This window comes from Muscardinus avellanarius (genome assembly GCF_963383645.1).
Source record: "Muscardinus avellanarius genome assembly, chromosome: 1".
NCBI classification, from domain to species: Eukaryota; Metazoa; Chordata; class Mammalia; order Rodentia; family Gliridae; genus Muscardinus; species Muscardinus avellanarius.
This window is the reverse complement of record NC_137786.1, coordinates 54,955,628-55,243,985: the sequence shown is the minus strand read 5'-3', so window position 1 is coordinate 55,243,985 and position 288,358 is coordinate 54,955,628. Positions and strand designations below refer to the sequence as shown.

Sequence of the window (288,358 nt, the reverse complement as noted above, 5' to 3'; positions counted from 1 at the left end):
CTGGGGGTGGGGGGAGAGTATCTAAGCCATCCTGGGGCTCCAAGGGTGCCCTAGGGAGGCTGCCTCTAAGCTAGTTCTGGAAGACAAGTGGCAAAGAGCCAGGAAGAGGACTGGGCTGTTCCAAGCAGGGAGAGAGCCTGTGCAAAGATGTGGAGGTGAGGTTTAGAATGGAGAAGATGAAAGCAATTGCCTCAAAGCTCCTGTTTCTAACACTCTGGCTTTGAATGCCAAATCTCACACAAATAGCAGCTGTATTTGCTAGGGGCAGCTGCTCAAAGGCAAACTTATAGTCCATTCTATCTATCTTCCTGGGGATGGACTGGGACCTCTTGGTGAGGGAGCACATGGTTGCTGCCCTTTTGGGGATACTGCAGCCCCAGCCTCCACACTGGCACTATCTTGAACAAGTACATCAAAACTAGCTTGGCAGTGGGTATGCTGACACATTCCTTATATTTAGGAGACTGAGACAGGAGGATAACAGGTTTGAAGCCAGCCTCAGCAATGTAGCAAGACTATCAGCAACCTAGTAAGACCCTGCTTCAAAGCAAAAATAAAAGATGTACTTCAGAGGCAGAATGCCCCTGGGTTCAATCCCTAGAACTACAAAATAGATGATTAGATAGATAGATAGATGAGATAGATAGATAGATAGATAGATAGATAGAATGCCCCCCCCCCGGTTCAACTCTAGTATCACAAATAAATAAATAAACCTAGAGCTGGGTTGCTGGTAAAGCACCATCTAGATTCCAACACTGGTTGTTTTGCCACACACATATAAAAACATAATTCTTTCCTTTTCCTTTTTTTTTTAAACAGGTGTGTGCCACCACCCCTGCCTTGTTCATTCTCTTTAATGGCCTGTTAAAAAGCTGTTTTACAAGTCCCAGGAACTCTTTGAATTGCCACGAACCAGCATGAATGATCCATCAGGTTGGAGAAGCTAGATCCAACAAAGGACCAGAGAATAGGAAATAAACCAGATCCACACATCCTCTTTCATTTAGGGTTCACTGGAGACTATGAGTGCTACATTCCATGGTTTCTGACAATTAAAATCTTTTCCCCTACACAAATTCTAATGCTTATGTCCTCTTTGCCCTAAAGAATTTTCTACCTAATAAAAACATGGTTCTTTTCCATTCAAACTGATAAACTTTTTAAAATTTCTTGGTTCAAGAATTAGAACCAAAGCCAGGCGTGGTGGCGCACACTTGTAATCCCAGCATTCAGGAGGCTGAGACTGGAGGATCTCGGTTCACGGACAGCCTCAGCTACTTAGTGAGGCCCTCCGCAACTTAGTGAGACCCTGTTTCAAAATAAAGAATAAAAATAAATAGGGCAGGGGGTGTAGCTCGGAGGTCAAATGCCTCTGGGTTCCATCCCCAAACCCACAAAAAAAAATAATAATAATAATTAGAACCAAAATTGAACTGAAATATTTGATAACCATGCAATGTTTCAATGGACAGTATCTTTCAAATTCACTCAAAGACAGCCAGGAGTGGTGGCACACACTTGTAATCCCAGTACTTGGAAGGCTGAGACAATAGGATCTCAGGTTTGCAGCCAGCTTCAGCTACTTAGTGAGGCTCTCCACAATTTAGCAAGATACTGTTTCAAAACAAGGGATAAAAACTAGGGCTGGGATTTAGCTCTGAGGTAGGATATCCCTGGGTTCAATCCCCCATTTCAAAAAAAAAAATTCACTCAAAGTAATAAAGTATACATTGTCTGTAAAATCCTTTAAAACCATAGAAAATAAAGTAAGAAAACAGAGTGATAGTCTAGAGGACCAACCAAAGCACTTCATACGCTTGAATAGCAGCAGTGATTGGACACAAGACATTATCGAAGGCTGTTGTTTGTCATAAATAAGCATGAGGAAAACTCACTTGGCTTCAGAAACTTATTCTGTCACAAGAGAACAGATATAACAATACCAATATTTTTAAATCACCTGTTTTAAAACACCTGTCTTTACTCATCTGCCTACTGCTTTCAGACATCTGATAGGATAAATTGGAGGAAGTGGATCCAATAATATCATCGGTAACCTACAAAAAATTTCTATAGTCCCATATTCTCTGAGTTACAGCTGTGTTTTATTTATGACTCCTGTCAGAAATGCCTTGGGCTTTTGCTCTTCAATTCCCAAGCAGTTTATTTCCCCAAAATTGTGCCCGTGTTTTATAGCAAAATCCACAGCAATAAAGCAAGAAATCAGAAAAATCAGCATTGGATATCAACAGTTTAACATTCTCTGCTCCCTGGGAAAATCCAGAGACAATCAAAGAAAGCATCTCCATGACCTTGCAGTCGGGCAAATGACTGTGATCTGAATTAGAATAGCCTCCTCTTCAATAATACATTACAGACTCCCTACACTTAGGCATCCTCAGGGTTTCTCAGTGGGAGCCAGGATTATTCCAGCACACACCTTGCTTTTCTCATCCATCCACACATTGATGATCTCTTTAAAGCACACAATAGAAGGCACACACCTGCATCACACCCACATTTTTCCAGGAGTGCTCAGATGGATGCCTAAGCCAGTACATTCTAAAGAGCTAAACGGAAGGGCTAACTAAAATTCTTGGGGAGAGAGGGTGAATGTGTCACTGCTCACATTCAAGATTCATCTTGTTAGATATTAAGTGAGAATGCCAACAAAAGCCAACTCACAAGGGTCAACTATAAAGGCCTGGAAGACAAGGAGGCTGCCACAGCACACGGTGCCAAAAAGAGACCAGCCAGGACCCTTGGCATTAGGGGAGAATGAGTCCCAGACCATCGAGGTTCCCATATTCAAGCAAGTTTCTATTGGAGAATTCCCCAGTAAAAGGCAAATAGAAATGCAGTGTGCCTCCTTCAGACCCAACGAAGGAGCTTCAAAGCGAGACTGAAATGTCAATGCTCATTGCTAGGAGTCCTGCTGGGGACCTCGCCAGAACCCAGTGCCCCCATCCTGCCCAGAGAAAACATACACACACACTTTGCCTTCAGCTTCCTCTTGAGCTGAATGACTCACACACAGCAGGAAACATTCCAATCTGCCCCTCAGTCAGATGGCGAGTCAGTAGAGTTCATGATAACAAACATAAGGGCTACGATGCACACAGCATCAAGTGGACACCAGCCACTGGCTCCATGTGCTCTACAGGTGATCTCATCTTATTGCCACTTCAACTACATAGACTCTCATTAGCCCCTGTTTCACTGATAAGAAGTTTGAGTTGAATGAATTAGACACTTCGGCAAGTGTCTGCCCAAATTACAGTCATTTCTCATCACTTCAAACTCTCCCATCTTTGCCCCATAATCCACAGAGGTGATTTCACAGGAATCATGTTGGCACCACAGATTCTGTCGTCCAGCCATTCAAGAGCTCAAACTTGAACCAAGGGCTAGAGAGATGGAAAGTTGCTGCTGAGTCTCAGCAGCAGAGACTGAAAAGAGGAGCCACAAACTCCCGCTGCTGCCGTCCAGGCAGTCCATGGAGCCCAGGAGAGATCCTCCAGCCAGCTCCCTCCTCCCAAAGGTGAAATCGCTCCTCCCTGGGACTCCAGGACTGAGAACATGTCTACCACAGGAAGAGCTCCCGCCCTCCAGCCTGTCACTTGCCCCAGCAGGAGCCAAGGCGGAGCCCCAGGACTCTGCATATTATGGCAAGACCCCACACACGCTCTCCCCCCATTACTTACACCCTGGATATCACCCTTTGCCTTGTGACTATCAGATCTTTTATCTCTGCTACATCAGCCACCACAAGAAACCAGGGCTCCAAAGCATCCACGTATCCCCTTTTCTGACCCTTTTTCCTATCATTCCACACCCCAAACTTTGGAAGTCCTGCCGCTGGATCCGTTTGGTCCCTTTAGGTTTTTGACAAAATTACCTTCACTTACTCTGTGCCTCCTCTGGGCCTATTTCCTTCACCTCTTGATTCAACTAGAACCTAAGTGCTACTTCTCTTGCAGCTCCTTTAAGGATGAACATTCTCTCCCATTGAGTGTGTGTGTGTGTGTGTGTGTGTGTGTGTGTGTGTGTGCACGCGCGCGTGCGCACGCATGCCTGCGCGCACTGGGGATTGAACCCAGGAGCATTCCACCTTCAAGCTACACCCTTAGCGCTTTCTATTTTGAAACAGGGTCTTGCTAGGTTACTGAGGGTCTTGCTAAGTTGCTGAGGCTGACCTTGAATCTGCAATTCTCCTGTTTCAGCCCCCAAGTACTGAGATTACAGGCCTATGCCATCATGCCTGACTCCCTCAGATCTTTTAAACAACTGGAATGGAGATGGGACGGCTCTCCCCTATTCCTTGATGCCATTTCTAGACCTTTCTTCTTCCCTAAACCCCCTCCTCCAAGTTTGTTATCTAATGCTATCACATTGTTCCTACTCAGCAGTCCTCCTGTGGCAGTCAACACTGAGCCCCCTACCTAGCATCTCTCCTCTCACTCCTCTAAGATTCTGGGGTCCTAAGATCTTATTCTCCACCCCTCCTTAACTACTCATTCCCATGGCACATCCTCGACCTTGGATTGCCAATACTATGTTTCAGTCAGCATTCTCACCACTGTGACCCAAAACACCTGACGACCACAACATAGAGGAAGATTTATTTGCTTATGGTTCTGAAGATTTCAGTCCCAGTATATATAGTCTATTTACACTGGCTGCCAAGCAGGCACCGGGGCTACAGGTCCTCAGGATATGATGGCAGGAATCAGAGAGAGCAAGGAGAAGTGGTGAGAATCACACGTAGTCCCCAAGGCCGTACCCCTGCAGACCCACCTCTATCCATACCCTGCTTTCAGAGGCCACACTCTCAGGGACTCACCTCCAAGCATGGCCACATCCAGAGCATGAGATCCAAGGGATGCTTTACTTTCAAACAATAATACTAGCATCCTTCTATAACATCAACATCAAGCATCTCAACTCACATATTAAACTATGCACTCAATATTCCCATTTGTCTAAAGGGCATCTCAAACTTCACACAGCCAATATTATATTCCCATCTTTTCCTCAAAGAATTTTCTGCTCCAATTGCTGACTTCTCGTCTCAGGTAAGGGCAACCTCAGCCTTCCAGATGTGTGGACCAAAAACCCAAAGACATATAGCCTGTCAAAAAAATTCTGTAGAAGCCGGGCGTGGTGGTGCATGCTTGTAATCCCAGTACTTGGGGGGCTGAGACTGGAGGATCCAGGATTGTGGCCAGCTTCTGCTACTTAATGAGGTCCTCTGCAACTTAGTGAGACCCTGTTTCAAAATAAAGAATAAAAAATAGGGCTGGGGGTGTAGCTTGGATGTAGAATGCCCCTGGGTTCCATCCCCAGTACCGTAAAAAAAAAAAAAAAATCCTGAAATCCTGTTGGATCTACCTTTAAAATATATGCAGCACTCAACCACATCTTACCCACTCAGCTCTACCACGCTGATGTGAACTGCCATCACTTCCCATCTGAACTACTGCAGTAGCCTCCAGCCTAGTCACTCCGCTTCTCCCCTCCCAACCTCCCCACAGGCCCAGTTCTTCTCCACACAGCACTCAAGAGAATTCTTTAAAATACATCTGATTATGTCCCTTGGCTTTTTGTCACATTAAAGTAAAACCCAGCCAGATGTGATGGCGCATGCTTGTAATCACAGCGCTTGGGAGGCTGAGACAGGAGGATCGCACAGGTTCGAAGCCAGCCTCAGCTTCTTAGTGAGGCTCTCAGCAACTTAGTGAGACCCTGTTTCCAAATAAAGTATAAAAAAGGTCTGGGAGTATAGCCTGGAGGTAGAAAAGCCCCTGGGTCCTGCCCCAATACCACACACACTCAAAAAAAGTAAAACCCAGCTAGGCTCAGAGGCATAATTTGTAATTTCAGTACTTGGGAGGCTGAGACAGAAGGATCGCAGGTTTGTGGCCAGCCTCAGCAACACAGTAAGGCCCTCCACAACTTAGTGAGACTCTGTCTCAAAATAAAAATGGCTAGGGGGTAGCTCAAAGGTAGAATGTCCTGGGTTCAATCACCAACAACACACACAAAAATTAAAAACCAACATATTTACAATAACTTGCAAAAGCATCTGATTGCTGCGGCACTTCTTGGGCCTCCCTCCATTATATCCTCTTGATTCTGCTCCTCTGGCCTCCTGGTTTCCCCTTCAAGATGCTGGATGTGCATTTGCCTCTGATTCTTGGTCTTCTCTCAAATCAGATGTTCTTCCTTCCAGATTTCCACTACCTTCCTTCCAGTGTTTGCTCAGATATCGCCCTCTCCTGAGGCCTCCCTGGTCACCCTACTTAACATTATAGCCACCGCACGCCCTCTCTGCCTGCCTTGAAGTCGCCTGTATGTCTTTCTTGAGTGATTTCTCATCCTGACACTTCCCGTCATCTCTGTTCTATAAGCTTTGTCTTCTGCACCTGCCTCCATCTGGTGACAGTCTACCACCACCACACAGGAGTGAGTCTTGACTACTCACTGATGTGCCTTCAATCCTCAGAATGTGTGTGCCAGGCAGACAATAAATCGTTTTCATTAATGAGTGAATAAATAACAACAACATAGTCATGGGCAGATAAAGCAATTCCCCTGAGGTCCCAGCACTGGTCACTGGCCCCCACACACATTTCTCTAAGCTGCACTTTGCACCACCAGGCTTCTCTACTCACATAATCTCATGCTTGGGGTAGTTCACAAATACACACAATCAGAGGCTGCAAGTCCTCTACTGATGTGTTTGTTGTGCCTTTATTGGAAAGATGAAGGGGGGAAAGAAGCCAGTTTGGAATTGTTTATAGCAGAGAAAACATTATAAGAAGCCAGATGGAGCCAGGTGTGGTGGCACAGGCCTATAATTCCAGCATTTAGGAGTCTAAGGAGGATCGCAGGTTTAAGGACAGCCTCAGCAACAGACTGAGACTCAGCAACCTAGAGACCCTGTTTCAAAACAAAAAATAAAAATAAAAAAGGACTGAGGATGTATCTTAGAGGGAGAATTCCCTGGATGCAATCCTCTGTACCAAGCCGGGCATGGTGGCACACACTTATAATCTCCATGCTTGGGAGGTTGAGACAGGAGGATCGCGTGGGTTGGAAGCCAGCCTCAGCTACTTAGTGAGGCTCTCAGCAACTTAGTGAGACCCTGTTTCCAAGTAAAATATAAAACATATCTGGGAGTATACCCCGGAGGTAGAAAGCCCCTGGGTTTCTACCAAAACAATAAAAAATAAAAAAAATAACAATCTCCTGTACCACAGAAAAAAAAATTAGCCATATGGTAAATAGGTCATGTTTTGCAGGCCACTTGTCCTCAATTACTGAACCTTGATGTAACACAAAAGGGGCCACAGATGACCCAGGCATGGCTGTCCTTGTTCCAGAAAACTGTCTTCACAAAAACAAAGGCAACAGACTGGATTTGAATTATGGTCCATAACAGATGGAGCCCAGATTTAAATCTATAAAAATGTGGTTACCTGTGACCCTGGGCAAATTACCTAGCCATTTTGAAATTGATTCTCATCTGCCAAAAGGGATGAAGAATCCTTATCCGGTAGGGCCATGAGGAGGTAAAAGTCAGAAGATATGTATAGTGCCATGAGGAGGTAAAAGTCAGATGAGGGTAAGCACTCATTTGTACCTAGTATTGCTCAACAGTGGTGGCTATAGTCGAGTGGTTCCTGGAAGTTCCTAGACTGCATATCCCTGGGAGCAGGCTTTTTTTTTTTTTTTTTAATCGTAGCATTTAGTTCTGGCCAGGAGATGTCACTATTGAGCATTTTTGAAGGACATATGAAAGGACACAAGGCTTTCCATAAGCCTGCTAAACTTCTGAACTGAGAAGCACAGATGTGTTTAAAAAGAGCTATGGAAGCGTTAAAATACAGAGGCTTGAGAACACTGGCCGTGGGATTATGATGATAGCAATACTGGGGAAATTTAGCCAATCGGGTTTCCTCTAGTCCTCATTGCTCTCAAGTAGATATTTCACACCATGTCCTGCTTTTCCATCCTGACCTCCTGGGAGCCGTGCACACACCATGGAGGTCGTAGGCAAGGCTGCAGCTCCCTGACTCCCTGGGAACCCTGGTTATGCCTGTACCCAGCTTCCTTCAAGGAATCTACAAAGCCCAGTTTGGTGGCTTTTCTGATGGTGGCCTGCTAAGACTCATTTTGCCAGTTTGGAGGCTGCAGAGGCAGCTGAGGTTTCCCGAGTCCCAGCCAGTGGCATCCCCCTTGCTGGGCTGATTCTGCAGTGTTGTCTTGGGAGGGGCTCAAACCTCCTTCTCTGGCCTGCCCAACAAAATACGCTCAAGCCTGTGTGTTCAGACTAGCCAGAGACATCCCTGCAATCCACAACCCAGATGAACATAGATTAGGCTGGCCAGCTCAGATCAGGATTCTTCTCCGGTCTAAAAAAGACTCAAGATACAACCCCTTACTGGCTGCATTAAACTGAAAAGCTTGCTGTTTCCAACCAAGTGGTGTGTGGAGACAAGACAGAGGGTGAAACCGGTTTAATCAGAGGCAGAGTGAGCCAGTGCTTTTCTATCACAGCTGGAGAGACTACAGCAGGGCAGCCCTGGTCTCTACCACCAGGGGGCACTCCTGCGGGGATCGGCCCTGCTTGGCACCCTGACTAGAGCCAGGAAGATGATAGATCTGGCTCCCCTTAAGCCCCTGAGGTTTCCAAAAACTTCCACATGCCTGTGGAAGAAGGTGAAGTGCAGTTAAAAAATTGAAATCCGCCAGGCATGGTGGCGCACGCTTGTAATCCCCGCACTTGGGAGGCAGAGACAGGAGGATCAAGCAGGTTCGAAGCCAGCAACGCGCGCTGGCTTAGGAGACCCTGTTTCCAAAATAAAAATGTAAAAATAGGTCTGGGAGTGTAGCCCGGAGGTAGAAGGGCTTCCAGGAACCCCAGTACCACCAAAAAAAAAAAAAAAAAGAAAGAAAGAAAATTGAGATCCATATTGAAAAGGAAAAGCTTGTTCTCCTTACTCCCCAGTGCTTCCCTTGTGACACCAAACACGTGAGGTCTATCACATACCTGCCAGTTCTCCAGATCTCCACCCGCAGATTGGGTGTTCCAGGAGTTCAGTTCTGTTTCTAACCACCTGGAGGGTGGGCCATCCCACAGGGTCAGGGTTCAGTCCGACAGGTCTGCTCCCCGCCTCAGGCAGCAATCAAGAGGAGAGGTCCCCAGGTCACCCACACTGCTGACACACCTGGTTTGCAGGTTGGGAGATTCCCCAACACCCTCCTTGTGTACAGTACTTTGCTGTAAGAGCTCACAGCGCTTGAGGAAACTAGTTTATTAGGTTATAATAAGGAACACGATTCAGTGTACAGGTGAACATCTGGATAAAGAGGTACACGGGTGAGGTCAGGAACAGTCTCTTGCCCAGGATCTTCTGCCCCTGTGGAGCTGGGGCACACCACCCTCTTGACATGGATACAGTCCCCAACCTGGAAGCCTTGGTGTGTGTGTGAGTGTGTGTGTGTGTGTGTGTGTGTGTGTGTGTGTGTGTGTGCGTGTGTGTGTGTACGGGCATACATGTAGCACTTGGGCTTAAACCCAGAGGCCACTTTGCCTCCATGCTATAGCCTCCAGCCCTTTTTATTTCTATTTGAAAACAGGGTCTTACTAAGTGCTGAAGTTGGCCTTGAACCTGCAATCCTCCTGTTTCAGTCCCCCTAGTACTGGGATCACAGGCATGGGCCCCCATGCCCGGGCTCCAACCTGGAAGCTGTCTCAACCCTGTACTTTTGGGAAGGAGGCTTCATCATGTAGGCATAATCAATTATTAACTCAGTCTCCAGCACCTCTCTCCTTCCCAGAGGCCTGAAAGGTCCTAGCTTCTCAACATGGTTTTGTCTTGCTGGTGACCAGCCCCCATTCGGGAGCCCACCAAGAATCTTCCTAGAACAAAAAGATGAGCCTATCACCTGGGAAATTCCAAAAGATTAAGGGCTCTGTGTCAGGAAGAAGAATCAAAGGTAAATTTTAGAACAAAAGATGCTCTATTCAAGAGATTATAAAGGTTTTAAGAGTTCTGCATCAGAGCTGGGATGTGGTGGTGTTAGCCTGTAATCCCAGGATTTAGGATGCTGAGAAAGACTGCAGGTCTGAGGCCACCGTGCAGTAACTTAGTGAGACCCTGATTAAAAGAAAAAATATAAAGGACTGGGATTCTACTTGGGAGATTGAGACAGGAGGATCACAGGTTCACAGATATCCTCACCAACTTAGATCATCTGTATTTAGTGAAATCCTGTTTCAAAATAAAAAATAAAATAGAGATGAGGATATGGTTCAGAGATAGAATATCCCTGGGTTCAATCCCCAGTGCCACAAAGTAAGAAAACAAAATAAGAGTTCTAGGTCAGGAACTGAGAGACAAATCTCAGTATTTCACATATATAGAAGGCAATGTAATTTTACATTTTAAAATAGGTTTTAAGCCAGGCGTAGTGATGCACACTTGTAATCCCAGCATTCGGGAGGCCGAGACAGGAGGATCATGGTTCGACAACATCCTCAGCTACTCAGTGGGGCCCTTTGCAACTCAGTGAGACCCTGTTTCAAATAAAGAATAAAAAATAGGGCTAAGGTTGTAGCTGGGAGGTAAAATGCCCCTGTTTTCCATCTCCAGTACCGCAAAAAAAAAAAAAAAAAAAAAAAAGGTTTTATATAGTGTACTTGTCTAAAACGTCTAATTAGTCAAAGAAAAAGATCTGATATTACATGTCAAATTTGTGAGTAGTGTTTACTTCCCATAGGAAATGGGCAGAAAGGGAAGCCTCCCCTTTTTCTTTATAACATGCAGTACTGGGTGAATTTTTAAAAGTAAACATGGACGTCTTTTGTAGTTTAAAAAAAAAATCACTGGGAATTGGGGGGGGGGGGGTCCTCTTTCATCACAGCTGTTAGCCAAGTGGAAACAGCCAGGTGTGCAAAATGGTTATGCTGCGATCTGCTCCAGGAACTTCCTATTCGAACACAAGCACATGAATATTCTACAAGTTTCCTTCTGTCATTTCTGAAAAAAAGTACATTGGTGATATCTGAGTGGCAAAGTAGGCCTATTCTTCGGATCAGCTAATGTTAAACCTGAGTGAACATCAGAGTCACTGGGGGAGCTTGTTGAAACAGATTGCTCTCCCCTCTCTGCAGCTTCTGTTAAATTACACCTGGAGTCAGGCCCAAGAAGTTTCATTTCTAGTAAGTTCCAGGGACTGCTGTTGCTGCTGATGGATGGACCATACTGCGAGACCCTCTGCTCTAGACCCTTCTACTCAACCTGTGGGCCCAAGACCAGCAGCCGGAGCATCTTCCCGGAGCTTGTTTGAAATGCACTCTTGGAGTAGTGCTTGGAGAAAGCTCACCAAGCACTTTGTACATATATGTCTCTCTCCCTCTGAACTTCTTTATGATGTAAGACTACAATGCACTGATTAAGGTACATTTATAACAAAAGAAAGAAAGAAATGCATTCTTGGGCTTTCCCCCAGACTCCTGAAGCAGACCCTGCCTCCTAACAAGCCCACACGCATGTGGCGGTCAGAGGACGGTGACTGGACCTCAGCGCCCTTAGCTCCAGCACCATGAGAGGCGCCTCAAGCACAAAGCCTTCCAAGGCGCCTGCTAAAGCCCAGGGCCCACAGTGCTGAGGCAAGACAGCGCCCAGGCCTTGGAGTAAAGGGAAGGAGGAGATTCTGACCATGATAAGAGAGACCTACAGCCTCCAAGTGCCACACAGCAAGGAACCATCTTCTCTCTTTATGCACATTTCCACAGCATCACTGAGCCGTGTCTTCCCAACCACACAGAGAGGCAGGGGGCTGGACCCAAGCTGGGTGGAGACCAGCTCCAGGCTGAAGACCCCACACCTCAGGTCTTCCACTTCTGCAAGACCCCCTCAGAGATGAGCAGTCTGCAAAGATATTGCTGAAGCAGAATGAAACCCAGTTAAGCGGAAAGCTCCCTGAACATGTCTGAGACAGAAGCACGGCTTCTGCCAGAAACTTTTATCCCAGAGCCCGTGGGATGAGGTGTATCATGCAGGTGATTTCACTCTCAGGGCGTCATAGTGGTCAGTCTAGCTGTGTCCACCCAGCATCCTCAAGTACATACCATGTTCCTCTGCATCCCTGCCCAGGCTTGCCCCTCGGCCCTCTTCTGCCAGAGAAATCACCCAGCATTTGGAGGCCCACAGAACTCTGCAGGATATGACCACATCGAAATGTGAGCTCTTTGCCTAAAGATGAACCAGAAGAAGAAGGAAATTACCAACAAGCAAAAAGAGTTTCAGCTAAATAGGTAGGCTGCTTCCCTCTTCCAGTCTACACAGAGATGCTTCTGCGTGACTCATTGGGATCAGTGCCATCCCTCAGAGGCACAGAATGGTGTCCACTGGTCTCCAACACAGTGTCCAGAACTGGAGAGCTCAGTGAACATCTGGACAAAAACAAACTTAAAATTAAGAAAAAAAAATGAAACAAAACTAATTCTTGCCAGTCATGGTGCCACATGTTTGTAATCCCAGCATTTGGGAGGCTAAGAAAGGAGAATCACATTTCATGGACAGTCTCAACTACTTAGCAAAGCCCTTTGCAACTCATTGAGACCATGTTTCAAAAATGAAAAGACTTGAAAAAATTAAATTAGAATTTCCGGGAAGATGGCGACCGAGAAAAGCGGGGCTTAAGAGCCCTGCTAACAACCAATCTCCATTACCACAAAACCAGCGCCTTTCATAGCCAGAAAACACCATCACCAGAAAAACAAAAAAACCACCAGGCTCCAGAGAGAAAGCGGACTGAGAACAGAGCTCAGGGCCACAGAGGAGACACACGCGCCCGAGGACGCGGCAGCAGCGCCATACTGCCGGCGGCAGCAGCGAACTCATTGGACGGCTACAGCAAGCCGAGGTGAGCCGCTGCGGAACAGCCAGGCGGGATCTTTCGGCGCAGAGAGGATTTAAAGCTCCCAGTGGCTGAGCTCAGCACACGCTGCAGGGATTCAGAGTGGAAATCAAAACCAGAGAAGAAAAAATACGCCAGCCTCATGGCCGAGGGCGTGGCTGCGGCACCATATTGCCACCGGCGGCAGCAGCAGTGAATTCGCCGAATCCAGTACAGCTACATCTGCGTACTCAAGAACAGTGAGTCAAATTGCGGGCCACAGAGGAGAAATCCCAGTACTGTACCTCACTGTACCCAGTGAGAGAGTGGTGGTGGCAGAGATATCACACCATAGGAGAACGTGCAACCTGGCACCCCCCACAGTCTAAAGCAGCCTCTATGGACTCTCTGGGTCGGAGACTCTGTGATACAACCCAGTAAAGGAGTAGTGGGGTCTGAGATACTACTGACTCGAGATCCAGAACACCTTAAGCGAAGTCATAGTGACCCAAGGGAAGAACCCAGAGAAGGCACAAGTATCCGAAATCATGGGAAAGAGGAATAATACTGGAGCAATGGATACCGCCCACAACCCCACAACATCAGAACCTGATAAAACAGAAAATCAGAGATTTCTAGAAGATCAAATCAGGAAAATAACTGTAGAAATAATAGAGGTGCTTCGAAAAGAACTCAGAGAGAGCCAAAAAGAGATAAAGGATGCAATTAATGAAGTAAAGGCCTCAATTCAAAGCACAAACAACCGATTAGATCACATGGAGAACAGAATCTCCCTCCTAGAAGATGATCATTCCAAAAATGAACGCATAGTTTCTAATCTAGAAAAAAATATCCAACAGCAGGAATCTGACATTGAAGAAATATGGGCCCATTTTAAGAGAGCTAACCTAAGAATAATTGGAATAGAGGAGGGAAAAGAAAGTGAAGCCAAAGGGATCAACAATCTCTTCAAGGAAGTAATAGCAGAAAATTTTCCAAACATAGAGCAAGAGGTTGATACACAGGTCCAGGAAACTTATAGAACTCCCTTTAGACAGGATGGGAGAAGAGGATCCCCACGCCACATAATTGTCAAAATGACCAATGTGGAAGCCAAGCAGAGAATCTTAAAGGCAACAAAAACAAAGGGCCAAGTGACATTCAGAGGCAAACCAATTAGAATCACTCCAGACTTCCCAAACCAAGTCATGAGAGCCAGAAGGGCTTGGAGTAACATATTCCAAACTCTGAAAGAAAACAACTTCCAGCCAAAAATTTCCTATCCAGCAAAACTTTCTATCAAATTAGATGGAGAAATAAGAAGCTTCCATGACAAACAGAAACTGAAGGAATTTATGTCTTCAAAACCAGCACTAGAGAAAATACTCAAAGAGATTAACTACAAAGAAGAAATAGGTAACACACACCAGAACCAGAGAAACAAGATTTTCCATCCAACAGACAACTAAGATTGGTTATCTGTGGAGATTCATTATTTATGTTAGTCTTTTACCTATCTCTAAATTGTATTGTTTGCCTTTATTGTTGTTAATTTTTAGGATTTCTAGTTGGGATATTAATATACCTTCAGATATAGCATTTGGAAATATTTTATCCAATTCTATTAGTAACTTTGAACTCTGTTTACATTGTCTTTGGATATACAATATATTTTTTTTATTTTTTAGGGAGTTTGTATATTCTTCTGTTGCCTGTGCCATTGAAATCATATCCAAGAAATCACTGCCAATTTCAATGTTGTGAGGTTTTATGACCCAGATTTTCTTCTAAAAGTTTATAGTCTTAAGATTTATATTTAGGTCTTTTATCTATTTTGAGTTAATACTTGTATGTGGGATTAGGTAAGGGTCCAATTTTATTCTTTTCCATGTAATTATTATTTTTTCAACAATATTTAGTTAAAATAATATTATTTCCACCACCAAATATTCGTGGAAACCTTGTCAAAAATAACTTGACAATATAGGGAAGAATTTAGCTCTAGGCTTGTATTTAACTCCAATGGTTTATATATCTGCCTTTAGAACAGTACTACACTGTTTCAATTATTGTAGCTTTATATGGTTTGAAATCAGAAAATATATATCTGCTAGCTTTGTTCTTCTTCAAGATCGTTTTGGGTATCTAGAATTCATATTCCATATTAGGATAGATTTTTTCTGAAAAATAAATATATAAATATATGATAGTTTCACCAAAAAAACAGAAAAAAATATTCTCTGGTAAGAAAGAAAGCAAAAAGAAATATTGAAATGTTATCTTTAAATCATCAAAAGCTTGGCATCAGACAAATGAAACTGTTATGTGAGATTATCATTTTTAATTTTGGTTATTGCTATAATACTAGATGTCAACCACTAAGCCAAGCATGGGAGGGAGGGATGGGGAGAGAATGGGGTGGGGATCGGGTGGGGGCTGACTGGGCGATGTGTGCATGTATGTCTACAAAAGTTTGTATCCCACTATGATGTATGAATACAGTGCACCAGTAAAATAAAAAAAAAATTAAATTAAAAATGAAAAGACTTGCTGGGCGTGGTGGCACACGCTTGTAATCCCTGCGCTTGGGAGGCAGAGACAGGAGGATCACACAGGTTCGAAGCCAGCTGTGCTGGCTTAGGAGACCCTGTTTCCAAATAAAAAAAAAATATTTAAAAAAAAGTAGGTCTGGGAGTGTAGCCCAGAAGTAGAAGGGTTTCCAGGAACCCCAGTACCACCACCAAAAAAAAATGAAAAGACTACAAAATAGGGTTGGGGGTGTAGCTCAGAGGTAGAATGCCCCCTGGGTTCCATCCCCAGTATGGGAAGGAAGGAAGGAAGGAAGGAAGGAAGGAAGGAAGGAAGGAAAAAAGGAAGGAAGGAGAGAGTGAGAAAAAAATAAAAGATAAATGAAGCTCAGAGATGCTAATGAATTCACACAATGCCCCATAGCCAGTCACTGAGTGAGCCCACAGTTTAATCATTAGTCTTTACCACCTTCCAATTTTATGGCCTAATGAGGCATTTCCCTTAAGAAAGAAACAGGAAGGCACAGGGAGGGGAAAGAGACCCAAAGACCTCAAAATATCGGAGGGACCACATCTCTGTGTAAAGGTAACAATCAGTACGCATTCTTCTGGTGCGGCTTGTTCTGGGGAGTGCTGAGACCCAGATGGCTCAGATATTGTTTTGGTAAACAGAGAGGCAGTCCTTCCCCCCAGTGAAAGGGGAAACAAGGGTATCTCAGCTCCAGACCAGCTTGTCAAGGCTGCTGCAGCAGAAACACTTCATGCGGTCATGACCAAGCATAAGTGCTGACGGCTTTGATGTCTGAGAACCACTGGGTCGTCATCTCAGAATGGCAGCACAAGGAGACTTTCTGCTTCTCTGTCCTGCTATATAGGAGGTTGTTCATTGCCAGGATGACAGATTGCCTTGTGTCGCACACATGCGCGTATGCACAAGCAGGTAATGCTTCAAAGCAGCCCAGTTTCCCTTGAACAGCCAGAGGTAAAGCAGCTTAAAGAGCCCTGCTTACATAGGGAATTCTGAAATGGAGAGGGAAGCTTAGTTTTATTATTGAACCAAAAGACGACATAAAATGTGCTGTAAACCATGCGTGGTGATGCACTCCTGTAATCCCAGTACTTGGGAGGCTGAACCAGGAGGACTGCAGATTCCAGGACAGCCTCAGCAATGTAGCAAGACTTTCAGCAACCTATAAAGACCCTGTTTTTCTAAACAAAAATTATAAGAAAGGGATGGGAGTTCGGCTCAGAGGTAAATCCCCAGTACCACACACACACACACACACACACACACACACACACACACACAAGCTGCAAACATAGCCACCTGTTCACAAGAAGAATCTCTTCTGTAAATGCTGACCCTCAAGACTTGAAATCAAAAACAATCACTGGGGGAAAGTCAGTGTCGCTCAGTTATGAAAGCGTCCAAATCCATAAGACAAGAGGAATAGGAAGAGCAGCATGTGGAAGTGATTGGAAAGTCAGCTCAAGCCAGGCATGGACACAGCTGTGATCCCAGTACTTGGGAGGCTGAGACAGAAAGTTTAAGGCCAGCCTCAGCAACTTAACGAGACCATTTTAAAATAAGAAATAAAAAGGGCTGGGGGTGTAGTTCAGAGGTAGAACATAGAGCACCACTGGGTTCAATCCTTAGTACCAGAAAAAGAAAAAGAGAAAAGTCAGCTCAATATTTAAAAATGGCCTCAAAGCAAAGGACATACAGCATAATAATCATAAACTGACTCAGATATCCTGAGACAAAATAGAGCTAAGGACATTGGAACTATGAGCTGATTTATAAGTGGTCATAATGACAAATGTTCATTTACTGAAGTTCTACTATGTCTCCAATAAGATAAGTATTCCCATTGCTGCAGACAATGGATCCTAAAACTGGAAGAGGTTGTGTAAACTGCTGCAGCTGGTGCCATAGATAATACCAGGTCTGGACCGCAGATGAGCTGAGGCCAAAGCCTGGAGTGGATTTTGACCAGGAGGTGGCTACAATTGTTTAAGACGACAAATTGGCCGGGCGTGGTGGCGCACGCTTGTAATCCCTGCACTTGGGAGGCGGAGACAGGAGGATCACGCAGGTTCAAAGCCAGCCGCGCTGGCTTAAGAGACTCTTTCCAAAAATAAAAAGTATAAAATAGGTCTGGGAGTGTAGCCCAGAGGTAGAAGGGCTTCCAGGAACCCCAGTTCCACCAAAAAAAAAAAAAAAAAAAAAAGACGACAAGTTGGAGAATACCATTCAACTGGAAGTGTTCATAGAGGGTTGGGGTAAGCACTGCTGGTGGCCTGTTCAATATCCACTCCCCTTTTCCTCTTTCCTATCCAAACCTCAATTATGTAAGATATTCAGCCAGCCAACTTCTAATTCCCAAATAGATCCCTCTAAGATAACCCTTGTGTTATGGTGAAACTGTTATGGTGCCCCTGTTGGGCTCCAAAACTGTAACAGTAAGATGTAGCCGCGGGTTCTTGTTCTTAGCTATTTGTAGAAAACAACTGCCAGAACTCCTCTTTGCTGTAAGCTTAAGCAATTTTATTATTACAAAGATGGAAAGAAAGGATAGGTTAAGAAAGCCCTATATCAGAGATCGTATAAGGGAGTAACTTGAAAATAAGTTACTGGAGTTTTGGATACAGAATAATTTTTATAGATACATGGACTCATCCAATAATTTTCTAACCTAGGTGTAAGTTTGCCCATTAACTCCTTGTGCAGGCCCTTTTTTATGATTATAGGGATTTCTTGCTTGGCAAAAAAAAAACCTTCTTCCTGCCTTACTGCAGGTGTAAGCCTAGGTTTCTTTGTTAGGACCAGAATGATTAACAAAGTAAGGGGCCACATGGTATCTGCTCCCCTTTGACTGAGGTCTGTACCCTCCTCCCGCACTCTGTACTCTCCTCTCACACTTTTTGAGGAATTCTTAGCTTCTCTGCTAGATGTCATTTATTATGTAAACCTGTTTTTAGAATATGAAGGCCCTAGGTCCCAAGTCTTCAATCTACTTGCTAATTACTTTTAGTAAGGGGATTCTGCATTATAACAGCTGCCTGAGTGCTTGGCAGTAACCAGGCCCTGACTGCTTTTTTTTTTTTTTCTGGTGGTACTGGGGTTCCTGGAAGCCCTTCTACCTCCGGGCTACACTCCCAGACCTATTTTATACTTTTTATTTGGAAACAGGGTCTCTTAAGCCAGCACAGCTGGCTTCAAACCTGCGCAATCCTCCTGTCTCCGCCTCCCAAGCGGGGATTACAAGCGTGCGCCACCACCCCCGGCCCCTGACTGCTTTTTACATTTTGAAACCAATTTTCAATACATTACTACCAAATTCATTTTCCAATACATTAATACCAAAGTCATTTTCCAATACCGACACATTAATACAAAAGCTATTTTCAAATACATTGTGAAGCCATTTCCCAATACTGGTACACTTTGATTGACATTCTCCTGGCCACAGGTAAACACAGGTCCTTAAACAACCGGGCTACACTGAAGGGAGGAATGTATGTCCAATGCATGGTAGCCACACATCTCTTTCCCCTGAACAGAACAAAAACTTCTCTTGCTCTCTGGCCACTGGCAGCCATTGTGTGACCATGAGGACAGCTCCCTGCAGACAAAGGCAACACTCAATAGACAATGCTGTCCTAAGATGAGAAAACTGGTTCTGGGGCGGGGGAGGGGGGGGGTTGGAGTTGCTGGCTGAACTGCATTCAGAAACTCAGAAACTGTGGTACTCTATTTCTTGTTATGTAAATAAAATGTGTCATTATTTCTAAGTGATTTGGGGTCAAGTTTCTGTCACTGGCTTATAAGTGTGTCCTAAAAGATTTTGGTTCCATGTCCCACTATTCTTTTTAATAGCCTACCAAGTCCTATGTTTCATAATTAGAGACTTACTTCTTTGAATGTTTATTTTCCCTAATATATAACAGGTTTAAAAAAAAACTATATAATCTTGGAACTGGGTGGGTAGCACACACCTGTACTTGGGAGGCTGAGACAGGAGAATCACAAGTTTGAGGTAACTTAGCAAGGCCCTGTTTCAAAGTTAAAAGGGCTAGAGGTATAGTTCACAAGTAGTACCACCCTGGGTTCAATCTCCCATACCACACATACCAAGAAAAAAAAACATATATATATATATAATCTTGAAAAGGAGATTGTTTTTCTTTTATTGCACTGAAGAAAACATAGAAAAGAAAATATTAACACATTTAATTACACAAAAATGAAATTTTTAATCTATAAATTCTATAAAAAAGTTAGAGAGAAATAATGAATTAATGTCCTTTATATCTAAAAAGTTCTGCAAAATGAATACCCCAAGAGAAAAATATGCAAAGGTTATGAATAAGCAACAGTCCCTAGGTAGGTTTTTGGGGGTTTATTTTTGCAGTACCAAGGATGGAACCCAGGGGCATTGTACCTCTGAGCTACATCCCAGTCCTATTTTTTAGTTTTTGTTTTTTTTTAAACAGAGTCTCACTGAGTTGTGAAGGGCCTTGCTAAGTAGCTGAGACTGTCATGAGCCGCGATCCTTGGATCTCTGCCTCCCGAATGCTGGGATTATAAACGTGCACCACCATGCCCGGCCCTAAGTAGGTTTCTTAATGTTCAATTTGACCAGGAATTAAAGGAACACAAGTTAAAATACACTGTGTTCATTTAGCAAACCGTATTCCCCTCCCCCTTGAAAGGCCATGTTGGCTCAGCTCCCCTCATTCTCTATGCATCTGGCCTCAGCTGGCACACTACCACCCTCAGTATCTCCTTGTTTGACCAGATACTTGACTGGTCAGTATTTCTCCTTGTTTTCCAAACCATTGTTCCATCAGGCTGGGGAAAGTATCATCTATCCTTGAACTTTTGGCTAGCTCAGCTGCTAACACAGACAAACTTCACAGGGCTTCAGTTATCGTGCCATCTGGTGCCGTACTGTTTGGGATGCAGGTCTAACATTGATCCCTTTTTATAATGCATAACTTTTCCTTTTCTTCTAAGAGCACATCTAAAGCTATCTATTTTCCCAGATTATTTTGTTAGTAGAAACTAACTGCTTAACTATTTTCTATATGGCATCTAGGGTGTGGTTGACAACCCTCTGTTGATTGTAATATATATCACTCATCCAATTTACCCTTTAATTAGTAGTGGACCATCAAAGTAATATTGGTGTAAACCATGTAGCAACCTGGGTTTTAGCCTTAAATTTGTTGGGACTGCCCTTTGAAATCCCAATTAAATCAATAATATATGAGGGCCTAATGACTCACTTGGGGTTTGAAATGCCAGGGTAAAAGGGAATGCCAGTTGTTCTAGAGTGCAATTTCCACTCCAATTGACTGGTAAATTCCTGAGTAATGGTCCTCCACAGTATCAGCAGACATTTGCTCCAGCAACTGCTAATGCAGACTCATTATCTAGCTTCTCAAAGGACCAGCATTCACCACAGCCAGTAACATTGTCCCAAAACATTGACTGGCCCTCCCACCCTGAGGGGCATGAGATAGTATTTGGGGTTGAAGGCTTGACAGTTCAGGGGGCTCTTGCTCTGGACCCTGAGCCACTGGGAACAGGAGGGATAGGGTCTTAAAGACTCATTGCCCCATGCTAGATTGTCCTGGAAGAGGGCTATCATACATCTCATGTCCATTGGGTCTGAGGTCCATCTGAGTGGAAAGGGGCCTGCCTGCTGCACAAGTGGAAATGTCACTTTCATTTAAGGTGCTGGCAGAATTTCTGATCTCTTTTGACCAGGCATTTGATTCCCCATATCCTGTCTTAACTTCTATCTCTGGTGTAAATCTTTTATTTCCATTATAGTGGCTTCAGCCAAGGGGATGACATTAGCAGCTGAGGTTGAATTATTAACTAGTCTGACAGCATGTCGTCCCCTGGGATTATTTCCTGACCTATTCATCTGGAGACCAGACCAACAGTTAATGGAAAAGTCTGACTTTCCTGGCTTTCCAGTTAGCAAGAGTGGATTATACGGTAAATTAGCACTGGTGTCAAGAGAAACACCTCCAGGCCTGTTTTTTTTTTTTTTTCTTTTAACTCCTTTGGAATTGGAGCAGCTCTTTATGTGGGGCTGTCCACCCTCCAACTGGGGTGGTCTCCTAGGACTTGCCCCAAGTAGAGCAAGGTAATTGCTCTGGATTGTTCTGCTTTGCTATCCAGATTAGTTCTGGGCAGAGATACAGGACTTGACGTGCATCAATTGTTATAGTTAGGGGATTTTTCTTTTGTAGGTACATTAATAGTTAATTGAGCTAAATAAGGTCTACCCCATACCTGGAAACATAACAATCAAAAACCAGAATGCACTTAGAGTCTTTTTATAGTTAACTTGAGAGGGTCTGGGTGTTGAGAAATGGCGTATTGTCCTTTCTAAATAGGAGCTCAGTTAGATCCCTTTAACACATGTGTACTGAGTCCAAACTCTTTCCACAGTGTGAACAGCTGTCTCGATTGTAAGCAGCACCTGATATGGTCCTTCCCAGGTTGGCTTGAGCTTATCCTCCTAGCAGGTCTATTATTAGGATGCTGTCACCGGATTGATGAGACTGCACTGGAAATGCAAGAGGTGGGGTTTGGTCTAACAATCCTTGTACCCTAAGAGGGGACAAGGAAAGGAGAGACCTGACACATAATTTCTGAGAAATTGGTCTTCAGACTTCATGGTTGGTATGGTCTAACCTGGGCCCAAGTAAGGGAGCCCATACAGGATTTCATATAGTGACAGGACAATATCCTTACAGGGAAAGTTCTAACTCTAAAGAGGGCAATTATCCTTGGAAGTCTGGTTTCTAAGGCCAACTTAGTTATTTTTTTTTTTTTTTAGGATTTGGTTAATTTTTCTACTTTACCAGAAGACAAGGGATGCCAGGGTGTGTGGTATTCCCATTTAATCCCCAGAGCCCTTACTAGACTCCTGATAATCGCAGCAGTAAAATGACTTTCACTATCTTAATCTATGTTTTCAACTAATCCAAAGCAGTAGATTATGGTTTCTAATAATACCCTAATGACATTGTTAGCCATGGCACTCAGAACTGGGACTGCCTCTACCTAGTTGGTAAAGTGACCAGCTATTACCAATAAGTATTTAAGTAGCCTCACATTGGCATTCTCATGTAGTCACTTGGATAATTTAGAAAGGCCTGATTCCTGGTTTTCTCCTGCCTGCTAGTTTTTCCATTAAGCCCCACTTATTTACCTTTCTGCAGGTAATGCAGCCCTTGTTTACTTGCTTAGCTATGTGTAAGTGCCCATGCATCCACAGCCCCTCGGGACTGCATTGCACATGGCCTGTGGACCCCAGTGACTTCTCTGGTGTAACTGGGCTAATATTTCCCTCATAATGAATTTAGAAAGCATTTCCTTTCCATCTGGTAACAACCATTTTCCATTAGAAGTTTTTGATGCTCCCAAATTGATCAGTTGTTCCTCCTCCTGGAGAATGAACACTGGGGTAGCAGGAGGAGGAGGGATAATAGGGGTAAGATGGAAAATTGAGGCACCTGGATGCAAGGCTGCTTCCTTAGCAACAGTGTCTGCCAGTCTATTTTTCTGAGCTTCTCTGGAATAGCCACATTGATGCCCAGAAGCATGTACTATAGCTATTTCTTCAGCTAACATTAAGCTGTCTAGTATCTGGATAATTAATTCCTTGTGTATGAGGTCCTGTCTCTTACTATTGATGAGATATCTTTTGGTCCAAATTTTCCAAAGGTATGCACTACTCCAAAAGCATATTTTGAGTCTATGTAGATGGTTCCTTCTTTCCCTTTTAGATGCTTTCAAGCTTGGTTTAGAGCAAACAATTCACAGGCAGGTCTGAGCTCATGGCCCACTGGGAAGTCTTCCTGCTTCTATGACACTGGATTGCTCCCATCTGTGACTGAGTGTCCTTATGTCTCCTCCCCTGGAGTATTCTGGAGGGGCCATCTACAGAGTCTAGCACCCATGGAGAAAGGGGTTTCCCTGAGGTCAGGTCTGAATTTGGTCTGGTAATCTATGAGATCCAGATAATGATGATCAAAGGGTTCTCAGACTCCACCTTTTATCATAAATGCAGCTGGGTTAAGGCTATCATTGGTAGTGAGGGTCAGATCATCCTTTTCTAATAGGATTGCTTCATATTTCAGTATTCAGGAATCTGTCAGCCATCTATCCACCTTCTGGTTTAGAATTGCTCTGACTTGATTTGGCATATCCACAACTAAACTTCCACCAGAGGTCAGTTTTCTACCCTCCTCTGTGAGTAGGCCAGTGGCTACTACCAATTGAATGCATTTCAGCCAGCCTCTGGTAACAGGGTCCAAGAGTTTGGATAAATAGGCTACGGGCTGTCTCTTTCTCCCATGCTCTTGGGTTTACAGCCCTAATGTAAACCTTTATCCACATTAAAGTAGAGATGGAATGGTTTCTCTAGAAATGGCCAGGCCAAATACAGAGGCAGTGATCAAGGCCTGCTTGAGAACCTCAACTAAATGTATTTCCTCTGTCTTCCAAAGGAGGGGGTCAGGTTTTTCATCTAAAAGTTTAAAATGTAATTTATTCGTTTTGAGAGTGGATGAGTCAACCCATAGTCTACAATACCTGAAAAAAATCTAAAAATTTTCTTAATTCCCTCTTGGTACCTGAAAGAGGTATGGGAGTAATCCCTCAGACCCTCTTTGGACTCAACCTCCTTTTTCACTCACTGACTAAATGTCCTCAAATATTTGATTCCCTGAATTACAGGAGCAGGTAAATAGTCAAGGGCCCCAACCGCCATTTCTGCCCTTGTTCACATTCAGTTCTGCCCTCACTGGGAAAAAGATTACAGGTCCAGCAGAGAGCATAATCTATTTCTTCTTGAGTACTAGGACTTTTATCATTGACACATTGCCAATAATAATTAGCAAACTCAGTCTTCACTGGAACCAAATTTTAGGCAGAATACTGATTGTTTGAGGATGGGTTCTTGTATCAAAATAAAACAACAACATTTTATCATCTGGTGTTTCTTGTTTCCTGTTGTCTGGAGATTCTCTTCCCAATATTGGAGAATACACCCCAAGGGGCTATCTCAAGAAATTTTATCTAATACTTCTCCCTCCCTGGGAGCCTTTTCACTCAATGAAGAGGTTTTATTTCCCATCTTGCTTGGCTTGCATAGTTGTTAAACTGCAAATAGATACTTGGCTGAGACCTAGTCTCCCCCTGCTGGAGGCTTCTAATATTCCTCCCCAGATGCACTTTGTCTTTCTCTGTTTCCCTGGCGGGATATATATCCACAGTAGGTGCTTCTCGTTGGGCCAGTTAAAGCCCCTAACCATTTCTCCCCCACCCCCGGAAAAGAACCCTTATGCTGTGTGAAGTGCCAAGAATATACCAGAATGATAGATTTAGACTTCATATCCACTAAGTCTCATTCAGGCATATACATAGCCTTTACTTCGCACCTCGGCCTTCCTCAGTGTGTAATGACACTAGATGCCTGACTGTGTTAACTGAGGCCTAGTCACCTTCTGCTGGGATTTCTAGTATTCCTTCCCCAATGTGCTTTATCTTTCTCTGACCGACCCCTTGTAGGAAATATAACCACTTTAGGTGCTTCTCGGTGGGCAGTTAAAGCTCCTTAGCCAGCTCCCCCCTCTCTCTTCTAGAGGCCTTATGCCATACAAAGATATACCAGAACAACAGATTCAGACTATCAGACTATACACTCACTCATTCAAGCTCATATGCACTTAACCCCCAAAATGCCCTGACCACCCTTGTTTCTCCCTGAAGCATTCAGACTTTAGTCCATGCATGGATTACAGGTCACCACATTGTCTGCTAAGACTGTCCCTGTGGTACCTTGTAATTTTTTCCTGAAGGTCTGTTGCCTGTTCCAGAGATTGTGGGTCCATTTTCCCCCAAGGCTACCACAACAGGGCAGTAGGACACATCTCCCTTAAGAAAAAAGAATCCTCACCACCCTGGAGGGACACTGCACCCCACATTGAGTGCCAAATTTGTTAGAAATAACTTTTCACATCTTTAAAAAAAAAAAAAAGGTATGTGGGGGATATTCAAAATGACGACTGTGGGATGCAGCACATCTCAGTAGCTGAAACAAAGTTCAACTACCGAGAAGTCAGCATCTTGACAAACAAGATAAATAAAGCTCACAAACCAAAACAGACACAGGAACCATGGCAGAAGAAATCCAGTACTCTGAACTGTAATTTCCACTGCAAAAAGCCCGAGTGTATGGCTGACCTGCTGCAGGCTCTGGCCCAGCCTCTGGCGCCATCTCAGCTACTGGCCCATACCACAAGTTCTGGCTTTGGCTGACTCTGGTGCTGCAGCCCCAAGAAATCCAGAAAAATAATGCAAGAACTTGAAGTGCAGAAAGTGGCAACAGAGTCCCAACAACTTAAGCAACCAGCACCATGCTTCAGGGACACAGAAACATATCCAAAAGCCCTTGTGCTCATCAGAGGCGGCCCCCACAGTGGTGCAGCAAGCCCTCCAGAGACCCAGCAGCAGGACAACTAGGTAACCGCTTGCATTACTCAGTATTCAGCGGAGGTGGAAGACTGCCCAGAGTAGCTGCAGTACCCCGGTGAGCTAAGGCCAGGCAGCCCGTCCTGGAAGTAGTCCAGTTAGAACTGGACAGAGCAATAGTAGTAAAAACAGCATAGTATTGGCACAACAACAGGCATACAGACCAGTGAAACAGAATAGAAGATACAAAAACAAATGCACACACTCATAGTCAATTGATCTTTGACAAAGGGGCCAAACTCATACTCTGGAGAAAAGAGCCTTTTCATCAAATGGTGCTGGGAGAACTGGCTATCCATTTGTAGAAAGATGGAACTAAATCCTTACCTCTCACTGTGCACAGGAATCAACTTGAGATGGATCAAAGACTTGGAAATTAGACCTGAGACTGTGAAGCTATTAGAAGAGGGCATAGGCTCAATACTCCAACATATAGGCACAGGCAGTAACTTTCTCAACAAGACCTCCAAAGTGCAGGAAATTAAAGCAAAAATTAACAAATGGGATGGCATCAAAGTAAAAAGTTTCTGTTCATCAAAGAAAGCCATCAAGAACCTAAAGAGGAAGCCTACAGAATGGGAGATCTTTACCAGCCACCACTCTGATAGAGGGCTATTATCCAGAACATACAAAGATCCCAAAAGACTCTACACTAGCAAAACAAATAACCCAATCAAGAAATGGGCAACTGAATTGAATAGACACTTCACAAAAGAAGAGATACAAATGGCCAATAGATATATGAAAAAAATGTTCAACATTATTAGCCATTAGGGAGATGCAAATCAAAACTATGCTGAGATTCCATCTAACCCCAATCAGAGTGGCAAGTATAAAAAAGTCAAATAACAATAAATGCTGGTGAGGATTTGGGGGAAAAGGAACTCTTTCACTGTTGGTGGGTATGCAAACTAGTTCAGTCACTATGGAGATCAGTGTGGAGATTCCTTAGAAAACTGGAATGGATCCACCATATAATCCAAGCACAGTCTAAATGTATGCCATTTTCAATATGATTCACATAAAAATTTTTACAAATGTCCCTGAGTTCCATCCACAGTACCAAAAAAAAAAAAAAGGAAAAGAAGGCAGAAAGAAGAAACAAATGAAAATCCCCCCCAAAACAATAGCAAATTTAAAAACTCACTGAGGTGTCTTAATATCAGAGTGGAGGCAACAGAGGGAATAGCACCCTTGAAAACAGATTAGCAAACGTGAAGCAATTTGAGCAACAGAGAAGAGAAAGACCATAAAGACTGAACCTATAGGTTCCTTCAGAGACCTGTGAGGCAAAGCCAGAAGGTCTTGTATTTGTATCAGCAGAGTCCCAGATGGAGAGAAAAAAGAGTGGTGCTAAAAAGTTTTGATGAAGTAATAGCTAAAAACTCCCTGAATTTGGTGGAAGATACAAACTAATACAAGAAGCTCAGCAACTGCAGCAGGATAAATTCAGAGATCTGTGCCAGTATTGGGAAGCATCATTGGTACTAATATCAAAATGTATGGATTTCAAATGCTTTGACATTAATTTTAAAATATAGAAAGTAGTGAGAGCTTGCGTGTTGCACAGGGACTCGAGCAGAGAATTCGGAGTTCCCGGAACAGAGGTAGCCCAGGGCTTTTGCATTCTACAGACAAGTTTTACATAATAACTTCTAGGACAAGCTAAAATTTTCCCAAGGATGTGGGAGGATGCCACCAGCCTTCAAGAGATCCCTGACCTGGATAATCAATTAACACATCTTGGGGCATAACAAAAGGCTTGGGTCTATACTGAAGACAAGGTGGGCCTAAAGGAAGAAATCATCACAGAGCCACACACAGCATAATGAAACTACTGAAAACTAAAGGCAAAGGGGAAAACCTTGTATATCATAAAGGAAAATGATTCACTACATACAAGGAACAACAATTTAAATAACTGAAAATTTCTTCTTAGGGATGCTGGAGGTTAGAAGAGGAACAAAATTACTCAAGTGCTAAAATAAAAGAACTATCAGATTTCTATATCCAGGAAAATATTCCTCAAGTCCAAAGCAGTTAACATTCTTGAATAAAGGAAAACTAAGAGAATTCATATGTAACAGACCCACTCTAAAAGAACTGTTACAGAAGCTTTTTCAGACAGTATAGAAATGTTAGAAGGAAACTTCAGTCATTAAAACAAAAGAAAAGAAAACAGAAGTGGTAAAAATATAGATCATATTGTCAGGAGTCAGCACAATAATTTTTGTGGGTTCTTGGCTTCCATGGTTAAAAAAAAAAAAATCTCAACATGAGCCAGTCAAAGACAAAGGCAGAGGTTTAATTCAAGAAAAGTAAAGATGCACATTCAGGAGAAATATGGGCCATTTCAAGAGCAGGAGAGCAACTGCAGAGAGAGGTGGAGAGAGGTAAAGAGTGGCCATGAGCCCCTCAGAGCTAATTTATCCTTTTTATAGGGGCCACTAAAGAGGGGATGGCCAGGGGCACAGGGTGGGAAATAAGGCAGTATGGGATGGTGGGCTCCTCCTTTGGAAGTTTTAGGGTAACTTCCAGGACGTGGAGGTAGTGGAGGCAAAAATAGGTGGAGATTTCCCTGAGATAGGACTCCCCAGGAGCAGAGAAATCGGGGCTGCCAGTGTGTCGGGCTCTTCAACAAAAAGGTATGACTTTTTCCAGGATCTCTTCCTTGAGACCAAAGGAAATGTGACAAAAGGTGAAGCACTCTCAAGTTTAATCACCTCAGGAATTTCTGATATAGAACCAGTCCATTATGATTTAAAAGTATGGGCCTAACTTTTCTTCAGAATAAACAAACTGTTAAAACAAAATTATGAAATTTTTCAGATTTTAAAACCATATTTTCCTTTTCTCCCCAATCTATCTCCCCCCCACCCCCGGTGGTACTGGAGTTCCTGGAAACCCTTCTACCTCTGGCTACACTCCTAGACCTATTTTATATTTTTTATTTGGAAACAGGGTCTCTTAAGCCAGCGCAGTTGGCTTCGAACCTGCACAATCCTCCTGTCTCTGCCTCCCAAGCGCGGGGATTACAAGCATGTGCCACCATGCCCGACACAATCTATCTTCTTTCTACCTAATTTTTTTTTATTTTTTATTGGTGCATTATATTCATACATGATATTGGGGTAAAAACTTGTGTGTACATACATGTACACATCACTGATTTAACCCCTACCCAATTCCCACACCATTCCCTCCCCGTCCATCCTTCCCTTGCTTGGCTTAGTGGTTGACTTCAATATGTTTAAGTACATTGTGTGTTTTAGAGATTTTCCTCTTCCCCCCTCCTTTCTCCTCCTTTAGGTTGCCTTGTTTGCTTCTCTATAGGATTTCTTTTTTATCTAGAGTTCCTCCTATGACCCATTTCTCCCTAACTCTCACATATCAGGGAAAGTATCTGATTTCCTATTTTTTGTGACTGACTAATCTCACTTAACATAATGTCCTCCAGTTCCATCCATTTCTCTGAAAATGATGTAATTGAGTTTTTTTTAATGGCTGAGTAAAATTCCATTGTGTACATATCCCACAGTTTTGTAATCCATTCATCTGTTGATGGACATCTTGGCTGGTTCCACAGTTTGGCTATGGTGAATTGTGCAGCTATGAACATAGATACACATGCATTAGTTTGATAGTTTGGTTTCCTTTCTTTTGGGTAGATACCCAGAAGTGGTATTGCTGGATCAAATTCTTTCTACCTAAATTTTTATTTCTTCTCTTCTACCTTATATTAATAAGTCATTATTCTCCTTTTTAGTTCTCTAAAATATCTTCCTCAGTTGAAAACAAAAGTGACCACATTGTCTGATGGCAGCTTGTTATCTATAATCTATAAGATAACTGTAGCATAAAAGAGGAGGGTCCTTAAAACAAGCAATAGTCAGGTGTGGTGGTGCAGGCCTGTAATCCCAGTTCTTGGAGGCTGAAACAGGAAGATTGCAGGTTTGAAACCAGCCTCACCATCTTAGACTCTCAGCAACCTAACAAAACCCTGTTCAAAATAAAAAGGGATGGGGCTGTAGCTCAGAGGTAGAAGGCCCCTGGGGTTCAATCTCCAGGATCACACACACAAGTAACCAGTAATATTAATAAGAGTATCAACCACCTATTAAGTATCTTCTTCCTATCAGATATTGTGCCAAGTTCAGGTGTTATTTTTAATTCTTACAAAACTGTGAGGTACCAAGTATTGTGTGAATATATGCCACTGTCAACACAATCCACATTATGATGGGAAGACTACAGTGCACCAATAAAAAAAAAAGATCACTATTAAAAAGAACTGTGAGGTAAATATTTCCCCTCTTGACAAGAGGAAACAGGTGCTACAGCATCTCATGCAGATCTTGAGAAAGCAATGGCGTAGATCCCCCATGAAGTATGTCTAGCATTCCTTTCTTCAAAAATTTATTTTATGATTATTTGGATCAATATGTATAATTGGAATTTTATGTATAAGCATTATAACTAAAATTGATGGGCAGAGGCTTGTGAGAGACTCAGGCAGCAAAGATTTTTTTCCCCCAAGGATAAAGTTTGGGCCAAAGATTAAGTTCAAACTGACCTTAGTTTGGGCCAATATATGATTAAGTTTAAGCTGGCCTTGTGATGAGACAAAGCATACTTTCTATAATTATTTAAATGTCTGGCACCCTGCCCTGAAGCCTGTAAAACTTTCTGTCCTTGAAAATCCTGGAATGATCTTATCAATGTGCTTCTACTTTAATCTTCGAATTCTACAATTGACAAAATCAGGCTGGTTGGATTTGAAGTTGATTTCAATCCATAAGCCAGGAATAAGTGAAGGGCAATAAAATGTTTGGGAACTGATAGGTCTTGGCTATAGCGCTTCAGCTTGGATTCCAAATAGCATGGGAGGGAAAGCAGCGATGGTTGGAAGCATTTTGTGCAAGCCATGGCTATTCTTTTTTTTTTTTTTTTTTGCGGGTCTGGGGATGGAACCCAGGGACATCTGACCTCCGAGCTATACCCCCTGCCCAATTTTCTTATTTTTATTTTGAAACAGGGTCTCACTGAGTTGCAGAGGGCCTCACTAAGTAGCTGAGGCCGTCCGCGAACCACGATCCTCTGGTCTCAGCCTCCCAAATGCTGGGATTACAAGCATGCGCCACCACACCCGGCTGCCACGGCTATTCTTGATTGGTCCCGAGATCGGAATGAAACAATTTCTGTTTCTGAGCATGGATGCATTGGTGCGACTCCACTGCTGAATAGTTGTTGTGATTTTTGTTCTGCAGCACATTTCAAGTTCAAAGTAAAATAGATATATCTTAGTAATACATGATTGAGAAAAATCCATTTCTGTGATAAATGGTGTGCTTCCCATCCTGTCTCAGGCCAGTGTTGGCAGCCCCATCTGAGCACAGCACATCCATCCCAGGAGGCTCAGCTGTCTCTCAGCATCAGTGCTTGTTCTTACAGGTGTTCTAGGCCCAGCTGTAATGTGCAGGGGAAGAATCAACATCTAATAATTCCATTGTAATATCTGAGGGCACTTCTCATGGAAGAGGCCCACTCAAGGCATTGGGCCTTGAAAGAGAACTGGAATTCAAACTTGGAGACCTGGGATTGGAAAAGATGGGGCTGCAGAGGGCACTCTGAGCTAAGGCAAGAGCTGGAAAAAGGGCTGAGTAGTGGGGTCAGAGTTTGACTGGAGCTCAAAGACAGTATATGATCAAAAGCGGGAAAGGGACATGGGCTGGAAAGACTGATGGGCCTTGCAGTAGTTAGCACTCTTTCTTTGGAAGTGACTAAAACCCAACTCAAATTAAGTGAATCCAAAAACAGGTGAGGAATCATTATCTGTCATAATGGAGATGTCCAGGGATGGTGCCCACCTCCTCGGGCATTTTAGATCCAAGTGCTAAAACTTCTCTCAACTTCTCTCTCTCCCTCTCCCTTGGCTCTACCAACTGATGGTTTCTGGCCCGTCTCTGACTCTCTCCCTCTGCAGGCCAACCTCCTGCGGGTGACCTGGTACATCTTGGGATGGCGTGGGGGGGCTGGAACACAGGAAATGAGCTCAGCCATTTTCCTGGCATGCCACACCCAATCAGTCGGGAGCTTCACTTTGAGAGCCATGGGCAGGTTTTACTTAGGGTGGTGGCATGAGCAGCCTGGAGTTTAGAAAGCCCACTGTGCACAGTGGTGAGACAGGAAGGAGGCAGGGGAGAGCCAAGGAATAAGCCAGAGAGAAGCAATGAGGACCCGAAGCCGGGCAGGAGTGGGCGGCGTGGAGGGCATCTCAGGGTGAGGACTGCTCTTAACAGCAGGACGTGGGGGTAGTGGGGGCACAAATAGGGCAACTGGACACCGTGTTCTGATCTGAGCTGCAGCAGGACAGTGATATGGTTCACTGAGACGTGGGCTGTGGGAGGAGGAGAGCTTTCTCAAGGTCACGTCTAAAGTTCTAGGGGAAGAGAGATACTGAGAATTGAGACCAGGGATCATCTACCACTGAGATACATCCCCAGACCTTTTTATTTTTTTAAGACAGGGTCTCACTAAGTTGCCCAGGCTGGCCACAAACTCTCAATGCTCTTGCCTCAGCTTCCTGAATAGTTTAGATTACAGGTGTTCACTACAGTGCCCGGTATGTTCTAGGGCTTTATCACCATAAAGCAGCTGTTGACTTTTCCTCCCTCCTGCCTGTTAGGCTAATCATACCTACTTAGCGTCTGCCATTCAGTAATTCTCTCACACTCACCAATACCAGGAAGACCAGTTCAGTGGCAAGGTGTTCTGCCAATCTCCACCTCTGCCCTCTTGAGCTCCTCAGAAATGCCCATCTTGTCCTCTGTAGAGCATCCTTCAGTTTTCCCAAGGTAGGTTCTCTGGCCTCACTCAATAAGTCCATTGTAAAATTCCTCTTCCCTATCACAGCTCAAAGAGTTCTGCTTTCTACCTCATTAACAGAGGGCCATTCCTGTGTCCTTGTCTCAGAGAGCAGTCCTGCTAAATGTTAGCATGGTCCTGGGTGTCTTTGCTAGGAGGGCTCCCATGTCAATCAATTCTCCCTGGCCCCAACTCCAAATTCTCAAGGTCCACTGCCACACTTGGCTCCCAGAACTCATGTACTATTAGAACTCACAATTTTCTCAATGGACTATTTCACTTGTGCACATCTGTGCTTCGAGCTGACTGATTTGGGTATGGAGATAAATCTTGGAGGGTTCAGACCTAAAGGAGGACAAATGCCTCCTTACAAGGCTCTGCCTTCCTGAGAGTGTGGCAGGTCCTCTCAGAACCCCATGGTTCCAAGCAAAAAGGTATCTACTACCTTTTTGCTTGTGCTCAGCAATTCCAACCTCCAGTACTGTCTTCAGATTGCTAAGGGAGGCTTTAGAATTTAGCCAGTGTGTGTCAGCATCTCTCCAGCTTCTGGTTCACCATTTCCCCTCCCTCTCTTGCTCCCCAGGCCTTATCCCCTCCTCCCCAGTCAAGAGCAAGGAGGGAACTAGCTCCCGGCCACTGCTTTGTGGGGCTGGGGCTGGAGAACAGGGACCCCCAAGAGTCCTGCTTCAAACTCACCACAGGGGAAAGCTGGGCTCTGTGGAACCAGAGAGCACACTCAGTCATTTTAAAAGCTTGTTATTTTTGAGGCCCCCAAGGTCCAGAAATAAATTCAGAAAGAAAATGAAAAAAAAAAAAAAAAAAAAAAGAACAAGACAGATAGCAGGAGCACAGCTTCCACTAATAATGGCTGTCAGCTGAAACCAATTTGGACAGCTCGGCTCAGTCTCAGCTCATGAACTTCACTTTACCCCAGAAGAGCCTTTCAGCTCAGTGCTCACGCATACGCATGTGTACACACACACACACACACACCACAGAAGGCAGGATTAGGTCTCAGAGCTATTGGGCACAAAAGCAGCAAAAGAAATTTGCCTTGTTTTATTTAAGTGATAATCTCTGTGTTTTCATGTGTGGTACTATGATTTATAATAAGATATGTTTGGTCTTTGTCCAGTTTTATAACACTGAGCTCCTAAAACCTCTTGAATCTCTGGAATGACAAGTATTTGGGGGGAATGTTAGTGAGAACTGGTGACTGGGAGCTCCTGGGGGGTCTCAGATGCCAGGGAACCAACGCTTGATTGGAGGTCTAGAACTTTCAGCCCACCTGCTGGAAGGGGAGAGAGGTGGAGCTTGACTGGATTGCTGTGAATGTCCACCTTCTGTGAGGGTGACAAAATATCCGGGATAATCAACTTACCAGAAGGAAAGGTTTGACTCGCAGTTGCAAATCCATGGTCAGTTGCTCTGTAGCACTGGTGCCTGTTGTGAGGCAGAACACCACAGCAGGGAGGGTGAGGTCGAGACAGAGAAGCAAAAGCCAGAGGAAGAGCCCACGGTGCTAACATCTCTTTCAAGGGCTCGTTCCCAGCAACCAAACGTCCTCCCACTCAGGCCTACCTATTAAAGGTTCCACCAACTCCCAGTACTAACCATCCCCTGGAGATCAAGCCCTCAACACCTGTGCCTACCATAGCAATCACCTATAACCGTGATTCAATCAACCATGTCCACAGAATGAGGCCCCATAAAAACTCAAAAAGACCCAGCAAACTTCTGGGTTGCTGAGCACGTGGAAGAAGGTATGCCCAGAGCAGACATGGAGGCTCCTAGCGCTCCCCCAGGTCCCACCCTGTGCATTTCCTCCCTTGAAAGTTCATCTCTGTCTCTTTGGCATCCTTTATAATAAGCCAGGTGTGGTGGTGCACCCCATCATGTGGGAGGCTGAGACAGGAGGATCGTGCTTCGCGGACAGCCTCAGCTAGTTAGTGAGGCCCTTTGCAATTCAGTGAGACCCTGTTTTAAAATAAAGGATAAAAAATAGGTTTGAGGTGCCAGGCATGGTGGCGCACGCTTGTAATCCCCACGCTTGGGAGGCTGAGACAGGAGGATTGTACAGGTTCAAAGCCAGCCTCAGCTACTTAGTGAGGCTCTCAAATAAAATATAAAATAGGTCTTGGAGTACAGCCCGGAGGTAGAAAGCCCCTGGGTTCCAACCCCAGTACCACACACACACACACACACACACACACACACACACACACACACACACACACACACACAAATAGGCTTGAGGTGCAGCTCGGAGGTAGAAGGCCCCTGGGTTCCATCTCCAGTACCACAAAATAAAAAAATCATAATAAGCCAGTAAATATAAGTGAAGCAGCACCTTCCTAAGTTGAGATACTCTAGAAAATGGCTGCACCTGAGGAGGGGGTCAAGAGAATACCCAATTAAACCTGTTTGGTCAGAAGCACAGGTCATAACTGAAGGTTTTGCATGGGCACCCGAAGTGAAGAGCAGTCTTGTAGACCTGAGCCCTTACTTAGCCTGTGAGATCTGAGTCTCAACTTCAGGTAGATGATACCAGATATTTATTTATTTATTTATTTATTTATTTATTTATTTATTTATTTATTTATTTATTTTAGTGGTACTGGGGATTTATTTTAGTGGTACAGGGGCATTCTACCTCTGAGCTATACTCCCAATCCTTTATTTATTTATTTATTTATTTATTGCAGGTCTGGGGATGGAACCCAGGGTCATTCGACCTCCGAGCCACAGCCCCAGCACTATTTTTTATTCTTTATTTTTTGAAACCGAGTCTCATTTGCCAAAGACCATCTCCGGCCAATTCAGGGTTTCTTGAAGGTGGTGAGGAGTCGGCGACTTGAGGGAATGAGAGACAGCCTTTCTTGGAGGCGTGACTCTGCCATACAGAGTTGATGCTTTATTTTTATATGCTTTTAGCTGGGTGTGGTGGCTCACGCTTGTAATCCCCACGCTTGGGAGGCGGAGACAGGAGGATCGCGCAGGTTTGAAGCCAGCCGTGCTGGCTTAAGAGACCCTGTTTCAAAAATATAAAATGGGTCTGGGAGTGTACCCCGGAGGTAGGAGGGCTTCCAGGAACCCTAGTACCACCAAAATAATAATAATAATAATAATAATAATAATAATAAATATTTTATATGCTTTTACACGGAAATATTTATTATTAACAACTTTTGACAAAACACATTCTCAATACATCTGGATATAAACATTTAGAAAAACATGTTTTTAGTACACCTAGGTACATTTTGCGCTTTATCTGAAACAATTCAACCTGCCTTGATGAGCTCATATCCCAATACCCGAAGTTATCCAAATTAACGTCATACAAATCATTCTGGTTACCTAGCCACAAACATCAATTTTATTCTAATTATTAACCTAACTAACAATGGAGCTCTGCAAAGCATGTTCAAACCTAAAGCTAAACTGAAAGTATAGGCAACAAGGGGCTTTTTCCATTAAAAGGAACACAAATATTTTAAAAGATCTTTAAGGGGCACAAAACATTTTACTTTTATACTTTATATTTTAAATACTAAATATACAATTTATTTTCTTGAATTATTATGATCTTTGGTCAGAAACACCAGAAAGGGGAGGCTCTGCCTAGACCATTTCTCCTTCACACATAATAAACTTTAACTAAGCTTATCCTTAACTACTAAATTCTAAACTTACTGTTTCTACTTCTAAACTTAGCTGCTAATTTTATCTCTTATTTTTTACTACAAGTATTCATAACTTATTTTGATCCAACCACCAAATTTATACTAAACTTATTCTATTTCTCTAACATACAAAGCATACATCTAATTTTCTATAATACCTATTAAGTTGTTTACCAAGAGAACTCTTTTGTGCTTTAGTGAGCAGGTACCAAGAAGGTCCCTGCCTGCCCAACCCTCTGTAGGAACAGCAGAGTCCTGACATCAAGCCATTTCCCAGTAATATTAATTCTGTGCTTTCCAATCATTATACACTTCTGTACAGGAAAGTGGAGGATGGTTGGATGTGGAAAAGTATTCTGATTAGTGCTAGCCCCCTGAGGGGGATACCACAGTCGACCCCCTAACTTATAAGCAACATATGGAGGGCCTTGCACAATAGGTATAATTTGCCTAAAGTTAACTTTTTCCTTTCGTAACTAAAACCTTAAATGAGTTAGGTGTTGTAAGCAGAGGAGCAAAAAGCTCTTTTCTATGTAGCTTCTTAAAAGTTCTACCATAATCATATTCTTCTTAGCGCTATCCCCAATACAAATCTTGGGGCATTTTCTAGTCATATTCACATCGATTTTCAGATTATTATAAAACATCAATCCTCAATCAAAGCAATATTCAAATTTCATTAATATTATCATTATTATAACTAAAATCAAGAGAGGAATAATGGCTTCAGTTTTGCCAGAGTCTTCCAGCCCTGCGTAATTCTCTTCCCAGCTGCAACCCTCATACAGCAGGAATGGCGCTGCCTCCGCCACTCACTGAGTTGCAGGGGGCCTCACTAAGTAGCTGAGGCTGTCCACGAACCACGATTCTCAGGTCTTATTTTTTATTTTGAAATGGGGTCTTGCTGAGTTGCTAGGGCTGGTCTCAAACCTACGGTCATCCTGTCTCAGCCTCTCAAGTACTGGGATTACAGGTGTGCACTGCGACGCCAGCTGATAGTAGAATTAAAGTGGATTTGAGGACACCCAGTGGGGTCTTGCTGGAGAACTGGTTATTAAGGGTAATCCCCCATGCAGTTTGGTGACCACAGGTGAAGGATTGGGTGCTGAGTGTGACAGCATAGTGGAAGCAAAGAGTGTTCCTGCTACTGTGTGCAGATGTTTTCAACTTAATACGTCAAATACTAAAATACTTATCTACAGCTACTCCCTCCCCAACGAGAACCCTTTGCCTGCCCCAGATTTACCACTCATTTATTGGTACCATCCTCAACCCAATTGCTAACGCCCAAATGCTAAGTATCGTCCTGAATTCTTTCACCCTCTGCACTGATCTATCAGTATCCTAACAGGCTACCTTCAAAAGGTAACTAAAAATATGCTACTCACTACCCTCCTTTTTATTATCCAGTCATGTGTATCAGCCTCTCGGTGCTAGGAAGTGTGTGCAAGGAATTTCTCAGCTTTACGGTTGGGTCACAAAAGTTTGGAAGCCACTTGCTGCTCATCAGGTTGTGGCCCACACACATCTTCATTTGGTCCTCACCCCTTTTTTCCTTCAGTCTCTGGAAAGTGTTGAGTTCTACTGCAGCTTGGAGTCTTAGTACTTGGTGTTAAGTCCACCTGGGTCATTCTTCTTCCTCTTTCCCATGGCTGGTTTATCATCATCCTTTATTGGTTTAACTGTCATTATCCTCACAGAGATCTCCTCTGGCCACATTATGGAAACCTTGTTCTCTTCGGGTCTCCATCACTACATGCTATGGTCCGAGTGTTTGCTCCCTCCTCCAATTCCTGTGTTGAAACCTAGTCCACACTGCAGTAGGATGAAGAGGTGGAGCAATTCTGAGGTGACTAGGTCTGGAGGATGGAGCCCTTAGGATTGGGATTAGTGCCCTTAGCAAAAAGGCCAGAGAGCTGGTCAGCTCCCTCCCGCATCGGGGTACTCCTGGGAGGTGCAGTGTATTAGAAAATGAGCCCTCACCAGACACTGAATCTGATGAGGCCTTGGACGCTCAGCCTTTATGCCTGTGTGCAATAAACTTCTGTTTATAAGTTACCCAGACTACGGTATTTTGTTCTATCAGTTCAAACTAGCTTAATAAGACATTACACATACCTCTTTTTTCCTAATGACTATGAGCTGACTTGTTTATCATCAGTTTTTCCATGAGAGTGTAAGTTTTCTGACAGGAATGTTTTGCACATGTGATTGTTGGATAATCAGCTAAGGCTGGGGAGGTTCACACCTGATTTAGCCAGTCTGAAAAAGCAGCAAGAGCTGAGGGCAGGTGGATGGAGATGGGGGTGAGACTCCTTTATTCAGCAGTGAGACCTCTGCATAGGACTTCCACGTGGTGGACTGTCTTGGGTCCAGTTTATATATCAAAGCAGAACAAAAATGGCAACTGGCCGGGGCGTAGTTACATAAGACAGCATGACGTCGTCTATGATGTGCTTAGCCATTTTCACACAACCCTGACTTTTGCCTGTGGAGCCGAGAAGCCTAACTGACCCCGTGCTGACTGCACGACGATGGTGCCCTGCATCCTACTTGCACTTAAAGAGCCCACAGTAAATGACGGTAACTGGTGAGTGCCTGTGGCATTTTGTGCTCACAGAAGTAGTGAGGCTGCATACTACCACGGGGGGATTGTGTCCTCCAAAAAAGATGGTTACACCTTGACCCTGTTACCAATGAGTATAACCTTAGTTGGAAAGTCACTGCAGATGTAATTGAGGTCACACATAAATTGGATGGTCTAGTGTTATTCAAAGGAGATATGGGGGTACATATGCACAGAGACAGCGTTGCCACATAGGCAGATTGATATTCTGCACCTACAAGTCCAGGAACGCCAAGGGCTGCAGCCAACACTGAGGCTAAGAGGGGTGAGGCACCGATTCTGTCTGTCCTGGTGCCTTCTCCCAGGGCCCTGATCTCTCCAGGATTTCATACTTCTAATTAGAACCACAAAAGAGTGCAGTTCTCTTGTTTTAAACCCTTTTGGTGCTTTGTTCCGACAGTCCTATTATCTGCCACAATAAGATAAAAATTAAATATTTCTAAAATGGAATTTAGGTCATGTGTGGTGGAACACACTTGTAATCCTGGCATTGGGGAAGCTGAGATAGGAGGATCACGGTTCACAGACAGCCTCAGCTACTTAGTGAGGCCCTTTGCAACTCAGTGAGACCCTGTTTCAAAATAAAGAATAAAAAATAGGACTGGGATGTAGCTCGAATGTAGAATGCCCTTGGGTTCCATCCTCCTTACTGCAAAAATAAAATAATAAAATGGAATTTAGCTCTAAAGTTTATGGATTTTATAAACAAGAATTAGTAAAATAGTGAGATTAAGCACAATAAAGAACTTGGAGGACCTGAAACATCTAAAGGTCATCTTATTCTTTGAAGGTAAAATACAACCAAAACTTTCATATTTCATCTGAACCAATGTCACCCCAACCCTTGGAACAAATACATAAGACGCTTGACTCATCAAGCAATTCAACTGCTCATTAAACTTTTGCCACCTAATCTGGTAGAACAGAAAAATCACATTAGAGTAATGTTAAAAAATGTTTTCATTGTTTATTTTAGTATCTATATTTTTTAAAGTCTGATAATGAAGTTACATCAGCCTTTTAGGACATCTTTGAACATAAATTGCATTAACAAGGATATCTCAGTTGATTCATCAAGAGTAATAGAATTATTACTGCCAGAAGCCATGATTTCCTTAGAAATGAAGACTGTATTTTTCCAAATACTACAAATAATGTTGTTTGAAAGCCCTGTAATCATTGAGTCAGAAAACTTACATTCTTCCCTTTTTTTTTTTTTCCTTCTTTTTGTGGTACTGGAGATAGAACCCAGGGCATTCTATCTCTGAGCTATACTTCCAGCTGGATTACAAGCGTGCGCCACCACGCCCGGCTTGTATTTTAATTTTTATTTTGAAGCCAGGTCTCACTAAGTTGCTGAGGCTGTCCTTGAACTTGCAGTCGTCCTGTCTCAAACTCTAAACTCTAAAGTGTGCACCACACCTAGCTAAGTACTTTTTTTTTTTTTTTGCAGGTCTGAGGATGGAACCCAGAGGCATTTGACCTCCGAGCTACACCCCCTGCCCAAGTTTTTATTCTTTATTTTGAAACAGGGCCTCACTGAGTTGCAGAGGGCCTCACTAAGTAGCTGAGGCTGTCCGTGAACAGCAATCCTCTTGTCTCAGCCTCCCAAATGTTGGGATTACAAGTGTGCGCCACCACGCCCGGCTAGAACTTACATTCATATCTGCATTTTTGAGATGGTTGTAATGCAAACAGCATTGTGAAAGAAAGCCTATTCAAATTTTAATTTTTTTTTTTTTTTTTTTTTGGTGGTACTGGGGTTCCTGGAAGCCCTTCTACCTCCGGGCTACACTCCCAGACCTATTTTTACATTTTCATTTTGGAAACAGGGTCTCCTAAGCCAGCGCGCGCGCGCAGCTGGCTTCAAACCTGCGCGATCCTCCTGTCTCCGCCTCCCAAGTGCGGGGATTACAAGCGTGCGCCACCACGCCCGGCTCAAATTTTAATTTATAAAAGTAGTAGTTAGATGGGTATGGCGACACAGGCTTATAATCCTAGTACTTGGGAGGCTGAGACAGGAGGATTGCAGATTGGAGGATTGCCTCAGTAAGACTCTCAACAACTGAGACCTCGTTTCAAACTAAAAAATTCAATAGGGCTTGGGGTGTGGCTCAAAGGTAGACCTCTCCTGGGTTCAATCCCCAGTACCAGGAAAAAAAAAAGTGGTAGTTAAATATTGGAAAGGAAATTGCTAATGTTTGAGTACTGGACCATGTACAGAGCCTGGCCTGCAATCACCACATGCAGACTCCGGCTTCTCCTGTGGGAAGGCCTTCTGGGCAGTGGTCCAACATTACAACACATAGGCACAGATAAAAACGTTCTCAACAAGACCCCAAAGGCACAACAAACTAAAAGGTGAATCAATACGTGGGACTGCATGAAACTGAAGAGCTTATGTACAGCAAAGGAAACTGTCAAGAACCTCAATCGAGAGCCAACTGAAGGGAGATTTTCACCACCTACTCCTCCGATAGAGGTCTAATATCTAGAATATACAGGGAACTCAAGAAACTCAACACTAAAAAAAAAATCATCCAGTAACAAAATGGGCAAGCGAACTAAACAGACACTTCACAAAAGAAGAAATTCAAATGGCCAATAAATGCATGAAAAAATGCTCAACATCATTGGCAATCAGAGAGATACAAATCAAAACTACCCTGAGATTTCACCTTACCCCAACTAGAATGGCAATCATTCAAAACACAAACAATAACAAATGCTGGCAAGGATGTGGAGAAGTGGGAACTCTAAAACATTGTTGGTGGGATTGCAAATTAGTACAACCACTTTGGAAAACAGTATAGAGAATCTTCAGAAGAATGGGAACAAATCTACCATTCGATCCAGCAATACCACTTCTGGGTATCTACCCAAAAGGAAGGACACCAAACTACCAAACTAATGCATGTATATCTATGTTCATAGCTGCACAATTCACCACAGCCAAACTATGGAACCAGCCAAGATGTCCATCAAAAGATGAATGGAAGCCAGGCGTGGTGGCGCACGCTTGTAATCCCCACACTTGGTAGGCAGAGATAGGAAGTTCGCACAGGTTCAAAGCCAGCCTCACTGGCTTAAGAGACCCTGTTTCCAAATTTAAAAAAAATATAAAAAATAGGTCTGAGGGTGTAACCCGGAAGTAGATGGGTTTCTAGAAATTCCAGCCCCACAAAATAAAAAAAAAAAGATGGATTACAAAACTGTGAGATATTTACACAAAGGAATTTTACTCAGCCATTAATAAAAAAAAATTGCAGCATTTACAGGGAAATGGATGGATCTTGAGGACATTATGCTAAGTGAGATTAGTCAGTCACAAAAAGTAAGGAATCAGATGCTTTCCCTAACATTTGAAAGCTAAGGTGAAAGGGGTCATAGTAGGAAATCCAGGTGAAAAAGAAGATCCTATTGAGGAGCAAATAAGGCAACCTAACTGTGGGGATGGGACGGGGGTGGGGGGGGTTGGGGGGGGTGGGGGGAGGATACTCTTTAAAGCGCACAATGTACTAATTCATATCATAGTCAATCACTAAGCCAAGCATGAGAGGGAAAGATAGGGAGGGAGTGGGGTGGGGGCTGGCTGGGGGCTGGCTGGGTGATGTGCGCATTTATGTCTAAACAAGTGTTTTGCTTCATCATGATGTATAAATATAATGCACCAATAAAAAATTAAAAATAAAAAATGGGCAATTGAACTGAATAAACATATCTCAAAAAATACAAACAGCTACCAGATATATAAACAAATGTACATCATTAGCAAACATGGAAATGCGAATCAAACTACTCTGAGATAGTTTTATGGCTGCCTACTTTCTGCATGGAGACTTACAGGCTGAAATAAATGAGGGGGACCCAGGCCAAACCCAGCCTCAGTTGGGAGTCCACTAAAACCAAGGTGGACAGAAGTCATAGGACAGAGTATGGAGAAAAGAATAGCGTAGAAGCCAGGCATGGTGGTGCCCAGCTGTAATCCCAGCTGCTCAGGAGGCTGAGACAGGTGCATCATAAGTTCATAGTCTGCCTGGAAACTTAGCAAGATCCTATTTCAAAACAAAAACGGGCTAGCCGAGCATGACGGTGCATGCTTATAATCCCAGTACTTAGGAGGCTGAGACAAGGATCGCAGGTTTGTGGCCAGTTTCAGCTACTTAGTGAGACCATCTCAAAATAAAGAAAAAAAAAAATAGAGCTGGGGTTGTAGCTTGGAGGTAAAATGTCTCTGGGTTCAACCCCCAGTACCACATAAAAATAAAGAAAAATAAAATAAAAAAGGGCTGGAGATAGAGCTCAGTGGTAGAATGCCCCTGGGTTCCATCCTAAGTAGAGAGAGAGAAAATGGAGAAGAAAAAACCAAAAAGCTTTACAGAGAAAGACTAACTCTTTAACTGAAGAATTATCAGCATATGCATGGCTTTTGAATTTATATCATGTACATCAAGGAATTTCCCTTTTTTCCCCTCAAGTCGCCTTATTTGCTCATCTATAGTTTCTCCTTCTTTGTCTAGAGTTCCTCCTTTGACCCATTTTCTCCCTAGCTTCCACATTTTAGGGAGAACATCTGATTTTTTACTTTTTGTAACTGGCTAATCTCACTTACCATAATGTTCTTCAGTTCCATCCATTTCCCTGTAAATGACATAATTTTATTCTTCCTTATGGCTGAATAAAATTCCATTGTATACATATCCCATAGTTTTGTAATCCATTCATCTGTTGATGGACATCTTGGTTGGTTCCAGAGTTTGGCAATGGTGAATTGTGCAACTATCAGCATTTAAACTGTGAGGGAGAAGGGAGCAAATTAAGCCCAAAATAATCCAAAGGAAAAAGCAAAAATCAGTTAAGTAAAAAAATGAACAAAATCTGTTTGAGAAAAATCACTAAATTGATGGGCCTTCTGCTAGATAGATCCAGATAAAAAGAAAAGACACAGTTAACAGTATTAAGAACAAGAGATCACTATAGCTCTTTCACATTAAAATACAAGGGAATGTTATGAACTTCACACCAATTCAACAACTCAGATAAAATTAATAAATCCCATTAAAACACAATACCAAAGCTCATTTAAGAATAACTGATACAACTAGCCCTAACTCCATTCCTGTTGCTGAATCTATAGTATAAAAAGAGAAATTCATTGGGAAATTTTACGTAATAATTTGACACAAATGCATTCAGAGAATTAAAGATAACCATATATTTTCAACTAAAATCTATTAAGTTAGCATGAGCATTTTATCAAAATGAGAAAAACTGGAGACCAATTTAAAGTTTAATCAAGTAGCAACATATGCTGAAATATGAAAAGGGCCTATGGTTGGAAGACCAATTGTTAGGATACGCACCCCAGTCATGCCAAAGATGGCGCCTCTCCGGCTCCTCTTCCAGATTGTGCTGATTACCTCATAGCTTGCCAAAGGGGCCACGGGATGCCCAACAATCAGTCCCCTGATAACACACCCACTGGGGTATGAGCCACCCAATCAGTAAACGCCCCATACTTTGTGCGATCTTCCGCTATGAGCGGAAGCTCCCTCCTCCCAGCTGCCTGATATAAAAGGGAGCTGGGCTGTCTTAATAAAGCTTTTGCTTGCTTGCTTGCTTATCTCCGACGGCAGGCCTTGGGTCTTTCCTGCGCCAACCCCCCTTCATTGGTCCCGAAGACCCCCGATCCCCTTCACCAATTAGACTATAAAAATAAACAGAGAAAAATGATTTAATTCTATTTATTTATTTGTTGTACTGGGCACTGAAACCAAGGGCATTCTACCCCTGAGCTACACCCCCAGCTCTATTCTTTAAGTCTCACTAAATTGTAGAGGGCCTCATAAGTTGCTGAGGCTGGCTTTGAACCTGCAATCCTCCTGTCTCAGCCTTCCAAGTACTGGGATTGCAAGCATGTGCCACCATGCCCGGCTTCCCCAGCCATTTTATTTTTTTACTTAAAAGTGGGGTCTCAGCCGGGCATGGTGGCACACGTTTGTAATCCCCGCGCTTGGGAGGCTGAGACAGGAGGATCGCACAGGTTCAAAGCCAGCCTCAGCTACTTACTGAGGCTCTCAGCAACTTAGTGAGACCCTATTTCCAAATAAAATATAAAAAAATAGGTCTGGGAGTATACCCCGGAGGTAGAAAGCTACTGGGTTGCACCCCAATACCACCTAAATAAATAAATAAATAAAGTGGGGTCTCACAAAGTTATCACATGCTGGCTTTGAACCTGTGATCCTCCAGTCTCAAACTGCCAAGTACTAAGACCATAGGCATGTACCATTGTGTCTGGCCTGGGACTTACTTCTAATACTATAATTACCTTTCCACTAGAGTGACCGTTTCATAAAATTTCAAACATGAGCCAGGCGTGGTGGCACACGCTTGTAATCCCCGCGCTTGGGAGGCAGAGACAGGAGGATTGCGCAGGTTCGAAGCCAGCCGCACGCGCTGGCTTAGGAGACCATGTTTCCAAATTTAAAAAATGTAAAAATAGGTCTGGGAGTGTAGCCCAGAAGTAGAAGGGCTTCCAAGAACCCCAGTACCACCAAAAAAAAAAAAAAAAAAATTCAAACATGACTAAGGGCACATACAAGATATTGAAGAGGAAATGCAGAATTGGAATGATGTAGCAAAGGTGACTGAGGATAGAATCAAGTCAGAAATTAATGGTGGTAATGAGGAACTAGAAAAATGATATTGCTGGTGAAAACCAATCAATCGAGACATACACTTGGGATTGCAAATCATATGCTCTGTTTGGAACAGAATGAGTGCATGATGCTAGTATATCACCAATATTGTAAAAGCTAATATTCGATTCTTTTGTCAGATAATTGGAAATTTAATCCTGGAGCTCAGCAGAGTGGAGGTCATGCATACATAACTGATTCCATTCTCACCACCTCTAGTCGTCCATCATATGGTGGCTAATATGACAATAGCATACTTTTTAAGACAACTCATTTTCAGTAAAGATTGTTTTTCTAAAGAAAAATTATAATTAAAAAAATACACAATTAGACTTAACTATAACCTTGTAATCTTTCAAAGATAGTACAACATGATTTCATACAGAAATCTGTCAAAAACAGCTGCTATAGCTGGGTGTAGTGGCACACGCTTGTAATGCCAATACTTAGGAGGCTGAAACAAAGATGGTAGGTTCTCGGCCAGCCTCAGCTACTTAGTGAGGCCCTGCACAACTTAGTGGGATCTGGTCTCAAAATAAAGAATAAAAATTAAGGCTGGGATTGTAGCTCAGCAGTAGAATGCCCCTAGCTTCAATCCCCAGTACTGAAAAAAGGAAAAAAAAAAAAAAATGGTACCCCTCTGAGGAAGTCCTGTGGAAGACACATACAGCAAAGTCTGAACCCACTAATGGCCAGGATACACTTTACAGGCCTCTCCTCTCCCAACCCTGCACAACAATTTACCACATTTGGAAACCAAAATGGTTCCGTTGGTTTTAATCACAACTATAGCTAGGTGGCCAACATAGAAAAATCAGTATGTATACCTCACCTCTGGGACAACTAATCAATAAAGTCACACAGGATTCTAAATCTACATTATATGACAGGTAGTTTGTTTTTAAAGTGGCACTTCTAACTAATGGGCTATCTCACTTAAATGACCACCCTTAGTGTAATACACTTCATTCACCCAATGGAGACCTATACCTATGAAAAGTAGAAGGAATTTCATCTGCTGTTAAAAGACACGGTGACAAATTTCATTGCACAAATACCCTATGAAGAAGCTGTCTGTGAGCAAAGGGGAGATTTAAGAGAACAGCTATCATGAAAATATACAAAATGTCTAATATGAAAACTTTGACTAGAATTAATGTCACATATGACTATTTCCTCAATATACAAAATCCATCGGTTTTGGTTGTAATTTTGAACCCTGGAAGAGCCTATAACCTTTCAATTATAAATACAAGCTGTGAATATAAATGTCCTTAGTAATAGGAGAAATTACTACTCAACAGTGGCAAGATTTTAAGATTTTCATTTTATTAAAAAATATAGCAACATAATAGCAGTATCACTTGGTAAATCTTTACTAGTACCGTTTAAAATTATCATACATAAATACAGGTAACCTATGCAGCATTCTTATGTTTACATTTTAAACCCTTCCCTTGATAATCTATAGCACTGTCCTACTAATCAAGTTAGGAGGGTAATTATTAAGTTGGTATATACAACTACACAGCATATTCTAATAAAATCTTTCAAGGAAATCATGAGTCTCTAAGCTATTCTCTAATACACTTTACCAATACCCTTAAAACTAGTAGAAATAAATATCTTCTAATTCTTTATAATTTTTGTAAATTTGAATTTACATAGCTCAGAAATTATCTAGCAAACACAAACTAAGAATAGAAAAAACTATTACTCCATTCTAATCCTGGAAAAATAAAAAATTTAGAGGTAAAATATGTGAAGTCTCCGCAAAATGGGAAGTTTTCCAAATTAAAATACTAGCTAAAGCCGGGCTTGGTGGCTCACGCTTCTAATCCCTGCATCAGAAGGCTGAGACCTGAGGATTGCCGTTTGTGGACAGCCTCAGCTACTTAGCGAGGCCCTGTGCAACTCAGACCCAATTTCAAAATAAAAAAATTTTTAAAAAAGGGCAGGGATTATAGCTCAGAGGTCAAATGCCCCTGGGTTCCATCCCCAGACCCATAATTAATAATAATAATAATAATAATAATAGCAGCTAGATATAAATTTAAAAGTCAAGGCTGGGCATGGTGGCACACACTTGTAATCCCAGCTCTTGGGAGGCTGAGACAGGAGGATCACACAGGTTCAAAGCCAGCCTCAGCTACTTAAGTGAGGCTCTCAGGAACTTAGTGAGACCCTGTTTCCAAATAAAGTATAAAATAGGTCTGGGAGTATAGCCCGGAGGTAGAAAAGACCCTGGGTTCCACCCCAAGTACCACCACCAAAAAAAAAAAAAAAAAAAAAAAAAAAGTCGGGCAACATATTAAAAACTTACTTTAAAAATACTAAGAAATGGTACATCAGGGACTTGGGGTTGAGCTCAGTGGTAGAGCACTTGCCTAGCATTTACTAGGTACTGGGTTTGATCCTAAAGAAAATGCTATATTAGATATTAACTAATAATTATAATAAATTGCTATAACCTATAAAGATGCCTTAACCCCTTAAGTTCCCATGTCTTTAATTCTGTGAATATTTCAACAAAATTAACAGATGTTAAAATAAGAGATAATCTTATATATTCTTTACATATTTCACATATATTTGAAATATATGCATTATTTCTAATGCTCTTATCATTTACCTATTACTTTTCTCAGAAGAAAAGGTCAGTAAAACAGTAATTATGTCAGTTACCATAAGTGCTTTTTGTTGCTCAATGTAAGTTTTTATAGGTGCTCCACATCTGGGATACTGAGACAAAATGTGTTAAACTGCAACAGAAAGAGATTCATTAGATAACCAAATCTGTTCTGACTCAATATGGACTGAACACCATAAGTGGCCTAAGCTTCTATTTTTAAAATAACACATCTTAGCCGGGCATAGTGGCACACGCTTGTAATCCCAGCATTCGGCAGGCTGAGACCTGAAGAATCGTGGTTCGTGGACAGCCTCAGCTACTTAGTGAGGCCCTCTGCAACTCAGTGAGACCTGGTTTCAAAATAAAGAAGAAAAAATAGGGCAGGGGTTGTAGTTTGGAGGTCAAATGCCCCTGGGTTCCATCCCCAGACCTGCAAAAATAAATAAATAAAATAACACATCACTCACTCTTCAGGCAAAATCACCCATAAAATAGGCTAAAACAACAACACCTCATTCATAAACCAATATTAAGTAGGAAAGTCAGTTTTATTTTAAAAGATTACTTTATTATGTTTATACTAGACTTCTGTTTCCAGAAATATAATTTAGCCCTTTTTAGAGCACTAGGTTTTAAATCTGAAAACCGTTTAAGTGACTGTTACATTAGTAAATAAACATAAGATACAACCATATAGGCAGTGGAAATAAAAATATATAAACACCAGGAACACATGATCACTGCACTTTCACTTTGTAAGAGTGGCTCAATTTCATAAAATCAAATGTTATTTTTAATGAAATATAGAAAATGACTAGCTGAAAGGTTAAGTCATTCAATGCATCCCTCCAAAAAAATTACTTTAATTGCTAATTCAACTAATTATGATTAAGTAAAATCATACTCCGTATTTATTGTACAAAGTAGACTGAAAACCTAACTTTTAAAGGCCTATTACTATACTTTATAATACTTTAATGTGAATAATCTCTTCAGTTGAGAACAAATTTAGATCAGAATTTCTTTCCTTTTCTTGTGGTACTAGGGACTACCGTCAGGGCATTTTACCTCCAAACTCTACCCCAGCCCTTTTTAAAATTTTATTTTGAAACAGGTTATTGCTAAATCGCTGAGGCTGGCTTCAACCCTGCAATCCTTCAATCTCTCAAATACTGGTATTACAAGCATGTGCCGCTGTGTACAGATGTTTAAAAAAATAAAACCTTTAAATTTAGCAACATATACGTAAGGAATGACTAAAGATCCTAAAAATGACTAAAATACACACACACACACAGAGACACACACACACACGAACCCCCTTCTGGCTATACTTTTTTTTTTTAATGGTATTGAGGGTGGAACCTAGGGGCTTTTCAACCTCCAGGCTATATTCCCAGATCTATTTTATATTTTATTTGGAAACGGTGTCTCACTAAGTTGCTGAGAGCCTCACTAAGCAGCTGAGGCTGGCTTTGAACCTGTGCAATCCTGTCTCAGCCTCCCAAGCACAGGGATTACAAGCGTGCGCCACCATGCCCAGCTTCCAATCTTTGTTTGTAATTAAGCTTTTCAAATTTTAAGCTTCTGACACTTTTTGTGTAAGTAGTACCAGAAATTGAAACAAGGGGCATACTGCCACTAAGCTACACCCCCAGGCTTTTTAATTTTTATTTTGAAACAGTCTCACTAAGTTGCCCAGGCTGGCCTCAAACTCTGGATCCTCCTGCTCAGCCTCCTGCTAAGATTTAGGCATGTACCACTGTGGCTGGTTGCTTCTGATATTTAATGAGGATCAATAGCAGACACTAAACCTTTTCACAAAATGAACCATTTTTTGGTGGTACTGGGGGTGGAACCCAGAGGCTTTCTACCTCCGGGCTATACTCCCAGACCTATTTTCTATTTTATTTGGAAACAGGGTCTCACTAAGTTGCTGAGAGCCTCATCAAGTAGCTGAGGCTGGCTTCGAGCCCGTGCGATCCTCCTGTCTCAGCCTCCCAAGCGCAGGGATTACAGGCATGCACCACCACAACCGGCTAAAATGAACTATTTCTTAACAGGCGCAAAGTCACAGGCTGACCTGATTATAAGCAAAATTAGGTGAAAATAGTAACTGAGGAGTAAAGTGTAGAAGCTAAAGATCTGTAAGTTTTTGCATGTGGAACTTTTTGGTGAGCTTATCAAGAGCTTTATAATGTTACCAGTTCAATGTGCACTGCTGTAAAGCAAGAACAAGAGTACCAAAAGAATTTATCAGTATACTCTGTAGAATCAAGCTAACACAAGAATCACAGAGGTGGCAGGAAGTGGTGGCCCACGCTTGTAATCCCAGCATTCAGGAGGCAGAGACCGGAGGATCGCGGTTCGTGGATAGCCTCAGCTACTCAAGTGAGGCCCTTCACAACTCAGTGAGACCCTGCTTCAAAAAAAAATTTTTTTAAAAGACTAAAAAACTAGGGCGTAGCTCAGAGGTACAAGCCCCTGGGTTCCAACCCTGTACTCAAAAAAAAAAAAAAAAAAAAAAAAAAAAAAATCACAGAAGGTATCAAGTGTAAAAGGACTATCTTCTTGGCCTTACCTTAAATTTTCCTGATCTCTACTTGGGATTAAAAGGAATAGTCTTAGAGGAAAACATAATATACCTTGAAAGAAAAATGATAAACAAATGGAAGTATATCAGCTCTACGTTAACAAGAGGGCCTACACACACACACCTCTAGACCTAGAAATCTTTGCTTCCATGTAAGAAAATGTCAAATCCCACGTAATTAATTTCCACAACTTTTTTTTATCACTACTCATTCTCAGATTTACAAATCAGTTTTTCAAAATCACTATTATTTTAAAGCCGCATATCCATCATTGAGAAAAAATAGCAGAAAATTAAATATTAATTAGCAACACTAAAAAATATTTAATAGATCTAGAGAACAAGAAAACACTTAAACTTCAAGTGACTGCTTCAGAGACCACACACACATGCACTCTTTATGCCAAAACATCTCTATGCCAGCCTAAACAGAAGCAGGATGAAAACTAAGATTTTTTTGAAATACATAAACAAATAAATTCCTCTAAAATACTTAGCTTTATTAAAGAAATGGTACTAAAAATAACAAAGATTCAAACAACATTTGCTCTATTCTACTTACATATCATAAATAAGACAGCTGTTGATGCAAGACACACTCTTTCAGTCTTTCCATATATACCCAGGCATTCTTGTATCAGAATAAGCTGCTTACCAGCCAACCGTATGTGGTTGAATGATTAAAATGACCACCTATACTTTACATAGTAAAGCATTTTCCAAAATTTTAATGTACACAGTGACAAAAAAACACAGTAATTATGAACACATGAAGATGATTAAGCAGCTTCATAATCAAACCAGGCTTCATTAACTTGCAAAAGGAGCAACTGTTTTCAATCTCCACCAAATACTTAAGTTTCAACAGTATTAACAATAAAAGAAAAGTCAATCTGAAACCAAGTAACCAACATGCTACTCAGCTTTTAAAATCTATAAAAGTAACTCTTCCCATGAGGTAAGGCAACTGAGTCATTTGATTGTATTAGATTGCATTAAAGTAATTATACTTGATTTTTTAAAATAACATGCTAATTAAAAATATTTTTGGAAAGGTAACAATGAAGAGAGTTCAGAAACTACATGTTAATAGTTTTTTTTGGGGGGGCGGGAATTAGTAATGATGTCATTTTACTACTAGCAAACTTTCTGCAACAAGTGAGTCTAAGAATGATGGATGACCTATATCTTAAACTCAAGTAAACTTGAACATACAACAAATAACCTCCTGGATACTCCTAGTCCTCGAACCTTTAAGTATAGTTTTTGCACAATATTTGTGAGAAATGATTGAGAGGTAATAAGGCCATTCAACTAAAACAGCTCCTTAGATTTGAGGAAAATAAGAGTATGTTTTTATGTTTAGTTATCACAGTATAAAACTGATGGTCCCAAAACTGCATTGCTGTTTTAAACTCTAAAGTCAGTCTTGAAAACAGGACTTCCTTCTTATATTAGGTGAACTAAGTAAGCTCTTCTGACATAGCACTTGCACGCTCTCTATGTGTGTGAATAGAATATCTAGATTCCATATGAATTGAGAATGACTACCACATATAAAATTCTAGAAAACAGTATATACCACATTGTAGAAGGCACTAAAGCTTCAGCTTGTGCTCCCATTGCCCATTTTGAAAACCCAGTTTCCTTTTCATAAGGGCATTTGCCACCTACAGCTGACAAGACACACTGCAATATTATTCATAATAAGCTTGGAAATGTCAAGAAAGTTAAAAAAAGAAATGCTTACTTTGTGGGTAGACCCAATGATTCTAAACACCGAATACTAATACATTATTATTAGTATTTCAACACAGATGTTCTTCCTTTTGAAAGAGAACAGTAGCATGCATTGTCAGTTGTTTTTTAATCCACTTATTTAAGCAATTTTAATCTGTAAAACTATTTTAAAGAAAAACTGCTGTCCTAAACAGTGAGCAAAAGAAAACACAACAGTGAGAATTTAACACAATCACTGTAAATCCTGTGAAGTAAATGTTAAAACTTCTTACATACTTTGCACTTACAAGGGTAGGTATATTTTTGCACCAATTTCAAGCACATCATCAAACTGTATATATTGAAATTCTTCTTAAAAAGAGTAAAACAATACAAAATTCAGTAACTAGCATTTTTTTTAAAGAGCCTCCAATGTTTACCTCCAGTCTTTAGGGATAGTACAAATTGGGATCTTTGATGTTCAATCTATTTGCAATGGTTCTTGGCAAACACTAACAAACCACATGACAAGTGTGTCAGCCACCATGAAAATGCAAAGATTTTTAGAAGATGAGGAGTTTGGGTAACATCTGGTACTTTCACTGTCCATGCTTTATTTTCTTACTCAGTAACAAGATGTCCACAATGCCGCCTAACAACTGGAAAAGCCGTTAGCGCCTATCTTTATGCTGGGCTAGATTTCTTCCCTGTGTACACCTTGTTGAGAGAAAAGCTTTGGATTTTATTCCAGCGTTGAGTGTAGAGGTTCATTAGTCAGTCCTATACCGCTTCTGTTTTGGTAGAGAGGTTTTCTTCATTTGGCTGACAATTCCCATTCTGCTGTACTTTGTTTTCCTCAGTCCTTGGTGCATCCTTATCATCTACTTCTTTAACTACGCTTGAATCAGGTTCTTTACTGTGCTCTTTCTCCTACAATGAATAGGAAGGTATATACTTACTATTTCCTTCAAGGTTTGCCTCCTACTATGGCTCAATGACTTAATTTCATTGTTTGTGAATAAAACTGAATTTTTCCATTACTTTTTCATTAAGAAGATTATCACACCATTATCAATTTGCTTTATATTTATCATAAAAGCAAAATCATAAAACCCATGTAGCCAGGTGTGATGGCACAGGCTTGTAATCCCCGCGGCTTGGGAGGCGGAGACAGGAGGATCGTGCAGGTTCGAAGCCAGCTGTGCTGGCTTAAGAGACCCTGTTTCCAAAATAAAAAAAAAAAAAAGGTATGAAAATAGGTCTGGGAGTGTAGCCCAGAGGTAGAAGGGCTTCCAGGAACACCAGTACCACCAAAAAAATAAAAAAATTTAGAAAATAAAAAAATTAGCCGGGTGTGGTGGCGCATGCTTATAATCCCCGCGCTTGGGAGGCTGAGACAGGAGGATCACATGGGTTCGAAGCCAGCCTCATCTACTTAGTGAGGCTCTCAGCAACTTAGTGAGACCCTGTATCCAAATAATACATAAAAAAGGTCTGGGAGTATAGCCCGGAGGTAGAAAGCCTCTGGGTTCCACCCCCAGTACCACCAAAAATTTAAAAAATAAATAAATAAATAAAATTTAAAAATTAAAAAATTAAAACCCATGTAAATTAAATTAAAATAGATGAATAAAAGTCTAAGAAAACATGTTTCCAACAGATATAAAAAAATAGGATGTATCTGCTGAAATAGTGAAATAGCTTCCAGAATGCCATCAAGTAGCAAAGGTACAGAAATGTAGAAAAGTCATTATTCCTCTAAGAAAAAGACTATTCCAGCACAATCCAAATTCTGCTTTCAGCTTAAAAGTAAATGAGACCAGAGTGCCTGCACATAGTATATGCTCAGTAAATGTTTCGGGTGATTATGATAAACTTCTAGCAGTATGAACTATACAATCAAAGTTCCAGAACTTACAATTTCCAACAGAAATATACTTTAACAGGATAGTTAAGGAAATCAACACAATTCACAAGTACTTAAAATATTTATGCAAGAAAAAGCTTACTTGGAAGAATTTAGTTTTTCATAACAGCATAATTCAATAAGCCTAATTTTAACTATATATTACAAAGCCAACAAACAGGAAATGGTATCAAATGTACTGAGGAAAATGGCATCAGGCAGACTTTCTTCTTTTTTTTTTTTTTTTTTTTGGGGTAGTACTAGGGATTGAACCCAGGGGCATTAGACCCTGGTTTCAATGATTTTTTATTTTGAAACAGGGTTTTGCTAAGTTGCTAAGGCTGGCCTCGAAACTGTGATCCAGCTGTCTCAATGTCCCAAGTATTGGGATTACAGTATACCACCACGACCAGCTTAGACAAATATTTTAACAGTAAATGTGTTGAATACATTTACTACCTGTAGATTTTTAAAAATGTTTATCGTATGCCATTTTCAGATTCTCTGAAATAAGGACTGTAACTATAAACATTTTAACTGGCTCTGTCTTCAAATTTTAATTTTAAAAATTATTAACTTAACAAATATTTTTAAATATCAACAAGACACACTTTTGTCCCCAAGAAACATTCATTCAGCCAGGCATGGTGGTGCACATTTGTAATTCCAGAATTCGGGAGACAGAGACCAGAAGATTGGAGTTCACGGAGAGCCTCAGTTACTTAGTGAAGCCCTGTTTCAAAATAAATAAAAAAACAGGGCAGGGGGTATAGCTCGGAGGTCAAATGCCCCTGGGTTCCATCCGCAAAAAAAAAAAAAAAAAAAAAAAAAAAATTCACTCTAGGTCAGGCACTTTGGTGCACAGCCATAAACCCAGGTACTAGAGAGGCTGAAGCAGGAAAATCACAAGTCTGAAGCCAGCCTGGGTAATTTAAGTGAGATCCTGCCTCAAAATAAAAAATAAAAAGGTCTGGGCTAGGTGTAGCTCAAATCTAGGTTCAATCCCCAGGACTGGAGAAAGAGAGGGGGTTTGGGGGAGGGGGGGGGAGAAGAGGAACATTTAGTTATATTAAAAATGCCCAGACATCAAATAATCACTGCTTACTTTAACTGAAGTACTGTTCTTCTCCAGCTTCTCCTTCCCATCTCTATCATTAGAACTCTTTCTTGTGGAAGTTGAACGCTCTCTCTCTTTTCGTTCACCAATGTGGTCTCTTTCTTTTTCTCTCTTTTTATCTTTCTTAATTCGGCTGTAAGAATATTGATGAGTCAGCTAATATTCAAAAATTTAGAAACACACCATATTCTTTATCCTTACCTAACATAAGGTTCTAAAACAATGTACTGTAAATAAACATATTAGTTAAGTTGGCTTGATGAAATAACAAAAAAATAAGTCCCATAACTCACCCCATAACCCAGAAGTTTTTTTTAGAGAGAACCAAGTTATTTTTGTAGCAGCTACCATAAAATACAATTTGGAATTGTCAAATTATTACTTTTGAAATATATCTACTAAAATAAGAATAAAACAAAGCCAAATACAATCAGCTCATACCTGTATGTTCCTTATCCATGAATTCAACCAATTGCTGATTAAAAATGTGTGTGAACTGGGCGTGGTGGCACATGCTTGTAACCCCAGCATTCAGGAGGCTGAGATAGGAGATCGCGGTTCGGGGACAGCATCAGCTAGTACTTAGTGAGGCCCTTTGCAACTCAGTGAAATCGTTTCAAAACAAAGAAAAAAAAAAAATAGGGCTAGTTCAAAGGTAGAATGTCACTGGGTTCCATCCCCAGTACTGCAAAAAAAAATGTGTGTGTGTGTGTGTGTGTGTGTGTGTGTATGTAAAGAGCCCTGTATCCATACTAAAAATATAAACCTTTATTATCATTTTTGGGGAGGCTGCTGAGCAAAAAAAAAAAAAAAAAAAACTGAGTCAAAACCCCAGCCCCTATAGACTTTTGTCATTAATTCCCTAAATAACACAGTATAACATTTGTTTATAAAGCACTTATATATTATCAAGTATTATAAGTAATCTAGAGATTATTTAAAGTTTATAAAAGTAGCGCCAGGCACGGTGGCACACACTTGTAATCCCCGCACTTGGGAGGTGGAGACAGGATGATTGCGCAGGCTCAAAGCCAGCCTTGCTGGCTTAAGAGACCCTGTTTCCAAATAAAAAAATATATAAAATAGGTCTGGGAGTATAGCCTGGAGGTAGAAAGGTTTCCAGGAACCCCAGTGCCACACACACACAAAAAAAGTTTATAAAAGTATGTGCATGTCATATGTAAATCCTAGACCATTTTATGTTACAGCTGAACATTCATAGGCTTTGGTATCTACAGGGAGCCCTGGATCCAAGCCCCATGAATATCGAAGAGAGATTGTATAGTGTTCCCCTATACACATTTCCAAAGCAATATATGAATAAGCAGAAAAAATAAAAAGAATAAAGAACCAGAAGCCGCTCCCAGGTAGGACTGAATGATTACCAGTGAAACGCGGGAGCTTCAAATAACCCGCTATGCCACTTGCCCTCCTCATCACCATTAGAAAGGACCCACAAGACCAAAAGTTAAGCAGACCATGGAATGAACAAATAAAACTTAAAAAAAAAAAAAAAACATACCCCTAGGATTTAGGAGAAAATGATGCATCTTATATCAGAAGCATAACAGAAGCTTTGAGCAAAATAGCTCTAAAATGAAATTCTAATCATCTTTCTCTGATGAATAATTTAAAAACAGATACAAAGACCAGTAAATAAGTAAAGGCATCTATGAAACATACCCAAGTGCATATGGAAATTTAGAACAGCAAAGACAGCATTTCAAGTTACCAGGAAAAATTGTTCTTTTATAATAAAGGGTTTTCGGACAAATGAGTCATCATAGAGAAGTGATAAAATGAATCCACTTCTCATTCCACATAATAGAAATATGTCAAATTGGACTAGAGACCTTTTTTCTTTAAATAAAACTTTGCGAACAATAGAAATAAATTTGGGAAATCCTTTATAACCTGGGTGAAGAAAAACTTTTTTTCTAACCATAATTAAGCTTCAGGTACATAAAAGAAAACAATTTCGAATTTTCCTGTATAAATATTTTTAAGATAGAGCAAAACCATGTAAAAACGCCATTAGTATATTAAAAAGAAAAATAACAAAAATCATATACAATGTGTGCATATATATATATATATATATATATATATATATTTATATTTATACATATTATTTTGGGGGGAAGGGGATAGTATTGGGGAATTAAACCCAGGGGTGCTTCTACCACTAAGCTATATGCCCAGCCCTTATTTTTATTCTAAGACATAGTCTAGCTAATTTGCCCGGGCTGGCCTTGAGCTTGGGATCCTTCTCAGTTTCCCAAATACTAGGATTATAAGCATGTGCAAATGTGTGTGTGTGTGTGTGTGTGTGTGTATGTATATGGCTCTTTATATATAATTCATAAAATCAAGGGAACAACAGCATCAAAAAGAATAAAATATTTAGAAATAAATTTACCAAAGAGGCAAAAAATTTATTAACTGGCTGGATATGGTGGCACATACCTATAGTCCAAGTACTTAAACAGGCTGAGACAGGAACATCACAGGTTCAAAATCAGCTTCAGCAACTTAGCAAGGCCCTCATCAATTTAACAATACCTTGTTTAAAAAAAAAAAAAAGTAAAATAGGGCTTGGGGTAGAGCTCAGAGGTAGAATACTAGGTTCAATCCCCAGTACTACAAATAAAACAAAACTTGTGCACTGAAAACTGTAACACAGTGTGGAGGAAATTAAAGACCTATACAGAAAGACATCCCATGTTCATAGATGGAAGGAATTTAAAGCAATCTATAAAATCAAACCATACCTACCAAAATCCCAATAGCTGCTGGACAAGGTGGTGTGTGCCTAACGATGTAGCAAAAGAATCTCAAGTTTGAGGCCAGCCTGGGCAACTTAGCAAGACCCTCAAAACAAAAAGTAAGGCTGGGCATGATAGCACATACTTGTAATCCCAGTACTTGGGAGGCTGTGATAGGAGAATCACGGGTTCAGGGCCAGACTCAGCAATTTAGTGAGACCCTGTTTCCAAATAAAAAATAAAACAGATCTGGGGATGTATCCCAGAGGTAGAAATCCCCTTGGCTCCAACCTCAGTTAACACACAAAAATAAAGGAATGAAAAATAAAAAGGACCAGAGATGCTACAGCACTTGACTAGTATGTGTGAAACCTGGGGTTCAATCTCAATCCCTAAGCTGGGTGTGGTGGCACACACCTGTAAACCCTAGTACTTGGGAGGCTGAGACAGAGAGTACTTCAAGAAGAAAAAGACTGGCTGGGTGTGATGGGACACACTTGTAATCTCAGTATTCTGGAGGCGGAGACCAGAGAATCGTGGTTCACGGACAGCCTCAGCTACTTAGTGAGGCCCTTCACAACTCCGTGAGACCCTGTTTCAAGAAATAAAAAGACTAAAATAAGGCTGAGGTGTAGCTTGAAGGTACCATCCCCTTGGTTCCATCCCCAGTGCCGGGAAAAAAAAAAAAAAAGACATAAATTATTTCTAACAATCAAAAACTTTTGTAAAATCAAGTCTCAAGCAATTTCTTTTTATTTATTTATTTATTTTGGTGGTACTGGGGTTCCTGGAAGCCTTTCTACCTCCGGGCTACACTCCCAGACCTATTTTTACATTTTTATTTGGAAATGGGGTCTCCTAAGCCAGCGCGCGCAGCTGGCTTCGAACCTGCGCGATCCTCCTGTCTCTGCCTCCCAAGTGCGGGGATTACAAGCGTGCGCCACCACGCCCGGCTCAAGCAATTTCAAAAAAGAGATGACAAACTAAAAAGAGCCACAGCAAATAAGAAAGGGGTGAAAAGCCACAGGGAAATAGGCAAAGTACATTAACAATCATTAATAATTACAGAACATGGAAGAAGGGGAAAAAAAGCCAGGCATGGTAAGCACACAGTACTTGGGAGGCTGAAACAGCAGAATGGCAGGTTCAATGACACCCTCAGCAACATAGCAAGACCCATAAAAAAATTAAAAGAAAAAAAAATAGCTGAGGGTATACCTCAGAGGTAGAATGCTTTTGGGTTTTGTTTTTGTTTTTGGGGGTTTTTTTGGTGGTGCTGGGGTTCCTGGAAACCCTTCTACCTCTGGGCTACACTCCCAGACCTATTTTATATTTTTTAATTTGGAAACGGTCTCTTAAGCCAGCGTGGCTGGCTTTGAACCAGCGCGATCCTCCTGTCTCCACCTCTCAAGTGCGGGGATTACAAGCATGAGCCACCACGCCCGGCATGCTTTTGGGTCCAATCTCCAGTACCAAAAAAATAAAGGCCTTCAAATGTGCAAAGAGGTGGTCACTTTCACATAAAAGAGGAGAAAAGCAACTAAAATAATGTGATTATGATGATACCATTTCTTATCAAGTAGATAAAAATCCCTAACTTAGATAACAACTTGTAGACATAGTGATAAAGGCACTCTCACACATAGCTGCTTACAATGCAAACTGCTAGAGTGCAAATTACCTTATGAAGGGTACTTTGAAAATCTCTCTCTCAAAGGTATAAATGCACTTAAACCTCCAAAAGTAATGTCTGAGATTTGCACACCACAAAGCAATGTTAAGTCCAAAGTTATTCACTCTAGAATTATATTCCTCTTTTTTTTTTTTTTTTTTTGCAGTATTGGGAATGGAACCCAGAAGCATTCTACCTCCGAGCTACACCCCCAGTCCTATTTTTTAGTCTTTATGTTTATTTATTTATTTATATATTTGTTTGTGGTACTGGGGGTGGAACCCAGGTGGTTTCTACCTCCGGGCTATACTCTCAGACCTATTTTTAATTTGCACTCTAGCAGTTTGCATTGTAAGCAGCTATGTGTGAGAGTGCCTTTATCACTATGTCTACACTGTTTCCAAATAAAAATATAAAAAATAGGTGTCTATTAGTGTAGCCCGGAGATAGAAGGGTTTCTAGGAACCCCGGTACCACCAAAATAATAATTAATAATAATAATAATAATAATAATAATAATAATAATACACTTAGAGAAAAACTGTACTTTTTAAAAATTTCTTGCTTTACATTAAACACATGTTTTCAACATACCTCCTAGGGGATGGAGACCTAGAAGATTTCCTTTTTATGGTCTTTGATGTTCTTGGCGATCTGGAAGAACTCCTGCTCCTCCTCCTACGCCTTTCCCTGAAAGTCAAAAATACTTCATTTAAAAAACAATTAAAATCAAGGACAATTCAAAAATATAAAAGCAAAAGGATACTTGATATTCTCAATTAAGTAGCATTCCTCAGAACCCTTTATTATTTATTTTTTGCAGCGCTAGACATTGAGCTCAGGTTGAAGACTGAACCCACTGCAAGAGCTCTACCACCGAGCTATATCCTAACTCCTCTAGAGACCAGTTTAAACTCAGGATCTTTATGAACACGTTTTATTACCTAACTTTAGAAGAGGTCAAATTATGATCCACAGATTTTATAGAGTGACAAAACCATCATGTAAAATTTCACATTTTCTAATAAAGGAAGAGGGTCTCTTTTCCATCAAATGCTGAAAAATAATTTGAGTAGAAAAAATTATGTTTCAGATCTTTCAAATTACGTCTTTCTGGAAACTAAAGTATGTTTTGTCTGTCAGATCTAGCTCCTTAATGCCTCCCTGTGAATTACTCTGTAAAAATCTACTCTTCAAGAACTGAAAGATAAATTAGCTTGCAAAACTACAAGTATTAGAATGTCTCTAAAAAGGCATTTAAATCAGCATTTATAGATAAATTACTTTTCCCTCTAATGTCTTACCATTTTATTATTGTCCTATTAATTTAAGATTGAATGCACAGGTGAAATCGTTAACAGCTGGATTTAGATATGGCAAAGTAATAAGTAATCACTAACATTTATTATTAAACTGTTTTGCTCAACATATTAGCAAATGATTCCAACCTGAATTTTTTTTTTTTTGGGGGGGTGGATTGAACCCAAGGCATTCTACTTCTAACCTATACCTCTAGCCCTATTTTTTATTCTTTATTTGGAAACAGGGTCTCACTAAGTTGTGAAGGACCTCACTAAGTAGCTGAGGCCAGCCTTGAACCTGAGATCCTCCTGTCTTAGCCTCCCAAGTACTGGGATTACAAGCATGTGCCACCACACCCAGTTTGAAATTATATATATATATATATATGTTTTGTGGGGTTTTTTTTTTTGTGTGTGTGTGTGTGTGTAGTACTAGGGATAGAACCCAGGAGAATTCTACCTCCAAGCTACCACTACTATATACTCACTATAGAATTCTCCAACAATCTCTACAATGGAGGAAAAGTGTTACTAAAGTACAAAGCAAAAGAGTATTTCCTCTACAATTCCGTTTCCTCATGTTTTAAAATGTGATAATGCCAGGTGTGGTGCAGTCTTGTATACCGTACTTGGGAGGCTGAGGCAGGATGACTGCAGGTTCGTGGCCAGGCTCAGCTACTTAGGCCCTCCACAACTTAGGAGGACTCTGTTTCAAAATAAAGAATAAAAAATTGGACTGGGGGTAGAGCTCAGAGGTAGAATGCCTGTGGGTTCAATCCTCAGTAAACACACACACACACACACACACACACACACACACACACACACACACACACACTTAAAAATAAAGAGTGATAATAACAGTCTTCTCACAAGCTTATTATAAGGATTAGATAATGCTAAGATATAATATCTGTTACTTGGGAAAGCACCAAATAAGTGCCTGCAATTATCTTTTTTATTACCTTTTAATATTAGCCAAAGGCTAGTATTAAGAATAAAAAATAGCCAGAAGTGGTGGCACACCCTTGTAATCCCAGCACTTGGGAGCCTTAGACTGGAGGATCACAGATTGGCAGCCAGCCTCAGGTACTTAGTGAGACCCTGTTTTAAAATAAAGAATAAAAAATGGGGCAGAGGTATAGCTTGGAGGTAGAATGATCCTGGGTTCAATCTCCAATACCACACACCAAAAAAAGAATAAACCATAACAGCACAAATTTTAAAATTAGGAAACATACTCCTTTATCTCAATTGTTTCCTATATTTTTGAGAGACAATTTAAAATAATATGAGCTTCCATTTATTTAAAATCATGGTATCATCTGGAATGTGTTCAGTTAACCTTGAACAACTGTGCAGCCATTACTATGGCAACTGGCTGCCACCTGGTGGCAGTGTACCCACTAACCTGAGAGAACAGCCTGAAGGAACAAATATAATCTTGAAAACTGACAAATATAAATTAAAATTTAAATGTCATGCACTCAACATGAGAAGTAAAAATAAATTCAGATGACAAAAAAGATTAATACTACAACTTTGTAATACAGAAATTACTTTGTCTATTAAAATTTTCCGTACTATATCCAAATACAACAGAAGCCTAAGAAGTCAAAAAATTCTTCACCCCCCAAGAAAATAGCAAAAATAATAGTCATAATAGTAAATTGCTGGATTAAAAAAAGGTGCATTACAAAATTTAGATAAAACTTTTCATAAAATCTTGTCCAATACCATCTCTTCCCCCTCACAGGTTCAACATTGTGGCAATCTCTCTGCTAGAGAAATATTTATTTTGTTAATACAAGAAAATGTTCTGATGTCACTATGCTGGTTCCACATGCATAGAATAATCTCTTGCCCCAGTTAAAAATTTATGTTTTATTTTGTCATCAGTAAACACCACAGGAAAAAATACTGAGCGTGATCAAACCTGCTGGAGCTACGCGATCTTCTTGATGCATTGTAACTTCTGGGCGGCGTTCTGGCCTTTTTATCCTTCTTTCTTTTGTCGTCCACCTCCTTGGACCTGTCCTTTTCTCGTTCCTTCTCTTTGTCCTGCTCTTTTTCCTTCTCTTTGTCTCGCTCCTTTTCGTGCTCTTTTTCCCGCTCTCTCTCTCTCTCTTTTTCCTTGTCTTTTTCCCGTTCTTTGTCCCGGTCTTTGTTTTTGCCCCGCTCCTTTTCTTTTTCACGTTCCTTTTCCCTCTCTCTCTCTTTTTCCCTCTCCTTTTCTCTATCTTTCTCTTTCACTCTTTCCTTTTCCTTGATCTTTTCTCGGGTATCTTTTCTCTTGTCCCTTGAAAAACAAAAAAATAAATTCATAACTAAAATAATTCTGGCCCTCTTTCTCCAACAATTACCAACACAAACAATTCACAATGGCCACAGACCTTACATATACACTCTTATGTAATTTGAGTTTACATGAAGCTACAAAACAAAGCAATTCCTAGGCTAAGCAGCCTGGAAAATTCTAGAGTCATACTGATATCACATCAGATTCAAATCAATTGCAATCAGTATTAATCCTAGATTACTAAAACAATCAGAGCCAGGCATGGTGGCTCATGCTTGTAATCCCCACGCTTGGGAGGCTGAGACAGGAGGATCACGCAGATTCGAAGCCAGCCTCAGCTACTTAGTGAAGCTCTCAGCAACTCAGTGAGACCCTATTTCCAAATAAAATATATATATATATATATATTTTTTTTTTAAAAAAAGGTCTGGGAGTATAGCTTGAAGGTAGAAAGGCCCTGGGTTCCACCCCCAGTACCATAAAAAATAAATAAAACAATCAGAAAGTTTTGTTTCTCTCATTAAAAGCCTATACCACAAAAATAAAACCAACGAAAGCATTATCCCTGACTTCTCTAAAACTCACCGTGAACGTGAGCGACTCCTTGATTTCCGTCTCTCCCTTGATTTAGAGCGTTTTTTATGTGGGCTCTTAGATCTACGTCTATCTTTCTGTCTTGAACGGGATCTGTTATGAGATCTACTCCTGGAAAAAAATCAAATTGTTAGAAAATCAAAACTTTTTCTTAGAATTTCACTTGTAAGAGCCAACATGTCTTTCAAATAAGAGAATTTAAAAATCTATCCTAATAGCATTTAACAATATTTTAAAGTTCTTCCTTACATAATGCTTTAGTAGACTGCCAGAAAGTAAGTTTACTTATTGGAAACTTTATCAGATATTTTACTGTCTAGAACACAAATTGATAGATATTTCCTATGTCAGATTTAAGTTGATATTTTCAGGTATGACTCTTTCTTTTGCAACAAATTGCCTCCAATCAGTTTAGAAGATTTTTTCCATGGTTCAAGTTTTCACAACACAAACTGTCTTTAACTCTTAACTGACTATAAACTAGTTATGACTCATCATAACAGAGAATGGTGGCTATATGGTTTGAGAATTTCTATGAACAGCTGTGTTCTGTTTGTCACAACAAAAATTAAGAAAAAGCCGGGTGTGGTGACGCACGTTTGTAATCCCAGCATTCGGGAGACTGAGACCAGAGGATCGCAGTTCGCAGACAGCCTCAGCTACTTGGTGAGGCCCTTTGCAACTCAGTGAGACCCTGTTTCAAAATAAAGAATAAAAATAGGGCAGGGTCTGTAGCTCAGAGGTCGAATGCCCCTGGGTTCCATCCCTAGACCCGCAAAATAATAATAATAATAAAAATTAAGAAAATACAATTAAAAAGCATAATACTAATAACCGTAAATGACAGGAAATTAATCATGCATGAAGTAAAACTAGATATAATCAAATGTTAGATTTGTGATGCCCTAACTTTATAGTTGTAACTGTGATCATAGCGATTAAAAGAACCATTTATTAATGGAATTCCTCCATGGAAAAGGAACTATTATTTTGATTCTGGCTTTTTATCATAATGAACTATCCTAGGCACTATTTACTAAAAGACAACAACAAAACAGATGCACACAATTTAAACAAGGTGATTAGACTCACCAACTCTGTAATTTGAGAGTCTAGCTCTGAAACCCAGCTCTGCTATATACTACACCAAGGGAGTGCTGGCTAATTAGTAACCTCTCTTCATCTTTTAAAGTGGAATAAGAATCAAACCTACATCTTCTATAGCTATCATGAAGATTAAATCAGATGATGTATATTAAATTGCCTTGTAATCTCTTGCACAGAATAAATGTTTAAAACTCTTAATTTTCAATATATTCATCATAAACAACACAAATTTAACAAAAACTTTAAATTACATCCTTATTTATTCCAAGGAGTCAAAAGTATGCTTTCTATAACTAGTACTCATCTTGATAGTCATGTTTTAATAAGCTAAATTAAAACAAATATCTATAAAAGAAAAAGTTAAATGATCATGCTTATGTTTATGGTATGCTAAAAAACCAGGTATGTTTTTTTTTTTTTTTTTTTTGGTGTGGTCCTGGGGATTGAACCCAGGGAAGGCTAATAATAGAGGAGAATCACAGGTTCACAGCCAGCCTCAGCTTACTTAGTGAGGCCCTCTGCAACTCAGTAAGACCCTGTTTCAAAATAAAGAATAAAAAATAGGGCTGGTGTGTAGCTCAGAGGTAGAATGCCTCTGGGTTCCATCCCCAGTATAAAAAAAAAAGAAAAAAACAAAAAACTGTTCCCTTATACTTTTTTTGCAGTACTGGAGTACTACCATTAATCCAAATCTCCAGCCCTTTTTAAATTTTGTTATAGTATCTCAATAAGTTGCTGAGACTGACCTTGAACTTCCAAACCTCTTGCCTCAGCCCAAGTAGCTGGGATTGTAGGTATGCACCACTGTGCCTGGCCACTACAACTCATTTTCAACTGCTCATCTATCATATCACTTTAAAAAGTAACACGTTTAAGAAGATAATTCAGAGTTTGTTGAAATCTTTATCATCACTAACAACCTAAGAGACATGAAGGTCAAAAGTAGTAGGTATTAAGGTAAAATTATAAAATTCAGCTTATTAATAGTCCATGCGCATAGGGTTAACATAGAGTAATCTTTTAAAGTGGCTTGCTTCTATGTACTTAGTAAAAAGGCTTAAGATTTCTATCCTAGACAACCTTGCTAAAAGCCTAAATAATCCTTGTTTTCCTCAAAGCAGTGCTTTCCAACATTAAAAAAAAGAAACCTCTTCAAAAATTAAGAACAGCCCTAATAAGTATCAGTTAATAATAAAGAAAGCATTAACACTATCACTTGGCTTCCTACCGTTCCTTATAAGGCCTGAGAGTTCAAAAGTCACTGCCCCAAAGTAAGTACTATATTTGTGGGGTTTTTTTTTTGTGTGTATGGTGGTACTGGGGTTCCTGGAAGCCCTTCTACCTCTGGGCTACACTCCCAGACCTATTTTTACATTTTTATTTGGAAACAGGGTCTCCTAAGCCAGCGCACACGGCTGGCTTCGAACCTGCGCGATCCTCCTGTCTCTACCTCCCAAGCGCAGGGATTAAAAGCGTGCGCCACCACGCCCGGCTAATTATTATATTTGAATTTGACACTAATTATTTTCATGTCTCTATCCAACCTACTAGTATAGTATTAATACTAAAAGTAGTCAAGAGTAGGTCTAATCCAAAGATAAAAGTGACTTATCAGCAGATTCATTTTTAATTTACAAAATTATATTTTAAAATTAAATTGTAAATAAGTAGCAACTTACCATCACGTTGTATCAAAGTTCGTTTGTAAATCAGTTGTTTTCCATTAAAACATTATAAAATGTCTTACAGTTCCTATGCTGGTCTGTAAAGGTTACTTAACTTAAAAATACAACAATTATAGAACTATCCACCTTTTCTAACACTAACTCTATAAGAAAAATATTTAACAAAATTTGGAAAAAAAGGAAACACATCTTCCAAGTCCTAGCTAAGGACACATAGGGAGAAACCCCATTCTCCCTATCACCATAAGAAAGTGAAGAAACTGTTGAAGGGGAGGGTGGGATGACTCTGATCAAATCAGGTTAATTTCCATTTCCTTAAACATTTTTCATTTCTTTGTACTGAGAACCTTTAAACTCCTGTTTTCTAGTTCTTTGTAAAATATAAATTACTATAAACTATAGTCATCTTACAATGCTGTCAAACAGACAACTTTTTAATACTACTTTACTATATTTGGCACCTATTATCCAACCTGCCTCCTCTGCCCTCCCCACCTCTAGTATCCAGAACTCTACTTTATGGAAGCAACTTTAAGCTCCCACGTGTGAGCAACATTTGTCATTCTGTGCCTGGGAAGCGTGACTCTAAAATCATTTGAAGATGGTGAAAGAATACAAGAGGGCCCAAGAACAAGAGCTTCTGTTGCCAAGACTAGAGGGTAAGAGCAAGATCCTTTAAGGAGCTGGCAAGCTCCCACGGGGTGGGGAGGGAAAGCTCAAAAATGGCCTGTTTATGCCCTCCCTGACTCTTGAGGTTTGAGGGGAGTTCTTCCAGGTCAATATCCTTAAGTCAAATGTTTTTCAGTAAAAGATTTTCCTTTCTCGTTAAAGAACACACACACACACACACACACACACACACACACACACAACACTGCTACTTATTTCTAATGATACAGACAAATCTATGTTACATACTGTTTTTTAAAAAAAAAACTCGAGCAGACAGTGGATCAAAGTGTATAACTCAATTTTTTGCCAAGTTAAAAAAGCTTCATAGATTATCAAAATAATAATGACATTAATCATCAAGTTTTAGTTTTGCCTAGGTTTGGATCTTGGCTCACTCTTAAAAATCGAACTTGCAAGCATCCGGGAGGCTGAGACCGGAGGATCAAGGTTCGCGGACAGCCTTCAGCTACTTAGTGAGGCCCTCCGTAACTTAGTGAGACCCTGTTTCAAAATAAAGAATAAAAAACAGGGCAGGGGGTGTAGCTCAAAGGTCGAATGCCCCTGGGTTTCATCCCCAGACCACAAAAAAAAAAAAATGACTTTGCAAAAAGAGAATCAGGACATTGGTCCTTTTTTCCTCCAAAAAATTGTTCTTCACACAGTTTTCTATTTCCTTGATCCCCTCTAACCATCACCGCATCCTGCAAACACCTGGGAATGTCCAAAGTCTAGTGCCAGGCTGCTTCTCTTCTGCTTTCATCTCTCCAACTCTGGCTTCTGCTGCACTGTCTTATTCCTTGTATGTGAAAATTACTTCCTGAATTTGTCTTACTATAAAATCTCAGAGACAGTAAAACCACACTCCAAAAGAGATTTTGCAAATGAAATAGAGAAACTAGTAAATAGCTAGACGTATACATACTAGAATAAAAGAAAGAACATTCTATTCTCCTATCTCATTCTTTGAGTCTTCTTGGTCCTCGTGGAAAAACTAACTGAGCTTGATGGTGAGACTCAACATACAGTACACAGGTTCTTCCCTCTCTAAACCTCTTTCTTCTCCAGTACGCCCAACAATATGCACACATGCACACTTCCTCTCCTTCAAGACTTGGAGTAAGGTAATAAGCATTGTGATAAACTATACACACTCACATTTCAAAAGCTCTCTCCACACCTTAGACAATATGTGTCATTTCAGACATGATATTTCAGAAAGGGAGGATAACTGGGGATCAAACATTAGGGTGGCCAATTCTGAGCTACACCCCTGCCTTTTTAAATTAATCTTTCAAATCTGTGATGCTCCTGTCTCAGCCTCCCAAATACTGGGATTACAGGCTGCGCCACTGCACTCTGCTAAACAGGACTCCTATGGTACTTCCAGTCAAGATGATGTTTCAAGTTTTCATTTTGAAATGATCTTTGTACCAAACACAAAGCAATGACATAAAAGAGGCTCTTATTAATAGGAGTACCATGGACTTCGTCTGACACATGATAGTGGGGATAGGAACCAAGATCTGGGGTGGGTTTCCCCAGGCCTGGAGTAGACTCGTAAAAGAAAAAAGGTACAACTTGAACAATTATTTTCAGGATCACCATTAAGTATGTTCCCTTTTTTCAATATGCAGAATAAGAAGTTTCTGCCACATTTGTGTAAAGACTAGTTTACTCCTAAAAAAATCAAGATTAAATATTTAGAAAACCACCTTCTAAAATGAAAAATTAGTTGAAATATTAAAAACAACATATCAGTTAGACAAAATTTCATTCTTAACTACATTATTATAATCAGAGCAAATTTAAAGTAACATTTCCCGCTGAACACTAATAAAATTTCTACATTTATATTTGACAAAAATTTATAGACTATTAGGTATCTTCTATATAAAGCTGAAAAAAATCAAAATATGATAGTAGGAATTCTCACCTGTGTTTTGACTGTGATCTTTTCCTTCTAGAATGGGATTTTGAGCTAGACCTGGACTTTGAGCGAGTGTGGGAACGAGATCGACCGCCTTTTCTTTCACTGCTCTTTCCAGACTCTGGGAGGAAAAAACCACTTTGCAGTGTAAGCTCAGAACAATTAAAGATCCCAGTTAATAATTAGGCACAAGTGGAATGTACCACATATAGTGCAAGGCCTACTCTCTGTACATCCTCCTCCTGTGCAATTATCCTTCAGAAACATCCAAGAAAGTCATTGCATAAACTCCTTGAGTGCAGCGCCCTGCAGCAGTACATACAAACCACATGATTATCAACAGCTGTCCTGACACCGCCCTGCTGCCGAAACGCGAACACGCCTGCCTGCCTGCCTGCCTGCCTGCCACCATCACCCATGCCTGCCTTCGCTGGCTAGTGGAGCTTAAGTTCCGAGGTCAACTTAGAAAATCCACTCAGGCAAACTGCCTAGGCATTTTTTAAGGTTGGATCTTAAAATTGTTCTAATTAGCAACAGCATCTGAATAAGTATTTCTTTAGCTAGCTAAAAGAGTTTTGTTTCCAAACCATGTGCTCTCTTTTCTAGCTTTAAAATTACAACTTTGAAGGAAAGTAAATTTGATTACCTTAAACATTTTAAATATAGCCTTTTCAAATTTTGGCCTTACCATAACACTTATACTTTGCTTTCAGCAAATCCATGTTGAACACAGATTTTGCTATTAAACTACAATGAGCTAACTACTCAGGCTAACATACCTTGATTCGGTATTATGGGAAAAGACTTTTGTGCTAAGTCATTTTTTGAGTAAGCCACTTAACTACTTTTTGAGTTTTAGTCTTCTTATTGGTAAAACAAAGAAACTGAACAATTTAACTCCTAAAATCCCTTCCAGTTCTAAGATTAAACTATGATCTTAAACTATGAACTCTATAACAACACTGTGGCCTTACCTGGTTCAATAGCTGCTGAGATAAATGACTGAGCCTCTCGTACTCGCTTCATTACTTCTTCTAACTCCTTAGCTGCAGCCTGAGGTGTCATCTCAGGAGGTTTTACTATTGCATTGTTGGAGTGATTTATTCTAAATTAAAAATATTAGCATATCACAAATACACACATTTTATAAAACATAAAACAAATGTTTACATGATATTTATATCTTAAGACACATTAAAAAATGATACAACTAAATATAGAATAAACAAAACTCCAAAACTGATTAATCTCATCCCCATTGCCTATTATACTATCTTACTAAAAAAAACCCCATAAGAAAAAATATACTAGGCTGACTCTTTTTTTGTGGTACTGGTAACTGAACTCAGGGGTGTTCCATGTTGTCCCTGCAAGCTATACCTCCAACCTAATTTTGTTTTTTATTTGGAAACAGTGTCTCACTGGGTTAAAGAGAGTCTCAATACTTGCTGAGGCTGGCCTCGAACCTGTGATCCACCTGTCTCAGCCTCTCAAGTACTGGAATCACAGGTGCACTGTGTCACCATGCCCAGCTAAAATTCATCATTTCTATTCCTGAGTTATGAGATTTTGTTGATAATGTGAGAACGCTGGCAGGTTGAAGAGAAAGTTGTACATTATATACACCATCGTCATCAACCCTATTCTATGACTCATCAAAGAGAGCTTCAACTGTGAGAAGCACCTGATAAAACTTTCCTACTACTCAAGAGTGGCTTCTCTGATGCATACAATGAATGTGATGTGTCTGTCTCATTTGTCCCTCATATACTGAGACAATAAGCACCAACTAAAACCAGTTAATTATCCTTCAATGGCAAAATGCTGATCAAACTGTTTAAGAAAATCACCTTATGAAATTCAGACAAAATGATGTATTCCTTAATAATCTGAATAAAATAATTTCTGGTTGATTATCTGAAAGGCCACATCAATTTTTTTACAAACAAGGATATAAGCAAACCTTAAATGTCAAAAATGACATGTTAAGATGCCTTTTAAAGTCATATTATAAAACCAACCTAACCTGTTAAAGCTTATAGAAAGACTTAAAACCAGTATGTAAATAATGTTAACATAATCAGACCTAAAATGAGAAAATAAATGTCTTCAAATGCAACTTTAGGAATTTAAAGGCTAAAATGGCATGTATTTCATTTATACTTAACAAAGTCTTCCTTTTCCACAAACTGCCAATTACTATCAAAAAGAAAAAAAGGCCTTAATTACATCAAAATATACTTTAAAGTTTTTTCAAAATCATTGAAATTTGTTTGTTTAGGATTTCTTACTTCAGTGGCCTGTCTCCAAACATAACTCCATTAAAAGCAAGGGCCCTTGGTACAGAATTTTGGTCTGCAAATTCCACAAAAGCAAACCGAGTTGGCTGAGTCTCATCACCTGCCATCCGCACAAACTTCACTTCTCCAACTTGTTTAAAAAACTCAAGAAGTTGATCAGCTGTCGTTGTCTGAGGAAACAAAGTGACACTTTAATAGCATATTCTTTTTTAAAAAATAAATCAAGTAAATATAACTCTGTCAACCAATATAATTTTTAAGGAGAAAAAGAGTAAGAAACACTGTCACTCCATTTCTTTTTAGTTACCTGAGAATTCAAATTTCCAACATAAACCGTTCTCCTAATTTCATCAATTTTGGAAGGATCTACATTTCCCATAAGTGGTGGCTGTGGTATCTCTCCAAGTGTTGCAATGTTGGGGTCTAATGCTGCTGCTGGTATAGCTCCCAAACTGCTAAGCGAAACACCAAGCTAAAACAAACAATAAAACATAAAGGACATATTTTCTATTAGTATCCAAAATTACTATTTTCTAATCTTGACAAGACTGGATTGACTTAGAAAGAAGAAAACTAGATGGGCATGGTAGTGCACCCTGTAATCTCAATACTAGGGAGGCTGAGAGGGGAAAACTGCAGATTCGCGGTCAGTCTTAGCAACTTAGCGAGGCCCTCAGTAACTTGGGGAGACCCTGGTCCAAACTACAAAGTAAAAAAGAGCTGGGCATGATGACCATGCTTGCAATTCCAATACTTAGGAGGCTCAGACAGGAGCTTCACAGGTTCTCTACAAGCCTGAAAAACTGAGCAAGTTGAGACCTTGTAACTTACTGAGACCCTGTTTCAAAATAAAAATTTATTTTTTTATAAATTTAAAGTTATTAATTTAAAATTTTTAATTTTATATTTATTAATTTAAAAAAATTTTATTATACAGGACTAGGTATATAGCTCAGAGGTAGAATGCCCCTGGGTTCAATCTCCAGGACAATTAATGAATAAAAAATGAATGAATGATAAAATAGGGCTGGGGGTATAGCTCAGAAGTAAAACACCTGTGGGTTCAATCCCCAGTACCACAAAAATAACAATAAAATAAATTACAAGGAAGAAAACTAAGAAATCTTAAGATCAAGCTATTATTTCTGAATTACTAAGACTGAGGTCAGTGACATCAGTTTTGAACCTAAGAGAAATATATTTCTTAACTGTTTTGGTATTTTAACTAAAAAATTAATACTAAAATTTTAAAATGGCTGATTCTCACTAACCAAGGAAGTTATGTCATGAAAATTTTCTATGAATAATATATATTATTACTGGATATTGAACCATTGTTCTTAAGGAATACACAAGGTTAATTCCTAGAAGTCTGGTCAAGACATTTTTATCAGTAAATACATAACATTTGTTTAATGTGTATTGTTGATTCACAAACACTGGCCTCAGAGTCATCAACTCTCCAACTCAGAAGCTTATCTAACACAGGCACTTTCTTCATAAAGCACTTCATGGTCTTTAGCATTTTGCTTGGGGACCTATCTAAACAGCAAAGTCCCCAACAAAAAGCACAAAAATTTAGATGTGACAATGAAGAGACTGCAAAAGTATGCTTGTTTACAGCCTGAGGGCCAAAACTAGAAAGTAAAGTGTGATCTTGCTGGGTTTCATCTGGGAATGTGCATATTAAGTGATTCAAATTCTTCACCATTCTATGTGTGTCCAAAAATAACCACAATGGCATGGCAAATAATGATGTGAGAGTTTTTTTTTACCAAGTATGTGAATTCACAAATATAGAATTCAAAAATAATGCAGATCAACTGTACCCTGGTCACTGAAATAAATGGACTGTACGAGTTCCTGATCTGGCTGAGGTATTAAATCAATCCTTTTATCAACCATAAGAGATAGGTATTACTATAGCCAATTAGAGAAATATTAAATAATTTTTTGAAGGCAAGGGTACCAACATGGACAACTAAAGTTAAAACAGAGAAGTTTAAGCAAAATCTAAAACAGTAAGCTTTTATTTATGCTATAGTAGGAAAATGACCTTTCCAAAATATGGCTAATCCAATTATTAGTTCACACATTAAGGAGCATATTATTTTTATCTTAATTTAATAAAAGCAATACAAGATGTTAGATTTTTTTTTTTTTTTTTTTTTTTTGAGGGATAGAACCCAAAGGGCCGCACTAAGTAGCTGAGGCTATCCACGAACCGCGATCCTATGGTCTCAGCCTCCTGAAATGCTGGGATTACAAGTGTGCACCACCATGCCCAGCTTAAGATCTTAGAATGTAAAAATTTTTAAAAACTTCACAATTAATGAAAAGATTTTAAGAAAGAAAATCATTTTGCTATTCAAAAAAAATTTTTATTTTTTGGTGATACTGGGTTCCTGGAAACCCTTCTACCTACCTCCAGGGTACACTCCCAGGCCTATTTTATATTTTTATTTGGAAACAGGGTCTCTTAAGCCAGTGAGGCTGGCTTCAAACCTGTGCGATCCTCCTGTCTCCACCTCCCAAGCGCGGGGATTACAAGTATGAGCCACCACTTACCGGCCTCAAAAAAAATTTTAATCAATGAAAATATGCTGTAAACTACTAATATAAGTAACTATTAAGTAATAGTTCTTCCCAAAGGTAAAAACACAAGGTTATAAAGTCAGTGTCAGTTAAAGCAACCAGTCTAATTGTTTTTTCTTTATTGTGGTACTGGGAATTAAACCCAGGGATGTTCTGGCTCCATACTACACCACAGCCCTTTTTTTGTTTTGTTTTGAAACAGGATCTCTCTAGGTTGCTGAGAGTCTCCCTAAGTTGCTAAGGCTGGTCTCAACCCACAATCCTCCTGTCTCAGCCTCCCAAATACTGGTATTACAGAATGCAATAAATACCTGATTTAAACTGACTTTTTTTTTTTTTTTTTTTTTTGGTGGTACTGGAGGTGGAACCCAGAGGCTTTCTACCTCCGGGCTATACTCCCAGACCTATTTTAAATTTTATTTGGAAACAGGGTCTCACTAAGTTACTGAGAGTCTCACTAAGTAGCTGAGACTGGCTTCAAACCTGTGCGATCCTCCTGTCTCAGCCTCCCAAGCGCGGGGATTACAAGCGTGCGCCACCACGCCTAGCAAGCTGACTTTTTAAAAACATGCCTAATCATATCAAATTCCAGCTTAAAACCCTTCATTTGCTAGGCATGGTGGCACACATTTATACTCCAAGCACTTAGGAGGCTGAGACAGGAGGCTGAAAGGTTCTTGGCCAGTCTCTGCTACTTAGTGAGGACTTTGCAACTTAGTAAAACCTTGATTCAAAATAAAGAATTAGGTGAGGGTGGGGGCCAAAAAAAAAAAAAAAGAATTAAAAAAAATGGGCTGGGGGTGTAGCTTGGAGGTAGAAGGACCCTGAATTCCATCCCCAGTACCACAATAATAAAAAAATAATAAAGAATAAAAAATTGGGCTGGGGGTATAAATGAAAGGTAGAATGCCCCTGGGTTTAACCCAGAGTACCGAGGGGGGGGGGGGAGAGAAACACCCTTCAGTGGCTTCCAACTGCCCTAACATAAAACTCAAATTCTTCTCCATGATTTAAAAAGCACTATAAGAGCCAGGCATGATGGCGCACACTTGTAATCCCAGCATTTGGGAGGCTGAGACAGGAGAATTGTGGTTCAAGGACAGCCTCAGCTACTTAGTGAAGCCCTTTGCAACTCAGCGAGACCCTGTTTCAAAGTAAAGAATAAAAAAATAGGGCTGTGGGTGTAGCTTGGAGGTAGAATGCCCTGGGTTCTATCTGCAGTACAGCAAATAAAAAAAAAATAAAGTAAAATAAAATAAAATGCACTACATGATCAGAGCCCAACCCATCCCTCCAAACTCAAACACCACTACCCTCTACTGACTCATTATACTTCAAACCACACTATACTAAACAGATTTCTGGCTTTTTAAATACAAAAGATCAAATGAAAAGAATTCTTATCACAGTATAACTCTCCAGCAGAACAATATAATAATTTATTTATGTGTGTGTTTAAATACATATAAATATATATGTATGCATATAAATGAAGTTTACACTTCAAAGTTTCAAAAATCACTTTTATAATTTGGATGTTAACTACAATTTAATTTATTAGCTTACTTCTTATCAAATACCACAAACTGAGATTCAACTTCCATTACATTTTCTAGGTACATTTTTTAGGTTCATTTTTGAAAAAGAATGGCCCCTCTTTTTTTTTTTTGGTAGTACTAGGGATGGAACCCAGGGGCCTCCTACCTTCAGGCTATACCCCCGACCTATTTTATGTTTTATTTGGAAACAGGGCCTCACTAAGTATCTGAGGCAAGCTTCGAACCTGCACAATCCTCCTGTCTCTGCTTCCCCAAGTACTAGGATTACAAGCATGCGCCACCACGCCCAGCTAAAACAGCATATCTTTAAAAAATAAATTTGACTAGAATCTTTCAGACAAAAACCAGTAACATAGTTAACAGTAATATCTTTTCTTTTTTAACTCTTAGAAATCACTACAGAGGTTATCAGTCAACATTTAATTCAGTATACTTAGAGAAATACTTTTGCCATGTTTTCATCTTGTTACATTTTCTCCCTATCAGATAAATACTTCTCTGAGATACTTTTTCCCATTACCAAGGTTGTGGATCATCTCTTATTTTTTAGATGGATTTGGTCCTTATGAACTGAGAAGCTATCTAGAGTCCCCATTTCCCTCTTCTATCTAAAATACTGAGTTATAATTTTCTAATGAAAAATCTATTTGAGATCTCAAATTTAAAGAACTCAATACTTCAAGAGTAATTCCAAAGGGTAGCCTTTTTTTTTTTTTTGGGGGGGGGTGAAACAGGTGATTGAACCCAGGAGCATTCTACCTCCGACCTACACCCCCAGCTCTATTTTTTAACTATTTGTTTTTAAATTTTTTTAAGGTACTGAGGGGTGAAACCCAGGGGCATTCTACCTCTTAGCTACATCCCCAGCCTATTTTTTATTCTTTATTTTGAAACAGGGTCTCACTGAGTTACGAAGGGTCTAAGTGGCTGAGGCTGGCTGTGAACTGCGATCCTCCTGTGTCAGCCTCCCAAATGCTAGGATTACAAGTGTGCGCCTCCACACCCGGCTCTTTACTTTGAAACAGGGTCTCACTAAATTGTAGAGGGCCTCACTGAGTAGCTGAGGCTGGCCGCAAGCCTACAATCCTCCCAAGTACTGGGATTACAGGTGTGTACCACCACATCCACCTTCAAAGGGTAGCATAAATCAATGAAAAAAAATTTTTTTTTAATTTTTTTTGGTACAGGGGACTGAGCTCAGAGGCATTCTACATCTGAACTATACCCCCAGCAATATTTTTTAAATTTTATTTTATTTTGAAACAGTGTCTCACTGGGTTAACGAGTCTCACTACTTGTGAATCTGTCCTCGAACCTGTGACCCTCCTATATCAGCCTCCCAAATACTGGGATTATAAGTGTGTGCCACCACATCCAGTTTAAGTGAAGATTTTTTATTTTTATTTTTCTTTGTGTGTGTGTGGTACTGGGGGTGGAACCCAGGGGCTTTTCTACCTTCAGTCTATACTCCCAGACCTATTTTATACTTTATTTGGAAACAGGGTCATCTAAGTGCTGAGGGCCTCACTAAATAGCTTAGGCTGGCTTTGAACCTGTGTGATGCTCCTGTCTCAGCCTCCCAAGCACTGGGATTACAAGCATGCACCACTACACCCAGCTAAGTGAAGATTTTAACACCATCAAAAATACAATAAATCAGCCGGCATGGCGGCACACCCCTGTAATCCCCGCGCTTGGGAGGCCGAGACAGGAGGATCGCGCAGGTTCGAAGCCAGCCGCGTGCGCTGGCTTAAGAGACCCTGTTTCCAAATTAAAAAATGTAAAAATAGGTCTGGGAGTGTAGCCCTAAGGTAGAAGGGCTTCCAGGAACCCCAGTACCACCAAAAAAACAAAAAAAAAAAAAAAAAAAACAATAAATCTAGCCAGGCATGGTGCCACACGCTTGTAATCCCCAAGCTTGGACAGAAGGATTGCGCAGGTTCGAAGCCAGCTGTTTCCAAATAAAAATATATATATATATTAAAAATAAGTTTGGGAGTGTAGCCTGGAAGTTAGAAGGGTTTCCAGAAACCCCAGTACCACCAAAAATAAAAATAAATAATAAACCTAAATAAGAAAGTTTTCCAAGGTCTTTATTCAACTGGTTACATAGTTCAATGTCATCCCTTTCATAAAAGGGTACTTATTTGCCTTCACTATTTAATTCTCTTAGCCTGAATGTCTTCAACTATAAAATGAAAAGTTAAGACCTGTTTCTCTAGGATTAAGAGAAAAATGTATGTGAAATGTTCAGTCAATACTATTTGTGTGATACTTGGCCTGCATTCAAAAACAGAATAAATAAGCAAGTTAATAAGAAAAAAAAAAAGGGTACTTATATACAGTATATACAGTACAGTACTTACTGTAGTCAAGGGGTTGGGGGTTGGTATAGGAAGCAATCCTGCACCAGGCATCAGACTTGTCATGGTTGGAGCAGGAGCCAACAAAGAGAGTGCTTTCGATTCCTCTGGTATTTTACCTGCAGAGGCAAGTTCCCAACATTATGGAAAGCAAAAACACCACACCAACTTTACACTATGATTTTACAATTACCCTTGCACTTAAAAAAATAATAATAATAAATGAATCTATCTATCAGATCCATATAAAGAAATAAATAAGAACTTAAGTCTTTCCTTTTATCCTGCTCTACTAGGAAAAATAAAAGTGAGCAAAACTTCAAAGACTAACAATCTCATTAATGGAATATTATTTTAAAAATCGAATAATGTAGACAATTATTTAACACTTTGAGCTATGGGTCACCTGTACTGGAAACTTAATGTTCATGAACCAAACGATATCAAGCATGGACGCTTTCCCAGGACGGTGTTTTCGCGGTGATCGAAAGTTGTGTTACACATGACAACCGTTCGTGTTGGCTGCATCACTAATAGCACACAGAACATCAGATACAGAAAAGAAGAACATTTTTTAAAGTTTAATCCCCAGAAATGGCAAATAACCAAATTAGTCAAAAAAAAGAAAAAGAAAAAACAAATATGTGCGAATTGAAATTTGTTTCTTAATGAGTGTCCCTAAACCTGTTACTGAAACTACCTGTGATGCAAACAATTTTGATAATTCTCCAATAAATTCCATTCATTTTCAACTACACAGAAGAAAACAAAAACCTATTTCATGTAATCAGCTTCAACTTAAAAGGAAGCCTATATCCAGTTAACAAGGCATCTGTGTTGACCTGTTAACCAAACATCAGTGATGCCTCGGGAAACTAATAAAACTTTTGAGACTAATAACAAAAAAAATTCCCTGGTGGCAGGAAACTTTTTAATATTAACTTTAAGAACCAATTTATATATACTTATCTGAAGAGAAATGGCTAATGCTTAACTGTTTTACTTATAAACATATTGCCTAAGAATATTAACACTAAAATAATCATAGAAGCTAAGAAAAATTGACCATTACCTAAAAAGTAAGTTATTCCGAATTGCTGAATACTAAATAATTTTGATAGACTGCAACTTCCACATATTTTCCTTATCTTTAGTTAAAAAAAAATACTGTTTCCTTTGAAAGCTAAGTGTAGATATATTTAGAACTACTCATATGTTGTAGTTGGCAAGCATTTCCATTATGGACTCATCCAAAATGTATTAAAACAGTGTATGAAATCAAACTAAACTGAAATATAACATGTAATAAATTTCCAAAAGCACCATGCCTGGATTCAGTGGCAAAAATCTCTACAGTATTATCTGAATATATCTCTAAACATGGATGGAATTCAAAACAGAATTTGAAACTTGCTTTAAACAATGGTTGTATCTTATCTAGAGGAATAAAATAAAAATTACATTTTAGTAGCTTTAAAAAATGCCTACTTTCTACCTTTACAGCATCTAAGTTTACATTACTAATTTCAAAAACAAAATTATTCTATTATTCCAATGTAAATTCTGGAGAACAGATTAGTTAATATCCATAAAGAAATAAAAACATAAGTAGGTAAGCCCTAATGAAGGCATCAAATAACTTATTTTATATGTATTAGTTGCTAGATTAACACATGTATTTTGTACACTCATATACATAAATACTATTTACATTGATATTACATTCATTTTATCTGTTAGACAACAGGTATTATTTTTGTTAAAGATTTGTAAAATACCTGAACACCATTAATAAATTGAATGGTGTCTGAGGTGCAAATTCTATGCTTTACTTCCCTAATTTATGCACTTAGAAAAAGAAATAAGAGTTCCAACCTAGCAATGTCCCCAATTTACTATTACTCATCAATTAATAAGCCAAACTATCCATAAAGACAGTGTAAAAAAATTATACAAGCAAGATATTAAACATGGGTCAAAAGTTGATTACTTAGTATTAATAAGTCTCACTTCTGGCTTAAATATTAGTAAGTTGTCAGACTGTCAATGCCTACTATAAATCTATTAACTCTAACTGTGAGCACAATAACATTTTTTGTCTCATTCTAGTAAAAGTTCCTGAATGTTCTGTTGCTTAATTTCCAAAATAAAATTCTATCAAATTTATCTCCTAAATACTATAAAAGTATATTTTTAAAAAGCATTTAGCATTTTTTAAACTATTCCTGAAAGACAACTGAGCGGAAAACAATCTCTCACATTAAAGTATGAGTACTAACCTTAAAAATAGAAAAGTAATCTCTAATATATGTCCTAACCTCATTTAGAAGCTTAGTAACCTCTGAATAATTTTCAACAAAAAATTCAAGTAAATTAAAAAAACACATACACAAATGAAAAATCAAGTTTCTGAAATATCCATTCCCCACATAGGCAACAAAGTCTTCCTGGGACAAGGAATTAAGTAGTACAATGGATAGCCATCATAAAAGTAAAAGACTGGATTTCCACATCCCCAGACTGTGGTAAGAAATTTATTTATTATTCTCCTTGATTATTTTGTATGCCTAGAATTGCATGGGGAAGGATGAAAATTAGAGGTCATCAAGTTGGTTTTTATGAGAGATACAGACTTAGGGGAAAAAAACCACAAAAATGTTGCACTAAGATCAGAAAGTATTCCTAAGATTCTTTTAAGTGTTTTAATGTTTCAAGAACAAAATCTACCTAAGGAATCTGTAAACATCAATTAAGAATCACTGGGCTTCACAGTACTATATTCTAATTTTATCTTGTCTTAAGGTTGAGCTCTGTTAACCATCTCCCAATATAATTTGCAACATGTTATGAACCTTAATGGAATACCATTTACAAAGAACTGGAAAACCAGCTCACAAGTTAAAGTGAAAGAGATTTAACAAAACAAAAAACAAAAACGAAAACAAAAAAAAGGGACAAAATAAAGAAAAAGAAATGAAATTAAAGTAAAACAATAAAAAACAGAGACAGGGCGTCCATCTTCTGCGGTTCAGACTCCGATCTCATTTCCCCAATGAAGGTTTCACTTGACGGCAGGTTTAGTGGCATGGCAAACAATGCCTAACTCAGGCAAGTGTAACAGGTCTGCCTTGGCCAGTCTAGTCATCTAATAATGCACAAATATCACATAGAGAAAACATACAAAACCAAATTAATAGTCAAAATCCATCTACCAGAAAATGTGGACATAAAGTTATGACTGATGATTATGCTGACACCTGTTATGTTTGACCTTATCTTTTCTAAGTGTTAACATTCATAAAAAGAAATCTGAAATGTACGCAACAACAAAAAGAGGTCATAATTAGACAAGTATGAGAGTATACTTTATTTTGAAATGGCAAGTTAGATCAACAATAGTTAATGCTCAATATATATGAACCTGTTATATATAAGAACCTTATTACACATCAAACATACTTTTACAACTTAGGATCTTTTTACTTTACTGATGAACTAAAATCCAGCACTCTTCTGACTCACATTATTTCTAGGACATCAAAGAAAAAATGCAGTCAGTGATGTGCACAGTAGTCTGCTCACAGGACCACAGCACATCTCCTCTTACATTGCTCCCTCCACTGAATTTATTTGGGTTTGTTTCAAACCGCTCTGCTATCATTTTTAGTACAATAATGTGTTATTTCTTAGCTGGCAATACATAATCAGACTGTCAACAGCTCCCTGTGAAATTCTTCAGGTTCCATAAATTCATCTCTGTTGTATTTAATTTAACTAATAAAAAAATGTGTATCTGAATGTTTTCCTGGCAACCAGTTATTTTGTTAGTGTTCTGAAATAATATATAAACTTCAAAGGTATGCTTACATTTTCATATTCAAAAGTAGTAAAACATCATCTCTAAATAGTAATATTAAAAATACTTAAAGATCTGTAACTCAAAGTGCACTTATTCATCTCTATCAAGTAAAACAAATAGTAAAAGAGATCTCTATATGGCCACAATCAAACATTTATGACAAATCAGTCAGGGCTTCTCTGATGTATCAAAGATTCTATGGGAATATAGCAAGGTTTCAACAAAGCAACACTGATATAAAATTCTTCCAATTCAGTAATGACCTAATGTAAAAGAAAGTCCTGTGCCTTTGGTGATATAGTTTTCCAATATAAAATTATAGTTTAATAAACCTTACATTTTTCCCTATGCAGTTTCCTAGTATAAAATTTCAGTATAGAGCACATAGAACATCTCATTCTCCGATTTTGGGCTCACTTACAGAACATCATAGATGGATATATTTAACAAATAATTAACTTTTTTTTTGGCGTGTCTGGGGATGGAACCCACGGACTTTCAACCTCTGAGCTACATCCCCAGCCCTATTTTTTATTCTCTATTGTGAAACAGCATCTGAGTTATGAAGGACCTCACTGAGTAGCTCACTAAGTAGCTGAGGCTGTCCACAAACCACGATCCTCAGGTCTCAGCCTCCAGAAGGCTAGGATTACAAGCGTGTGCCACCACACCCCGTTTACAAATAGTTAACTTTAATCCATTTTTTTTTATAGTACCAGGATGGAACCCAGGGGCAGGGTACCTCTGAGCTACACCCCGCAGCCATATATATATATATATATATATATTTTTTTTTTTTTTTTTTTTTGAAGGGTCTAAGTTGCGAAGGGCCTCGCTAAGTAGCTGAGGCTGACCACGAACTGAGATCCTTTGGTCTCTGCCTCTGGAATGCTGGGATTACAAGCCTTCGCCACCACACCTGGCCATTATTATTTTTTCTACCCACTCACAGCTCACCATCCCCCAACCATGAAAAAGAACTTTCAAATTTTTCTAAAAAAATCTACTATATCCTTTTCTGGGACTTCAACAATCCCAGCCTGGCACTTAATTGTATTTGACTATGTTTTTGATATCCCAAAATAGGCATTCTGAAATAAGAATAAAACTCTGAAAGTGTAGTAAGATGCTTAGCACATGTTATTTTAATGTTAATCTGATCGCTACAAGGTTTTAAAAATTACACATGAAAGCCCACTACTAAATTGTTTCCCATAAATTTTTGCATTGTAAAATGGTACCACCAGAAAACACCTTATAAATAAATTTAAATTTATAGTAACACCTGGCATGGTGGCACACACTTGTAATCCCAGTACTTGAGAGGCTACTTGTGGCCAGCCTCAGCTGCTTAGTAAGGCCCTCTGCAACTTAGTAATAACTGTTCCAAAATAAAGAATAAAAAATAGGGCTAGAATGTAGTTGGAGGTAGAAAGCCCCAGGGTTCAATTTCCAGTACGGCAAAAAAATAAAATAAAATAAATTTATAAAAACAAATTCTGAAATCTGTGTGCACATGCCAGTCAGTACTCTAAAAAATGTTAACTACACACCAAATTCAGCACAATCTATTACATGTGAGTAGCTCTGAATAAGGAAGTTACCAAAAAATAGTAATAAGTAGCTCTTAAAGCAGTCATAAAATTTAACAATAAATATAACGCCTTTGGCCCTGGTTCCTATCTTCAACAACTATTTCCTTGATAGAGGCTTTCAAAAATTACTTTCCTTGATTTTCCCCCAATTACACTCCAAAGTGAATCAATTAAAAAAAAGAAAAGGGTAAAGTCTAGTTGCATAACCAACAACCACATGAAATATAAAACAATGTTCTCAGAGAAACAAGTAAGGTAAATTACCTTAAAAATGATACTTGAAAATATAAACTATGGCTATTTTTCTTAAAAATATAATTCTTAATCCCAATTTGGCAAGATGTATACCCTATTTTTATTTTTAGTATTATTAGTGCTATACACACAGGTAAATGTTTGCTTGATTATACATTTAAAATAATTTCCCATACCAATGTAATTATTTTTTAATTTTGGAAAGCTCTTTACAATCTACAAATTTACTTATTAGCCAAAGCAAACTAGAGAAGCCTTATTAATTTTTTAAATGCTGAGTTGTAAAATTTTAAACATACATAAGTAATAAATTAACCAATTTAATATAATTTATTATTGGATAAAATTCTTTCCTTCTCCATATTCTATTCTTGCTTTCTTACAAACCCATATATATCAGAATACTGTCTACTTGCTGATTTCTAAGAAAGCCAAACGGTATAGTAACAGACAGGACAGAGATTAAAAACAGAAAAAAATGTGAGATACTAACCTTCTGCACAAGGAACAACTATCAGAGCTCTGTCAATAAAAACCGTGTTAGTTAGATGCTGGGCCACACCAACACTTGATGGGTCACGAAACTTAACATAACATACTTTGGAGGAAAAAGCAAGAGGTGCGTTGCTGCAAAATAAAAAGAAAAACAATGGACTAGTAAACATTTGTTTGGTTTTGTCATTTTCATTTAAAACTTCTTTCTTCTATCTTTAGATACTCTTACCTTATCAAGAGTTAAAAAATTTTGTTGCAAGGGACCATTAAGACATCGAAATAGCAAAACTTAAGTCTTTTAATGGTAATTTGTCTGAAAACACAGAAGGCAATGTAGGTAGGCCTATAGCTTTATATATAAATACCCTGAAACTCAAATTAAATGTAAGTAAAATGTGAAATCAACTGATGTAGCCCAAAGACATTAAACCAGTGTGTCATTATAATACATGAAATCAACTTTATTCATAAAAGTTCCAATCTTTAAGGTTTCAAATTTTGAAACTATCTCAACCCTTCCTAAATGTGATTCTCCAGCACTTAAATCAGTAAAAATGGGGGTGGGTATATATCTCAGTGGTAGAAAGGCTGCCATAGCCAGCACCTGGGTTTATCCCCAGTGCCATCCACCTCCCCAAAACAAATCACTAACAATTTCTATACAATCAAATTAAGGGTTTTATTTTTATTTTTTACATGTACCAGTTTCAGGATAGACAGCAATGTGATTGTCCAGACAAAAAAAAACTTACAAGTAAAATTTTACATATTTTGTTTTGCAAAATAATGTAGACTCTAGTCTAGTTGAGTCAATTCAATCTAGGCAACCCTATAATAAAAATCAACAAGACAGCACAAATGAAAGGAACTTTTCCAAAATGTGAGTCTATTTTGTCAGATTCCAAAATACACTACCCTCACGAACAATCATTTTGTCAACCTAGCCATAATTATTTTTTTCAATAAAGACTGTAAGTAAGCCAGGCATCATGGGACATGGCTATAACCAGAGTTCTTAGAAGCCTAAGACAGAAGGATCACAAGGCTAAGATCAGTCTCAACAATAAAAAGGGCTGAGGGTCTAGCTTAGAGGTAGAACACCCCTCAGTTCAATCCCCAGTTCCAACTGTAAATTGTCTTTAGCAGGAAAAAAATAAATGACATGTACCTAACCTATGAAGATAAATGTACACTCATTTGAAAGATTAAGTTATTTTTATTGTGGTGGGGAGGGTGCTGAGGATCGAACTGAGGGTGTTCTACCTCCAAACTACACCCCCAACCCTATTTTCTATTTTGAAACAGGTTTCCATAAGTTACTGAAGCTGGCCTTGAACTTGCAACTCTCCTATTCAGACTCCCAAGTAGTGAAACTATAGGCATGCAGCATGTACCCAGTGAAACTTAAACATTTTTACATTAAAAAAGAGCAATCACTTTTAAAATATCACATATGATTTGTAAAGTAACTGATATCTTAATCATTCAACTAATGAAGTTTTTTTATTTTTTATTTTTTTTATTTTTTTTGCGGGTCTGGGGCATTCTACCTCCGAGCTACAGCCCCTGCCTTATTTTTTATTCTTTATTTTGAAACCGGGTCTCACTGAGTTGCAGAGGGCCTCACTAAGTAGCTGAGGCTATCCGCAAACTGCGAATCTCTGGTCTCAGCCTCCCGAATGCTAGGATTACAAGCATGCGCCACCACGCCCAGCCAACTAATGAAGAATTTAACAACTAGTATTGAGGGGGCTCAGTGGCAGATTACACACCTACCATGCACAAGACCCTGGGTTCAAGCCCCAGTACAACCTTTTCCCCAAAATGCTATTTTAGGTTATTATTCAAGTAGTCATGTTTAAAGTTTAAAAATATTTTTATGTCATTCTCACATCCTTAAACTATATAGAATAACTAAATTTTATTTTTGTAGAACTGAGGGTTGAACCCAGGGCTATTCTACCTCTGAGCTACACCCCCACCCCTATTTTTTATTCTTCATTTTGAAACAGGATTTCACTAAGTTGTGGAGGTCCTCACTAAAGTAGCTGAGGCTGGCCTCAAACTGTGACCCTCCCATCTCAGCCTCCCAAGTACAGGAACTACAAGCGTGCACCACCACACCCGGCTTAACCATATTTATCTTTTTTGTGTATGGCACTGAGGATTGAGCCCAGAGACATTCTACCTCTGAGCTAAACCCCCAACCCTATTTTATTTCTTATTTGGAAACAAGGTCTCACTGAGTTGTGGAGGACCTCACTAAGATGTGGAGGCTTAGTTTGAACCTGCAATCCTCCGTCTCAGCCTCTCAAGTACTGGGATTACGTGCATGTGCCACCGTGCCCAGTATAACCACACTCATAATGGTTAAATTCATACATATTTGTACTGGTAGGCCAAATACCATATTTTTTTAAGTATCTTACTCACTGTACTGTAATTTGCATTTTTTTCACTTCATGCATGATGGCTAATTTTATAAATTATAAACTACATTTTTGTGTGTGTGGTACTGGGGATGAAACCTTTCTACCTCCGGGCTACACTCCCAGAACTATTTTATATTTTATTTGGAAACAGGGCCTCTTAAGCCAGCAAGGCTGGCTTCGAACCTGAGCAATCCTCCTGTCTCCACCTCCCAAGCGCGGGGATTACAAGTGTGCGCCACCATGCCTGGCTCCAAATACCATATTTGTATCTAATAATTGAAACATAATTAACATAATTAATATGGCTAATTACACTAAGGGAAAAAACTCTACCTCTTTCCTGTTCAATTCACTTCCTCTGCCAAAGGCCATCCAATTCAACATTCATACTAACCCTCACCAAAAATCTCCCCTTACCAACAACAATTAAGTCAATGCACTTCTAACATTGTCATAGACATAAATATAACCACATATACACGCTTAAGGCACCATGTTCACATTACCAAATCTCCAATTTAGGCCTCTCCTGAGCTCTAGCCTCCCAGATCCAAAAACCTGCTAAATATTACATTTTCATCAAGCCCTAACTCATTAAGTCCCCAATCCTGCCCCCTTTGTCCTACATTTCATACCTCAGTTAAAGATATCAATACACAAAAAAAAAAAAAAAAAAAATACTAAGATACCATCACATTTCCCAAGTTTGTACTCTGGGAGTCAGAGTGTGACAGTCATTAGTGCTGTTCACCAAATATTTCCAAAGTTCCTTCTGAGTACATGCTAAAATTCAATTTTTCTATTCCTTGAACACAGGTATGGCCATGCAACTTGCTTTTGTCGATTAAATATGAGCCCAATTAACATGTCTATTCTGGAGAAGCTTTAAGAGCCACTAATTGGCTCTTTTCCTTCCTTCCACACAACAATCAACATATTCAAGGGATGGATGGCTGATTCATCAGCTTCATTGCAGAGTGCCCCATGAGTGTAAATCCCAGAAATTGTAGTTCCAAAAATTCAGTGTAAAAAATAACCCAGTTTATCAAGCCGAGATATGGGCTGTTTCTAAAACCCTGCCTGCCCATCCTGACAAATTATCTCTGACTTTCACATCCTCCTCATCCCACTGGTCAACAAATCCCCCTTGAGTCTATTTCCCAAATATCTACCACAAACACACTTTCTTCATTCTCATTAACAATGCCTTAATTCAGGCCCTCCTCAGGTGTCACCTAGAAATCTTAATGGTTCCTCATACATCACACTGCATCCAACCTCAACTGCTTATTAATGGTCTTTCAAAAACACTGCCAGTCACCCTTCTAAGTCCTAAATTGCATCGTATCATGCCAGACTCAATTTCCCCAAGCGCACCCTTCTGTTCTTGCTTTATCATCTAAGTACACCCCAAACTCCAAGCATACAAACACTCATGGTTCAGAGGTCACATCCTAAACATCTAGGTCTTTGTAGATGACGTTCCATCTTGCTATGCTGTTCTCTTTAACTCTCTTTTTAAAGGCTAATCTCACTTCAAGGCTCAAGTTTCAGGTTTCCTGGTAAACCATCTTAAGACACAGTGGTTAATACCCTCCTATTTGTGCTACCTTAGACATTCTATACAGCTTTAGCACCACTATTATCACAATTTTCCTACTTGAAACCCTCAACAGATAGTATAAGCTTCTCTAGCCACAACTGATTAGCCACCTGTCACCAAGGCTCATTTCACTAGCTATAATTTGGGCAGTCAGGCTTGACCAAATGTGCTTAAAACAATCAGATTCTTTCTGTTGGACTTGAAAGAGGCTTGGGTCAGATGATGAGGGAGCACACTGAACAGATACACAGAAATAAACACCTGACAATAAAGCCTCTAGAAAGAAAGAGGCAGACAGACACCTTGCTTGTTGATACCTTTCTGGCTCCACCCCAGTTCCCACAAGGCTTGGTGGTTCTCAGTCATTATAGCCTTTATTCTTCAATTTATCAACTCTCTTCTAATAAAAGATGTCTCTTCTTAAGCTAGATTGGGGGATGCTGTTTCTGTTGTTTACAATTTTAAAAATCTATGATAATAATGATCTACTAAAGCCCAATGAATTCAAACAGGAATACTTGAAATTTCCAGGAGCCCACAAGCCATCACTGAAGCAACATTTCCTAAATTGAAAAACCCATTTGAGAAAGAATAGAAACCTAAATAATCACCACTGAAAATTAATAACACATTTCCAAACATGCTTAATTGAAGCCCACTTCATTTTAAAGTTTAAACATCGACAGAAATAAGCAATCTGAGCCTGACTTGTAGAGCAACTATATGTGAGAACATAATGTGAAAAATTGAGAAGCCTGGGAACTGGGAACTGGCTAAACAATGTAAGTCTAGTCTATTCTGAAAGGCATTAATAGGAAGCATGGATGTTAGGTATGGCTACAATGCAGCTTTAAGTAATTTTCTTGATCTTCATATCACTTCATATCAAATTACTTTCTTGAAAGAGAATAAAACATAACTTTCAATTATTTTATAAAAATGTAAATATTTGAGCTTTTCAGGCATAAATTTTTTTTTTTTCCTGTACTGGGGATGGAACCCAGGGGCATTCTACCTCCGAGCTACACCCCCAGGCCCTATTTTTTATTCTTTATTATGAAACAGTGTCTACATTGCAAAGGGCCTCACTTAGTAGCTGAGGCTGTCCGTGAACCGCAATCCTCCTGTCCCAGCCTCCCAAATGCTGGGATTACAAGCGTGCACCACTACGCCCAACTTCAGGTATAACATTATTTTAAACATTACACACAAAGTATGATAGTGGCAAGTCTCCGTATAGATGATTACCTCAGCAAAATAAATGTGATTTATAAATCAGCATGTTCCTAAACCCTGTATTTATAGCTTTCTTCTAGTATATCTAAACTACCTCATAGATTTGCTTTCCTTTCCTTTTAAACTTTATCTTATTTTGCTGTGCTGGGGGGTTCAAACCCAGGGTCTCATGCACACTAGGCAAGCACTCTACCAGACTACATTCCCAGCCCCTAGATTTACTTTTCTTACTTAAATAAGATAACCATTTTAAAATATAATTTGGACCTACAGTTTTATTCCATCTGATCTAAATATAAACTTAAATAGAAAAGAGCAGTCCCCAAATTTAGCAGTTTAGTTTGACTCTTTATTGAGTCGAGTTTTGATTTTTTAAACATAAAACCTTATCACTTAAAAAAATAAAATTTCTCACTGGGTACTGAATGGAGACATCAAAGAACCAATTTCTAAGCATCAGTTAAATATCCTGAGCAACTATATTCTTTTTTTTTTTTTTTTTTTTGCGGTACTGGGGATGGAACCCAGGGGCATTCACCCTCTGAGCTACCCCTAGCCCTATTTTTTATTCTTTATTTTGAAACAGGGTCTCACTGAGTTGCAAAGGGCCTAAGTAGCTGAGGCTGTCCTCAAACTGCAATCCTCCGGTCTCAGCCTCCCAAATGCTGGGATTACAAACGTGTACCACCACGCCCAGCTATTTTATCTTTATTTTGAAACAGGGCCTCACTAAATAGCTGAGGCAGGCTGCAAACCTGGGATCCTCCAGTCTTAGCCTCCCAAGTACTGGAATTACAAGCATGCACCACCACACTCTGCTAGTTTTTAGAACTTTTAAAGAACATAGAAGTGAAGAAAATGATCAAGGGGGAGGAAAAAAAAAAAAAAAAACAGGCAAAATCGCCAGTATTAGAAATCAGAATGGAATCACCCTTTGGGAGTTAGTCACTTAAAAAAGGCACAGAAGAACTTCTAGGGTGCAGATATTCCTAATCTGTGTTAGCTACCCAGGCATGTTTTATATATTTGTGGTTTCTTCATTTTTCTCTATGTACATTATACCTCAAAAAGTTTGCTAAAGCCAGGTGTGGTGGTGCATACCTGCAATACCAGTACTTGGGAGGCTGAGACAGGAGGGTCACTTACAGGTTCAAAGCCAACCTCAGCTACTAAGCAAGACTCGTAGCAACTTTGACTGGATTTCAAAAGTAAATAATAAAATAGGGCTGAGACAGGAAAAATCAAGAAGGTTTGAAGACAGCATCACCAACTTAGTAGGCCATCAGCAACTTAGATCCTGTTTCAAAAATAAAAAATAGGCCGGGCGTGGTGGTGCACGCTTGTAATCCCTGTGCTTGGGAGGCAGAGACAGGAGGATCACGCAGGTTCAAAACCAGCCTGGCTGGTTTAAAAGACCCTGTTTCCAAATAAAAATATAAAATAGGTCTGGGAGTGTACCCCGGAGGTAGAAGGGCTTCCAGAAACCCCAGTACCACCAAAACAAACAAACAAACAAAAATAAATAAATAAAATAGGACTGGAAATGTAGCTCAGAAGTAAATTGGCCCTGGGTTCAATCTCCAGTACCATTAAAAAAAAAAGTTAACTTTATTATAGAGCAGAAAATCTGTTAATAAAGCATGCTGCAAAACAGTAATAATGGATCTAGTATTCTACTTATGGAAAAACTAGTAAAAGATTTGCCTGGTTTATATGTATTGTATTTATGCTACAATTTTACCAAATGCATTACAGTTTGTGACATTAACTGCATTTTTATGAGCCATATGTTTATGTAAAGAGCTTTTACTCTCTTTGACATTAAACTCCACATAATAGAATTTAATTTCCAAAAAACAGCCCCTTGCTAGGTGTCAGGTAATAACTGCCAGTGTACTGCCACCCTAACCCAGGATTTAACCATATAAAAGGTATTGGCAGCCAGGCGTTGTGGCACATGCTTATAATCCTAGTACTTGGGAGGCTGAGACAGGAGGATCCCAGGTTCGCAGCCAGCCTCAGCTACATAGTGAGACCCTGCTTCAAAATAAAGAATAAGCCAGGTGTGGTGGTGCATCCTTGTAATCCCAGCATTTGGGAGGCTGAGACAGGAGAATCGGATGGTCTCAGCTACTTAGTGAGGTCCTTTGCAACTCAATGAGACCCGGTTTCAAAATAAAGAATAAAAAAATAGGGCTGGGGATGTAGTTCGAAGGTGGAATGCCCCTGGGTTTCATCCCCAGACAAGAAAGAAAGAAAGAGAGAAAAGGAAAGAAAAGGGAGGAAAGAAAGTAGGGCTGGAGGTGTAGTTTGGAGGGAGGTAGAATACCCCTGGGTTCAATCCCCAGTGTGGGGAGGGGGTATATGTGTACTGGCAGTGAAAAATATTCTGTGATATCATACTACTACAAGGTTAATTTACAAGGGTTCATATACAAAACATTTTGCTGATTTCAATTCTTCCAGGATACAGCAATCCAACACTTCTCAATTATTAAGAAATGTTGAGTACTTAAATTCAGAGATAACAAGCATCTTCAAAAGTTAAATAACCACTGAAAATTATGTTATGGTTTGTCAAAATGTATCTGCACTTAAGCATTGTGCTTTTCAAAAGGGTATTACTTAAATTGTAGTGAAGAAACAATCTGTAACCTGAAGATTATGGCCATTCCACAAGACAAAACAAAATACAACACAAAGTGTCAATGTCATTTAAGATTTTTAAAAGGAAAAGGAAGAGGGGCCTGTTCTAGATTAAAGAAGATAACCAAATGCCAGGAGTGGTCTCTGATGATACACTAGATTAAGGAAAAGAAAGAAAGGAAGAAAGAAAGAAAAGAAAAAAGCATTATTAGAACAACTAGAGAAATTTTAAGAACTGTAGCAAAAAATGAATGCACATGAAAGCAGCGTGAGTGTTCAGTGTATTAACTCTTCTGCATGCATAAACTATTTCAAAAAGGAAAACATGTAAAATTTAAATATCCAAGTACATAACTATTAACAATTATCTATGCAGTAGCACTGTTACCATCTACAAAGAGAAAATGAAGAAAAATAAGTCTGTAAAGCATCACTATGAAATAGGCCAAAAAACCAAATGCAATTTTTTTAAAAATAAATTCTGGACAACTACTTCGCATTCCTTCAAAGGATTCTGACATAGTGAACAAAACACTGTGGAATCTTAATATCCCGAAGTCTACCTTTATAAAATGTTTATGTGTGCCAGAGTGCGAAGAACCAGCAAATCCTTTCCGAATTTTCTAATTAGGCAATACGGTATAAGAGAAATTTACCACTTCAAAATCCTCTACTTGGGAAGTAGCCGTGACCTGTGAATGCCGGTTAAGATGGGGAACTTCAAAAGGATGGACACACAGAAAGAGATAACCCCCTATCGCTCCACACTTTTTTGAAAGGTTTGGGACAAAGTGACCTTGCAGAAGGAAATTTTAGTTTATTACCCAGAAGGCGAGTAGACACGATCTTTTAAGAACTCGAACGGGCTCGACTGGATAAATTAAAATGATGCTAAGTTTCCAAGACCACCCCGGGAAACAAAAACTGCCCGACTTCCATCCTGCGACCCGCCGCGGGCTTTCTGGCCAGCAGCGACGCCCGACGCTGGGGCCTAAAGAGCCGGGCGGCTGCTCGGGCGCAGCCTCCGCGATTTTCCAGGCGTTTGCCATGAGGGCTATTCGGGGCCCACCTGCGGCCATCTTAAATTGGGGGAGAAGGGAGGATGGGGTGCTGAATTACAAGACCCGGCGGCGCCCGCACGCCCGGAGGCGCGGGGAGGGAAGCCGCCCCAAATCCTTTGTAAGGGCTGGGAGCAGAGGCAGGAGCGCAGAGGCGGCCGGCGGGGCGCGGGGCGCGGGGCTGCAGGCCCGGGCGCCGATCAAACCCGGGCTGGAGGTGGCGGCGTCACGTGCCGGGCCGCGCGCCCGCTCTCCCCGCGCCCGCCCCGGCCCGGCCCCGGCCCGGCCCCGGGCTCCGGCTCTCGGCGCCGCGCCCCTCCCCCCGCCGGGCGCGGGACTTACTCCGGAGGGTAGAGCCGCAGCTCCTCGATTTCTCCTAGGAAGGAAAAGAGCGTCCGCATCTGCTCGCTGGTCACCGCCGACGACAGATTCGTCACCTGAATTACCGCCGTCGGGGTCAGGCCGAAGCCTAAGCCCAAACCGAAGCCGCCGCCGCTGTTCATCCCGCTCGCGCGGCCGCCGCCTTCCCGCTCCCCAACGTCCACGACGCGTCAGCGACGGAGCCGGGAAAGCGGAGGGCGCGCGGCCGCGAGCGCGCTCCCGCGGGCGGATTCGCGGCGCCGGGCAGGTCTAGCCGCCCGCCGCCCGACTCCCCTGCTCCCCGGCTGCGCGCGCCGGCCGGAAGCGTCGCCCCGGCAACCGGCGCGCCTCCTCGGCCGGCCGACGCGGCCCGGGCTCCCCGCGCGCGACTGCGCCTGCGCCGGCTCTCCCCGCGGGGATTCTCGCCCGGGTTTGTTTTTGTTTTGGGGTAGAGGGGAATCCCTAAACCTGGACCGCGATCTAGTGCATCTGCCTGGGAGATGCAACTCTCTCTTTCCCGTCGGGCTGGGAAATCGGGGGCCTGGCCTGCTAGTGCGGCCAATGAAGGAGGAACGACGTCCGCGCATCTTAGAGACAAACTGGCCACAACTCGGCGCTGCGTTATCAAATCCCGACGGCGGCCCCACCTCGCCTCTCTTTAAAGATTGGCAGGCATCCTAAACTTAAAAACCTCAGAAATTTTCACAAAACGTGGAGGTTTGGATTGAATTAAGGAGGAAGTAAAGGTTCTGCGGTTGTTTGTAATTTGTAAATTTATGCACTCGTTCCGCAGTTACTAATATTCATTGAGTGTTCCGTACCAGATACTGTGAGGCAAGGGCACAGAGATGATGCAGACGCTCCGCATAGAACTTGCAACCTAATAGAAAATAGTTCGTGAGTGTAGAGCAGCTGTTTCCAAAATGCAGAGCGCGCAACCCACTGGGTCCCAGGACCTTCTCAGTATGTATATGTAATTTTATCAATACTGCACTCTAGTATACACATCTTTTAAATATGTGTGAAGTAAGGAAAAGTATTTCTGCCGTATGCCCAAGTAGGATAGTTGTCTTCAGTAAAGAGCACTTAACCTTTTACACAAATATACAAGTTTTGCAAAATTCGTATCTGTAACCTTGAATTTGATAGTTGGCCAGTACTTAAAGGCTTTTCTGCTGAAATAACAAAGATGTTAACAACTGTGCTTTTGACATGAATATATAGCAAAATATGACAACATTTGGACAACCTCTATAACTCAATAGTTTCCAAACAGCCAATGGATGCTATTACAAGAAAAGGATTTTTGAATATGCAAGATAAGACTGACAGATTTCAATATAGAAGAAATAGCACATGTCAAGTTTGATGCAGAATCAAATAATAGAAATATCTGAAAAGCCTATGTACATAGTTTTCTGTTTAAGTCTTTCTGTGTGAGATCAGATTCTTTTCATATATGTCAGCCAAAACATGCCATAGCAGATTGAATACACAGATTTGAAAATCCAGCTGTTTCTCTTAAGACAAGTATTAAAGAAGTTTGAAAAGTAAAATTAAAAATACCACTCTTCTCACAAACTTTTTTTTTTTTGGTGGTACTGGGGTTCCTGGAAGCCCTTCTATCTCCGGGCTACACTCCCAGACCTATTTTTACATTTTTATTTGGAAACAGGGTCTCCTAAGCCAGCACGCGCTGCTAGCTTCGAACCTGCGCGATCCTCCTGTCTCTGCCTCCCAAGCGCGGGGATTACAAGCGTGCGCCACCACGTCCGGCTTCTCACAAACTTTTAAAAATAAAATTTCATCATATAATGCCTCATTTATATTAACACACAATGAGTTTATGCTGTGTGTGTGTGTGTGTGCGTGCGCACGTGTGTGTATGTGTGTGTTACTGAGGATTGAACCCAAGGGCATCCCACCTCCAAGCTACACCCCAACACTATTTTTTTTTATTTTTTGTGTAGTACTGGGGGATTGAAGCCAAAGGCATTCTACCTCCAAGCTACACCCACAGCCCTATGTTTTATTCTTTATTTTGTACAGGGTCTCACTAAATTGCAGAGGGCCTCACTAAGTAGCGGAGGCTGGCCAGCTGGGATTACAAATATGCACCAACAGATCCAGCTTATTTTTTTTAAACAGGGTTTCACTAGGTTGAAAGTTTCATTACTTGCTGAGGCTGTCTTCAAACCTGTGACCCTCCTGTCTCAACCACCCACGTACTAGTATTACAGGTGTGCACCAATATGCCCAGCTTATTAATGCTGGTTTTAAGTGTTTTTGAGATACCAAATTTCCCAATTTTAATTTCTAACATGGTGGATATGTATAGAAGCCATTTAGGGTTCTTAATAATTTTTAAGAGATTACAGCAGTTTTAAAACCAAAATGTCTGAGAATTATTACTATAGAGATAAGCAGAGGGGAAGCCCAGAGAACATGACAGGACCACTTGAACTTGGTCTTCATGGGAGAATTCCCAAAAGAGGGATGCTGGAGCTGCAGCTTTAACAAACAGGAATAAGCCAGGCAAGAAAGGAGGGAAGAGGCATTCCAGACTAAATATGCAGAAAATACAAAAGCAGGATGTATAAGAGAGCCCACGTGAGGCCTAGAATATTCAAAGCTTATTATTTAGTCATTTGCTGAAAATGACTAAAGATGCATGCAAGAGTATGCCTTTATGAAGGATGTTGCCATGCTAACAGGTTACGTATCGTAAGTTCACGGAAGCCACTGAAGACCTCAGAGTAAGCGAGCGGCCACAATCATATTCACGTTTTATAATGATCACTGCCGCTACAACATGGAGTTGGGTTGGAAGGGTGGAGGCTAGAGGCAAAGGGTCTGGGTAGAGGTCACTGCAGTAATCTCAGCTAGCTCTGGTGAGGCCCTAAACAAAAGAAAGTGGTGGTATAATAACAGAAAGCAAGAACTATTCCCCAAATGTGGGGATCATCACTGAACCCATTCGAAATAAGAGGAATAAAAACTATGCACTCAAAGCCAGGCGTGGTGGTACACACCTATAATCCTAGTACTGAGGCTGAGACAGGAGGATCACAAGTTTGCAGCCAGCCTTAGCAACTTAGGCCCTCTACAATTTAGTGAGACCCTTTTTCAAAATAAAGAATTAAAAAATAGGTCCGAGCCGGGCGTGGTGGCGCACACTTGTAATCCCTGCGCTTGGGAGGCTGAGACAGGAGGATCACACGGGTTCGAAGCCAAGCCTCAGCTACTTAGTGAGGCTCTCAGCAACTTAGTGAGACCCTGTTTCCAAATAAAATATAAAAAAGGTCTGGGAGTATAGCTCGGAGGTAGAAAGCCTCTGGATTCTACCCCCAGTACCACCATAAATAAATAAATAAATAAATAAATAAATAAATAAATAAATAAAATTAAAAAATAGGTCTGGGAGTGTAGCTCGAAGGTAGAATGCCTCTGGGCTCAATCCCCAGTACTGCGCGCACACACACACACACACACACACACACACACACACACACACACACAAACTATGCACTCAGAAAATCATTTATGAGCCAGGCATGGTGATGCATGCCTGTAATCCCAATACTTGGGAGGCTGAAATGGAGGATTACACGTTGGAGGCCAGCCTCAGAAATTTAGCAAGGCCATCAGCAATTTAGTGAGACCCTGTTACAAAATAAAAAATAGGACTGGGAGTGTATCTCAGAGGTAGAATTTTCTTCATGTTACTGGAATTCCCAGTATTATGGGAAAAAAAGAAAAATCTTTATGAATATACATCCAGTTTTAGCTAAAATTACTGATGCTTTTGCCCAATCATAGAGCCTCAGGACTGACAAAAACTAGAACAGTGGTTCTCAGACTTTGGTATGCATCCAAAATCACCTACAGAAAATGTTGCAACACATTGCTAGCCCTATTCCCAGAGTTTCTGGTTCATTCTGGAGCAGAACCTGAAATTCTAAACTAGTAGGTTCCTAGATGATACTGCTGCCAAGAGTCTCAAACCTTACTCTGAGAACCCCTGGTTCAGAGGGTTGCAAAAGCAGTATACTTAGCAGATTTTGTAATCCACTGAGAGTAAAGCAGAGAGAGAAGTTTAGGTTTCTGACTTTGGAGGATTAGATAAATAGTGCCATAAAAACAAGAGAAAAACAACTTTGTGAAGAAAGCAGGAAATATTGAGATCCATTATGGACAAGTTTCTGAATTGAAAATGGAAGCCAGATGTGGTAGCACACGCCTGTAATCCAAGTACGGAGACAGGAGGATCACAGGTTCAAGTATAGCCTCAGCAAGAAGTGGGACTCTAATAAACCTAGCAAGACTCTGTTTCAAAATACAAATAGGACCGGGATGTATATCAGGAGTAAAATGCCCCTGGGTCCAATCCCTAGTACTACATACAAAAAAAAAGTAGAGAAAATATGTAAAACTAAGATACAGCTTATAATTTAAAAGTAGATACAGTTATGCCAGGAACACTGGTAGCAGAAGTACAGTGGTTAACATTAAAGGGATAAGCACAACCAACAGCCGTAAAATAAAACCGAGCCACGGGGAGAGTCAAGAAAGAGGATAATCTCAAAAGTTAAGAGAGGGAAGATTTTTCCACAAAGAAAAAGTAAGAGACAGCAAGGGAAGGATGGCGAAAAGTGTCAAATTCTGCAAAGATGACAAGATCCGGGACCATACGCTCATTGGTAGATACAACTTAACTATGGAGACAAGATGTGCTTGAACACATTTACAGGAGGGAAAGCAACAATATCTCTTCAGTTGATCTTTTCATGAATCTCTCAGTGAAACTTCCCAACCCAGGCCCTGTTCCCACCCTGCCACCCTGGACATCTCAGACCGCTCCACCCTGGACCTCTGAGCTAGAATTCCAGCCCCCACACCACGTTGTCTCTAAACTCTAATCATTCTCATGGCCCCAGTTTAAAGATATTTTGTCACCACCAGGGCTCTTGCTTTTATCTGGATAAAACTCAACACCTTTTAAAACAAAATAAGCAGAGGCGACGTTTCAATGAAGAGGATCTGACCTGTAAGAGAAGACCGGAAGCCAAAAATAAGAAGGATACGCTCTAGTAAGTAAATAGGGGGGGAAAGTGAGTGTGCATATATTGGACTGAGAACCACGCGGTGACTTGGGGAAGCACAGAGCCAGGAGAAGGAGGCCTGAGAGAAGAAAGTATGTAGACAAGCGGGACTGCAGGGCTTGGCAGCTGGTTTTGTCATCTTGTTTGGCTTTCCAACAAAATCTCTTACAAATGTACTGTATGGGATTTGAAAGGGTGCTTTGAAAATAGGGGACAGTTCAGATGTAACTCAGGAGAGAATGGACCTGTGCATAGCTCTACCTTTGTCAGCTGAGAGCAGATTATAGTGTTCAGATAGCACTGGGAGAAGGGTGAAGAGGTTAGAGTAGAAAGAATCTGAAAAGGAGAGAGAGAGACAGAGAGACAGAGAGACAGAGACAGAGAGACAGAGACAGAGACAGAGACAGAGACAGAGACAATGAATTCCAAATGTGTTTAGTGTGTTTTGCAACAGGACTCTTCCAGAAATGAAAGAAGAAATCCTTCCTTCCTTCCTTCCTTCCTTCCTTCCTTCCTTCCTTCCTTCCTTTTTCTCACCTGGTACTGGGGACTCAACCAATAGGCATTCTACCTCTGAGTTACACTCCCATCACTATTTTTTTTATTTTGAAACAGGGACTCACTAAGTGTCTGAGGCTGGCCTTGACCTCCTGTCTCAGCCTCCCAAGGACTGAGATTACAGGTATGTGCCACTACGCCCCACTAGGAACTGTTTTCTTCTGTGCTAAACCACATTACCTTTTTCTTTCAGAATCCAGAACTCTTATTTTTTTAGGAGAGTGGTATGGATACTGGGGATTTAACCCAGGGGCATTGTACCCCTGAGCTACACCCAAGCCCTTTTTATGTTTAATTTGAAACAGGGTCTCACTAGGTTGATAAGAGTGTCTACTTGCTGAATCTCTCTTCAAACCTGCAATCTTCCTGTCTCAGCCTCCCAAGTACAGGCAAGTGCCACCAAGATCAGATTCTTTTCTAGTTTTTATCATTTATTACCACATGTTTTCCTCTAAGTAATGAGAAGTACTCCCTTCAGGGTGTTGGGCAAGGCTGTTCAGATATTGGCAACTCACTAAAATCACCATGATACAAATTCAAGTTTTCTTTTCTATTGATTTATAATGTGCTTTGGTCAGACAACATTCTATGAATAATTTCAGTTCTTTAAGTTTATTGAGACAGGATATAGGCCTAGCCTATGTTTTTACCCTGGAAATTGTTCTGTGTGCACTTGATAGAATGCATGTTCTGCCGTGGTTGCGTGGAATGTGTGCAAATGTCTCTTGGATCAGGTTGTAGTGTTTTCAAGACATTTGTCTCCTCATATGATATGCTGCACAGGATCCTTGCACTGGAGAGGCTGCCCATGCTGCAGAAGCATGGTAGTAGACAGTCATGTACACTGCGTGGGCTGGACTTTGGTGAAACCGTGCACTCTATAAGAGTTGCCGGGTGGAAGCACACCAGAACCAGGAGGGGAAGTTCCTTCCTGCTGCACTGACTCTCCAGTATCCTCTATCCACAGGAGTTAATGTGCTGTCTGGCAAAGAAAAAGTATACAAGGGCTCAGATTCATTTTGACAGGACTGAAAATCAAGGGCACATTTGAAGATGAGAGGTTACCAAATTTGTCTCTGCTAGGATATGTGGCCATTAATATCCCTGCTCAGTTTTATTTTAAATTCTTACTTTTATGTTTTAGCTTATGTCCTAGATGTTTCCCTTCTGCCTGCACAGTCTGGTTGCTGCTGATTGGTATTAAAACAACTGAAACCTGGGAAGTAGAAATTGTGTGTGTGTGTATGTGTGTGTGTGTGTGTGTGTGTGTGTGTGTGTGTGTGTGGTACTGGGGGTGGAACCCAGAGGCTTTCTACCTCCGGGCTACACTCCCAGACCCATTTTTATATTTTATTTGGAAACAGAGTCTCACTAAGTTGCTGAAAGCCTCACTAAGTACCTGAGGCTGGCTTCGAACCTGCGCGATCCTCCTGTCTCAGCCTCCCAAGCACGGGGATTACAAGCGTGTGCCACCACGCCCGGCTTTTTTATTTTGATGGAAAAAATGTTTGAATAAGTAATACATATATAGAATTAAAATTCAAGAAGTACAAAAGGAGAGATATTTAAAAGTCTCTCGACATACCCAGCACCCAGTTTTCCTGTTGGGAGAAAATAAATTGTACCACTTGCTAACATCTTCTTGGACAGACTCTTAACTAGGTCCCTATAGGTCCTAACCAAAATATTTCAAAGTAACCATATAAGCTGGGTATGGCCCATGTATATAATCCCAGTATTTGGGAGGCTAAGACAGGAGGTTTGCAGGTTTGAGGACAATCTCAGTAAATAATGAGACTCTCATTAACCTAGCAAAATCCTGTTTCAAAATAAAAATAAAATAAGGCTGGGGTGTAGCTCAGAGATAAAATGCCCATGAGTTCAAACCCCGGTACCAAAAAAAGTACCCCTATATACACAGTACAGCATTAAGGCCAATATAAAGAGAGTTGGAGTTTTTTTGGTTTGTATTTGTTTTGTTTTGTTTTGTTTTGCACTGGTGGTTGAACCCAGGGACATTCTACCCTGAGCTACACCCACAGCCCTATTTTTAATTTTTTATTTTGAAACAGGGTCTCACTAAGTTGTGGAGGCCTCACTAAGTAGCTGAGGCTGGTGGCAAGCCTGTGATCTTCTTACCGCAGTCTCCCAAATACTGGGATTACAAGCATGTGCCGCCATGCCCTGCTGGAGATTTTTAATGATTCCTTCCTGACTTCCATCCATAGGAAATTACATTGACCATATAAACCAAATCAAGATATTTCCTCCCCAAACTGAACTTGCCTTCTCCAGTTTCCTGTTTTTATTTATTTATTTATTTATTTATTTATTTATTTATTTATTTATTATGGCACTGGGGACTGAACCCAGGGTTATTCTATCTTTGAGCTACACCCACAGCCTGATTTTATTTCTTATTTGGAAACAGGGTTTCACTAAATTTTAGAGGGCCTTGCTAAATTGCCCAGGCCGGCTTCAAACCTGCAATCCTCCCACCTCAGTTTTCCAAATACTGGGATTACAAGCATGTGTCACCAATACCTGGCTTCCCTGTTTTTTGTTTTTGTTTTTGTTTTTGTTTTTGTTTTTGCGGGTCTGGAGGTGGAACCCAGGGGCATTAGACCTCTGAGCTACACCTCCTGCCCTATTTTTTATTCTTTATTTGGAAACTAGGTCTCACTGAGTTGCAGAGGGCCTCACTAAGTAGCTGAGGCTGTCTGCGAACCACGATCCTCTGGTCTCAGCCTCCTGAATGCTGGGACTACAAGCGTGCGCCACCACGCCCGGCTGACTTCCCTGGTTTTAAATATGGGGAAACAGTTGAGTAAGAATTACTAAACACTAGCCCAGGTATGGTGGTGCACTTTTATAATCCCAGTACTTGGGAGGCTGAGACAGGAGGATCACAGGTTTGAGGCCAGCATCAGCAACTGAGCCCTTCGCAATTTATTAAGACCCTGTTTCAAAATAAAAAAAGGGCTGGGAGTATAGCTTATAGGTAAAATGAACTTTGATTCAATCTGTAGTACAAAAAATTACTAAAAACTGGAGCTTAGAGAACAATTAAAATTAAGGTTAATTGGTTTAACTAGGTGAAAAGAATACAGGTGTTCATAGTACTTGTTTTTCTTCTTTCTCTCTTTCTTTTGTTTTTCCCCTAGTAGATTGAACCTAGAGCATTCTACCTCCAAGCTACACCCCAGATTTATTTTATTTTTTTATTTGAAACAGGGTCTCACTAACTTGTGGAGGGCCTTACTAAGTTGCTGAGGGTAGCCTCAAACCTACAATCCTCCTGTCTCAATCTTCCAAGTACAGAAATTATAGGTGTGTGCCACCATGACCAACTCATAGTATTAGATTTCCAAGTTTCTTATAGGTTCAAATTTTTCAAAATAAGAGCTAGGAATTGGCATAAAGTTTTTCATTATTTTAATTTATGACTCTTTTAATAGTTGAAAAATCTATAATGGTGTCTCGTCCTCATTTCTGGTTATTAACCTCTTCCTTTTCTGTGATCTCAGAAAGAATGTTGCCACTTTTATTAGTTTTTTAAAATATTTTTGTTTTTGCAGGGCGTGGTGGCGCACACTTGTAATCCCCGCGCTTGGGAGGCAGAGACAGGAGGATCACGCAGGTTCGAAGCCAGCCGCGCGTGCTGGCTTAGGAGACCCTGTTTCCAAATAAAAATGTAAAAATAGGTCTGGGAGTGTAGCCCAGAGGTAGAAGGGCTTCCAGGAACCCCAGTACCACCAAAATATATATATATTTTTTTGTTTTGTTTTGTTTTCTGTTTTATGATTTTGAGCCTGATTTTCTTTATCTTCTGGTAGTTTCAACTTGACATTATTTTTCTAATTTGTGTGTGTGTGTGTGTGTGTGTGTGTGTGTGTGTGTGTGAATGGTACTAGGGATTGAACCCAGGAGAAGTCTACCTTTGAGCTATACTCCAAGCCCTATTTTCTATTTTTATTTCGAAACAGTGTCTCGCTAAGCCAGTCTCATTTGCCTCACTTGTTGAGGCTGGCTATGAACCTGTGATCCTCCTGTCTTAGCCTCAAAAGTACTGGGATTACAAGTGTGCACTACCATGCCCGGCTATTTTTTAATTGTTCTTTATGAATTTAAATAATTGATTTTGAGCACATTTTTATTTCCAGTGCTGTTAATCATCCTAAAACAAGATAAAACATTTTTAAAATCCAAAAGGCTACCTCATGTCCCTTCCAATCAATTACTCTCCAAAAGTAAACATTATTTTACCTCAATTACAATAGATAAGTTTTACCTGGTTGTTATATTCATTTAAATAAATTCAGTGTCTTATTTTCAAGGCACTCCACTGTGTCTCTCTGATGCAGAGCTTCATTGCTCCGTCCTTTCTTTCTACCTTTGTTATTAAAATTTGCTTAAACTTGAAGCAGTATAGTTCTGGCTATTTTTCCTAAACTAGCTAAGAACAAGAACCCACACTGACATCTCAAACCATTACAGTTTTGGCAACCAAAGGTGGGGCTCCAGCTGACAGTGGCCTAACACCACTGCATCTTGAAGGTTAGTAAGCCTTCCCAAAACATGATCGGATCCCAGAGGAGGACTGGGTAACCGGCACCAACAGGCTCTGTGATTGTGGAGACACCCCTGCCTCCACTTAGCTATGGCAGACTCTCCAGGGGAGGGGAAAATTCCCCTTTAACTAAAGTAGGAGACAATAAGGGACTTCACACTCTCCTCAAGCTTACTATATCAGCGACTTGGGAGCCTCATGCTTTTCGAGGTAATGGCTTATGTTGCCTTTTGTTCTTGTAAGTGAGGCTAGATCTGTGTCGAGATGTAAATTGGAGTTCTGGGGAAACGCCTATTGTCTTGTAAGGCCCAACAAGTGCCCATCCATTCTGCCCTGTCAAAGATGAAAACACTGCTAAACAGACCTCTGGGAAACAGAACTCAGGAAGATGCTCAGATAGGATCCTCCCACACTCAAGACTTCGGCTTTAATGGCCACGATCCATCCGTGGATAATGAGAGTGTTTTGGAAACTGCAGTGTTTTCTTAATTGAAAAATATCAAAAATATTTAGGGTACAGACAAGGCTATAGGTAACCTCATCCAGATAGAAGCAATGCAACAGGCAGAAAGGGGTGGAGGTGGGGCAGGGGCAAGAGTAGGAAAACCTCAAGCCTGTAGAGACCCTCTCTGGCTGGCAGTGATCTAATCTCACCAAGTCCACACACACAAACTCCGAGCTGGACATCCCTGGCTGGGCCACTCAGTTTCACAAGGTGTAAGGAAGGAGGGTGACCTTCTACACACCCTCCAAAATTGCACCCTTTCTCTCTCTTAGATGAGATCCCAGCAATCCAAAATGGAAGCTGGATCTCTACTCGCATGCATTCTCCAAAACTGGGGAAAATTCGACCCTAAAACTCTAAGAAAAAAAAGCTTTCATTTTTTTCTGCACTCAAGTATGGCCACAGTACTCACTGGGGGATGGCCACCTTAGGGAAGCTTAAATTACAAAATCATCCAGAAATTAGACCTATTTTGTAAAAGGAAGCAAGTGGTCAGAGATAGCTTATCTTCAGCTCTTCTTTTATCTCTGGAACCACCCAGGTTTATTTAAAGATTGCAGAGTTGAAACAATTTTGGCAGCCTTGGTTAAGACAAAAATCTAAAGGTCAGCCCAGAAAAAGCAAGATGATGGCACTGTAGGGGCCACAGTCCCCACAGAGCTCCCGCTAACACCCAAGGGATCACAGAATCACACCAGAATGGGCCTGTCCACATCACGGTGCCACCCTTGATAATCAAGAGACCCAAGAGGTGACCCATACTGGAAAATGGCAGCCAGAGCTAAGGGAACAGAGAGGAATGTTTTCTCTTGTATCAGTAGGAGGAGGAAGAACTAGATCCAAACTGGTCCATAAGCCATTCTTGCTAGTAGAGCTAAAAGAAATTAAAAGAGGCCTGGCATGGTGGCATGCTTGTAATCCCAGTGCTTGGGAGACTGAGACAGGAAGATTGCACAGGTTCAAAGCCAGCCTCAGCTGCTTAGTGAGACCCTGTTTCCAAATAAAGTATAAAATATGTCTGGGCGTATAGCCCAGGGGTAGAAAAGCCCCTGGGTTCTACCCCCAGTACCACCAAAAAAAAAAAAAAAAAAAAGGTTATAGTCCTGTTTCTTAATTTTTTATTGTAAAACAAGCTTTTAACATAGTAAATAACTTCCAGCAGATAGAGATAAGGGGATACTGAGAACCTACTCAGGACACAGGTGGACAATACAAGCTTTAAACTTAAAGAATAAAAATAACAAAGAACAAAGAAGGCTTCTACCGCACAACCTCCTGACCTTGCCAACTAAGTAACGCGTTTTGGTCTGTGATGTCAGACTGTCTGTCCTTGTGAGAATGAACAAAGAAGGCTAACAAAACAGACTCACGCAGCAGAGGGAACAGGCCAACACCTGCTTGTGGTGGGAAAGTAAGACTTGGCTAGTAGGATAGGAGGGACAAGATCATGAATTCCTATAAAAACACTGCCTTCTCGAGGGCATCAGTGTCTCACCTCCAAGACACTTTCTCTCTGATGTGCTTTCCTTGCTCTGTCCCCCTGCCCCCTTTCTGCCTATAAAAATAAGATCTTGTTTAAGTTCTGGCTTTTTTCCCCCTAAACTAGCCAAGAACAAGAAGCCACGGTGACATAATCTCACACCATAACAGGGGACACACACCGTATACCATAGCAAGGTGGTTTTGGTATCTGACAAGCATATTATGTACTGAAAATAAAAAAGGGGACATAAACTGTCTAAAAATAGGACAAGCTGTAGCTTAGTAGTAAAGCGCATGCCTAGCATGCAAGGACTTTGGGTTCAATCCATAAGTTCACAAAGCAAAAGAAAATATTTAAAAATAATAGTAATTGGTTAGAGAAGATATCAAGATTTTGGTATTAATAAAAGCTGAATTCAGAGCATGAAGCAATAACAGTGACATAAAATTATTATACACCCCAAATATATAAAATCTACCTTATGTAGAATTATACTCGAAGCCTGGTGCGGTGGTGCACACTTGTAAACCCAGCATTTGGGAGGCTGTGACAGGAGGATCGCGGTTTGAAGACAGCCTCAGCTACAACGTAGTGAGGCCCTTTGCAACTCAGTGAGACCCTGTTTCAAAATAAGGAATAAAAAATAGGGCTGGGGATGTATCTCAGATGTAGAATGCCCCTGGGTTCCATCCCCAGTATTGAAAAAAAAAAAAAGAATTATACTTGAAACTATAGACCACAAGTGTTCTTGGAACCTAAAGAGATTATTTTATTTATTTGTTTGTTTGTTCATTCATTTAATCTGCCAATATATTTTGAGGTGGGGTCTTACTATGTTGCCCAGGCTGACTTCAAACCCCTGGGTTCAAGTGACCCTCCTGCCTCAGCTTCCTGCGTAGCTGTAACTACAGGTGCTTGCCACAACGCCCATCACCACACCTGCTGAGGAGATTCTTTTAGTGAAGAAGTTGTTGACCTAAGAACCTTTGAAGCCGGTTGTGGCATCCCATGCCTGTAACCCAAGTACTTGTGAGGCTGAGACAGGAGAATCACAGGATCAAGATAGGCCTCAGCAAGTAGTGAGACTCATCAACTGAGCAAGACCCTGTTTTAAAATAAAAATAAAATAGGGCTGGGGTGTAGTTCGGAGGTAGAATGCCCCTGGGTTCAAACCCCAGTACCAAAATAACAATAATAATAATAATAATAATAATAATATAAAACAGGCAGGGCCGGAAGTGTAGCTTGGAGGTAGAACACCCATGGGTTCCATCCTCAGCACCACACATAAACAAACAAACAAATAAATACATGTATTTTATTTATAAATTTTTATCATGAAAGTCCAGGATCTACTGCATTATTCAGATGGAAGTTTCCTTTGGATATGTCACTTCAGCAACTATATTTTAAGTCTTTAAATGTGCTTTCTTGTACTTCATTTTTTTAATTATAGCATCTAATTCTTTATGGTTACACAATCTTCAAAAGTCTCTGAAGATACAACTTAGAGCTCAGCATGGTGACTGACTGTAATCCCAGCCAAATGGGAGGCTGAGGGAAGAGCATAACAAATTTGAGGCCAACCTGGGCAGCTTAGCAAGACCCTGTCTTAAAAAATGTTAAGCCAGGCATTGGTGGCAAACACTTGTCATCCTAGTACTTGGAAGGCTGAGACAGGAGGACCACAGGTTCTTGGCATCAGTGAGACCCTTAGTGAGGCCCTCTGCAACATAGTGATACCCTGTTTCAAAATAAAAAATAAAATAGGTCTGGGGAATGTAGCTCAGAGGTAAAATGCCCCTGGGTTCCATCCCCAGTACTGAAAATACATACATACATACATACATACATACATACATACATACATACTAAAATATCTCAGTGGCATATTACCCTCTGGGATCAATCTCCAGTTCCAAAAAGGAGAGAAATTATATATACATGTTAGTGTTTTTAAGTTATTTTCCTTTTTTTCTCTTTGTTTATTTTACTTACTTTTTTCTTTTCAGGTGCTAGCATATATCTTGGTGTGTGTGTGTGTGTGTGTGTGTGTGTGTGTGTGTTGCTGGGGATTGAACCCAGGGGCATTCTACCTCTGAGCTATACTTCCAGCCTTATTTTGTTTTTTTTTGGGCCACAGGGTCTCGCTATGCTGCTGAGAGTGTTGCTCAGTTACTGAGGCTGGCTATGAACCCCCTCCTGTGCAGCCTCCCAAGTACTGGGATTGCAGGTGTGCACCACCACGCCCGGCTATCTTGTGATCCTTTGCTGTCAATTTTCATATATGAATGAAGGACTAGCGACAAGTGTTATTTTCCTAATGTGCTATGCAAGTAGTCCTGTTTCTTGTGGTCCTCTTCCCAGCTTAGAATGTCTACTGGGAGCTCTTTGTTAGTGTCAGAAAATTGTCATCCTGTCTGTTTCACTGAGGTGAAAAAGCAGTGACCCAACAATTAGATTGAATGCCAGAAAGAAAAGGAAAAAAAAAAACAAAACACTTTTCTGCCTGGAATAAACACAGGGAGGAGGTGAGACCAGTGATTCATGTAGAGGCCTTGTTAAGAGCATCGTGAGCTAGTTGGGTAGTGTGCTATTGCCATGGCAATCCTGATCAGTACCGCAGGTTCCAGCACTCGGTGTGTGTGCATGGTTGAGGAGCCGTTGGAGCAAGGCTGCCATCTGTGAAATTGTAACTGAGCGCCTTTACACTGGGATCCTGCCTAGGTAGATAAATAATTTATTCACTGACCAGATGAGGCAGGGAGTCCCAAGGGAATCTCAGTTCTGGCGCTAAGGGCCTGGCTGCAGCAACTGGGCAAGACCTGTTAGCTAGCTGGTCTGGGTGGGGAGTCTGACCAGAATGGTACAATAGCAACCGATGGAGGGAAGACAGAACCACCTTTGTTTCTATCATAAAAGGGTGTTGATTTTGTCAAATGATTTTATTTTCTATAGCCATTGAGATAATCATGTGGATTTTTTTCTTATTGTCTACTAAAATGGTTTATCCCACTGATTAATTTTTTTTTGGGGGGGGGGTCTGGGGATGGAACCCAGGAGCATTCGACCTCCGAACTACACCCCCTACCCTATTTTTTTTTTTTTTGAAACAGGTCTCGCTAAGTTGTGGAGTGCCTCACTAAGTAGCTGAGGCTGTCCACGAACCGCGATCCTCCTGTCTCAGCCTCCCGAATGCTGGGATTACGAGCATGCGCCACCACGCCCAGCTCCACTGATTAATTTTTGAGTGTTGACCCACCTTGCATTCCTGGGGTAAATCTCATTTAGCCCTGGTGTAATATCCTCTTACTGTGACAATAGATTCAATTGGCTAGTGCTTTGTTGTAGATTTTTGCATCTAGATTCATAATGACACTAATCTATAGTCCTCTTTGATTGTCTATTGCTTTTTTTTTTTAATCAGGGTAATTCTTGCCTCATAGAAGGCCTTATAACTGGAAGCGTTAGAGAAGGTTAAGTTGCTGGGCGTGGTGGCACAAGTTTGTAATCCCAGCACTTGGGAGGCTGAGACAGGAGGATCGCACAGGTTCGAAGCCAGCCTCAGCTACTTAAGTGAGGCTCTCAGCAACTTAGTGAGATCCTATTTCCAAATAAGTTATAAAATAGTGCTGAGGGTATAGCCCAGAGGTAGAAAGCCCCTGGAATCCATCCCCAGTACTGAAAAAAAAAAAAAAAGAGAGAGAGAGAAGAGTTAAAAGTTAATTCTTCTTTAATTATTTGGTAGAATTCACTAGTCAAGATATATGGTCCTGGGCTTTTCTTTCTTAGAAATTCTTTTATTACACATTCTATCTCTTTACTTTTTGTAGATCTCTCCTGAGTTTTGTATATTAACTTTGTAGCTTAGCACTTTTATTTAATCAAACATTTAGTATCTGCAGGATTTTTTGATTCTTACAAATTTTCTACATAGTTAATTATGTAATCTGTGAACAAAGACAGTTATATTTATTTATTTCCAATATGTGCACCATTTATTTATTTATTTTATTACTGTATTAGTAGGACTTCTACATTTCTGAGAGGGGTTCTCACTATATTGTCCAGGCTGGCCTCAAATCCCTGCGTTCAAGCAATCCTCCTGTCCCAGCCTCCAAGTGGATGGGACTATAGGCTAGTAGGACTTCCAGCACAGTGTTGAACAGCAATGGTGAGAAGGAACATCTTTGCCTTGCTTCTAATATTAGCAGAAAAGAATCTAATTTCTTGCTATTAAATATGATGTTAGCTATAAGTCTTTTGTATTCTTTTTTATTTTTAATTAATTAATTAATTTTTTTAAAAGAAAGGCAGACTGCCACGTGCAGCGCCTCATTTGGATGTGTCTGGAGTCTTGGAAGTTTGACCACCCTACGTTCTCCTACAAATGGACCTTGAGAGCTTGTTTGGAGGTTGTAGCAGGGGAGCGCAGCTACTTGTATACCCTTGACCGAAGACCGGTCCTCCTCTATTCGGGGAAGGTCGTCCTCTTCAGCCAAGCATGCAGCTTTGGGAGGGGTGCACATTGAGCGGTGAGGGAGGAGGGGACAACCGCCTAGCCAACCAGATCAGCCAAATCAACCCTGGCGATCAGTGGGGTGACAGATGTTGCAGCCAGATCGCCCTCACATCCAGTAGTTATTCTTTTTTTAAAAAACATTTTTTTTGTGGAAAGTTTCAGATATACAAACAATGGTGTAACTATCCTCTCTGTCTAATCATGGCCGGACTTCAACAGTTGCTATCATGCTGTCTCCACCCACATGTAACCTTTCAAAAATTGTAATGTGGCCAAAAGTTGTAAAGTGAGATTACAAACCACAGGCCTGTGATCTCAACACTTGGGATGCTGAGACAGGAGCATTATAGGTTCAAGAACAGCCTCAGCAACTTAGGGAGACCCTGTCTCAAAATTTAAAAAAGGGCTAGGGTATAGCTCAGTGGTAGAGCACCTCTGGGTTGAATCCCCAGTATCATACACACACAAAAAAATGTAAGTTATTATATTTATTTTACATGCCAGGAAAAGTCACTCTCTTGGGAATTGAAGTCTATGAGTTTTGATAAATGTAGAGTCATGTAGCCACTGACCAAGATGCAAAGTAGTTCTATTACCTCCAGATCTCTCAAACACTCCTCCCTTACCCAATCCTTGACATCCACTCACCTTTCCATCTCTATAGTTTTGCTTTCTCCAGAATATATAAATATAAGCATCCAGTATAGAAACATTTTGAGACTGACCTTTTAAATTTGATAGAATGGCTGGGCGTGGTGGCGCACGCTTGTAATCCCCGCGCTTGGGAGGCTGAGACAGGAGGATCGCACAGGTTCGAAGCCAGCCTCAGCTACTTAGTGAGGCTCTCAGCAACTTAGTGAGACCCTGTTTCCAAATAAAATATAAAAAAGGTCTGGGAGTATAGCCCGGAGGTAGAAACCCTCTGGGTTCCACCCCCAGTGCCACCAAAAAATAAAAATAAAAATAAATAAATTTGATAGGATGCATTTGAGAGTCAACTATATTGTTGTGTGTAAAAATAGTTTGTTTCTTTTTATTGCTGAGTTCACAGTATATTTCTCCATATAGATGTACCAGTTTGTTTATCTGTTCATTAGCTAAGGAACATTTTGGTAGCTTTCTATACTGGTGATTATGAGTCAAGCCATCATAAATGTTTGCATCTGGGTTTTGTGTGAATGTAAGCTTTCATTTCTCTTCCATTGAAGAACTTTCAAATGTTGAAAGAGTCTTGCATTTCTGAGACAAGCTTCACTTGCCATAATGTATTATCCTTTTATACATTGTTGAATTCTTACCTTAAGAATTTGGGAGCATTTCTGGGGTTCTTTGTATGGCAAGTATTTGGGGATTACATGAAGGCCATTTGGAATGTCATGTTGTGAGGCATGAGACTCTGGTTCCTCTTGAAAGCCTCTGGAGAATGCATGTGTGTGTTGGGTCTGGATTGCATGTCCTGTCTCACTTGCTATAAGTTGCAATTCTACTGTGAACTCAGCTTTCAGTGTGTGTGTGTGTGTGTGTGTGTGTGTGTGTGTGTGTGTGTGCACGCGCATGCGCACTTTAGGAATGGAATCTAAGGAATTCTACCTCTGATCTACACCCCCAGCTTTTTGCTTTTTAATTTTGAAACAAGGTCTTGCTAAGTTGATGAGCTACTCATTAAATTTCTGAGGTTGGCCTTGGCCTATGATCCTCCCGTCTCAGCCTCTCAAGTCCTGGGATTACAGACCTACGCCACTGTACCTGGCTTTCAAAGTCTTTGCTCTGCTGTTTGGATATGTCCCATGCTTGTTCCTCTCAGGGATTCAGCTGAAACTTGATTTATTTTTTTTATCATGGTTCTTTGCAGTACTGGGGATGGAGCTCAGGGGCATTCTACCTCTAAGCTACACCCCTAGCCCTATTTTTTATTCTTTATTTTTTTTAATTTTATTTTATTGGTACACTGTATTCATACATCATAGTGGGATACAAACTTTTGTAGACATACATGCACACATCGCCCAGTCAGCCCCCACCCGATCCCCACCCCATTCTCTCCCCATCCCTCCCTCCCATGCTTGGCTTAGTGGTTGACATCTAGTATTATAGCAATTTATCCAAAATTAAAAATGATAATCTCACATAACAGTTTCATTTGTCTGATACCAAGCTTTTGATGACTTAAAGATAACATTTCAATATTTCTTTTTGCTTTCTTTCTTACCAGAGAATATTTTTTTCTTTTTTTTAGGTGAAACTATCATATATTTATTTTTCAGAAAAAAATCTATCCTGATATGGAATATGAACTCTAGATACCCAAAACAATCTCGAAGCAAAAACAAAGCTAGAAGATGTATATTTTCTGATTTCAAACCATATAAAGCTACAATAATTGAAACAGTGTAGTACTGTTCTAAAGGCAGATATATAGACCATTGGAGTTAAATACAAGCCTAGAGCTAACTTCTTCCCTATATTGTCAAGTTATTTTTGACAAGGTTTCCACGAAGATTTGGTGGTGGAAATAATAATCTTTTAACTAAATATTGTTGAAAAATAATAATTACATGGAAAAGAATAAAATTGGACCCTTACCTAATCCCACATACAAGTATTAACTCAAACTAGATAAAAGACCTAAATATAAATCTTAAGACTATAAACTTTTAGGAGAAAATCTGGGTCATAAAACCTCACAACATTGAAATTGGCAGTGATTTCTTGGATATGATTTCAATGGCACAGGCAACAGAAGAATATACAAACTCCCTAAAAAATAAAAGAAAATATTGTATATCCAAAGACAATGTAAACAGAGTTAAAAGTTACTAATAGAATTGGATAAAATATTTCCAAATGCTATATCTGAAGGTATATTAATATTCCAACTAGAAATCCTAAAAATTAACAACAATAAAGGCAAACAATACAATTTAGAGATAGGTAAAAGACTAACATAAATAATGAATCTCCACAGATAACCAATCTTAGTTGTCTGTTGGATGGAAACTCTTGTTTCTCTGGTTCTGGTGAGTGTTACCTATTTCTTCTTTGTAGTTAATCTCTTTGAGTATTTTCTCTAGCGCTGGTTTTGAAGACATAAATTCCTTCAGTTTCTGTTTGTCATGGAAGCTTCTTATTTCTCCATCTAATTTGATAGAAAGTTTTGCTGGATAGGAAATTTTTGGCTGGAAGTTGTTTTCTTTCAGAGTTTGGAATATGTTACTCCAAGCCCTTCTGGCTCTCATGACTTGGTTTGGGAAGTCTGGAGTGATTCTAATTGGTTTGCCTCTGAATGTCAGTTGGCCCTTTGTTTTTGTTGCCTTTAAGATTCTCTGCTTGGCTTCCACATTGGTCATTTTGACAATTATGTGGTGTGGGGATCCTCTTCTCCGATCCTGTCTAAAAGGAGTTCTATAAGTTTCCTGGATCTGTGTATCAACCTCTTGCTCTATAATTGGAAAATTTTCTGCTATTACTTCCTTGAAGAGATTGTTGATCCCTTTGGTATCACTTTCTTTTCCCTCCTCTATTCCAATTATTCTTAGGTTAGCTCTCTTAAGATGGGCCCATATTTCTTCAATGTCAGATTCCTGCTGTTGGATATTTTTTTCTAGATTAGAAACTATGCATTCATTTTTGGATTGCTCATCTTCTAAGAGCGAGATTCTGTTCTCCATGTGGTCTAATCGGTTGTTTGTGCTTTGAATTGAGGCCTTTACTTCATTAATTGCATCCTTTATCTCTTTTTGGCTCTCTCTGAGTTCTTTTCGAAGCACCTCTATTATTTCTACAGTTATTTTCCTGATTTGATCTTCTAGAAATCTCTGATTTTCTGTTTTATCAGGTTCTGATGTTGTGGGGTTGTGCACATTCATTACTTCAGTGTTATTCCTCTTTCCCATGATTTCGGAGGTTTGTGCCTTCTCTGGGTTCTTCCCTTGGGTCACTATGGCTTCACTTAAGGTGCTCTGGATCTCGAGTCTGTATTATCTCAGACCCTACTACTCCTTTACTGGGTTGTATCACAGAGTCTCCGACCCAGGGAGTCGATAGAGGCTGCTTTAAACTATGGGGGGTGCCAGGTTGCACGCTCTCCTATGGTGTGATATCTCTGCCACCACCACTCCCTCACTGGGTCAAGTCCCAGGAGGCATAATACTGGGATTTCTCCTCTGTGGCCCGCAATTTGACTCACTGTTCTTGAGTACGTAGATGTAGCTGTACTGGACTCGGTGAATTCACTGCTGCTTCCGCCGCCGGTGGCAATATGGCGCCTCTGCCACGCCCTCGGCCATGAGGCTGGCGTATTTTTTCTTCTCTGGTTTTGATTTCCACTCTGAATCCCTGCAGCGTGTGCTGAGCTCAGCCACTGGGAGCTTTAAATGCTGTCTGCGCCGAAAGATCCCGCCTGGCTGTTCCGCATCGCCTCACCTCGGCTTGCTGTAGCCGTCCGCTTAGTTCGCCGCTGCCGCCGGCAGTATGGCGCTGCTGCCGCGTCCTCGGGCGCGTGTGTCTCCTCTGTGGCCCTGAGCTCTGTTCTCAGTCCGCTTTCTCTCTGGAGCCTGGTGGTTTTTTTGTTTTTCTGGTGATGGTGTTTTCTGGCTATGAAAGGCGCTCTTTTTGTGGTAATGGAGATTGGTTGTTAGCGGGACTCTTAAGCCCCGCTTTTCTCGGTCGCCTATTCTTTATTTTGAAACAAGGTCCACTAAGTAGCTGAGGCTGTCCTTGAACCATGAGCCTCCTGTCTCAGCCTCCCAAATGTTGGGATTACAAGCGTGCACCACCTTGCCCAGCTCTTAGTACAGTTTTTTAAGCCTTTGCTATCCTACTTTGCCTCTATTGGCCTGTGCACAGCTCAGCAATGGGGCCTTCTTGAATGTGTTTGTTCTTAGAACTAAAGGGCCCCTCTTCTTCAGCTTTTTCCTCTGCATGATTTTTCCCACACTCTCTAGTTCCCAGAGCCCCACTACTCTGATCCTCTGGTCAGAAGGATGAGATTTCTCCTGCCTACACTGCCATGCAGTTCCATGTGACGGGAGCCATCCTCCAAGAAAAGTGTGAAAGATAAAATGATAGTGATGCCTTCAACTCTGTTTGAACACATGATCCCCTTTCCTCCATAAAGAGGGGCAGTGGATCAACCCACTGAAGAGGTCAGCACCCATGTGAGCTTCGGGGCATCCCAGATCCAAATCAAAGCTCATGTACTTTCCAGCTCACAGGGCCCTTTTCTTTCCTCTGGACAGAATGAGGGGCTTACCCCTGGGGTTCTCACTGCTCCTGTTCATTGCCCAGTCATTTACCATGTTTGCCCTGAGGTCAAAGCTGGAAAATAAAATAAATAAATAAATAAATAATTAAAAACCCTACAACAACTTTGGTGACTCATCCAGTCTGGGTCACTTTTCAACTCTGGCTATGCTCTCCTTCTGCCTGCTATTGTTAACTTTCCAGTGACATCACATTGATACTTTTTGTATTTTGTCTTAAGTTTTTATTTATAATCTGTGATGGAGGTACACTGTAAAGGGCTTACTCTATTACAATGTAATAACTCATGTATTATTTTTTATTATTTTTTATTTATATTTATTTATTTATTTATTTATTTATTTATTTATTTATCACCCATGTCCCTTCAGAACCTCACCGCCACATATGCTGCTGGAGCCTTGTGAGACTGCTGCTCCGCCAAGGAGCCATACTAGGTGTAATTCCCATTTGTTGCAAAATGACTTTCCGTGCTGCATGAGTGGATTACTGCTGTCCACAGCTCATTGCTCTTACCCTGTTACTGTGAGTCAACCGATGCCTGGCACTTCCTGCTACACAGACACAAAGGAGAATGTTGATGGCTCCAAACACCCAGCTTCCCACCCCATCACCTCACTCCTGAGTCCTGGATGGGAGGCTCTTTGGGATCTGACGGTGCTTTTTTAAGGAATGTAGCTTTCAGGAGTTACACTATTATTGCTGCCTCTTGGACTATGACTTGGATCCCAGGTCCAATTCTTTCCTATCCAAGTGGTAATTGGAGGAGGTTGGACCTTAGGGTGTCATCCTACAAGAATGGATAAATATAATTCCCAGTATATGACTATATGATATAGTTCCCAACTATATATCTTCCCCAACTCCTGCTCATGAACCCGCTTCCCAAAGTTGATATACAAAAGGTAGATGATGTATGTCTCATATATCTATTTATTCATATGATTATATAGGGGGGTGGGAAGTTGCTTATTACTCATCTAACTACTCTAGGGAGACAAGTTTAATAAATAACTTTCATCTAATTGGTTTGTGATAACCAGCAATCACAATTTTTATTCATTATACATTTAGCAAAAATATAATTTCACCATAACCATTATTCAGCTTCAGGGATATTATATAATGTGTGTATGCATATATATATATATATATATATATATATATATATATATATATACACATACACAATCTATGTGTATATATACATATTATACATATATATATATATTTTTTTTTTGTGTGTGTGGTACTAGGTATTGAACCAGGGGTATTCTACCTCTAAGCTACATCCTATCCCCCCCTCTTTTTTTATGTGTTACTGGTAATTGAACCTGGAGGAATCCTACCTCTAAGCTGCACCACCAGCCGTATTTTTTAATTCTTTATTTTGAAACAGGGCCTCACTAAGTTGCAGAGGGCCTCACTAAGTTGCTGAGGTTATCCTTGAACCTGCGACCCTCCTGTCTCAGCCTTCCAAGTACTGGGGTTGCAAGTGTGCACCACCACGCCCAGCCTATCCTAGCCCTTTTTATTTCTTGTGTTTTGAAACAGAGTCTCACCAAGTTGCTGAGGGTTGTTCTAAGTTGCTAAAGCTGGCTTCAGACCTGTGATCCTCCCAGCTCAGGCTCCCAAGTACTGGGATTACAGGTGTGCACTATCACTCCCGGCTCACAGCTGTAGATTTTATTCTAAGACTAGAAAAACACTTATAAAGGAAATCTGCATGCTCAGGCTAATGCTTACTTTACTCCCCCACCCCCTTTTAAAGTTCCTGGTTAGGTCACCAAGGGACAGAACTTGAATACATATCTTCCACAGGTTTTTGGCCTTGGCTTTCTTAAGTCTGCTTTCTTGACCTGAAATGCGAGATTGGCTTGCTAGAGTTGCTGTAACTGTATTACACAGTAAGCAGCTTAAACAACAGAAATGCATTGTCCCACAGTTCTGGGGGCACGAAGTCTAAGGTCAGGATGTTGGCAGGATCACGCTTCCTGTGCAGGCAGCACTTTATAAAGAAGGATGGGTTCCAGGCCTCACACTAAGGTTTTGGTAGTTCCTTGGCTGTGGCAACATCCAGAGATCCTCCAATTTTCACACAGTGTTCTCCATGTGTGTCCAAATTCCCTTTTTTATGAGGACATAAGTTATAGTGGATAACAGGCCCCCCATACTATAATATGACCTCATTTTAACTAGGCACCTGTACAATGTCTTCATTTCCAAATTAGGTTCCTTTCTGAGATACTAGAAGTTAAGACTCAGCTGATGTGGTGGTGTATACCTGAAATCCCAGTATTTGAGAGGCTGAGACAGGATAACAAGTTCATGGCCAGCCTCAGCTACTTAGTGAGGCCCTCCACAACTTAGTGAGACCCTGTTTCAAAATAAAGAATAAAAAAAAATAGGGCAGGGGGTGTAGCTTGGAGGTAGAATGCCTCTGGGTTCAATCCCCAGTACATAAAATAAAATAAAATAAAATAAAATAAAATAAAATAAAATAAAATAAAATAATAAAATCAGGCTGGGGATGTAGCTTGGAGGTAGAATGCCCCTAGGTTCAATCCCTACTAACACACACACACACACACACACACACACACACACACACATTAGGACTCTAACATATGAATTTAGGGGGTATATAATTTAATCCATAACAAATGCCTTTCTTCTTTTGTTCATCTAGAAATGTCTATATATTTTTCATGGCTCATGGCACCTCTGAGTTCTCCAAGGATTGCCAGTAATTTTCCTTCTTTCTTTCTTTCCTTCCTTCTTTCTTTCTTTTTTCTTCACTCAAGCCCTATTTTTTATTATTTATGATGATGATGATGATGATGATGTATTTTTTGGTGGTACTGGTGTACCTCCAGGCTACACTCCCAGACCTATTTTACATTTTTTTATTTGGAAACAGGGTCTCTTAAGCCAGCGAGGCTGGCTCCGAACCAGCGCAATCCTCCTGTCTCCGCTCCCAAGCGTGGGGATTACAAGCGTGCGCCACCATGCCCGGCCTATTTTTTATTTTAATTTCAAGACAGGGTCTTGCTAAGTTGTGAGGGCCTCATGAAGTTGCTGAGGTTGGCCTCGAACCTCTGATCCTTCAGTGTCAGCCTCCCAAGTCCTGGGATCACGGGTGTGCACCACCACACCTGCCTGGTACTTTTTCCTTTAGGCCCCCCAGGTGTTGCACTTGCTCTGTGGTGTTCCTTTACTTTCTAGCCTCTCTCCCGCTGTGTTTCAGTCTGTGTCCCAACACCCAATGCGCCAAAACCTTAGAGGAAGGAAGTTTTTCTTTTCCTATAAATCTGGAGATTTCAGTATATATATACTCAACTTTATTCAGGCAGCTAAGCGGGAGCTGGGGCCATAGGTCCTTTTAGGACATGATGGTGGGGAACAGAGAGAGAGCCAAAGATCAGAGAGAGAAGGTTAGAGCCAGACTCTGCAGCTGGGTGGGGCCAGGACACACACACACACACACACACACACACACACACACACACACTGTGCTCAGCCATGTCTTGTACCTTTTGCATCCAATCTGTAAAACACTCCACTGGAGTGTTACAGAGACCTGTCTGGCTGATTTTTGCACCTTTAACATCCAGCAGAATGCATGGCATATAATTAATGATAAATATTTGTAGGTTGGATGAGTGAGCTGAGTAGAGGTCAAGCTAGATCCCAAATGTCTGTTTCAAGAAGAGAAAAGAAGAGCACAGAAGAGCACAGAGAACTCGCCCACTCGGGTTCAGCATTGAAGAGAGCCCTGCTGTTTATTCCTTAACACAAAACTTTGTGTGTGTGTGTGTGTGTGGTACTGGGGATGGAATCCAGGGGCATTCTACCTCCCAGCTACACCCCAGCCCTATTTTTTATTCTTTATATTAAAAAAGGCTCACTGAGTTGCAGGGGCCTCACTAAGTAGTAGCTGGGGCTGTCTGTGACCCATGATCCTCCTGTCTCAGCCTCCCAAATGCTGAGTTACAAGCCAAATAAAACTTTTTAAATCTAGAGCTGGGTTTGGTGATGCAGGCCTATATTCCCAGTACTTAGGAGGCTGAGAGGAAGGATCACAGGTTTTAGATTAGCCTCAACAACTTAGTGAAACTCTGTTTCAACATAAGAAATAAAATAGGGATGGGAGTATAACTCAGTGGTTGAATGCCTCTGGATTCAATCTCCACCACCAAAAAATAAAATAAAATGAAATAAGTGGATCTAGATCTGTATCATCCAATAGTTAATACCAGCCACATGGAACTTTTTTTTGCAGGTCTGGGGATGGAACCCAGAGGCATTTGACCTCCAAGCTACAGCCCCTGCCCTATTTTTTATTCTTTTTTTTGAAACTGGGTCTCACAGAGTTGCAGAGGACCTCGCTAAGTAGCTGAGGCTGTCCACAAACCATGATCCTCCATTCTCAGCCTCCCAAATGCTGGGATTACAAGCGTGTGCCACCACGCCCAGCCACATGTGACTATTTAAATCAAATTAATTAACATTAAATGCAATGTAAAACTGAGTTCCTCAATCACACTAGTCATATGTTCAATAACCACATGTGACTATTAGCTAGATATTGAACAGCACAGATGGAGAAGCTGTCTATCATTTCATTAAGTCCTATTAGATGGTGCAAGTCTAGATAGTAACAGAAAGTGTGTGTGTATGGATTGAACCAGGGGCATTCTGCCTCTGAGTTACACCCCCAACCCTACTTTATTTTTTATTTAGAAACAAGGTCTTGCTAAGATGTGGAGGGAGGGCCTCACTAATTTGCTGAGACTGGCCATGAACCTGCAATCCTCCTCAGCCTTACTAGAACTGGAATTACAGGTGTGTGTCACCATGCCCCACAGTAACATAGTTTTGAGGAGACAATCTTTTCTCAAAGACACACAATATGAGCCGGGCGTGGTGGTGCACGCTTGTAATCCCCACACTTGGGAGGCGGAGACAGGAGGATCGAAGCCAACCGCACTGGCTTAAGAGCCCCTGTTTCCAAATTTTAAAAAAGTATAAAATTAGGTGTAGGAGTGTAGCCTGGAGGTAGAAGGGTTTCCAGGAACCCAAGTACAAAAAAAAAAAAAAAAAAAAAAAGACACACAATATGAGAATTGACTTAACAATATTAATTAATCCTGCCATAGAAGACAGATGTCCATGTTTGGTGTTGGCAAAAAATAACAAACACATTAGCTGTCTGATCTTAAGGAACTCACCGTTTGTTACTTCAGTAAATGTGTCTGAAAATATTTTGCTGAAGACAATTTGGTCACTTAAAATATCATCCACCAAAGTGAACAAAAATAAAGAAAGGTTGGACAATGTCTCAGCAATGATAATCCAGGAAGTCTGAGTCACTGTCTCTTTCATTATTGGATTATTAAATGAACACAAAAATGAAAGTGAAAATAGACTCCATCTCTCTACACACCTGGCACAGCTGCAGCTGTCCACACGCCGGATGAACAGTGTCAGAGATGGAGCCGGCCACACTGTGACTGGACGCACAGGTTCTGAGTCGTCTTAGACTCACACAGGTTATTATTTAGCCATGTTATAGTTTCTTGTGGCTCACAATTAAATCAAACTAAATCACTTTCTTTTAAGCCGGGGATGGTGGCACACGCTTGTAATCCCCACGCTTGGGAGGCAGAGACAGGAGGATCGTGCAGGTTTGAAGCCAGCCGCGCGCTGGCTTAGGAGACCCTGTTTCCAAAATAACATGTAAATGTAAATATAGGTCTGGGAGTGTAGCCCGGAGGTAGAAGGGCTTCACCCCAGTACCACCAAAAAAAAAAAAAAAAAAAAAAATCACTTTCTTTTAGTTGAGAAAGTGCCTCAGCAACATCTTCACTCAAACATTCAGGCCGGGCAGGACCCAGATTTGGTGGAAATCTGTGAGAAGAATGACTTTCCAGGGACACATGGCAAAGCCCCCTCAGACCATAAAGACCACCGGTCACCTCACTGTCGCAGGGAGTAAGTGTGCAGACACTCAGATGATCAAGTTGAATTTCAGAATGGAAATAGCAACTAATTTTCAGATAGGCTAAAAATACAAAGAGCACTGGTGCCATGAAGAGAAACCACTCAGCGTGGAGGACAGCTACCTTTCATGAAGCATACATTCAAAGGCATATTTACAGAAATATTCTGATCCTTTTCAAAAGTTCTTCTATAGTCAACCACTAAGCCAAGCATGAGAGGGAGGGATGGGGAGGGAGTGGGGTGGGGACTGGATGGGGCTGGCTGGGTGATGTGCGCATTTACGTCTACACAAGTTTTTTGCTTCGTTATGATGTATAAATACAATGCACCAATAAAAAATTTAAACAAAAAAATTTGAAGGAAAAAGTACTTCTTTAAAGATCATATTTTGTCTTGAATTATACACAATAACTGCTTTCAGACTTCTAGTCTAGTTGCTGGTGGCCAAATATTTGCTATCATTTCTGATAATGACTGCCTCAAGATCACCTTTTTTCCTTAAATTTTTTAAAACACAACAATTGCCAGGTGTGGTGTTGCACATCTTTAACTCTAGTGTTTGGGAGGCTGAGACAGGAGGATCTCAAGTTTGAGATCAACCTCAGCAACTTAGCAAGACCCTGTATCCAAAAGACAGATACCTAACATAGGGCTGGGGTAGAGCTCAGAGGTAGAGTGCTCTTGCATTAAATCCCCAGCACCACACACACAAAAAGAAAAAAGAAAAAGAAACGAGGAACAAAAAAGAGAGACGAAAAGAAACAACAGTTGCTGGGCACGGTGGCACACATCTGTAATCCCCATACTTGAGAGGCTGAGAAAGGAGGATCACAGGTTTGTGATCAGCCTCAACAACTTAGTGATTCCCTCAGCAACTTAGACTGTTTCAAAAGTAATAAAATAGGGCAGGAGGTGCAACTCAGAGGTGGAATGCCTCTGGGTTCAATCCCCAGTAACACACACATACACACACACACACACACACACCAATATTTTAGTATTCATCAGGTCTTTTTTTATATCTAACAGAATTTTAAACAAACTAGACAACATAGCTCTAAAATTGTGTAGAATTAAATATCTAGATTAATTTTTATTATTATAAAAGACTTCTTTTAAAAGATTTTCAGAATGATGGAAAAACTTAATCTTTTTGTGGCTGATCAAAATAAAAGGTGCTCAGTGACTATGAAATACAAATAAATGAACATTTAATTTTTCCTACTGTACAAATCTTATGGAACATTTCTTTTTTTAAAGTAACAACACACACACAAAAGTAACAACACAATATTATTTTATAATAAATGCTTGATAGATAAAATTTGTAGCTTGTTAGTAGCATCTCTAAAGCAGTAGCACAAATAATATTAGAAAATGAGAAGGATGTCATACAGCTGCATATCTTCCTCTCAACATAGCAGCAAGAAAATTTTCAAAAAAATTTAGGTAGCTGGGCATGGTGGCACACGCTTGTAATCCACACGCTTGTAATCCCCACGCTTGGGAGGCTGAGACAGGAGGATCGCACAGGTTCGAAGCCAGCCTCAGCTACTTAGTGAGACCCTGTTTCCAAATAAAATATAAAATAGGTCTGGGAGTATTGCCCAGAGGTAGAAAGCCTCTGGATTCCAACCCCAGTACCACACACACAAAAAAAAGTTTAGGTGGAAAGGCTCATGTTCTATGCCCTGATTATCAACAGTTGTCTGATCAGTATATAACACTTGAAAAATGTAACCAGTTACATTCAGTTTGGTTTTTAAGTGAAAAATGGGATCACTAAAACAGTTTGGTTTTTCCCCTTTGTTCCCAAAGGTAAGGACGGTGCCGAGTCGTGATGAAGCTGAGGAAAGAGAGCAGATGGGGTTTTTGGCAAACATTGCGTGTGTCTGACTGCTGGCAGCAGGAACTGGCTGGCGCGGCAGCATACGGAGCACATAATACTTCAGTCAATTAAGAAGCGCCTGTCCAGGCTTTGCCAGGCAAAAGATAACTTAACTACTTTACCTTAAAGCCGAGAGAGCTTTTATAACCTCGTATGGAGCCATGCAGCTAATTCAGGATTCACTTTGGACAGCTCGCTGAGGTCCATTTTCCAGTGCACGCCTAGAAATATTGTTAACGCAAGATGCCACTGTTCGGCATGATGGTATGCTGAGCAGCATGTGTGTGACGTGTTCATTCATCCAGAAACACGGATTGAACTCAAAGGGTGAGTGCCTTAACATGTCTATGCCAAGCCTTTTGTTTTCAAAGGTGATTATGCGGCAAGGCAGCGGGGGCTCCTGTCAGTGCCCAGAACTCTTCCTCCTACACTTCTCTCCCTGGAATGTATCACTTTCTTCTTATTCTTCTCTTCAGAGTAAAAGCCAAAGTTGCCCTTGTGATGGCTGAAAGGACGGAACAAACACACTTCCCTTATGTGGCTGACATTATCATCTTTCCCCTGTCTTTCTGCTTTCTCTCCAGCTCCCTCCTCCTGCAGGAGGTGAAATGTAAATTCCATTGTATGGAAACAAAGGTTCTTTCCGCAGCCTCAGAACCTACTGTGTATCTTGTAGCCAGGGTGGATATAAAAGAGGCTCCAGCTGGCTGTGGTGGCGGACGCCTATAATCCCAGTAGTTGGGAGGCTGAGATAGGAGGATCACAGATGGCAGGCCAGCCTCAGCAATTTAGCAGCACTCTCAGCAACTTAGTGAGCCTGTTTCAAAACAAACAAACAAACAAACAAACAAACCAAAAAATAAATAAGTAAGGCTGGGGGTATAACTTGGAAATAGAATGCCCCTGAGTTTCATCCGCAGCACCAAAGGTGGGATGGGAGGAAGATGTTTCCATCAAGAGTTCCCAACAGTTCTTTTTAAAAATGGTACTTCTGAGCCAGGCGTGGTGGCGCACGCTTGTAATCCCTGCGCTTGGCAGGCTGGGACAGGAGGATCGCACAGGTTCAAAGCCAGCCTCAGCTACTTAGTGAGGCTCTCAGCAGCTTGGTGAGACCCTGTTTCCAAATAAAGTATAAAATAGGTCTGGGAGTATAGCCCGGAGGTAGGAAAGCTCCTGGGTTCCACCCCTAGAACCACACACACACACACAAAATGGTACTTTTGTAATTTGGTTAAGTTAATGAACAGCCTATTCTCAAAAAAAAAGAGACTAAGTAATACAGGTGACTAAATGAGAATAAATAAGTTTGTACTAAATCACATGGTACAAATTTTAAACGCCAAAGAATGGGAACTCAGGAAGGCAGGTTGAGGACTGTCCCCTTGTACCTGGTCTCCCCATGACATTAATAAATGGAACACCTTCAAATCTTTGTCTCTGTCTCACTTCTTTCTCCCAACTACCAGGGGCACATTTCTAAATGCTCCACACTAAGCAAGTGCAATACAGGATTCATTATTCCTGACTTAGATTCCTGGCATGGCCACCTTTGCCTCAACCCCACCCAGAACCTCTGCAGTCAGCCCTGACCCCTCTCCACACTGCGTCTTCCTTGCCTGATATTTCCCATGTGTGTCTTGGACATAGATCGCCCTTCTCTAAATCCCCATTTCTAGGACTTTCGCTGGTGGTGCCAATGCTATCCGTACACTAGGTTGTTCCAACAGCTTTCTATCCGCTGCTCCATCTCCATGCTCTGGACTCTCACCACTGCACCCCATCAGCTTTACACACTGCACAGCGATCTAAGAGTCACACCACCCCTGCACTCACTCACCCCCACAGGAAGGGGCTGCATGGTGTCCAGGGCCCTGCTTGCTACAGGCCCTTCTCAAGGGTCCCTCTGGGTGCTCAGCAGGCTGAAGGGAGGAGGGAGGAAGGTGCTCTCCCATCTACCAAATCTAACAAGTTCCAGGGCATGTTAACCAGGCGGGATCCGAGGGAGGAGTGAGGCTGGAGGAGGGGCTCCTGGGCGCCCAGGCTGCACACCAGCCCCACCGAGTGGTGCTGGAGGAGCAGAGAGAGGAGAAGCACAGGTGGAACCCAGGCTGCTTGTATTCCTTTTCTATTGCTGCTACTACAGGCTTGGAGGTTGGAACCGCACACATGTATCATCTGGCAGTTTCCTCCGGTGAGGAGTCTTGGCATGTCTGGGCTGCGGTGAGGATGTTGGCTGGGCCACAGGCTCATCCAATTTGGGAGCAGCTGCTAATCACACTCAGATTGTCTTGGCAGCTATGGGGCTGAGGCCCTCAGCTCCTAGAGGCTGCCCTTCCCTCCACAGGCAGTTCTCAGGATGGTTGCCTCTTCACTCTCACAGGAGAACATTTACCGTGTAGGTCTTTCTTTCAGAGAACTGGACTCATTCACTCCATCTTCACGTGTGTCTTTAACTTGGTAGCTCCCCCATTTCATTACTCCTTCTTTGGTTCTAACTACACAATCACATTATGGAGGGCACAGTTTTCTTCCTCTGGGTGGGGGGACAGGTGCTGCAACTTGAATGATTACTACTGTTGTGGTTTGAATCTGGAATGTTCTCCCACAGGCTCACGTGTTGAAGGATTGGTCCTCAAAGCAGCTGTGTTCACAGGGGCTTTTAGGAAGTGACTGATCCTGTGGCTCTGACCACATCAGTGGGTTCAGCCATTGGTGGGGTTGGAGTTGAGGGGACCTTGGGAGGTGGTGGAGAATGGAGGAGGTAGGTACTAGCCTGAGGAAGCAGGCCACTGGGGCGTGCCCTGGAAGGGTAGAGCCTGTCCCCTGTCCCCTCCTCTTTCTTTTCTCATGTCATACCCTCCTGCCACCATGTTCTGCCCTACAGAATCAGTGGGACCAAGCAAATGGACTGAAACCTCTGAAACCATGAGTCAAAGTAATTCTTTTCTCCTCTAACCAACTAATGCAACTCTCATCTGTTAACCTGCCAGCTAGGTATATTGCTATCCCTGTTTCACAGATGAGGCCCAGAAGCACCAGCAAACTTGCCTCAGGTCACGTAAGCAGGACTACATGAGCGGTAGACCTAGATCCCAAGAGAACTGGATGAGGACAATTGGGCGGCCTATGTCCCGTTCATGGTGACCCGGAGTCAAAAAGAATGCAGGAGGAGGAACACCTGGAGATGGAACAGAAGTTGACTTTATCTGTGCAAAAGTGGAGCATCTGGGGAGAGGGCGGCAAGAGTCAGGATATCTATCAGTCTGGAGTTTTCTCTACAGTGTGACTAAATGTCTAGAATCTGCCATCCAAACAGGATCTATGTGCCAGAGATCATGAGATCAGATCTGTTGTTAGGATCTTGTTTAAATGGAGGGCCCATGAGTGTGACCCCTTTGGAGTAAGAGGGAGAGAATCAAACACAAAACTCAACCCACAGTTCCAGGCACCTGGATGAAAAACAGAAGGCATGCACATCATAGTGTGGAAGACAGAGTGAGAAAGAGCAGCTACCTCATCTACTTGTAGAATGAGAATTCAGGAAGATCTCAGCAGACAGGAATGATAAACCCCGGAGTGCAAAGCAGAATTCAGTAACAATAAATACAAAGTTCTGCCTTTGAATTTGACCATCATTTAAAAAAATTACAGTAAAAATGCCTAATAGTGAATTTATTTTCTTATCAATGTTTAAGTGCACAATTTCAGTAGTATCTCTGTAGTGATGTGCATCTAAACTTTCCTTTTTTTTTTTTTTTTTTTTTGGCAGTACTAGGGATGGAACCCAGGGGCATTCTACCTCTGAGCTATACCTCCATCCCTATTTTTTTATTCTTTATTTTGAAACAGGGTTTCACTAAGTTGCTAAGAGCCTAAGTAACTGAGGCTGGTTTTGAACCTGCGCAATCCTCCTGTCTCTGCCTCCCAAGCACTGGGATTACAAGCTTGCGCCACCACGCCTGGCTAAACTTTTCCATCTTGCAACACTACAACTCTCTATCCAGTGAACCCTAATCCCCCTCCTGCCTTCCCCCAGCTCTTGATAACTACCTCACTGCTACTGTTCCTGTTTTGATATGCGTGGAATCACACAGCATCTGTCCTTGGCTAACTGTTCACTTCATGGGGCATCCTTGAAGTTCATCCATGTTATGGCATGTGGCAACATTTCTGTATGTTTTAAGGCTGGATCATACTCTTCTGTGTATGTTTGTTGTGTTTTTTTATTCATCTATTCACGGACATGAACACACGGGTTGCTTACTTTCTTCTCTTAGCTTACTGTGAATAATTTTATAATGAACATGGATATGCAAATATTTCCTTGAAATTCTATTTTGAATATATGTCCAGAAGTAAAATTGGTGGATATTAATTCTATTTTTAATTTTTTGAGGAGGCTTCATATTGTTTTCTATAATGGCTTTTCCATGTTACATTCTCATCAACAATAGACCAGGATTTCAACTGCTCTGTATCCTCTCCAATGTTACTGGGTTTTTTTTTTTTTTTTTTTTTTTTGGTGGTCCTGGGGTTCCTGGAAACCCTTCTACCTCCAGGCTACACTCCCAGACCTATTATATTTTTTTATTTGGAAACAGGGTCTCTTAAGCCAGCGTGCGCGGCTGGCTTCGAACCTGTGTGATCCTCCTGTCTCTGCCTCCCAAGCGCAGGGATTTCAAGCGTGCGCCACCACGCCTGGCTTTTTTTTTTTTTTTTTTTTTTTTTTGGTGCTGGGGATTGAGCCTGGGGCAGTCTACCTCTGAACTATACCCTCAGCCCAATTTTTATTCTTTTTATTTTGAAACAGGAACTCATTGAGTTGCCTCACTAAGTAGCTAAGGCTGTCCACAAACCTGGATCCTCCTGTCTCAGCCTCCCAAGTACTAGGATTACAAGCATGCATCACCATGCCTAGCTCAGTTTCTGTTTTTTTTTTTTTTTTTTCAGGTCTGGGGTCTGGGGATGGAACCCAGGGGCATTTGACCTCTGAGCTACACCCCCTGCCCTATTTTTTTTTTATTCTTTATTTTGAAACAGGGTCTGAGTTGTAGAGGGCCTCACTAAATAGCTGAGGCTGGCTGTAAACCTGGATCCTCCGGTCTCAGCCTCCCAAATGCTGGGATTTACAAGCATGTGCCACCACAGCTGGCTGCTTATAAAACATGTTAATAATATGAAGACAAACCACTCAATTTAGAAATAAGCAGATTTTTACCATAATTTTCACCTGAACATATACAAATCAACACATGGGATCATGCAAACTAAAACTACAAAGAATTCCTATTACTTATAAACATTAGGGATTATAAATTTCCCCTAAATATAGCTATAGCAACATCTTACCAATTTTGCTACATGGTATTTCCCAATATTTCCTAATTCCACCTTTGATTTCTTTTCTGGTACCGCAGTCATGTGACAGTGTATTCCTTAATTTCCATGTTTCCTATTGAATGGCCATGTGTGTGTGGAGACTCTTCTGAACTCTGCTGTCCCATGGATCGACCCAGTGTCTGGAAGTCATGAGTTTCCCAGTCTTGTTGATGGGAATAGCCATTATTATGTGTGCACAGGGCCCCCGACCTGCACGTGCAGGTCACTGTTACCTCTAGTCCTTTCAGACAATTCTTGGCTGGCTTTGGAGACATTCCTCATGCATGTGTGTGGATCAGAGCTCCGTGGAATGCAGAGCGGAGCCCCCTGCGTGCAGGTCTCTTCTCCATTACTCTGTCCTATGAACTTGACCCTTGGTTTCCCTGGACACCTAGCTTCTCCCTGTCGTGGCAGTCCGCCAGGCTCTGCCTGGGCTCCCCCTTCCTACTCTATGACTTGCACATTTTCTCAAGGTAGTAATCTGGCAGCAGTCAAAGGGCTTACCTTTTCTCTTCCTGTCATTCAATATTATCTGGTGTCAATATTTTGAAAGTCATTGGTTATGTATTTTGCCTGGTTTTATTTCAAGAGAAGGATAAATCTACGATGGCCTGAAAATTAATGCAAAAAAATTTACAATGAGCCAGGCCTTCTGGTACATACATATAATCCTGGTACCTGGGAGTTTGAGAGAGGAGGATGGCAAGTTTGAGGCCAGTCTCAGCAACTTACAGCAAACTTTGGGAACTTGGCAAGATTTTTTTTTTTTTCCCAGTACTGAGCATGGGACCCAGGAGCCTTCTACTTCTGAGCTACATCCTCAGCTTTATTTTTTATTCTTTAGTTTGAAACAGGGTTTCATTAAGTTTTGGAGGGCCTCACTAAGTAGATGAGGCTGGCTGTGAACCTGCAATCCTTCTTTCTCAGCCTCCCAAGTACTAGGATTACAAGCCTGCACCACCATGCCTGGCCTCTTTTTTTTTTTTTAAAAGGTGTTTTTTAGAGGTAAAACAACTGTGAGTCCAATCTCTAGTACCAAAAGGAAAAAAAGAAAAAAGAAATGAAATTTACCCTGAAGTATATAAATAAAAACAAAAAACAGGACCAAAATATCATCCTCTACTACAGCTCTTCTGTTATTCCCAGACCATAAGCATCAGCACCACCTGAGAACTTGCTAGAAATGTAAATAATTGGGCCTCAATCTAGACTTCCTGAATGCAAAGCCCTGTGGGTGGGGCCCAGCAAGCCTTCCAGGTAACTGTGATATATGCTAAAGCTGGAGAATCACTGCTATAAGATAGTAGGATATACACAAAGTTTTATTTATAAAGGTAATATTACAAAAAAGCAAATATAAAAAATTGATAATGGGAAGAATTTAGATGAGTGTTCACTCTAAAATTTACAACTTTGCTGAAAAAAAAAATGATATAGAGGAACAGAAAGTAGGACAAAATACCTTGATAGAGATCTCAGAAACAGTCCTGTGTGTGCATAGCCACTTGATATAAAGTTTGCACCACAGATGAATAATTAGGCTTGTTTAGTTGATGTGCAGAAAACACAGAGGCTGTATCCCTGCCTTACATATTATACAGTGGTGGACAAAAAGGGCTTAAGGTCTAAATGACAACAGAGAATCTATGTAGCTAATACAAATAAACCGGGAGAAGTCTTTTTTTTTTTTCTTTTGGTGTTGCTGGGGATGAAACCCAGGGCTGTTCTACCTCTGAGCTATACCTCTAGCCCTATTTTATTTTATTTTTTTAATTTTGAAACAGGGTCTCACTAAGTCGCTGCAGGCCTCCATAAATCACTGAGACTAGCCTCAAACCTGCAATCCAGTCTCAGATTACCAGGTAAGGAGATTATAGGTTTCCACTAGCTTGCCCAGCTGAAAAGACTTTAAGAATAATGAAGCAAAAATGACAAGTTTGTTCATATCCATAGTGTTTCCTTTAAACAAAAACACCACCATAAACAAAGGTAACTTACAGTTGAGAGATGTCTGCAAGGTCTAATACCTGGAGAATGCAAGAACATCCAGGCATTGGTCTCCAGGAAAAAAAAAAAAAAAAAGCAAACGAGTAAAAAGAGGGCATTTAAGGAATGCTACACATAAGGGGTATCATGTATATGTATCTGTCACACCATCCAGTAATCAGAGAAATTAAGTTAGGCAGACATCAAAATACAATGTTATATTCATCAAACATGTAAAAACTGCAGTCACATATTTTTTTGTAAATAAATTCCCATCTAGCTAGCTAAGAGTACAAACTAGGGTTGACTTTCAGGAGCGTGATGCAGCAGTACTTAGGGAGATTAAGTCGTATCTTAACATATGTGTCTATGACCTAGCACCTGTCTCCTGTACTGCGTTCTAGAGACATTTTCACACAGGTCCATAATAGGAACCAAATGAACAGTCTTCACTGTGTCATCTGTGGCAGGGGACAAACTACTGCATTGACTTATATAAAACCCACATGTAATGCTAAATATTCATTTTCTGTAGTTATCATTATTCACTCAAAATTCTAAAATGGAATTTTCTATAAGCAGTTAAAATTAGCCAATATGAATTGTTTTTCTTGAGATAAATTTAATTGTGCCTGGAGGTCATCTTCTATATCCATTCTTATTATTTTACTAATTACACATATTCTGTTCCTTTCTAAGTGGTTTCAGTATTATTTCTTGGATCTTGAATTTGAGATTCATCATTTTGTTGGAGCATGTCCCCTGGCAGTTCTTATGAAGAGGTAAACTTTGTGTCCTTTTATTCTCAAAACTGTCATTAGTTTGCCCCCTACTTGGATATCTTTCAAGTTTGGACATACTGCTTTACTGTCTCCTTCCATCCCAAATTGTTGGTGTAAATTCTGGTGTCTGTCTGATTCTATTTTTGCGGTAATTTCCTTCACAGTTTGGAATCTTTTAGAATGTTCCTCCTACCTAATCTCACATTTCATGAAGATAATGTATACTACTGTTGGTGCACACCTGTAATCTCAGTACTTGGAAGGTTGAGACAAAAGAATTGCAGGTTTGAGGCCAGCCTCAGCAACTTAGTAAGACCCCGTTTCAAAATAAAAATATAGCCGGGCATGGTGGTGCATACTTGTAATACCTGCGCTTGGGAGATGGAGACAGGAGGATTGCGCAGGTTCAAAGCCAGCCGTGCTGGCTTAAGAGACCCTGTTTCCAAATATAAAAATGTATAAAATAGGTCTGGAGCTACGTAGAAGGGCTTCCAGGAACCCCGGTACCAATAAATAAATAAATAAATAAATAAATAAATAAATAAATAAATAAATAAAAAAAGGCTGGGTCTGGCTTAGAGATAGAATGCCTTGAGGTTCGTTCTCCAGTACCAAAATAAATAGATAGTATGGTGCATGTGTGTGGTTTTTGCTTGGTCCTTTGGTACTTCTTGCACACACTCAGTCTCAAGAATTATGTTGTGCTCCAACCCTAAGGAATTTTCGAGTGTCTTTCTCCTTTATTCTGTTTCCACACTCTCCCTTCTTCTCTCAAAGAAAGGCTATGTTGGAATACAAAACTTCTCTTCCTATTTCTTAATTCTATTTGCACAATATTCCATAGAATCTACACCTAAGAGCTGGTTGATTTGCATTTTAGGTGTCTCTGTCCTACTCTTCATCCCAGCTATTAAATTTTGACAATTCTATTTTACATTATGAAGAAATCTAGGCACATGTTTGCAATCCTAGCATTTGGGAGGCTGAGACAGGAGGATCATGGTTCGAGGACAGCCTCAGCTACTTAGTGAAGCCCTTTGCAACTGAGTGAGAATGCTTCAGAATAAAGAGAGAAAAAAACAAAACAAAACAGGACTGGGGTGTAGCTCCGAGGTAGAAAGCCCCTGGGTTTCATCCCCTGTACCACAAAAAGCAAACAAAAAAACAAATTTAGGGGCTGGTGACAGAGCTAAGTGGTAAAGTACTTGCCTATAACATGAGAGGGCCTGGGTTCGTTTGATCCTCAGTACCAAATAATGATGATGTTTAAGCCCTTTCATAATAACTTTGTAAACTTAGTAGTGCCCTCTTATCCCTTAGAACATAATGCTTCTGTTTGGTGACTCTCCTCATGGTTACTTTCTTCCAGTGTTCAATTATTTTACTGTTTTCATCTGAAATGTTTGCTACTTGCTTACCACAAACTGCACTAAGGGTGGGCAAAGGAAGTGGCTACTTGGCATACCACTCTAGCTCCACAGAGCTCTCGTTTTTCCTTTTTACTCCGAGCATCCAAACTTATCTTTCCGTCCTTGAATCAGACTTTCCTTCTACACATTGCTTGGCATAGAAAAGATGGTTAATCCATTTTTTATGATGCAAAATCCCAACCATTTTCTAGAACTCTTCCTTGATCCTGTGAGGGCTCTGAAACCAAATCCTACCTTTCATGGTCGAATTCTCTTGCCCTATCTGCCCTATGCCTTCAAGAAATTTCTGAAAATTTTGCTGATTCAGTGTATGGCCCTATTGTTTCCCAAAACGACGGGGATCAACTAATACTTTTAGCCATAACAGTATTAAATGACAGGAGGATCGCGCAGGTTTGAAGCCAGCCTCGCTGGTTTAAGAGACACTGTTTCAAAAAAAAAAAAAAAAAAAAAAAAAAAAAAAAAAAAGCATAAAATAGGTCTGGGAGTGTAGCCTGAAGGTATAAGGGTTTCCAGGAATCCCAGTACCACCAAAAAAAAAAAAGAGAGAGAGAGAGAGAGAGAGAGAGAGAGAAAGAAAGAAATGCTTTATCAACCAGGCATGGTGGTGCATGCTTGTAATCCCAGCATTTGGGAGGCTGAGACTGGATCTGGGTTCGTGGACAGCCTCAGCTACTCAGTAAGGTCCTGTGCAACTCAGTGAGACCCTGTTTCAAAATAAAGAATAAAAAAACGAGGCTGGGGGTGTAGCTCGGAGGCAGAATGCCCCTGGGTTCCATCCCCAGTACCATAAAACAAACAAACAAAAAACTCAAACAAACAAAAAAAAACCCTTTAACATGTATTACTCTTCTTGGTAACAAACTTTCTCATTATACTTGATGTGTTGTAAGAACATTAAAAATGTTTTAAATTAACAAGACTGGAATAAAATGCCATTGCTTATAACAACTGTTATACTTGTACTGAAGATAATAATATGCAACAAACTTAAAAATAGATTGCTGAGCCGGGCATGGTGGCGCATGCTTGTAATTCCCACACTTTGGAGGCTGAGACAGGAGGATCCTGCAGGTTCGAAGCCAGCCTCAGCTACTTAGTGAGGCTCTCAGCAACTTAGTGAGACCCTGTTTCCAAATAAAATATAAAATGGGTCTGGGAGTATGGCCCAGAGGTAGAAAGCCTCTGGGTTCCACCCCCAGTACTACCAAAAAAAAAAAAAAAAAAAAAAAAAAAAAGCTGAAAAATCAATTGTTATGTGGAGCTTAATTCCTCTTCTAATATTATAATCCGTATATCTAGTTTTCTAATATTATAACTTATATAATCTGACCTATATAGCCCATTTAGTTGGAAGCTTTGCAATTATACCTATTTTATGTATACTAATTAGAAATGTAATGTGATTATGTAAATATGAAATCAATAAAGAGAACATGACTTTATAATACCAAAATTATTTAAAATAAACTAAAAATAAAGGGAACACCGAGACTTGTGTTAAAGAAGCTGTTTGTCATTCTTTTTTTAAGAGATTACAACACACATACAAGTGAATTTTATCAAAATACAGCACATTTCTTCTACTATATTCATAAAAATCAATTCATATGTAAATAGTACTGAAAATCAACTAAAATGAGTTAAAATTTACAAAGAGTTGTTAAAGGGTTTCAATCAAAATTATTAAAACTATACAGTACAATAATCAATCGATAACATCTTGAAAGAAGTGCAATATTTGAGTTCACATATTTAAAAAATACTGCCTATTGACTAGAAAGAATGGAAAGTGAGCCAACTCACTTATGTAAAAATAATGTAGGTTGGTGTTTTAGCTAGTTCTATAAGTCTTAATGAAATCAAGGTTGAAGGAAAAAGTGTAACATATTAAAAAGTTCCAAATTACATTTCTTAGAAATCAAAAATGAATGCAAAAACTGAATATTGCTTATATAAGATTTCAGACAAACAAACAGTTATTGGTCTTTCTACGGCACTTTTTTTTCTGGTCCAAATAACCATGCATTAATTCTTACCATTGCATGTTATTCAAATTTTATTTGATTACACAGAACAAAAATTAATGGTTTGGATAAACAAAATTAATAAACCTCTATCATCAAATACATGTTACAGTAACTAGGAACAAAGGCAGTTGGTGGTAAAACACTATTACATTGATACACTCAGAAACCCTTTAAAAGACTCTGAAGCATTGAGTTCACATTTAATGTTACCTGTAGGAACAGCCCTTTATTTGAACACCACTACGCACTGGTAGGCCTCATGGGCCCATCCCTTTGCTCTACAACTCTCCACAGCAATTCTCTATCACTGTGCCAGTTTCACAACTTGCTTTGGTTTTCTAGCTCCACGCATACTCTATGTTTCCATTTACTTTACCAAGGCAATGCAAGGCCAAACAAAAACCAAGAGGCTTTCCTGAACCTTCTTACATTTTGTGTTACAGGCAACACAATCCTAAAACTGGCCATTTTAATTTTATTTGCTGCTTAAAAAAATTATAAATTAAATGAAAAATGGAGTACTAATTATAAACAGACTGCCAAGTACCACCATTTGCAAAAATTTCGGGGATTTCCGTAACACAGAAAATGCATGGGCATGCATCTACAATAGAGTTAAAAAATTTCCTGTGACTAAAAAATTAAAAATTCAATCACGAGTAGCAAATGTATAGTCAACAGCTGTGACAAGAACATATCTTGTAGCACTCATAAAACACAATTAATGTCTTTTTGCTTCTTTAAAAAGACGTTACATATTTATTGCATTATTCTATTAATAAAAACACATGAACAGAAAGCTTTTTTCATTCTTTGCTTCCAGATTTGTAAAGGAAATAACTGTTTTAATCTGGCCTTGGAAAGTGAATCCATCAGCACCACCATCACCTACTCATTCTTCAATTCAATATACACATAGCAAAAGCCAACACTTCAAATCTCTTGCCCACATCAAAAGACAGAGTTTGAGCAGAAAAACATTAATACCAGTTGAATAAAAATAAGGGCGTAGAAGCAATGAGACAGACAGCTCTGCCATCCGTCTCAGGCCATAATCAAGGCTAACACTGCCTTGCACACAGTTCGGTCATGGGTATGAAATCCAAAAATAAACCTACGATCTATACAAAAACAGCATGAGCTTGTTTCTGTAGCCTTGATTGCTATGTTTAAAAACAACAAATTCTATATGGTATGAATTTGACAGTCTCCTGTATATTCTGTACAGTGGTTCTTTCCCTCTAACCACAAGCTCCATTATTTCATTAATATACAAATTTGAACATAAGTGTTGAGTTCTTTATATATAAAAATAGTCAAAATACTAATTTCCCCTGCAAGTATCTTTTAATAAATCTTGCTGTCCTTCCCCTTTTTTTCATCCACAGTGCTTATGAAGAAACTTCTCGCACAATGATGAGTTCTACTGCATTCTGGAAAGTTTTTAGTAAGGACACTGCTTGTCCATGTTCAATATTGATAAAACTGTAGCCATTAGCCTAAAAAAAAGGGAAGAAAATTCTTTTAGGAAAGACTCTTCATAGTAACTTATTTACATTTCTGCATTTAAATTTCTGCCAGGTAAGCTAGGCACAAAGGTATATGTCTGTAACTTCAGTACTTGGGAGGCTGAGGCAGGAGGATTGCATGTTGGAGGGCAGCCTCATCAACTTAGCAAGACTCTGTTTTAAAACAAAAAATAAGAAACAAAAAAGGCTGGGGTGAAGCTCAGAGGTAAAATACCCCAAGGTTCAATTCCCAGTGCCACATATGAATGAATGAATAAATTTCTGCCAGATGATTCATAGACCTGGCAGAAAAAGAGAATCACATTGGCAATTTAAAGTAATAAACAGACTAGTAGGTCCTACCTCATAGCTAGGAAAACCAATTTTTGAAGTTGGAGCCCAGGAACCTGTATTTTGTTCATGTTTCCAGACAATTCTGACATAACAGTATGATGTTTGGAGTCACTTGTCTGCAACTGTCAGACAGGGTGTTGTGTCTGTATACACTGATGTGCCCCAGAGGTGACCTAACCCCAAGGGTAGTGAAGAGCAAAGCCTACTCTTTCCATTGTGTTGGAGCCATTGGTTATTAAGGCTCACATTAATTGAGGTCTTACTCTATACCAGACACTAAGAACTACTTCATATAAAGCTTCCTCAGTCACAAAACTGAAATGAGTCCCAAATGATTTGGAAAAATAAGTATGTTTTAGTGAGTGTGTAAGAACAGGAAGGGAGGAAAGAAAAGAAAGAGCATGCTAAGGATAATGTGGCAAAATAGTAGCAACTGGTGACCAAGCAAAGTGTGAAGAGGTATTATACTATTTTGGGACTTTATTTTTTGGTGGGAATGGGGACTGAACCCAGGGTCATACTACCTCTGAGCTACCCCCGCCCCAAGCCTTTTCTGGAAACAGGGTCTCACTATGTTGCTGAGAGCCTCACCAAGTAGTTGAGACTGGCTATGAACCTGTGATCCTTATGTCTTAGCCTCCAAAGTACTGGGATCACAAATATGTGCTATACACACCTGGCTATTTTTGGACATTTTTTGATTCTGAAATTAAAAATTAACATATTTAAATTATTTTCTAAAAGTGTTGGAGCCAGGATAAATATCATGCAGTTTAGGTCTAGAGTATGAACATTCAGATGCTAAACTCTTAACATCTCTATTATTATTTTTTGGTTTGAGGGTTATTTATTTTTCATTGTTAATTAAAATAACAGCAGTGAAGGCAAGGGTAGAGAAGGAGAGTTGCACTTGTATTTGAGGCTTTTCTTCTTCCTAAGTGAGCACTCTATTGCACATGTTTAGGTAAAATAAGTTGCTAAAGGTTGAACAGGAAAAAGGAGATGTGGAAAAATAAAAGGGATTTTTCTGATTTAAAAATTTTCCTTTTCACTTTACTTTGTAAGTGGGGATTGAACTGAGGAGCGTTCTACCTCTCTGCTACACCCCCAGCCCTATTTTGTTTTTTCTTTTTCTTTTTTTTGGTGGTACTGGGGTTCCTGGAAGCCCTTCTACCTCCGGGCTACACTCCCAGACCTATTTTTACATTTTTATTTGGAAACAGGGTCTCCTAAGCCAGCGCGCGCGGCTGGCTTCGAACCTGCGTGATCCTCCTGTCTCTGCCTCCCAAGCGCGGGGATTACAAGCGTGCTCTACCACACCCGGCTTGTTTTTTATTTTTGAAACAGCGTCTTGCTAAGTTGCTAAGGGTCTCATTAAATTGCTAAGACTGGTCTTGAACCTGTGATCCTCCTGGTCTCAGCCTCCCAGGTACTGGGATAACAGGTGTGTAACACCATGCTCAACTTTTTTCTCTCCAATTTGGTAAGAGAACAGCCTATCTCTAAGAAGTGGTATTCCAGTCCCTTAAATTAATAAAGATGAACTTTCCTGAACTTAAGCCAAATGCTTATATCAAACATATTTTTGCTGGGCATTGTGGCACACGCTTGTAATCCCAGTACTTGGGAGGCTCAGACAGGAGGATTGCAGATTGGGTACTTAGTGAGACCTGTTTCAAAATAAAGAATAAAAAATAGGGCTGGGGCGTACTTAGTGAGAACCTGTTTCAAAATAAAGAATAAAAAATAGGGCTGGGGGCGTAGCTCAGAGATAGAATGGCCCTGGGTTCTATCATCAGTAACTAACTAACTAACTAACTAACTAACTAACTAACTTACACATGCACACACACACACACACCCTTTCAAGGTATAAAGATATTTTAAACTATGAAAACATCAGTGGATTATAAAATGAAAGAAAACATTGTAAGAAAATTTATCTTAATTACCTGAATAATTTTATCGCCTGGTTGCAGTAATTTTGACGCTGGTCCTTCAGGTTGAACCCTTGTTACAAATATACCCTTTAATAACAACACAAAAAATTGTTATTTAACCATAGACAGTATACATAAAACAAGGAACAATCCTTCCTCCATACCATGTAAATATTTGAATTGTGATGACAGAATTATAATACTGATTTATGTGTTAAAGTGCTAAAATGATTTCAATCAATTTGTAGAAAATTGAAAACATTTGGTATCATGAACATTAAATATTTGTGGCTAAATTTCTTCCCCTCAAATGATTAATTTGAAGACAGGTATGGTAAAATGCACCCCATACCAGTACTTGGGGGGGCAGAGACAGAAGGAAAGGAGGATGGCAGGTTCAAGGCAGAATGTCTACACAAAGCAAAAAACTCCAAGTGATCAGAACTGGTCAAATTTCAAAACAGAAAGCTGAACAATACTGAAGGAAATAAGAAAGATACCTACGTCTAGATTTACCTAATACCTATCAGATTTTCATATAAGAGGCATGGTATCAACAAATTAAATGTTATTTGTATTTAAGGATATATAAACAAACTTACATCATCCTCAGGTCTGAATGGATTTCCTCTACCCCCAACACCGCCTGATATGCTAAATCCAAGTTCTGGGTCCTTTTCAACCCTCACACGAATCTGATTTAATATGAAAACAAAATTAAATCTGATTTAATTTGAAAATTAAGAAAACATTACCAATTCTGAAAAATTTACAGCTCAATAATATCCATATTGGTGAATTAAGCTCAAGTAAAAAAATATGTAAGGGTTCATCAAAAACACTGGGGCAGATGAAGTGGAAACTATGACATAGAACATTATGTTAATGAGTTAGTGAGTTAAAGGCACAGTGGGATTATGAAGCATAGCTCCTAAGTTTATTGCTTATATTAGGACAGGGAATCAATTAATGTTGACTCTATTTTACCTTTTAAATCTCATAAGGGGAATGATTAAATTATATACTCTATCTCTCTACTGGCTTGTTTCATAAGATATCTAAAGATCTATCAATGGTTTTAGAGTATTAACTATTCATTTCCTGAATGTTTATGATACTAAGGAGTTGTGATTTTAAAGACAAATTGATAATATTTTTTACAACCCAGCTGTAAAAAAAATTCAAAAACAAAATTTTTGTTATAGAGCACTTCCTCCTTTCACCAGAGATACAATCAAAATAAAGCATCTGATCTCTAAGCTTATTGACCATTTTATCAATAAACTAAGAATACATGAATATATGGCCCATAACTTTTTAAGTAGTGTAAGGACTAATGTAAAATCCCACAATCTGAGAGTTAAGACTTTTAAGTAAGTCAGGCATGGTGGTGCATGCTTGTAATCCCAGCTCTTGGGAGGCTGAGACAGGAGGATTGCAGGTTCTCAGACAGCCTCAGCTACTTATCCCACAATCTTAGTGAAACCCTGTTTCAAAATAAAGAATAAAAAATAGGGCTGGGGGTATAGCTTGGAAGTAAAAAGCCCCTGGGTCCCATCTCCACTAAAACACACACACACACACACACACACACACACACACACACCCCTACCTCAAGTGTAAAAGAATAATATGCCTGTTCAGTTTAATGGTCTACTTTTGTTCCTGAGAAAAGTGTGACTAGAGTACCATCAACTAGTTTTGGAAAAGCAACTGCCTGGCAATTTAGAAAATCATTCCAAGAATATTAAATCCCATTCATATAAATTTGTTAAAATTACTACAAAGTTTAACACTTTAAAACTTTAAACAAAACAGAAATTTTAAACAAAATAGTAAAAACTGTTGAAATTCTATACAGAATTGTCACTAATAAGTAACCTATACATAAAAAGCTTAGTTTCATATTTGAAGTAGTCTTGATTATTCTTACCTCTTGCTTTGCCAGGTCATGGCCTTGTCTAGGAGAACAATGGGGCTGTGTGTATGGAGGCTGGTGGGCCACTTTCAGCATCAAGTAATCAATTAGTTGTTCTCTAGAGGGATGCCTTGCCACAGATGCCTGAGGGGGGTGATGTATTTGACTATAATTTGACTGAGGCCTGAGAGGCTGGCATATCTGTCCATTACTCAAAGGCATCTAAGAAAAACATGAAGTATCTTAAAATGACCAATAATAATGTATGTCTTTTTACAAATATGTTGGATTTTTTTCATGACGCATTACAAAAACACTAGAACTTTAACATTCTAAATCATACGATACCATGTCACTAATTTCCTCTAATTTTAAATCTTAAAAAATGAATGTATTCATTCTAACCATACCTGAGTGCTTGCTGATAGCAAATTATTATTCTAAGCTTTCTAATGAAAGTGTCCTATCTATATTTTAAATTATTTGCTTTTTTGTTAAATATATCTATCTTCCATAAATTAGCAAATGTTAAAATGATAAGAGTACATTGAAATTTTAAAATTTAAGTAAGTATATTAAAAGGGTATCCTTTTCTCATACTAAAAAAATATAGACATAAAATGTAGATTTGCTGATGTTTTTCTCAGGAAAAAAAAGTAATTTTGTGGTATAATTTTTCTAATTTGAATATGTTTTTATACTTTCAGTCTTTCATTTTGGAATGAACAAGTCAATATAGTTATTTATGTAGTACAAAACTGATCTTTTATGTGTGTGCAAAGTTCCCAGTTTAAAAACTAATACTTCCACAGAATAGTAATGAAAGAAATTAAATATTAATATTCTAATGATTTTCACAAACTAAACAAAAAGCTTGAGATTAGCTTGTCATTAAAGAATTATCTTTAATGTCACATTTTTATAGGCAGAACATGAATTTTAGACTTAAAATTATTTTTGTAGAAATGTGGCTAATAGCTTATCATGTTACTGTAAAAAATCTGGCTGAAAAAGTAAAAGGTTACACTCATAAGTGGATATAGGACAATTTCTATGTAGAAGAAGTAAATGTTAGCTGGGCGTGGTGGCGCACACTTGTAATCCCAGCATTTGGGAGTCTGAGACTGGAGGATTGAGGTTAGCGGACAGCCTCAGCTACTTAGTGAGGCCCTCTGCAACTCAGTGAGACCTGGTTTCAAAATAAAGAATAAAAAATAGGGCAGGGGGTGTAGTCGAATGCCCCTGGGTTCCATCCCCAGACCCCCCCCCCCAAAAAAAAAAGCAGTAAATGTTTAAGCTCATTGCTGGGCATACTGGTGCACACCTATAATCACAGAATTTGGGAAGCCAAGACAGGAGGACTGCAGGTTCAAGGCCAGCCTGGGCAATTTTGCAAAAGCCTATCTCAAAATAAAATGTAGTGCTGGGGTATAATTCAGAGATAGACTGCCCCAGGATTCAATCCCCAGTACATACATGTAATAAAATGTTTAAGCTATTCAGTCATTTAAAAATATCTTTATTCAAAGTGAAAACAAAGGTAACCTGTTCAACAAGGAAATTAGCAGAAAACTATGTAGGGAAACTTTGATACATTTTCTTATTAAAATGCCACTGAAGTTAAAATTTTGGAAAATAGTTTGTAGTCTTGTATCTTACTGAAAGATGTGAAGATTTTTGTTGTCTTTTGGCACTAGGGATTAAACCCAGGGGCATTCTACCTCTGAGCTATACCTCCAGCCCTTTTTGCTTTGAAACAGGGTCTTAATGGTTTGCTGATCATCTCTCTTACATTGTTGAGGCTGGCCTTGAACCTGCAATCCTTCTGTCTCAGCCTTCTAAGTACTGAAATTGAAAGTGTGCACCACTAGCCAGGCATAGTGGCACATCCCTATAATCTCAATATGTGGGAGGCTGAGACAAAAGGATGGAAGGTTTGCAGCCAGCCTCAGCTATTTAAGAAGGCTCTCAGCCAACTTAGTGAGACCTTGTTTCAAAATAAAGAATAAAACAGGGCTGGGGGTGTTTCTCAGAGGTAGAATCTTCAGAAGCACACACACACACACACACACACACAAAAAAAAAAAAGATAAGAAAAGAAGGAAAGAAAGTGTGGACCACTACAACCAGCTAAGATGTTTGGTTTTGATGAAGAAAATTTGGTACTTTTAAAAAAGGCACTCTTAGCCAGGTGTGGTGGTGGAAAACGCTTGTAATCCCAGTATTCGGAAAACTGAGACCCAAGGATCGCAGTTTGCAGACAGCCTCAGCTTAGTGAGGCCTTCTGCAACTCAGTGAGACCTGGTTTCAAAATAAAGAATAAAAAAATAGGGCAGAGGGTGTAGCTCAGAGTTCGAATGCCCCTGGGTTCCATCCCCAGACCTGTAAAAAAAAAAAAGGCACTCTTAGCTGGGAGTGGTGGTGCACATTTGTAATCCCAGCATTAGGAAGGCTGAGACTGGAAAATCACGGTTCGCAGACAATCTTAGCAACTTATTGAGGCTCTCCACAACTTAGTGAGACCATGTTTCAAAATAAAAAATAAAGAATAGGGCAGGTGTGTTGCTCAGAGGTCAAATGCCCCTGGTCCCATCCCCAGACCTGCAAAAAAGAAAAGAAAAGAAAAAAAAAAAAAGACTCTCTTTCCCACTACTGTACTATATTATACTAGTCTGAAAGCAACTGATCTGTCCAGGAGTTAAGTGGGTGTGCTATTGCCTATTAATTACACACAATCCTGTAGACAGACGGCTTTTCTCTGTGCTATTTATTGCTAAGTACAGATTCAGTAACTTTCTCCTCAGAAACATCTGGGCAATAATTACTACTGACCTTTTCTTTTTCTCTGCCCCTAGCCAGTGCTAGGAATGAACCCAGAAATCACACATGCTAGGTAAGTGCTGTGCCACTGAGTTACAGCCCCAGACCCTTGACCTGTTGTTAAAACTCTGACATCTGGATATTTGGTCCTACCTAGGCCATTGTTAAATATATACATGGAATGTATTAAGCTATGATTAGCAGATGGCTCAGGAGATTTAAAAAGCATAAAACAAACTCAGCAACACAAGGCACAACATGTATATTAAAAAGAAACTGAAAGACAATGCTCGATTTTAAAAAAGTGGTAAAATAAACAGAGATGTAGAAACTTCTACATATTAGATGGCTGGATACCTACCCTCAAAAGCAATGTAAACATATTATGTAATAAATATGCTTCATAATTATATCTGTTTATACTAAAACTGTGTTAAGAAAATGAGAAATAGGTAACATGGAAATAGTAAAGAATTATCACTTGACACTGGCCACAATTAAGCTATTTCAAATGAATGCCTAATTTTTACCATGAAAGTATTAAAAATAAAACCATCACCATCTAGTCTACTGCATACAAGTCTTTCAAAGTGACTTCTAACTACTTCTGAAGAATTTAAACACATTTTTGGTAAGGGTTAGTATCCTAAAATAAAGAATTCAAGATAACTTCCTCCTCAGCTCTCCAAGTAGGTTATCAGGAAAGCCAAAAAGTCCTTGACTCAAATGATATCATAAGACAGAAATACTATTGCAACAATAAAATGATTCTAGTGTGGAAAAATGATGGAATAAAGAAATAGAAGACAGGGCCAAGATCTCTTTTGTATTTCTGATTAATTTTTAATTAATCCTTACTAATTAAGGTAGATAAGCCTTTATAAAAGTATTTTCAATCAGGGTGTGGTGCTGCACACTTGTAATCCCAGCAGTTGGGAGGCTGAGACAGGAGGATTGCACAGGGTTGAAGCCAGACTCAACTCCTTAGTGAGGCTCTAAACAACTTAGTGAGACCCTGTTTCCAAATAAAGTACAAAATAGGTCTGGGAGTATAGCCCAGAGATAGAAAAGCCCCTAGGTTCCAGCCCCAGGACCACCAAAAATAAGAAAGAAAAAAAAGTATTTTCAAGTCAGGCATGGTAGTGCACACATAAAATCCTAGTACTTTGGTGACTGAGATAGGGAGACTGCAAGTCTGAGGCCAATGCCAGTAACTCAGTAAGACCCAGTATCAAAACAAAAAATGAAGTAGAACTGGGGGTATAGCTCAGAGGTAGAGCACCCCTGCATTTTTAAATCCCTAGTACTAACCCCTCCCCTAAAAGAGAAAAAATACTTTTAAAGTATAATTAAGATTTCTTGTTCAAAATCTGCACACACACAAAAAATAAGCTCACAGTTATCAATTCATTTATTTCCTGAGCACCTACTTTCATCAAGCTGTCTGGAAGAACATCTTTGTGACTAAGTGTAGCTGAGGAGCAGTTCTGCTGTCCTGAAATGAATATATCATCTTGGCAAGGATCTCCTGGACTGGATGTCTGGGGATGCTTCAAATGAGGGGGAAATAAAAAGTAAACAAATAACACTCTTTAAGATGTGAAACCAAAATGATGATGACACTTGAGAAATTAGGAAAAATATTGCTAAGTAACAGAAAGATGAAGAGCCAAATAATTCATTATAATCATCACTACCATCTTTAACTTTGTCCAAATGCACATGGCAAAATGTTATGTGAAAAATTTATATGAATATATACCATTAATCTTTCTTCATAATGCACCCATGTAGAAGATAAATTCTACATATTTTTTCCTTTTAGTTTTATTTACATTAATACCTAGCTTTCAATATTTGATCAATACATTTAGTTATTAATCAGTAATCTCAAATTTTAATTACTAAAAACACAATAACAAATGCTGGCAAGGATGTGGAGAAGTAGGAACTCTTGCTACATTGTTGGTGGGATTACAAATTAGTGCAACTACTTTGGAAGACAATGTGGAAGGATCCTCATAAGAATGGGAATGAACCTCCCTTATGACCCAGCTATACCACTCCTGGGTATCTATCCAAAAAGAATGGAAACCAAACTACCAAAGTAATGCATGCATACCTATGTTTATATCTGCACAAATCACAATTGCCAAACTATGGAACCAGCCAAGATGTCTATCAACAGATGAACAGATTACAAAACTATAGGATAGATACACAATGGAATTTTACTCAGCTATAAAGAAGAATAAAATTATGTCATTTGCAGGGAAATGAATGGAACTAGAGAACATTATGCTAAGTGAGATTAGTCACAAAAAGTGAAAAGTCAGATGTTCTCCCTCATATGCAGAAGCTAGGGAGAAACTGGGGACATAGGAGAGACTCCAGACAAAGGAAGAGAAACCTTAGTTGAGTGAAGAAGGGAACCTAACTAAGGGAGATGGGAGGGGAAAAGAGGGAAATAGCTCAATGAACATGATGTGCATACACAAACGTATCAAAGCCAATCACTGTGTTGAGCATGTGAAGGAGGAATGGAGTAGGGAACTGGGGGAGGGCTCAATAAGTACTGTGTTCATGTATGCCTCTAACACCCTGATCTTCATGTATGATTCTAATACATCAATTAAAAAAAAAACAAATTTTAAAAGAAACTAGAATACATTCCTTTTGAGCAGTAAAAAAAAGTAATTTTGGGAAAGTTAAAAAATTAACCATGTTCTTTTAATAGCATAGTACCAGTACCACACAGGATTCCCCCCCCCCAAGCTGTAAAGATAAGCAGTATCAATAAATTTACTGTCTTGTGAAGTTTTCTTAATTCTTTAATATCAGTTCAATATTTTAAAAGCACTGATTTGGAAAAATGCTTTAAAAATTAACAAGTTCCCCCAACTATTCTTATGTTATCATTTAACTTACTGATAACTTTAGAGAAAAACCAGGTATGTTATTACCCTTGAATACATCTTACTGTAAATACGCTGGGAAACAAGACAGGTTTTTTCCACTTTCTGTTACTTCTAAACCCAGCTAGACGTATTTTAGAGAACAAAATAGATTGTGATAAACTGAACTACTGTTACTTTCAAAATAGCACATGCCTAGCAACACAGAAACAAACTGTATGATAATGCTGAAAAATAATCTGAAATCGATTTCATTATACTACAGAGAACACAAATTCAAGATTTTATCATTTAATCCTAAAATCTCGACCACAAATCCATCTACAACATGCAATTAATTGCTGGTTCAAACCATGGCTTAGCATTTTTGGAAGTGGTTTGATCTTTGTATATTATTATTACTACTATATAATCTTTGGGGTGTGTGTTTGTGTAGTATTGGGGATTGAACCCAGGGCTTTCTACCTCTGATCTATACCCAAGTCCTATTTTATTTTTATTTTGAAACAGGGTCTCACTATGTTTTGGAGGGCCTCACTAAACTTACTGCAAACCTGTGATAGATCCTGCTGTTTTTGCTTCCAAGTACTTGGATTACAAATGTGCACCAACACATCCAGCTTAACTTTGTGTGCATTAACAGTGTATACTTTACTTTCCCTGGTTTCTTCTTGTGAGTGCTTTCAGAATGAACAATAACCAACTTGAAATTGATAATGTACATTTATGCATATCTACTCTTTAAAATAACAACCATATCATGAATGAAAAAGTAAAATTCAAAAGACTCAAAGGCTTTGAACTTAAGAAAAAATAAGCACAAAAAATGTTATTGTAAAAGAATTTGGAAAGACCAATTGTTCCAGATGACTCTGGATTGCAGAAATTCCTCCTGAGTTATGAAGTCCACCAGTCTTGATTCCATGGACTATAATAGAATGAAGGTTCAGTAATCATCACTCTTCTCCCTCTTTCAAATTAAATCTCAAAATGATTACTGCTACTGCAATAACACAGAACCCAACTGACAGCAGGTGACAAAGGACAGAGCCAAACTATGTCAGGCATAGTTAGAGCAAAGTCAACTCTGGAGACTGTTCCTACTCTAATACAGTGGAGTAAAGCCAGAGATGCATTTAAAGGGGGAGGTGTATATGGGGGGACGCAGGAAAAAAAGAATCCAAAAATAAACAAAATGTTAAAATGAAAACAACTATCAAGAGAAATAAAGCAAGAGTCATATAAGGGGGAGAAAAGTCTTTTCAGGACAGAGGAAATATTCATCTAGAGGCTATGTTACCACCTTATGTTCTGATGGAGAGAAAAATCTTAATACTGAGTCAGGGAAGCTGTTCTTTCTCATTCTTATGCCTCATCCTTAACTTTCATTAAAATAATAAATCTTTTTTACTACTAATGATTATGGTGAAATATGGGTAATAAAGGATTTGGATTTTGCTTTTCACTGTTATTTACTAAAATGCCTACAACCTCACATTCATCATTTTTGGCAAATTATGATTATACTTAGGTGCACAGAGTGCTTTTTTAAAGTCAGCTCTCAATTATTAAGAGTTAAAATTACTCTTTATAAAAGTTCTGTGGATTACATATGGCATAATCTTAAAACCATGAATTAAGAAAAGCAAGATAATTTTAATATTAAGAGGAAAAGCTGGGTGTAGTGGTACATGCTTGTAATCCCAGCATTTGGGAGGCAGAGACCAGAGGATTGCAGTCTGTGGACAGCCTCAACTACTTAGCGGGATGTTTCACAACTCAGTGAGACCCTGTTTCAAAAAAAAAAGACTAAAAAATAGGACTGGGGGTGTAGCTCAGAGGTAGAATACCCCTGGTGTCCCACCATCCCCAGTACTGTAAAAAAAAAAAAAAAAAAAAAGCGAAAGGCTATACAAAGATAGTTTTCAAATACCTCTCAAGCTTAGTGCAATGGCACACACCTGTAATTCCAGTACTTGGGGGACTGAGACAGGAGGGTGGCAGGTTCAAGGTTGGCTTCAGCAACTTAGCAAGATCCTGTTTCAAAATAATGAATAAAAAAGGGCTGGGGTTGGAGATCAGAGGTAAAATGAACCTGTGTTTAATCTCCAGTACAAACAAACAAACCTCTTAGTTATTCCTATAGTTCACCCCTTTCTATATAAATAAATAGGAGCTAACTATATCATTAGTATATGGCTGAAGAAACTGAAGAGATAAAAAGACTAAATCAGTTTTGAAGAAAGCTTTAAAACTAAGCCATGGAAGAACTTAGAGGAAATCATAATTTCTAACCCAAAGGACACTTTTATTCTATAATCATTAAGACATTTAAAAGTTTGCCTTTTCTCTTCTATGCACTAAAAGTACTGGTCTACTGTAAGTACTCACTCGAAAAATGTGCCCACCAGAACCTCTTCCGTCTGCAACACTCAAGGCAAGACTGCCCTGGCTGCCATGCAGATCCCTAGAGCTGCCATAGTGAGAGCTGCTTACAGCAGTAAAATTGGAATTAAAGGACCTTGACAGCATGCTCTGAATAAAGAGGGGATAGATTTAAAAGAGATTAGTGTAGCATGCAAAACCCACAAGACATGTTATGTACACAGATTTATTTACAAGTAACCCCACCCAACACCACAAAGAAATATCATGCAATATTGAATTTTTAGAGCCACTCAAAGAAACTGGCACTATTTACCATACATTTACATGAAGACATATACATAAATTACATGCAAATACAATCATTCACATGTTTAAGCACCAAGGTAGAAAGTATAAATATATGGCTGCTTTTATTTATTAAATGCTATTATTTCCTTTACTCCTAACATGTTACATATGGAAGAAGTAGAAACTGATGATGTACCCATATGTTTATCTATGCAAAGGCATATTTCAATTTCTCTATATTCTATGTTCTTAACCAACAAATAGTAATTTAAAGTCAAATGAATTTCTACAGTTGTTTTTACTCTATAAAATACAGGATACTAGAAAGAAAAAAGATCTATAGAATTTTAACATTTTCAAAGTTTATTTTGTGAATTTTGAAATACTGATTAGAGAAAAAGCTAAATTTAACAGCCCTGACTGGATTTTTTTCCCCAAACTATTTCACCCAGGGTAAGTATTTAGTAGATGCAATTCAGAAGTACTACGAATACGTGATTCAATGATGCTTCTTGGCACTTTGTAAGCCCTGAATAAACTTGACAGTTATTATGAGACTCCGTACCTATAATCTAGCCCAAATTTTATTGTCAAATTTTCTCAAAACAAATCCTTACTTTAAACAGGATGAAGTTCTTGTCTCTCCCTGCTATCAGCATTCCTCCCTGGTAAAACTTTTACCTTAATCTATTAATCCATATAGAAATTTTACCAATGTTTCAAAAGGTAGTGTTTTTCTTGAATAGTCCCATCTTCTATGATTATTTTTACATTTGTCATTGTTTTCAAAGCTAAAACAAGGATTAAAATTAGTTTTAAATGTAAAAGTCTCCATGCTGGGCTCAGTGGTGTACTAGTATGGTTTCAGTTACTCAGGAGGCTGATGCAGGAGGAGCACCTGAACCAAGATGCATTAAGATCACCTGAATCAAGGTGTTTAGGGCCAGGGCAACATAGTGAGATTCCCATCTCCAAACTAACAAGTGTACAAATCTCTTTGCTGAGAGATAATTACAATTAATATAATATTATAATTATTTCCTTAACTATAATTTTCTGAACAAGAGATGAAAGAATGAAGTCATGAAAAATTACCAATTTTCTTTTACAATTTGTATTTTTGCTGGCAATTTCTTATGTGTATATAATATATATAGGTGTGTGTATAGAACACACACCTATATATAGAACAAATATATAGTTCTGTCAAAAGACTCTCGAAATTTTGTCATTTTTCTCTGTCAGAAGTATATGTGATAGAAATATTATTCAAGTTCATCATTCCTGATAAATGGGCAAACTTATGAGTTAAAAAGCATGCTATCTTAATTTCCAAAACAGGCATTTATTGTTGGTATAAAAAATATCTGCTAAAATTTTACGAAATTAGGAACTACAATTTTTTGTATATATGGTACTAGGGATAGAACCCAGGGGCATTCTACCTCTGAGCTATACCATACCCCCAGCTCTTTTTATGTTATTGTTTTGAAACAGGGTCTCACTAGGTTGCAGAGGGCCTAAGTTGCTGAGCCTGACCAAAAACCTCTGATCTTTCTGTCTCAGCTTCCCAAGTACTGAAATTATAAGCATGGGCCAACATGTCTGGTTAGAAACTACAATTTTAAATGATTTCTTCAGTTAAAGAAAAATAATTTTTTTTTGTAGTACTAAGAATGGAACCCATCTACTTCCGGGCTACACTCCCAGACCTATTTTTATATTTTTTAATTTGGAAACCTGCATGATCCTGTCTCCGCCTCCCAAGCATGGTGATTACAAGCGTGTACCACCACGCCTGGCTAAGAAAAATAATTTTTAACAAAGTATTTTATAATAAAAGTATTTTGTTGTAAGTTAATAAAAACACTACTTTTTAATCAGCTAGTGTTACTATTTTAGATCATTATGATAAGGATGAGAGCAATAAGCATTAACACTTATATATGTCACTTTATACATGTTAACTAATTTTTCTTTGTTTTGGCAGAGCTGGGTATGGATCTAGGGCCTCACTCATGCTAAAGCACACTCTACAACTGAGTCACACGCCCAACCCTCATGTAAAGTTTAATCAATCCTAGAGTTGTCATTTTCATTGCAACTATTTTAAAGATGAAGCAGCTGAAGCAAGAAAAGTCTCTTACTTATTCAGTTAGCATACTGTGCAAGAGATAGGTTCCAAATAGTCATACTGTCTAAATGCTATATATTACCTAGTCTTTTTTTCTACTTAAGAAGAGAGGTAGACTGGGCGTGGTGGCACACGCTTGTAATTCCAGCACTTGGGAGGCTGAAACAGGAGGATCACACAGGTTCAAAGCCAGCCTCAGCTACTTAGTGAGACCCTGTTTCCAAATAAAGTATAAAATAGGTCTGAAAGTATAACCCGGAGGTAGAAAAGCCCCTGAGTTCTGCCCCCCCCAAAAAAAAAGAAAAAAAAAAAAAAGAAAAAAGAAAGCTGAGACTTGAGGATCACGGTCATGAACAGCCTCAGCTACTAGTGAGGCCCTCCGCAATTTAGTGAGACCTTGTTTCAAAGTAAAAAATAAAATCTGGGTGTGGTGGCACCCACTTGTAATCCCAGTACTTCGGAGGCTGAGACAGGAAGATTGCACAGGTTCAAAGACAGCCTCAGCTATTTAGTGAAGGTTCTCAGCAGCTTAGTGAGACCCTGTTTCCACACAAAGTATAAAATAGGTCTGGGAGTGTAGCCTGGAGATAGAAAGCCCCTGGGTTCCACCCCCAGTACCACCAAAAAGAAAAAGAAAAAAAAGAGATAACATTTTATTTTCTTTTATAATGCATTTTTCAAATATATGATGTGTGTGTGTGTGTGTGTGTGTGTGTGTGTGTGTGTGTGTGTGTGTGTGTGTGTATGTGTGCGCGAGCACGTGCTGGGGACTGAACCCAGGGGCATTCTACCTCTTAGCTATACCACCAGCCTTATCTGATTTTTTGTTTGGAAACAGGTTCTCACTATGTCGCTGAAAGCCTGGCTAAACTGCTGAGGCTGGCTATGAATCTGTGATCCTTCTGCCTCAGTTTCTGAAGTACTAGGACTATAGGTGTGTGCCACCATATCCAGCCATGAATTTAACAATACATCTGGAAGATAACATTTTATATGCAATTAGTTAAAAACAGTTTCATATATGAAAATACTTTTTTTTGGGTGGTACTGGGTTTCCTGGAAGCCCTTCTACCTCCGGGCTACACTCCCAGACCTATTTTTACATTTTTATTTGGAAACAGGGTCTCCTAAGCCAGTGTGCGCGGCTGGCTTCGAACCTGTGCGATCCTCCTGTCTCTGCCTCCTAAGCGTGGGGATTACAAGCGTGCGCCACCACGCCCAGCTTTATGAGAATACTTTTTAACATCAGAAAGAAGCAAACAAACTGGGAGCTGTGACACATACGTGTAATCCCAGTACTGGGGAGGCTGAGATAGGAGAATCACAGGTTTAAGGATAGCCTAGCAATTTTGTGAGATCCTGCTTCAACATAAAAGAAAAAGGGCTAGGAATGTAGGTCAGAGGTAGAATGCCCTGGGTTCAATTAATTCCCTGTACAAAGAAGCAAAGAAGCAAACACAGAACACTTTTAAGAAAGAGAGGGGTCAGAAAGCTGGGCGTGGTTGTACAGGCTTGTAATCTCAGCATTTGGGAGGCTGAGACAGGAGGATTGCGGTTTTGCAGACAGCCCAGCTATTTAGTGGTCCTTTGGAACTCAGTGAGACCCTGTTTCAAAATAAAGAATAAAAAATAGGGTCAGGCGTGGTGGCACACGCTTGTAATCCCAGCATTTGGGAGGCTGAGACTTGAGGATCACGGTCATGAACAGCCTCAGCTACTAGTGAGGCCCTCCGCAATTTAGTGAGACCTTGTTTCAAAGTAAAAAATAAAATCTGGGTGTGGTGGCGCACGCTTGTAATCCCCGTGCTTGGGAGGCTAAGACAGGAGGATCTCAGGTTCGAAGCCAGCCTCAGCTACTTAGTGAGGCTTTCAGCAACTTAGTGAGACCCTGTTTCCAAATAAAAGATATATATATAAAAAAAAGAAAGCCTCTGGGTTCCACCCCCAGTACCACCAAAAAAAAAAAAAAAAAAGGTAAAAAATTAAAAATAGGGCAGGGGGTGTAGCACGGAGGTTGAATGCCCCTGGGTTCCATCCCCAGACCTGCCGAAACAAACAAACAAACAAAAAAAAAAAACAACAAAAAAACAAAACTAAAAACAAACAAAAAATAGGGCTTGGGGGTGTCATTCAGAGGTAGAATGCCTCTGGGTACATGTCTTTAATCCCTAGTATTTGGGAGGGGGATGGATACAGGAGGATTGCAGGTTCAAGGCTAGCCTCAGAAACCTAATGGGCCTCTATTTAAAAAAAAATTAAAAAGGGCTGGGGGGGGGTGTAGATCGGATTCCTAGTACAAGAAAAATAAACAAACAAACCCTAGTCATGGAAAAATAAAATACCCTATAAAATATCCAGCAGAGCTATACCAAGAGCAGCATATACCAATGAGGAAGAATATACCATAGTGTACTCACTAGCTAATTAGTAGTCTGGGAAGGAGGAGACTATCCCAGCAAGCATATCACAGAAGAGAGTATTCCTCTTAACTTCAAAGCATGGTCTATGTATCCTTAGAAATGGGAAGTTAGCCTGTCAGCTGTGTATTTGTGTTCAGATATAGCTTATTTTCTTCCTTTAAGGCTTAGCTTTACTCATGTTTCATTCATTAGTTTTTTTGTATGTGTGGCACTGGGGATGAAACCAGGGGCATTTTACCTCCGAGTGACACCCCCAGACCTATTTTTTTTATTCTTTATTTTGAAACAGGGTCTTACTGAGTTGCAAAAGGACTAAGCAGCTGAGGCTGTTCATGAACCGCAATCCTCCTGTCTCTCCGCTTCCCAAATAGCAAGTTTTCAAGATGTGCAACAGAAAGAAGAAAAGCTGAAAAAAGAAACAATAAAACTTCCTACTTACAAAAGCCCAGGCAAATCTCAGATGGGAGAACAAGACTTCTGAGATGTAAACCACAGAGAATAACTAAATGTATCTCTTCTCCTTAATCATGACTTTGACTCAATGTCCAGTAATAGTGGCATTCCCCACAACCATTTATTAATGGCATAAATCTCAAACTTTTATTCCTTTCCTTCAATGACTGATGATAAAATATTCAATCAAAAGTAAACTCTTATCAAGTCTAGTCTATTTCAGAGCTGACTCTTGAATTTATGTGGATCATTAACTGACTTCATAACTCAATCATTTTGACTACATACAGCCTCTTCCTCCTAAAATCCAGTTTCATACCTTCACCTGAAGTTTACTTATAAGACAGAGCTATAAAAAAAAAGACAGAGCTATGTTACTGATGTCTTCTATTAAAAATTTTTCAAGTTCCTGAAAAAGTACAGAAGTTCAAATAACCTCAGTATTGTGTAGAGTTACAGCCAAAACAATAGAGGGATGATAATGAAGCAGTACTGCAGCCAGATGTTAAACTATTCAAAGTAAGGAAAATCTCACTGAAAACAGCTAACAAGCTTGGCATAATGGCACCTGCTTGTAATCCCAGTACTTAGGAGGCTAAGACAGGAGGATCACGGGTTGTGGCAGCCCCAGCTCCTCAGTGAGGCCCTGTGCAACTCAGTGAGACCCTGTTTCAAAATAATGAGTCAGGCATGGTGGCGCACACTTGTAATCTCAGTGCTTAGGAGGCTGAGACAGGAGGATAGCACAGGTTCGAAGCCAGCTTAAGCTACTTAGTGAGGCTCTCAGCAATTTAGTGAGACCCTGTTTCCAAATAAAGTATAAAACTAGGTCTGGAGTATAGCCCCGAGGTAGAAAAGCTCCTGGGTTCTACCTCAGTACCACACACACACACATACAAAATAATAAAAAAATGGAGATGGGGTGTAGCTCGGAGGTAGAGTGCTCCTGGGTTCCATTCCCAGTACAAAAAAAAAAAAAAAAAAGCTAACAATGACTCAATATGAATAGGTATAAAGTACTAACCATATTCTATGCATTTATTTCTCAATATTTAAGAAATTTAAAAACTAATTGAAAGCTATAATTAAAAACATTTTATATTTAATAGTCCAAGGAAAGATAATTTGGGGGCAAAATCCAGTAAGAGAGATAAACCTAAATCTTAAAGAATATGCCTTATATACTTGTGCCACATGACCATGGCACAAATACTGTTTTTTCAAGGTACTTTGTTTTTAACTTATTTTTTTTTTTTTTTTTTTTTGCGGTACTGGGGATGGAACCCTTCTACCTCTGGGCTACACTCTCAGACCTATTTTATATTTTATTTGGAAACAGGGTCTCTTAAGCCAGTGAGGCTGGCTTCGAACCTTCGTGATCCTCCTGTTTCCACCTCCCAAGCGCGGGGATTACAAGTGTGTGCCACCATGCCTGGCTATTTTTTAACTTTTAACTCCTTTCAAAATGCGATCATCTACACATGAACATAATAAGCACTGGTTATTTTACCAACTGTTTCCAAGCTGCAGTGAAACCATAAAAACACTCAATTGAGTTCAAGTGGGTCAGAAATGTGGTTAAGAAAGGTCAAGAATAAATGCCATGCCACAAGCCAATTGTGTCAGTGACAATGTTAGTTCATGTAATGTGAACTAGAAAAAAAATCTTAGTTGAAGAATTTAAACTTGCAATACATTTGCTGTTATTCTGTTAACTATATAGTAAGCTCATATTTTCTTTTAAAATTTATATAATTATTAGTGAACAGGAAGTCAAAAATGCTAAATAGATACACATTTTTATTATTTCTAGTATGTTTGTATAATCTGAAAGATATATACACAGCAATACATTAAGAAAATATATGAACATTAGAAACACTGGGAGGTAAAACAGAAGAAAGAAATTTACACTACCATTTCAACCGTCCTGGCTAAGTTAAACTTGGAACTCTGTTCCCAGTACCAGAGAAAAACTCCTAGAATATGAGTAGACCAATAATTCAGAGTATCTGGTTTTTGATAAAAAACAAGAACACTAATTACTGTTCAGGAAAATAAGTGAATTCACAAAGAATAAAAAAACTCATGCTCAATTACCTTTTCCAACTTTTTGGCTTCTATGTGTCGAAGGACTTGTTCTCGCCAATCATGAGGAACTTTACTTTTCCCTGGAGGATCTAATAAAGAATGCTCAGAACCAACCCTTGCATTTGGTCTTTTTGAAGGACTAGTCCGTGAATAATTGAAATCACTAACTGACATAGTTCTCTCTGGTATTTCATTAACAGAGGGTCGAGCACTCTGAGGCCTTGATGTATTTGGACCATCAATGCTGTATGTTCGTGCAGAAAGAGGTCTCTGTGATCCTGAAATTACTGGAGGAGTTCTTGCCACTGAATGTAACTCTCTGTATGATAAATAATCTCCTTCAGGAACCTGTCCACGCCGGATGGGACCTGGATCACCAAGATTCACAGAGGCTGTCGAAGAGACGCTACTTTGTCGTTGAATTGTAGTTCGACTCACTGCAGGAACAAGTCGGTCATTTGGTGAGATGGCCCACATGTCTCCATGTCTTGCTGGGCCAAGTCTCTGATGTAAATGGTAAGCAGTATTAGCTCTAACATTGTTATGGTTAGAGAAATTCATATTGGCAGAATGTTTAGCATAACTGTGACTTTCTGTGCTCTCTGATCTAGGAAGGCGCTGAGGAGGAAAACTGACAGGATCTACTTGGGGACTTTGTTTAGAGTGCCACAAAGTGTCTTTGACAGCAGCACTACTACTGTATTGAATATTATATTGTGGAGGACCATATATCTGAGGTGCAGACTGTGGGCCACTTGTGGGAGCTCTTGGTATATCTGGCTCTTCAGGATTATGATTTGAATCAAACTTGAAAATTGCCTTTGTACCTGATATTAAATCCGAAGATGAAGAAGAACCAGTAAATAGTTGCAATGGTTGATCATATAACAGTGTGGCAGACTTGCTCCTGACTATGTTTTTTCCATCAATAGCAGGTGTGATTTTAACTATTGCATTTGGCTGCTGAGGTCCATTATCACTAACAATGTCATAAATTTTTATTCCTCCAGTCTCCATATTAGTAATGCTATGAGATTTAACGACAGGTCCAACTGGACCACTTCTCTGAGGGGAGAGATCTTCAGTGCTTTTGGTAATACCCACATCAACAGAAGAACTGGTATCCTGTGGAGCTTCCTCAGAATGTCCATTTACTTTATTTATAGATTCCAGATTAGGATATCTGTTTCCATTTTCCAAGTGCTCAGCTTCCCTTTTAGAACTGATGCTTAAAAGGCTTGTTCCAAGTGCTGTATTCTGGCTCTTTGATCTTTCCATTCTATCTGGTTGAAATGTATCATTAGTCACAAGCTTATTAAGATTCATGTTGATGTGATCTAATTTGTGAGACTGATCAGATGTGGCTGTTGAGTCAACACCTTTCTCAATTAAAACTAATCTCTCTTCAATATTCAAATCATATTCAGGTAAGTTAAAGTCTTTTTTATCACGAGCCTTGAATTTTTCCTCTGATAAGTTGTTTAAAATGTCCCCATTGTGTAAAAGGCTGTTAAAATTTTCATCTTCTTGCCTAAAGATAATTAAAAAAAAATATTAAAACCAACTTTTCTCAGTAATGTGACTTTTAATAACTATTTCATGTGTATTTAACTGAAGTTAAAAGAGTTCATAAAGTCACAGATGAAAGGCATTTTTTAGCTGGGCGTGGTGGCGCACTCTTGTAATCCCCGCGCTTGGGAGGCACAGACAGGAGGATCGCGCAGGTTCGAAGCCAGCTGTGCGTGCTGGCTTAGGAGACCCTGTTTCCAAAAAATGTAAACATAGGTCTGGGAGTGTAGCCCGGAGGTAGAAGGGCTTCCAGGAACCCAATATCACCAAAAAAAAAAAAAAAAAGAAAAAAGAAAAGAAAGGCATTTTTTATCAAGCACGTAATTTAAGAATATTACCTTAATTGAGCAATGTGTTGAAACACCATCTTACCCCATTAATACAATTTTTATGTTTTATATATTCATTTAAAAATAAATTTAAGTGAAAAATATTAAGTCAAGTAAAATATGTTTATACTAGATTGGAGGCAAAATATAACTAAAACTCATTATAAAATGTATCTGTACTTGATGGAACACAACATATTTGCAACCTCTTAAATTCAAGTTAGGTTCCCATAAATGTTCTTTTTTTAAAAAAAAAATATTATTATTATTATTATTATTATTATTATTTTGCGGGTCTGGAGATGGAACCCAGGGGGTATTTGACCTCCAAGCTACATCCCCTGCCCTAGTTTTTATTCTTTATTGTTTGAAACCAGGTCTCACTGAATTGCAGAGGGCCTCACTAAGTAGCTGAGGCTGTCTGCGAACCGCGATCCTCAGGGCTCAGCCTCCCAAATGCTGGGATTACAAGCGTGCGCCACCATGCCCGGCTCAATAAATATTTTGTAATACTGTCCTCTCCACTAAACAAAAGGCAATATTCATTACTAGAAATATAGCACAAAGCCAGGGGCTGTGGTACATACAGGTAATCCCAGTACTTATGGGCTGAGACAGGAGGATCGTGAGTTCAAGGCCATTCTCAGCAACTTAGACCCTGTTTCAAAAGAAAATGTAGAAAGGGTATACCTCAGAGGCAGAATACCCCTGGGATTCAATACCCAGTATCAAGCAACAACAACAAAAATAAAAAGAAATACAGCACAAAAAGGTATTGGTATATTTCTTGCTTAACCTTTTGCTTTATTATATAAAGAACATGATTTCTAAATATCATATTATTCTCAATAAAATTTTATTATTTAACAAATTATCATTTTAATAGCAAAAAGACTATAAAATTAGTATTTAAAACATTAGGTCATAGCCTAAATTTCAGAGAAAAGCTACAAATGATTAATAGTAATTATAACTACATAATATCTAACCTCATTTTCTTTCTTTTTTCTTTTTTTGTGGTACTGGGGGTGGAACCCAGGGGCTTTTCTACTTCTGGACTAAACTCCCAGACCTATATTATATTTTATTTGGAAACAGGGTCTCACTAAGTTGCTGAGAAACTAAGTATCTGAGGCTGGCTTCGAACCTGTGCGATCCTTCTGTCAGCCTCCCAAGCTCTAGGATTATAAGTATGCATCACCACGCCCAGCTGTATCCTCATTTTCAAACAGAAAATTTATCTTGCTTTTACGATACAGGTAACAAATTCTACTTAAATGTACATAATATTTAAGAATAATTTAACTTTGAAAGTTAAAAATATCTATACATCAGCATTTGGTTAGTCTTTCAAGCAAACTCCAGTAGATAAACTGACAACAAAGTCAATGGCATTTACATGTATCTTAGATTTGCCCTACAAAATTAAGTCTAGACCAAATATACAGCATCAGTTAAGAGTATCTGAATGAACCCTTCAATAGCATATGTCCAAATAACTCTGCTCTGTGTGTGTGTGTGTGTGTGTGTGTGTGTGTGTGTGTTTTGCTGGGGATTAAGCCAGGAGGATTTAACCTTTGAGATACACTTCCAGTCCTATTCTAGTTTGTATTTTAAAACAGTGTTTTGCTAGGTTACTACTCACCGGCTTTTTTTTTTTTTTTGTACTGGTGATGAACTCAGGAGCATCCTACCTCCAAGCTAAACTCCCAGCCCTATTTTTTATTCTTTATTTTAAAATGAGTTCTCATTGAGTTGCAAAGGGCCTCACTAAGTAGCTGAAGCTGTCTGTAACCCACAATTCTCCTGTCTCAGCCTCCCAAAAGCTGGGATTACAAGCATGTGCTACCATGCCTGACTTACTAGTCTTGAACCTGCAGTCTTCCTGTCTCAGACTCCCATGTCTTGGGGTTACAGGCATGTGCCACTGTCCCTGGCTATAATCCTACATTTCTAACTATAACTCTTTCAGCTTAACTGACACCAAATAGGTAGTTCTGTTGTTAATACCTACAAATAATGTATAAATGGTCAACCTTTCCATCAACAGACTGAGAATCTTTCTAAAATCTTTTCTTTCCCATTTAAAAACTATTTTGAAGCCAGGCGTGGTGGTACATGCCTATAATCCTAGTACTTGGGAGACTGACACAGGAGGATCACAGGTTTGAGGCCAGCCTCAGCAACTTAGTGAAACCTTGTTTCAAAATAAAAATATAAATTAGGGCTGAGGATGTAGTTTGGAGGTAAAATATTCCTGGGTTCAAACTTCAATGACACCCTCACAAAATATTTTGAAATGAAAATAAATTTTAAAAATGGACAAATAATTATAAAATGCTGGGAAAAAAAAATTTACTGCCTGAGCTACTTCTATAATATTTACTTGTGAAAACCTTCATGTTTCAGTCTTGTTTTTATTATGTGCCTTACTATCTTTATTTATTGTACAAATAAATAATTTTGTAAGATGCTCACAAACCTGATTTTGGAATTAATATGAGTTTGTTTCACTGGAGAGCAGAGAGAGGTATCTTGACTACTATCAGTATTAAGAGAAACTGAATCAGACATCCGAGATGGAGAAGAACAATTGCTGTTATTCTGGTTACTGTTGTGTGTAATTTCATCTGATAAAGAATCTGTATCCTTCGTATCATCTGAAGCAGAACAACAACAACAAAAATTAAGACCAATGATAAATTTACCAAGAATCTGTGGTAAATGCGTTCTAGTGATCAAATGGCATTTATATTGTCCTGAGGCAATAAATTATATGAATAAAAAGATAACCAGAGGCACCCCTAAAAATTCCATCCTAAATACAAAGATTATAAACTGGGTGTATAATCATTAGCAAGGCTGAAAAACCAGCATTTGGGAGGGTGAGACGGGTAGATCATGATTCATGGACAGCCTCAGCTACTTAGTGAGACCCTGTTCAAAATAAAGAGGCTGGGGTTGTAGCTCCAAGGTAGAATACCCCTGGGTTCAAATCCCAGTATCGAGGAAAAAAATTAAATTGTATTTTGTGTGTGTGTGGGTCTGGGGATGGAACCTAGGGGCATTCAACCTCTGAGCTATACCCACTGCCCTATTTTATATTCTTTTGTTTTGAAACACAGTCTCACTAGGTTGCAGAGGGCCTAAGTAGCTGAGGCTGGTCTGTGAACCTCGATGCTTCAGCCTCCCAAATGCTGGGATTACAAATGTGCGCCACCATGCCCAGCTTGTAAATTTTTTTTTTTTTTTTTTTTTTGGTGGTACTGGGGGTGGAACCCAAGGGCTTTTTTTGACTGATTGACACATACACATATACATAATTTTACTTTTTGCTGTACTGGGAATGAACTCTGGGGCATTCTATTATTATTATTTATTTATTTATTTATTTTGGTGGTACTGGGGTTCCTGGAAGCCCTTCTACCTCTGGGCTACACTCCCAGACGTATTTTATACTTTTTTTATTTTTGGAAATAGGGTCTCTTAAACCATCAAGGCTGGCTTTGAACCAGCGTGATACTCCTGTCTCCACCTCCCAAGCGCAGGGATTACAAGCGTGTGCCACTACGCCTGGCCCAGCTCTATTTTTTATTCTTTATTTTGAAACGGAGTCTCATTTAGTTGCTAGAAGGCCTAAGTAGCTGAGGCTGGTTGCAAACCTGCATTCCTCTTAGACTTCCTAAATACTAGGATTACAAGTGTGTGCCACTATACACATCTGTGACACTATTTTAATACAATCAAAGTATTGTATTTTTTTATTATTTTTTAAAATTAAAAAAAAAATTAAAATGTTTTAAAATTTATTTAAAGCATTGTATTTTTTATTACCAGAATATCTAACCATGCCTAGCTAGATATTCTGATAATAAAAAACAATGGAATCATTTCACAAACACAAATAAACCAAGGAATTTTCAAAGGTTAGCTCTCTTATTTCTTCATGATTCTAAAGCTTTCATAGACCTGTTAATGAAGGGTAGTCTCTCCATGTAAGATGGTTGTTAACAATTATATTAAAAAGAGTTATATTAAATTATATTAAAATGTTCACATTCTCTTATAGGCAGGTAGTCTTAAAAAGTAGTATTTTTAAAAAGTAGTGATTAAAAGACTGGTTTTTTGTGGGTTTTTTTTTTGGGGGGGGTGTGATCCTGGGGTTCCTGGAAACCCTTCTACCTCCGGGCTACAATCCCAGACCTATTTTATATTTTTTATTTGGAAACAGGGTCTCTTAAGCCAGTGAGGCTGGTTTCAAACCTGCGCAATCCTCCTGTCTCCACCTCCCACGTGCGGTGATTACAAGCGTGCGCCACTGGCGCCTGGCCTTTAAAAGACTGCTTTTAACTCACTCAATTCTAGCCAAATCATGGAAATAGTCTTTAAGGAAATATACATGGAAGCTTATACGAATTAAGGTATTTTGCTATTCTCAGATCTTAGAAACACAGCTCAAGTAGTCACGTAATCTCATCTTCAAGACCTGAGTTTTGGAGTCTTACTTTAAAATACTGTTAAACTAGGTGATTTTAAAGTTCTTTCCTAAATGTATTCTTCTTCCTCTTCCTCATGAGCCTATGACAATTAGATAATAGCATGAAAAACATTTAGTATAATAGCTAAACAACCAGCAAGTAAAGCCTCAACAAATATGAGGCATCACTTCCACAATTATTATGAACCTTAGTTATCCAAAAGCCATTTTGATAATATCATTGATGTCATAAAGGCCAAAAACTGGATAAATATTTGGTAAAGAAAAAAGAATCTGGCATTATTACATGAAAAAACAGCTGCTGCAATGAGGAGTTAAAAAAAAAAAAACTATTCTGGGATAAATATTAGCTTCACTACTTGTCAAATTAGAAATGTATATGCAGATAAAATTAAGTAACCCAAGGATTATGTGGCAGATAAATAGTGGAAGTGGAATTACCACCTAGGCTTGTTTGCTTATAAAGTTCATATGTGCATGAAGAGAGAGAAAAGACCTATCAAGATCTTTCTTTAAAAAATGAGAAATAAGGAGAAAAACCTTTCAGAAAGGCATGCTTAAAAACTTGTTTCTAAAATATGTCTTAAATAACATGACATTCAATTAAATCTATTTTAAACATTTTATTCAGGCCATTCTATTCTTAATGTTTTCCTTCCACATCTAACCTTTTTTGTTATTACTAAGTGCTACGACTTTGGGCTGGTTCATAGAAGTTTCAATTAATGGTGGTCGCATCTCTGCCATTTTCATCTCTTCATCAGAAGAAAGTTCTTCAGATTCCTGGTTTAAAGAAAAACAATTTATAAAACTTATATTTTAGATTTTGTGAGTGAATAAATATGTCTTAAGAACCTTAAAGGAAAAATAAAAAATATTATGAACATGTTTGAAACCTTTTTATTATAATAGTTGATTAAAACTAGTATATGATTTAGTTTATTTATGATATGGCAATAAAACTATAATTATTAACAACATGCCAAAATAACTATGGCATAATTTTCTGAGGCAGGCCTTATTCAAGTATACTACTAATCATCATTATATTGTCTGGTACCAGGTCAAGTGATAGACAAGCAAAACTAAACAGAAAAACTCAGAGTTTCAAAAGTGTCTCCCCCTAATTCTCAAATTTGTTATCTTAAAATTTCTTGAGTCATAAGGAATCAGATGGACTGAGATGGTACACTAACAAATGAACATATAGCTATGGTGGTGCAATGCTTATAATCACCATACTTAGGAAGCTGAGACAGGAGGATGGCAGGTTCATGCCCAGCCTCAGTTACTTAGTAAGATCCTCTGCAACTTAGTGAGATCGTTTCAAAATAAAGAATTTAAGAAAATATAAGGCTAGGGGTATAGCTTGGAGTAAAATGCTCCTGGGTTCCATCCCCAGTACCATGAAAAAAAAAATTGACTGTATAGCAATTTTTATCCAGTTTGAAGGCAGAATTTTTAATATTCTCCATAATTTGTCTTTGATATTTGGGGGTTGTCTCAGATTACCTATCACTGAGTACTGTCAGTAAAAATGACTTGTTTGAAAACAAGTATTAATTTTATTATTATTATTTTTTTTGGTACTGGGGTTCCTGGAAACTCTTCTACCTCCGGGCTACACTCCCAGACCTATTTTTATACTTTTTCTATTTGGAAACAGGGTCTCTTAAGCCAGCGAGGCTGGCTTCGAACCTGCGCGATCCTCCTGTCTCCACCTCCCAAGTGCAGGGATTACAAACGTGTGCCACCATGCCCGGCTTAATATAAAAATTTTAACATCATATGTTATATATGAAATCAGTCAGGAGACTAATTTCTAGTTAAATATGAAATTAAATAAAAAAAATTTTAAATGGTATGCAGAGTACTAAGATTACTTACTTATAAGTGCCATAAAAAAGATATGGATTGGTATCAGCAAAATCTTTCAGTAAAAGGAGAGAAAACAGAACAGTCTCTGTTTCCACTATTCATCTCTGCTGCTGTGGCAACATAATCAGTTGCAGAGAATATGTGAACAAATGAAAGTGACCAAGGTCCAACAAACTTGGTATAAAAAATAATTTCCATATGCCATAAAATGAAATTCCTCTTGATTTTTAATCAACTTTTAAATAAGGCAAAGCTATTCTTAGCTTGCAAATCATACAAAAATAGGCAGTGAGCTAGACTGAGGCCACTGGCCTTAGTTTGCCAACCTTGTTCAAGATACTATAAAGAAAATTAGTTAGTACTGGAGGAAGAGGTGGCAAATTCATTTTAGTCCTTAAGAGGGTCTAAAGAGAAGAATTACATTTTGAGTAGAGATAAACATAAAAGAATAGGTATGGCAAGTCATACACAGCTGGAATTCAGGATAAAGTGGAAAAAAGGGTGCTTTTTGACTACTGACTCAATTTAAGAATGTACTGGTCATTAGAAATTGTCAGGCCAGAAACACACAACCCAAAATCACAAAAACTAGATTTTTGTTGCCTAGAAATATAAGGGGGATGGGCAAACTGAAGAATGGTAGGGACTGCAAGATTTCTTCCAGAAGGTTAAAAAAAAAAAAAAATGTTCTGAAAGTGATGTGGTGGCAGTTGTACAACTTTATAAATATACTAAAAGGCATTGCTCTGTACATTCTTATTTCAGTTTTGGATCTATGCCCTCTTCCAGGAGCTTCAAGGTCGCTGGTCTAATTTCCAAGTCTTTGATCCTTCTTGATTTGACTCTTGTGCAGGGGGAGAAAGTGGGGTTTATTTCCATTTTTCTTCATATGGTTAATCAGTTTTGCCAATACCATTTGTTGAACAGGCTATCTTTTTTCCAGTATATGTTTCTGGTCCCTTTGTAAAAACTCAATTGGCTGTAAGTGTATGGATTTGTTGCTGAGTCTTCTACTCTGCTTCATTGGTTTCTGTATGTTTTTGTGCCAGTACCATGCTGTTTTTATTACTACAGATTTATAGTATAGTTTAAAGTCAGGCATTGTGATTCCTCCTACATGGTTTTTGTTGCTAAGAACTACTTTGGCTATTCTGGGCTTTACATTTTTATTGAGTGAATGGTATAAGATGTGAGTTATATAGCTCAATGAAGCTGTGTTTTTTATCCACTAGAAGAAACTATCTACAAAAGTGTTAGGCATTCACCACAAAGAACAAAAAACACTTTATATCCGAAGATAAATGCTTGAATAAGTCAAATAAATAACTTACATCTTTAAAAAAGTCTTTCTTAAATTACAGAAATAAAAAAAATTACAACTATGTTTTTTACAGGAGTGCATACCATAATCTAATTTATCTAGTAGTTAAACATTTGTGCATAAAGAATATAAAAATTTTAAGCTTAAAGTGATAAATAACTGATCTTTTAGCAAATACAAAATTTTTCAATAATTCATTAGCCTATTTTCTTTAATAATAGTATTAAGTTTTTACTTTAGTTGACAATGATGAAATAGTACACTGAGAAATTTTATGAATACTCCAGAATAGTCATACCTCAAAAACATCATCATGGTTAACAATATGCTTCAGGTTCTCAGAGGCTTTCATATTTGTGGTCACTGGTAAATTTCCAGGACTGATCTCAGTTTCTGCTTCACCAATCTTCTGTATAGAGTTTCCCATCATATACTTTTCTCTTTCATCAACTTTGATTTTTACTGGTGTAGTACTTTCTGAAGTCTAAATAATAAAAAAGATAAAAACCTCATATGCTTTAAATTTTTTAACTACTCAAAGTTCAAATAATATTTACGAGTAACATATCAACTTCTAATTCTAGATTTAAAAAAAAATTTTTGGGGGGTGGCACCCAAGGGTGCTCTCCCTTTGAGCTATACTCTCAGCCCTTTTTAATTTTGAAACGGTTCTACTACACAACTGTGTACTGGCCTTAAACTAGGGATCCTCATGCTTCAGCCTCCTAGGTACTGGAATTATAAGGCCTGGGCCACCATACCCATATAAGTGTCCACACATCAGGAACTGGTAGCCTATAAAGATTCATGAATGATGCTAACATTTATAATTTAGCCAAAGCTACTTTTCCTTGTATAAACTGTAAGGGCAAGAGAGTCATTTAGCTCAGCATACTTAACAACAGATAGTTAAGATACTTTCTGCTCATTGTAGACTGCACAATAATTCTAAAGAGAAGATAAAACTTTTGGTTCTATGACACAATGTTTGGAGGAGAGTTCACTAAAGAAATACACAACTTGGAAATATATGAGTTTATGAAACATCCCAAAGGAATGTCAAATGCCTGTCACAGCAATTACACTGAAGTGAAACAATATTATCAAACAAGGAAAAAAGATTATTTCCATATTAATGACTTTTTTGACAAGGATTATCTTATTCTTTGTTCAGTCAATGATTTTTTAAAGGCTTTGTTGACACTACTCTGCCAATCTGGATACTCAACAGTCACAGAATTGTAAGAAGAGCAATAGGAATTCACTTCCCAATTCAAGCAGTTGAGAAAAAAACCATACATTTAGAAGCACATTCAGGGTATTAAAAAGATCATTATATTATTATCTTGAAGATTTTAAAGAACATGAAAAGGGCTTTGTTCAGTTCTTTTAACTAAGTTTTCTAACTAACCTTCACAACCACATCTTTATTTACAACTTGCTGATCTTCATGTGGTTTCATATCTCGTGCTGAGTCTTCATTGTTCTCTTCATCTTTCAATCTATGTACAATGGTTTGAACAGTTTTGACCATATTCTTAAGCTCATCTGGGTATGGTGTTGGATATCTCTTTAAATTTCCCTCCTAGAGAAATAAGGAAAATATAAAGTATATTATTTCTAATTTTAACCTCAAGAATGTCACCTAAATTATATCTGACCCATTAGATATCTATCTCATAAGGAGAACTATAAAGATAGTTAACAAATTTAATATTTAAGTTCAATGATAACATAGTAAGAATTCTCATAGTAAATTCAACGTTTTATAAAAGCTTTATTAGTAGACATAAGTATTTTCCATTTATATATACTGCCAAACACTGCTGTCATTTAACTTTGAGACAGATGTTTGCCAACACATGTATAAAATTAGACGTTGATATATTTATGTCTGGTGTGCAGAAACCAAACTCTCATAAGGTTAGCTATCATTTTTTTCAAATTCAACTAGTTTATTATAAGGGGCAAATAATTACATCCATAAGTAGCATATACAACACATGTTCTCAATCCCCAAAATAATAAAAATGTAATAAATAGTTCTTTATCTCTTGGGTTTATATAAATGAATCATTAAAGAAAGAAAAAGAGGAGAAATGACTACTATAAACAGGGAAGGAGGTAAGAAAGACTAAACTCTGGAGTTGTTAAATTATTTATTATTATCATAATATTATTATTATTTTGCCATACTGGGGATAAAACCCTAAGGCATTATATCTCCAAGCTACATGCCCAACCCTATTTTTATTCTTTATTTTGAAACAGGGTATTGAAGGCCTCACTAAGTAGCTGAGGCTGGCTGGAAACCCGTGATCCTCCCATTTCAGTCTCCCAAGTACTGGGATTATAAGCGTGCACTACCTCACTTGGCCAGAGTTTTTAAATATAATAAGTGCCAATTCAAGCTGGGTGTGGTGGCGCATGCTTGTAATCCCAACATTTGGGAGGCTAAGACTGGAGGATCACTTAGTGAGGCCCTCTGCAACTCAGTGAGACCCTGTTTCAAATATAAATACCAAAAAAATAGGGCTGGGGATGTAGCTCAGAGGTAGAATATGGAGGTAGAATGCTCCTGGGTTCCATCCTCAGTAGCGCAAAAATAAATAAAAAATAATAAAAAAGTACCAATTCAGAGATAAGTGTTGGCTAATTTCTATGGCCTACAATAACCTGTTTTCCTCTTAAATATACACTTGAAATATAGCTTTTAATTGATGACATAGTTTTGTACTGCTATCAAATTATTTAATAATATGAAATATTTTAGATCATTGAGTGTGCTATGGATAAAGAATGAATCCAATACTTCTTTGCATTCACAGAACAGCACAGTATCAGTAGAATGCCAATTTAAATATCAGCAGACCTGTTTCAAATTTGAAAGGAAAACTAACAGACTCACCCTGGGAGGTGCCTCCCTTTCATCTTTGTCTTCATCACATTCAAACGCCACTTGCGCACGTTGTTTCCTCTGTTCTTCCCACAATGAAGGATTAAAACTTTCATTATCTGATATGAACATAACTAAAGTAAAAAAAGAAAAAAGAGTATTTTGCTGTCATTACAAAAACTTTTAAATTATGAGTTATATTCACTAAAGTAAGACTAAGACAATTAAAAACTGGTCATCCTAGCAGCTATAAATTCTAAAGCAACAACTAAGATTTCTTTAAAATGGCAACCACATTTTATTTTTTGTCTTGAACAAAACAGGGTTTCACCAAGTTGCTAAGGCTGGTCTGTGGACCCTCCTGACTCAGCCTCCCAAATACTGAGATTACAGGCATGGGCTACCATGCCAGCTCTTCTTACCATTTTAAATCTCATGTCCAACTAATGCCATGAAACAAATGTGGACAATGGTAATGAAATGTTTTAATTTTTTCTTTTGTTTTCACCACCATTGTTCTCATTTTGGTTTCATGGTATTCCCCTGGGTTCAATCTCTTAACACCACAAAACCAAAAGAACATGAAAATGTAAGAAGCCCCTAACAAAGGCTTAATATAAACAATATTTGGATGGTTTGGTGTATTTTATTTTTTGCATAAATATTCAAATTGACCATATTTGGGTATTTTAGGAATTTGTTTTCCTTCCATCCCCTCCCCCTTTTTGGTGTGTGTACATATTTCTAAGTGTATGTGGTATTGGGGACTGAACTCAAAGGCATCACATCCTACCTCTGTACTATACTCCCAGCCCTGTTTTTATTTTGAAACAGTTAGTTGCTAAGTGCCTTGCTTACTTGCTTAGGCTAACGTTAAACCTGCAATTCTCTGTTTGAGCCTCTAAAATATTGAGATTACAAGTATATGCCACCATGCCCAGGTAGTCATTTTCTTTGAATGGGTGAAAAGTTGTGATTTTATTTTTTATTGCATAGTTTTATAATGATGTATAACCGTTGAATAAACTAAGTACTTTAAGCTTTAGATTTTGAAGATTTGAGATGTCAAATTCATAGAGCTTTAAGTAAGATCTCTTTTTTATGTGTTTAATTCAACCTCTAACCCAGAAGCGTAGCAATATAATGATAAATGTTTTTCTAAGAAAATATTTTGTCTTCTTTTTTTTTTTGATACTGAGGATTGAACCCAGGGACATCCTACCTCTGAGCTATACCCCCAGCCCTATTTTTAATTCTTTACTTTGAAACAGGGTCTAAGTTGAGGAGGGCCTCACTAAGTAGCTGAGACTGGAAGTGAAACTGAGATCCTCCTGTCTCAGTCTTACAAGTACTGGAATTACAAGCCTGTGTTATAATGCCCAGCTACTGTCAGTATTGATGTACTGTTTGATGTGAGTAATAATTTTACATATTACGAATTAAGAAGTTAAAAAGCTGATGTGCAAATTCTGCTTAAAACACTAAATTCAGCATGAGAAATTAGAGCAAATTCTTGGACACATCAATATAAGTTTTATTTGCTTTATTCACTGGGATTCATGTCTCAAATTCTCATTTTTCTTTTTTTGTGGTATTGGTGACTGAAACCAGCTGTGTTCTACCTCCAAGCTACCCTCCCAGTGTTATTTTATTTTTAATTTTAAACAAGGTCTCCCTACTACTTGCTGAGGTTGTCCCCAAACCTACAATCCTCTTGTCTTTGCATTTAAAATACTGCAATTATAGACATGTGCCACCACACTTGGCTTTCATTTTTCTTTTTAATCTCTGAAGATAATTTCTGGGTAACAGTAAATGCTTAGAGTGAGCATCATATAGACAATATTATGACAGCTAACATAATATGCTCAAATAATAGTTCTTTCTTGTGTGAGGAAAGAATGCTAATATACTTAAGGTATTTGTGAGAAAAGAAATGGAATAATTTCTTGGTTTAGAAAAGAGATCTTAATGTTCAATATATACCCTAGCAAACTATTTCACCAAAGGGCTATACAATAAGATCTTTTAGCCTTTGTAGACCACAGAGTTTCTGTTGCTACCACGCAACACTACAGCTTAGAAGTAGCCATAGAGAATATGTAAATGAATTACTTGTGGCTGTGTTCAAATGGAACTGCTATAATCACTTTACGGTAAGAAGAACCTTAAAAATTTATCTTACTTACATATAGCATATTTTATTAAGGTAAATGATTAATTTATATTTTCCTTCAATGTAATATATTAAGAGTTAATTTATTTTTTATTTTTTTTTGGGGGAGGGTACTGGGTGTGAAACCCAAGGGCTTTTCTACTTCCAGGCTATACTCCCAGACCTATTTTATACTTTATTTGGAAACAAGGTCTAAGTTGCTGAGAGCCTCACTAAATAGTAGTTGAGGCTGGCTTTGAACCTGTGCGATCCTCCTGTCTCAGCCTCCCAAGTGCTGGGATTACAAATGTGCTAAGAGTTATAAGTAACTTCAGAACATAGACATTTATTTACTAGTTTCAGAAAGAAAATACAAGCATACAAAGAGTTAAATATTTTAAGTATAATATAATAAATGTTACACATATACAGAGTATAAAATATATTAGAAACAATTTATATATGTGTGTGTGTGGTACTAGGGATTGAACACAGAGGCAGACTACCTCTCTTTTTTTTTGGGGGGGGGTACTGGAGATGGAACCCAGGGGCATTCTACCTCCAAGCTACAACTCTAGCCCTATTTTTTTTTTTTTTTTTTTTTGTGGTACTGGGGTTCTGGAAGCCCTTTTATCTCCAGGTTACACTCCCAGACCTATTTTATACTTTTTTAGTTTTGGAAACAGGGTCTCTTAAGCCAGCAGGGCTGGCTTCGAACCTGCGCGATCCTCCTGTCTCCGCCTCCCAAGCGCGGGGATTACAAGCATGTGCCACCACGCCTGGCTAGCCCTATTTTTTATTCTTTTTTTAAAAACAGAGTTTCACTGAGTTGCAAAGAGCCTCACACTAGCCGGTCGTGGTGGCGCACGCTTGTAATCCCCGGGCTTGGGAGGCGGAGACAGGAGGATCGCACGGGTTCAAAGCCAGCCTCAGCTACTTAGTGAGGCTTTCAGCAACTTAGTGAGACCCTGTTTCCAAATAAAATATAAAAAAGGTCTGGAAGTATAGCCCAGAGGTAAAAAGCCTCTGGGTTCTACCCTAGTACCACCGGAAAAAAAAAAAAAAAAAGAGCCTCACACTAGTAGCTGAGGCTGTCCATGAACTACGATCCTCCTATCTCAGTCTCCTCAATGTTGGGATTATAAGCAAGTGCTACCACGCCCGGTTTGAGGCAGTCTACCTCTAAACTACACTTCTAGGCCTTTTTATATTTTGTTTTTTGAAACAGGATATCAATATGTTGCTGAGAGTCTTACTATGTTGTTAAGGCTGTCCTGAAACTTGTGACCCTCCTCTCTCAGCCTCCCAAGTACTGAGATTTACAGATATGCATCACCACGCCTGGCACTCCTTAGTCTTTATACCATAATCCACAAAAAAATTGTTGCCAATAGTAAAAATATATTTTCCCTCCTTCGGCAAAATGTATAAAAGAAATTAGCAGTAACATTTATAGTCCATATTCAATAGATCATCCTGTTCTGATGTATAAATTGGAATGGTAATATTAAGTTTACAACAGAAGTGAAGAAAATATTTCCTAGTTAATAATATTTCTAGTCACATTACATTTAAATGCATTCCTAATATTGAATTAAATGTGATTTGAAAACAGTTGAAGTTAGTAATTTAATTTAAAAGAATCATTTAAAGCCGGGCGTGGTGGCACACACTTGTAATCCCCGTGCTTGGGAGATAGAGACAGGAGGATTGTGCAGGTTCGAAGCCAGCTGTGCTGGCTTAAGAGACCCTGTTTCCAAATAAAAAAGTATTAAAAAAAAATAGGTCTGGGAGTGTAGCCCAGAGGTAGAAGGGTTTCTAAGAACTCCAGTACCCCCCCCAAAAAAAGAATCATTTAAGAAAGCATATGATACACTTAAACCTCTAAAATCAATTATCAATAAACCTCGACGTTACTTTATTTTCTAATTTTGTGTGTGTGTGGTACTGGAGTTAGAACCCAGGGGCTTTTCTACCTTCGGGCTATACTCCCAGGCCTATTTTATACTTTGGAAATAGGGTCTCACTAAGTTGCTGAGAACCTAAGTAGCTGAGGCTGGCTTCAAGACTGTGTGATCTTCCTGTTTCAGCCTCCCAAGAGCTGGGATTACAAGCATGTGCCACCACGCCTGGCAATTTTCCAATTATTTTGAGAGAACCTTTTTGATCAATTATCTAAAGTTCCAATGAACCAGTAAAAAATCTTTTGAGAGTTAAAATTCACTTTGTAACTTTACTTAGTACTCATTTTTGAAAAGAAAAAGAAATGCTTAAATTCTTACCATCCTCAGTCCTTGGCTGCTGAGGGAACATGTAGTTAGTAAGCACCATTTTCTGAGTCTCTGAATCAGTTTCTTTTTGAAGAGGTATCAAGGGTTTGGACTATGGGGAAAAAAATTTTTCAAGAATGCTACAGCAAATATTTTAGCAATCCATCTAAATAAGTACTCACCATTTAGTTCTATAAAGTATCAAAGTACAGATTATAAAATCAAATTTAAATATATACCATAACACTTTAAGCACTGATTTAAACCCATAGAAAAAAATCTAAAAAATAAAATTTAGTTGTTAGCATAAAGTAAATTTACAGTATATTACAATCACTAAAATATTAACAGTATAAAAAGATGATGTATACCATATATACCTATCATCCAAGAATTACTTATTACCCAGAAATGTCTTTAATAATTATAAAATGTGCCTTTGCATTTTATGTTATTTTACCCTTTCTAGCATTACTCTTTGCAAAGATATATTAGAAAAGTCATGTGGAAGCTTCAATTTAATTATCTAAATTTATTTGGTGTTTTTTTTTTCTAGATAGCAGGTTAAGAGAAAATGCTTAAAAGACCAATTAAGATGTAAACTTCTATCTCCTCCCCTCCTGTCTCCAATATCAATACTAACGACTTACTCAGTGGTGAAGCTTCCAGGTACTGTGCAATTCATTTTTTCTAAGACTTTTTGCCTAAATGGTTAATAAATGTTATCAAAATTCATTTCTTAAAATAACTAATTCTTTTTTCCAACCTATAAATATCTGACCAATAAAAGCCTTTGCTAACTCCAGGAAGGCTAGAAAATACTCCAATACTCCTCTCAACCCCTGGCCTTGCCACCCTATCAGTTAGTTCATTTCTTTGGATGTATTCTTGTGAAAATCTAACATGGTACTGTCCAACATCTTGATCTTCTGAACATTTTCCTTGACTTCCTCAGATAACAGAAGTGGCAGAACTACTCCTTTGCCAGTCATTGTCTATTCCAGAAGCCTCAAACACAGGCTTGTTTACTCTCCCACACCTCATCTACCTAAATCAGGAGGTAAGCATGGTACTTAACATTGCTGTTAGATCCTTACTCCACTATCCTGAAATATTTCTGGATCCAAGCATTTCAGTTAAGGGATACTCAACTAGTATTCTACCTCTTTTATCCTAAATCTTTCCAATCATGGGTAATTCAACAGATGGAAAACACAAATCAAAACCACCCTGGAATGTTTCACCTAACTCCAATTAGAATGGCAAGCATTAAAAACACAGTAACAAGCTGGGCATGGTGGCGTACGATTGTAATCCCTGAGCTTGGGAGGTGGAGACAGAAGGAACGCACAGGTTCAAAGCCAGCCTCACTGGCTTAAGAGACCCTGTCTCCAAATATTTAAAAAAAAAAATAGGTCTGGAAGTGTAGCCCAGAGGTAGAAGGGTTTCCAGGAACCCCAGTACCACCAAAACAAAACAAAACAAAACAAAAATACCAATAACAAATGCTGGTAAGGATGTGGAAAAGTAGGAACTCTGATACACTGTTGGTCAGACTGAAAATTAGTGCAACTACTTGGAAAACAGTGTGGAGAATCCTCAGAAGAATGAAAATGAACCTACCTTATGACCCAGTTATACCTCTCCTGGGTATCTACCCAAAAAGAATGGAAATCAAACTACCAAAGTAATGCATGCACACCTATACTTATAGTTGCACAATTCACAATTGCCAAACTATGGAACCAGCTAAAATGTTCATCAACACATGAATGCATTACAAAACTACACAATATATATACACAATGGAATTCTACTCAACCCCCCCAAAAAAGAACAAAATTATGTCATTTGAAGGGAAATGGATGGAACTGAAGAACATTTTGCTAAATGAGATTAGTCAGTCACAAAAAGTGAAAAGTTGATGTTCTCCCTCATATACAGAAGCTAGGGAAGCAGGGACTCCAGACAAAGGAAGTTAAAAATCTTGATGAAGGAGGGAATTAAACTGTGGGAGATAGGAAGAGGAAGACTTGAGGAGAGAAATACCTCAATGGACATGATGTACATACACAAACTTATCAAAGCCAATTACTGTATTGAACACTAGAAGGAGATGAGGGGAAGGAAATAAGGTGGGAACTGGGGAAGGGCTCAATGATACTGTGTTCATGTATGCTTCCATCACCCTCAACTTCATTGTATTCAAAAAGTTGTATGAATACAATGCACCAATTAAAAGAAAGTCAAGGAGGACTTCCGGGAAGATGGCAACCAAGAAAAGCGGGGCTTAAGAGCCCCGCTAACAACCAATCTCCATTACCACAAAATCAGCGCCTTTCATAGCCAGAAAACACCATCACCAGAGGAACAAAAAAATCACCAGGCTCCAGAGAGAAAGCGGACTCAGAACAGAGCTCAGAGCCAAAGAGGAGATACACCGGCCCCACACCCAAGGACGCGGCGGCAGCGGCGAGTTCACGGGATGGCTACAGCAAGCCGAGGTGAGCCGCTGCAGAACAGCCAGGCGGGATTTTTCGGCGCAGGTAGCATCTAAAGCTCCCAGTGGCTGAGCTCAGCACACGCTGCAGGGACTCAGAGCAGAGCTCAAAACCAGAGAAGAAATACGCCAGCCTCACGGCCGAGGGCATGGCAGCGGTGCCATATTGCCACCAGCGGCAGCAGCAGCAAATTCACCGAGTCCACTACAGCTACATCTGCATACTCAAGAACAGTGAGTCAAATTGCGGGCCCCAGAGGAGAAATCCCAGTACTGTACTCCCAGGGACTTGACCCAGTGGGGGAGTGGCGGTGGCGGAGATATCACACCATAGGAGAACGCCCAACCTGGCACCCCCCCATAATCTAAAGCAGCCTCTATCGACTCCCTGGGTCGGAGACTCTGTGATTAGACCACGTGGAGAACAGAATCTCGCTCTAAGAAGATGATCACTCCAAAAATGAACGCATAGTTTCTAATCTAGAAAAAAATATCAGACAGCAGGAATCTGACATTGAAGAAATATGGGCCCATTTTAAGAGAGCTAACCTAAGAATAATTGGAATAGAGGAGGGAAAAGAAAGTGAAACCAAAGGGATCAACAATCTCTTCAAGGAAGTAATAGCAGAAAATTTTCCAAACATAGAGCAAGAGGTTGATACACAGGTCCAGGAAACTTATAGAACTCCCTTTAGACAGGATTGGAGAAGAGGATCCCCACGCCACATAATTGTTAAAATGACCAATGTGGAAGCCAAGCAGAGAATCTTAAAGGCAACAAAAACAAAAGGCCAAGTGACATTCAGAGGCAAACCAATTAGAATCACTCCAGACTTCCCAAACCAAGTCATGAGAGCCAGAAGGGCTTGGAGTAACATATTCCAAACTCTGAAAGAAAACAACTTCCAGCCAAAAATTTCCTACCCAGCAAAACTTTCTATCAAATTAGATGGAAAAATAAGAAGCTTCCATGACAAACAGAAACTGAAGGATTTTAGGTCTTCAAAACCAGCGCTAGAGCCGGGTGTGGTGGCGCACGCTTGTAATCCCCGCACTTGGGAGGTGGAGACAGGAGGATTGCGCAGGTTCAAAGCCATCTGCGCTGGCGTAAGAGACCCTGTTTCAAAAATATAAAATAGGGCTGGGAGTGTAGCCCAAAGGTAGAAGGGCTTCCAGGAACCCCAGTACCACCAAAAAAAAAAACAAAAAACAAAAAACAAAAAACAAAACAAAAAAAAAACACAGCACTAGAGAAAATACTCAAAGAGATTAACTACAAAGAATAAATAGGTAACACACACCAGAACCAGAGAAACAAGATTTTCCATCCAACCAACAACTAAGATTAGTTATCTGTGGAGATTCATTATTTATGTTAGTCTTTTACTTATCTCTAAACTGTATTGTTTGCTTTGACTGTTGTTAATTTTTAGGATTTCTAGTTGGAATATTAATATACCTTCAGATATAGCATTTGGAAATATTTTATCCCATTCTATTAGTAACTTTTAACTCTGTTTACATTGTCTTTGGATATACAATATTTTTTTATTTTTTAGGGAGTTTGTATACTCTTCTGTTGCCTGTGCCATTGAAATCATATCCAAGAAATCACTGCCAGTTCAATGTTGTTAGGTTTTATGACCCAGATTTTCTTCTAAAAGTTTATAGTATTAAGATTTATATTTAGGTCTTTTATCTATTTTGAGTTAATATTTGTATATGGTGTTAGGTAAGGGTCCAATTTTATTCTTTTTCATGCAAGTATTATTTTTCAACAATATTTAGTTAAAAGACTATTATTTCCCCACCAAATGTTCGTAGAAACCTTGTCAAAAATAACTTGACAATATAGGGAAGAATTTAGCTCTAGGCTTTTATTTAACTCCAATGGTTTATATATCTGCCTTTAGAACAGTACTACACTGTTTCAATTATTGTAGCTTTATATGGTTTGAAATCAGAAAATATATATCTTCTAGCTTTGTTCTTTTTCGAGATCGTTTTGGGTATCTAAAGTCCATATTCCATATTAGGATAGATTTTTTTCTGAAAAATAAATATATAAATATATGATAGTTTCACCTAAAAAAATTATTCTCTGGTAAGAAAGAAAGCAAAAAGAAATATTGAAATGTTATCTTTAAGTTATCAAAAGCTTGGTATCAGACAAATGAAAGTGTTATGTGAGATTATCATTTTTAATTTTGGATAAATTGCTATAATACTAGATGTCAACCACTAAGCCAAGCATGGGAAGGAGGGATGGGGAGGGAATGGGGTGGGGATTGGGTGGGGGCTGACTGGGTGATGTGTGCATGTATGTCTACAAAAGTTTGTATCCCACTATGATGCATGAATACAGTGCACCAATAAAAAAAATTTAAAAAAAAGAAAAAAAAGTCAAAAAATAAAATGACTGACAAATTATATATTCTATTTTGTTCAAAAAATTATTAAGAGACCAGGTATGGTGGCACAAACCTGTAATTTCAGTACTTGGAAGGCTGAGACAGAAGGATCACAGGTTTGAGGCCAGCCTCAGCAACTTAGTGGGGTCCACTGCAACTTAGCAAGATCCTATTTAAAAAGAAAAAAATAGAGCTGGGCGTGGTAGTACATGTTTGTAATCCCAGTATTTGAGAGGCTGAGACAGGAGGAATGCGGGTTCGTGGACAGCCTCAGCTACTTAGTAAGGCCCTCCACAACTTAGTGTGATCCTGTTTCAAAATAAAGAATAAATCAGTAGTGAGGGTGGAGCTAAGAAGTAGACTGGTAGACTGTCTCTGGGTTCAATCTTCATTACTGCAAAAGAGGAAAAGTAAAGAAAAAAGAAAAGATGGAGGGGAGGAGAGTGTACTGAAAGTAAAAAATCCCTGGGTTCAGCCCTTGGCACCAAAAAAAAAAAAAAAAAAATTTTATCAGGATCCCTTGCACACTGTTTGTAGTATAGTCATGATGGAAAACAGCATATAGAGGGTCTTAAAAAAAAAGTACTATGTAACTCAGTAACCTTACCACTGGATATCCAGAGGAAATAAAAATCAGTATTTCAAGGAGTTATCTATACTCATATATTCAGTGCAGCATTATTTACGATAGCTAAGAAATCAACCTAAGTATCAGAGAATGATGAGTGTAGTATGAATACAAAATGAAATACAATTTAGCTTAAAAAAAAAAAAGGAATCCTTTCATTTCAAAAAACACAGATGGGTCTGTTAAAGTGAATAAGCCAGAGAAGGAAAGATAAATATCACTTAAATGTAGAATGTAATAAATATAGGAGGTCTTATAGGAACAAAGACTAAAACGGTGGTTATCAGAGGCTGGGTGGGGACGTACTGGGATATATTGGTCAAAAGGTTTAAAATGTCAATTAAGTTTAAGGCAAACCTCAGCTACTTATCAAGAATACTTCTAAATAAAAAAATTAAAAAGGCCTGGGGGTGAAGTTCAGTGGTAAAATGCCACTAAATTCAATCCCAATCACTATAAATAAATGAAATTAGGAAGTAATAAATTCTGATTTCCTAATTTCTATTGATTTTTATGGGTTTTATGTGTTTATAAATTAGGAAAGTCTACCAGAACGCTGAGCCGCGGGCTGCTTTGGCAGCTGTCCAAGGAGCTGCCTGCCCGATATTTCCACGGCAAGATAATCCGGGAATAAAAACGGACTTAGGACCGCATCCTAAGCAGCGAGCAGCACCCTCCAGAACTCTGTCTGCCCACCAGCGACCGGATCACATCGGCACAGAGACTCACACGGATTCCTGCACCAAGACAGGTACCTGAGGGCGCCCTAGTAACTGGGGTCCTAGCGTGTGCGGAGTCGCAGTCTCAAACCCCCACCACGGGCTCAAGCCTCAGAGCACTCTCCTCGCGCTTCCTGCCTGTCCCCTACTAGTAATCAGCGCCTGTACACTGCCCTCCTAAATTGGAGCCTGCTTCTGTGGCTAACCCCTGCCACCTTGCCAGAGCCTACCCTCCAGGCTGCAAAAGCACTGGGAGACCCGGAAATCTCCTTGGGGCACCCCCAGCCTCTACGTCCCGCGGGACGCAGAGACCATTGCTGGACACCGCACACTGGACCCTTGAGCACCTACCCTGCACCCCTGGCCCACCGCGGGGTATTCCCAACCTCCTGGTAGCCAGATGCTTAGTTCTAAGTGAGAACACAGCTCAATACACCTTGGAAGAACATACCAGCAGCAATAGACAGCTGCACCCACTCTCACTAGGGTCCAGTATTAACAGGGCATCCAGCCTGCACTCTTGGAATAGGCAGAGCTCTGGCAGTAAGTGTGGCCACCCAGGAACCAGCATTCATTTGCCCAGGGCACATCTTGGGACCACACCTGGCTAGCCCAGCTGGAATTTCCAGAGACACAAGAAAATCCATCGGGCCACAAAATCTGCTCAGGACCTCAGGGGGAAGTGCCAATTACACTTTAGTCACTCTCCACCCCTGCTGTAGGGAAGCACAGGCTGGAGGCGAGGGTGGTGAGTGCAGATGTGCTGACCACAGGTTAGAATTTCGCAGAATCTGTGAACTGTACAGAATCAAATAACAGTGAAACCAGACACCCGGACACATAAACCTAAAGCAGCTAAAGGAGAAAAAGGTGTCCAAACACCCAGAGTGACTTAAGAAGATAAAAATAGAGTACAAAGAAAACTAAGAGACATTGGACGGTATCCTGAAAGCTACCAAGCAATCAGATACACACATATTATATGGACCTGACCCCATATGCGTAAATAAGTAGGACTGTTTGTTTTACTTTTAATGTGGATGTTATGTTTTCTTTTGCTTTTAAAGTGCTTTTGTTTTAGTATGGTTATTGCTGTTTTCTTTTTTTTTCGTTTTCTTTCTTCTTTTAATCCAAACTTCTCTTACTTTAACTTGTTGTTTTATATATATATATACATTGGATAGTTTGCCTTATTTCTTTATTTCACACGGCTGCTAGTTCCTTTTATTTTATTCCTCTTCCTTTTTCCTCTTTCTTCCCTTTTCCTTCCTTTTCTTTCATTCTCCTCCTTTGATTGGTTTACCTTCCTTTTTCTTGGATTACATAATAGTCTTGGTATCTTGAGCGGATTCTTTTTTTTTTTTTTTTTTTTTATGTCTGCCTGCTCCTACCAGCATCCCTATTTACAAACCTTCCCACACTAACCTACATATATTTCTCCCCCAAAACTTTTCCCCATAATATAACTCATGGTTTAAAACTCAAAGTATTTTTTATATCCATAACTACTCTACTAACAACAAGAGTCCTAGTAGTTAACTCTCTCTCATTCATAGCAAGTTATTACTTTATCATACTTAAAGTCCTTCTCAACCTAACATATCCTCCACCTAATCTGACTCCTTTACCCATCACCCCAGCTCCTCCCACATCACCCACTTTCAACACTGGAAAGGCTCTGCTGACTGGCCGATACTCCTAAACTCCTAATATTAAGATTTGACTAAACACATTACTCACGAACGATGGGTAGAAATCAGAAAAACAGGACAGAGAACACTATAAATATGAGAAACAGGAGTTATGAAGAGACAGCAGAAATCACGAATACTGACCTACTAGAAATGCAAGAAGGGGAGTTCAGAATCTTGTTGTTCAATATGATGAAAGGTTTTAAAACAAGTATAGAGGAGGTTAAAGGTGAAATAGAAACACTAAAAAAGAATCAGAAAGAGGTCTGGAATGAAATGAAAGAGGCAATAAGTGAAATGAAGACAGCAATAGAAAGAAACTCTGGAAGATTAGATGAAATGGAAAACAGAATATCAATATTAGAAGACAGTACATCCCAAACCGAAAACACAGTCAGCGATATACAGAAATCTTTACAGCAACAAAACCTAAACATCCAGCAATTATGGGATAATATGAAGCGCCCTAATTTACGGATAATAGGCATTGAGGAAGGGATAGAGGTACAGACCAAGGGCATATGTAATATCTTCAAGGAAATAATCTCAGAGAATTTTCCAAATATGGAAAGAGACTTGAATCTTCAAGTACAGGAGGCATACAGAACTCCACTGAGACAGGACCAAAGAAAAACCACTCCACGCCACATAATAACCAAATTGACCAGCATAGAGGCCAAGGAAGGAATCTTAAAAGCAGTAAGAACAAAAGGACAGGTGACATATAGAGGCAAAACAATAAGAATCACCCCAGACTATACAACCCAGGTCAGGAATGCTAGGAGAGACTGGTATGACGTGATTCAGACCCTGGAAGAACATAACTTCCAGCCCAAATTAATCTACCCAGCAAAACTACTATTCAAGATCAATGGGGAAGTCAAAGTCTTTCAGGATAAACAGAATCTCAAAAAATTCATGAATTCAAAGCCAACACTAGAGAAAATTCTTAAAGAAATAAATCATAAGGAAGAAAAAAGAAGCAGACTCCAGAATCAGAGAAGCGAGGAAGTTAATAAGTGGGCCATTTAAGTAAAGAAGAAAGATCACAACACCCAAGAGTAGACAGAACACAAAATGGCAGAAAACAAAAAGCATATTTCAATAATATCACTTAATGTCAAAGGACTTAACTCACCAATCAAAAGACATAGACTGGCAATGTGGATTAGGAAACATAATCCAAACATATGCTGTCTGCAAGAAACTCACCTCACAGCCAAAGACATTCACAGGTTGAAGGTGAAAGGATGGAAAAAGATATACCATGCCACCAGTGACCGAAAAAGAGCAGGGGTAGCAACCCTGATATCCAACAAAACAGACTTTAAAATAAAACACATCAAAAGAGACAAATCAGGGCACTTCCTTTTATTAAAAGGAACAATACACCAAGAAGATATAATGATAGTAAATATTTATGCCCCAAATGTGGGTGCAACCACATTCGTAAAACAAACCCTTCTGGACATAAGATCCCAAGTAGACCCAAATACAATAATTCTGGGAGACTTTAATACGCCTCTCACACCACTGGATCGATCTTCGAGGCAAAAGATGAGTAAAGATGCTCTAGAACTAAAGGAAACCATAAACCAAATGGACCTAATAGACGTTTTCAGAGTATTTCAACCAGGAACTACAGAATACACTTTCTTCTCAGCAGCCCATGGAACCTTCTCCAAAATAGATCACATCCTGGGACACAAAGAAAATACCAGCAAATTCAAAAAATGTAATATAATCCCATGCATCTTTTCAGACCACAATGGAATAAAAGTAGAAATCAACAACAGGAAACTCGAAAGAAAGTATTCAAATTCATGGAGAATGAATGATACACTACTAAATGACGAATGGGTAAGAGCAGAAATTAGGGAAGAAATAAAGAAATTTATGGAAACAAACGAAAACAGAGACACAACCCACCAAAACCTATGGGACACCATGAAGGCAGTACTAAGAGGAAAGTTTATCGCATTGAGTGCCCACATAAAAAGGATGGAGAACCACCAAGTAAAGAACCTAATGAAACAACTCAAGGATCTAGAAATTCTGCAACAATCCATTCCCAAAGCCAGCAGAAGACGAGAAATCATCAAAATTAGAGCAGAAATAAATGAAATAGAGAACAAAAAAACAATTCAAAGAATCAATAAAACAAAAAGTTGGTTCTTTGAAAAGATTAATAGAATTGATAAACCCCTGGCCAACCTAACCAAAAGAAAAAGAGAATCAACTCAAATTACCAAAATTAGAAATGAAAAAGGAGATATCACCACTGATAGTGAAGAAATTCAAAACATTATCAGAAACTACTTTAAAAATTTATACTCCAATAGATTTGAAAACCTGGATGAAATTGACAGATTTCTAAACACAGTTAACCTTCCTACACTCAACCAAGAGGACATAGCAAGCCTAAACCAACCAATAACAACCAAAGAAATAGAAACGGCAATAAAAATTCTTCCACCAAAGAAAAGCCCAGGCCCAGATGGGTTCCCAGCTGAATTCTACAAAACCTTCAGTGAACAACTAATACCAATACTTCATAACACGTTCCGGGAAATTGAAAGAGATGGAACTCTTCCAAATTCCTTCTATGAGGCCAGTATCACATTAATCCCCAAACCAAATAAAGATACCTCAAGAAAGGAAAACTACAGACCAATATCCTTAATGAACATAGATGCAAAAATTCTAAACAAAATACTAGCTATACGCATTCAAAACTATATCAAGAGAATAATTCATCACGACCAAGTCGGTTTCATCCCAGAAAAACAAGGCTGGTTCAACATACGCAAATCAATACATGTTATTCACCACATAAATAGAACCAAGAACAAAAACCACATCATCATAGCAATAGATGCTGAAAAAGCATTCGACAAAATCCAACACCCATTTATGTTAAAAACACTGCAAAAAATTGGGATAGAAGGAAAGTACTTCAACATCATCAAGGCAATATACTGCAAACCCAAAGCCAACATTATATTGAATGGGGAAAAACTGCAAGAATTTCCGCTACAGTCAGGAACAAGACAAGGATGCCCACTTTCACCTCTCCTTTTCAATATAGTCCTTGAGACTCTTGCTGCAGCAATCAGACAAGAGAAGGAAATCAAAGGAATCCACATAGGAAGAGAGGAAGTGAAATTATCCTTATTCGCAGATGACATGATCCTTTACCTGGAAGACCCAAAGAACTCAACCAAAAGACTTCTGGAGCTGATCGACAAATTCGGCAAAGTCGCAGGTTACAAAATCAACCTAAAGAAATCAGTGGCCTTTCTTTATGCCAACAACGAATCCACAATGAAGGAAACAAAAACAACAATTCCATTCACTATAACCTCAAAACCAATAAAATACCTAGGAATAAACCTAACCCAAGATGTAAAAGACCTCTACAACAAAAACTATAAAACATTAAAAAAAGAAATAGAAGAAGACCTTGGAAGATGGAAAGATCTCCCGTGCTCATGGATAGGCAGAATAAATATCATCAAAATGGCCATTCTGCCAAAACTGATCTATAGGTTCAATGCAATTCCCATTAAAATACCAGTGACATTCTTCAGAGACCTAGAAAAATCAATCATGAACTTCATATGGAGAAAGAAAAGACCTAGAATAGCCAAAGCAATTCTCAATAACAAGAAACACGCAGGAGGCATTACAATCCCAGACTTCAAACTATACTATAGAGCAATAGTAGTAAAAACAGCATGGTACTGGCACAAAAACAGATATACTGACCAGTGGATTAGAATAGAAGATACAGAAACAAACCCACACATCTTTAGTCAATTAATCTTTGACAAAGGGGCCAAACACATACGCTGGAGAAAAGACAGCCTTTTCAACAAGTGGTGCTGGGAGAACTGGCTAGCCATTTGTAAAAAGATGAAGCTAAACCCCTATATCTCACCTAACACAGGAATCAACTCAAGATGGATCAAAGACTTAGAAATTAGACCTGAGACGGTGAAGTTAGTAGAGGAGAACATAGGTTCAACACTACAACATATTGGCACAGGCAGTAACTTTCTCAACAAAACCTCCAAAGCTCAGGAAATTAAAGCAAGAATAAACAAGTGGGATAACATTAAACTAAAAAGTTTCTTCTCATCAAAGGAAACTATCAATAACCTAAAGAGGAAGCCTACAGAATGGGAAAGGATCTTTACCAGCCACCATTCTGATAGGGGGCTAATATCCAGAGTATACAAAGAGCTCAAAAGGCTCTACACCAACAAAACAAACAACCCAATCAAGAAATGGGCAAATGAACTAAATAGACACTTCACAAAAGAAGAGATACAAAGGGCTAATAGATACATGAAAAGATGTTCTTCATCACTGGCCATCAGGGAGATGCAAATCAAAACTACACTGAGATTCCATCTAACCCCAGTGAGAGTAGCAAGCATAAAGAAATCAAACAACAACAAATGCTGGCGAGGATGTGGGGAAAGAGGAACTCTTTTACACTGTTGGTGGGAGTGCAAACTAGTTCAGCCACTATGGAGATCTGTGTGGAGATTCCTAAGAAAGGTGGGAATAGATCCACCATATGATCCAGCTATACCACTCCTGGGTATCTTTCCAAAAGGGTTGAATTCAGAGAAATACAGCAACATATGCATACCTATGTTCATAGCAGCACAATTTGTAATAGCCAAAATATGGATCCAACCCAGATCACCATCAACAGATGAATGGATAGCAAAACTGTGGGAAATACACACAATGGAATTCTATTCAGCCATAAAGAAGAACAAAATTTTATCATTTGCAAGAAGATGGAAAGCCCTGGAAAGCATCATGTTAAGTGAGTAGTATGAATACAAAATGAAATACAATTTAGCTTAAAAAAAAAAAAGGAATCCTTTCATTTCAAAAAACACAGATGGGTCTGTTAAAGTGAATAAGCCAGAGAAGGAAAGATAAATATCACTTAAATGTAGAATGTAATAAATATAGGAGGTCTTATAGGAACAAAGACTAAAACGGTGGTTATCAGAGGCTGGGTGGGGACGTACTGGGATATATTGGTCAAAAGGTTTAAAATGTCAATTAAGTTTAAGGCAAACCTCAGCTACTTATCAAGAATACTTCTAAATAAAAAAATTAAAAAGGCCTGGGGGTGAAGTTCAGTGGTAAAATGCCACTAAATTCAATCCCAATCACTATAAATAAATGAAATTAGGAAGTAATAAATTCTGATTTCCTAATTTCTATTGATTTTTATGGGTTTTATGTGTTTATAAATTAGGAAAGTCTAACAGGATTATTTATTACTCGTTATCTGTGTTACTAAATATTTCTAAAATTTTTCTTCCTATATATAGTTTTACCTGTGCACTAGTGTATATAACTGCTCTTAAATGGTCCTATGTAAATTAGAGTGTATAATTATACAACACAATAAGAATTCTAGTAATTCCAAAATCAGAATGCCTACCTGATTATCTGAGAGCCACATAGCAGTCAACTGCTGTAGCTTTGTAAAGCTAAAAGGCAAATTCTTTAATCTGTAGGGAAAAAATACAAACAAATATTAATCCTTAAAAGGAGAGTACTTAAAATAAGTGAGTTTGGAGTGGAGGTATATCTCAGCGGTAAAACTCTTGCTTAGCATTCCTAAGGTCTTGAGTTTTTATCTCAGCATCACACACACACACACACACACACACACACACACACACACACACGAAAAAAATAAGAGAATGAAAAAAGATAAATCTAGTGGTGTTCTGAACCATGCCAAATAATAACTTATTATACAAACAGGATAAAAAGAGAGAAAAAAACAAATACAGGTCTTTGTATAGAAGACCAAAATATCATTATTAAAAATATAATTCTTCAATTCAGCAGGGCACATTGGCACACATCTGTAATTCCAGTACTTGGAGGCTGAGACAGGAGGACCACAGGTTCACAAGCAGCTCATCAACCTAGCAAAATCCTGTTTAAAAATAAAAACAAAGCCAGGCATGGTGGCGCACCTTGTAATCCCAATACTTAGGAGGCTGAGACAGGAGGATCACCAAATTCTTGGCCGGCCTAAGCTACTTAAGTGAGGCCCTCTGCAACTTAGTGAGACCCTGTTTCAAAATAAAGAATAAAAAATAGGGCTGGGGTGTAGATCAGAGGTAGAATGCCCCTAAGTTCAATTCTTAGTACCACAAAACAAACAAACAAACAAACAAACATACATACATACATACACACAAACACATGTCAATGGTTCTTTATTTAAAGAAAAGGACACATTAACTACTATCTCATAAAATTGCTTTGGTTGATTTGTACTTAGAACAAACTTACAGGAAGCACTCTTCTTAAGAGATATAAAACTACACTGTATAAAAACTAAGTTGTTTTGTAATTTTTAATGAACCAGTATTTGCATAATAAAAGACTATTTTAAGATGATCATAAGTAATAAGAAAGTAGTAAGAAGTACTTATTAAGAATGTTAAAATGCCAGGCGTGGTGGCGCACGCTTGTAATCCCTGCGCTTGGGAGGCAGAGACAGGAGGATCACAAAGGTGCGAAGCCAGCCGCGCTGGCTTAAGAGACCCTGTTTCCAAAAATAAAAAATAAGTCTGGGAGTGTAGCCCCGAGGTAGAAGGGATTCCAGGAACCCCAGTACCACCAAAAAAAAAAAAAAAAAAAAAAAAAAGAATGTTACATTAGATAAGCCAGGCTTGGCTGCACACAGCTATAATCCCAGCATTTGCGAGGCTAAGACAGGAGAATCCCAGGTTCTCAGCCAGCCTCAGCTACTTACTGAGGCCCTCGGCAACTCAGTGAGACCTTGTGTCAAAATAAAGAATAAAAATAGAGCTGAGGATGTAGCTGGTGGTAGAATGCCTCCAGGTTCCATCCCCAGTTCCGCAAAAAAAAAAAAAAAAAAAAAAAAAATAATAATAATAATAATAATTTTAAATTAAAATAGTAGCCTATTTAAAAAAAGAAAGTCTGTATCAACCTTGGTAACTTAGGTATAACTGGCCTTCTGTACTTACCTTTCAAGGCAACTGGTCTGAGGTTAGTGTCTTAATTTGGGAGGAAGAAATATTGGCTCAAACAGGGATTTAATAAGAAAATACTAGTTCTTTATCAACAAAATTAAACATTAAGACTATCATTAGTCTATCATTACCTAGTAAGAATACAGATTTAAATAAAGTACTACCGTACAAGATCTCAGTAAGCTTAAATATGAATCTAAAGATTCTTCTGTAAAAAAAAAGGGAATATCTTATTTATTATTTCATAAGCTTGTTTTGAAGATTAATAAGACATGAAGTACAATGTAAACACAACTCTAAAAGTTGTGTTCTACCATCTTCATTAGTACTTTTACTTCAGAAAATGGTATGAATATTTTCTTTTACTTTAAATACTGTTACAATTTAGCAATCCTAATGATCAATATGCTCTGCACCTTGGCTTTGTGGTCCAAGCTCTGCTGAGTGTATTTCTACCCAGAAAAATAAAAGCAACAGATGAGATTGAAAATGAATTGTTAGCCAGGCTTGGTGGCACATGCTTGTAATCCCGGCTTTCGGGAGGCTGATACAGGAGGATCGTGGTTCGCAGACAGCCTCAGCTACTTAGGCCCTTCGCAACTTAGTGAGATCCTGTTTCAAAATAAAGAATAAAAAATGGGGCAAGGGGTGTAGATCAGAGATTGAATGCTGCTGGATTCCATCCCCAGACCCGCGGTGGTAGGGGGGGAACCAACTGTTGAACAGTAGAGTATTAAGGTGAAGATAAGGCTTGAGGGAAAATGGTTATTATAATTAAAGAATACAGATTGTATGGCTAAGTCAACCCCAAATGAAAAGTAACTACAATACAAAAATGTACATCAGAAAATTTACATCAGTTTATTTTAAAAAATTTAAATATACAAAGAGGAAGAAGCATTAGCTATTTTTAATCACTTATTATAAGAAACTTCAATTTCATTCAAATTTCTATAAATCAACAGATTATTGTACTATTACAAACCTGTTGTCACTTAAGTTAATGACTTTTAATTTCTGCATATCGCCCATTTCCTCTGGAAGGGTCTCAAGTTTATTAGAATGAAGGAACAGGACAGTTATGTTTTTCCAGTTTCCAATCTGAAAGAGAAACATTTTGGGTATCAAAAATTAGATTTATAGCCGGGCATAGTGGAGCACGCTTGTAATCCCCGCGCTTGGGAGGCAGAGACAGGAGGATCGCACTGGTTCGAAGCCAGCTGCGCGCGCTGGCTTAAGAGACCCTGTTTCCAAATAAAAATGTAAAAATAGGTCTGGGAGTGTAGCCCGGAGGTAGAAGGGCTTCCAGGAACCCCAGTACCACCAAAAAAAAAAAAAAAAAAAAAAAAAAAAAAAAAAATTAGATTTATAAGCCAGGTGTGGTGGCGCGCGCTTGTAATCCCAGCTCTTGGGAGGCAGAGGCAGGAGGTTCGCACAGGTTCGAAGCCAGCCTCAGCTACTTTGTGAGGCTCCCAGCAACTTAGTGAGACTCTGTTTCCAAATAAAATATAAGATAGGTCTGGGACTATAGCCTGGAGGTAGGAAAGCCTCTGAGTTCCACCCCCAGGACCACAAAAAAAAAAAAAAAATTACACACACACACACGTAATAAACACAGGAATAATAACATATTTGAAAGTTATGAAAACTATTATTTGCATTTATAGATGGAATAATCTTAATTATTCCTTTCTTAATTATTAATGTTCACGTACAAAGGAAAGTATTTAGGCACATTTAAATTACTGTAGTTATTCAAGATGTAAGTAACAATAGATTATTTTAGAAAATAAATGGAACAAACTGGGTGTGGTGGTACATACCTGTAATCCTAATACTCGGGAAGCCAAGACAGAAAGATTGTAGGTTTGAGGATAGCCTAAGCAACTTACAGAGACCTTGAGCAATTAGGTAAAACCTTATTTCAAAATAAAAAATGCTGCGCGTGGTGGTGTATGCTTATAATCCTAGTACTTGGGAAGCTGAGCCAGGAGGATCACAGGTTTGAAGCCAACCTCAGCAACTTAATGAGACCCTTCCAAATAAGAAATAAAATCAGGCTGTGGGTAGCTCAGAGATAGAATATGCTGGGTTCAACCCCCAGTGTCAAGAAAATAAATAAAAAAATAGGGCTGGGGTACAGGTTGGAAATAGAATACCCTGGGTTCATTCCCAGTACCAAATGGAAGGGGGCGAGAAGAAAACAATACTGAATAATAATAAGAAAAATGATTAGAAAAAGATGAAAAGATAGAAATCCAAAACAAATTTTAAATACAGTACCTCTGGGGGTAATTGTTGTAAATAATTATGATCTGCAGCAAAAGTTCTTATGTTAGTAAGCTGTCCAATAGATGAAGGCAAAGCTTCAACTTCATTGAAACTACAATCCAGTTCTTCTATTGATATTAACCTTTAATTATAAATGGAAACACATTTATTAAAAAAGAAAACTTTCCTATATATTACAAAATTTAAGAACATATAAACAGTTGAATTTGACTAAAACTCCATAAAACTAAATTTCAACAAGTAGGTCCATATTCTTTTTTTAAATCCCCAATTATTTACTTAAATGTTTGTGGAATCTTCTTTGGATGGTATTTATGCAAATAACTGAAAATATATGCCAAACTAAAAATGAAAATTTCAAGGGTCTACACATTTACAAAAACATACCCTCCTACAGAGTCAGGCAGATACATTAATTGGTTTTCATCTATTTTAAGAGTTGTGACATTCTTCAATGAACCTATTGAGAGAAAAATTAATATATAAATTTTCAGCTCAAACTATAACCAATCTTATCAACAATCAAGATGATATTACATGTGACAACAAATAGAAAAAGCTTTACCAACCAACCCATCTAAGAGACACCACTCCCAACCCCATTCACTTTATTCCCTTATCCTATATTCTCAATTTTTTGTGGGGAGAGGTGCTGAACCTTGAACCCAGAAATATTCAAGCTCTGGGCCATACTCCCAGCCCTTTTAATTTTTTATTTTGAAACAGGGTCTTGCAAAGTTGCTGAGGCTGGCCTCAAACTGTGATCCACCTATCTCAGCCTCCCAAGTACTGGGATTACAGGCATGTGCCACTACACTAGGCTTACATTTTCAATTTTAACCCAAATCACTGGTTAACATGATGTCTATTTGTTTATTAAGTCCCACAAAAAAGTAAGATTCGTAAAAGAGGGAACTTTTTTCCTGCATTCTTCAATGCTCTAGCCCTGCTCCTAAAAACAATGTCATGACATGGAGAAGAAAAATAGAAACCTGTGGATGAACAGATAAAAGAAATGGCAGTATGCCAGGCATCTAAATCCCAATACTTGGGAAGTTAAGACAGGAGAATCACAGGTTTGAGGCTAGTCTTTTATAGGCCTATAACAAACTATTCTATGTATATAAATATTAAAATAGTAAAGCACATTTTAAGTATCAAGGATGTGGAGAAGTGAGAACTCTAAAACATTGTTGGTGGGATTGCAAATTAGTGCAACCACTTTGGAAAACAGTATGGAGAATCCTCAGAAGAATGGGAACAAATCTACCATTTGATCCAGCAATACCACTTCTGGGTATCTACCCAAAAGATAGGAAACTAAACTACCGAACAAATGCATGTATATCTATGTTCATAGCTGCACAATACACCATAGCTAAACTATGGAACCAGCCAAGATGTCCATCAAGAGATGAATGGATTACAAAACTGTGGGATATGTACACAATGGAATTTTACTCAGCCATTAAAAAAAACTCAATTACATCATTTTCAGGGAAATGGATGGAACTGGAGGACATTATGCTAAGTGAGATTAGTCAGTCACAAAAAATAAGAAATCAGATGCTTTCCTTAATATATGAAAGCTAAGGAGAAATGGGTCATAGGAGGAACTCTAGATCAAAAAGGAAATGCTAATGCCGGGCGTGGTGGCGCACGCTTGTAATCCCTGCGCCTGGGAGGCAGAGACAGGAGGATCGCGCAGGTTTGAATCCAGCCACGCGTGCTGGCTTAGGAGACCCTGTTTCCAAATAAAAATGTAAAAATAGGTCTGGGAGTGTAGCCCGGAGGTAGAAGGGCTTCCAGGAACCCCAGTACCCAAAAAAAAAAAAAAAAAAAAAAGGAAATGCTAGAGCCGGGCGTGGTGGCGCACACTTGTAATCCCAGCGCTTGGGAGGCTGAGACAGGAGGATCACACAGGTTCGAAGCCAGCCGCAGCTGGTTTAAGAGACCCTGTTTCCAAATAAAATATAAAATAGGTCTGGGAGTATAGAAGGCCCCTGGGTTCCATTCCCAGTACCACCAAAAAAAGAAAAGAAAAGAAAAGAAAAGAAAAAGGAAATCCTATAGAGGAGCAAACAAGACAACCTAAATGAGGGGATGGGAGGGGAGAAGAAGGAAATTCTCTAAAACATGCAATGTACTTAAACATATCGATATCAACCACTAAGCCAAGCAAGGGAAGGAGAGATGGGGTGGGAATTGGGTAGGGGTTAAACCAGTGATGTGTACATGTATGACACACAAGATTTTTTACCCCAATATGATATATGAATATAATGCACCAATAAAAAATTTAAAAAAACTATGTAATTCAACTGAAAAACATGTACACATGTGTTTTCGTTTTTATATTAAAACATTAAGCCGGGCGTGGTGCCGCACACTTGTAATCCCCGCGCTTGGGAGGCAGAGACAGGAGGATCGTGCAGGTTCAAAGCCAGCCGCGTGCACTGGCTTAGGAGACCCTGTTTCCAAATAAAAATGTAAAAATAGGTCTGGGAGTGTAGCCTGGAGGTAGAAGGGCGTCCAGGAACCCCAGTACCAAAACAAACAAACAAACAAAAAAAAAAAACATTAAAATGCTAAGATTTAAGATTCCGTCTGTACTAATCCCTGTGTACTAGGGATTAGAGCTACATACAGGTATTCTACCACTGACCTATAGCTTCAATCCTTTTATTTATTTATTTATTTTTATTTTTTATTTTTTGGTGGTACTGGGGATGGAACCCTTCTACCTCTGGACTACTATCCCCGGCCTATTTTTACCTTTTTTTAAATTTAGAAACAGGGTCTCTTAAACCAGCAAGACTGGCTTAGAACCTGCACGATCCTCCTGTGTCCGCCTCCCAAATGTGGGGATTAGAAGCATGCGCCACCACACCTGGCCTTTTATTTATTATTTTGAGATAGGGTTTCACTAAGCTGCCCAGGCTAAACTCATACCTGCAATCCTCCTGTCTCAGTCTCCAAAATACTGGAATTATAGGTGTGCTTTGCCTGGATTATAATTAGACCTTTTATCAAAATAACTGGATTCCCTTGATACTTTATCAAACAAGAAACTTTAGAAATACATATCCAATAATGGTAGACTGCCAGATATTGTGGCGCATACTTCACCTGTAATGCCTAAAAAACTATAGATCTTTTGTGGGATTTGTTCAACAAATGTTTCCTTGTCCATGAATCTATAATGAAATGGGCCTGAGAAAGTGTTACAAAATTAAGGGCTGTGATTAAGAGCTAAAACAAAATTGGATAATTGGATGTATTAACTTTTAAAAGAATTTATTACAGTTAAAAAGACTTTCTTAGAGTAAATAAAAATAGAGTAACATCAACAAAGAAATAAATTGTGCTTCAGACAAAATTTTATTTTAATTTTTTTATTTTTTGGTGGTACTGGGGTTCCTGGAAGTCCTTCTACCTCCGGGCTACACTCCCAGACCTATTTTTACACTTTTATTTGGAAACAGGGTCTCCTAAACCAGCGCGCGTGGCTGGATTCAAACCTGCGCGATCCTCCTGTCTCTGCCTCCCAAGCGCGGGGATTACAAGCGTGCGCCACCACGCCCGGCTCAGACAAAATTTTAAATGAGATGTATTATGCAGTACCCCAGTAAAACTAGTTTATAATAAATAAAATTTGAGTTCATATGGAAGCCTTGAATTTAAAAAGTTACATGAATTTGAAAGTAATACAAACCAATAGTCTCAGGCAGTTGTTGAAGTGAATTGCTTGATAACAGGAGGTCTTGAAGGTTTTCACAAGCCGAAATTCCTTCTTCAATCATTTCAATATTATTTTTAGAAACATCCAAATATGTGAGCTGTTTCAAACTACCAATAAACTATAAGTTAAAAAAAAAAAACAGAAAGAAAATTACTGCCAAGTAATTTGTAACAAGTTTAGGTAATAATACCAAATTTTAATTCATGACTAAATATTAATATGAGAAAGGACTCAAATTACTTTTTAAATGCTACTACAAATATATTATGTAAGAAAGTTAAGAATTAGTACTAGTTTTAGCCCAACAGAGTGACAATGGACATATATTTTTCTTTGGGAACTTAGCTGTCGACCACCTCCCAGGAAGATAGCATAACTGGGGATTTTTTTGTAGCTACTTTAGATTACGGTAGTATGAAATTATTAATTTTTAAGAAGGTTCATGAACTCATTCTAGTTTAAAATTTTCCTGGGCAAATTGAAATAGGATATAAATTTCACTGCTACCACTAGACAGGAAACATTCTACAAGATACTATGTCTCAAAATTTTGATATGAGAAGATTCAGATTTTAATAGAAAATGCACTCAGTAAAAAAGCATAATTTGTTTCTAATTATTTAATAAAAAATTAAAAACAATACACTTTAAGTAATTTTAAAATGCACAGATCAAATACTGCAAAAGTGATGCCATTTAAAATTTCATATACATACCCCTGGGATAAAAGTCAGTCTATTACCATCCATCCAAAATTCTTTCAACCCACTTAGTTGCTCAAGTACTTCAGGCTATTTGGATAAAAGGGGAAAAATCCAATTAATTTAAGTGAATGCCTTTATTGGGCAAAAGAAGCACTGGAAACTTCTAGTGTAAACTTTTGTTTAATTAATATTGTGTGCATGTGTATGTATGTGTGTGTTGTTTTACTAGAGATTGAACTCAGAGGTATTCTACCTCCAAGCTACACTCCTGACTCGATTTTATTTCGAAAAGGGTCTCACAAAGTTGCTGTGGCTAGCTTTGAACCTGGTATCCTCCTGTCTCAGCTTCCCAAGTACTGGATTATAAGCATTCAAGTTTGGCAGGGCACACCTATAATCCCAGTACTTGGGAGGCTGAGACATGAGGACTGAAGGTTCAAGTCCAATTTAAGACCAGCTTCTCAGCAACCTAGTGAGACCCTGTCTCAAAATAAAATTAAAAGGAGTGGGGGTAGAACTCAGTGGTAGAGGAAAAGAGAGAAAGAAGGGTGGGGGACTCCTTGGGGGACTACTCAAAGAGAGCCATATCCTCAACATTTGGTCCAACAACATCAAGTTGGTTGTCTTTGACAGTGATATCAGGACCAGGAACACTCTAAATCGCCCTTGTGAGATTACCAGAGGTCATCTTCACATACCTCCCCCAGGAAAGTCCTCTATAAGGAAGAGTCTGGCACTACCACAGGAGCCCTCTTCTCCCTCTTCAAATGTTCTGCATTTCCCCTTGAATATGTATTTCCTACTTTCCTAAATATACCTCTTTCTTGAAAAAGAAAAAGAGAACTCAATGCTTGGAAGTATATAATAAAAATGATATTCTCAATTCATTACTTAAAAAAATGCAAAAAAGTTTCAGAAACCACAAACATATTGTATCCTATGACATTGATAAAAAGAGAGAGCCAGGCTTGGTGGGCACACCTGTAACCCCAGTACATGGGAGGGCTGAGACAGAAGCACAGAGATATAGGATAGCTTCATCAACTTAGTGAGAGTCTCTAGCAAGACCCTGTTTCCAAATAAAAAATAGAATACAGCTGGAGTATAGCTTAGAGGTAAGGATGCCCCTGGGTTCAATCCCCAGTACCACCAGGAAAAAAATAAAATAAAAAAGGAAGTAAGGAGCAAATATACATACATACATACATACATACATACATACATACATACATACGTTTTTTTATCCTAAATGTTCAAATTAAGGGAAAGACAAACAAGCGAAGGATAAACACATGACAAGAATATTCTCTCTCTCTCTCTCTTTTTTTTTTTTTTTGGTGTTACCAGGGATGAAACCCAGGGGCATTCTACTACTGAGCTATACACCCAGCCCTACTTTTTATTCTTTATTTTGAAACAGGGTCTCACTGAGTTGCAGAAGGCCTCACTAAGTAGCTATGGCTGTCCACAAACTGCGATCCTGTCTCAGCCTCCCAAATGCAAGCATGCACCACCACGCCTGGCTCCAAGAATATTCTATTATTAAAATATTTTAATATTCTAGTATTAAGACTTTAATAAAATTCTAATAAAATTAATAAAATTTAATAAAATTCTAATAAAATTTAATAAAATTCTAATTACATGGTAAAATGTTGTTTATAATATTGTGTTGAAGACCTAAATATTTAAGTGTTATTGTGCACTTTGGTTTTGAGGTGAAATTTGGTCTTAGGCAGTGGTCCTTTGAGGCCCCACATTTGAATGTCTCCTTTGAAGTTATTTCTATTATGTCATAAGCCATGTACAATCAATAACCATATGATAGCAAAGAATACTACCATATCTAACCACCATAGTAATATAAGTCATGTCACTCAGATTTACTATTAACCTACAAATATAGGTCAAAATTATATACGTAATTTGGATGAAAAGAAATTACTTTTGTGCTTTACTGTTGCAATCCCATTACTAAGTTTTTAAAAAGTATATAATGTTGAAAAACCAAAAGGGTACAAAAGTTAATTTTTTGCAAGCTTGATGAATTCATAAAACCAATTATTGATCATTTTCAAGTAGTGATTGTAAAAATGAATTGGTACATATAAAAAATAGATAAGGGTACAATAGTTAGGAAGCAAAGTATATATTTTTAAAGGTACTAAAAATTTCATAAACACAGTAAAATCCCCAAATCAGAACATAATAAAAATATGAAAAAGCCAGCACGATGGTGCATGCCTGTAACACCAGTACTTGGGGGACTTGGAGAGGAGGATTACAAGTTTACAGCCAGCCTCAGGTACTTAGTGAGGTCCTCTGTTTCAAAATAAAGAATAAAACATAGTAGGGGTGTAGCTAAGAGGTAGAATGCCCCTGGGTACAATTCTGTTACCCCCACACTAACTCTACACACACACACACACACACACACACACACACACACACACACACCAGAGAAAATATAAGGTAACCCAAACCACCACACTCCTGCCCTGACCAAAGCAAAAACGCACAATATAATACCCACTATATCCAAAGGACAACTACAAGAGACAGTACTGAGAAATTCTTGTTCCTTCTGTTACAGACAACAAAGGCAACTGGGTGGGCTGAGTAGCACAGCTTTAACAGCAAACTTGTAAACATAATTTCAAAATTTAAACAGTGATATCCAGTTTGATAAATCCTCTTTTAAAAATGTAGGTGTGTGTGTGTGTGTGTGTGTGTGTGTGTGTGTGTGTGTGTGTGTGTGTGTAAGTAACCCAGGGGCTTTTCTACCTCCGGGCTATACTACTAGACCTACCTATTTTTATACTTTTTATTTGGAAACAGGGTCTACGTTGTGAGACTTCACAACGTAGTGAGAGCCTCACTAAGTAGCTGAGGTTGACTTCAAACCTGTGCAATCCTATCTCAGCCTCCCAAAGGCTGGGATTACAAGCATGCACCACCACGCCCGGCTAAAAAATGTAGTTTATTTTTGGAGTTATTTTTGAAAACTGACTAAAGAACAAAAACTTGATGCTCCTTTTCTTTTAGTTCTAGCATCACAGTATACTTGACATACAAAGCACAAATGCAATTGACAGGTCTCAATAAAAACTCCAACAGTTACTTTACTTAATGATTTTGCCTTTAGAGCTATTAAATAAAACCAGAAAAGTATCATATCACTGAATACGTTGGTAAGCAATAGCCACAGGAGTTATTTTTGACTCAGAACTATAGTACTTCTGCTACATTTTATTTTATTCTATTTTTTGCAGGTCTGGGGATGGAACCCAGGGGCATTCGACCTCTGAGCCAAACCCCCTGCCCAATTTTTTATTCCTTATTTTGAAACAGGGTCTGAGTTGCAGAGGGCCTCACTAAGTAGCTGAGGCTGTCTGAGAACCGCAATCCTCCGGTTTCAGCCTCCCGAAAGCTGGAATTACAAGCGTGTGCCACCAAGCCCGGCCTTCTGCTACATTTTAGACAGATTTTTTTTTTTCACTTAAAATCTCAATTTTCTGGCTCACCTATGCTAAAAAAACCTTTTAGCTATCTATTCCATGGGCCTATAATTAATTCATATTTTATCCTCACTTTTGTATTTTCTATATCTGGTTAATTTTTCAGTGATCTAGAAAAGTTCAGGCAAAGATGTTCTGAACTACATATCCCAGCCCTTTTAATTTTTTTACTTTGATACAGGGTCTCACTAAATTCCCCAGGCTGACCACAAAATTGTAATCCTCCTGACTCAGACAACCAAGTATCTCGAATTGGAGGCATTTACCACTGTGTCTGGCAGAATTTTCCCATAATCAAAAAAATCTATACCTGTGCTCAATTTTTTTTATCTTATTATTATTATTATTATTTAATTTTTTATTTTTTGGTGGTACTGGGGGTGTGGAACCCATGGGCTTTCCACCTCTGGGCTATACTCCCAGACCTATTTTTTATACTTTATTTGGAAACAGGGTCTTGCTCAGTTGCTGAGAGCCTCACTAAGAAGCTGAGGCTGGCTTTGAACTTGTGCGATCCTCCTGACTCAGCCTCCCAAGCGCGGGGATTACAAGCGTGCGCCACCACGCTCGGCTTCTGCACTCAATTTTTAAGAGAAATACTTTTAATTGTCACAGTTTCTCCTTGATCAGATATAAAACATGGAGAGGGAGATTGCTAAGTACTTACCACTTCTGTGAATTCATTACTTCCCAAATCCAGTCTTTCCAGCTGAGTCAGTCTATTCATGGTTCTATTCACAATGGAATAATAAAGAATTTACTATACAAAGATATCAATTTCATGGGATTCTATACTTTAAAGCACACTTATGTAATAAAGTATAGGGTTTATATGGATAAATAAAAATGTCAATTTTCTAAAAAAAAAGTAATTTCTACATATAACAGATTGTTATCAATTGTTCTCTAATTTTAGCTTCTCATCAGTTTATTCTTTTTTTCTTTTTGCGGGTCTGGAACCCAGGGGCATTCGACCTCCGAGCTACACCCCTTGCTCTATTTTTTATTCTTTATAATTTGAAACTTTGAAACAGGGTCTCACTAAGTTGCGGAGGGCCTCACTAAGTAGCGGTGGCTGTCCGCGAACCGTGATCCTCCAGTCTCAGCCTCCCCAATGCTGGGATTACAAGCGTGCGCCACCACGCCTGGCCAGTTTATTCATTTCTAAAGTGGTAACTGCAATAAATTTAAAGCCACAGAGCAGAATATAAATAATGAGTTTTCATCTTTTCATAGAATTTTCACAGACACACAAATATATATACATATGTCAGCTATGTAACTTTCAAAAAGTTTAAGACTACTGATATTTGGATTTTTTTTTTACAATTTTTTGTCATTTTAAATTACACTCTAATTACACAAATCAGTAAGATCCAAAGTGATACATTTATATATGCACATATCACTTCCTGAGCTTCCCTCCAGATCATAATCTGCTCTCCCTACCCTGTACCTGTTAGTGAGGTTGGAAATGATACCTTCATATATGAACACAACATTATTTGATCTGTTTCTTTCCCCAAGCCTCCTTTCTCCCCTCCTCCTCTTCACCATTCCCTATTCTACTAGTTTCTTTCCTCTTTTATCTGAGGTCTCTTTTCTCATTTTTTTCTCTAGCTTCCAATTAAGAGAGAAAACATATGACCTTTAACTTTCTGAGAGGGGTTGATCTCACTTAGCATAATGTTCTGGGTTGATCTCACTTAGCATAATGTTCTCAAGTTACATCCATTTTTGTACAAATGACACAATTTTATTACTGAGTAAAACTCCATTTTGTGTACAACACCCTCTCTATTAATCTGCTAGAAAGATGCCTAGGTTGGTTCCATAATTTGGCTACTGTGAGTAGTGCTGCTATATAGTATTCTAATTTTTTGGATATTTATAAAACTTCAGTAGTATAATACTGAAAAATAGTTTTCAGAATACTAAGAACAGTAAATGTTACATTGCTCCTCCCATGGTCAAGTTAAATTCAATAAAATTCAAAATAAAGTTTGTACAAATCATAAAAAAATAGATTATCTTTATTTTACATTAAAGCAATAATATATTCCCCCCTCCTTGGGGTAGTAGGGATGGAATCTGGGGGCATCCTACCTCTGAGCTACACCTCCCAGCCCTATTTTATTATTTGGAAATATGGTCACACTAAGTTATAGAGGGCCTCACTGCGATCTTTTTGTCTCAGTCTCCCAAGTATTGGGATTACAAGTATATGCCACCATGTCTGTCTAACAACATACCATTTTTAACCTCCCATTTTACATCAATACTTTTCTGTAACTAAAGTAACTAGAAAAATGTGCAAACTGGTTTTGTAATAAACAATATTATACTTTTCTCTCTTCTTCCATAGAAGTAACCTTTCATACTCTGCTAATTAACTCAAATGAGTCTTAGGCTCTTAAATGGCTATCTGTACAAAAACCCATCTACTACTTAATACATTGAGATGCTACTAACTACCCAAATAAAAAGCTCTACATTAAGGACTTTGTAGGATATTTAGGACTTTAAGGACTTTGTAGGATGTATGACAAAATATCATGATAATTATATACTGCTATCATTGGTACTATATACTCATATGCTGATACTTTGAAAATTAATTTCATTTTAAACCCACAAGCACCTTAAATGATGGCAAAAGAATACAAAGACTATTTCTAAGTTATCTGAAAATGTTAACAAATAAATTTAAATATTTCTTCTCCAGGTGCCCTCTTTCCCTTTTTTTTTTTAAGGTACTAGGGATTGAACCCAGAAGCATTCTTCCTGTTAGCTATATTCCCTAGCCCTATTTTATTTATTTTAAAACAGGGTCTCAGCTGGGTGTGGTGGCACACACTTGTAATCCCCAAGCTTGAGAGGCTTGAGACAGGAAGATTGCACAGATTCGAACCCAGCCTCAGCTACTTAGTGAGGCTCTCAGCAACATAGTGAGACTCTGTTTTCAAATAAAATAAAAAATAGGTCTGGGAATATAGCCCGGAGGTAGAAAGCCTCTGGGTTCCACCCCCAGTACTACCAAAAAAAAAAAATACATTAATTAAAAAAAAAATAAAACAAGGTCTCACTAAATGCAGAGGGCCTTGCTAAGTTTCTGAGGCTGGCCGCAAACCTGTGATTCTTCTGTTTCAGACTCCCAAGTACTGGGTTACAGGCATGCACTATCTCAGCCCGCTTCTCCGTCTTTTTAAGGAAAGAATATAAAAATAAAAATTATTATAATGACACTATGTTACTGGCCTTAACTGGAAGAAGCTAATTTTCCCCAACCCTTACATTTTATACAAGCCATTCCATCCCCCTTAATTCTTCTCACAATGCTAATTTTTCACAATGCTGCTTAACTTAGATTTATTGAATGTCTATTCTCGGGTACTGTAATTATACTTCCCTTATTCATATCTCTCTTTGTCCAGAAGAGCTTTAAGGTTCTACTTTCCTTCATAAAAAAGCAAAAAGAATTTCCAGGACCTTTCTCCAGATGAGTAAAATCACAAACAGGTGTGGTGATGCACACTTGTAATCTCAGCATTCCGGAGGCTGAGACAGGAGGATCACAGTCCGCAGACAGCCTTAGCTACTTAGTGAGGAAGCTCTATGCAACTCAGTGAGATCCTTTTTCAAAATAAAAAATAAAAAGCTGGGTGTGGTGGCGCACACTTGTAATCCCAGCATTTGGGAGGCTGAGAAAGGAGGATCGTTGTTTGCGCACAGCCTCAGCTACTTACTGAGGTCCTTTGCAACTCAGTGAGACCCTGTTTCAAAATAAAGAATAAAAAATAGGGCTGGAGGCCAGGCGTGGTGGCGCACGCTTGTAATCCCCACGCTTGAGAGGCGGAGACAGGAGGATCACGCAGGTTCGAAGCCAGCCGCGCTAGATTAAGAGACCCTGTTTCCAAATAAAAATGGAAGGAAGGAAGGAAGGAAGGAAGGAGGCTGGGGGTGTAGCTCGGAACTAGAATGCCCCTTGGTTCCATCCCCAGTACCACCAAAAAAAAAAAAAAAATGCTTAAAAGAGTAGAATCGCATTTTATGATATTAAATTCATATATATCTGAGAAAAGAGGGCTTCAGGAAGAGGATATTGAAAATAAAACACAATCATACATTTCTGCTTTCATATACTATAATGACAAGATAAAAGTTTGAATGCAGCAACTGATCACATGACAGAAAACAATTTGACAAAAAAATCGTTTTAGATATAGTTTTAGGAGGTACAAAAGTGAAAAAAGCCAAGTGCACTGGAAAATTCAATTACAGACAATATGCTAGAAAGATTAATTTTAAAAAAAACTTAGGGAAATATGAATGATAAAAATATGCAAGAAAAAAAGAGGAAATCTAATATAACAACAACGAAGTGTCTCCACCTCAACTCTGTAACTAATACTTGGCAACTTTCCACTTATACACACCAGAATCAGGAATAAGATAGGTATGGTGGGGCTCACACCTGCAATTCCAGTTGGGATTGAGAATTTGGGAAACTGAGACAGAAGCCTTTGGAAGGACTGCAATTTCACAGCCAATCTCAGAACTTAGCGAGGCCCTCCACAACCTAATGAAACCCTATTTTAAATGAAATATAGATAAATGGATGATAGACAAGACAGACAGGGCTTGGGGTATAGCTCAGAGGTAGACTACCCCTGGTTCAGGGGTTTACTCCAGTAAACACACACACACACACACACACACACACACACACACACACACACACACACTCAGAAATACATTGGGTGTGGTGGTATATAACCCTAGCTACTCAGTAATGGAAGAGGACTGCAAGTCAAAAGATAGCCTGGACAACTTAGCAAGACCCTGCCTTCCTAAAACAGCAATTAACAAAAACAGGAAGTGCTGAGATGTAGCTAGGTGGTAGAGTTACTTGTCAAGCATGTGGGAAGCACTGTGTTCTGTCCTTAGTAACACTAACACACATAGTAAAACAAAAACTCAAACCAAACCCTACCTCAGAAATAAAATTTTCTCTTAGAATAAGATTCAGCTTCCTAATTCAAGAAGAAAATAGCCACAGTATCACTCAAACACCCTCCCATCTGCTTTTAAAATTCATTTATACTTAACTCATTTTATCTTCTTTCCTGTCTCATAGGAAGAGTGTGACATTATTTTTATACAGTGTGCCCCAAAATTCTTTAGTTAGTACTAAGTTTCAATTAACTATATGTATAAAACAACAGGTCTCCCCATCGTTATAATTTTTAATCATAAAAATGTCTAGTTACATACCCTGAATGTACATGACTTTCCTAATATTTACAACTATGGCTTCTTTATAGTTTGTGAGATTTCAAAGGTTCTAATCACATATCTTAAAAATAAAAAAAATAATATTTTAAAGTTTATTGATGAACCATATTTGAACTCCTAAGAGTTAACTCAGTGAATTGCCTGTGGCATCAATGGACCATAAGCTACAGCACATTTTGAATGTCTTCGGATTGGGCAACAACTGTCTGTGGCACAATTGGGAGGTGGTGGAACTTTTTGAAGGTGGGGCCTAATAAATGAGTTTATCGGTAGCATACCCTTGAGGAGGTATAAGAACCCTAATCCCTTCCTGCTTCTCTCTTTGCTTCCTGGATGCAATGAGGGGAGCATCTTTGCTCCACTGTGTATTCGGTCATGATGTGCTACATCGCCACAGGTTCAAAAGCCACAGGGACAGCCATGGATGAAAATCAGGAGCCAAAATTAACCTCTCCTCCTTAAAAGCTATTTCAGGTATTTTGTCACAGTGATAGAAAGCTAACGCACCACATTAATTGTAAGCTTAGCTAGTTCAGTAAATAATTTCTATCTCCCCCCACTCCGCACTGGGGATGAAGCCCAGGGACATTCTACCTCCGAGCTATACCCCCCAGCCCTATGGTTTTTTTTTTTTTTAACTTTTTGTTTTCAAACAGGGTACCACTGAGTTGCAAAGGGCCTCACTAAGTAGCAGCTGAGGCTGTCTGAACCACGATCCTCTTGTCTCAGCCTCTCAAATGATGGTATTACAACTGTATGCCACCACGCCCAGCAACAATTTCTATCTTAAGTCTCTTAGAAACTAGTCAAGTTTTGAGCAAAGCCAATACAAAATTGCTAAAATATATGAACCTTTGTAAATTTCAATATGGATAATTCTTAATTTATTCTCACAACCATCACCAGAAATTTCATGCAGTAAACAATTACTCAGCTAAAACAAAAACTAGATATGATCTCTTTCCTTAAAGATCCTTAAAGATGTGGGGCAGAAGGGGAAGAAGGGGAATGAAACACACACACACACACACACACACACACACACACACACACACACACACGTGCACGTGTACTGAGAAAACAGAATAATTCCTAGAATAGCTAGAGACGTTTCACCCCTCAAAAAGTGTTAAGTCTTGATGGTTCTGAGTTTTTTTTTTCCCCTAGTATTGGTGGTTGAACCCAAGGCCAGTCTACCTACCAGCTATACTCCAAGACTGCTTTTATTTTTTATTTTGAAATGGGCCAGTCTACCTACCAGCTATACTCCAAGACTGCTTTTATTTTTTATTTTGAAATGAGGTCTCACTACCATTTCAGCTTCCCAAGTACTTTATCATAGGCATGCATCACCATGTCAGCTTTGATGATTCAATTTTAGGAAGAGTTGGCAAATTTTTTCTATTAAAGGCCAGAGAGTAACTATTATAGGTACTGTGAATCTGTCACTGCAGAGCAAATTAGCCATAAGTAATAAGTAAATGAATGAATATGGCTGTATTTGAATGAAACTTTATATACAAATATGGACACACAAATATGAATAGTGGGCCATATTTAATCAGACTGTAGTTTGCCAACCTCTTTATGTATCTTAACAATGTGGAAAGGCATTCAAGATGTTTTAAGACATTTGTTCAATAAGACGCCAAAGACTACAGTCCATTTTGAATTTACAGACCTAGTTTTAAAAATAGTATCTTAATATCTGCTCTTTAATCATTTCTTTTTATACTAGCTCACCATTAGAGGACCAGACATCCCATTTCTAATTTATAATAGACTAGAAAGTCAGACAATCAAGTTCTATAGTTTTTAAAATTCACATAAAGATCCTATGGATGTCTCCATATGTAAATCTGGGATCTGTATTTCGGACTTAGGTTGACTTTACATACATATTATGTTGACTTTTGTGTCACACGAAATACTGTATTTCAGAAAATGGTAAATCACTATTACCATAGTACCAAGTTTAACATTAATAAAAGACATAAATAACTTCCACGTACATTTAAGGTAATAAAAAACCTAACAAATTTCAGGGGCTTTAGAATTAAAAATTCTAAAATAAAGTTTTTAAAGGAGAGCATTTTTACTTACTTAGGCAACATTTTTAACTGGTTTTCTCTAAGTTCTAATATCTGAAGTTTAGTTAACCTGTAAAACAAAGAAATCAAGTATCTAGGTCAAAAATAGTAATTTAATAGCAAATTAATGTCACATTCTAATGTTTTAAGCAATCAATAATTTAACAAATTAATGTCACATTCTAAGATTTTAAGCAGCCAATATTAATTATATAATTCTGTACAGTGTAATATATTAAATATTACAGAGGAATAAAAAAGAAAAGATTTATTTCTGCTCCTCAGAATAGTGACGAAAAAAGAGGTAAGCATTCTTTTAGACATTTTCAAAGGGACAAAGTAAAGCCAGGTGTGGTGGTGCACACTTGTAATCCCAAAACTTGGGAAGGTGGAGACAATAGGATCACAGGTTCACAGCTAGCCTGAGCAACTTAGTGAGGTCCTCTGCAACTTAGTGAAATGTTTCCAAATAAAAAATAAAATAGGGCTTGGAGTGTGCCTCAGAGGTTGAGCGCCCCAGGTACAATACCCAATACTGCCCAAAAAACAATAAAAAAAACAAAAGAGACAAAGTAATTGTCCCTAAGTACCAATCTTAAAGCATATTTCGTCCCTTTCACTGAAAGTATCCTCAAAAATTGTTTACTATTATAGACTGAGGATGATGATCAACTTTAAAGTACAGCTTTGCTGGGCATAGTGGCACACACTTGTAATCCTAGCATTTGGAAGGCTGAAACAGGAGGATCCAGGTTTGCAACCAGCCTCAGCTACTTATTGAGGTCCAATGCAAGTCAATGAAACCCTGTTTCAAAATAAAGAATAAAAAAATTGGGCTGGGGCTGTGGCTCAGAGGTAAAATGCACCTGGGTTCCATCCCTAGTACCACAAAAAAATAAAGTACAGCTCTGAGAAAAAATAAAGAAACATAAGGATCAAAGGAAAAATCCTCTGACACCTGACACACATTTTACTATAAAATTCTCTAGAAAAAATGAGCAGGTGAAGTGATGTAAATGCCAAATACAAAGATGACTGCAAAATTAATATTTGGTCGTACAGCTGGGCATGGTGGCACACGCTTGTAATCCCCGCGCTTGGGAGGCGGAGACAGGAGGATCGCGCTGGTTTGAAGCCAGCCGTGCTGGCTTAAGAGACCCTGTTTCCAAATAAAAATATAATATATGTCTGGGAGTGTAGCCCAGAGGTAGAAGGGCTTCCAGGAACCCCAGTACCAAAAAAAAAAAAAAAAAAAAGGGGGGTCATACAATACATTCTTTAATTAATTTAAATTTAGTCACAACTTGATACTACCTGTTATTCATTAATATGTTAAAAAATTTACTCAGGGACTTAGGAGGAGTACAGAGAAGAGGTAACCCCAGAAACATTCTCTTTTCTAAAAAAAATTTTACATTCCATAGGAAAGATAGCTAAATCAATTCTTAAAGAGTATGTGTGTGTGTGTGTGTGTGTGTGTGTGTGTGTGTGTGTGTGTGTGTGTGTGTTAGTTACTAGGGATGGAACCCTCACTAAGTAGCTGAGGCTATCTTCAAACCTGTGCAATCCTTCTGTCTCAGCCTCCCAAGTACTGGGATTATAAGTGTGCGCTACCACACCCAGCTTAAAATGTTTTTATTTGATAACTATTTCGATTATAGCATGCAGTATCTCAAATATACAGATATTATCCACATTAAAACCTTCAGTTTTGCAGGGCATGGTGGCACACACTTTGTAAACCCAACACTTGGGAGACTGAGACAGGATGAGCCTCAACTACTTAGTGAGGACCTTCACAATTTAGTGAGACCCTGTTTCAAATTAAAGATTAAAAAATAGGACTGGGGTTGTAGCTCAGAGGTAGAAAGACCCTGGGTTCCAACCCCCCCCCCAAAAATAAAAACCTTCTGTTTTTGCTACCTTAAATACCAATTTTTTGGAGTCAGGCATGGTGGTGCACGCTTGTAATCCCAGCATTTAGGAGGCTGAGACCAGAGGATCACGGTTCGCAGACAGCCTCAGCTACTTAGTGAGGCCCTGTTTCAAATTAAAGAATAAAAAGGGAGGGGGCAGGGGATATAGCTCAGAGGTTGAATGCTCCTGGGTTCTATCCACAGACCCGCAAAAAAAAAAAAAAAAAAATTTTTCTTTTTTCTTTCTTTTTCTTTTTTTTTTTTTTTTTTTTCAGTTCTGGGCATTCTACCTCCGAGCGATACCCTATCCCTATTTTTTATTCTTTATTTGAAACGGGGTCTTGCTGAATTGCAAAGGGCCTAAGTAGCTGAGGCTGGCTTCGAACCTGCACAATCCTCTTGTCTCAGCCTCCCAAATGCTGGAATTACAAGAGTGTGCCACCATGCCCAGCCCTGGTTTTGTTTTCTGAAACAGGGTCTTATTAGTTTGTTGAGAATCTTGCTACATTGTTGAGGCTGGTCCTGAACCTGCAATCTTCCTGTCTCAACCTCACAAGTACTGGGATTATAGGCATGCACCATCACACATTACATTTTTTTCTTCTTTCAAACTCTCACTGCTTATTGTTCAACTGGGGATATAAATTCAAAGTAAAAACAGCAAGACTCAAAGAAACCAAAAAATTGCAAAACTTAGTACTCAGGAGGCTGAAGCATGAAGATAACAGATTCAAGACCAGCCTTGAAACTTAGCAAGACCCTGTCTCAAAATGAAAAATAAAAAAAGGCTGGGAATGTAGCTATTTGTTTGAGTGCCCTGGGTTCAAATCCCCAGTAACCAACACACACACACACACACACACACACACACACACACACACACACACGAAAAAAGAAGAAAACATCATGATGTCTGGAAATAATTACAAAAGAAGAGCCTATGAAACTGTAATTAATAATATTACTAAAGTACCTCGTAGTTTTGTAAACTATACAAAAGCCAACAATAAATGCTTTTAGAAAAAAACTATAATTTACCTGCCAAAATTAGCTGGCAAAAATTCAAGGAAAGCATCATTCAGATATAACTGGGTTAGGTTTAACAGCTGAGAAAATCCATCAGGGAGCCTATATAAAATATACCAAAATTTAAATTAAGTTCATATATATAATTTCAGTCTCTTATTAAAATCTAAGAATCTGTGTAATCAAGACATCTCAAAAGAAAATGGTCACCTTTTTCCTTTTATTAATAACCCTCAAATTAAGATTTTCCTTTTGTAATAATTTGCCTGTTTCATTGTTTGTAACTTCATCCCTTTGTAAAAAGGAAGTGAGGTAATGTCTGTCTCGCTAAATAAAATGTGCACAAAATCGCCAGCTAAGAATGAGCCACAACACACAGAAATATATTTTTAAGACATAACTATGAAAAAGTCAGTTCAGCACTCTTCAAATTTATCTTACCCAACATTAATGCAAATGACTAACAATCCTTGGCAGAGGCATTTTGAACTGAATAATTTTTTGCTGTGAGGAGGCTGTCTTATGCATTGTTTAATGCTTAGCTGCAACCCAGGCCTCTAAACAAAACATTAGTAGTGAGAGTTTGCATGCACACACTGCCCCTCGCTGTGAAAACCAAAACTGTCTCCAAAAATTGCCAAGTGTTCCCTGGGGGCAAAATAACTCTCAGTTGAGACCTATTGATTTAGATTATTTTCAGTTTCAATCTTTCATCCCTAAATAATTAAGATTATATATTTTCATAATATACAAATAAAAATATTTTAAAAACTGAACGGAATTTTAAAGCCATGTATATTGGCTTGACTTGTATTTCTTCTTTATTATGAAATAAATTACATATGCAAATTTAATACTAAAGTGTTGTTTTTGTTTTGTTTTGTTTGTGGGTCTGGGGATGAAACCCAGGGGCATTTGACCTCTGAGCTACACCTCCTGCCTTATTTCTTATTCTTTATTTTTGAAACAGGATCTCACTAAGTTGCAGAGGGCCTCACTAAGTAGCTGAGGCTGTCTGCCAACCGCAATCCTCCTGTCTCAGCCTCCCAAATGCTGGGATTACAAGCGTGAGCCACCATGCCCAGCTTAAAGTATTATTTTCAAATGAAAAGAATTTGTCATTTTTTGTTTGTCCTGGTTTTAACAAGTATAAAGTTCCTGTGCAGTAAGATACATTAGTTTATTGGTTTTATTTTTACTCTACCTCACATTCCTCCATCTTCCATGTCAAGTGAAGCAACTTTATTTAGAAAAACTTATCAAGAAATACAGTTTTACAGTATGTAAAAACTAGTTTGAACTTTTGATTTAGCTATATTAAGCTATGTTTCACTTTATTCTTTAGCTTCACCATTTCATTTTTGCAAAATTTAACAGCTTTGATACCAGGAAAATTTTTATATTCATTATCACCATAAAATAACACATATAAATTCTGTTATATGTTGCAACCAATCATGTTGGTTTTTTTCTTCTGTTACTTTGTCTTCTTGACCATGCAGTTTATTATTTTTAAAAGTTTGAATATGCCACATTTGATTCCAAGGCAAAACCCTTCTAACACTTTGTAAATAACAGTGAGGAAAACAGCAGATTCTAGTGTCATTTTGACATTAACTAGTAACACTTGCATTATCTCTCTTAAATTTCAATCTTGCTGGGTGTGGTGGCACACGCTTGTAATCCCCGCGCTTGGGAAGCAGAGACAGGAGGATTGCGCAGGTTCGAAGCCAGCCGCGCACTGGCTTAGGAGACCCTGTTTCCAAAATAGAAATGTAAAAATAGGTCTGGGAGTGTAGCCCGGAGGTAGAAGGGCTTCCAGAAACCCCAGTACCACCCCCCCAAAAAAAATTCAATCTTACAGTTGTGTGAGTTTAGAAAGATTAATATATTTTTAATTTTAAAACTAAGTTTTTAAATAGCTTTAAGATACAAAATTTTCATTGAAGTATCTAAATTAATATTCTGCTAGTGCTTCATAATTGTTTTACTCAAAGGTAAAATAATTCAACTGAAAAGTACTTACTTAGAAATAGGGTTTACACTGGCCTCCACAATTGTCAAAACTTTACAATTCTTTATATTTTCTGGAAATTCTTGTATTCCTAGAAAACAAACATTATCAGATTAAAAGAATATCCTGCAAAGGCCAAAATAATCATAATTAACATATCTTGTAAAACTGGGAAGTAATTTACTGAGTAAGCAGTAGCTAGATAAATTGACACCACCAATGACAAGTGAACAGGACCACTTCCAAAACAATTTGTTTTCTATTTCATTTTTCCTTCATTTACCCTTTTATAACTGCTAATTGCTTTAATTGATTTTTCTTCCTTTCCTTCTCTTAGCTCTTCTGAAAACTGGTAGCTTCTCTACGTGATAAGAATACAAAATGCAGAACACAACATTCATTCTGTTTCACATAAAAAGAATTGCATTTTAAATATTAGGCTCAAGATTGAGCTGGTCACTCATATACTTAAAAACCCATAAACCTGGAAAAAAACTGTACAGAGAGGAGAAAGAAAATCTACTTCAGATATGCACACATACATGCCTGAAGGCAATAATGTCTACCCATAAAATAATGAACTAGTTTTCCTTCCTGCATCTATCTTCCCTTGTTACCTCCTATCTTTCCTTACATTGCTTTCTTTCCTCAACCTTTTCCCTTCACATAATCCAGTGAAATGCTTAAAAAAAAAAAACTGCTTAAGGAATGTGAGAGCTCTACTAGATATTTCGGCTTTTATTTCAGTGTCCTTCTAGAACAAGTATTTTTTTAAACCAACTGCGTAAAGAAGTAAGTTTTTTAAAATTTTTAATCTGTTGTAGACCAATATGTTTTTAAAATACCGTATAATTATTGTGACAATGTCAATTTTGGCCTAGTCTAATGGGATACAATTGATAATTTTTCTAAAGTTTCAAAAATAAATCTGATACAGTCTGTTCATTAGAAAGATCTATCCCACCATCAACATCATTATCCAAAAGGGCTGTCACACTTTTAGGTTTAAGAACCTTTCAATTTTGTCATTAGATAATGCTAGGTAAATAAGCTTATCATAATGCTATATATACAAGGTTTCAGGTTATTAAAAATGAATGATGTAAAATCACCAACTAGCAAACATCACCAAGTGTAACTGTTTCAGTCAAAAATCAATGGGCTGGGTGTTTAACTCAGTGGTAGAGTGTGTGTGTTTAACATGTGCAAGGCCTTGTTGTTTCTTTGTGCATGTAGTACTGGGAATTGAGCCCACATGCATTCTACCTTCAAGCTACACCCATAGCCTAATTTTTTATTTCTTTTTTTGGAAAGAGGGTCTCGCTAGGTTGATGAGTATCACTATTTACTGAGGCTGTCCTTGATCCTGCAATCCTGTCTCAGCCACCCAAGTACAGAGATTACAGGTGTGTGTCAACAAGCTCGGCTTAAGAGAACTTCTTTTAAAAGAAATGCCTATCCTTCAAAACTATCAAGGTCAAAAGAAACAACAGAAGAATGAGGGATTAATCAAAGAAGACAATATGAGAAAATAACAAGTATTGGCAAGGAGGTAGAGAAACTGGAAACGACATACATTGCTAGTAGGAGCATAAAATGATTTAGGGACTGTGGAAAATAGTTTGGTGGTTCCTTAAAACACCAAACACAGAATTGTCCAGGATTCAACCTAGCACCTTGCACTTCCACTCATACGTATATTTAGCCTAAGAAATTTAAAAACTTATGCCCAATCAAAAACTTGCACACGAATGCTCATAGCAACATTATTTACAATAACCAAAAGTAGAAACAATTCAATATCCACCAACAAATAAACAGAATGAAAAACCAAATGATTTCTACACATACTATGGAATATCAATATATGGTACAATACGGATTAATCTTGAAAACATATTATGCTATGGGAAGGCACCCAGACAAAAAAAAAGACCATATACTATATGATTCTGTTTATATCAAATACCCAAGATGAATCCTTGCAGACACAAAACATAAGTGGTTGCAAGATGCTGAGAAAGACTAAAATGGGGAGTGACTAGTTAATGGGTATAGGGATTCTTTATAGGGTGATGATGACATTCTAAAACTATACAGTAGTGATGGTGAAACAAAATTATAAATGTACTAAATGCTACCAAAATGTACCATGTTAAAATGAAGCCAGGAATGGGTGGCACATGCCTGTAATACCAGTATTGCAGGGGCCGAGACAGGTTTGAGGCCAACCTGAGCAGCATAGGAAGGCCTCAGCAAATTGGCTAAACCCTGTTACAAAATAAAAAGTAAAATAGACCTGTGGGTATATCTCAGAGGTAGAATGCCCTTTTGTTCAATTCTCAGTGACAAAAAAAAAAAAGTTAAAATGGTTTTATGTTACGTGAAAGTTCACACACACACACACACACACACACACACACACACACACACAATAGCTAACAAGATCTGACTGCTATGTAAATATATAATTTTTTATTTGCATTCAATATATGATTGTGATTTTACATCTAGAAAAGTTTTTAATATAGTCTAAAAAGGAGAACAATCATGCTAATAGTTTTTCCCATATCTGGACAAATAAAAATATATAACTTGAGATGGTATAAATAACTAAGCATTTCAATCCCTTAAAAACAGCAAGCTGAAAATGCAGTGGTTCTTTGTCTTACTCTTCTCTCCATTTCCAACGTCTAGGATAATATCTGTCAGGATAAATACATGTTAAGCATCCTTATATGAAATGGTTAGAACCAGAAGTGTTTTTGATTTCAGGTTTTTTGGGGTTTTTTCAGATATTCTGGAATATCTGCATATACATATTGAGATGTCTTGGGGAAAAGGACAAGCCTAAATATGAAATTCATTTGTTTCATATGTACATGTACTTTATAGATTGTAGGTGATTTCACACAATATTTTAATTTTATTTGTGGTACTGGAAATTGATCCCGGTGGTATTCTATCACTGAGCTACATTCCCAAAGCCCTTCTTTTCTTATTTTTTATTTTGAGAAATGATGCTAAGTTGCCCAGGTTAGCTTTGAACCTGTAATCCTCCTGTCTAACCCCAAGGAACTACAAGTGTCTGCCATCAAGCCTGGTTTCATATAGTATTTTTTTAAACAAATAAATTTATTTTTATCTTTCTTTTTATTTTTTTTTCCAGGTCTGGGGGTGGAACCCAGGGGCATTTAACATCTGAGCTACACCCCCTGCCCTATTTTTTATTCTTTATTTTGAAGCCGGGACTCACTGAGTTGCAGAGGGCCTCACTAAGTAGCTGAGGCTGTCTGCAGAACCACAATCCTCCAGTCTTAGCCTCCCAAATGCTGGGATTACAAGTGTGCACCAACACACCCGGCTAAAATTTTTTATTTATGTCTCTTGAGTTTTCCTTTCCTTTAAGCACATTTAAAAGTACTCTTTTAAAACAATGAGAGCCAGGCATGGCGCACGCTTATAATCCCAGCATTTGGGAGGCTGAGACCGGAGGATCCAGTTCGCGGACAGTCTCAGCTACTAAGTGAGGCTCTGCAACTCAGTGAGACCCGGTTTCAAAATAAAGAATTAAAAAAAAAAAATAAGGCAGGGGGTGTAGCTCGGAGGTCGAATGCCCCTGAGTTCCATCTCCAGACCTGCAAAAAAATAATAATAATAATAATAAAATAAAATAAATAATAAACCTTAAAAAGAAATGAGAAAAAAAGGTACTCTTTATTTACTTCCTGTTAAGTATTTCCATCCTACAAATAGCAAAACTAAAAGGCTGTATCTCTTTATTTATTGTTTTCTTGGGGAAAAAAAAAAGTTCAGGCAGGGTGTAGTGGCCTATGCCTGTAATCCCAATATTTGGGAGGCTGAGACAAAAGGATCACAGGTTCAAAGCCAGGCTCAGCAATTTAGAAAGGCTCTCAACAACCCACCAAGCCCCCGTTCCCAAATAAGAAATTAAAAATAAAAAAACAGTCTAGGGTTGTAGTTCAGAGGTCAATTGCCTCTGGGTTCAATCCCTAGTACTACAAAAGAAAAAAAGTTCCACAGTGCTATAATATTGATTTTCATCATTATCAAGTGGTTAGCAATTTAACTATGCCAATCAAAAGAGAGTTAAGAGTTTAAAGCATGTTTTTATGTATAACCACCAATTATGTCACTGGCTGACAAAAACTAAGTCTGATGTAGACAGCCATCATTTCCTTAACTATAGATAATCTTGGCTTTTTCATTTAATCTTTTTTTTGGGGGGGGGTGGTACTGGGGTTCCTGGAAGCCCTTCTGCCTCCGGGCTACACTCCCAGGCTTATTTTATATTTTTATTTGGAAACAGGGTCTCTTATGTCAGCGCAGCTGGCTTCGAACCTGCGCGGTCCTCCTGTCTCTGCCTCCCAAGCATAGGGATTACAAGTGTGTGCCACCACGCCCAGCAACATTATCTAAATTTGTGAAGTAGGACAAGAGATCTGGACCAGTAACTCAAGATCTTTTCTCTTTCGATGACTTATTTTAAAATAACTCTTTTGGGGCCTGACAAAAAAAAAGTACTATCAAGATTATCCCTGAGGCAATGTGGCCCCTGGTGGGATTTCAGCTGACAACCAAGAGCATTGCTAAAAGCTCTAGAGGTGTTTTGCCCTTTCATTAAAAGGCCTCACAGTCGCCTCCGAGGCCAGGATTGGAGCCTGCCGAGGGGTCAGGCCGGGTCCGGGGCCAGCGTGGCCAGGATTGGAGCCTGCCGTGAGGCAAGGCCGGTGCTGGGGCCTCCGAGGCCGGGATCGGAGCCTGCCGAGGGGTTAGGCCAGTGCTGGGGTCAACGGCCAGCATCGGAGCCTTCCGTGAGGCAAGGCTGTTATTGAGGCCTCCGAGGCTGGGATCGGAGCCTGCCAAGAGGCAAGGCTGCTACTGAGGCCTCCCGAGGCCCGTATCAGAGCCTGCTGAGGGATTAGGCCAATGCCGGGGCCATCGGCTAACATCGGAGCCTGCCGTGAGGCAAGGCCGGTGCTGGGGCCTCCGAGGTCGGGATCGGAGCCAGCTAAGGGGTTAGGCCAGTGTCGGGGCCAGCGAGGCCAGAACCGGGGCCTCCCATGAGGCAAGGCTGCTGCTTGAGCCAGTGAGTTCTGATCAGTCCATCGGGTAGCCAGGCCACAACTGGGGCCGTCAAGAGTGGGATCGGTATTTGCAACGTGGCATGCACAGAGAAATATCGCAGAAAATTAGAACCAGATGCTTCCCCTAATCAGCAATAACTAGGAGGAAACGGGCAACAGGAAGTGGTCGAGCTATACAAAGGGCCCTATAGTGAAGCAATTGAGGTGACCAATCAGAGGGTATGGAATAGGGGAGGATAGAGCCTCTTGAAAAAGCAGGAAGTACAGAAATATATGTATCAAAGTTAATCACCACACAAGCATGGGATCGAGGGAGGGGGAGGGAATGGGATGGGGACTGGATGAGGGCTAATTGGATGATGTGTGCTTGTATATCCTCTCAAGTCTTATATTCCAATGTGATGTATGATTACAATGCACCAATAAAAATAATTTTTTAAAAAAAGGCCTCACAGTCTGAACACAGGCATGCTCTAGTTTAAATTAATATTAAAACAAATTAGGAACAAATTCTACTTTTCCAAATACACATAAACTATACACAAAAATTCAAAACAAGACTACTCAAAACATTTAAAACCCATATTTGAAAAGCATCTCCCAATATTACATTTACGTTTCATAGAAGACCCAAGTGGTCACTAGGAAATCTACACAGTCCAGTTTTTCCAACCCACGGAGGTCCAAACTTTGGGAAATAATGTGGCCCTCTTCTGCAGCTGCTCTGGGAAATAATCAATCAAAACGAAGCTTACAGGTGTTAGATATTCCAAGATTGGAGTTTATCTTTGTATCCCATGCATACTGGCAATGCTTAGGTTTGCCTCAAAATTCCCAGACATAAACCACCAGATTTAGTAACTTCTTGATCCCTTAAGTTTGTATCTCCTACAAATATAACAGTAGCTGACTCTGAAGCCTCTTGCATTTTCTTTAAAACAATTTTTAATTAATTTAGTCGTTCCTTAGCATGTCCTCTGGTACTCTCCAAACGGGAAGTCAGAAAGTAAAGTTCATTTCCAAACCAATTCACATAGACACACAAAAGATTTCTCATTTCAGTACTTGGAAAAGGAACAATCTCATGGGTTTTTAATTTCACTCTTGATTTCTTCAACATTATAGCTGTGAAATATCCTTCTTCATGACCTGTTATGATTTCAGAACTTGCTCTCTTTCTTAGGTAACTATAATAAGGGAGAATTACTTCCTGTAGAAATACCACATCTGGGCTATACCAAGTTAAGTAGGAACACACTCCTCGAGCCCTTTCCTGCAAATTATTTAGATCTAGCCCATCAATATTCCAAGTAATGAAAGTGAACACACTACCATCTTTGTGCTGAGGTATACCAGACGGACTAAGTTTTGAACTAGTGGAATCAGTTGTTTCTTCATTGGTTAGGTTGACACAGCCCTCCTCTGCCTCGGAAGTGTCCCGGGGAATGTCCTCCAGGGCGCTGTCTTCGAGCCGGTGGCTCGAAGTAGGAGTTCAGGGCTCTTTCCATCTCCCAGTCATTCTCTATCAGATAGAAATGGGCCAAGGGGGAGTCGCAGCTTGCCAACGAAGCGAACTCTTCACACAGGAGCCACAATCGCCTACCCTGTCTCATCCTTGCCCCGGCTCCATAACGGAGCTCAGAACCAGAGAGGAGATACGCCGGCCTCAGGCCCGAGGACGCGGCACCAATGGCTTACTGTCAGCAGCAGCAGCGAGCTCACCGGACAGCACCAGACCAACGCACTCAACAGCCCACCAGGCTCCAGAGAGGAGCGGCGGACGGCGAGCCGAGGTGAGCCGCTGCGGATCAGCCGGAAGGAATTCGGCAGATTTCTCGGCGCAGGGAGCATCTAAAGCTCCCAGAGGCTGGGTTCAGCACACCCTGCAGGGACTCAGAGCAGAGCTCAAAAACAGAAAAGAAATACGCCAGCCTCACGGCCGAGGGCGTGGCAGTGGCACCATATTGCCACCGGTGGCAGCAGCAGCGAATTCACCGAGTCGATGACAGCTCCATCTGGGCACTCAACAAGAGTGAGTCAAATTGTAGCCCCTAGAGGAGAAATCCCAGTACTGTACTCCCATGGACTTGACCCAGTGGGGGAGTGGCAGTGGCAGAGATATCACACCATAGGAGAACGCCCAACCTGGCACCCCCCATGGTCTAAAGCAGCCTCGATTGACTCCCAGAGTCTGAGACTTTGCGATACAACCCAGTAAAGGAGTAGTGGTGACTGAGATACCACAGACTCGAGATCCAGAGCATCTTAAGTGAAGTCGTAGTGACCCAGGGAAGAACCCAGAGAAGGAACAAACATCCAAAATCATGGGAAAGAGGAATAACAATGGAGCAATGAATACCCACAACCCCACAACATCAGAACCTGATAAAAGAGAAATTCAGAGATTTCTAGAAAATCAAATCAGTAAAATAATTGTAGAAATCATAGAGGTGTTTCGAAAAGAATTCAGAGAGCCAAAAAGAAATAAAGGATGCAATTAATGAAGTAAAGGCCTCAATTCAAAGTACAAACAACCAATTAGACCACATGGAGAATAGAATCTCGCTCCTAGAAAATGATCATTCAAAAAATGAACACATAGTTTCTAATTTAGAAAAAAAAATCCGACAGCAAGAATCTGATATTGAAGAAATATGGGCCCATTTTAAGAAAGCTAACCTAAGAATAATTGGAATAGAGGAGGGAAAAGAAGGTGAAACCAAAGGGATCAACAATCTCTTCAAGGAAGTAATAGCAGAAAATTTTCCAAACATAGAGCAAGAGGTTGATACACAGGTCCAGAAAACTTATAGAACTCCCTTTAGACAGGATTGGAGAAGAGGATCTCCACGCCACATAATTGTCAAAATGACCAATGTGTAAGCCAAGCAGAGAATCTTAAAGGCAACAAAAACAAAGGGCCAACTGACATTCAGAGGCAAACCAATTAGAATCACTCCAGACTTCCCAAACCAAGTCATGAGAGCCAGAAGGGCTTGGAGGAACATATTCTAAACTCTGAAAGAAAACAACTTCCAGCCAAAAATTTCCTACCCAGCAAAACTTTCTATCAAATTAGATGGAGAAATAAGAAGCTTCCACGACAAACAGAAACTGAAGGAATTTATGTCTTCAAAACCAGCGCTAGAGAAAATACTCAAAGAGATTAACTACAAAGAAGAAATAGGTAACACACACCAGAACCAGAGAAACAAGATTTTCCATCCAACAGACAACTAAGATTGGTTATCTGTGGAGATTCATTATTTATGTTAGTCTTTTACCTATCTCTAAATGGTATTGTTTGCCTTTATTGTTGTTAATTTTTAGAATTTCTAGTTGGAATATTAATATACCTTCATATATAGCATTTGGAAATATTTTATCCCATTCTGTTAGTAACTGTTAACTCTGTTTACATTGTCTTTGGATATATAATATTTTTTTATTTTTTAGGGAGTTTGTATACTCTTCTGTTGCCTGTGTCATTGAAATCATATCCAAGAAATCACTGCCAATTTCAATGTTGTGAGGTTTTATGACCCAGATTTTCTTCTAAAAGTTTATAGTCTTAAGATTTATATTTAGGTCTTTTATCTATTTTGAGTTAATATTTGTATATGGTGTTAGGTAAGGGTCCAATTTTATTCTTTTTCATGTAATTATTATTTTTCAACAATATTTAGTTAAAAGATTATTATTTCCTCCACCAAATGTTCGTGGAAACCTTGTCAAAAATAACTTGACAATATAGGGAAGAATTTAGCTCTAGGCTTTTATTTAACTCCAATGGTTTATATATCTGCCTTTAGAACAGTACTACACTGTTTCAATTATTGTAACTTTATATGGTTTGAAATCAGAAAATATATATCTTCTAGCTTTGTTCTTTTTCAAGATCGTTTTGGGTATCTAGAGTCCATATTCCATATTAGGATAGATTTTTTTTCTGAAAAATAAATATATAAATATATGATAGTTTTACCTAAAAAAAATAGAAAAAAAATATTCTCTGTTAAGAAAGAAAGCAAAAAGAAATATTGAAATGTTATCTTTAAGTCATCAAAAGCTTGGTATCAGACAAATGAAACTGTTATGTGAGATTATTATCATTAATACTGGATAAATTGCTATAAAACTACATGTCAACCACTAAGCCAAACATGGGAAGGAGGGATGGGGAGGGAACGGGGTAGGGATCGGGTACGGGCTAACTGGGCGATGTGGGCATGTATATCTACAAAAGTATTTTTATACATTATGATGTATGAATACATTGCACCACTAAAAAAAGATAAAAATAAAAAAAATAAAAGAATGTTTTAATCCTAAGAGACCTTTTTTCCACACATTAAAAAAAAAAAAAAACTATAAAATAGGTCTGGGAGTGTAGCCCGGAGGTAGAAGTGCTTCCAGGAACCCCAGTACCACCAGAAATAAATAAATAAACATATACTATATTCTTATTTACAAAAAGTAGAGTCGTGCTGGGCATGGTGGGCATGTGCTGAGCCTCCCATTCCTGTACATGGAGGCTAAAATAGGAGGATGCCAGGTTTGAGACAGACTCAGAAACTTAGTGAACCCGTTCCAAAATAAAAAATATAATCAGGCTGAATGTGCAGGGGTGTGTGGCTCGGAGGTAGAACGCCCCCTGAATTCAATCCCCAGTACCCTACCAAAAAAAAAAAAAGAGAGAGATAGAAGTGGGATCAGAGCCTGCTGAGGGGTTAGGCCAGTTCCAGGGCCACTGGCCGGCATCAGAGCCTTCCGTGAGGCAAAGCCGCTATTGAGGCCTCTGAGGCCAGGATCGGAGCCTGCCGAGAGGTTAGGCAGGTGCTGGGGCCAGCGAGGCCAGCATCAGAGCCTGCCGTGAGGCAAGGCCGGTGCTGGGGCCTCCGAGTCTGGGATCGGAGCCTGCCGAGGGGTTAGGCCGGTGCCAGGGCCAGTGAGGCCGGGATCTGAGCATGCCGTGAGGCAAGGCCGGTGCTGGGGCCTCCAAGGCCGGGATCGGAGCCTGCCGAGGGGTCAGGCCGGTGCCAGGGCCAGTGTGGCCAGGATCGAAGCCTGCCGTGAGGCAAGGCCAGTGCTGGGGCCTCTGGAGCCGGGATCAGAGCCTGCCGAGGGTTTAGGCGGGTGCTGGGGCCAACGGCCGGCATCGGAGCCTTCCGTGAGACAAGTCCGTTATTGAGGCCTCCGAGGCCGGGATCAGAGCCTGCCGAGGAGTTAGGCCGGTGCTGGGGCCAGCGAGGCAGGGATCCGAGCCTGCCGCGAGGCATGACCGGTGCTGGGGCCTCCAAGGCTGGGATCAGAGCCTGCCGAGGGGTTCGGCTGGTGCCGGGGCCACTAGCCGGGATCGGAGCCTTCCGTGAGGCAAGGCCGCTATTGAGGCCTCTGAGGCCGGGATCGGAGCCTGCTGAGGGATTAGGCCGGTGCTGGGGCCAGCGAGGCTGGGATCAGAGCCTGCCGTGAGGCAAGGCCGCTATTGAGGCCTCTGAGGCCGGGATCGGAGCCTGCTGAGGGATTAGGCCGGTGCTGGGGCCAGCGAGGCTGGGATCAGAGCCTGCCGTGAGGCAAGGCCGCTATTGAGGCCTCTGAGGCCGGGATCGGAGCCTGCTGAGGGGGGGTTTAGGCCGGTGCTGGCGCCAGTGAGGTCCGCATCAGTCCACCGGGTAGCCAGGCCACAACTGGGGCCGTCAAGAGTGGGATCGGTATTTGCAACGTGGCATGCACAGAGAAATATCGCAGAAAATTAAAACCAGATGCTTCCCCTAATCAGCAATAACTAGGAGGGAACGGGCAACAGGAAGTGGTCGAGCTATACAAAGGGTCCTATAGTGAAGCAACTGAGGTGAACAATCAGAGGGTATGGAATAGGGGAGGATGGAGCGTCTTGAAAAAGCAGGAAGTACATAAACATATGTATCAAAGTTAATCACCACACAAGCATGGGATCGAGGGAGGGGGAGGGAATGGGATGGGGACTGGATGAGGGCTAATTGGATGATGTGTGCTTGTATATCCTCTCAAGTCTTATATTCCAATGTGATGTATGACTACAATGCACCAATAAAAATAAATTTAAAAAAGAAAAAGAAAAAATTAGACTTGTAAAAATATACACATTAAGGTTAAATATTACATGTTGATTAAATCAGTTCTCTAAAGTACAATGGGTTAATTATATCACATAAAATTATGAACATTAGAAATTAGAATTACGAGAATTTTCATAATTTCTTGTTGTTCCTTAGCTACTTATTATTCACTAACAATAAAGTACAATTTCATTTAGGCATCAGTTAAAGATGAAAAGAAGAGAAAAATAAAAGTTACACATGAAAGGCAAGGGATTTTGAGTACTCATATAGAAAGAATAACAATTTTTAGTCAACGTAAATTATAAAGTTTGATTGGCAGCAATAAGCAATGTTATTCTTTCTCTAGGCAAAATATTTAAGTATGTTTCATGAATCTTTTTATCACAAAAAGTACTGCCAACTTCTCAAAAACACTAATGGTCTGAAAGAATCATTTAAAAGGGAGGTTTGGAATATTAGCACCAAAAAACTGCTAAAACTAGAAAGTTAAAAAAGACATCTATAGCCTAATGGGTTTCTATAACTGTGAAACATGTTATTTTTATGAAGTGATATGGAAGTCTAGGATAAGAATTTAATGATGCTGGAGGACCAGAATATATTCAAACTCCATTATTCTCATTTTAGAGCAATAAACCTGGGGTTACTGCATTTTCAGTCAGGCAAAATTCCCTATTATGAAGACTAATGGCAAGTTTTACAAGGTATATACACTTCCAGATGCATACAATTTAATTAATATCCTAATTATCTTGAGTCTCCTTCCAGTTTTGTTTTTGAGGGGGTAGGGTTTGTGGTAGTACTGGGCCTTGAACCCAAGGCCTCGTACGTGCCGGTCAAATGCTTTACCACTGAGTTACATCCCTAGTCCCAGTTTCTTTCCTTATTCTTTTCACATCTCCTATTTAAAAAGACCAAAAAGTTGAAAAGATACTCCTCTGTGATGAAAGAGTATATTTGATAACTTCTAAGTCACAATAATTCTAAAATTACTTATGCTTTGGCTTGAATTATCAACATATATAGAGATATGATGGTAATACATTAAGTTCATTTATTTTGAAATTTATCAAGCAATACTTTGCAATATAATAAGCACCTAGGATGGAAACAGTTTTTCATACTACCCACAGGAGAAGTTCCAAACAGCAACATTTATTTAATTTAAATAATGTGACGCCAGGCATGGTGGTGCATGCTTGTAATCCCCGTGCTTGGGAGGTGGAGACAGGAGGATTGCGCTGGTTCGGAGCCAGCCTTGCTGGCTTAAGAGACCCTGTTTCCAAATAAAAAAATATAAAATAGGTCTGGGAGTGTAGCCCGGAGGTAGAAGTGCTTCCAGGAACCCCAGTACCACAAATTATATATATGGGGGGGGGGGAGAGGGAGGGAGAGGGGGGGGGATGAGGTACCTCACAAAAATAAAAAGCTGCCAAGCATAGTGCTACACCTGTAATCCAAGTACTTGGGAGGCTGAGACAAGATTGCAGGTTCAAGGCCAGGCTCAGGAACTGCATGAGGCTTGTTTCAAAATAAAAATAATAAAATAAAAAGGGCCAGGGGTTCCACAGAGGTAGAAAGAATGCCCCTGGGTTCAATTCCGAGTATCTCTGCTCTGCTCCTCTGCCCCCCCCCCCAATGACCTGGGCTCTTGAAAAATAGCAAAGATGACAAACTCTTCTTGATTTTAAAAGACCAAAGACATAGGACAAATAACTTCTATATATGACCTTTCACTTGAACAGTAAAAAGAGGCTAAAGAGCTAAAAAGGGCAAAAGGAAAAACAGGATGTCAAATTTCTTCAGTGATAATGCTATTATGGTTATATGTAAGTATTTCCTTATTCTTAGAAGATGGATATTCCAACATTTGGGGGTGAAGTTCATGGTAACTGCAACTTAAATAGGTTTAGAAAAAGAACTTTTGCATAAGCAACATCTTTCTCCTGGATATAGCTTACTTATATGTGTATGTGAATATGTATGCATATGTATGTGTAAAAGAAATATGGCAAATTTAGCAAAAATGCAAATAACTGGAGAGTTCATGGCTGTTCTTTCAACTTTTATGAAAGTTCTACATGTGTGTGTTACTAGAGATTCAACCCAGGGGTGTTCTATCTCTCAGCTACACCTCCAGCCCTATTTTATTTTTTACTTTGAAAAGAGTCTAAGTTGATGAGGTTCTTGCTAAGTTGCTGAGGCTGGTCTCAAACATGTGATTCTCCCCAGCCTCCCAAGTACTAGGATTACAGTTAAGTACCACCCACCCAGCTGAATTTTTATTTTTTTATTTTTTTGGTACTTGGGGTGGAACCCAGGGGTTTTTCTACCCCAGGCTATACTCCTAGACCTATTTTATACTTTACTGGGAAGCAGCATCTCACTAAGTTGCTGACTCACTCAGAAGCTGAGGCTGGCTTTGAGCCTGTGCGATCTTTCTGTCTCAGCATCCCAAGCACTGGGATTATAAGCATGCACCACCAAGCCCAGCTCAGTGGAAATATTTTAAAGTAGAAAAAAGCAAGACATCACTATGAATGAATTCAATCTAAATAAAATTTAAAAAATTTATTTAAAACACAAAATTTTCTTAAGCAACAAGTTTAGACCTAAAATCAAAGGTAAAGTAAAACACTATCTTTAAACCTAAAAATCAACTGACCACTGAGACCTGAAACCCTAAAAGTACTAATCACTAACATTTCACAGAAACCTACGATGAACAAGTTATAAACAACAAATTTATTACTTAAAACGTGCTGATGTAACCATTTTCCTACAAAACATACAATTTAATTGTTTCATATGAACTAGGACCAATTAAACAAATGCTTGCAAGACATGCATTTTTAACTTTAAATTAGCTATGTTTCTAGATGGTTAATTCATTTGCCAAAGTTAATTGTAAAAAGAGATAACCATGACTGTTTTAATCAGTTTTAAATGTTTATAAGTTTTAAATGTTTTAAACGTTTAAGTCCTAGAATTTAAGAGAAATGATATAGAGAAGGCTTATTTCTGGATACTCCTATCATTAGAAGAATGACTGAGATTGCAGATGTGCAACATCTTGATTCTTTTCTGTAATTATAAAATACGTGTTCAGCCAGGCATGGTGGTGCACACTTGTAATCCCAGTACTTGGGAGGCTGAGACAGGATTATAAGGATTCATGGCCAGCCTCAGCTATTTAGTGAGGCCCTCTGCAATTTAGTGAAACCCTGTTTCAAAAATAAAGAATAAAAAAAAAATCAGGCTGGGGGTATAACTTGGAGGCAGATTGCCTCCAGGCTCAATCCCCAGCACCATGCAAAAAAAATAAGTAAGTAAAATACATGTTCAGCTAGTAATGGTGGCACACGCCTGCAATCCCGGTACTCAGAAGGCTAAGACAGGAGGATCACAGGTTCAAGGCCAGCCACAGAAACTTAGCAAGAGCCTCAACAACTTAGTGAAACCCTGTTTCAAAATAAACTGTTAGGGCCGGGCGTGGTGATGCATGCTTATAATCCCTGCGCTTGGGAAGCGGAGACAGGAGGATCGCGCTGGTTCATAGCCAGCCTCGATGGCTTAAGAGACCCTGTTTCCAAATAAAAAAAACTATAAAATAGATCTGGGAGTGTAGTCCAGAGGTAGAAGGGTTTCCAGGAACCCCAGTACCACCAAAATAAATAAATAAATAAATAATAATAATAATAAGCTGTTAGGTGTAACTCAGATTTCCCTGGGTTCCATCCCCAGTACCAAAAAATATGTGCTCATTAAAAAAATTCTAAAGGCTGACTTCTTTTCTTTCTCTGTGGTAACTATCTTCCATACTTTCCTCAATGCATAGCAAACTAAACAAGACTGTTTATTGTTTTTTTTTTTGTTTTTGTTTTTTTGGTGGAACTGGGGTTCCTGGAAACCCTTCTACCTCTGTGCTACACTCCCAGACCTATTTTTATACTTTTCCTGGAAACCCTTCTATCTCCAGGTTACACTCCCAGACCTATTTTATATTTTCATTTGGAAACAGGGTTTCTTAAGCCAGCGAGGCTAGCTTCAAACCTGCGTGATCCTCCTGTCTCCGCCTCCCAAACGCGGGGATTACAAGCATGTGCCACCACACCCGGCTTGTTAATAATTTTAACAGTTAAAAATCTACAAATCTCAATTACCATATTAACAGAATAAAGGGGGAAAAAACCTCTCCAATAGATGCAGATAAAGCATTCAACAAATCTCTTAACAAATCTCATATCCCTTCATAATAAAAACTGAGTAAGTCATGTATAGATGAATTTATATAATAAATTCTGTTAATATCATATTCAGTAAAAAGATAAAGCTTTTTTTCTAAGATCAGTAACAAGAAAAGGATGCCCACTCTAGCTGCTTCTATTCAACAGAGTATAGTCATATGTCTCAAAATGTTCTAACAATGAACCACAAATATATCACTGGTCCCATAAGATTATAATAAAGCTGAAAAATTCTCTTGCCTAAGAATGTAGTAGCCATCCTAATGTCCTCTCATTCTGCATTATTCACAATTCTGTGGTGATGCTGATAAAAATGCACTGTACTGCCAACTGTATAAAAGTAAAGCAATACAATAATTTAGTACATATACTTGATAATGATAATAAATGACTGTTACTGGCTGTATGTATTCACTATACTACATACTCTATATTTTATCATTACTTGAAAGTGTACCTGTTATTATTTGGATCTTAAATATCTCCCAAAGCCCATATGCTAAAGGTTTTGTTGACAACCTGTGGTGCTACTGGGAGGCAGTGAAAGCTTTAGAAGGTAAACCCTTGAAGAAGTAGCACTTAAGATACTTAGGAACCTGCACTTGAAGAAAATATTGGTACTCTAGTGTGTGTTTTCTCTCTCTCTCTCCCTTTCTCTCTTCCTCTCTCTTTGCTTCCCAGCCATGAATAGTGAATAGAACTCCTCTAAAATGTGCTCCCAGCATGATATACCGTGCAACCACAGGCTCAGAGTAGTGAAGCCAAGCAACCAGACTGAAATCTCTAAATCTATGAGCCAAAAATCAATCTTTCCTTTTTACAAGTTGATTTTTTTTCAGGTATTTTGTCACAGTGACAGTAACCCAGCACTCCTTCCTATTTACTAAAACTTACTGTATTTATATGTAGGCAGTAGCTTTATAATCTCATGTTTATTATGTCTTTTGCTACATCAGGAGATCTCATCAAGTCAATGCCTTACATCATTTAAGTTTCTTTCTTTCTTTTTTTTTTTTTGGTGGTACTGGGGGTAGAACCCAGAGTATTTCTACCTCCAGGCTATACTCCCAGACCTATTTCTATATTTTATTTGGAAACAGGGTCTCACTAAGTTGCTGAGAGCCTCACTAAGTAGCTGAGGCTGGCTTCAAACCTGCATGATCCTCCTGTCTCAGCATCCCAAGTGTGGGGATTACAAGCGTGCACCACCACGCCTGGCTCTCATTTAAGTGTCTACGATATTCACAGAATGACAAAATTGCTTAAAGATGCATTACTCAGAGCTTATTCCTGTCACTAAGCAATGCGTGATTATACTGGAAATTCTAGTGAGGTCAATTAGGCTAAATAAATAAATAAAAGGCATTCAAATTTAAATGGAAAAAGTTGAACCATCCTTTATGCAATGACTCTGACCTTACAAAGAAAAACTTAAGATTTCACAAGAAAACTGTTAAAATTAATAAATCCTGTAAAGTTGCATGATACAAAGCCAATACACACAAAATAAAATCAGTAGTACTTTCATATTAACAACTATCAAAAAATAAATTTATAGCCGGGTGTGGTGGCACACGCTTGTAATCCTCGTGCTTGGGAGGCAGAGACAGGAGGATCACACAGGTTTGTAGCCAGCCTCACTGGCTTAGGAGACCCTGTTTCCAAATTTAAAAATATATAAAAATAGGTCTGGGAGTGTATCCCGGAGGTAGAAGGGTTTCCAGGAACCCCAGTACCACCAAAATAAATAAGTTAATAAAACAATCCCATTTAAAATAGCTACCAAACCAAAAAAAAAAAAAAAAAAAAAAAAAAAAACTCTTAAGAACAAATTTACCCAAGGAGACAAAAGACCTACATACTGAAAACTATAAAACATTGGCAGAAGTAGCTGGGCATGATGGCGCACGCTTGTAATCCCAGCATTCAGGAGGTGAAGACCAGAGGAACACAGTTCACAGACAGCCTCAGCTATTTAGTGAGGCCCTTCACAACTCAGTGAGACCCTGTTTCAAAATAAAAAATTAAAAACATAGGGCTAGGGGTGTAGCTCAGAGGTAGAATGCTCCTGGGTTCCATCTCCGGTATCAGAAAAACAACAACAACAACAAAAACAAAAACACATTGAGGAAAGAATTTGAAAAGATATCCCGTGTTCATGAACTGGAATAATCAAGACTGTTGAAATGTTCACACTACCCAAAATGTTCTACAATTCAATTCAATCACTATCAAAAGTCCAATGATATTGTCACAATATATCCTGAATAGCCAATGTAATCTTCAATTAATTAAAAAAAGAAGCTAAGGCCAGCCTCAGCAACTTAGAGAGACACTGTTTCAAAATTAAAAAAAAAAGAAAATAGAAGTCAGAGGTGGTGGTGAATGCCTGTAATGCCAGTTACATGGCAGGTTGAGAAAGGAGAATCACAGGTTCAAGGACAGTCTCAGCAATGTAGCAAGACTTTTAGCAATCTAGGAAGACCTAACTCAGAGGTAGAATGACCTAGGTTCAATCAATCCCCAGTACCAAAAAAAAAAAAAAAAAGCTACAGGTACACTATCATACTACCTAACTTCAAAATACAATACAACACTATAGTAATGAAAGCAGAATTGTACTGACACAAGAAAAGACACAAATTGAACAGTTAAGAATACAGAAATCGAGCCGGGTGTGGTGGCACATGCTTGTAATCCCAGCATCTGGGAGGCTGAGACAGGAGGATCTCAGTTCGCAGACAGCCTCAGCAACTTAGCCCTCCACAACTTAGTGAGACCTTGTTTCAAAACAAAAATTAAAAGTAGGGCTGGGGATGTAGCTCGGAGGTAGAATGACCCTGGGCTCCATCCCCTGTACTGCAAAAAAAAAAAAAAAAAAAGAATACAGAAATAAATCCATGTATTTATGGTCAACTGATTTTTTTTATATAATGTGGTAAAACACGCAATAGGGGAAAACAGTCTCTTCAACAGATAGTGTTAGGACAAGTGGGTATACCCATGCAGAAGACCAAACTAGACCCTCATCTTATACAATATGCAAAATTCAACTCAAAATGCACTAAAGGCAGCTGGCAATGGTAGTGCATCTCTGTAATTGCAGTATTTGGGAGTTTGAGAGGAGGGTCCCAAGTTCAAGGCCACCTTCAACAACTTAGTGGGACCCTGCTCAGGATAAAAAAAAAGAGTGTGGCTATAGCTAAGTGGTAGAGGGTAACACATGCACACAAATGAGAGCGTAAAGACTTAAAAATAAGATTTAACTAATATCTAGAATATACAGAGAACTCAAGAAACTCAGCACTAAGAAAACAAATAACCCAATTGAAAATGGGCAAGTGAACTAGATACTTCACAAAGGAAGAAATTCAAATGGCCAATAAATGCATGAAAAAATGCTCAACAGCATTAGCAATCAGAGAGATACAAATCAAAACTGCCTTGAGATTTCACCTAACTCCAACTAGAATGGCAATCATTCAAAACACAAACAACAACAAATACTGGTGAGGATATGAAGAAGTAGAGACACTAATACACTGTTGGTGGGATTGCAAATTAGTGCAACCACTTTGGAAATCAGTATGGGGATCCTCACAAGATTTGAAATTATAAAACTACTAAGACAAAACATGAGGAGAAGCTTCATTACACTCTGGAAATGTTCTAGACAATAATTTTTTTTAAATAAGGGCTTAATATCCAAACTATATAAGGAACTCAACTCAATTTAAAAATAATCAAAAAGAACTTAAATATTTCTCAAAAGACACACAAATGGATAATGGGTCTATGAGGAAAAAAAGTTCAACATACTAATCATCAGGAAAATACAAATTAAACCCCAAGTAAGATTATCACTTCAGATCTATTAGAATGCCTATCATCAAAAAGACAAAAGATGTTTGAAGGTATAGCTCAGTGTTAGAGCACTTGCCTAGCACTTGCTCAATCTCCAGCACTGCAAGAAAATAGTAAGATACAAGTATTGGTAAGGATGTGAAGAAAAGGGAATCCTTACATACTGCTGGTGAGAATGTAATGAATCAGCCATTATGGAAAATAGTATGGAGTCTCCTTTAAAAAAAAAAAAAAAATCCAGCCATCCTACTACTGGACATATATCTAAGGAATTAAATTAGTATGCAAGAGAGGTATCTCAGAGCTGAGGGTATAGTTTTTATAAATTGTGCCATTTATGACAACATAGATGCATCTAAAGGACATTATAGTAACTAGAAATAAGTCTGAAACAAAATGACAAAAACTGATCTCACATATAGAATCTTTAAAAGACAAACTGAAAAAAGCAGTGAGTAAAATAATAGCTATCATGGGCTGAGGTACAAACAGAGGTTGAAGGATTGGAATATATTAATCAAAGGGTACAAATTTTCATTTAGGAGCAATAAGTTCATTAGATCTATACAACATGACAACTAGAGTTAATAAAGATATAAAAAGAATTTACCATTATATTCTACCTGCTTCAAAGTGATCAAGGTTTTATATTTACAAAAATTTCTGATCAAGATTATAACATTAAGCCCGGTGTGGTGGCGCATGCTTGTAATCCCAGGATTTGGGAGGCTGAGACCGGAGGATCGCGGTTCGCAGACAGCCTCAGCTACTTAGTGAGGCCCTCTCCAACTCAGTGAGACCCAGTTTCAAAATAAAGAATAAAAAATAGGGCAGGAGGTGTAGCTCAGAGGTTGAATGCCCCTGGGTTCCATCCCCAGACCCACAAAAAAAAAAAAAAAAAAAAAAAAGATTATAATATTAAATTTTACTACATTTCATGACAAGTTATAAAATCTTTAAAATAAAAAATTATATTTACATAAAATAGATTTATTCTTTTATGAAGATAATTTGATAATACATTACAATCTGACATTTTACACACACACACTCTCTCTCTCTCTCTCTCCCCATATATATATATATATTTTTTGTTGTTGTTGTTGTTGTTGTTGTTGGGTTTTGTGTGTGTGTGTGTGTGTGTGGTACTGTGGTTCCTGGAAACCCTTCTACCTTTGGGCTACACTCCCAGACCTATATTATACATTTTTATATTTGAAAACAGGGTCTCTTAAAGCCAGCGTGGGTGGCTTTGAACCTGTGCGATCCTCCTGTCTCTGCCTCCCAAGCACGGGGATTACAAGCATGTGCCACCATGCCCAGCTTACTTTATATTTTTATATGTGAAAACAATAGAAATCATACACTGAAACACATTCTCAAATATAAAAGTTCAGGTGGAAGGAAACTTACCATTTTTGCTGACATCTAGTTCCCTGAGATTAATAAGATTTGCAATGGATGCTGGTAATGTTGTTAAATCATTGTCTGGCAAACTCAATTTATGTAGAGACTGACAGTTAAAAAGTTGCTATTGAAAAAGAAAGAAAAAACATTTATTATCTTTAAGTTTCCTTAAACATTTCATGTACTAATGTCTATAGAAATAAATATTATTAGTCATAGTAAAATTGAACGAGCTATATCTACAAAAAACAATCTCTCATTATTCTGGTTATGCTCTTCTGGATCTGAATAAATCTGTACCACTTGGAATTATCTATATCCTCATAATTCTACCACAAGGAAAACCTACTCAGTGAGAGTAAGTATATGACTATATTCTTTGTTGAAGTAGTCAGAAGGTAGCTATTAAGTACGATAAATTCTAGAACTTATCTTTCAAGCAACCTTATTCCAAAAATAAAAGCCATATTGAAGAAGAGCATTTTTCCAAAAAAAAATGTAAATTAAGATCAAGATAGACAAATGATCCAGTTATTTCCACTGCTATATCAGGCCTCTCTTTTCAACACAACACCCAGACTCAGAAGCTATTGGTGATGATTAGGGAAGGGTGTCACTGACTCCTTTTGGTCTTCCATATTCTCTAGGGAAACTGGCCATGGATGATAAAGTAACTGGTGAGGAACAACATATAAGGAAGAACAGTAAATTACAAAAGCACCATACCACAGCTAGATCTATAATTCATAAACGTGTAACTGACAGCTACAGTTCTAATATTAATTAGAACAGCAGTGGCTTTCAAAATGTTTTTACTACTGTCCATAAGGGGGGGAAAAAAACCATTCAGTATGTTTATTAAATGAATACACAAATCTAAAACAAGTATTTCACAAAACAATAGCTATATGCAACATGCACTATTTTTTATACTATAGTTGCTACCCAATTAAATTTGAATTTCAAATAAACAATTATTTGAACAATTGTCTAAACAATGTACAAGTATATCCTTTATATTGCATAGGATATATATGTATACTAAAAATATTTGTTGCCAGGCGTGGTGGCATACACTTGTAATCCCCGTGCTTGGGAGACGAAGACCGGAGGATAGCACAGGTTCAAAGCCAGCCTTCACTGGCTTAAGAGACCCTGTTTCCAAATAAAAATATAAAAATAGGTCTGGGAGTGTAGCATGATGGTAGAAGGGTTTCCAGGAATGCCAGTACCACACACACACACACACACACACACACACACACACACACACACACACACACACACATCTTGTTTATCTGAAAATATTAGGTATTCTGTATTTTTATTTTCTAATTTTTACAGTCCAAATTATGTAGTTAATTTTTTAAGTGATCGCCATGCATATTAAGTTGTTTTATTAGCGACCAATGGGTCTCTGATCACTTTAAAAAACTGGTATTTGGATAGCTATAGATATTAATAACTATAGATACTGAAGTTGTTAATAAGATACAGGAACTTGAGTATAAAATGAAAGGAAACGGAAAAAGTACATTGAATATATTTTAGTCAAAAAACAAGGCAATAATTTGAGTGTTTTCTCTCAATAAACTTTTTCCTTCAAGTTGTTACTAGATTTCAGAAATAAGTCCTCTAGAACCTTTTACAACAAATTATAAATGAAGGAAAACAGATGAGCACCCCTAAAAAACTGCTTAACAATAAAATCATGATGCAGCACTACAAATGACAAGTACCCTCAATTACAGCAATGAATATTAATGTCTAAAGAAACCTAGAGCCGGGCATGGTGGCGCACGCTTGTAATCCCCATGCTTGGGAGGCAGAGACAGGAGGATCGTGCAGGTTCGAAGCCAGCCTCAGCTGCTTAGTGAGGCTCTCAGCAACTTAGTGAGACCCTGTTTCCAAATAAAATATAAAATAGGTCTGGGAGTATAGCCCGGAGGTAGAAAAGGCCCTGGGTTCCACCCCCAGTACCACCAAATAAAGAAAAAAAAGAAACCTAGACAAAGATAACATTAATTTCAGTTGTCTAATTAAATCTTTTGGCTCTAAAAAACTATAAAGTTTTATTATCTACCTTAGGGGATCTAATATGCTGAAAGTAAATACAAATTTTTAAGTTATTTGCAGAAATACTCTTTTGAACAATTATTTAAAAATCTATTGTGAAATATGAGGCAGGCCAAGACAGGAGGATCACAGGTGCAAGGCCAGCTAGAGATGTAGCTCAGAAGTAGAATGCCTCTGGTTCAATTCCCAGCATAACCAAAAGAGAAAAAGAAAAAGTGAACGAACGAATGAAAAAACAGCACGAAAAAGCAGTGTACTGCATCCCTTAAGGCTAATTAAATTGAAAAAAAATGGAAATAACAACATACATGAACAGAATTTGACAACATCAGGGCTATCAAATTTCTAGGCATAGAAATCACTCAAACATCAAAGGCAATTCTTGAAAGACATATTAATATACCTTTGGAAGCTCTTCAATCTGATTAGCATCTAAATAGAGCTCCTCCAAAGTTTTTTCAAAAGTGAAGATTTCTTTGGGAACCTGTTCCAAACTGCAGTGAGAGTAATCCAGAGTAGTGACAGTTTCCTCTTCCCCTCGAAGACAGCGACATGGTACCAACCGCACAAACAAACTTCGTTTTGTAGTCATCTTTAGATACTGCAATATTTGAATAAAAATAAATATAATTAACATATACATATTAAAACAAATGCTTTTCAGAATAAATTATTCTAATTCATTTATCACAATTCACATATCACAGGCAAATAACACATCTCCCTCTACTACACAAACCCGGGGGAGCCCATTTAACATTAACATCACTATTTTTCTGGTGGCAGGGATTGAATCCTCCACAACTTAGTGAGACCCTGTTTCAAAATAAAGAATAAAAAATTGGACTGGGGGTTAAGCTCAAAGGTAGAATGTCCCTGGATTCAGTTCCCCAATACAAAAAAACAAACAAAAACAACAACTAATTAAAAAGATTTCCTTACCCCTGAGTTCTCTGAAGATAAGAAATGTAAAACAAATTTAATTTTGAGTAAGCCTACTTTCCCTCCAGTTAGACTCCCAAGTATTTGTGGAGCACAAGGATTAGTAGAATTTAAGCTCTTGCCCCAGAGCGGTAACCTATCCACTGCATATTTGTACTTATATAATTTGGTAGAAGAACTTGGAAGATATGGCCTTTTAAGTCCACTTCCCAGCCAGGGGTGATGGTGCATGCTTGTAATCCCAGTAAATTGGGAGGTTGAGAAAGAAGGATCATAGGTTCATGGTTCATGGCCAGCCTCAGCTATTTAGTGAGACCCTGTCTCAAAAATAAAGAATAAAAAATAGGGTTGGGGGTGTAGCTCACAGGTAGAATAACCCTGGGCTGAATCCCTAGTACCACAAGTAATAATAACAACAACAATATATCCATTTCCTAGAAACAATCTTGAATATGGGGATATAATGGCTAAAAATAAAAGACAAAATATTTTACCAAATACACATGATTGAAAAGCTTGTTTATTTTAGGTGTGAGGTAGAGTGTTTGAGGTATAGGGTAATTTATAGAAAAGAGTAATGTTAAAGAAAATAAAACAACTTATAGAACTAATCATGTTGCCAAGTGATAGACACAAGTTGTAGAACTACTTAGGACAATTAGTGTTTTTTGTAGGTCTGGGGATGGAACCCAGGGACATTCAACCTCCAAGCTACACCCCCTGCCCTATCATCACTAAGTAGCTAAGGCTGTCTGCACACTGGGGTCTATCTCAGCCTCCTGAATGCTAGGATTACAAGCATGTGTCACTACGCCTGGGTTAGGGCAATGAGTTTAGAAAAGGAAGATGAAATAGATGCTTGGCTCTATCTAGGAAGCTGCAGAGTTTACAATTCAAAGGAAAACTTTTTGTGGCTAGAATCTATAAAAATAACAGTATAGACCTTAGATAAAATTTAGTTTTGTTTTGAGACAGGGTCCATGTTCAGGCTGGACTTCAATTCTTGGGCTCAATTGATCCCCTGCTTCAGTCTCCTTAGTAGCTGGGATGATAAACCCAGTTTTTAGAACTTAGATTAAATTCAGTGGGCCTACAGCTAATACAAAGTTGTACTCCAATTCTACACAGATCTCCAGAGGGAAATGGTGCAAAATAAAAACTGTTAAGTGATTAAAAAATAAAAAAAGCAAAGGGACCTTAATTCTTGAGGGCAAGGGGGAAGTACTGTATAAAAGTAAGTAAAAATACAAAAAAAAAAAGATTCTCCCTCTACCTTTTTGGGGGAGAGAAGGTATACTGAGGGTTGAACCAAGGGGCATTCTACCTTTATGCTATTCTATCTCAGCCATTTTTACTTTGAAAGAGGGGTGCTAAGTTGCTAAGGCTAGCCTCGAATCTATAACCCTTCTTTCTTAGCCTCCCAAGTACTTTACAGAAACAGACAAACATGGGGACTGTTGATTATAATTTTAGGAAGAGAAGAGTTATTTAATAAATCAGAAGAGCCAGGCGTGGTGGCGCACGCTTGTAATCCCCACACTTGGGAGGCGGAGACAGGAGGATCGCGCAGGTTCAAAGCCAGCCTTGCTGACTTAAGAGACCATGTTTCCAAATAAAATATAAGTCTGGGAGTGCAGCCCGGAGGTAGAAGGGTTCCATCCCCAGTACCATAAATAAATAAATAAATAAATAAATAAATAAATAAATAAATAAACAAACAAACAAACAAACAAACAGAAGAATCACTGTCTCAGAGGTGATCTTCTAATCACAATGGAGTAAAAAGAGCCAATCCAAAGAAGGGGCATAATCATAAAACTTTCTAAAAAAAGAGTTACTTACCACTGGCTTGAATTTATCTCCCTGATGTTCCTTAATTGAGCCAACATTCTATGAAAAACAAAAAAGAATAAAATTTATTTATTTATTTATTGCATTAGTAGACATGAAACCCAGGGGCACTGTACCTCTGGGCTATACTTCCAGTCTTAATATTTTAGTCCTTTTATTTTTTTGAAACAGGGTCTCACTGAGTTGTGTACCTTGCTAAGTAGCTGAGGCTGTCTGTGAACCCCCATAAGTAGCTGAGGCTGTCTGTGAACCACCATCCTCCAGTCTCAGCTTCCTGAATGCTGTGATTACAATCTTACGCCACTACGCCCGGCTAATAATTTATAACTCCAAGGAACATCTAATTGTTATTTTACATCAAAAACTAAATTGAAGTGCTAAAAGTTGACCTCTGTAAATGAAAACTATGACCAGAGAGCTAAATCAAAATATCTTTTTAAAAAATAAGGTGCAAAGCTAGGTGCTGTGTGGTACACAACTTAAACCCCAGTTCTTGACAGGCCAAAACAGGAGGATGAAAGTTTCAAGATCAGTGTGCAGTAACTTACCAAGACACTGTTTCAGTTTTTAGGGTGGTTTTTTTTTGGGGGGGCGGGGGGATGGAACCCAGGGGCCTTCTACCTCTGGGCTACACTTCCAGACCTATTTTATATTTTATTTGGAAACAGGGTCTCACTAAGTTGCCAAAAGCCTCACTAAGTAGCTGAGGCTTCGAACCTGCAAGATCCTCCTCTGTCTCAGCCTCCCAAATACTGGGATTACAAGCATGAGCCACCATGTCCGGCCCTCTTGTTTCAGTTTTTTAAGAATAGTTCTCAAGCCGGGGATGGTGGCACACACTTGTGATTCCAGCATTTGGGAGGCTGAGACAGAGGATCATGATTCATGGACAGCCTCAGCTACTTAAGCCCTTTGCAACTTGGTGAGACCCTGCTTCAAAATAAAGAATAAAAAATACGACTGAGGGTGTCGCTCAGAGGTAGAAGAATACCCCTGAGTTACATCCCCAGTACTGCAAAAAAAAAAAAAAAAAGAATAGTTCTCAGAAGTAGAAGGCCCTTGGGATCAATCCCCAAAAGTAAAAAAATAAAAACAACAAACAAACAAAAACAACAACAACAAAAACCACACAGGAACACCTTTGCTAACTTCTAAATAAATGGCTAACTTCTTAACAAATGGATTTTCATGTGTTTGCAAACTATTGTGGGCCTTTTTTTTTTTTTTTTTTTTTTGGCAGGTTTGGGGATTGACCTCCGAGCTACATCCCCTGCCCTATTTTTTATTCTTTAATTTGAAACAGGGTCTCACTAAATTGCAGAGGGCCTCACTAAGTAGCTGAGGCTGTCTGCGAACCGTAATCCTCCGGTCTCAGGTCTCAGCTTCCCAAATGCTGGGATTACAAGAGTGCGCCACCACGCCCGGCTTGTGGGCCTTTATCTATCAAAAACTAAATACCCTTTCACCTACTTAATATTAAATACCATTTATTTGCGATTAATGCCAAACAAAATTTTCATTAAATAAATTCTAATCACTAAGTATATTTAAATTTAGTAGACGAGCGTGGTGGTGCACGCTTGTAATCCCAGTGCTTGGTAGGCTGAGACAGGTGGATCACACAGGTTCAAAGCTAGCCTCAGCTACTATTGAGTGAGGCTCTCAGGAACTTAGTGAGACCCTGTTTCCAAATAAAGTATAAAATAGGTCTGAGAGAATAGCCCGGAGGTAGAAAAGCCCTTAGGTTCCACCCCCAGTGCCACAAAAATAAATAAATAAATTTAGTAGCTTATGATAGTTTTATACAGCAGGCACTGTTAATTGGTTATTGGGTTTATTCCCCCTTTTAAGAAACTTGATACTGAGTAGTAATAAGCCACCTTTTGAGTTTCCCAGGCCAGAAGGTGACACAAATATTATCAAAGATATATGGTATTCAGAAGTCAGCTTTAGGGTAGACATCTGCTTTCCTGATAAATGGGAATAAATGTATCTGACTAGTCTTCCATTTTTCTAGCACTGAATGTATACAATATCATGTATTGTAGCAAGCATCCAATGACCATAAGTAAACAAGTATAAGGATTAAAACCTGCCAAAAAGTAAGGCTGACAAAATAGAAAGATAAAACTAGCTGGTGGTCTCTAACCGCACTTCTGAGTAGATAAACCAATGCTAAATATACTGCCTTATTTCTTGATTTCTTAGTATATGAGAAAACTAACTCCCTTATTTGCTTAAACCACTGCCAAACTCTTACAGCCAGCACATTTCAAAACAGCCAAAAACCCCAAACAAATGTATTAATAAAAAGCTTATACATAGCCAGGCGTGGTGGCACACATTTGTAATCCCCGCACTTGGGAGGCTGAGACAGGAGGATCGTGCAGGTTCGAAGCTAGCCTCAACTGGCTTAAGAGACCGTGTTTCCAAATAAAATATAAAAAAATAGGTCTGGGAGTGTAGCCTGAGGTAGAAGGCCCCTAGGTTTCATCCTCAGTACCACCAAAAAAAAAAAAAAAAAAAAAAAAAAGCTTATACATCACAATAATTTTCCTATAAATTCAGAGTGGTATTCACAAATATTTCCAAATTTTACTATCTTCCTTAATATATCAAGCTACTATTTCTACGCTAAATGATTACAGAGTTATTTAACCTTCTCCATGAATTATACATAACACACACACACACACACAAAAAAAAAAAAAAAAAAAAACCCTACTGCATACAGGGAGTAAAGATGCTCACTAAATCTGTTGTCATTCAATGTACTCCCACAGACAATGTGGTAGTTGGTAAAATGGAACTGCCAATAAAGTAAAATGGGATAAGATCATAGCAGAAGGATGGAGGTAAGAGGGATGAGATGTATGTGTTTAGAAACTCTAGTATGAAGTATCTGAATACCTTACTGGAATCCTAAGTAGACAGTTGAACAAAACATGCAAAGATACAAGGAAACATCCAAACTGAAGATATAAATTTGAAAGCCATCTTTTTATAGGTAAGATGTAAAGCAATAAAATTAGACAAAATCATCAGGAATATGAAGGCAGACAGAAATACTCCAATAGATGAGCCCCAAGACATAATAAAAGTTAGGGGTGTCAAGCTAGGCACAATGGTGCAAGCTTGTAATTCAATACCTGAGACTGAGACAGGAGGGTCATAGGTTCAAGAACAGCCTCAGCAATGTAGCAAGACCTTAAGCAACTTGGCAAGGACCCTATTTCAAAGTATAAAATAGAAAAGGCTAAAGGTATGGCTCAGAGGTAGAGTATCCCTGAGTTCAATCCCCAGTGCCAAATAATACAAAAATAAATAAATAAATAAGTAAATAAATGAGGGGTCATAAAGAAAAGATAGGACCAACAAGGGACAATGAAGAGGAACAATCAAGAAAAGAGAAAACCCTCTAAAAACTGAAATATCCTAAAAGCCAAATGAAACAACTATTTCAAGGAAGAAAGAGCTAACAGATTCAGTTAATAAGGCTTAGAACTGCCACTGTGTATTAATGTAAAGGTCACTAGTTATCTTGACAGGATCATTTCTAGAAGATGGGGCAAAACACTGGAAGGGATTCAAGGAAGAATAGGAGATTAAGGGCTCACTCAGTGGTGAATCACATACTTAGCATGCACAAGGCCCTGGGTTCATTTTCCAGCACTGAAGTAAAACAGAGAACCAAACACAACAAAGGTAAGGTAAAAATCATTAAAGAACCAGGCACGGTGGTGCACGCTTGTAATCCCAGCAGTAGGGAGGCTGAGACCAGAGGATGGCCCTCCGCAACTTAGTGAGATCCTGTTTCAAAATAAAGGATACTTTCGGGAGGCTGAGACCTGGAGGATCCAGGTTCGCGGACAGGCTCAGCTACTTAGTGAGGCCCTCTGCAACGTAGTGAGACCCTGTTTCTTTTTTTTATTTTTTTATTTTTTTATTTATTTGGTGATACTAGGGTTCCTGGAAACCCTTCTACCTTCGGGCTACACTCCCAAACCTTTTTTTTTTTTTTTTTTTTTAATTTGGAAACAGGGTCTCTTTAAGTCAGGGAGACGTCTTCACCTCCCAAGCTTGGGGATTACAAGTGTGCGTCACCACGCCCAGCAGTGAGACCCTGTTTCAAAATAAAGAATTAAAAAAAAAAAAAATAGGGCAGGGGGTGTAGCTTGGAGGTCAAATGCCTCTGGGTTCCACCTCTAGACAAAGAACAACGGAAGGGAGGGAGGGAGGGAGGGAGGGAGGGAGGGAGGGAGGGAGGGAGGGAGGGAAGAAAATAAATAGAGCAAGGGGTATAGCTCTGAGGTCGAATGCCCATGGGTTCCATCCCCCAGGTCTGCCAAAAAAATAAAAAATAAAAAAAAATTAGAAAAATAGACCAGTTGCCAGAGAATACATGACTCAGGATGCAACCATGAATTTGTAGGCAGTTGGGAATAATCTACAGAGAATGAGACACACACACACACACACACACACATAGGTACGTGTGTGTGTGTGTGTGTGTGTGTCTAATTTTTTTCTTTTTCTTTTTCTTTTTTTTTTTTTTTTTTTGCAGTACTAGGAACTGAACCCAGGACCTCACATATACTAGGCAGGCACTCGAACACTGAGCTACATCCCTAGCCACCACCAACAACAACCCTTTTATTTTGAGATGGAGTCTTGCTAAATTGTGCAGGCTAACCTTAATTCCAATCTTTCACCATATCATTAGCTCTGAGACTCTCTATTGAGGATCATTTTGACTGAAGTCTCAGTTTGAAATTATTGTCAGAAATGAAAAGTAAAATCACTGTAAGGTTTTTAAAAAATATATAATACATTATGTTCCCCTATTTATTGAAAGAGATAACTTACACTTGGCTAGATTTAAGAAAAATTTTACATTGGCACTGTCTGTCTACATGAGTTCCTAAGTAAAAAGGTTTTGCAGGCATCCACAGCTATTAGATAATATTCAATGATTATTTAAGATCATTTAGTTGAGTCACAGTTACCATAGTGTTCATTAATCTGTATCTGGTATATCTGTGCTTAGTTCTGAGGCATTTTATGGACCTCATTAATCCACTACTCATAAATACATTAATAGTATGTAATTTTCCTATGCTTTTCAATCCTCTCTTCTACTGCTTCTTACCAAAATGCAAAGAGGAGAGGTGGACAGAATGATTAGGCTTAATTATTTGAGTTTGCCTTTAGGGCTCTGTCAGAATGCCATCCTTTTCCCAAAGGCCACACAGTCAGTCAAAGAGCAAGCAATTTATCCTCATCCATTCAACATTTTCCTATTTATGTCATTCCTACCTATACTCATACAAGATACTTGCACCCAAAGCAGGGAAATTGCTATATTTTCATATACAAGGGCTTTTCTATCTCTGGAATTCAAATCACTCAAGTTTCTCTGGGTCCATCAATTTTTGCTAGTCCCATTTCTTTAGTGTGCTTTTTGTTCTTTTTAGGTTTGTTAGTTTTTGTTTTTTACCCGGGAACAAAGGTCTTTCGTGTCATTTATATCCTAATCAGAAGTAGAAATTTCAGTAAGTTTTCAATGAAGATGAAACCATTCAATTTATTTTAAAAAGTACTTTTGTACCTCTGGGCTCAAAGCCCAGTAAAACACAAACACACACACACACACACACACACACACACACACACACACACACACAATAAATAATAAATATGATGTATAAAATAAATACTCAGAACTAAAAAAAGTACTTTCATGGAAGATAACAAGTCTCACTTGTCACTTTGTGGAGGATGCTTCGTCAAGATAGAAGAACAATCTGTAGAATTCTCCACCTCAGTTTAGGAAGACTAACATAAATTAAGAAACAGGAATGCCTCCAACGGTTTTTACAGAAAAAGTGGTCTGGGGCAGCATGTATCCCAAACATATATTCACACTGTTGCTGCTTAACAAAGGAGGGACACTAAATCATGGCATTATTTCACACCCACAGCTTTCTCATACAGTATTGATGGGATTAACTTTTCCCTATAACATACAATCCTGTGGCAGGAATAACATGCATTCCCTCACTTTTCCTAGTGTTTGCTTGTATCTAAAGCCAGAGTAATTCCCAATCTCCTTTATTCTCTTAATAACTTGTAACAACTTATTTTCCTTCATGAATTCATTAAGCACAATCTAGGAAGCATTGATTGAAATTAAACATGATGATCAAATTACTATCCTATCATGAACAATGAGTTGATCTACCATAAAGAGACACAGTCCAAAATCCAGAGATGTAGCTCAATAGTAAAGCATGTATTTAATATGTGCAAGGCCCTGGGGTTGATCCTCAGTACTAGTTAAATAAATCAATAAAATATTCTAAGGAACATCTGGTTTTGACCATATGCTATACCACAGGTATCTTTTTAATTCTATCTCTGGATAACATCTGGCCCTCCAGCTAACAACCCTTTACTTTTCCTTTTAAGGCAAAATTCCTCAGACAAGTTCTCCACATTCACTGTTTTCAATTATTCTATTGTTCTTAAATTCACTCCAATCACATTTGTTTCATCATTTCAATGAAAACTATTCTTCAAAGGTCACAATAGACAAACTCACATCTTAGATGATTTAGCAACATTTCCCTATTCACAAGTTTTCTGCACTTATCATCCCTGACACCATATATCCACCTAGTTTTGTCCCTACAATACTAGTAACACCTTAGCTTCTGTTGCTTGTTCTTCTTCTTTATGCCAATCTCTCTTAACTCACTACAGTGACACAAAACACAGATTTCCTCAAATATTTGACTTCCCCTCCTTGGGTGATCATCCAGTTTAAATTCTTTAAGCATTATATACTTTTCAAATACCAAGTATTCAAATAGAGTATTTTGAAAGTTTTTACCATAAGACAGGATAAATGTTTGAGACAGATGTTTTTATCAAAGTTTTCATGTATTAAAACATGTTACCCCATTAACATGCACAATGCTTATGTTTTTATGTGCTAGTTCAAATAAATTCTCAATAGACAAATAAATAAAATACAAAGTATATTAATGACTACTGTCTTAGATTGGATTCTCCCAAATACAATGGCAAAGGTTAGGACATAAGTAAAGACAGCTTGTCTAGGAAATGAAATGAAGGAGCAGAAAGAATAAGATAGAGGAAATTTCAATGTAAGAAATGCAATATTATCAATGTTATCCCAAAGGACAATAGGGGCTTATTCTATTTAAACCTCCTGAGAAGCACACACAACTGTGTACCTACAGGACAAGAGGTAAACTCCTGTTTGTATTCTCCCACTTCTGTTCCGGTTTGCACTGCCCAGCTCAGTGAGAGAGACAATCACAAGATCGCTTTTATGGGCATTAACTCTTTCTCAATACCAAACTATGTTTGCCTTTAAATGTTAGCACAACTCCTACAGATAAGCAATCACTTGAGCCAAAACTGAAAAAACTGCTTGAGGCTGAGCTTTCACAGTACTGGTTCCTGTGGCTAGGACTGCAAATCAAAGATGAGCCAAGAAAATATGATGCAGGGCACCCACCTGAAAGGCCTGCTACACTGACATGGACCACTCCTCTGAACCTCAGACTTGCATATCTCCATCCAATGTTTCCATTTAGTGGAGGAATTTAAAGAATAAAAGCAGAAATTAATGATTCAGTAAAGAGAAAGAGTGAAAATAATGAAAGGACCCAAGGGCTGGTTCTGTTTTTAGTGGAAATAAAGAAACACAAATGTTAAGAATAATTTCCCAGAGGATCTAAAGACACAAAATACACCAACATGAATGAGAATGTATTAGCACAGGTAAAAGGTGCTTTTTAATTAAAAATAACTGTTTAAATAAATAATGGTGTTTTATCATAAGAGTGGATTTCTATAAAAAATAAAACTATTTTTTTATTTTCTAAATAGAAATAGAATTTTTCTAAATAGAAAATCAAGGTCAGGTACAGTGGCATACACACCTGTAACCCCAGCTACTCAGGAGGATGAGGAAGGAGGATTGCAAGTTTTAAGGGCAGCCTTGGCAATTTAGTTAGAATCTACCTCAAAATAAAAAAGTTAGAAAAAAATTAATTTAAAAAGTGCTAGGGATGTAGTTTGATGGTAGAGTGGCCCTGGATTCAATCCCAAGGGAAGGAAGGTAGAAAGGGAGGGAGGGAGGAAGGGAAAAATGTATCAAAATTAGCCCTCTAAAAGATATTATGTACCTAAGTGTTTGCAAGATTTTTGGGGGGAGGCAGGTCTGGGGATGGAACCCAGGGACAGTGAACATCCGAGCTATACCCCTTGCCCTATTTTTTATTCTTTATTTTGAAACAGGGTCTCACTAAGTTACGGAAAGCCTCACTAAATAGCTGAGGCTGTCCGTGAACCAGGATCTGCGCGATCCTCCAGTTTCAGCCTCCCAAATGCTGGGAATACAAGCGTGCTCCCTTTGCAAGATTTTAAGTAATCAAATTTGATCACAAGGTTCAGGATTGACAAGAAAGAAACTTTGATTAATATTACAAATTCAATGTAACTCTTATACCAAAATCTCTCAAAGATAGCATAATCTAACATTTTGATTTAAGAATACTTGAAAAAGCTGGGCCCAATGGCCCATTCCCACATTTCCAGTACTTGGGAGGCTGAATGTTTAGCAAGACATTCCAATCTCAACATAAAAAAAAAAATTAAAAAGAGCTGAGGAAGGTCAGGCGTGATAGCGCACACTTGTAATCCCTGTGCTTGGGAGGCTGAGACAGGAGGATTGCACAGGTTCGAAGCCAGCCTGGGCTACTTAGTGAAACTCTCAACAACTTAGTGAGACCCTGTTTCCAAATAAAAATATAAAGTAGGTCTGAAAGCCGGGCGTGGTGGCTCACACTTGTAATCCCCGCACTTGGGAGGCGGAGACAGGAGGATCCCGCAGGTTTGAAGCCAGTCACGCTGGCTTAAGAGACCCTGTTTCCAATTTTTAAAAAATATAAAATAGGTCTGGGAGTGTAACCCAGAGGAAGAAGGGTTTCCAGGAACCCCAGTACCACCAAAAAAAAAAAAAAAACCTAAGCAAAAAAGTTGAACAGACATTTTTCACAAACATAAAATGAAGACTCCAAAGCATCTTTCAGTAGGAAACTATTAGTTATTAGGGAAATAAAAGTCAAAACCACAATAATAAGCCACTTAAACCCACTAGAATAGCTATAATCAAGACAGACAATAGCAAGTGTCAGGAAGGATGTGGAAAAATTGGCAATCATGTATATGCTGAAGGGAATAAAAAGGATACAGCTGCCTTGGAAAACAAGTTGGCAGTTCCTACAAGTTAAACCTAGTTATGAGATGATCCAACAATTTCACTCCTGGGTATATAACCAAGAGAACAAAAACACATATTCAGAAAAACTTGTAACTAATATTCATAGCAGCACTAGTCACAGTGAGCAAATGTAGGAACAACACAAAGGTTCATGGACTAATGAATGGACAAACAAAATATTATATATTCACATAATGGAATATTATTCAGCTAGTAAAGATAAAGCACTAGCTGAGCATGGTGGCACACACTTGTAATCCCAGTACTTGGGAGGCTGAGACAGGAGAATCGCAGGTTCAAAGCCAGCCTCAGCTACTTATTTTGAAGCAGGGTCTCACTACATTGCTCAGGACCTTGTAAAGTTAGTGAGGTTGGCCGTGAACCTGTGATCTTCCTGTCTCAACCTCCCAAGTACTAGGATTACAAGTGTCAACCACCATGCCCAGTTTACTTTGATATATCACAGTAGATTCCAAACTGATTGCTACTCCAACTCAGTCAACACATGATCTTTTCTTTAAAATCTTTTTCTTAATCAGTCTTGGTACACACCTATAATTCCAGTACTTGGAAGGCTGAGACAGTAGGCATACAGATTTGAGGCCCAGCCTCAGCAATTTAGCAAGAGTCTCAGCAACTTAGCTTGACCTGTTTCTACACAAATGTAAAAGAGTGATCAAGTTCTACACAACTTTAAAATGTCCTTCAGTCATGAAGATGGAGAAAAAACACAAGTGTTTTTGTTGCTGTTTGCACACTATTTTAATAGACTGTACAAAATATCCAATAAATTGAGAAAGGATTAAACTTTGGTTTAGTTTAAAATTTTACCCAAGAGTTGTTTTTCCATCTCATAAAATCTCACCACAAATGGCAATGCCTGTCCTAATTATACTTAAGTTGCCAATATTATATACCTGTATCAATCTGCATGTTTAGCAATTGCATTCAGCATGGATCTGCATCCAAGGGCAAGCATCTAACCAACCATTCTTGATTCTGGCTACATGTAAGAATCATGTCCAACCCCAACACCATAAAACAAACTGAATTTGTGGAATGTAAGATCTGGGCATTAGTATTTTTGCTCTGTTTCACTGTTTTTAAGCCACAGTTTAAATATAGTAAAAATTTACCAATCCTAAGTGTTCAATTATATTGGAATAACAAACACCCCAATCAAGATACAGGACATTTATTTACCCAGAAATTCCCTCATATCCTCCAACCAATTACTGGCCCTACTGTTAAGAAGCAACTACTCCTCCTATCTCTAATGTGATCGCTTAGCTTTTACGTTTCACATAATAAAATCATGGAGTATGAACTCTTGTGTCTGGCTTTTCACTAAACAGTATTTCTGAGATTCACCCATTTTGTATCAGCAATTCTTGTTGAGTGCAGAGCAGCATCCCATAAAAGACTACATTGCTATTTGTTCATCCATCCTTTCTGGTAGAAAAAAAAAAGAGCTGTTTTCATTTGGGGACTATAAAGCTGCTATAAATTTCCCAATACATTTTGGGAACATGTTTTCCTTTCTTTTACTCAGATAGCAAGGGAACTCAAGTAGGTATATGATTAAGTTTAAAATGAACAGGCATCAATATTTTTCCAAGTTCTACAGGTAATATCAATGCCAAAAAAAAACTACTTAGTGACATTTTTTAATGAGGTCATGGCAAAATAGTCTATTACAATTTTCTGTTACATATTATTTCTTCTAGCCAGTAGAAAATTATGTTGCTTTTTCTCTTTTTCAAACCTGTGTGTGGGCTGAAATATTAAAATACCTATGAATTTAATTTCAAATGATAAAGAGGAATATTAATAATATATATGCTAGTCGGATGCCGGGAGTGGTGGTACACGCTTGTAATCCCAGCATTCAGAAGGCTGAAACCGGAGGATCGTAGTTCATGGACAGCCTCAGCTACTTAGTGAGGCCCTTTGCAACTCAGTGAGACCATTTCAAAATAAAGAATAAAAATAGGGCAGGAGGTGTGGCTCGGAGATCAAATGCCCCTGGGTTCCAATACATACACACACACACACACACACACACACACACACACACACACACAAATATAAATATATGCTAGTTGGGCATGGTGGCACATGCTTAGTGAGGCCCTCTGCAACTTAGTGAGACCCTGTTTCAAAGTAAAGAATAAAAAATAGGGCTGAGAGTGTAGCTTAGAAGTAGAAGGTCCCTGGGTTCAATCCACGGTACTACAAAAAAAATTATATTAAATATACACACATACCAGGCATGGTGGTACACATCTATAATCCCAGTACTTAGGAGGCTGAGACAGGAGGCTCACAGCTCCAAAGACAGCCTCAGCAACTTAGAGAGATCCTCAACACTTAGTGAGACCCTATTTCTAAAATAAAAAATAAAAATAAAAAGGTTACATCTTGGAGTGTTTGAACTCCCTAGGTTCAATCCCCAGTACAAGCATGTGTATATCTATATAGTATATTAGTACATTTTCCCCTGCTATAACAAAATTCTGACACTGAGTACTTCATAAGGAAAAGAGATTTATTTGGCTCACAGTTTTGAAGGCTGAAAGTTTAAGAGCCATAGGCCCCATTAAATCAGCCTTTGGTTGGAACTAGATGGCCTCATGTTGAGAGCACTAGTGACAGAAATCACAGGGAAAACAAGGAGGAAACCAAGGAGGGGCCAGATTTCCTTTTTTGTAACAACTTTGTGAGAACTAGCCAAGGTCCCACAGATATATATCAATTCTCGGAGGGGAGTGACCACAATGACCTAATATAATAACCTCCTATTAGGCCCTGATCACCTCTTAACTTTGCCACAATAAGGACACAAAAACCCTTGGGGGACACACTCAAACTATATCTAAACTGTGGGACTATAATAAAGGGGAGCACACAGTAATGAGTCACACAAACATTTTTTTAGAAGCAGATGGACTTGACTGAACTCATCACTAGAAAAATGAAAACCAGAGAAGCATGGTGGTACATGCCTGCAATCTCAATACTTGGAAAGCTGAGACAGGAAGTTGGAGATTTGAGATCAGCATGTGGCAATAAAGGGAAAAAAAAAAAAAACCTGTTTCAAAAAAGAAAAAAGAAAAAAGAAAAAAAAAAAAAAACAGGGCTGTGGGCTTCAGCTCACAGGTAGAATGCCCCTGGGTCTACTTCCCCAGTACACATACATACACACGTAAAAATTGGAAACCTACATATAATTCCAATTTTGTATTTTTTTAAATAACTCTACCCTCAGAATATTTATAAGCCTATGCATGAACTCCTCCATCAACAGTTGAATAGATTACAAAACTATGGGATATGTACACAGTGGAATTCTACTCAGCCATAAAGAAAAACAAAAGTACATCATATGCAGGGAAATTAATGGAAATGGAGAACATTATGCTAAGTGAGATTAGTCACAAAAAGTAAAAAATGTAAAAAAAATAGGTCATAGGAGGAACTCTAGACAAAGAAGGAGAAACCACAGATGAACAAATAAGGTGACCTAACTGAGGGGGCTGGGAAGGTCAAGAGGAAAATTCCCTAATGTACATGATATACATTCAAAAGCACATCAAAGTTCCATCACTAAGCCAAACATGAGAAGAAGGGAGGGGGGAGAAAATGGGGAGGGAATTGGGTAAGGGCTAATTGGGTAATGTGCGCTTGTATGCCTCTACCATCTTGTACTCCATTAAGACATATGACTACAATGTACCAATTAAATAAAAGAATACTAAAACCAGCCGAGCGTAGTGGCACAAGCTTGTGGGAGCATTTGGGAGGCTGAGACTGGAGGATATTGGTTCGCGGACAACCTCAGCTACTTAGTGAGGCCCTCAGCAACTTAGTGAGACCCTGTCTTTTCAAAATAAAGAATAAAAAATAGGGCAGGGGATGTAGCTTGAAGGTAGAATGCCCCTGGGTTCCATCCCTAGACCCGCAAAAAAAAAAAAAAAAAAAAAAAAACTAAAACCATTTTCATAAATCATATTCAAGCACAGAAGAATCTGAGAGGATATTCTGAAAGTTTTAGACATTAACTCTGAAAGTTAGGAGTAGATTAAGAAATACTGTAACTATCTACACTTCAATACTGTGTAAATTTTTATACAATAGGCACTTAGTATTTTTAGTTAATACTCAGAATATAGCAAAGTATTTTTTGTTGTTGTTGTTGTTTTGTTTTTTTGGTGGTACTGGGGTTCCTGGAAACCCTTCTCCGGGCTACACTCCCAACTACTTTTTATTTGGAAACAGAGTCTCTTAAGCCAGAGAGGCTGGCTCGGAACCTGTACGATCCTCCTGTCTCTGCCTCCCAAGGGCAGGGATTACAAGGTGCGCCACGCCTGGCTCAAAGTACTTTAATTTTGAAAAAGTACTGGCCAGGCATGATCACCCACATCTCTAATCCCAGTACTTGGAAGACTAAAACAGGAGGATCACAGATTCAAGGACAATTTCAGCAACTTAGTAAGACCCTGTTTCAAAATAAAAAATAATAAGGGCTGGGGATGTAGCTCAGAGATAGAATGCTCCTGTTTAATCCTCAACAGCCCTCCCCTCAAAAAAAAGAAAAAAAAAGTATTGTTATAGAAATAAATATACTTTCTTTATAGATTCCTATGAAGTTTTATCCTACAAAATACCAGGCTGAGGATGTAGCTCAGTGATAGATAACTTGATAAACACATGGAAGGCCTTGAGTTTGATTTCTAAAACTTAAAAAAAAAAAAAGCAAACAGAGCTCATCAAGTTTACCTTGCATTTCAGATATTTAAAGATTTTTTGAAAAGCAAGTCTTATTATGATCATATTCAAAAGCTTCTAAAATAATACAACAATATCAATTGGTCCAAGCAACCCAGAAAAAGCTGACTACTGCAACTCCTTAAAGTCAATCTAAGCCGGGCATGGTGGCACACGCTTGTAATCCCAGCATTCGAGAGGCTGAGACCTGGAGGATCGCGGTTCGTGGTCAGCCTCAACTACTTAGTGAGGCCCTCTGCAACTCAGTGAGACCCGCTTTCAAAATAAAGAATAAAAAAATAGGGCAGGGGGTATAGCTCGGAAGTCAAATGCCCCTGGGTTCCATCCCCAGACCCCGAAAAAAAAAAAAAAAAAAAAGCCAATCTAATAAAATCATTCAGTATTCAAAGGCTATAAGAAATTTCAAGACTAAAAGGGTGAAAATCATCTCTAGATTTACTGGGCAGATACTGAGATTGATAATTATTCAAGTAGCTACAACAAGGAAACACTCAATTGCCATTGAAGAGTATACTTCAAAGAAATCCCAATGTAAAACCATACCTTCTAACCTGCTTATAGTATTACTACCATATATAAACAGCTTTAGGGCTTAAACATCTGTAATAAAAAAAAACTATAGAAGCATTAAAACAGCACATGTACATGCATACACACACCCTAAAGATCTTCAGTTCCTGAGTCTGAACTACTAAAGGATTCAACAATGCAATGGGCAACTTTGCCACAGAGAGCATTCCTAACACTTAACAGCCACATTCCGAACACATAACACATCAGACAAATGTGAATTCTTCTTGTTATATTGTTATAGTTGTCATTGAGCTTATTTACTTGTCTGTTTATTTATTGTGGTCCTGGGGATTCCACCCAGAGTTAAAAGCATGCTTGTCAAGCACTCTACCACTGAGCTACATCCCACTCCACCCCTTCTTTTTGTGGCACTGGGGAATGAGCCCAGGGGCATTTCTACCTCTACACTAAAATTTTATTTCTTATTTGGAAAGACGGTCTAAGTTGCGGAGGGCCTCGCTAAGTTGTCGAGGATGACTTCAGACCTGTGATCCTCCTGTCTCAGCCTCCCAAGTACTGGGATTACAAGCATGAAGCACCAAGCCCCCCACCAGTCCCCGGATGTCCGTGTGTTTGTGGTGCTGAGGATGGAACCCAGGAGTCTTCTACCTCTGGGCTATACTCCCAGACCTATTTTATATTTTATTTGGAAACAGGGTCTCACTAAGTTGCTGAGAGCCTCACTAAGTATTTGAGGCTGGCTTTGAGCCTGCACAATCCTCCTATCTCAGCCTCCCAAATACTGGGATTACAAGCATACCCTTTTTAAAATTTTATTTCAAGCAGGGTGAGACCAGAGGATCACAGTTCATGGACAGCCTCAGCTACTTAGCTGAATCCCTTTGTGACACAGTGAGACCCTGTTTCAAACATAAAAAAGACTAAAAAAAAAAAAAAAAAAATAGGGCTGGGCTGTAGCTTGGAGATAAAATGCCCCTCGGTTCCATCCCTGATACCATAAAAAAATATTTTGGACAGTGTCTTGCTAAGTTATCTAGGCTAGCATTGAAATTTGGGATACTTTTGCCTCAACCTTCAGAGTAGCTGGGATTACAGATGTGTGCCACTACAACTGGATGTCTAAATTCTAACTATTTACTGAACTGAAGTTATCTTCTGGACTATAGCCAAAATTACTTGAGATATGAGAAACTATTCTCAAAAAATTTACAAATATTAACCTATATTCTGAATTGCTACATAATTTCAGATTTTTATTTTTAAAGAAACAGGAACAATTGAGAAGCAATACCAAAGCCAGGTGTGGTGGAACAGCTTGTAATCCCAGTACTTGGGAGACTGAAACAGGAGGATGGAGGTTCACCACCAGTCTCAGCTATCGGCTACTTCCTGAGGCCCTCTGTAGTAAGACCCTGCTTCAAAATAAATTATTTAAAAAATCAGACTTGGAGCATAGCTCTGAGGTAGAATGCCCCTGGGTTCAATCCATGCACAGACAGACAGACAGACAGACAGACAGGAAAGGAAGGAAGGAAGGAAGGAAGGAAGAAAGGAAGGAAGGAAGACATGGGAGGCAAAAAAAATCCAAATCTTTACAGAAACATTTTTATATAAAAGTTTCCTTGAAAATATTATCAGCAAAAAAAGCTTTTTTCAATTTTGAAAAGCCTCATCTTCTGAGTAAAGATATTTCTCCCAAAATCATTTTCAGTAGAATTTTTAAAGTTTTGTCTTTTGTGAACTGGCAATCTCAATAAATAATCACATCTGGCCAGGTGTGGTGGAGTAAACCTATAATCCCAGTACCTGGGAGGCTAACACAGGAGGATTGTTACAGATTGGGAGATTTGGGGAAGCCGTTCCCCGGGAACCCCTGCTAGGGCCCTGGACATACTTACCCCCAACCCATAACAAAACCCAAAACAACCCCAAACGGAAGAAAAACCGTGGATTCTTGTCCTAAGCTAAGAATAAATATGCATAGCTTGGACAGTTGCTGAAGATTTAAAGAAGTTTATTAAAAGATAGAAATACAGAAAATAGAAATACAACCCCATGCCAAAATGGCATGAGGGGGTGACTCGAATACACGAAAAGGATCACACGTGAACCGGACTTTTTATACCCATGACCTCCATCTTGTTCAAGTAATCCTGACGTAGTGAACGTCCCTGTAAGGTACCTCCCCTTAACCCTGTAAGGTGCCTCCCCCAATAAGGTGTGGCAAGGTGTCTCCTTCCATGAAGGTCGACCCCTCCTACCATCTTAGCTAGCTTATCCAATCATGTAGATCTGTCTTTAGATAAAGGCCTAGTTCTCCTCAACTAAGATCTGTCTTTAGATAGAGACAGGCCTAGTTCTCCTCTCCTATTGACTGGTTAATTGCTTTGAGCTAGGTTAATTTACATTGGAATAGCTGCCTGTTTTAGGCAGAAATCAAGTCCTTTCTTTACCCATGCCTGCCGCCATTTTGACACAACTATTTTTGAAATATATCAATTATTTTCTTTTGAAATATATTAATAATCAGAGCTTTCCGAAATCTTCTAGGCCATTCCAATACTAGTACAAGGATCATAGGTTCAAGAACAGCCTCAACAACGTAGAAAGACCCTATTTCAAAATTAAAAATAATAAGAGGACTGGAAGATTAGCTCAGAGGTAAAATACCCCTAGGTTCAATCCCCAGTATCCAAAATTAAAATCACATCTGCAGTGTCTTTAACAAGTGTCCTATATGTTTATAAATGCAAGTTAACACACAAAATATGTATTACTAAAATTATGAGAAAAACCAAACTTAAATTTTATGTTTATCATTTCACTAAACAGAATCCTCAAATTTATTATACCCAGTTCCATATGTAGCCAAAAGTAGACCAACAAGATTTAAGACTGAGATCTAACAGAGATCTCACCGTCTACCAGTACTCTCATCTCCTATGGAACAAAACTTTGCCAAGAGTCAGTGTATAGACTAAAAAGACTAATTTCACCAGTTCCTATGTTCAAGCACAGGGTACCTCTGAAACAAGATTACATACATGGCTGCTCATTTTTCTTCCCTCCCTCCTCACTGTACATTGTACAACTCTCCAAAATAACCTGAATTTGCAGGGAAAACTATGCCTCTAATACAATCTTAATTCAAGGAAGGCTTTTCCTCCACACATTATTAACAAACTGCCAGTCATCATACCAAACCCAACACTCAGCTCAGGTATCCTTTAGTCAATAGTTTTGTTTTTGCGGGTCTGGGGATGGAGACCAGGGGCATTTGACCTCTGAGCTACACCCCCAGCCCTATTTTTTATTCTTTATTTTGAAACAGGGTCTCACTAAGTTGCAGAGGGCCTCACTAAGTAGCTGAGGCTGTCTGCGAACCATGATCCTCCAGTCTCAGCCTCCGGAATGCTGGGATTACAAGCATGCACCACCAGGCCCCGCTGTCAATACAGTTTAAAAGGGGGGAGGGAGATGACAGGAGTAGGAAAACCAACATTCTGAAATCAAGAGATTTCACATTTCTAAAAACTAATGCAGATCTCTAAATTCTAGAAGGGTGGGAGGATGGGTTTAAGTTCATGCACAATCACAAAAGAATGACAAATAAATGTTCTACAATCTGCTTTTTGTCACTGGACAACCAAAAATTATTCCAATTTAACCCACTGTCTTAACATCTCTAAGTTTTTAAGCTTATGGCTACTAGCTTAAAAACAAATAACTGAAAAAGACCACTTGCCCAATTAAGTCAAGTAATATATACTACCAAAACCAACTTGAGAAATTAATGAAATTAGTCTTCCCGCAAGAAGGAAAGGAGGGAGGGAAAGAGGGAAAGAAGAAGAAACTCTACTTGAATTAGTCCAAAGGTAGCGTAGTATGACTTGGATGACCACAATAAAGTTTAAGATAAGAAAAACTGTAGCCATATTGATTTCTTCAACAACAGTGGCTCCACCTCTGGACTCCTTGCTTTAGAGGGTCCTCTGGCTGTACTACCCTCTCATGAGGCAAAGAGTCCCTAGGGCGAAGGAAAATCCAACACATGCTTGCTTCCCGCGTTAAGGTTAGACTGTGTGCTCTGGACATGAAGGACCCTGGAACTGTCTGCCCAAACAGTTCTGAACCAGCTTCCAAAACCTCTTTCACCAGGTCAGACCTGTAGAAGGAAAACTGTACCACTAGAATGAGTACCATTAGGCCTAAAATATATAGAAGGTATAAAAAAAAAACCTTGAACATACTGAGATAGGTCTACTCAAATCCCCTCAATTTTAAGGAGCTATGGAGAAAAGAGAGGCAGAGAGGGTTATGGATAAGAAGACAGAAGGTGGCTCTAGGTACAACCATAATCTGAAAAAAAACAAAAACAAAGAAAGCTGAGAATACCAAATTCTAACCTGGCCTCCTGCATCCTTATTAAGATGCACTTACAAAGGCAGCAGGACAAAATGGTAGGCATATGCAAGCTTTATTTATAACTTTAAATTAGATAAATGACACATGAGAATCCATTTGTATTCCTGTCCCTTGACCCACATGTTAAGGGTAAGCATACCAAGAAAGCTTACTTCTCCAAATGTCCTCAATCTAACATCCTTTAAGTTAGTATTCCGACTGCAAAGCACAAGTTCTATTGCTTTCAAATGAACACAAATTAATATGCAGAGTATCTATAAAATTAAGAAATATAATGTCATTAGCATATTCAAATAGTATACTCATTATGTTTTTCTTCTATTTCCTTCTACCTTTTCAGGGGAAGTATCTCTTAAGTTTAAAAGTACAGTAATTAATGTGAAGAAAAGTACAACAAATATAGTATTTACTGTTTCTAGTCTTTTTGGACTCCCTGGAAGTATAACTTCTATCCCCCCACCACACACAAATTACTAATTGAATATATTGCTTTGAATTTAGCATTCATAAAGATATATGGAAACTGAAGAAAAACTTGATGATTCTTAATTTGAAAATATAACTAACATAAAAAATAGGTGTGCTTTACATTTCCTGACTTTTCAGGGCTATTATATAACTATACTTATGGCCTACAGAACTTCCTTATACCTGAGCTGTATTCAGATCTTACAGAAAGGATAAAGATCAGATCTTTCTGAAAGGATCTTACAGAATGGGGAAAGCAGAAGGATACACAAAATATAAAGTATAAATAAATGTAGGTTCTTATCTACAAAATGACTTTACCCAAAATTTGTAATATTTCAAAGACAGAGATGAAAAAATTTTAAGACACTTAATAGCACACATATGTGAAACACAAATCAGCCATGAAAAAAAAACTCTAAACAAAATATCATCTGTTACAATTCAGCCAGAGCTGGGTAGACTGGCACATGCCTGTAAGCCCAGTACTTAAGAAGCTTAGATAGGAGAATTATAGATTCCAAACTATCTTCAGCAATTTAGCAAGATCCGATTCAAAAGGGGAGGAGAGTGCTAGAGATATAGCTCAGTGGCAGAGTGCCTCTGAGTTCAATCCCCAGTACAAAAAATAAAGTAATAAAAAATAAAGTAACACTTTTAGACATAGTGTGTGTGTGTGTGTGTGTGTGTGTGTGTGTGTGTGTGTGTGTGTATTTGCAATATCTGGGACTGAAGCCAGGGGCATTCTACCTCAGAGCTGCATCCCCAGCCCTATTTTTTTTTTAATTTTATTTTATTGGTACACTGTATTCATACATCATAGTGGGATACAAACTTTTGTAGACATACATGCACACATCGCCCAGTCAGCCCCCACCCGATCCCCACTCCATTCCCTCCCCATCCCTCCTTCCCATGCTTGGCTTAGTGGTTGACATCTAGTATTATAGCAATTTATCCAAAATTAAAAATGTTAATCTCACACAACAGTTTCATTTGTCTGATACCAAGCTTTTGATAACTTAAAGATAACATTTCAATATTTCTTTTTGCTTTCTTTCTTACCAGAGCATATTTTTTCCTGTTTTTTTAGGTGAAACTATCATATATTCATATATTTATTTTTCAGAAAAAAATCTATCCTAATATGGAATATGAATTCTAGATACCCAAAACGATCTTGAAAAAGAACAAAGCTAGCAGATATATATTTTCTGATTTCAAACCATATAAAGCTACAATAATTGAAACAGTGTAATACTGTTCTAAAGGCAGATATATAAACCATTGGAGTTAAATACAAGCCTAGAGCTAAATTCTTCCCTATATTGTCAAGTTATTTTTGACAAGGTTTCCACGAACATTTGGTGGTGGAAATAATAATCTTTTAACTAAATATTGTTGAAAAATAATAATTACATTGAAAGAATAAAATTGGACCCTTACCTAATCCCACATACAAGTATTAACTCAAAATAGATAAAAGACCTAAATATAAATCTTAAGACTATAAACTTTTAGAAGAAAATCTGGGTCATAAAACCTCACAACATTGAAATTGGCAGTGATTTCTTGGTTATGATTTCAATGGCACAGGCAACAGAAGAATATACAAACTCCCTAAAAAAAAAAAAATATTGTATATCCAAAGACAATGTAAACAGAGTTAAAAGTTACTAATAGAATTGGATAAAATATTTCCAAATGCTATATCTGAAGGTATATTAATATTCCAACTAGAAATCCTAAAAATTAACAACAATAAAGGCAAACAATACAATTTAGAGATAGGTAAAGACTAACAAAAATAATGAATCTCCACAGATAACCAATCTTAGTTGTCTGTTGGATGGAAAATCTTGTTTCTCTGGTTCTGGTGAGTGTTACCTATTTCTTCTTTGTAGTTAATCTCTTTGAGTATTTTCTCTAGCGCTGGTTTTGAAGACATAAATTCCTTCAGTTTCTGTTTGTCATGGAAGCTTCTTATTTCTCCATCTAATTTGATAGAAAGTTTTGCTGGGTAGGAAATTTTTGGCTGGAAGTTGTTTTCTTTCAGAGTTTGGAATATGTTCCTCCAAGCCCTTCTGGCTCTCATGACTTGGTTTGGGAAGTCTGGAGTGATTCTAATTGGTTTGCCTCTGAATGTCACTTGGCCCTTTGTTTTTGTTGCCTTTAAGATTCTCTGCTTGGCTTCCACATTGGTCATTTTGACAATTATGTGGCGTGGGGATCCTCTTCTCCGATCCTGTCTAAAGGGAGTTCTATAAGTTTCCTGGATCTGTGTATCAACCTCTTGCTCTATATTTGGAAAATTTTCTGCTATTACTTCCTTGAAGAGATTGTTGATCCCTTTGGTTTCACTTTCTTTTCCCTCCTCTATTCCAATTATTCTTAGGTTAGCTCTCTTAAGATGGGCCCATATTTCTTCCATGTCAGATTCCTGCTGTTGGATATTTTTTTCTAGATTAGAAACTATGCGTTCATTTTTGGATTGCTCATCTTCTAAGAGCGAGATTCTGTTCTCCATGTGTTCTAATCGGTTGTTTGTGCTTTGAATTGAGGCCTTTACTTCATTAATTGCATCCTTTATCTCTTTTTGGCTCTCTCTGAGTTCTTTTCGAAGCACCTCTATTATTTCTACAGTTATTTTCCTGATTTGATCTTCTAGAAATCTCTGATTTTCTGTTTTATCGGGTTCTGATGTTGTGGGGTTGTGCGCATTCATTACTCCAGTGTTATTCCTCTTTCCCATGATTTCGGAGGTTTGTGCCTTCTCTGGGTTCTTCCCTTAGGTCACTATGGCTTCAGTTAAGGTGCTCTGGATCTCGAGTCTGTATTATCTCAGACCCCACTACTCCTTTACTGGGTTATATCACTGAGTCTCCGACCCAGGGAGTCGATAGAGGCTGCTTTAAACTATGGGGGGTGCCAGGTTGCACATTCTCCTATGGTGTGATATCTCTGCCACCACCACTCCCTCACTGGGTCAAGTCCCAGGAGGTACAGTACTGGGATTTCTCCTCTGTGGCCCGCAATTTGACTCACTGTTCTTGAGTATGCAGATGTAGCTGTACTGGACTCGGTGAATTCACTGCTGCTGCCGCCGCCGGTGGCAATATGGCGCCTCTGCCACGCCCTCGGCCGTGAGGCTGGCGTATTTTTTCTTCTCTGGTTTTGATTTCCACTCTGAATCCCTGCAGCGTGTGCTGAGCTCGGCCACTGGGAGCTTTAGACGCTCTCTGCGTGGAGAAATCCCGCCTGGCTGTTCCGCAGTGGCTCACCTCGGCTTGCTGTAGCCGTCCGTTGAGTTCGCCGCTGCCGCCAGCAGTATGGCGCTGCTGCCGCGTCCTCAGGCGCGTGTGTCTCCTCTGTGGCCCTGAGCTCTGTTCTCAGTCCGCTTTCTCTCTGGAGCCTGGTGGGTTTTTTTTGTTTTTCTGGTGATGGTGTTTTCTGGCTATGAAAGGCGCTGGTTTTGTGGTAATGGAGATTGGTTGTTAGCAGGGCTCTTAAGCCCCGCTTTTCTCAGTCGCCATCTTCCCGGAAGTCCCAGTCCTATTTTTTTATTCTTTATTGTGAAACAGGGTCTCACTAAGTTGCAGAGGGCCTCACTAAGTAGCTGAGGCTGGCAGTGATCCTCCTGTCTCAGCCTACCAAGTACTGGGATTACAAGCATGCACCACTATGCCCGGCTGAGTATACTATTAAAAGTTGTAGAAAGATCAAGATTGCATCATACCATAAAAAAAAAAAAAACCCTAGGCATGGCTGTGCCTAGGCATAATCCCAGCAACTCAGGAAGATCACAAGTTTCATACCAGCCTAGGCAACTTAGTGAGAGCCTATCTCAAAATAAAAATAAGTTGGGCTGAGTATGTAGCTGAGTGGAAGAGCAACCTGGATTCAATTCCCAGTACCACAAAACAGGGTTGGCTCTGAGAGTGTAGCTCAGTGATAAGCACTTTCCTACCATGAGTGAGACACTGGTTTTAATCCCAAGCACCACAAAACACACAATCTTTTTTTTCTTTTTCTTTCTTTTTTTTTTTTGCAGGTTTGGGGATGGAACCTAGGGGCATTTGACCTCTGAGCTACACCCCCTTCCCTATTTTTTATTCTTTATTTTGAAACAGGGTCTCACTAAGTTGCAGGGGGCCTTACTAAGTAGCTGAGGCCACACACACACAATCTTGACATCAACTTATCAAGTAGATTTCACTATTGGTAAAGATCTAATGTTAACATGAAAAGACTTATGAATAGGATTAAAGTCAACATGCAAAAAAAACAAAAATCTTTTTTACATTAGCAAGTTAATACTTCTACACAACTAACACCATAACCATGGCATAAGGATAAGCAACAGGCCAATAAAATACGAGGTAGAACACACAAAGCATATGAATACAAACTATACCTAAAAGAATTCTTTTTTTTTTTTTTTTTTTTTTGGTGGTACTGGGGTTCCTGGAAGCCCTTCTACCTCCGGGCTACACTCCCAGACCTCCAGACCTATTTTTACATTTTTATTTGGAAACAGGGTCTCCTAAGCCCGCGCGCGCGGCTTCGAACCTACACGATCCTCCTGTCTCTGCCTCCCAAGCGCGGGGATTACAAGCGTGCGCCACCACGCCCGGCCTACCTAAAAGAATTCTTACATTTAACTTACCAACATTATAATTAGTAAGCAGAAGATTTAAATACGGGCACTATTCCTCTGAAGTCATCTTCTTACATACAACAGCACCATTCCCAGATTTGCACAGGTATTTCAGAACAGCGCTGTCTATGGGTGATTTGGATATGATCTGTCCCCTAAGCATTCAAATGGAAGTTTGGTCCTAAGGATACAACTTTTCTTTTGTGTGTGTTACTGGAGGTGGAACCCAGGGAGGCTTTTCTACCTCTCGGCTATACTCCCAGACCTATTTTTTATACTTTATTTAGAAACAGGGTCTAAGTTGCTGAGAGCCAATAGCTGAGGTCAGCTTCCAACCTGTGCGATCCTCCTGTCTCAGCCTCCCAAGTGCTGGGATTACAAATGTGCGCCTACATGCCCGGCAGTAGTGTAGAACTCTTAAGAGGTGGGTCCTAGGGTTTGGATGTAACTCACTGATGGGAGTGCTTGAAAATCATACTTGAGGCCCTGAGTTTGATCCAGAACACCATAAAGCAACACATGAGAGGTAGGGCCTAGCTGAAGGTCTCTATGGTCAGTTGGGGGCATACCCTTGGAAGGGCCTATAGGATTACACAGTCTCTGCCTGGCTTCCTGTCTTGACTGTGCTCTCTCCCTTTTGCTCATGATACAGCAAACGTAATCATCACCAGAATCAGCACTGTACTGTTTGATTTTATTAAGTCTCCTAAACTGTGAGATAAATAAACCTTTCTTCATTGTTACTCAGCTTTCAGTATTTCATTAACAAAAATGGACTAGTAAAACTATATCTATTTTGATCCAAAATATACACAAAAGCACTCTTCAGAAACACAGAGATTTTTTTTTTTTTTTTTTTTTTTTGTGGTACTGGGGTTCCTGGAAGCCCTTCTACCTCCGGGCTACACTCCCAGACCTATTTTTTATACTTTTTTATTTGGAAACAGGGTCTCTTAAGCCAGCGCGCGCGGCTGGCTTCGAACCTGCGCGATCCTCCTGTCTCCGCCTCCCAAGCGGGGATTACAAGCGTGCGCCACCACGCCCGGCAGAAACACCGAGATTTATTTAGGAAAGTAAGAAATACACATTCAAGGAAGAATGTGGGCCAGCTTAAAATTGAAGAGACCCACCCACTAAAGAGCTTTTTTTTTTTTGGTACTAGAGATTGAACTCAGAAGTATTCTACCTCTGAGCTTTATCTTCACCCCTATTTTTTATATCTTATTTTATTGCTTTATCTTTTTATTCTGAAACAGGATCTAAGTTGCTGAAGGATCTTGCTTAGTTGCTGAGGCTGGCTTAAACCTGGCCATCTTCCTGTCTCAGCCTCCCAGTACTGGAATTTTAGGTGTGTACCTCCACCCCCAGCCAACACAAAGTACTATAATATACTACAGCTGGAAATGCAAACTTAAAACTCTTCAAAGAAAATTAGACTCTTTTTCTTTTTCTTTCTTTTTTTTCTGGTTGGTTTTTTTTTTTTTTTTTTTTTTTTTTTTTTTTTTTTTTGGTGTGTGTGTGTGTGTGTGTGTTACTAGGGGATGAAACCCAAGGGCTTTCCACCTCCGGGCTACACTCCCCTATTTTTTTATTTTATTTGGAAACAAGGTCTGTTGATGAGAGCCTCACTAAGTAGTTGAGGCTGGCTTCGAACCTGCACAATCCTCCTGTCTCAGCCTCCCAAGTACTGGGATTATAACCCTGTGCTACACCACATGTGGCATTATTTGTGGTCTTGATGACTGCCATCCCAACTGGAGTGAACTGGACTCTCGGTGTAGTTCTGATTTGCATTTCCCTGATTGCTAAAGTTGATGAACTTTTTTTCATATTTGTTGACCATTTGTATTTTTTATTGAAAGTATTCAATTCTGTTAGCCATTTTTCAGTTTTTTTGTGTGTGTTAAGCTTTTTAAGCTCTTTTTATATTCTAGATATTAGACCTTTGTCAGATGGGTAGGTGGTGAAGTTTGTTGTTTTTTTTTTTTTTTTGCAGTCCTTGAGGCATTTTACCTCTAAGGTACACCTCCAGCCCTATTTTTATTCTTTATTTTGAAATAGGGTTTCACTAAGTTACAGAGGGTCTCACTAAGTAGTTGGCAGTGAAGCTGTGATCCTCCTGTCTCAGCCTCCCAAGTACTAGGATTATAGGCATGTATCACTATTCCCAGCTGAACTAAATCTGTTGAAGCCCACAGAGATTAACAGGACATCCAAAAGATCCCTGTCTTTTCATACAAGACAGAGTAGATCTAGTACAAAGGGGTATCTCAGTGTGTCTCCTAAATCAATTACAAAATCTTCAGGGATAGGGAAGTCAATCCAATATAATTTAGGCTACATAACAGCCTTGGCAAGAAGGGATTCATTTTTAGATTTATGGGTTTCTTGCACTGGTTCTAATACAAACACGCTCTATATCACCCCACTCCCACCCTACAGCATCTAGAATTGACCTAAAGTTTGAAATTCCAAATATACCATTTTCAGGAAGTAGATAAATGCTCCAAATTTTGGGATAATGCAAACAATAGAACTTCAATATGGAAAAAGCACAATTGCATCAATATCACTACACTCATTATGAAACAGAGCACTTATTCCCACAATGAACTTGTGTTTAGAACAGATTACGATGTTAAAAAGCATTGAAGTACAAAAGACAGACAGACAGACACACACACACACACACACACACACACACACACACACTCATGTCAAAAAACTATGCTAGCAGGAAGGGATTCTCAATGACCAAATCATGAACAATTTGAACATCAAAATAAATGATAATGGATCATAACTTTTAAAATATAATAGGAAAACATGAGTTTGATGTAAATAAAAATTTGATTAACAAAATATTTATATAGTTTCAACTGACCTACCCCCAAAATACTTATTAATTACAAAAAGGGAAGAATACCTTGAAAAAAAGGACAAGTCTGGCAGTCACCGCTTTTTTCAACTAAAGTGAGTATCAGTAATGGGACAAAATCAAATTGCCTGCAACCTAAGATACAATAAGAATACAGCATCTCACTTATAATATCCCTGCCAAAGAGCTAATCTTAAAAATCTAACCATGAAATCAAATCCAAGACCTAATCATGAAAGAGAGCAAACAAAATTAAGTTTTCTACAAAATAACCAGGTTTAGCCAGGCATGGTGGTACACACTTGTAATCCCAGCATCCCGGAGGCTGAGATGGGAGGATCACGGTATGCAGACACCCTCAACTACTCAGTAAGGCCCTCTGCAACTTACTAAAACCCTGTTTCAAAAAAAAAAAAAAAATAGGGCAGGAGTGTATCTCAGAGGTCGAATGCCCTTAGATTCCATCCCCAGACCCACAAAAATAAAGAACCAAGCTTGTATATTCAAAAGTATCAATGCCTTGAAAGAAAAGGCAAGAAAAAAACTTGTTTCAGAATGGACAATAAGACAACTAAATATAATTAATGCCTGAGGACAACTGGTGAGGTTTAGAAATTAGTAATATATTTCTGTCAACTTTCTGATTTTGATAGTTATAAGATCATTATGTATGAGAATATTCTTGATTGTAAAAAATGAATATGAAAGTATTTCAGGGTGAGAGGGCACCAGATAGACAACTTATTGTCAAATGGCTCAGAAACAGTTACGCCAGGCCTAGTGGTGCAGGCTTGTAATCCCCGTGATTGGGAGGTGGAGGCAGAAGGATCACGCAGGTTCGAAGCCAGCCGCGCTGGCTTAAGAGACCCTGTTTCCAAATAAAAAGTATAAAATAGGTCTGGGAGTGCAGCTGGGGGTAGAAGGGTTTCCAAGAACCCCAGTACCACCAAAAAATGAATGAATGAATGAATGAGAAACAAATAGTTTCAACTTTTCTATATGTTTCCCACTGTCTCAAAAACTAAAATATAAATATTATTTCCAAAAATCTGTAGTAGTGCTGAAAATCTAGGAAGGGCATATCTATAGACATGAACAGAAAGTTATTTGATAATACCAAGTGGACAGAGGCAAGGGCATAAAAACAAAATGCAAACGCCAGGCATGGTGGCACATGCTGATAATCCCAGCACTTGGGAGGCTGAGACAGGAAAATCGCACAGGTTCAAAACCAGCCTCAGCTACTGAGTGAGGCTCTCAGCAATGTAGTGAGACCCTGTTTTCAATAAAGTATAAAATAGGTCTGGGAGTATAGCCAGGAGGTAGAAAAACCTCTGGGTTCCACCCTCAGTACCAAAAAATAAAATAAAATACAGTACAGTAATCTCCTTTATTCACAGTTTCATGTTCTGCAGTTTTTAGTTACCTTTGGTTGATCACGTTCTGGAAAATATCACATAGGAAATTCCAGAAACAAATAATTCACAAAGTTTTCACCTGTGTGCCATTCTGAATAGCATGATGAAAGCTTACATGATTCCTCTGTTAATGATGTGCTATATACACTTCCTACAGTGTTAGTCATTTGATAGCCATCTAAGTTACCAGATCAATTACAGAAATACTACAGTGATTATTTCAAGTAACCCCAAAGAGCAAGTTATGCTGGTAATTAAATACCTCACCCCCCAAAAAAGCCTTAAGTGCTTCCTTTACATAAAAAGGGTCTAGTCCTCAGCCAGATATAGTAGTGCACACCTGTAATCCCAGTACTTGGGAGGCTGAGACAGAAGGGTCACAGGTTTTAGGCCAGCCTCAGCAACTTGATGGGCTCCTTAGCAACTTAGTAAAACCCTGTTTATTATTTTTGGGTTTTTGGGGGGGTTTTGGTGGTACTGGGGTTCCTGGAAGCCCTTATACCTCCGGGCTCCACTCCCAGACCTATTTTATATTTTTGAAACAGGATCTCTTACGCCAGCGCGGCTGACTTTGAACCAGCGTGATCCTCCTGTCTCCGCCTCCCAAACGCGGGGATTACAAGCATGCCGGCATAAAACCCTGTTTTAAAAGGTAAAAATAAGCCGGGCGTGGTGGCGCACACTTGTAATCCCCGCACTTGGAAGGCTGAGACAGGGGGATTGTGCAGGTTCGAGGCCAGCCTCAGATACTGAGTGAGGCTCTCAGCAACTTAGTGAGACCCTGTTCCAAATAAAGTATAAAATAGGTCTGGGTGTACCCTGGAAGTAGAGAGCCCCTGGGCTCCACCTCCACACACACAAAAGGTAAAAATAAAAATAAAATACAGCTGGAATGTAGCTCAGAAGTAGAACATACCTGGGTTCAACCCACAGTACCACATACACACACAAAAAAGTTCCAGTTCTCAGTTTAATAATGAAAGAAAAAAATTGCATGCTGCAAGTGCTAAGATGTATCTTAAGAATATATCTTAGGCTAGGCGTGGTGGCACACACTTGTAATCCCCAAGCTTGGGAGGCAGAGACAGGAGGATGGCACAGGTTTCGAACCCAGACTCACTGGCTTAAGAGACCCTGTTTCCAATTAAAATATAAAATAGGTCTGGGAGTATAGCCCGGAGGTAGAAGGGTTCTATCCCCAGTAACACCCCCCCCCAAAAAAAGAATATATCTTCTACTTATGAAATTATAAAAACAGAAAAAGAAATCACACTAGCTTTGCTATTAGACCTCACACTGAAAAGTTAAAGGCATTGGGCTGTAGGGTATATTTCAGTAGTAGAAGGCTTGCCTAGCACATGAGGCCCTGGGTTCTACTAGCACTTACCCCCCCCCAAAAAAAAAAAAAGTAATAGCTATAGTGGGTGGCAAAAAAAGACGTTAAAAGTAATAGGGTCTGGTACTATCCAGTTTGGAAACATCCCCAGAGGATAAGGGAGTATTACTAAACATTAGAGGAACCAGATACCCAAAACATGCATAAAGTGCAATATCCAAAAGTTTTCTTAGCAAGAAAGATTAAATGAGAGAAGTGTATCCTGGGCAGGCAGGCAGTTGGCCACGTAATAAAACCATACTAGAATACTGCATCATTTAAACCTCTAGTACTGTAAAAGATTCAACATTTTGACTGTAAAAATAGGAGAGTACCTCCTGAGGGACAGAAAGAAGTTAAGCTGTTCATATACCCTAAAGGAGAAAACCATTAAAAATTCCTCTTTCTTAACTTTTAAGTAATTAACAAAGCAAAAACAAGTATTCACTTGGGCTGAAAAATACTCTTAAATGACCAATACACTATGAGCTAAGCCAGGATATAAAACTTGACCACAATGAAAAACCTAACATTTGAAGAAAAATCAGAAATGTGATCACATCAAAGTCAAATCTCAAGTAGAACAAAAAACAAAGTTAAAATAATAACATCTAAGAGACTCTAGATTACAAGTAGACCGAAATTACAACTGAAAAATATAAATCAATTCCTATGAAAAGCTTGTTATAATCATTATTCAAAAAAAAAAAACAAAACTGGCATGCTAGCTCGTGCCTGTAATCCCAGTACTTGTGAGGCTGAGACAGGAGCATTGCAGATTGGACGCCGGCCTTAGCAACCTAACTAGACCCTATTTCAAAATTTAAAAATAAAAAGGTCTAGCCGGGCGTGGTGGCTCACTCTTGTAATCCCAGCATTCGGGAGGCTGAGACCTGGAGGATCGCGGTTTGCGGACAGCCTCAGCTACTTAGTGAGACCCGGTTTCAAAATAAAGAATAAAAAATAGGGCAGGGGGTGTAGCTCGGAGGTCAAATGCCCCTGGGTTCCATCCCCAGACCCGTAAAAAAATAAATAAATTAATAAATAAATAAAATAAAAAGTCTGGGAGTGCAAATTGGACACAGCCTGTCCCTGAATTCAATCTCCAGTACTCACTCGATATAATATTAAAAAAAAAAAAAAAAAGAACTGAAGCTGGGTGTGATAGCACACGCTTGTAATACTAGTATTTGAGAGGCTGAGACAGGAGCATTGCAGGTTCGGGGCCAGCCTCAGCTACTTAGTGAAGCCCTCCATAACTTAATGAGACCCTGTTTCAAAATAAAGAATAAAAAATAGAACTGGGGGTGTAACTCAGAGGTAGAATGCCCCTGGGTTCAGTCCCTAGTACCAAAAAAAAAAAAAGAACTGAAAACCAAGTAAGCCAAAAAATTAAGTTTCATGATTCTCCCAAAACACAATTCCAAAAAGAAAAAAATTAAAATTTTTTGAATGCTCCATAAATCTCAACATCCACCTATGTCCTTGAACTGTGGTCTACAGGTCCTGAAAGTCCACAGCCTCTGCCTGATCCTGAGGTACCTTTGAGGAGTCTTCAAGGTCCAAACTGTTTCATAATAATACTAAGTTATTTTTCCCTTTTCCATTATATTAGCATTTTCCATTGGTGGTGCAAACAGTGGGCAAAACTACTAACACCCTAGCAAGAACGAAGGAGTTGTGTCAGTGTCTTACATAGCATCACTACATCATATTCCCAAATGGACTCTGTTTTTGTGGGTTTTTTGGTTTTTGTTTTGCTGCTTAGGATTGAGCCCTGGGGGCATCCTACCACTGAGCTACATCCTCAGTCTTTTTGTTGTTTTTGTTGCTGTTGTTTCTTATTTTGAGACAAGGGCTCACTAAATTGCCATGACTAGCCTCAAATTTAGGATCCTTCTACCTCAGCCTCCACTAGGGTTACAGATGAGCATCACCTCATTTAGATTTTTTTTTTTTTTTTGCAGTACCCGGGATGGAACCCACGGAGCACTGTACCTCCCAGGCCTATTTTTTAGTGTTTTTATTTATTATTATTATTATTATTATTATTATTATTATTATTAGTGGTGGTACTAGGGTTCCTGGAAGCCCTTCTACCTCCAGGCTACACTCCCAGACCTATTTTTACATTTTTTATTTGGAAACAGGGTCTCCTAAGCCAGCGGGCGTGGCTGGCTTCGAACCTGCGCGATCCTCCTGTCTCTGCCTCCCAAGCGCGGGGATTACAAGCACGCGCCACCACACCTGGCAGTGTTTTTATTTTTGAAACAGGGTCTCAATAAGATGCAAAGGGCCTCGCTAAGTAGCTGAGGCTGTCTGCAACCTGCAATCCTCTTGTCTCAGCCAGTAGGAGCACTGTACCTCCAAGCTACCTCCCAGGCCTATTTGTTAGTGTTTTTATTTTTGAAACAGGGTCTCAATAAGATGCAAATGGCCTCTAAGTCGCTGAGGCCGTCTGCAAACCTGCAATCCTCTGGTCTCAGCCTCCTGAATGCTAGGATTACAACCGTGTGCCACCACACCTAGCTCCAGATTTACTTTTTAAATGCCACTTTCTCTTAAGAATGTCCTGCTGGACGTGGCTTGTAATCCCAGCATTCGGGAGGCCGAGACAGCCTCAACTACTTAGTGAGGCTCTCTGCAACTCAGTGAGACCTGGTTTCAAAATAAAGAATAAAAAATAGGGCAGGGGGTGTAGCTCGGAGGTTGACTGCCCCTGGGTTCCATCCCCAGATCCAAAAAAAAAAAAAAAAGGAATGTCCTATAATGAAAGCTGGGGGTGGTGGTACAAATCTGTAATCCCATGATGAAAACCTATTATCCCAGTACTTGGGAAGTTGAGACAGGAGGATTGCGAATTTGTTGCCAAGAGGCTCAGACAGGAGGATTGCAAGTTTGTAGCCAGCCTTGGCAACCTAGTGCCAAGTTTATAGCCAAAAGGCTAAGACATGGGATCCCAAATTTGTAGGAAGCCCTGGCAATTTAGTGAGGCCTTCTGCAATTTAGTGAGACCCTGTTTCAAAAGAAAAATAAAATAGGGCTGGGGGTGTAGCTCAGAGGTAGAATACCCCTTGGGTTCAAGTCCCAGTACCCTCCAACACATACAAGAATGAATGTCCTAATTTTAAAAAATTAAAATTTAAAATAACGTACACCTGTAATGAACATTAATTTTGTTTGCTACTGTATAATGAAATGTGTCATTTGAGAAATGTATGTAATCCAATAAAACAATAGTTCCCATATGACCAATGCATGATGTTGTAAAATCTTCAAAAGGTAAAAGATTTATCCAAAGCATAAAATACAAAAGGATTTTAAGATAGCAAAAACAAAATTTTCACTAATATGATTTCAAATTCAACTTTGAAAAACTATTTTTCAAATTTTGGTGTATTAAATATTTGTCAAGTTTTGGTATTTAAGAGTTTCCACAACCAAGTGTTGTGCAATCCCAGTACTTGGGAAGCTGAGAAAGGATGACTGTAGGTTCTTGGCCAGCCTCAGCTACTTGCTGAGGCCCTCCACAACTTAGTGAGACCCTGTTTCAAAATAAAAAAAAAAAAAAAGAAAAATAGGGCTGGGAGTGTAGCTCAGAGGTAGAATGCCTCCAGGATTCAATCTCTAGTACTCCCCCCACCCCCAAAAAGAGTATCCACAATCATCTTAAAAGGCCATGAAGCCGGGCATGGCATGGCGGTGCACGCTTGTAATCCCTGCGCTTGGGAGGCAGAGACAGGAGGATTGCGCTGGTTCGAAGCCAACCTCGCTGGCTTAAGAGACCCTGTTTCCAAAAATATATATAAAATAGGTCTGGGAGTATAGCCCGGAGGTAGAAGGGTCTCCAGCAACCGCAGTATCACAAAAAAAAAAGCCATAAAAATATTCCTCTTTTTCAATCACCTATCTGTGTAAGACTGGATTTTCTTCATATATGTCAACCAAAACAACATATAGCAAACTAAATTAAGGAACTAATAAAGAATTCGGCTTTCTATTAAGCTAAATGTAAGAGAATTTGTGGAAATACAAAACTGCTACTATTTCTCTAAAGTACAGATCAGCCCTCCATATCTATGGGTTCCACATCCATGGATTCAACCAATGGCAAATTGAAAATATTTTGGGGGGAAAAAACCCTACATCTGTACTGAACACACACAGACTTTTTTATCATTCCCTAACAATGCAATATTAACAAAAATTAGCATTTATATTGTATTAGGTTTAAATAATCTATAGATAATTTAAAATACTGCAGAGGGCATACATTAGGATCTAATGCAAATACAAGGCCATTTTATTTTGTGGGTCTGGGGATGGAACCCAGGGGCATTCAACCTCTGAGCTGTTACACCCCCAGCCCTATTTTTATTCTTTATTTTGAAACAGGGTCTCACTAAGTTGCGGAAGGCCTCACTGAGTAGCTGAGGCTGTCCATGAACTGCGATCCTCCGGTCTCAGCCTCCCGTATGCTGGGATTACAAGCGTACACCATCCATACTCAGCTCTGCAAAGCCATTTTATAAAAGGAACTTGAGCATCCATGGATTTTGATATCAAGGGGAAAAGCCTAGAAGAGTCTTCCATGGATACCAAGATACAAATGTTATCTGTCAAGCTGGGCGTGGTGCTTCACTTACAATCCTCAAGGTTGGGAGGATAAGACGGGAGGTTAAGACAGGAGGATCGCAAGGGTTCGAAGCCAGCCTCAGCTACTGAGTGAGGCTCTCCACAACTTAGTGATATCCTGTTTCCAAATAAAATATTTAAAAATAGGTCTGGGAGTATAGCCCAGAGGTAGGTCGTCTCTGGGTTCTGCCCCCACTACCACCAAAATAAATAAATAAATAAATAAATGCTATTTGTCTTGGAAAATAGGTTTTTTTTTTTTTTTTTTTTGTACCAGGGATGGAACCCAGGGGCATTCTACCTCCAAGCTATACCCCTGGCCCTATTTTTTATTCTTTATTTTGAAACAGGGTTTCACTGAGTTGCAAACGGCCTAAGTTGAGGCTACCTGCGAACCATGATCCTCCTGCCTCAGCCTCCCAAATGCTGGAATTACAAGCATCAGCCACTACACCCGACTTAGCTGTATTTTTAATTAGAATAATATTATGTTAATACATAATGGCTTATGAAAAATGATTAAGTTTTTATTTAATTTTCAATACAGGAAATATAACCCACATAAACCAAAATTGTGGGGGGTTCCCAATTATCTTTAAGAGTATTAAAGAATTTTAAGATCAATAAGTTTAAAAAAAGGACTTAAGGCTATTACTACTTATAACTATACCATCCATGTATAATAGTGATTCCTCTATGAAATATATAAGGCTGTGTGTGTGTGTGTGTGTGTGTGTGTGTGTGTGGTACTAGGAATGGAACCCAGGGGCATTCTACCTTTGAGCTATACCCCAACCCTATATTTTTATTCTTTATTCTGAAACAGGGTCTCACTGAGTTGCAAAGGACCACACTAAGAAGTAGCTGAGGCTGTCCCAGAACCATGATCCTGCTGTCTCAGCCTCCCAAACTCTAGGATTACAAGCATACACTACAACACCTGGCTGAGGCACAACTCCTACGTACTATTCTTACAAAGAGTAAATTGTCCCAGACTACTTACTATTCTACAGATGGTCCCTCACTCAATAATGGTTCAACTTGTGACTTTTGCACTTTACAAAATATGCCAAAGTGATATGCATTCAATAGAAACTATATTTCAATGGGGCTGATCCCCAGAACTAAAGAAAAAAAAGAACCATACTAGCAATCCAAGGAAATGCAAGCCACAACACAGATTATGAGGGTAAACCACCAATACTCTACAGAACACTGTGTTGCTAGCATTTTTTGGATGTAGCCATTCAGTAAGTTACATGAGATATTCAATACTTTATTAAAAAGCAAACTTTGCATTACAGGATTTTGCTCAAGTGAAGGCTAATGTAAGTGTTTGGAGCACATTTAAGGTAGGCTAGGCTAAGTCATGATGTTTGGTTAGGTATATCAATTGTATTCTTGACATAATATTTTCCATTTATGATGATGGGTGTATCAGCTTGTAGCCCCATAATAAATTGAGAAGCATCTGTATTGATCACTTTCATTTTTCTATTCCTTCATTGTAATACCATATGCTATAAATATACTTCCCTACCACATCAAAAAGCCAACAGTTCACAGTATACAGGATAGTAATCATATCCTATAAATGAGGATAAGGATACTAAATAAGGATATTCCTACAATGAAATTCCCAGACTTTATTACACATATTTCTTAGTATAGATTTTCTTATTTTCTACTTTTTCTACTATATTCTATATGCCTAATGGCTTTCAGATAAATAAAATTTTATTAATTTTTAGATATTCTTCTGTCTTGCATACTTTCTTCTATAAAGCCCACCAAGGCCTTCACCCAATGATGTCTAGAACAAAATTTGAAGTATGATAGAGATCCTATGTGCTTATTCCATGAAGGCAAAAAAAAAAGAAAAGAGGCAATCTCAAATTTTAAGGACACTGTAGCAGAAAAGACAACAATCGTGATAGGTAAGACAGGACAAAAAGGGAAAAAAATGGAGAAAGAAGGTACAGAAAATTGTTTAGAGGTGCCAAAAACACAATAAAACAAAAGGTAAGGAGGGTTCTAGAGTCTACTCAAAACACAAGAATACACAACAACCTGATTTATTCTGGGGGCATTAAAAAAGAAAAAGGAAACTGAGGAAACTAAATATAAATAAAAACAAAAGCCTATAGTATTGAATATCAAGTTAAAATATTGGCATGTACATCAAGTTAGAATGCAAATGGGATATTCAGAAATAGAGTTGATCTAATAAATTATTTCTACTGCATGTTTTTGAGGTAATAAACAAGAACTAATAAAGTGTTAGTGATAGCCGAGCACGGTGGCACAAACCTGTAATCCCAGTACTTGAGAGGCTGAGATGGAAGAATTGCAGGGTAGAGGACAGCCTCAGGAATGCCATGAGGCAACTCAGCAACTTAGTAAGACCCTATTTCAAAACAAAAAATAAAGCAGGGCTCTAAGAAACCCCCCACACACACACACACACACACTGATGACAGACACCCAGAAAGAGAAAACAATGTGGAAAGAAAAAAAGTAGAAGGCAGAAATGAACAATTTGAAAGCAGATATTATAGAGCCTAATTTACATATAGTTTTCGATGGAAATAGTGTGCACTGAAAACAGTAACCTATCATGAACACTTAAGTGCAGGTATAATAGATGTAAAAAAGGGGAAAAAGACATACCTTTAGGCATTTATAACCTAGGTATTCCCAGAAAAAGTAAATAAAGCATGTAACAGAAAAAAACATAAGCAAAGTAAATAGTTAAAATGAAAATGCAAGCATCTAAGTAAGGGTATTTAAAGAGAATCTGGATAAACAGCAATTGAAAAAAATTACTTTGCTATCTAACATCACTAAAATTCTGCATAATCCCAAATACTTCATAAGTACTGCCATAATCTATTTCTACAACAAAAGCAGCTTAAACTCTAAGTCATATTATCTACAATTATTTCAAATAGATGCTTACATGTGAACCTAATTTTAGTGTTGTTGCTTAGATGTTTACTACCAACAGCTCAATATAATGTCTAAAATAACAATTTTAGAGATTTATCAATGATATATGTAAAATGTCTCTATATAGTTATCACTTAAACAGCACACAACAAAGATTTGGTTTCTATATTTGAACCTCTGCAAGCCTTTCAGACATGAAATTCACAGTAGCTTGATCTCAAGTGGCAAGGAGACTTCATAACTTAATACCTGAATTAGTTAAAGTTCTGAAAACTCATTATTTTTCTAAATAAACAGAGCCTTACCTATGTGTGCAACATAAGCAAACACTTTGGAAGTACTCTATATTTGCCAAATTAATCTAAAAAAATCTTACAAAATACCAAGAATATACAATTTTTGAAGTACTTTTAAAATGCCTTAACTGTCTTCTGCAAACTTCTTTTCAAGCCTGTCATATTTTAAATACTTAAGTTTGACAATAGTATAAAACACCCAAAACTCATTAAGTCAATTTAGTGTTAAACTAAGAGAATTTTAAGTACACAAAGGAAATTATGCCTTTTATGAGGGAAGAAAAAAGGAACCAAAGGCAAATACAAAGGTGAACACTTCACTTTTAAAAATAAGTTACCAGAACCTAAAGGTACCACTCCTGCCTCAAGGGGGAAAAAAAAAAAAAAATCAAGAATTACCTCTAAAGAGAGGGGTTTGGGGCTTTGCTTTCTGTGGTACTGGGGTTTGAACCCAGGGGCATTCTACCTCTGAGCTACACCATCAGCCCTAGTTTATTTTGAAACAGGGTCTAAGTCACTGAGGCTGGCTGGGAACCTGTGATCCTCCTGTCCCAGGCTCCAGAGTACTGGGATACAAAGCGTGGGTGCCACCACACCAAGCTAAAATGGAGATTCAAACAGTTATTTTCTAGTACCACAATACTTTTTTTTTAATATAAAAGTCACTAGCATGGAAAAACATCTTTGCAAAATGTTAATTCTCTGTAAAAGACTTACTCTATTAAGGTTTTGTTGCTCTCTGGCCAAGTATAAGCCATATAAGGAAACTGGAGTTCAATATCATTTATTTTGTTCTTCTCTTCAGATGCCCAAGAATAACCTCTCATGCTAAATAATTATGTGTTCCAAAAGCATAAGATTGGTCAGTTATCCACTTTAAATACCTCAATAAATCTCATTTGACTTAAAGATAACTAATAACTTGTTGACAAATCATATCAAAAACGTAAAAAAAAAAAACCTGGAGACTATGCTCTAGAAACACCTAGTAATAAGTACTTAAAAGATCCTTTCTAAAATATACTTAGTAAATACAAAGTAGCAAAGAATAAGTTGTGAAATAATTTGATCCTGAGCTTTAAAACCTACCTTTTCTCCTTCAACTAAAGAAAATCATCTCTTTTCCTCGGTTCCCAGTAATTAATTTGCTGGCATTTGATTAAACATCAATTTGTACTTAAGGCATACCTACCAACAGAATACCACATTTAATATTTGTTCAAAAGTATAGAATTATCTTTCACCTTCCTTCACCACAAACACACTGGGAAAAGCTAAACTTAAAAAGGCACACTCAAACATCACTAAAAAAAAGAACAGTTTGGGTTTGCTACAACCAAAACTAATTTGATCTATGAAGCCTACCCATTGGTTTCAAAATGTTCAAAACTGGTAGAATGTCTTCCTGAACTCACGAATTCCTGCCAGCACAGTCGGTACCTATCACTTATTAGGAAGAACCAAACAAAAACAAGTGAGCCAACACAAAAAATGTGAAGACCTAACAATTCAAAAACCACGGTTTTTTATCACAATCAACGTGATTCCCATCAAAATCGTTTAAAGCGTTTTACTTTCCTCCCTAAATAATCTGTTCTGAACTAGAGAAGACCTAACAAACCAACTACTTACAGGTGTTTGTTTTCTTAATCATGCCTCTTCCTCTATCCGTAATCCTTGTAAGGTCTTTTTTCTGCCTCATAGATCAATTTACAAGTCTAGCAGAAAGTTGCTTTCAATTAAGTAACCAAACAAAACATTAAAAGGTACTAAATGTCTGGAAATACGCTCTAACTAAAGAAATATTACCCGCCCTAGAAACAACTAAGAATGGCAAAGCTTATTTCTATAATCCAGTGAAATAGAAGGGTTTGAATAAAAAATGTCTCCACGTACGATGAACGCAGAAACCAAAACAATCGGCGTCAACATAAACAGATGCGGCAGCCATCTCAATATCAGCAAATCACTCGCTGCAGCGACCTTTCTCCCAAAACCAAAGTTTCTGGATTCAGCAACTTAATATACATTGTATACGTTCCGGAAAACTAAAAACTTCTGGACCTTGTGCTGAACAAAGGCACTCTTTCTTCCGATTGCGGAAAACTTTTTCCTCCCACCGCATTCTTACAACCTCTTTAAAAAAAAAAAAATTAAAGAGTCCAGATGGTAGAAAGGGGAGAGGTTCAGTTCTACTATTTAGCTCCCCGAATACTTATCCCCTCCGACTTGGGGGAAAAAAAAAAAAAAAAAGAATTCTGGGCAACTCGGGCCAAGTGAAGACACCACCCAGGTGCGCGCTCCGCGGCCTGGAGCCCGCGGCGGACCTTACCTCTCGGCGGGCGGGCGGTCAGGGGCGCTCCCGCGGGGCCCCGCGGGCCATGTTCCTCCCGCGGCGCGGCGCCGGGCCGGAGCGGATGTGCGGCGGCCGCGGTGGGGGCGGGGGCGCGCGCCGGCTTCCTGGTCCCGAGTTCTGCAAGTTTCCCAGCCCCGACTCGGCTCTCCGCCCAAGGAAGAAGAGGGAGGAAAGGGGGGAAAAAACTTTCCACTCCTGACAGCGCCCGGGGCGGCCGCGGAGCTCACTCCCCGCCCCGCGAGCCGCGGCCCGGCTCGGTCCCGGGACCCGGACCCGGACCCCGGGCGGGGGAGGGCGGGGCCGGCGCGGGGTCGCGGGGTCGCGGGGCTCCCGGCGGCGGCGCCGCTCGGCGCGCTAGGCCGCCGCCCCCAGCCCGCGGCCGGGGTATTGTCTGGCTGGCGCCCCGCGCCCGGGCCGGAGCCGAGCCGAGCCGAGCGGCCGCCCGCGCGTCCCTCCCCGGCGCTCGGCCCTCGGCCCCTGCCCGCCCTCGTCGCCGTCCGTGCCGGCGCGGGGCTGCGGGAGCGCGGCGGCCGCCGGTCTCCTCAGGCGCTCGCGGGCCGCGCCACAGTCTCTGGGGCGAGCGAGCGAGCGAGCAGGCGGGCGAGGGGAGGGGACGGAGGAAGGCGGAGGAGGGACTGCCGGCCTCGCAGGCCGCCGCGGCTCCGGCGCCACCGCCCCGGCGGCAGGGGAGAGGCTGCGCGGGCGGCGGGGCGGGGCGGGCTCCCGCCGGCGGCCCCCAACCGCCAACAGCCGGGCCCGCGGCCGGCGCGAGCCAGTCAGCGCGGGGGGCGGGGCGCGGCGACGTCGGCGGGGAGGGGGGCGGGGGCGGCGGGGTCGCTGCGGCCCGGCCCGGCCCCCGCGCACCCCCCTGCGGGGCCCCGCGCCCGCCCCGCCCGCCGGCCCGGCCGCCCCGGCCTCTCGAGTTTCTTTGTACGGCTGTAATCGCGGCCGGAGGCTGATCGAGTCCAGCCGCGATTTGCAGGCGGCAGGTATCTGTTTCGGCGGCAGCGCTCCCAACTTCCTCTCGTGGCACGCTCGGGTTGCGGGAAACCACCGCCGCAGCTCGGGGAGCTTCCCGCGCCGGCCGGGGCTCCGGGCCCGTCTGCAGCCCCGGCCTCCGCCTCCGCGGGCGGGAGACAAAGCGGGCGCCCAGAGGGGGCCGGCCCGCGAAACTGCCTCCAGATAGTGCCTTTGTTAGAGGAAACATTGGATGCACTCCGAATGCGACACAGCTTCCCAACCCTGGCAGATTCGGTGGTGCAGTCTTTGAATCGCGCTGGCCCTGATCGTTCAGCCTGGCAGGGTTTGCGTTTATTGCAGAGAGGCTCTTAAGCATTCTGTCAACACATATGGCATAGAAAGCCCCAACCATAACATTGCACAGTTTTTGCAATTGCTATTTTAAATATCTTTCTCAGACAAGACGTCCTTGTTTTACCCTGAGAAGGAACGGAATAGATAGGGAGCAAACCACTGTCCACCCCCCTCTCTCTGCTGTACTTAACAGTGTACGGTGATGATAATTAGCCTCCGGGTCCCTGAAGTCACTGGCTCAGTTCTTCCGTCTGTGTTCCAGAGATAATTACTTATTACCAAGTTTGAATAAAGAACTATATGTCCTACAAATGATATTTGGCTTGCGTCCAAAGGAAAGTTTATAATGTCCACCAAAGAATGGTTTACCAACGTGACACTTCAAAAATAACTCCAAAGATACTAAGTCATTTTGAAAAGAGATGGAAAAACATTTACATCCGGAACTGCTGGAATTAGCACAGGTCTTAGTTCCTTAGCGTAGAGCAGAAGTTGAAGGTTTACAGTAAGACCAGAGCTGGGGCAGATTCAGTGCTGAATCAGAGGTAAGAGGTTAAAAGGAACGCTAGGGAATGGCAGGCAGGTATACTAGTAAATTCAAGCTGCATATCTGTTCTATGTGAATATGAATCTTAACCGCTGCAGGGAAAGCTAAAATTAGTGTATTGTACAAGATGTGTTTGTTTGTGCAGGGTGTGTGTGTGTGTGTGTGTGTGTGTGTGTGTGTGAGAGAGAGAGAGAGAGAGAGAGAGAGAGAATATTGAACCCAGAGGCATTCTACCTGTGAGCTCTACCCCACAGCCCAATTTTATTTTTTATTGGAAACAGGGTCTCACTATGTTGAGGATAGTCTCATTACTTTCTGAGGCTGTCCTCCAACCTGTAATCCTCCTGTCTCAGCCTCCCAAGTCCTGGGATTACAGGCCTGTACCACCACGCCCAGGTGTTCTTTAATTGTCATGAGACTCTACTTTGAAAAACTGGTTTGAGTTTCATCAGAATGCAGTGACATAGCTCAGAACTGAAAAGTTCCCTCTCCTACAGAGTTCCATGATGGGGCATCTCCCGTGTTAGTGAAAAAACAGCTGGATTCAATCCCCAGTAGAGAAAGAAAGAAAGAAAGAAAGAAAGAAAGAAAGAAAGAGAGAAACCATAAGTTCAACCAGTAAATTGAACCATACAGTCAAGTAAAAGTAATCCTCCCCTCCAAACCTAAATAAAGAAGTGAGACCAGACCACATCTCTAGGCTAACACTTGACATCGTCCTAGCCTTTATTTATTTTTGGCCCTGGATATTGAACCCAGGGTATTTTACCTCCAAGTTATACTCTTGGCACTACTTTATCTTTTATTTTGGAACAGGGTCTGGCTAAATTGCTGAGGCCCTCACTAAATTACTTAGGCTGTCCTTGAACCTGCAATCCTCCTGTCAGCCTCCCAAGTACTGAAATTACAGGCATGCCACCACGCCCTGATCATCTGTTTGTTTGTTTGTTTGTTTTTATCTCAGTTTATACTGAGGACCAACCTGGCTGAGAATCATTCAGTTTAGAAAAGTCCCCATAACCAAAATCCAAAATCCCTTCTCCGACTCATAGCACAAAACCATAATCCTGGGATAGGTAATGTTTTAAGCTTAATAGTCATTTATACCTAATTCATCAGATTGCTTCTCTAAAGCAGCTTTTGATAGAAGAAGAAAAACAGATAACATATGCTGATACTGAGTAGATAGGAGAGGGAAATTAAGTGTCATTCCCTGGAGCAATATATGGAGGAGAGAGGCAGTTCATGCAATAAAAGAACCCCTATTTGATTAAGTAAGTTCTGCATCACATACTCTAAAGAATGAGCCTCCAAACACTGGCTTTAAGAGAATGTCATGCCTGTGATTCCAGCCACTAGGTAGGCTGAGAAAGGAGGATGGCAGATTTGAGGCTCCATAACATAGCAAGGCCCCGTCTCACCAAGGCACGTGTAAGGCCCTGGATTCTATCACCAGCACCACAAAAAAGAATACGAATGGAAGCCAGGAAAGACTTGTCAATAGTTATCTATTTTGTCAAATATGTCTTTAGTAATCCCTTTATAAAGTACTTTACCAGGAATTCTGTATCTGTAAAATGACAACTCTATCATCAGGGTACTCAATAATAAAAAATGATTCATTTTTGTTATTCATCTCTGAATTCTCACAAGAACTAAAGAGCACACAAAGATACAGCCAGATCTTTCTTACAAGGCATTCCTGTTCCACGCTTTACAGATTAATTTCCTTTGAAAATCCTCCCACAGGACCTTGAACTAAAGATGGACCAAACTTTTCATTTATGATTAAACAGAGAACTTAAACCTCCACTTTAAGCAGGGCTGTCTAGCTGTGGTTCTGTAATGATTAACTGAATTCCAGGACCACCTTAGAGGGTAAGCTAATAAATATTGATAGTAGAACCTCATCTTCAGTATTATGATTCTGTTTTATCACAGGAGTTTTGGAAAAAATGAATCTTCAAGCCAACACAGTGTTAGCTTTGCATGAAGTCTAGAAACATTAGATCAGTTTGGTCAACATGCACTGTAACATGTATTTTACTTATTTATTTATTTATTTTTTTTTTGTGGTACTGGGGTTCTTGGAAGCCCTTCTACCTCTGAGTTACACTTCCAGACCTATTTTTTTAATATATTTTTTATTTGGAAACAGGGTATCTCCTGCGCAATCATCCTGTCTCTGCCTCCCAAGCTCAGGGATTACAAGCGTGCGCTACCACGCCCGGCTATAATGTGTATTTTTAATAGGGACTTGACTTCCCTATTTTCACTTCCATCTCAGTCTCAATAAAGAGGGCAGGAGGGCAAGGTGGCAAGTCTGCAAGAAAAGGACACTTAGACTGAGGAGGCAATGCACACAGGAACCTGCATTAGAGATTGTATGATGTTTTGGGAATGGAATCACTCCTCTCATAACATATTTTAATCTTTCAAGCATAGTTTCAGTAATATCTTATGAATCAGGCAAAGTCAGTCTCTGTTTATGAAAAGCTTTCTGAAAAGGTTTGCATTGCCAGGCACGGTGCACACTTATAATCCTAGTATTTGGGAAGCTGAGGCAGGAGGATCTCAGGTTCGAAGCCAACCTTAGAAACTTAGTAAGGCCCTCAGAAGCTTACTTAGCAAGACCCTGTTTCAAAATAAAAAGAAATAGGATTGGAGTATAGCTCAGAGATAGAAAGCCTTTGGATTCAATCCCCAGTGCCACAAAAGGAAAAGAAAAGGAAATAAAGAAGAGAAAAGAAAGAAAAAGAAAGAAAGAAAGAAAGAAAGAAAGAAAGAAAGAAAGAAAGGAAGGAAGGAAGAAAGGAAGGAAGGGAAAATGTTTGAATTTTTCCTCCCTAGTACATTAGTCCCACTTATTCACAGAGGACACATTTCAAGACCCCCAGTGGATGATTGAAACTGCAGATAGTACCAAACCCTATGTGTACCATGTTCCCTGTACATACTTACCTACTTAGGGACAGTAAACAATTAGCAACAATACTTAATAATAAAATAGAACAAGTATGACAAGGTACTATAATAAAGTTATGTGGATGTGGACTCTATTTCAGAATATTTTAGCTGGGCATGGTGGTTCATACCTGTAATCCTAATACTTGGGAGGCAGAGACAGGAGGATTGCAGGTTCAAGATCAGCTTCAGTAACTCAGGCCCTTAGCAATTCAGAGAGACCCTGTTCCCAAATGAAAAATAAAATAGGGCTGGGGGTGTAAACTCAGAGGTAAAATGCTCCTGAGTTCAGTCCCCAGCACTACACACACACACACACACACACACACACACACACACACATCTTACTGTGCTACACTCACCATCCTTGTGAGACAATTCGATGTCTACATGATAAGATGAAGGGAGATAAACAACATAGGCATTGCAACATAGTGTCCACCTATTACATAAGAGTTCCTTAAGCACAAGCACTTCAATTCTAGGACAGTCAATCTGATAACTGGGAGAGCTACCAAGTGACTAATGGGAAAGTAATATATACGACATGAATGCACTAGACAAAGGGATGATTCATGTCCCAGGCAGGACACAGCAGAACTTCATGAAATCTCATCATACTACCCAGAACAGCATACGATTTAAAACTTATGAATTGTTCATTTCTGGAATTTCCTTTCAGATCATGATTGACCACAGATAACTGAAACCATGGAAAGTGAATGTACAAATAATGGGAGTTACTGTTTATGCTTGACCATCTTTTTTTACATCCTACCCATGTTGCAAACTACTAGAGTTAAATTTGTTTTAGATGTTTTATGCATGATCTAAATGTGTGGAGAAAATTAAGAATGCCAAATGATTATTTGGGTAGCCTCTAAGATAAGACTCCTTGAATTAGAAACTCAGTGACGGAGTAACCATGGGCAAGTTGCTGATCATCTGCACAAATAAACGTGTGCTTCTTCATCTCTAGAATGGGAACTATCAAACTAACCGCCTCATGGATTATTGGGAGGACTAAATGGAACAAAGCTGGTAAAGCCTTAGCATATTGTTTAGCAAATTCAAAAGGGTTAGGTATAACAGGTAGTAGTATATCCCAGTACCTGGGAGGCTGAGACAGGAAGATCACAGATTCAAGGCCAGCCTCAGGAACTTGGCAAGGCCCTCAACAACTTAGTGAGACTGTTTCAAAATAAAAAACAGGATAGGACTGGGGGTGTAGCTCAGAGGTAGACTGCCCCAGTGTTCAATACCCCATAAACACACACACACACACACACACACACACACACACACACACACGTTCGTTATTATTAGTAGTGAACTTTTTTATTTTTATTAATTTTTTTTTGGTGGTACTGGGGGTGGAACCCAGAGGCTTTCTACCTCCGGACTATACTCCCAGACCTTTTTCATACTTTATTTGAAAACAGGGTGTCACTAAGTTGCTGAGAGCCTCACTAAGTAGCTGAGGCTGGCTTCGAACCTGTGTGATCCTCTTGTCTCAGCCTCCCAAGCGCAGGGATTACAAGCGTGCGCCACCACGCCCGGCTTAGTAGTGAACTTTTAAATATACTGATAATAAATTCTGTGCTTTATCATTTCTAAGGCCACCACAGATTAGCATTCAAACTAGGACATTTTTAGAGTAAAAGCAGACATTATTAATTATATAGAGGCAACAAATGTAAAAGGAGGACTGTCCTGGACCAACCTGATGCTTACTGTCCATCAACGAAGGCTTTCACTTAAAATTGTAATCCCTGCGCTTGGGAGGCTGAGACAGAAGGATCACACAGGTTCGAAGCCAGCCTCAGCTACTTGGTGAGGCTCTCAGCAACTTAGTGAGACCCTGTTTCCAAATAAAATATAAAATAGGTCTGGGAGTATAGCCCGGAGGTAGAAAGCCTCTGGGTTCCACCCCCAGTACTATATATATAATCTCTCAGCCGGGCGTGGTGGCCCACACTTGTAATCTCAGCATTCTGGAGGCTGAGACTGGAGGATCGCAGTTCGCAGACAGCCTCAGCTACTACTTAGTGAGGCCCTCTACAACTTAGTGAGACCCTGTTTCAAAATAAAGAATGAAAAATAAGGCAAGGGGTATAGCTTGGAGATCGAATGCCTCCATGGTGGCGCTCACTTGTAATGCCCGCACTTGGGAGGCTGAGACAGGAGGATTGCCCAGGTTCAAAGCCAGCCGCGCTGGCTTAAGAGACCCTGTTTCCAAATAAAATATAAAAAAATAGGTCTGGGAGTGTAGCCTGGAGGTAGAAGCGTTTCATCCCCAGTACCACCAAAAAATTAAAAAAAAAATTATCTCTCTCAGTGTGTGTCTTTTGGGGAGAGATTTAATGAAGGAAGCACTTCCACTGATGTTATGTACATATGTGACATTTTCAGTGCTAAACTCAGTATCATGTACGGGGAGGGGAGGGAGTGCCGAGGGAGCCAGGGGGGGCCCACCAAGCACCTTGTGCCTGTATGTCCCTGTGGTTCTGAAATATGATGTGAGACTACAATGCACCAATAAAAGTGTTACGGATTGGGAGAATATGCTTTGGGAATTTTTTTTTTTTTTTTCTGGAGGTGGGCCATGGGCATTTCTCTTAGATTTAAACTTGTATAGGGATTTTAAAAGTGTCCCATCTGTGATGTGGGCAGAATGGAGGGGCACTCATTGGGCCTATCAAGCCTATGCTATTTAAAGGAATTTCTTCCTGGAGGGGATTCAGCCGCGGGTTACTCCTTTGGTCGGGGGTTCCCTGTGAACCAGAATTGCCTCCCAGACGCCAGACGATCACGGTCATTCTGGGGGAACTCCTTATCGCTCTAGGAAGGTATATACCTTTTGGGGTGCAGTGGTACTAGGACCACCGGCGAGATGCCCTGGAAGTCAAATTCAGAGATGCCGTGATGCAAAGGCTGCTCTATAGCTGTTTTAAAGCTCAACAGCTCAACAGCTCACCAGCTGGAGCTAAAATTGCTGCTATCCACCGACCCACTGGCCAAAAAGTCCCGTGAAAAATACAGAGCCATATGCCCCACGTAGTTGGGCGCCAAATATGTTACAGATTTGGTGCCCCTAGAAAGAGGGAAAGCTAGGGCTTAGAGTAAAGCACCACTCCACAAAGTGACATCGTGGGATGACCCAGAACAAAGTTTCCCCCACGTTGGGCGCCAAAAATGTTACGGATTGGAAGAATATGGTTTGGGAAACTTTTCCCCAGGAACCTCTGCGAGGGTCCCGGACACACTTTCCCCCAACCCATAACAAAAACCCAAAATGAACAAAAACAGAAATAAACCGCGGGTTCTCGTCCTAAGCTAAGAATAAATATGCATAGCTTGGACAGTTGCTGAAGATTTAAAGAAGTTTATTAGAAAGTTAGAAATACAGAAAATAGAAATACAGCTCTATTCCAGACTGGCATGGAAGGGTGACTCGAAATGAATACACCAAAGGGCTGGCACGTGGACCGGACTTTTTATACCCATTACCTCCATCTTGTTTAAGTAATTCTGACGTAGTGACCGTCCCTGTTAGGTACCCCCCCTTACCCTGTAAGGTACCTCCCCTAGCAAGGTGTGGTGAGGTGTCTCCTTTCATGAAGGGCAAGGTCAAACCCTGCTCCATCCTCCCTAGATTATCATGTAGATCTGTCTTTATCTAGATAAAGGCCTAGTTCTCCTCTCCTATTGACTTGTTAATTACTTTTAGCTATGTTAATTTACATTGGAATAGTTGCCTGCTTTTAGGCAGAAACCAAGTCCTTGCACAGATTTGCCCCTCACCCAATTTTTGAAATATACTAATAATCATAGCTTTCTCAAATCTTCCTAGGCCATTCCCAATACTGGTACAAAAAGTATATTTTTAAAAAGAATATTACCTTTCTTTGGGTAGCAAAATGACTCTTTTCCTACTCAAGCTTGAACTTTGTTGAATATTTCTATTTATTTATTTGTTTATTGTGGTACTGGGGATAAAACCCAGGGACATTGTACCTCTGAGCTACACCCCCAGCCCTATTTTTTTTTTTTCGGTACCAGAGATTGAACCCAGGGGTACTGTACCTCCAAAGTACACCCCCAGCCCTAATTTTGGCCTTTTTTTATTTTTACATTTTATATTTTATATATATATTTATATTATATATATAAATTATTATATTATTATATAAATATAATTATTATTATATAAATTATATATATTTATATCTCATTTTATATATGTACTGGGGATAAAATCCACAGACATTTTACCTCCAAGAAACATTCAGCCCTATTTTATTTTTTATTTTGAAATAGGATCTCACTGTTTCCAAAGCAGGCCCTGAGTCTGCAATCTTACTGTCTCCGCCTCCCAAGTATTGAACTTACAGGCATGAACCACCACACCTAACTTGTATATTTTATGCTCATCCTAAACACACTGTCTATGCTTTAGAGAGTCTATAACCCATAAGAGAAGATGGGTATAGACTCATCACATATTATATAAAAATTCAAACTATTAATCTACAGGCCAAAAACCCAGAGGTTTTAATAATTCCAACACAAGCTAACTTTTACACTATGAAAGTGTTGCTAAACAAATGAGGAAGTGTAAGTATCAGCAACGTTTGGCCTACTTGAAGAAAATAAGCCTTTAAACTCTAGAATCTGAAAACTTTCAGTAAAGGTTAAGTAAGCAGGCAGGCTATTCCAGGTCGTCTTGCTTGAAGTTCAGCTGCAGGTTATAGTGAGGGAACTTGGGTTTGAAGACCTGCCTAAAGTCACACCACTAGTTAGTGGGAAAACCCTCATTAGAAGGCAGTTCTAGTGTGCCCAACGCTACCACATTGTCACCACAGAGCAGTCCAAACACAGGACAACCCAGAGAAAGGTTTTACTTAAATTTTTAAAATCCCTGTTGGCACAAAACAACATAAATAAAATTAAAAGATAAATGTCAGTCTATGGGAAAAGAAACAATAGTTAGCCAGGAGTGGTGGCGCACGCTTGTAATCCCCGCGCTTGGGAGGTGGAGACAAGAGGATCCCGCAGGTTCGAAGCCAGCCATGCGCGCTGGCTTAGGAGACCCTGTTTCCAAATAAAAATGTAAAAATAGTCTGGGAGTGTAGCCCAGAGGTAGAAGGGCTTCCTGGAACCCCAGTACCACCAAAAAAAAAAAAAAAAAAAAAAAAAAAAGAAAGAAAGAGAGAAAGAAAGAAAGAAAGAAAGAAAAAATAGTTAATATCATATATATATCTTCCAAGCCCAGAAGAAAAAAACAGAACAATCGAACTATTTATAAAAGACATAAACAGCCGGGCGTGGTGGCGCACACTTGTAATCCCCGCGCTTGGGAGGCTGAGACAGGAGGATCGCACGGGTTCAAAGCCAGCCTCAGCTACTTAGTGAGGCTTTCAGCAACTTAGACCCTGTTTCCAAATAAAATATAAAAAAGGTCTGGGAGTATAGCCCGGAGGTAGAAAGCCTCTGGGTTCCACCCCCAGTACCACCAAAAATAAATAAATAAATAAATAAATAAATAAATAAATAAATGACATAAACAGGCCTGGGGATGTAATTCATTGGTACAACACTTGCCAAATTAGTGTGAGGACTTGGGTTCAATCCCCAGCATTAAAAAAAAGACATAATCAAGAGTTCACAATAGAGCCGGGCGTGGTGGCACACACTTGTAATCCCAGCATTTGGAAGGCTGAGACTGGAGGATCGTGGTTCGTGGACAGCCTCAGCTACTTTAGTGAGGCCCTTCGCAACTCAGTGAAATCCTGTTTCAAAATAAAGAATAAAAAGTAGGGCAGGGGGTGTAACTAGGAGGTCAAATGCCCCTGGGTTCCATCCCCAGACCCGCAAAAATAAATAAATAAATAAATAGTTCACAATAAAGATAAACATTTGAAAACATACAGGTGGGGGTGTGAACAGCCAGTGGTAGTTTGAAAGTGGGCTGTCAGGACGGAGGAGGTCACGGTGAGCTGAAGTCCTGGGAACAGAGACCACAGCTCACTGCCTGCCCTGTCCCTTACCACAGGGTCTGACAAGATGATGGCTGTGTGCAGTTGTACCCTCGTCTTCGGTTCCTCTCCTTTTATGCGTTCCAGGTTTGGAGGTGGCATCTTTCAGTGGTCCCGTTTATGTCTTTTGTAAATAGTTTGGACTGTTATTCTCTTCTGGACGTATGAGAGCTTTTTTAATATAAAATATAAATAATAATCATTGTTTCTTTTCTTTTAGAAAAATTTTGAGGTTTTAGAAATCTAGATGTGCAGCCAGTCATGGTGGCACACTCCTATAATCCCAGTACTTGGAAGACTGAGACAGGAGGATCACAGGTTCCAGGACA

The 288,358-nt window shown here is 39.3% G+C and overlaps 2 protein-coding genes and 1 pseudogene across 12 annotated transcripts; all 3 read right to left on the bottom strand.

Moving 5' to 3' along the window:
* Positions 1-53,608: 53,608 nt before the first annotated feature.
* On the bottom strand, positions 53,609-94,372 carry SREK1 (splicing regulatory glutamic acid and lysine rich protein 1; the record flags this gene model as incomplete). Of its 2 annotated transcripts, none has more annotated exons than XM_080692645.1 (12): positions 53,609-53,758; positions 55,840-55,984; positions 60,883-60,978; positions 63,526-63,888; positions 64,474-64,593; positions 69,880-69,994; positions 70,848-70,978; positions 72,165-72,343; positions 72,481-72,645; positions 78,685-78,809; positions 84,893-85,026; positions 94,212-94,372. In XM_080692645.1, 12 exons carry the CDS (start codon positions 94,370-94,372, stop codon positions 53,609-53,611), a joined length of 1,884 nt encoding a protein of 627 aa, XP_080548771.1. The 2 variants fall into 2 exon arrangements, with proteins under 2 accessions (XP_080548771.1, XP_080548772.1); XM_080692646.1 differs by having other exon boundaries at positions 78,694-78,809.
* Positions 94,373-137,120: 42,748 nt separating this feature from the next.
* ERBIN (erbb2 interacting protein) lies at positions 137,121-234,879 on the bottom strand (the record flags this gene model as incomplete). Of its 9 annotated transcripts, none has more annotated exons than XM_080713821.1 (25): positions 137,121-137,228; positions 139,544-139,618; positions 140,134-140,226; positions 141,465-141,671; positions 145,700-145,819; positions 149,546-149,719; positions 156,968-158,489; positions 161,339-161,516; positions 164,023-164,137; positions 166,852-167,037; positions 167,965-168,138; positions 169,462-169,583; positions 173,887-173,986; positions 187,300-187,369; positions 189,864-189,979; positions 191,162-191,291; positions 191,558-191,630; positions 194,886-195,030; positions 195,629-195,703; positions 199,802-199,865; positions 206,533-206,589; positions 209,474-209,563; positions 211,488-211,566; positions 232,209-232,326; positions 234,682-234,879. In XM_080713821.1, 25 exons carry the CDS (start codon positions 234,868-234,870, stop codon positions 137,121-137,123), a joined length of 4,380 nt encoding a protein of 1,459 aa, XP_080569947.1. The 9 variants fall into 9 exon arrangements, with proteins under 9 accessions (XP_080569947.1, XP_080569948.1, XP_080569940.1 ...); XM_080713822.1 differs by having other exon boundaries at positions 149,576-149,719; XM_080713814.1 differs by having other exon boundaries at positions 145,700-145,810; positions 149,576-149,719; positions 234,682-234,870.
* Positions 217,319-218,196, bottom strand: LOC308270498 (tyrosyl-DNA phosphodiesterase 2-like; annotated as a pseudogene). Its single transcript has one exon. The product of its transcript is annotated as a tyrosyl-DNA phosphodiesterase 2-like (transcript).
* Positions 234,880-288,358: the final 53,479 nt, after the last annotated feature.